At 52.3% G+C, this 284,888-nt stretch overlaps 2 protein-coding genes and 4 long non-coding RNA genes across 29 annotated transcripts in view; 3 read left to right on the forward strand and 3 right to left on the reverse strand.

Annotated features, from left to right (window-relative positions):
* Window positions 1-14,474: 14,474 nt before the first annotated feature.
* On the reverse strand, window positions 14,475-15,296 carry LOC118352150 (uncharacterized). The gene is made up of 2 exons (XR_004808779.1): window positions 15,205-15,296; window positions 14,475-14,724 (listed from the first exon to the last, which is right to left on the reverse strand). It is a non-coding gene; the product is annotated as an uncharacterized LOC118352150 (long non-coding RNA).
* Window positions 15,297-104,077: 88,781 nt separating this feature from the next.
* LOC112673419 (uncharacterized) lies at window positions 104,078-105,994 on the reverse strand. The gene is made up of 2 exons (XR_003144789.2): window positions 105,395-105,994; window positions 104,078-104,559 (listed from the first exon to the last, which is right to left on the reverse strand). It is a non-coding gene; the product is annotated as an uncharacterized LOC112673419 (long non-coding RNA).
* Window positions 105,995-107,551: 1,557 nt separating this feature from the next.
* LOC112674159 (uncharacterized) lies at window positions 107,552-115,851 on the forward strand. The gene is made up of 3 exons (XR_003145272.3): window positions 107,552-107,999; window positions 109,280-109,477; window positions 112,764-115,851. It is a non-coding gene; the product is annotated as an uncharacterized LOC112674159 (long non-coding RNA).
* A 6,382-nt stretch (window positions 115,852-122,233) lies between these two features.
* On the forward strand, window positions 122,234-133,960 carry LOC112674161 (uncharacterized). 4 transcript variants are annotated; one of them, XR_007405472.1, is made up of 9 exons: window positions 122,234-122,461; window positions 123,009-123,110; window positions 123,728-123,816; window positions 123,916-124,049; window positions 127,056-127,091; window positions 127,264-128,628; window positions 129,444-129,632; window positions 130,294-130,459; window positions 130,723-131,168. It is a non-coding gene; the product is annotated as an uncharacterized LOC112674161 (long non-coding RNA). The 4 variants fall into 4 exon arrangements; XR_007405473.1 differs by lacking the exons at window positions 122,234-122,461; window positions 130,723-131,168 and adding exons at window positions 131,306-131,404; window positions 132,748-133,960 and having other exon boundaries at window positions 122,500-123,110; XR_003145275.3 differs by lacking the exon at window positions 122,234-122,461 and having other exon boundaries at window positions 122,500-123,110.
* Window positions 133,945-226,215, reverse strand: BMP7 (bone morphogenetic protein 7). 2 transcript variants are annotated; one of them, XM_025470470.3, is made up of 7 exons: window positions 225,232-226,009; window positions 191,799-191,991; window positions 164,534-164,682; window positions 149,185-149,382; window positions 141,153-141,229; window positions 139,545-139,655; window positions 133,945-136,002 (listed from the first exon to the last, which is right to left on the reverse strand). In XM_025470470.3, the coding sequence occupies exons 1-7, from the start codon at window positions 225,647-225,649 to the stop codon at window positions 135,853-135,855; spliced, it is 1,296 nt and encodes a 431-aa protein (XP_025326255.1). In that variant the 5' UTR covers window positions 225,650-226,009; the 3' UTR covers window positions 133,945-135,852. The 2 variants fall into 2 exon arrangements, with proteins under 2 accessions (XP_025326255.1, XP_025326256.1); XM_025470471.3 differs by lacking the exons at window positions 133,945-136,002; window positions 139,545-139,655; window positions 141,153-141,229 and adding an exon at window positions 148,601-148,936 and having other exon boundaries at window positions 225,232-226,215.
* Window positions 226,216-276,907: 50,692 nt separating this feature from the next.
* Window positions 276,908-284,888, forward strand: part of SPO11 (SPO11 initiator of meiotic double stranded breaks) — a 15,339-nt gene continuing 7,358 nt past the window's right edge. For 6 of the 20 annotated variants that reach the window (XM_035705817.2, XM_049100339.1, XM_035705814.2 and 3 more), the window contains exons 1-9: window positions 276,908-277,142; window positions 277,493-277,564; window positions 279,367-279,480; window positions 280,720-280,808; window positions 281,215-281,281; window positions 281,508-281,616; window positions 282,056-282,142; window positions 283,056-283,092; window positions 283,417-283,526. In XM_035705817.2, the coding sequence (XP_035561710.1) occupies window positions 277,012-277,142; window positions 277,493-277,564; window positions 279,367-279,480; window positions 280,720-280,808; window positions 281,215-281,281; window positions 281,508-281,616; window positions 282,056-282,142; window positions 283,056-283,092; window positions 283,417-283,526 (816 nt within the window). In that variant the 5' untranslated portion in view covers window positions 276,908-277,011. The remainder of the gene's footprint in view (window positions 277,143-277,492; window positions 277,565-279,366; window positions 279,481-280,719; window positions 280,809-281,214; window positions 281,282-281,507; window positions 281,617-282,055; window positions 282,143-283,055; window positions 283,093-283,416; window positions 283,527-284,888) is intronic. The other 14 variants (XM_025470472.3, XM_025470473.3, XM_025470478.3 and 11 more) reach the window with 11 other exon arrangements.

Here is a 284,888-nt window from a genome sequence, read left to right on the forward strand (position 1 = left end):
ACCACCTCCCCCTACTGGAATTCAACACGGTGTAGACCAGCAGTTCTCAACCACAGGGATTCGGTCCCCCAGGAACCTTGGCAACATCTGGAGATATTTTTGGCTCTCACGATGTATGTGGGGGATGCTACTGGCTTCTCGTAGGCCCAGGCTGCTGTAGCAACATCCTGCGATGCACAGGTCAGCGGCCCCCACAACCGAGAGTGACCTAGCCCAAAATGTCAGTAGCACCAGGGCTGAGAAACCCTGCCTTCAGAGGAACCCCACATCAGTCAGATTTACGAGCTGCGAGCGATGGAAAAAGATTTTATTTTTGCAGTAACGGGGTATCTCATGGAATCATCAAGAGGCGGAGAGCTAGGTTCACACAGCCAGGGACAACGCCTCCATCGTGCAGCAGGAGCGGTGTGGCGATGATGCCACCCTCGTCCGTGCCCCAACTGTTCCCTGGATTCCACGCCTGGAACTGTCACCACCAGGCTGTACTGCCCAGCACCTCCCCATATTCCGGTGTAGCAGAGACTGGCAGGTGTCTGGCTGGGGCCCAGCATAGACCACAGTGTCCAGTAAAGATTTTCATAATGTTTCTCTTTTCCCCAAGGGTCCTTTTCAGACATTTTTTCCTAATTGCTCCCCTTATGAACTTTCAGTACCAAGGGAAGCATATATTTACGTGCTATATGCTTATCTGTGCCTCACACCTCGACACACGAAGACGTTCTCATCCACCCTCCTCCTCCCCCAGCCAGTTTTTCCCCCTAAGGACAACCTCGACCCCCTGAGAACCGACATCTTGTGCAGAGTCTCTCCTGGCATTAGCCCAATATCAGACCTGCCTGAGGAAGCTCCCCCCAGAGACAACTTCCCTGGCCTTGACCCAGACAGACCCCCTGATTCAGAACCACTAGCACAGCAACCCGGAATCTGCATTTTGAGAAGGGCCCCAGGTGATTCTGATGATCCAGGAGGTTTTAGAAATGGTAGTGTATTGGGAGTGACTCCCCGGTGTGGTTGCACATTGGAATCACCTGGGAGCTTTAAAATCATAGCCATGTTTCCCTCCGTCCTGCAGGGATCCTCAGCTAATCGGCTAGGGGTAGGAGGGATGCTCAGGGGCAGACAGGGTTGGCCTTGCTCGAGGGGAGGATGCAGGGCTGGGTGGAGTGGGTCAGGATTCGGGCTTTGCTGCTCGTCGGCTGTGGGTCCTGGGGGAGGTGGCCTGCTGTCTCTGAGCTTCAGCTTCTCAGGCCCGTAAGATGGACCGCGATGCCCACCTGGCAGGTCAGGTGAGTGTCCGTGAGATGATGGATGTGAAGTGACTGGCACATATTTTGATGCAGAGGCTGAGCACTCCAGACCTATGTTTCTCAGACTCTCACATGCACGCGGATCCCCGGGGAGCTCGTTAAAATGTGGCTTCTGATTCAGCAGGTCTGGGTGGGACCCGCGATTATACATCCTAACAAGTTCCGAGGGGATGCCAGTGTTGCCAGTCTGACGTCTATATATTGGAGAGCGACATTCTAGCTCTACCCGACTTCTCAACCTCGGCACCAGAGCCATTCTGGGTCATTCTGTGCCGTGGGGCCGAGCCAGGCATCTCAGGGTGTGAGCAGCTCCCCTAGCCTCTACCCACCAGATGCCGGTGGCACCCTCGTCCCCCAGTGTGACCACCAAAAATGTCTGCAGACGTTGCCTCATGTCCCCTGGGGGACACATCATCCCCCATGGAGAAGCCTCTGCCCAGGTCACACAAACACTGAATCAGCTGCTCCATCCACCCGAAGCCCAGACAGCCTGATGCGGGGACACAGCCACTCGTATTCTTTATTTTTTTTTTTTTTAAGATTTTATTTATTTATTCATGAGAGACACAGAGAGGGAGGCAGAGACAGGCAGAGGGAGAAGCAGGCTCCTCACAGGGACCCGGATGGGGGACTTGATCCCAGGACCCTGGGGTCACGACCTGAGCCTGAGGCAGATCCTCGATTGCTGAGCCACCCAGGCGTCCTGGTCACTCGTGTTCTGGATGAAGAAATGCACGGAGAGAGCGAACAGGTGCAGGAACCCTGGGAGGGCGAGCGTCCTCATGCAGAGCGAGGCTGTGGCCTGTCTGCAGCCTGGTCCCCGCTGCGCAGGGGGGTGGGGGTGAGGTTCAGCAGCAGGGACATGCGGCCGTGTGGGGGTTTGGGCAGCCACTCACCCGAGGAGGAAGCCCCGCGGTTGGTGCTTGGTTGGACAGAGCGGGGGACGGAGGGGTTAGGGACACGGTGGCAGGTTTCCCGGGGCTTCTGCGGACGCTCTCTTTGAAGGGAAGCTATCTAAGCAAACACACCTCTAAACCGGGGTCAGGCGCAAGCATGAGACCGTGTCTATGCGGTCACCCTGCGCCGCTGAACCTCGCGGGTGGGTGGCTCTCCCGGCACTCGGAAATGCCGTGCAGTCTTGCGGGGTATCACCTGGGACTTGATTCCGGGACCGGCCGACCCCCGGAGGCCAAATCGCTTCCTCAGAACTTCTCTGCAAGTGTCACAGCCGCTTCACCGTCATTACAGGAGAACACGACGTGGCTGCTCTTATCTCCCCTTCACTGCACCTATCGTGGTGCTACATGTTTTCTAGAATCATTGCCTTGAATCCTCACCAGACAGAACAGAAAACACACCGCTGTTTGCAGAGGGGAGCACAGGGAGGTTAAATCACATGCCCAGGGTCACACGGTGACCTTGCAGGTGTGGACACATCCTCAGGCTTCTGTTTCTTGTTCTATGCGTGGGTGGGGCCTCTGACCATTCCCACCTTGTAGGATGGGAATACTGGTTCCCCCCCCCCCCTTTCTCCTTCCTTCCTGCCTCTTCCCACTCGTGCAGGGGGCCTGGGGGCCGTGAGAGGAGGGACAAGGTCTGAGGCTGAGGGGGTGAGCGTCTAAATTCCAGAGTGTCGGGAAACTTGGGCCTGGGGCGATGGCCCAGTCAGCTCCTTTGTGTCTCTAAACCTGATACTGAGGCCAGAGGTTCTAGGTCCCAGCTCTGGTTTGCCTCTGCTCCCCAAGGGGCGGAGCTTGCTTCTCCAACCTGAGCCTCAGTTTCTCCATCTATAAGACGGAAAAAGGCTGGCTTTGGTGGTCTGGGGTTCTTGGAGTCGGTAACGATGGCTGTCACCGTCTCCAGCGCTGATGCCCTGAGATTTCCTTGGTAAGTAAAGCCATGTGGAACGCCATCTCCCCTCAAAGATCGTGCAGCCCCCAGCCTCTATATCCACCCGAGGTCCACTGAGACCCCTGTCTCCTCTTCCACTCCTCTAGGCCCCGACAGCCAGGTGGACACAAATACTGGTCGCTTCTAGGTGGCGGGTGGGGTGGGGCAGCCACACTGCTGTTCTCTCCTGGCAGGGCACCAGAGTCAGAGCTCTGGGAGTGCTGGGGGGGTCACCCCAGCACGTCCCCCCACCCCCGCCCAGCCCTCTTCACGCCACGGCAGGTGGCAGAGTGGCCCCGAGCCCTCCCTTTCGCACACACCTCTGCTTGGCCGCTGGTGCCTGCTGAGCCCAGGGAGGGCTGTCAAGCGCTGCAGGTATGTCACATTATCGCCCGGGCCGGCTCCAAGGCAAACAGATAAAAATGACACAGAGCCTTGTCGCAGCTGGCTTGGCTGCGGGCTGCAGGCTCCAAAGCAAGCCAGCTTTGGCCTTGCACCGTTCCGTGTGAAGGAACCGGAAATGGGAACACCTTTAAAATCACGGTGCTGGCCTTGCGGGCTGCTTTGAAGAGCTTCTTCCTCCTGGCTGGTTAGGCCTGGCGGCCGGTGTAGACTGTGTGCATGCGTCTGCTGCGGTAGTGTGAGGTAAGGAGCCAAGGGGACCCGTGGTTGGGGGGAACAGGCTAGGAGCGGACTACGAAGAACGCCACAGGGATCCCTGGGTGGCGCAGCGGTTTAGCGCCTGCCTTTGGCCCAGGGCGCGATCCTGGAGACCCGGGATCGAATCCCACGTCAGGCTCCCGGTGTATGGAGCCTGCTTCTCCCTCTGCCTGTGTCTCTGCCTCTCTCTCTCTCTCTCTCTCTCTGTGACTATCATAAATAAATACAAATTAAAAAAAAAAATGCCACGTGCCCACTCGTGCCAGGGCTCCCACCGCCCTCGGCGTAACAGCCACCATCCTTCCTTTCCTCAGCCTCCAGGACCCCACGAGACCCTCTCATTCCCCGTGCTCTGGAGCTCCAGCCACACTGCCCTCTTCGCGGGTCCTCCAGCGTGCCCAGCGTGCTCCTGCCTCAGGGCCTTTGCACTTGTCCCCAAGGCCCCAAATCGTCTCCCCCACAGAATAAACACGGCTTGCTCCCTCTTTTCCCTATAATAGTACCTCTTGAAAGGTGTCTTCCCTGACTACCCTGCCAGGAACAGGAAGCCCACCGCTGCCCGGGCACTCCTCTCCTCTACAGGACCATCCACCTTGACATAATATGTGCGTCATTCGTTGGTGTGGTTCTCGGCTCAGTCCTGGAGGTTTCCAAGAGAGCGGGGATTCCAGAGTGCTTCGTCCTCTGCTGGGTCCCCAAGTGTAGAACGTATGCAGAGCGGACTCGGAATAAATACTTATTGAAGGAACACATTTAGGAGAGGCATTTAGCGAGGCTTGTCATGATCACACTAGCAGGGCTTCAAGGGATCCTTTCAAGCTGCAGTCAGAGGGCCCCCAGGGCGCTGCGTGACCCTGAGAGGTTGGGCAAGAATCCATGTCGTGGGGAACAGCCCCTCCCTCGAGGCACAGGCATGGCTGCTTCTCCCCCAGATGTGGGCCTGACCCCAACCTCACTGCGACATCGGTCCCGTCCCATGACAGATGTCCCACGTGGTGGCACTCAGGAATATTTGTCCGTTCACTGACATGGTTGCTTTCTTGGCTTCTGCGATGCCCCCATGAGGCAGGCTCTGTAACCCTCATCCTAGAGATGAGGAAACAAGGGTAATGGGGCCTGGAGCCCCATCCAGCTCATCTGGGACCAGCCAGCTGCCACTTCAGTGCAATCAAGCCATCAGGATAAGAAGACGCCACAACCAGGCCAGGCTGTGGCATCTTCTTATCTGGAGACACATCCTCCCCATCCTGATCATTCAGGTCAGAAATCACTTTTTGATGAGCATGGCCTGCTGGGCGATGATGCTCCCAGGACCCCTCGGGAATGATGTCCTCAAAGGGCTTCCTGATCAGGACAGGGGTTGAGACAGAAGGTTCTAGAATTGGTGGACTAGATCCAGAGGGGCAAACAAGAAGGATGGGCATCCTGGCAGCTGGACAAAGAGCAAAGCTGTCCTGTGCCGGCAGGTGGGCTTGCCTTGGCTGAGCCAGAGGGCAGGGAGATGTCAGCAGGGAGGGGAATAGAGGGAAGTCGGGCACAGAACAGCTGGAACATGTACCTTGTCACCGTGAGAAAAGATGTCAGGGAGCAAGTGGCAGCTGCTTTGGGTCAAAGCTTCCAGGGGTGTAAGGCAGGGAGGGACACGAGAGCGCAGGTGTGTCAGGGCCCACATGGCGTCTGATTGTGTTTGCCAGGCTGGCATTTCGGTCAGGGTTCCACTGGGGAAGCAGAACCAGAATGAAAGTCCAGCAAAAGAAACAGGACCAGCATGAGGGTATAATAAGGGATCCATTGCAAGGAGCGGGTGTAGATGACGATGGGGCTGGCTAGGCAGGTCCAGAATCCGTGGGGCAGGCTGTCGGAAAGACCTGGAACCCTCAGGCATGGGCTGAGGCTGCTTCACAGATAGAATTTCTTCTTCACTAGGGATTCCCAGGCTCTGCTCTTAAAGCCTTTCAACTGATTAGACCAGGCCCACCCAAACCATCCAGGACAACCCCCCTTACTGACAGTCACCTAATGATGGATGTGAGGCACGTCTACTCCTCCACCAAAGCACCCCTGAGGACTGGGCCCTCGCCGGGTGGACTAGGCCCTGTCATGAGTGCAGTCCGAGGCAGGCTGTCCCTGCCCACATCTCCCACCTGCTCTCCCTCACTCATTCTGTCCCAGACATACTAGCCTCTTGCTGTTGCTCCTCCAATGAGGCAGGCTCCCCCCCACCTCAGGGCCTTTGGACGTGCTGTGCTCCTGCCCGGAGCACTTGCCTTCCGGGTAAAAGCAAGGCCCCTCCCTCACCAACTTCTAGTCTCAGGAGGCCTTTCCCTCCCAGGCTCATCTAAAGTAGCCTCCCCACCATCCCTCTCTGCCTCTGTATATTTTTTTTCAAGAGATTTTATTTATTTATTTGATTGAGAAACAGAGATAATGACAGAGGGTGGGGTCGGGGAAGAGAGGGAGAAGCAGACTCTCAGCTGAGCAGGGAGCCCGACGCGGGGCTTGATCCAGCACTCTGGAATCACGGCCTGAGTTGAAGGCAGATGCTTAGCTGACTGAGCCACCCAGGCACCCCAAGCCTGCTGCATTTTTATCAAGAAGCATGGACCACACCGCAACACATTATATATTTATTTGTCTGTTATTAACTCCTAGAGCGCAAGGTCAGAGCAGAGATTTACTCTGCAGCTAAAGCTGGTGTCTTCAGACTTGAGCTCTTGGCACCTGGGAGGAGCTTTACACACATTTCTTTCTTTTTAAGATTTTATTTATTTATTCATGAGAGACGTACAGAGAGAGAAGCAGAGCCACGGGCAGAGGGAGAAGCAGGCTCCATGCAAGGAGCCCGATGCAGGATTCGATCCCGGGACCCCAGGATCACGCCCTGGGCCGAAGGCAGGCCCTCAACTGCTGAGCCCCCCAGGTGTCCCTTAGCACACATTTCCTAAGTGAATGAACGAAGGGGAGGTAAGATGTTCACAAGCACCTCGATTAGGTCTTACCAGCTTCTGCCTTGAATGTCTCCCCCTGACCCTGATCCGACCGTTCAGACCGTGTTCTCTTCTTTAAAAAAACCAAACCAAACCCACCTATTGCTTCAGGGAGTGAAGTTTTTAGGACCTTCAGGGGTGGGGGCGGGGAGGCAGCCGTGAGCACAAACTGGAGATTCTCGAGATTTGCCAGCTGAAGCCCAGTCTGTATCGTGTCCCCGCTTGTGGCGACGTTGCCACTCGCCCGAGACCGAGACCCAGACAGTGAGTCCCCCACCACCCACCTTCCCTACTGCTGGGTTTAAGCAACTGCTCACTTTTTTTCAGGAGAACAGGACATTGCCCCCTGGACAAATGGCCCTGTTTCTTGGGCTCTGCGGGAACCGGCTGGATGTTTCCAGCTTTGGAAAAGTGGGATTTCCAAAGAGCCCTGCCGCCTCGGCCGGATGGGGCCACGGGCCACCGGTGGCCAAGCCACGTTTCCACGTGAAGACTAGAGTGTTCTTCCCAGATTCCCAACGAGAAGCTTCCCCTCTGGCCTCCGGCCTTCTAGTCTTGAGTTAACGGCTCTTATCCTGAGCTTGCAACATTTGCGGGATGAGCTTGCAGTGAGGATGAAGCCACTTCTGTTTCGGAGATTTTTTTTGCTTGAGGTTTTGGGGCCAGTGAGGTTTGAGAAATGGCAGTGCTCATTTATTAGAATGAAGGCACCCGGCTTTCTCCACCACGGCCCCTACCCCAGGTCCCCTTCCAGAAAGGTCTAGGTCCAACTTGGGCTCTCAAACGCTCTATTTTTTTTATTTTTATTTTTTTGCAGAAACTCTGTTCGAAAATGCTCCCTGATTGAAAGAACAGGGTTGCAGACTTAAAGCAAATTTCTTCGCCGGCAGGGAGAGAGGAACACATGCAAATCACTGGCCTCCGGGGTAAATGCATGCTTTCAAATAGGATTTCCAACGGAGGGGATGACTGATGTAGAGATTTAACAATTCCTCCTCGAGCGGAAAAGAGGGCAAAAAGGAAGAGTTTTGAGGCTTGGAGTCAATTCAGGACACTTTGCATACATCTTGCACACGGCGGGCATTCGGGTCCCCGAGTTCTAGTTACCTGTGCGGGAGGGGAGGGCTCTGACCCTGACCGGGCCGACCTGGCTTCGCCCAGAGATGTCACAGCACCAACAGCACGTTCTGCTTTTTTTTTTTTTTTCCCCTCTTAGACCTTGCGGTGACATCACGGTGACTACCAGCAAAAGGTATTCTCGGATCCCGGTTTTGTTTTACGAACTGTTATATATTAAACGCTGCCCCTTTGGTGAGAGCTGTCAAAACAGTTTCATGTAATCTTCCCCGGGAGAAAGATCTCTGTGATGCCACATAACTCAGATTATACAAATAACTGTCAAGAGCCATTAAAATCAGCGGCTGAGGCGGGTGGGGGAGGGGAGGGGGACGCCAAGGCACATCCTCGCTGAGTGCGGTGTCGCTCACGTGGGGGAGCGAGAATTCCTCTTTGTCTGAGGTCCCCAGGCCGCTCATCAGCTTGCTCCAACCCGACAGAGGATGCAGGTCCAGGCCCGGAGGGGGGATCTGGGAGACTCACCCCCGCCCCCGCCTGATTTGAATTCAGGACCGTCATAGACGGTGTCTGTGTCCTTGGAGGACCTACCGAACCTCTCCGGGCATCACTCCTGAGATCCCAGAGCTGACCACGTGGGTGCTGGAGGGGCTGATGATGCCAGATGATGCCCCTCCCGCCCCCGCCCCCCACACTCGCACCGATCCTTGAGGCACAGCGGGGGAGGATGTGCCTGGTGCTGAGGAGACCCAGGGTGGCCTTCTGTCCTCCACTCCACGGGGTCTGGGCACACGCCGACTTCCAGATGCCCCGTGGGATGAGGGCCTGAGGAGGAGCCAACAAGAATCTTTGATGCAACTGAGGTTTCAAGTGTGTCGTGTTCTCAGAAAGTGGGAACGGGCCCCGAGCCCTAGAGATGACCTTCCCTGGTCCCTGGGTGACCAGCTGACTCAGGGAGCCCAAGCCCATCTCAAGGCCATCCTTCTGGGATGCCCCATGGGACTGGGGAGGCCCGGCTGCCCCACACCTGCCCCCCAGGAGGGATGGGGGAAACCCTGCCCTCTCCCACACCCCTGCTGGGGTGCAAAGCAGAAACAGCTGTGGGAATGGGAGCTGGCTTTTGTCATTAAAAAGCCCCCATGAAGCCAAATAATCCTCCACTCTGGGCAGTTAGGGGCAAAATTCTTTGCGGCAGGCTCAGCAGGTATATCCCAAAGTTCCCAGCACCGAAACCTTTTCTTTTGCTGGAGACCAGGCTTGGCCTGATCTCGGGGGCTCAGCGAGGCCTTCACTCACCTCTGCTAATGGATCTCTAGTGACACGCAGCCTGGCCTGGCGCAGAAGCAAGAACGATCTTTCTAGAATTGGAATTTGATGTGACTTCTCTCTTTGGAATAATTCAAAGGCTGCTAGTACCCAAGCCTTGGGTACTTGACTGGAATTGGGGAGCCGGGGGACAGGACACTGAGGGGCCGACGCCAACCAGCCCGGCTTCCTCTTTTGCAGACCCTGCTTCACCCTTAGCCCCAGCCTTATAATGGGTGACGCACATCCTCCCCCAATACTTTTTCTCACTTCTGTTCCTTTGTTCCTTCCATCCCCTCTGCTTGGAATTTCACTTTCAATTCTCTGGTTAATTTTTACTCATCTTTTGTCGCCAAGCCAGGGGTTCTCCCTGAGAAGGCTTCCCCTGATACCCCCAGGCTGGGCCAGGAGTCCCCCCACACTGCAGGGTAACCCCCAGCCTCATCCTCCTGCCCTGTAGTGCTGTCCCTCCTTCCCTCCCACATGCCCTGGCTGCACAGTAGATACCCCAGGGAGACTTCCGAGCTGAACTACTGCCTGGACCCCACTGTCTATCAGGGCTGTTAGAATCTCTGAGGGCAGGGCCTGGGCACTGTGCTTTCCAAATGCTCCTCAAGGAGAAGCGCAGTGAGGGCTGGGGACCTCACGCTAGACCCCGAGCCTCCACAGGGCAGAGGCTTCCCCCTGCTTGGGACAAGAACAGGGGTGATGATGGGACCGGCAGGGATTTCAGTCCACAAGCAGAGGTATGCGAGAGAGGTCACCGCGTTAGTCTTCTTGAGTTAAACTTTGTTTTTTTTTACTCGAAGTGCCCTTTCTCAGGGAAAACATCCCATCTCACCTGGAATCCTCCTCATCAGGGAGGGTGATGCCCCCTGGCATGAGGGCTTGGGGGCAGAACAGACACATGGTTCTCAGTGACTCACGCACACCAGTTGCCATGGAGATAACAGCATCCCTGTCTGCAGGGCAACCTTGAGCTCTGATTATCTCCTGTTTCTATGGCTTGCTTGGAGGTGAGGATTTTTGCAAGGGTGCTGATGGCCCCACCTGCCAGCCGCGCCTCAGGGCCAGTCTTCTCTGGGCTCCAGCAGCACTCAGAGAGCAGGGTGAGCCTGAGCTCAAGTGGGGAGCACTCTCCTCCCTGCTTTTCAATCATGGTTCACCTCCACCCACGAATCTTCCTCTCCCTCCCCTTCAGCTACCCTGCGACCTCTCTAAATTCTCCTTTGCCTTTGGAAAACAAAAGCCAGAAAGACTTGTAAGCCCCTTTCTTCCCTCCTCCCTACCTCACTCCCCTGGGACAAAGGAGCACAGAGGAGGCAGGGGCAGGAGAACAAGGAGAGGAAGAGATAAATGCCTAAAACTAATACCCAGAATCACTAGAGGTAATAGCTAACATTATCTCATTTCATCCTCAAACCACTTGGGACATAGCTCCCGTCATTATGCCCATCTTCCAGATGAGCCAAACGAGGCTCAGAGAGGTGAAGTCACCTGCCCAGCATCACACAGCTGAGAAATGAAGATCCACAGTTTCCTCCCAGGTCTAGGCCTCCCAGGTCTAGGCCCCACCTCTCCACTTCCATGCTGTTCCACCCCTGAGAATGACCCGCCCCATTGGTGGTCCTGCTTTCCGTGAGACCTGGCTCTTTCTCCAATTTCGATTCTTTTCTTCTTTTTTTGGTCCCCCCATCTTATGTATATCTAAATGTATTTATTGTCACTTTAGGATATTCACTGGCTTCACGATAACATCTGGAATGTGAGAGTAAAGAATCCAGAGTCATTCTTATAGCTTGGAAACGTTGTTGTGCGCATTACAGTAGAGAATAGACTTAACTCCTGTCTGACTCCCTCTAGGGGACTTCACCCAAGAAAATCTGTGCTTATAAACAAGAGCTCCAGTTCAGTTCTCCATTCCACAGAGAGCGAAAACCGAATCCATAAAACCCTCATCTCCTTGCTCTGCTCCTCTGACCTGCCCTCACCCCCTCCCACAATCCCCCCACTCCCCCCCCGCCAGGCAAACTGTGGTTCATCTGAGCTGCTTTGTGTTACTCCCACACTACTGTATATAAGCATCTTTATTTTTGTAAGGGCGGAATTTATTGTTATTTATGAATTTACGAAATTGAAGTTTTCTTATTGAGTCTGTACTTTACCCATGTTTTCCTTTCTTCTTGTTTTCTGATTCAAATCCTTTGGTCACTTAAACACTCTTTTTCTTTTCCTCCCAAATCATTCTGGACAATTTTAGCCTCTTCTTTTCGGGGTTTTGACGTTTGAGAAAACATGTAGGTCCATGAGTACCTGCTGCTGAAAAGAATCCTCTGGAATGTCATTTTGATTTGGTGAGACCTTTGTCGACAAGTTCGTGCCAGAGGTCACCGAGCACTGATAGTGGGGGGTCGGCCAGAGCCCAAACAAGTGAATATATGTCAAAAGCAATTTTCTGAAAGTGCTTGTCTCGACAGGCAAGCCCTGGGCCCCAGCGGTTTGTCCCCCAATGCATTCAAGATGTTTCTCTCGCCAGGGCTGTGGGAAAGACCCTTCCAGATGTCTTCAGGAAAGTCCCGCCCTCACCTGCCCGCCCAGCAGGTCACTGCAGAGCTTTGGCTGTCAGCCGCCTGGTGGGTGTTTACTGAGCTGAGTTTTGCTCCCAGTTAATTTACTCATGAAATTAATTGTTGCTTCACCGGTATAGAAGTTGATGCCAAAGCTGCACCTGATACCTTTCACATGGTCATTTCCTCTGCCCTATTGGCAGCCCTCATGTCCCTCTCCCACCCCCAACCCAAATGCTGGGTTACCCCATCTCTCAAGTCTTTGAATCTTTTTTAATCGATAGGGTGCCCTGTATTGTCAGCACTGATTTATTTTTTTGAATAGATAATTTTCATACTATTTAATGTGCAGATGTGCTAAGAGGGGGAAAAAGCTTCTATTCAGCCCTAGACTCCAGCCAACTGGCTCCCCTCCCAGAGGAACTACTATTAACAGTTTCTGGTACTCTTTCAAAGACACTAGGGATGCCTGGGTGGCTCAGTGGTTTGGCTCAGGGCAGTGATCCCGGGGTCCTGGGATCGAGTCTCACATCGGGCTCCCTGCAGGGAGCTGCTTCTCCCTCTGCCTGTGTCTGCCTCTCTCTGTGTGTCTCTCATGAATAAATAAATAGAACCTTAAAAAAATAAAATAAAATAAAATAAATAAAAGTCACTTGATGTGTATGTCAGCAAATACGGGTATATTACCCCTTTTCCACAGGACACAGGGTGATGTTCTTTGAGGGGACCCCATCTACTCTGGGCAGGTACTTTCCACAAAGCTGGCATATCCAGTAACCATACCGGATAACATTTACCAGGGCTTTCTGAGATGGATCCTAGGCTGGGCCTACTCTGTTCATTTTCTCCCTTTATTCTCATCATAACTAATGAGTTAGACGCTATTATTATCTCATCTTTGCAGATAGATCAGAGATTCAGAAAGATTCAGGGCCATGTCTAAGTGATATGACACACAGCTAACAAGTGGCCAAGATGGGATTTGAACCCAGGTTTGTCTGATGCCAGAGGTCCCAGTGATATGTTAGGTTGTCCTAACACAGACCAGATTCTTCAGTTCCCATAATCTAGAACAGACTATAGGGGTACAAGTCATTGGCTATCTAATGCTCACACACTGTGAGCCAAGCACTGAGCTAAATGCTCAGGGTGCAAAGAGTCAGCTTCTCTAGAAAGAGGCACAGTCTCTGTTGCCAACCTCTATCAGTGAAAATAGGTAAAGTGTTAGACATTGTGGGTGATTTTTAAGAAGCTCAAGAACTGGCCCAGGGCCAGACAAATTCCAGGCTGCTTCCTAGCAGTCACGGTGAATTCAGAATGAACATGAACCTTAGGATTGTCACTTTTAAGGATGTGAAAACTAAAACTTTGGAGAAAAGTCTGATTGAAACTACAAGTCAGCTTCCCAGCAGCCTTCAGAAGGAAAGGAAGAAGGCCCCTGGGTGGCTGGCTCAGTGCTTGAGCCTCTGCCTTCAGCCCAGGGCGTGATCCTGGGGTCCTGGAATTGAGTACTGCATCAGGCTCCCCGCAGGGAGCTTGCTTCTCCCTCTGCCTGTGTCTCTGCCTCTTTCTGCTGTCTTTCATGAATAAATAAATAAAAATCTCAAAAAAGAAGAAGAAGAAGAAGAAGAAGAAGAAGAAGAAGAAGAAGAAGAAAAAGAAAGAAAGAAAGAAAGAAAGAAAGAAAGAAAGAAAGAAAGAAGAAAGAAAGAAAGAAAGAAAGAAAGAAAGAAAGAAAGAAAGAAAGAACCAACTCAACTGGGAGATGTAGATGTGGGGAAATGAGGGCTGAGCCAACACAAAGCCTTCCCCCCACCCTCCACACCCCAGTAAAGATCCCCATGGTGTGGGGTGCAGGCAGATGAATGCTGGGGAAAATACACTAAGGAAACTGTTGTGGGATCCTAAATCCTGGGGATGACCTTATTCATCTCTCCTATCTCACTTCCTCACCACTTCCTCCAGGAAGCCTTCCCTCCTGACCAGGTGGAGTTGGTTCCTTCCCCACCCCTCATCTCAGATTCCCATGGAACCATGTGCTTTTTTTCTAACATAGCAGTCTTCTCTTAGAATTGTAACTCTCTGGTCTACTGACTGTTTCCTCCTACATCAGAGGTCTGCAAAATAATAATAATAATAATAATAATAATAATAATAATAATAATAATTTCTTTTTTGGTAAAAAGTCAGATGATAAATATTTTAGGCTTTCTATGCCTTCCATATGGTTTCTGTCAGAATTGCTCAACTCTGTTCAACTCTTCATTGTAGCGTGAAAATAGACATAGACAAAACATAAACATCAAGAGAGGCTCTGTTATAATAAAACTTTATTCATGGACATTGAAATTTGAATTTCATATAATTTTTGAGTGTCACAAAATACTGTCCTTCTTTTGATTATTTTCCCCCAGGCTGTTTAAAACTATGAACCCTTTCCGTAACTGTGGACTGTCCAAAAGCAGGTGAAAGGCCTACAGTGGCAGTGGCGGTGGGCCAGCAGCGGGGGGGGGGGGGGGGGGGGGGGGGGGTACACCCAGATCTAGATGCCACTGTAACTTTTAACCAGTGAATTCCCAGGGAGCGAAGCCTTGCAGAGAGTGTAGTTTGACGACTAGTAGTTGAAGGCATAAATTACACAAGGGGGGGAGGTAATGGTTAGAGACGAACTTGTCAGAAAAATATTAAATTTGCAAATGGGTTTTATTTGCTCTGAAGTGTCATTGCTTTTTCTCCCCCGCTGAATGTTATGAAATGCTAATTAGCTCCCATCACAACCACGGTTCACAGATCTGTTTGATGTCCTTTGTCGGGGTGTGTACACAGCACTCCACACTGCAGCCCGAAATAACTTGGCTCAGCCACGGACAACTGCTCAGCTCCACGTCACGGAGACCGTCCAGCTAGGAAGGGTGGCCCGCAGGAGGGACCAAGCTGGCAAGAAGAAGTAAAATCAACCTCGGAAAAGTCTTGTTCCAAGTTCGTGTTGCTGGGCTGGGAGTGAGAATTTCCAGGGGACTGGAAAGTAATTCACCCGTAGGAAGTTCACGCGCTGGGGTGCCCGACACGCCAGGGTCTCCCCTGACCTCGCCAGGGGGTGTTGCACAAGACAGAGCACCCTCATCTTTCTCTGACCGCAAGTTTCATTGTCCCTCCTGGGCACCCATGGAGTGTTGGTGAGCAAACCCCCTGCCACCCAGTAGAGCTTTGCACACCAGAGTCTCCCAACTCAGCGCTACTGACATTGGAGCAGGATGCTTCTCTGTGTGGGGGTCCGTCCTGGGCACTGTAGCATGTCAGCAGCATCCCTGGCCTCTACCCACTAGTTGCCGCCCCGCTTGGTTGCAAAATAAAGAAATGTTTCCAGGCATCCCCAAACGTCCCCTTGGGGGCAAAATTGCCACCCACTCTCACCCTGGCGGAGAACCCGCACCGAGGATCAGCCATCCTGAATGCAAGTCTTCAAACTCTGGTGAGCCTGGGATGGAAGTTTCACTAGCTTTTGGCAAAACAAGAAAGAAAGAAAAAAAAGATACCAGAGTGAGTTTTTTACAGGGTGAAATGTGATTGATGTGAAAAAATCTTTTTCTGAGATTTTCCTATTTGGGCCTGCAAAAATAACTTTTGTGAAGTGATACTAGCAGATGGCAGCCTTTTTTTTTTTTTTTTCCATAAATGCTTATACCTGGCAAAGGCAGGAGTTGGCAGTCTTATGCAACCCACACATTTTCTTTTCTTTTCTTTTCTTTTCTTTTCTTTCTTTCTTTCTTTCTTTCTTTCTTTTTTTTTTAAGTTTTGCTGTAGTGAAATTCCAGGTTTGGGGAATGCTGCATCAGACAACTGTAAGAGGGAAATTGGGTTTTCTAGTCTCTCTCCTAAAGAACTCCCAGCTCTAGCACTTCCTAGCAATTTGGCTTAGTTTTTTTTTTTTTTTTTTTTCCCAACTAGATGGCAGAGATAGTAATTGTGCCCATCTCATAAGACTTTGGGGAAGCATAGGCTTCGTTTATATCCTAAAGATCCTTCAGCTTAGAGCCTGTAATTCATCCAGATTCACGTAAGCCCGGGATAAATGTTAGGGATTATTATTATTATTATTGATACCTTCCAGGTCTTTAGGGTATATATAACAGTGTGGTTGTATCGTGCTACCCAGGGGCTCCATTTCTGGCAGGTTCTACAGCCCGACACGTCATCCCATGCCAAATAAAACAGGGAAGGTGCCTGCGTGTCCTCACCTCTGCACTCAGGGAAGTGCAAACCCTTCCAACAGTCTTTCCCCCTGCAGACCTGCCCCCGATAGAGCACATCCAGGGAGAATTACTGACTCACAACCTAGTTCCAAAGAACCAACATGTTGGTGCTGGCAGAGCCCTTTAAAGACGCATGTCATTCAAATGTCCGCGGCACTGGTAATTACAGGGTAGGGGACATGCGGGTTGCAGGAGGGAGCAGGGGGTGGTCAGCGGCCTCCTGCCCCTTCCTTTTAAGCGCTGCTCATTGTGAAATGTTTATCTCTCGCTGACAACCCTGGCGGCTGCACCTCCTCACCAGCTTCCAAGTCGGTGGCTGTGACCCCCAAGGGCCTCTCGGCTAGGCTGGTCCCCCGGCTGCCTCTCCTTTCCCGGACCCCTGGGCGGGTGATGGATGGGGGCAACCAGGTGAGCCCCCCACCCCGGGGCATTTGCTCCTGACCTCCTGGGCGCCCAGGTGCCGATGACATCCGATGTTCAGGGTGGGGGGGACTCACCCACGTTCACTTTCCGTGGAGGCCAACGTCCTGATTCTCAGAAGAGGAAAACAAGAACACGTGAGAGGCTGTCTCCCCTGGAGCCATGGCCACGGGAGGAAAAGTATAAATGAGTCAGAAACACACGGATGAGATTTTCCCCATGGAAAACCTCAAAAACCATCTAAGAGGCAGTAAACTTGGACTGTGTCTGTGCTCCGTGTTGAGCAGCTGAGAAATTGTGACACGGCCAGAGCGGGGACATCCTCATTCCAGATGGCCCCATCATTCCTTCGTTCACTCGACAAATAGTTACTGAGCCCTCCGACGTGTCCAGCGCCGGGCCGGTCGCCGGCAGACAGGACCCCGGGTCGTGAGTGAGAGTAGACGGTCAGGCTGGGGGGGACCGGTGGCCGCCAGGCAATTCAGGGAGTTCTCCTTGCGAGCCGGGCTCTGGGGGAAATAAAGCAGAGAGATTTATGGAGTGTTGAGGGGCTGTGAGGGACCCCCTTTATTTGGGAGTTTGCCCAAGGCTCTCTGAGGAGGTGACATTTGACCTTTCTGACTTTCCATCCATGTGGCCTGACCTAAAATCACAGGGCAGGTGGGGGAGATGGCATTTGGAGGAAGGAAAGAAAGAACAAGCTTGCAAAATCAGCAGAAGCCAGTGCCTGACTTTCTAAGGGTTTTTTTTTTTTTTTAAGATTTTATTTATTTATTTGTGAAAGACACACAGAGAGAGAGGCAGAGACACAGGCAGAGGGAGAAGTAGGCTCCCTGCAAGGATCCAACGTGGGACTCGATCCCTGGACTCCAGGATTGTGCCCGGGGCCGAAGGCAGACGCTAAACCACTGAGCCACCCAGGGATTCCCTTCTAAGGGTTTTTTAAAAGTGTTTCCTCCCCCTTAATTATAAAAGCATTGCGTGTACATTGTTTCAAAATTCTAAAAGCAAACATCTTTTTCCTTGGGAAAGTTTACCAACAGCTACCTGAGTCCAGTTGGCTTCAATGTCCCATCCTTCCTGGGTGAGATAGATGAGGGGAGGAGGAGGGGCCCGGCGGAGCAGGCCTCCTGTGGGGCAGAGGACGGTCCCAGGGGGGCATTGCTTCCCCCACCGCCCCCACAGGAGCTCCCCAGCCTCGGCCTACCCACACCGATCACTCTTTCCCAGGAGTTCCCCAATTCTCGTAAGAGTCCCATGGGGACTGCACTTCAGAGTTTGCCCCTGTTCTCAGTAGATACACAAACTGTGTAAAGCAGGAAGCAGTTAGATGGGCGACATCTCAGAGACGTGCGGGGACTTGTCCAATGTCCCCAGCTGGCAGGTGCCAGAGCCAGGACTCAAACCCAGGCCTTCTGCCTCCAAGTCTCAGATTCTCTCCAGCCCCCACCGCTCACCCTTCTTCGAGATGGAATCCACCTGCCCGTGAGATGTCCGAGCTCCGTGGTCAAGGACGTGCACAGCCTCTCCCAAATCTGCTCTGGAAAATCGGCCCCGGGCGAGCAGGTCTTTCTGGGGAGCAGCCCCAGCGGGGGGAGTTGGCCCCGAAGCAGACAGCCTCAGGGCCAAGAGAACACACAGGGCAGGTGACAGAGGTGTCTTCTTTTGAAGGAAGCCTGCAAACGGAGGCCTAGGAGGGGCAGGCAGGACATTTCTTCTCAGCCCTGTGTTAGCAGAGCCACCTGCCCTTGGGGTCCCAGCACCCTGTGTCTCCCCAGGTCTCATTGGGGTCTGGGGATGGCCGTGTGCTCTGCTCCCCAGGGGCACCCACCGATGCCAGCCACCTCCAGTCTGCTCATTGTCTACCCCGGGCTGCGGACCCCAACCCAAGACACAGGAGGCTAACACGGCTGTAAACCGAGGAATTAAGGCGAAGATTTTCTTGTAAAAAGCTTCGTTGCCATTTCTACCAGTTTGAGTGCCAGCTTCTCACCTCCCATCAGGCCCGCTTCCTCCATCCTCACTGCTGATGTACAGATACCTCGCGACCTGTCTTCTCCTCCAGGCACTCATCCCCACACCTCTGGACAGCTATTAAGGGATTTTCCTAATTCCTAATTCTATATCCCTGAAAAAAAATCTGACACCTGGTGGATTGAGATTTTTATTTATTTTATTTTATTTTATTTTATTTTATTTTATTTTATTTGCCTTCTACCTCAAGGGTTGGGAAACTTGCTGTAAAGAATCAGACAGTAAATATTTTAAGCGTTCAGACCATCCAGCCTCAGTTTCAACTGTTCGCCTCACCCGGCCTTTGTAGCATGAAAGCGCCCTTGGGTGATATGTCAGTAGATGAACGAGGTTCACCCAGAGTTCGGGGGGTGCCGGCCGCGGGAGTCGACTCTGGCTGCTGGTAGAAGAGACATGGGGGAGCCACAAGGCTGTGTAGAGTGAACGAATTAATGGATGAATGATTGAACGAACGATTGGGGGAATATGACGTCTCCTTGGGACCGGCTGTCTGGGAGCTCCACGGTTGTCCTGCTGAGCGTCACCACCCAAGCGGCTCTTTGGAACTCGTCTCCCCCTGCTGTTGACAGCATGTGGTTGTGGCCTCAGGGTCGCTCAGTGTGGGCACAATTAGGACGGCAGCGTTCACCACCTTTAGAGAACTTTTCATCTCGTGCCTTTGGGGTCATTGCAAATGCCTATAAAATCTCCCAGAGAGGCACGGGGAGTCCCACTGTGTCCCCCACCTGGAGCAGAAGTGCAGCCTCCAGCCCAGCTGGCCTGCATGATCTCCACCTCAGTCTTGGGGTGACTTCCCCGGGAAGAGTCGAGCCCGTGTGTTAAAATCCAGGATCCCTGCATGGGAGAGGGCAACATTCATGACCTTCCTCCCAATTATACCAACCCCCCTCGGAGAAGTGGGAGCAGGGAGTATGACGCCCAGAGATTCCCAAGACATTGTCAAAGAGATTTTCATGAGAACTTCCAACGCTGGCTCTGGAGTAGCAACACTATTCCTATAACTACTTCAAGGACCTCAGGACTGGATGACCTCTTCCTCATAACTTTTGAAGTGTGCGGACTTAAAAAAAAAAAAATTTCCCAACATGCACTGATCATGGGGGCTGAGCTCAGGTGCAATTAATTGTATTGCTTTCAGAAAGATGGATATCTTCGCCTTCCCAAATTTCTAGGTCCCGAGTGACTTGGCCATTTCAGTAGGACGCAGGATGCTGCGATCCTCACTTTACAGACAGATGAAGCAAAAGCAAACATTCGAAGAGGCTGCGCCTTCCCCTCCATCAGCGACCCCTGCTAATCATTCTCCCGTTACAATCTCCACATATCAACTCTGCCCCCCAAGGAAGAACCCCTTCTCTCACCAGATGATACCTCTTGAACCAAGTTGAAATCAAAACTCCAGCAGATTTGAGCTTGTCCTAGGCAGAAGCCGTCGGGAAAACGGTTTCCATGGGTACAGATTTTGACATTATCAACTGCAAATATTCAGCACCCCAGGATGACAAAACTCCAGCAACTTCAAAGCTGTTAAGGATAGCTTTAGGGCAAATTTTAATTAAAATTAGATAGCATATATGAAAAGCATCTAATTTGTACTCTATAAAAGAGTTTGGGAAGCACAGCTCCGGAGCCTCAGGACCGGGGCTGTAACAATTATGCTGTAACTTTTCACAGCACGATCACAACATGTTAATTTGTTAATGAGTCAGTCAGAGCAGAAGAGAGAGCTCCTGACGGGGAGGAAAACATACAGATTGCATTTACATTTCTATTTTTAAATAAATTAAATGTTTCAAGTCAAACTAAAACTTCACATGAAAGTTTTGGATTTCTACTGATTTTTTTTTTTTTTTAACTCAGATTGCCTGGTGAGAGGAGAGTATTAAGATCCTTGGGATTTCTTGGAGAGCACTAAGTGATTTCTTTATTTGAAGGTGGCTGTAATTACATACGTGCTAAATGCAGCCATTTAGAGGCGATGAAAAGTAGCCTTTTTTTTTTTTTTTCTCTTTTCCTTTGTGAAGTTCTGGCCCTTGTAATAAACTTGGACTCAGGAAGGAGGGAAAGTGAGGACGGAGACCACTAGACATTTCACTGTTGGTGACTCTATTTCTCAATGTCTTCAAAAGAAAGAAAATTGAAGGAGGAAGGAAGGGAGGGTGAGCTGGGGTGGGCCTCAGGGGGTGCTCACTCGGGGTCCTGGTGACACCTCCTTTCCTTCTGCACCTGAGCTGCCTGGCTCCCCGCCCCCGCCGCCCCTGCCCTGGACCACTTATGCTGAACTCATGAAACTCAAGCTAAGTGCATCTGATAAAAATCCACCTGACACAGGATGTGCAGAAGGACACTGCAGCGTGCAAAGTTGTTGTGGCTTTAAGAGATTGCAAAGAGATTGTTGAACTTTTGCAGATTTTAAAAACACGCCCATGAGAAGACATTGCAGGGGCCTGGAGGGGCTTGTCCTCAAAGCAGCTCCACCTGCAACATCTCCTTGCTCTTCACCAGCCCCGAGGAAACAGATACCAATTATCAGTCTGCATCCCAGAGAGGAAGTGATTGAGGCACAGAGCAGGTACCTAACTTGTTTGGGGTCACACAGCTAATAAGTAACAGAGCTGAGATTGGCGTTGATGCCAGAACCTAGGTGTTCACCTCTGCTGGCCCCTGGCCCTCCAGGGAGGGGTCTCCTTGCACTCAGTCTTCTAAAAACACTCACTAAGCCCCTCAGAGCCTCGGTCAGTTATCACAACCTATTTTTACCTGCTCAGAGTTCACGGGGGCAAGTCTGCAATGGGGCACAGGGTGGGCCTGTGCACCTGTGAGCCCCAGTTCAGACCTCCTGCTGGTGCCTCGTGAGGCCCTGCGCACCCTGCACTGGGTGTGGGAGCTCCTGCTGTAGGAGATGCTGGGGCTGCCCCCAGAAAGCCTGTGGTCCATGGGCAGAGCTGTAAGCAGAGCGGTGACCTCCGCGGTGGTGTGGCCCATATCAGGGTCACAGGAGAAATCGCCCCGTGGCCTGGGGGACTAGGGGGACAGGCGGGGCAGGTGGACTGCTCTTGGCTGGACGTCCTGAGGCTGGAGTTGGAGAGAGGGAGGCGGGGATGGATACAGAAGGTGCAGGCCTGGGACCCAGGGACTGACACGCATTCATCCAGTTGCTGATACATCAGGGCAGTTTCAGCTACAAGTGATCAAGATCCCCTAAGGGGAAAGGGACGGGCTAGCTTGTGTCACTGGAGGGGTCCCGGGAGATGCTCACAAGGTACAAGGACAAGCTGGAGGAATCCGGGTCCCTGGGAGGAAGCAGGGGACTCCCCATCCCATGACATCCCTCCAGCGGCCCATCTCCATCTCTGCTGGTCTCAACCTGCAGCCTTTCTGCCTCATTCTTGCCTCCAGCAAATGGCACTTCTTCCGGTAAAGAACACCGCTGACGAAAACTCTGGCCTGTCCCCTCAGATGCCAGCAGAATTCTTTCTCCCAGCCAGTGCCCATTAGTCCCAAAAGAAGGTCTCCTTGGTCCAGCGTGGCTTCCATGACAACTCTTGGACCAATCACTATGTCCCCCACTAATGCAGGGACATAAGCTATTATGATTGCCCAGCCCGAATCTTGGGCATGGTCCCAATGACCAGAGGGCAGCGACCAGAAAAGGAAAATAGAAAAGTTTGCTAAACTGGGTACATACATACATAAAATTAGACTGATTTGTCTGCATAGCCTACCAGCCAATTCATTCCACTGGGTAGACTAGAGCATAAGGGACTCATCACCTTCATTCACAGGAAATTTACAATAGAGCTTGAGAGACAAGTAATATTTAGGTTTTTAAAAAAATATTTATTTATTATTTTAGAGAGAAAGCGATAGAGAGAGGGAGGCGGAAGGGTAGAAGGAGAAAGTCTTTCAAGCAGATTTCCCCTCTGACTGGGGAAGCCCCAACCGTGGGGCTTGATCCCATGACCCATGAGATCATGACCTGAGCTGAAACTAAGTGTCCAATGCTTAACTGAGCTACCCAGGTGCTCCAATATTAGGTTATTTAAAATGATCTCAAGAGGCATCTGGATGGCTCAGTCAGTTGAGTATCTGCCTTCAGCTCAGGTTATGATCCTAGGGTCCTGGAATCCAGCCCTGCATCAAGCTCCCTGCTCAGCCAGGGAGTCTCTTCTCTCTCTCAAATAAATAAATAAATAAATAAAATCTTTTTTAAAAAAAAATCTCAAACCTTGGATTCAGCAATGGAGTCTTAGATATACCAAAGCATGAGCAATGAAAGAAAAAAAATAGGAAAAATTGGATTTATTAAAATAAAAAACTTTGAGGTATCAGAGGACAATATCAAGAAACCGAAACAGTAGTCTACAGCACAGCAGAAAATATTTGCAAATCATGTATCTAATAAGGGTTTTCTATCCAGAATATATAAAGACCTCCCAAACTCAACAAGAAAGACAAATGACCCATTTTAAAAAGTGGGCAGAGGATGTAATAGACATCTTTCCAAAGAAGATGTGCAAATGGCCCATAAGCCCTTGAAAATAGTCTCAATCTCATTAGTCATCAGGGAAATGCAAATCAAAGCCATCTTGAGATGTCATTTCATTCCCATGAGGATGGCTATAACAGGAATTTTTTAGAGAGAAAAATAGTAAGTGTTGATGAGGATGTGAATAAATTGGAACTTTGGTGCACTGCTGGTGGGAATGTAGATGACGCAACCACCGTGGAAAACAGTTTGGCATTTTCTCAAAGGGTCAGCGTGGCATTAGCACATGATCCAGGAGTGCAATTTCGAGGTAGGTATGTGCCCCCAAAAATGAAAATGGGGGCTCAAACAAATACTTGTCCATTAATATTCATTGCCACATTATTCACAGTGGCCAGAAGGTGGAAAAAATCTAATGTCCACCAACATATGAACCTATAAGCAAAGTGTGGTCTATACATAAAGTGAAAATATTAGTCAGTCATTAAAAGGGATGGAGTTCTGATGCACTGGAACTGAATTCTGAAACCATTATGCAGAATAAATTAACCAGACCCAAAGGACAAATATTGTATAATTCCACTGATAGGAAACACGTAGAGGAGGCAAATTCATAGAGAAGAAAAGTGGATTCCAGTTACCAGCGGCTGGGGGACGGGAGGGGGAGATTATTGCTTAATAGGCACAGAGTTTCTGTTTGGGGTGTAGAAAAAGTTTTGGAAATAGTAGTGATGGTTGCACAACACAAATTTAATTAATGCCAGTGAACTAAACAGCAAATTTTATGCTGTGTGGATTTTATCCCGCAAAAAAATTTTTTTTAAAGATTTTGTTTATTTGACAGAGGAGAGAGAGAGAGAGAGAGAGAGAAAGACAGGGCGCACAAGCAGGGGGAGGGGCAGTGGATGAGGGAGAAGCAGGCTCCCCACTGAGCAGGGAGCTCCATGTGGAGCTCAATCCCAGGACCCAGAGATCATGACCTGAGGCGAAGGCATTGGCCTAACCCACTGAGCCACCCAGGCGTCCCCCTCACAACAATTTTTTAATATGATCTCTAAGAGTCGTACTAAAGGGGACACCTGGGGGCTCAGCAGTTGAGTATCGGCCTTCAGCTCAGGTCGTGATCCTGGGGTCCCAGGATGGAGTCCCACATCGGGCTCCCTGCGTGGAGCCTGCTTCTCCCTCTGCCTGTGTCTGCCTCTCTCTGTGTCTCTCATGAATAAATAAATAAAATCTTAAAAAAAAAAAAAAAGAGAGAGAGAGAGTCGTACTAAAGAATCCAGTCCTATTTCAGGTCTTGAAACCCCAAGGAACGTCCCTGGAGGAAGCTTCTTGGGATACTTGCTTTTCCTCTCTCTGAGGAGCACATTGTATTGATCCACCTACCTCCATCCCATGGGGAGTCATAGAAGAAAATCCAAACACAAACACACATGCGATCTTTGGCTTCGCCCGTGCTGTCCCTGAACTTTGAGCTGCAGTTGACCTAGAAGGAATGAAAAGAAAAAGATCTCTTGGACTGAATTCTCTTGAGGTGATAGCTGAGCTGAGCTGAGGGTCTGGTCTGGCTCCGCCTGACACGCTCTCGGCCAGTTCCAGGCTTATTCTACAGCAGCAGCCCCTGCATCAGAGGGTAGAGCCCCAGATGCTACTTTCTATTTTAGTTTCTGGCATAAGGGCCTATGTCAGCATTGTTTATTTAAAAAACAAACAAAAGCCCAAAGGTCAGATAACAAAAGGTTGAATAAATGAATCACGGCACAGTATGTAACGACATAATCTGCAGCCACAAAGAGTGATGTTGCAGAACCAATATGAATAAGCAAATTGGTTGTATAAGCATATACACCGTGCTAGGCCCTGTGTAGGCATCATCATATTTAATTCCCCCTCCCAACTACACTGTGGTGAAGGTGATATGGATAGCCCCGCTTGCAGAGGGGTAGACTGAGCTGCAGAGAGATCACATATCTCTTTCAAGGTCATCCAGCCAGTCTGGCAGTCCTACATGACTCCCTGTCTGTTTTCCAAATCTGGCACTTCTTCTTTTTTTTTTTTTTTTTGAGATTTTATTTATTTATTTGAGAGAGAGAGCGAGCAAGAGCAAACACAAGGGAAGGGGCAGAGGGAGAAGGAGAAGCAGACTCCCCGCTGGGCAGGGAGCCCAACACGGGGCTCATTCCCAGGACCCTGGGTTCATGACCTGAGTCGAAGGCAGATGCTTGACCAACTGAGCCACCCAGGTGTCCCCCAAATCTGGCACTTCTAATACCTGCTCCGGGGTTCTTTAGGAATGCATCCAATGAGTTGGAGAGACGCTCACAATATATTTAGTGGACAAGTTTAAAACATTATGTATTTCTGAAAGAAATTTAGTAGTGGACTGATAGGCACAGAATAAAACACGCAAGGATATAAACCAAGAGTTTACTATTAGTTGTGCCTTGGAGGTAGAATCAGGGGTGACTTGTATTTTTTCCTTCGTGCTTATTTATATCATCTAATTGTTCTATTTCTGTGTTGCCCAATTCAGTAGAAGCTAGCCAGATGTGGTTATTTGAATGTTAACTAATTAAAATTAAATACATTTAAGGCCGAGTCCCTTGGTTTCATTAGTCACGTTTCAAGGGTTCAGTTGCCACACGCAGCAAGTGGCTCTCGTGTTGGCAGTGCCAACGTAGAACATTTCCGTCATCCCAGGACATTCTGATGGCACCGATCTGTAGTGACCATGGAGTTCTTAATTATGGAAATATTTTTTTAAAGATTTTACTTATTTATTCATAGAGACACAGCTAGAGAGAGAGAGGCAGAGACACAGGCAGAGGGAGAAGCAGGCTCCATGCAGGGAGCCCGATGTGGGACTCGATCCCGGGTCTCCAGGATCACTCCCTGGGCTAAAGGCGGCGCTAAACCACTGCGCCACTGGGGCTGCCCCTGGAAATATTTTTCAATACAGCTTTCAAGAAGCAGAATAGAAGGCTGTTCAAAGCTGGGTTTGCCTCGTGCGACCACATGGTGAGGCTGGAAGGGAGATCAGAGAGGCTCTTGCCCATGTGCAGAAAGGTCTCTTGGGAAGAAGCTTTAGCACAGGTGTGGGTGGGATGGGCTGGCTCCCTTCATGGTCCTAGATGGCTACACACCTCCTGGGCACTGTCTTCCCAACACCACAACCTCCAGAGGCCGAGTGAGACCAGTACTTCTGACACGTCTGTTTTCAAAGCAACAGAATGTTTCCCAGGAACCCTTGGGCAGCCTCCGATCATGCCTCACTGGCCAGAACTGCATCAAATGCCTGCACCTGAAGCTATCACTGCTAAGTGGAATAAGGTTGCCATCACTAGCTTAGACTGATCAAATTCACTCCTGACCTGGCGTAGGGTTGTTTCTCCTGAGGGGTAGATGAGACAGGGGAGCATGAATGGTCACTGAATGACCAATAGTGTCTGCTACTGATTGCAAGTAACAGAAAACTTGCAGAAGCTCAGTTTTGGACTCAAATAATGGCTGGTGCTTCCTGTGTGTCTGTTATTGAAGATCGAAACAGTCTTGGAATCAGTTTACAAAATGGCTGCAGAAGCTCTGGGTGTCACATCCTCACCACCATCTGGGGGAAGGGAGAGATGGTAGCTTCAGCAAATGTCTTGCATGTATTACTGACTCTAATTTGACTCACTGAGTGCTTGCATGACTCTGGATCAATCACAGACGTCTCAAGTTACCCTCAAAATAATGAGCTTAGGATGGGGAAGGGACATCCCTAAGGCAGTTGGTGTACTCTTTATTAGAAGCTGAGAGGAACAGATGAGGGGCAACTAGTGATAGAGTTCCACTGCCAGCTGGCGACCCAATAGCACAATCAGGCAAGGCAAGGCCTTGGAGGCCACCTTGTTCCGTTTTCTGAGAGTGGGGTCCTCCCTGGATGTGGACAGACCTGGCCAGTGACAGGGGCCTGTGATAGTGAAGAAAGCGAATAAAGGAAGGGTTGAACTTTGTTTTTAAATTTTGACAAGGTTGACTCCTTTTAGAAGTTGCCTGAGCAAGGAAAGAAGAAAAGAATGTCTTTCAGAGTTGCCTCTCAGTGAAAGGACCCATTTCTCCGAGTGTTTGTCTAACCTTTTCTTTAACCAGGAAATTACAATGGGATTACCAGTTTTCTGCAAAGAAACTCTTCAGGTGACCTTCTCTGGGGACAAATTTGAGTGGCACCATATACAAGCTGCATTATTTTTGCCTTAATGGATTATCCATGCAGAAAGAGATCTCTCCATGTTCTTCTATATCCTGCTGGCCCTCTATATCCTGCTATGTCTATCTCACTGCTCAGTCTCTGTGTTTGTCAGTTTACCCACATTTTATATGTCCTTCTAAGCATTCACCTGTCCATCAGTCTGTCCATCCATCCATCCATCTGACCATCCATGCATGTATCCATCCATTCATCCATCCATCCATCCATCCATCCATCTAAATGTTCTGTTTGTTTATGACACCTTTATGGATTTTCATCTAATTGGAGGTCTTTGGGGATGGTTGACTTGCTCCCCACTCTGCATTGTCCCCGAGCAGACACTGATTCTTCACAGTGAGAGCTGGATCAAACTATGAGTCATTTATTGATTTCTTCAACCACTATCTATTGAGCACATACTGGTGGTTGCCAATCCAACCCAATTCCCCCCTTTTCGTTTCAGTATCCCTTAGCTTGTCCAGGAACCACCCTTTGGGAAGGTGATCACATTCCCAACTCAGGAGTCAATCCTAATTGTTCTTAAGCCAGCCATGGCCCCATTCTCTTTGCCAGCCGTTACTTTAGCCATGGGTGCTCACTGGTTCTGGCCAACGAACTGCTTGGAGCTGATTCTAAATGTGAGTGTTTTGTGGTGGAGAGAGATGTAGGTGGTGGAAACAGAAGCTCTGGCTCGGCGGGTCTCTCTAAGGAAGGATGCACAACTCTTCATATCAAAAAAGAGTCAGAAGGAGGGCTTGGCTGAGACAGGACAGGCCATGCTTCTAACACATGCTCCCTCTACCCACGCTTTGGTGGACAGAGTAAGTCTCAGGGAATCACAGGGTCCAGGAGCAGGAAGGGGGTACCACAGAGGAGGAAACGGGGACATTTGTCAAACACTCTGTCACAGAGAGTCTGGGACTGGGACGAGGGAAGAGAGAGGGATGGAAAGCCTTAGAAAGTCGGACTGCTTGACAGGCTGAACAACCCCCTCTGAATCCTTAAGAAGGTTCTAGTAAGGATAAACATGGTTTCTCAAGGCTTTGGGGATTCAGTGTGTATTTCCACTGAATGCCGCTCCATGTGGACACCAGCTCAAAGGGGAAGTCGGAATGCCCCGCTGCATTTGGGGTGGAAATAAGGCACATCTTGCCATCGACATGTACAGTTAATATGGGATGTCCCTCCACTCCACCTGCAAAAGCTCTTGTTAAATCGAGTTCTGTGTCACAATTTTTTTTTTTTTTTTTTTTTTTGAGTTCTGTGTCACAATTGACAGCATCTTAGAAGCAAGGAAATACAGCAATCAGGGCTCTGAATAAAAAACAGCCTCCCTGCAGAGAAGGGAGCAGGGGAAAGAGGGGGTGTCCGTTGAGGTCCCATGCCCTGCCAGGCTCAGGACCAGGGCCCCAGGGCATGGGTCTCCCTGGGGTGTCACAGAGTCCTCAGGTGACTCATGAGTGACCTGACCTACAAGTAAGGGGTCTGGGGGTCAGTGAGGGGTAAGGCCTGGCCAAGGCCCTGTGGTCAGGACAGGAGCACAGCAGGGTCCTCACCCCGGTGTGTCTGCAGCAGGGTTTCTCAACCGGGCCACATTGTTGACACAGGGACCGGGGAGTCCTCTGTGGTGGGGGCTGTCCAGTGCGCTGCAAGATGTTCAAAAGCGCCCCTGGCTTCTACCCATTACCTGCAGGGAGCACCCTGGCTCCAGTTGTAACAATCCAAATGGCTCCAAGTATATCAATAAATGTCTTCTGGGGAAGAGGAGGAGCAAAATCTCCCTGGCTGAGAACCACTGGTCTACACAAAGCACCAAAGACAACGAGAGAGGGCACTCTGGGGTTCTGAGCCCCTCACCCCAAAATACTCCCCCCTGACCCGTTCTGGGTGCCACTGATGCAAACTTGTTGAATGTGGGAGGTGCCCCCCTGCCAGCCAGCTCAGTGACATGCCTTTGTCCCACCCCAGCATCCGTCACTGTGCTTTAGAGAGCAGAGTACCCTAATAAAGTCAAAAAAATTGAATAGAGTGGCGCCTGGGTGATTCAGTGGTTGAGCGTTTGCCTTTGGCTCAGGTCATGATCCCAGGGTCCTGGGATCAAGTCCCACATTGGGCTCCCCTCGGGGAGCCTGCTTCTCCCTCTGCCTGGGTCTCTGCCTCTCTCTGTGTGTCTCTCATGAATAAATAAATAAAATCTTAAAAAAAAAAATCACTACTGCCTTCCCAGGGTGTCCTCCCTCTTTTCATAAGGACCCCGGTCATATTGGATGAGGCTCCCACCCACGTGACCTCAGCTTCATGTAACGCATTACCTGCAACAACCCTGTTTCCGAATAAGGTCACATTTAGGGATTAGGAATTAAACAGGTGAATCTGGGGAGGGACCTCAGTTTCTCAGTCTGTAAAAGGGAGATGACAATAGTACCTACTCCACTTGCAGGGCTGTTTATAGGATTGAAGTGAGACTCACCACGCCCTTAGGTCTATATCTGGTCCACAGTAATCACTCATCACACAACAAATACATGGATGTCCCCGAACAAGGGGTGGATTTGGGAAGGTCACAGCAATGCTAATGGCCGGGCTGCACCCTGGCAGCTCCCAGACCCGATGGCATTAGCCATTGCATTTGGTTTGGCCCCCAGTGGCGCCCTGACATTTAAAAATTGGAAGGCTTCACACAAGAATGTAAATTCCTGGTTTTGTTTGAAAAATCGGGAGATCTGGCCTGTTCCCGGCCCCCACCCGTCCGCGGGCTGCCTCTGAGCGCCTGGGCCCCTCTGGGTGCTAACCGGTCAGGGAGGTCGTGCAGCTCCTTCTCGTCTCTTAGCAAATATTCATGGCCTCTGGATCTCCAGTTCCTCTGGGGTCTCCGGACTGGGAAATAGTCTCAAGGTTCAGATAGGGTCAGAAAGGCCACCCCTTCCCAGGCGGTCACGGGGGAGCCCGGCTCAGCCCCACCTCAACGCTGGGCCCACCCATCGGCCCCAGGTAAACCCCACTCCCTGGGGGACCCAGGGGGCACTTCCAGCAAGCCCGCTTTCTCCTTTTGAGTTTTCCCAGGCTCTCTCAGTTCTCAGTTTACATTTGCTTGATTTTATCTCATCACGACAGCGAAATGCGCAAAAGCATTTGGAGAATTGAAACCAAATGTGCAGGGTGAGCAGTCGGCAGTAGGAGACCTGCTTCCCCCAAAGACACGGGGGGTCTCGGGGTTGCCGCCAGCGGCCGCCCAGGTGGGTGGGTGGGTGGGTGCTGGCCATGTGGGGCGTGGCCCTGGGTACCCCTGGTGGAGGGGGGACCCGGGACCCGGGCATTTTCCGGCTCCAGGGATGTGTACAGATAACACCACAGTCTCAGCATGTTTGAAAGGGCAAAACTGAGACTCAGAGAGATGAGACTTGTCACATGTCCCTCAAAGCAGCAGAGGAAAAATCTGATGTGGTTTGGTCCATTCCCTATAGACTCCTTCCTGGTTTACGTGGGACTGGGATTTCTTTCAGGTAAACTTATTTTAATCCATGTTTGCTTTGGGCGCAGACACATCCATGTTAAAGCTCCAGCTCTGCTGCCAAAGATACTGAAAAGATTCTCTTTGCCGTCCCAAGCACTGGTTTCTCTGGCAGTACGATGGGAGGAATAAACACCCCCCTACGAAGGTCTTCATGCTTTCAGGATGGATGAATTTGGCTGCAAGCAACAGAGCTGAGTCCTGGCTGCAGAGCAGAAAGCTGCCCACAGGAGCTTCTGGCACCATCCAGCAATTATTTATTGAGCATCTACCACATTGTCTCAGACCCTTGGCAACCGGGCTGTGGTGCAATCAAGGAACATTCGTGGCAGAGTGCTGGGTGACCATGGTGGAAGCCAGGAGGCCAGATGGGATGGGGGAAACAGGGCAGAGCTGGGGAGCTCTTGCCCTAAGCTAACATTTCTCCACCAGGGGTGACTTTGCTCCCCACCTCCCCCCGGGAGCATTTGGCAATATCCAGGGACATTTTTGGTTGGCAAATTGTGGGGGTGAGGGGCATTGTAGCCGGCATCTAGAAGCCAGGGAGGTGCTAAATAGCTTACACTGTCCAGGACAGCCCCCACCACAGAGAATTATCCTGCCCAAATGTCCCTGGTGCTGAGGCGAGAGGTCTGGCCTGAGGGGATGGCCCTGGAGACGTGGACAGGCTTGAGAGGTAGCTGCTAGTTGAAGCGAATGGGACGTTGGGCTGTGGGGGGCTCTCTGTGTTGGACTTGCGCTGTGTTATATTCACGTGGCTGGCTGGCTTCTTCTCTGTCCCCATGTTCCTTTCTTGCTGGAGAAAGCCAGCTGTAGGAGCACCGGGAGCAAAGCCCCAGGACCCTCTTGCTGCAATGAGCCACCCAGCTCCCTCAGGGTAGGAGGGGAACAGACAGCAGCAAATGCTTTCAAGAGTCAAACTCAAGTCCTGTTTTTCAGGTTAAAAAAAGCGGGGGGAGGGGTGGGGAGGCGGGCAGTTGAGAGTTTATTGAATAACCTCCTGATCTTTCCGTTTCCATGAAAGGGAGCTTGTGTCTCTCTGGAGATGAATGTGTGTGCCTTTGCTAAGGGAAAGGCGAAAAAATGTCCTGAAACTATATTCCTGGAAACTTTCTCCTTAATTCCCCCAAAGATGTGAACCCAAGCAACCACGAAATACCCAACTTGGCACTAAGAAAACTCAGTAAGTGGCTTTTAGGGAAATAAAAATAAATGGGAAAAACCCCAAACAGGAAATATACCCATTGGGTAGAGCAATTTGGTAGATGGGATCTTGGTCTGGAACCAGAAAGCAAGACTCGGCCCCTGCCTTGCGGTCACCCATGGTACCCCCACCCGGACACATAGCGGCATTCATCACTCCACATTTACTTGGTGCCACAGAGTCCCGAGCCCCAGGCAGAAAATCTGTGGTACTGGGAAGAAGTGACCAGTCCCTCTCCTCATGAAGCATTTATTCATCTGTCATTTAACAGACATCGCACTCTTGTTCCCTCACTTACAACTTCCTGGGATTCTCTTGCTCACTCATCTGCTTGTTTCTGTTTCCCTCCATGTGGAAGGCGGATTCCAAGGTGGCCCCCAACAGTCCCCATGTCCTCCCTGTGAGTGTGGGCTGGCCTGGGACACACTTGCAGCCAAAGGAGATGGGATGCCACCTCCATGATTAGGTTACAAAAACCATGACTTCCATCTCCCTCTTGAACTCTCTCTATGGCCATCTCACCTTTGAGGTAAGCAGCCACCATGATGGTGAGGACAAGAGGGCAAGGAACTGAGAGCAGTGTCCAGCCAACACCCGGAAAGAATCTGATGAGCTCAGCCCAACAACCCACGAGGAGCTGGACCCTGCCAACACCGCTGAGTCAGCTTGGAAGTGGATCCTTCCCCAGAAGAGGGTGCAGATGAGATTTTGTCCCTGGCTGACACCTTGATTTAAGCCTTCTAAGATAACTGTTCCTTTCTGTGTCCCCTCTGCCTGGAAGGTATCCACCACCTGACTTAACCTTCACTTCCTTAGTGGAGCCTTCCCCCAAGTCCCCCGCCTGGGTCAAATGCCGTAACTCTTAGAGGACTACACACACCTCTCACCTATTGCACATCATCAACGCATTTAATTTTGTTGCACACATGGTACACCCGGATTTACTCCCCACCATGTGGTACCTACCATGAGGAATGAAATGTATCCCCAACAATTAGCACAGAGTCAAATACATGATCGAGAACTCAATATATTTTTTGCTGGAAGCAAAATGAATCAAACAATATGCAAGAAATAAAAATTATAATAAAACATAAAAAAATCTGGGTGTCAGGAGAGCTGACCTGGTGTGGGATGGTGCTTAAGTGGGAGCTAGGGCAGAAACACTTGCTATATCCTTGAGTAAGCCTCAGGGACATGGAAGTATTAGCTGCAGCTCTAGACAGAAGCCAGGTGAGTGCTCTCCGCATGCTCACTGCACCCACAGTCACGGAGGATTACCACTTTGGCACCCGCTCAAAGCTCCCTGCAAGTCAGGACTCTAACCCCCTGAGAGCCTGGAAACAACACCCAGCTTTAGCCTTGGAAAAAGATAGATCTGCCTATTAAGTGGCAGTGGGGCAAAGTGGGGCAAAGTGGAAGCGGGATCAGAAGGTCCAGAAACCAGGCTTTGGAGCTCTGTTCTCAGTACTGACACTCTTGATGTCAGAGTCTGGGTCCTTCTCTGCTGCGGGGGGTGTCCAGTGCATTACGGGGTGCTCAGCAGCATCCCTGGTCTCTATCCACTGGATGACAGTAGCATCTGCTAAGCCATGAGTTAAAAATGCCTCCAGACTTTTCCAAATGTCCAATTTTTTTTCTGGGAGACAAATTATTTCTGATTGAGAACCAGTGCTCTGGTGGACCATTCATTCATTCATTCATTCATTCATTCATTCCTGAGCTCCCACTGTGTGCCAAGCTCTGAGGATGCCTCAGGGACAAGACAGAGGTGATCCTTCTCCTCCCGGGGCTTGCAGTGGAGTAGAGGAGACATGAGGAGAACTGAGAGGCCCGGATGAATCCAGGGGTAGGTGGTGCTAGGACATGGGATGGCATGTGCCAGCTCCAGAGAAGGGGATCGGTGCTCTCCTGAGTGCTGGGCACAGAGTAGGTGCCCAATAAACACACATTGCATTAATGACCACCTAAAATAACTAATTATTAGCTGCCGAGGGTGGGGACTTTGGATAGAATGGTGGGAGGTGTGCCCGCGGGGAGGTGGCATCGTGGCTGGTGACTAAACAGCTAGAAGGAGCACTGTGGGAAGATGGCCGGGGCCTGGGGTAGAGGTCCAGGCTGAAGAAGCAGCAAGTGTTTTGTTCCCCGGCTGGAAGGGGCTTGCTTTGTTCAAGGAGCTTACTTGGAATGTTCCTGATCCTCATCCACTTGGTTCATTGCGACCTGCATTTGGAGTTCAGCTCATATCTTGCTTCTTCCGAGCCTGCCAGCCTGGAGGAGCCTCGGGCATACCCCTCACCATGCTCTGTCCTTCTCGATGGCTCTGAGCACAGTCCAAGCCATTGCTTCTGTCTCAGTGGATAGTGAGGGGCCTGAGGCCAGAGGACCAGAGGCCGGCCACATCTGTTTCTGTTCACCACTAGCCCAGCTTCAAAACTGTGCCTGTCATGCTCACTGATGCATGGTGAATGAATGAATGAATGAATGAATGAACTGACTGGAAAGCACACAGGTAAAACCAGAGCTTCTGAGAACCAGGAAAGCCCACAGAAGATGAGTGTGGGCGCAGACTAAGCCTCTTGGCCTTCCTAACTCCACAAACTGCACCCCGTTCACCCACTTGCCCCCAGGTCCTGGTCCCACTTCACTGGTGGGTTCCAAGAACCAAAATTATTTTCTAAAAGGTAGGAAGTCGATGTTATCTTACCAATAGGAAAGGATTCAGAGAATAAGCTTTCAGTTGCCATGGCAACATTAAGTACCAGAGCTCTGTCTGTAGACTTAGGAGCTTGTGTGTGTCTGTGTGTGTGAGCATCTGTGTGTGCGTGTGCATGAGTTTGAGCGGGGAGGAATAGCACTGGAGTTCAGACAAACTTTGAGACATTGACAGGGGATGTGAGCTAAGTCTCCTGGATCTTGAAGGCTGTCAGAGGGTGCACTTGAACCCTTTCCCAAATCCCAGAGTACTAAATCTCAGGGGACCAGTTTGAGGACAAGTGTGTGGCTTTCAAACAACAATCTTACAAAAAACAACCCGGAAGAAAGGCTCGAAATAGAAGTCAATACTTCCAGCCTGGAGAGGCCGCAGTAGGGCAGAAAAGAAACATGCAGAGGAGATTTTAAGTCCTTGGTTTTACCTCTTACTATCAGGTAGGCTTTCAGCAGGTGACTCGGGCCCTCCAAACCTTTGTTTCTACATCTATAAAATGGGCGTAGTTATGATATCTCCTCTTCTAGAATAAAAAAGGATTGGGAAAAAAAAAAAAAAGGATTGGGGTGGGGCAAAGTACAGGGCAGGGAACAGCACGCGCAAAGGACGCGCAAAGGCCCTGTGGGAGCTAGAGAAGTTTCCTCGGGAGGAACTGCAGGGAGACCAGGGAGCCAGGTGAGCGAGGAAGAGCAGTGTGACACTCGCTGGTGGGACTGGCAGGAGCCGGACTGTGAGGGGCATGTGGGGCATGACGGTGGAGGATGGTGGAGGCAGCCTGCAACCTGAGGACACAGGTTGCAAAGTAAGGACCCAGGACCAGCATCTTGGGACTTGTTAAAAATGCAAATTATCGGGCCCTACCCCAGGCCTCCTGAACTGGCAACTGGCATCGGGACCCGCTGCCAATGTTTCCATAAATCCCTCCAGGGCATCTGTTTGATGCACACTCAGAGTTTGCAAACTATTGCTAAGAGCCATAGGAAATGGTTAGCAGTTGAAGCCAGGCCTTGAGAGGGTCAAGACTCCATCCTGGAAGTCTCTTTTCTAGAGAGGTGGGGCTTGCTAGATGAGTGTTACTTTTGCTCAAAAAACAAAAATGGTACATAGGCAGGGTTGTAGACAGAACACAGGACGGGATGCCAGTTAAATCTGAATTTCAGATAACACAACAAATACTTTATTCGTATAAGTATGTACTGTGCTCTATGTGGCAATGCTACCACAAGCACCGAATTCGGACCCCCTGGAGCCCAGCCCGGCTGGTTGGGTAAATGAGTAGTTTCCTTGCAATCTTCTGGAAGCGGGGAGTCATCTCTGAGATGGTGCCCATTGATACGATTACTCAGCACACCATCACTTCCAGGGGAATGGTCTCAGCTTCTACAAAGTGACTCATACTGAACTGATTAGTTTCAGAAAAAAAGAAAAAAAAATCTCTGACTGGTTGTTTATTACTGGGCTGCATTTCAGACAGCTCCTGTGTTGCAATACTGGACTGATAGCTTTTTTGCTCGGCCAACCCCAAGCCAGGAGAGGAGCTGTGTTCCCATCCCCTTTGCCTGTCGAGCCCTCCTCATCTGCCAGGGGCACCTGTGAGGCTGTGGACACAGCCTTGTTTAAGAGAGGCAGGGGGGACATCGTGGCAGACACACCCAACCAGGGCAGTGGGCATGTGCACTCCTGCTTTGTGATCTTTCCTCTTTTCCTTTTTGTTTTTTTTTTAAGATGTTATTTATTTATGCAGGAGAGACACACAGAGAGAGGCAGAGACAGAGGCAGAGGAAGAAGCAGGCTTCATGTAGGGAGCCCGATGGAGGACTCGATCCCAGGACCCCGGGGTCACAAACTGAGCCAAAGGCAGACGCTCAATCACTGAGCCACCCAGGTGTGTCTCTTTCCTCTTTTTTTAAAAACTATTTTTTTTTTAATTTATCTGAGAGAGAGAGAGAGAGAGTGAGAGCACAGAGGGAGAGGGAGAAGCAGACTCCCGCTGAGCAGGGACCCCACTGTGGACTCGATCTGGACCCCAAGATCATGACCTGAGCCGAAGACAAACGCTTAACCCACTGAGCCACCCAGGTGCCCGTCTGTGGATCTTTCCTTTCCACTCATTGGCCAAGCTAAATATACCGTGAACCCCTTGCCTCTTAACATCAGCGTTTTTACCTGATTTCCAGGTCAAGGTCTCCTGGGGGCTCCTGCCCAACCCCGTGCTCCCCTCTGACTTACCAGATTCCATAAAGGTTTGGAAGAATGTAGACTGATGTCTGAATATTGACTCCCCTGCTTCCTGGCTGGAGGAGCTTACACGGGTTCCTTTATTCCTCTGAGCCTCAGTCTCCTATTCTCTAAAAAGGGGATGAGAAGAATAGCCCTCCATCGGAATTTTGTCGTGACTAAGGAAACGCCGCCGGCCCCATGCATCTTTGGCACCGGAGCGCATCAGGGGCCTTCTAGAGGGGCAGGTCACAGTCAAGCACCCAGATGAAGACAAATTAGGAAAATGGGCTTTGGGGAAATGTTACTAGAATACTCGGACACCTTGAAAATTGTTGCAGCTCATTCTGGTTTCACAGTATAGGAGCAGGAGGGGGAAAAGGGAAATCTCTAGCAAGAAACAAAGTCTTGTTTCTGTGCTTTTGAAGACCTGAGAAGGTTAATGTTTTCGTCTAGTTGGCATTTCGTTGTATGTGCTTTGTGTTTTAATGTCTTTCAGGAGCCTGGGGTTACGAACATGGCCATGGCTCCAAAGTCCATCTACTGGTGACCACTGTCTTCCCCCACTAATTTCTTCCCTCTCTGAAGTTGTGTTGCTTTCATGTTATCTCATTTCACATAAATTCTCTTCTTTCTCCAGAAAATAAAATGAATCATACATCTACCCTTTACGAGAAAAGTGGGTTCATGTTGGAAACTAAGGGCAATAAAACGAGAAAGGAAAAAACAGGTCCCGAGCACTCAGAGAGATACTCCCTCTTTTAAAATAACATTTTTGTTCCTGATTGTTATCTGAAGCAAATGGTATTAAAGGAGAAAATTTGGAAAATAAAGATATAAAAAAGAAAATTAAAAATTGCACTACCCAGAGATATCTCACTACCCAGAAATATCTCATTTCAGGATATTTCCTTACATTCTCTAACACGCACATGTCTACACATCTGAGATGTAATCATATGAACTCCTTCCACTATTTGCAGTTTAGGACACAGTTTCTAACCGTTTCATTTCAAGCCATGAGCATGTTCCCACGTCAGTTTGTTCTCCTGGAAAACAATTACTTCGGTGGTTGCACAATGGCCCATTCCTTCCTGTGGTTTTGCTGCGATTTAACCATCCCCCATTGTTGGGCATGTAGGTTGTTTCTGGCTTTTCCCCGTTGCACACTCAGTGTATTCGCCCGCTAATCTGTGCCCTCATTCTGACTGTGGCCTAAGGACAGATTTTTCAGATGTCTGAGTCTTCAGAGAGTGCAACTGTCTTAAACTTAAAATTAATTATGAATTTCCTTCTAATTCTATGTCGATGCAAGTCGAGCTATTTGGAATTCCCAGGGTGGAGGGGGGTAGGGGATAAAGCAGAAGAGGTTCGGAATCCCTCTCTTAAATTCAATAATTCATGGTAGTATAGGCATGGCCGGAAACCCTACAGCTCTATCTGAAACATCTGTGCGTGTTTCACAGCAGCCAACACAAACAATGGTGCGATGAGAGCACAATGCTCCCTGTCTATGCCTAACACGAAACAAGACAGTGCCAGCTTGCCAGGAGATTTTCTGGGGACACTGGACTCTGTTCTCAGAAAGACACAATTCGCTTGCCATCACAAAACGTCCTCCTGGACTGTCCCCACGACGCTCCATCTACCCTGGTCTCTACCCCTTCGGATAGGATCCACAACCTCAGCCCCAGCCCAGTGGCAGCAGTCCTGGGATTTCACCCAGTTGCAACTTGGAATGGGTTGAGTGGCTGATTTTTATCTCGCATGAATAATGCCAGGTTCCCTGGGATGAAAGGGAATTGCACGGACGAGACTACAGACTGGGAGGGTGGTGCGCTCATGCCCCGGCATGCGGCACCCTGCCCTCCCTGCTGGAGACCCCTAGCTCAGAGCACCTGCGCCTTTCCAAAGCTCCTTACTCACCAGACACTGTTCCCAAGCCGGACACCACCTTCATTCCCGTCCCGGAGAAAACCCCAGGTCCTACTGTGTCACCCTGGGTGAGTCACCTAACCTCTGATAATTAACGCTACCTACCTTTGAGGGTTAATGTGAGGATTAAGTGGGCTAATGTGTATAAACACATGTAACAGGCCTGCCACGGAGTCATGAGTTCTGTGATGACAGTGTGAGCTCCATGCAATGTGAGACACTTGGTGGCAGTTTGCTCCAGCATCCTCCGCACCTCCATGAGTGGGTGCTGACTGTGTGCACCCGGAGCCGGGACTCGCACTCCGAGCAGAGTGCCCGGCACACCCTGAGCGTTCCACTCATCTGTTTTGAACCCAGGACCACATGCTGCTTCAACCCGGGTAGAAGTACCCGGGTATCTGTTACAGAGCACAACGGGCTGCTGATTGTGATTCGCCGAAAGAAAGCCTGAGCGTATTCGTTTGAACCACCTTGGCAAAGACCCTTGCTTCCATCATCTTTTGAGCACTTACCACGTGGTGCTAGGACATCAAGAACCCAACCTCTAAAAAAAGACAAAACCAAAAGCAAGCAAACAAAAAGAACCCAACCTCTGGTGTCTAGAGCAGCTCTTTCCCTTGTTGGCAACAAGCACCTACGGAAGATGATAATACGTAGATGGCTCACTGGGATCCACCAGACGGGTTTGAGGGCATCCGCACTGAGCCCGGGGGAAAAATGTGTTACATTTAAGCACTCTATAATTATGATGAGGAGGATAAAGTACCAAGGATTATGGGGTATATTACTGACTTTTGTTTAGAATTTCCAAATGAAACTTTGTCACCAGGGCTCCTGGGTGGCTCAGCGGTTGAGCATCTGTCTTTGGCTCAGGTCATGATCCCAAGAATCCTGAGATCGAGTCCCGCATCACGCTCCCTGCAGGGAGCCTGCTTCTCCCTCTGCCTGTGTCTCCGCCTCTCTCTTTCTGGGTCTCTCATGAATAAATAAATAAAATCTTTAACATAAATAAATAAAATAAAACCTTGTCACCTTAAAAAGGAAAAACAGAACTTTGAACTTGCTTCTGTAAATGCACCTCACTATGTCCTCTTTCATGCCTGGCACAGTCATGCATTATTTCCGAGTGAGAATTTTGCTAGAGATATCTTGGAGTTCTTCCTTTTCAGTAGCTATATCAGAAATTTTGAATAAAGAAGGAAGAAAAAATTTTAAATCCGTTGAAAAGGAACACTGAAAACAGGAAGCAGAAACAAGGGCGGAAATCACATTTGAAGAATCCAAAGGTGTTTTTATTTTTTATTTTATTTTTTTAAAGATTCTGTTTACCTGAGAGAGAGGAGGTAGGAGCAGAGGTGGAGAAGAAGAGGGAAGGGAGGGGAGGGGGGAGGGGGAAGGGGGGGGGAAGGAGAAGCAGAGCTGAGCAGGGAGCCTGTTGCGGGGCTTGATCCCAGGACCCTGAGATCATGACTTGAGCAGAAGGCAGACGCGTCACTGAGCCCTCCAGGTGCCCCTCGAAAGGCGTTTTTAAAATGACATGTGTCAGGGATTCTTGGGTGCCTCAGCTGTTTAGCACCTGCCTTCAGCCCAGGGCGTGATCCTGGAGTCCTGGGATCGAGTCTCACGTCGGGCTCCCTGCATGGAGCCTGCTTCTCCCTCTCTCTCTCTCTCATGAATAAATAAATAAAATCTTTTTAAAAAAATGAAATGTGTCATCTTGCTGTTTGTCCAGGTCAAAGGCAAGCACTCCCCTCTGTCTGGCTTTCCCCAACCATGCATTTCAAAGTTCTGTTCCATCTCCAGTTTGCAGAACCCTGTGTTTGACGAGCAGTTGGGGAGGGCAGGGGGTGGGCCAGGGAAGGCCATGTTCTCTCTTCACTGTGGTGCTTCTCAACTGGGGGAGGTTTTGCCCCTTAGGGGTCATTTGGAAACGTCTGGAGACATTTTTGGTGGTCACATCTGTGGGAGGGGGGTACAGGCCTCTGGAGGGGAGGGCCCAGGAACAGCCCCACAGCACAGGATGAGCTGGCCCCAAATGACAGCGATGCAGATGCCAAGAGTGTCTGCTCCAGGGCTTCATAAGTCATTGCAGTGACCTTAGCGGTCACCCTGAGCGGGAAGGACTCCACTGCGGGGGGTTCCAGAGGGACAGCCGGCAGCGAGGCGAGGGTGGTGGGACAAGAAACCCGCAGGTGCTGGCCAGGTGCCCAGGTGAGAAGCTGGTGCCCTGGGAGAGGTGACGGTGGATTAGAGCCCCTCCCTCCTGTGATCTCACCTTCTCATCTAGAACTCCACACTGAGGAACCGCACTACAGAAACGGCCAGGAAAAAAAAAAATTGAAAAGGGGCTGGGGGGAGGTTCAGGAGAGGCTCAGATAGAAATGCCAGAATTATAATTTAAAGCAAAAAAAAAATCACGTGTGGGGAGCCCCACCCACATCCAACAATGGGGCACAGCTGGGTAGAGTTGAGGGGCGAAGCCAGCGAGGGGGCACCCGCTGTGTCCCCCGGTGCCTGGAAAGGAGCTCCATCTCTGCGTGTCACCTGCGTGTTCAGAGAAGGACCCAGTGCCGCTGCGGGCTCCCCACAGGTTCCCCAGGGGTGAGGGGGGGTGCCTGGGGGCCAGGCCTGTGCATGGAGGCCAGAAGGACACACAGACAGTGAAGACAGGGGTGCTTGAAGGATTTTCTTTGGTATTCCTTCACATTGTGAGGACATCCCGACCACAGGAGCACGCAGCGGGAGAAAGGAGGGGACGCGCCGAGGCCCCCAGACAGCAGGATGGCCTCCAGGGAGGGTGGGGGGCTCCCGGGGCGCACCCAGGTGGGCAGGGGTGTGGGCAGGGCCTCAGCACCAGGTCCGGGGCCCTCTGAAGGCCTGGCCTCTGGAGTTTCAGGGTCTTGTCTCCACTCCTCTCCCCCACCACCTGCTGTCAAGTCCCTCTCACTCCCCATCTTCCTCTCTCCCCCTTTCCCCCTCCTCCTCTCTCCCTCTCCTCTCTCCCCCTCTTTCCCCCTTCTGTCCCCCCTCCTCCCTCCCCCTCCTCCTCTCCCCTCCTCCTCTCACCCTCCTCCTCTCTCATCCTCCTCCTCTCCCCCTCCTCCTCCTCTCACCCTCCTCTCTCCCCCTCCTCCTCTCTCCCCCTCCTCCTCCTCTTACCCCTCCTCCTCCTCTCACCCTCCTCCTCCTCTCTCACCCTCCTCCTCTCTCACCCTCCTCCTCTCACCCTCCTGCTCTCTCACCCTCCTCCTCCTCTCACCCTCTTCCTCTTTCACCCTCTTCCTCTCTCACCCCTCCTCCTCTCTCACCCCTCCTCCTCTCACCCTCCTCCTCCTCTCACCCTCTTCCTCTCTCACCCCTCCTCCTCTCTCCCCCTCCTCCTGTCTCACCCTCTCTTCCCCCCTTCCCCGCCCCCCCCCCTCCCCCCCCCCCCCCCCCCCCCCCCCCCCCCCCCCGCAGTTGCCTAACCATAGCAGGGTAATTACAGTCAGCACTTTCCTTGTGGGGCTCTTGGGGAACAAGTGGGTACAAGAGCTTGGATCTGGCCTGCCTCCGGACGGGCGGGAGGTGTTTCCAATAAACCTCGGCTTTTTTAATGAGTCCTTTACAACTGCTAAATGATTAAGCGAAAGATTGACAGGAGTAACTGGTAGCCCGAGATCTTGGCAGCGACTGAGAAGAGCGGCCGCCCTGCGCCCCCGGCGCTCCTGTAAGTTAGGGCAGCAACCTCCTGAGCCAGCGGCCAGCACAGCCATTTGTGCTGTTTAATTAATAAACTAATAAGCACCATGCAGTTCACGGTTCCCTGGGAGACCTAGTTTTCCTTTTCTTCAGGTCTGCCGGAGATCTGCGTCCAGAACAACCTGGCTCTAGGGCTGGGGCAGAGCAGGGGCGGGGGAGGCCGCCCTCGGGCTGGTGTGGGGGCCCCCGGGCCTGCCCTGGGGGGCGCCGGGCAAAGCAGGTAAAATAAAGGATGCCCAGGTCCAGGTTGATCAGAGCCTCAGACAAACAAGTGAAAAGATTTTTTGATATATAAGGATGTCCCAAATACTGCATAGGGACACGCTTATACTAAGTAATTGTTCATTGTTTACCCGAAATCTGAATTTCACAAGGTGTCTGGTATTTTAGCTGGCAATCCTGTTTACAGTTAAAGACTTATTTGAAAAAAAAGTTTTGTTTTTTTTTTTTTCTTTTTCCAATCCAAAAAAAAAAGGTCACTGCTTTCTCATTGTGACCTTCCAGGGTGTGAAGCATCCATGGGAGCCCGAGGCAGGCGAAATATCCCACAGTTGGTAAGAAGGATTGGAGCCTAGATTCAAATCCTGCCTCACTCCCTGTGCCGAGGTCCACTGCGGGCCTCCTCTCAGGACCCAGTAACTGATTGCGTTCGGCAACAATGCCAGTCTCCTGACTTTGAATTCCCCGATGAGCACCAGGCCTGGTTGGAAGTAGGATCCAAACCCTGCCCTCCAGGAGCCGATCTGGTTGGAGGAGAGAGAAGCAGGAATGTGAATGATAGGAAATGAGGGGGCAGGGTGAGGACTACTACTACTTTTTTTTTTTTTTTTATTCATTGAGCAACTATTTGTTCCCAAGTGTCATTTGTATATGACATGACATCTAATACAGTCCTCGGGACAGCCCTAGGAGGTTGTCTGTAGAGGGGACCAGGGCTCCAGAGGAGAAGGAAGTTGTCCCAAATGACACAACTGGTCACTAGGGAGCTGAGCCTCCGGACCTGGATTTGATGAAATTCGATGGATCAGAGCAAAATTCAGGTCTAGGAAAAAGGGAGGTATGGAGACAGAGGGCAGGAATTTCTTCTGCTTTGAACCCTGAGGGGAAACCCTAATCATTTATGGAAAAGAAACTAAGGCTGCTCTGAGACACAGGTGGCTATTTAAATTTTGGGTAGTTAGATAATTAACTAATTTTGGGTAGCTAGATAGTTAATTTAGATACAATTTAAAATTCCATTTCTAGGTGACACTGGCCACATTTCAAGAGCTCAACAATTACGTGTAGCCAGTGGCTACCATACCAGACAAGCAAATGCAGAATGTTTCCATCATCACAGAAAAGTTCAGTCGATAGCTCTGCTGAAGAGACAAAAATTTCTTGAATCAGAAGCTGAACTTTCCAAAGCATTAAAGAAAAATATGTTTCTGGCTTCAAATGAAAAATTCAACCCCCAGACAATATTTGGGTTACTTAAATCTAAGGACACAAACCTACGTTCTGGGTTTGTGGGAGGAAGGTTCTAGAACCCTAAGAAAAAATTCAGGGTGGGGTATGTATGTATGCTGATAATAAGCACCAGAACCCCAAAGTTCCCGTCCTAAAAGTTCTAGAATTCAGAAAACAACCTAGAGCTCTTAAAATAGAGAGTATTTCAATTCTAGCCTTTTTTTTTTTTGACTTCTTAGTGGATCATCTGTTGAAATGATCATGTAATTTCCATGCGGAAGAGAAATAAAGATAAAACCATACGCTGTTAGTCGCTCCTGGCAGACTCAGTTGGTTATGCAACTGCCTTTGTCTCAGGGACCCAGCCCTGCGTTGGCCTCCCTGCTCAGTGGGGAGCCTGCTTCTCTTTCTGCCCCTCACCCCACTCATGCTTTCTCTCTCTCAAATAAATAAGTAAATAAAATCTAAAAAACACACAAAAAACCCATACACCGTTAGAATTACATTCTGCTACCTCCAACAAAGAATTTTAATAAGGTAGGCCTGTTTCCTTTTCAATGAAAAGATGTCTAGAGGACAGTAGGCCAGGACTGTCAAGTGACACCCAGTCAGTGGGAACCCAGGCTTCTTCTGCTTTTCTGCTTTTCATTCTCAGCATAAGACGTCCTTACGTCTTGTTATGGTCTAATATGGCTGCTGGAGCTCCAGCCATCATGACTTATTCCAGGCAGGAGAAAGCAGCAAGGGGGTTGCACTGAGAAGCAGGGCACACTTCTTAGCAGAGTCAGCCTGCCTTGAAGAAGCTGACCAAGCAGCCCCATGTGTGGCTTTCCCTGACATCTCGTGGGCCATTTCTACCTGCAGGGAATCCAGAAATACAGTCATTTCACGGGGCACATTAGTACTCAGTATAAAAGCAGGGTTCTCGAAGGAAGGAGAAAGGGAAGGAGGGAAGCAAGCAGGAGAGCTGATATTGGGTAGGCACCTAGCAGTCACAGTCACCCCTGGGACAGGTACAGCCCCTTTGTCCCCAAACCCCAAGGAGCGGCTTAGAAATTCAGTCTGTTCCCTGGTGGTGGAGGGCCGGTCCAGGCCGAGTGTCACAACGGGGAAGGGGCAGGCAGTGGCAAACGGGAGTATCCGCAGCGTCTCAGGAGGCGCCACTCAGCTCTGGCTGATTGATGGAACCAGGCCCACTGGTCCCAGTTTCTGCTTTTCTTTTAAGGAGCATCCAGAAATCTAGACTGTAGAGTATCATGCCTCATTTTTAAATGTTGAACTTGCAACTATTAAAAAAAAACATTTTTAAAACTCTGTGAGTGGCAAATAAAATTGGCATTTTGACCCAGAAGAGGCTATCAAGTGTTTATTCTCTGGTTAGAGACAAGACTATCTGAGAACCCCATCACACGGGGCCATCTAAGGAAATTGGTGTGTCAATTATTAGGGGGGAGGGGAGGAATGAGCTACACACAATCCAATCCACCAGGGTTGGGTGATGTTTGGGACTTTGAGTGGGGATCAAAGGGCTGCCTCAGAGAACTGGGTGCCCGAGCCCCACAGTGTGGTGAGCGGAGCGCCCCAGCACCCCCTCTATGTTGCAAGCCCCAGGGTTTCAAAGTCTCCCAAGTTCCCAGATGCGCTGGGGCCAAGCCATGCGGAGAGGGCAGGGCGGCGGGGGGGTCGCCCCGCATCATCCTGTGCAAGCCGCGGGGGAAGGCCAAACCCCATCAAGTCCAAGCCTGCTTTCCTGCAGGCTGTGCCTCTTCCCAGATTCTGGGTGGATTCCTTTGGGGATGAGCCAGGTTGCAAACTCAGGGTCCCGGGTCTCAAAGCCCACATGGCACATAGGAGCTGAATTCAGGGAAGGGGCCTGGAGGCCTCACTCGGGTTCTCCTGCCGGCCCCAGCCAAGGCCAACACGTCAGGCGCCACGCCAGCGTCCCGGCTTGCCATGTCGTCACCAGCTAAATGCCAGTTGCAAACATACCCATTCTGCTGTGAGCGCACAGAGCGTCGGGGATAAATATGTTTCTTGGTTCCAGCTTCCGGCCAGCGTGAAGGCAGCTGTGAGTCCTCCACAGAGGGCCACTGTCCTCCCTGGCTGCCTTCTGGGGAGTGCATTCCAGCCGTGAACTTAGCCTCATTGTGGCATCGCGTGAGCTCCCAAGAAGCAGTTAGAGGCTGTTCACCACCCAACGGCCCTGGTCTGCCCAAGACTAAGGGAGCCCCCAAGATACTAAGGGAACCTTCCGCTTTGACCCTGAGTTGACACAGCGTGTGCGTGGCCCTGCTCTGCACTCAGGCAAGCCCACCCATGAGCATCCCTGGATGAGTTGGTGGCCCTGTGTCTACCATCACTTTCCTGGGGTGAGCTCATGTCCCTGGCCAGGGATGGCCCAGGAAGCCTGTACTCCTGGAAGAGTCAGAGAGGGCAGGTGTCTTCCAGGGAGGCTGAAAACAGCCCTGAGTTCTCAGGATTCTCTCGGAATCCTCCCAACCTACAGAAAACCCCAAGCCGTAAAGGGGCTTGAAGACAAGTCAGCAACATCATGCAAGAGTCACACTGGAGATTGTTGTGGTGGTGGTGGTTGTTATTTTAAGTTATCTTTGTTCAAAATCCAGCCGGAGACACAGAAACCAGTCCCCACCGTGCTGGACACTGTGTGTTCGTGACACAAGGTGCAAGATGATCCTGTGTTGCTTAAAATCAGAAATGAGCCAGGGATGCGCATGGGTGGGCTTGCCTGAGCGCAGAGCAGGGCCACGCACACGCTGTGTCAACTCAGGGCCCTCTGGGCCGTGGGAGGCCGAGCGCCGATGAGCAGCCCTTCGTCTTAGACTGTCCTGCGTTGCTTGAGTGTTCACCGATTTTTGAGACTTGACACCTGCAAGGCTTTAAAACCGAACTATAATTTCTTAAAACTTAAAATGCTCCGGACCGAACGTGAAGCAGCCATCGGCGAGAATGGGTACTGAATGGCCAGGATCCGTCCTGCAAGGAAGGAAGCCAGTCGCAGCACAGAGTGTGTGGTATCATCGCAAAAACAAATAGATCTACACGTTGCAGATACTTATTTCAGTGTCAAAAAAGGTCTGAGAGGATTCACACTGCGATTTGATTATAAGTGTACACCCAGGAGAGGGAAAGTCAAGGTATAAACTAGTACTTTTAAAGCTACCCTCATCTATTCGGGTCGACTTTCTTCTCCCAAAGAGCATGTCCTTCTTCTTCTTTTTCTTCCTTTTTATCCCCTTCATGTTAAAATCACGTATCGTAAATCTCCAACCAACAGAGCAGGTGGGCCTCCTTTAAAAGCAAAGCCCCAGTGTTCCCAGATGTCTAAGAGCAATAGCGTTCCCTCCTACGGGTGATCTCCCTGGTGCAAAATAGGACACATTTTATACACCTTTTCGAGAACAAATCCCTCGTGTAATTAATTAAGCCTATAATTACACACCAGGCTTTCAAAATGTAATTTGTACTTTCCCTGCCATACTCATTTCGAACCTGACTTCTGATGTGGGCTAAATTATATTGGAACCAATTTTTACTACTTGGAGACTCAGGATAAGCCAGGCTTAACTTGTGATTGATTCAAACACATTGCCATTTCCACATTTGTTACTTAATCGCAGCTGGTATTTCTGGAGCCGTGGTGCACACCAGGCCCTGGATGTGGGGCCCCTGAAGAGTGAATTTTATTTCAATCTCAGCATCACCTTCCTGGGCTTGGAGAGATACGTCTTTTATTATTTTATTTATTTATTATTTATCTTCCTGCCTGGGGTTGACAGTTTTACTTATTTATCTTTTTTTTTAGTCATTTAAAAAAATCTTTATTTATCTTCCTGCGTGGGATTGACAGTTTACAGGACACTGTGCTTTGTGCCACTTGGAAACATCTCTGGATTTTACTAAGATGCCCTGTGCCTGGGTAAACAAATGAGAATTTTTTTTAAAATAAAAAGAGCAGCAGGGGAGTGACCGCTTTCAGAACAGCGCGGGTCTGACTCCCATCGGCTGTTTGCTTTATAGGAAAAAGGATGCCAGGCTCATCCTTGGCACTCTTGGCGGCTCTGTAGTTTTGCATTCTTTCCTGGCCATTTGCAGGATAAGAATGATGCAGACACAGACCTTCTGTAAATGCTCTTAGGAAGGGGGGGGCAGGGGTGTGAAATCGCCTCCTGCCCATCTTTTTGTCTCCTCCAAGGGCTTGGAGGCTGAACTGGTCTCTCACCGACACAGGAGATGGTTAGGGTGAGTCCTGCTGGAATTCTGACCTGTTGGGGCACATGGGCCCATTCCCCAGGTGAAGGAGAGTCAGGTGAGCACTTCCTGCCTGTTGGCACCACCAGGACTGGCAAGGCTCCGAGCCCCCTGTCTCCTCCTTGTCTCAAAGTGAGCAGACGAGGGAGTCCCATGGCCCTTGATTCTGAGCACAGGGGCTTTGGGGAGGGGCTTTCTACATACCTGGGGAAGGAGTCTCACCTGGAAACACCTTCCCAAAGCGGTACCTATACCAAACCTCCCTACCTATACGTTGCCTTATTTTGGACTTTCACCCTGGAGACAGTTTTCTTATTAAATTGCTTGTAATCTTTCAGCAGGATTACTCATTCTGACCAGCGGGAGGAACCGCCTCCAAAATACCTTTTGAGTCATTTGGGGCTTCTCTCGCCTTGCATAAACTTTTGAATTATTCCTTTTGTTGAAAAGATGAATATTAGGAAAGACCTTTGCAAGCCGTCCGTACATGTCATCACATTTCCCCAGGAGACGGAGCCCAGACACCTGGCCACAGAGTTCCCAGGGTGGATCTGCTGGAGGCAGGTCAGGGAAGCAAGGGCAAACTCTACAGAGATCCAAGACAGTTGCTCAAGTTCCCAGGGATCATGTAGCAAGGCCCCAGCCATCCTCTACCTCCAGGCCCTAGTTGGAAGGTTCTGTTTGTGCCCTGCTGAAAACTGCCCCTCTCTAAAAATGAAATGAAGACAGTTGCTCCAGGCCAGAAACAAACCAACACACACACAACACACAAAAAACCCCTACTTACTCTCTTTCTAAAAATATAAACCACCATTGTTTTAAAAAAGATTTTATCTATTTATTTGAGAGAGGGACAGCGCACAAGCAGCGGGGAGGGGCAGAGGGAGAGGAAGAAGCACTGAGCAGGGAGCCCAGTGCAGGACTCGATCTCAGGACCCCGGGATCATGACTGGAGCTGAAGGCAGACGCTTAACCCACTGAGCCACCCAGGTGCCCTAGACCACTGTGTTTTGATGGCGACTTTATCTGGCAGGAGTTCTCAATCCATTCGAAATGGAAATAGGAGAGGTAGAGGGGGGCAGTGGGGAAGGTTCTGGTGCTCGGGGTTCCACCCTCATCCAACAGAATCGGAATTCCTGGGCATTTTCATCTAATTGCTCTGGAAAGCTCTCCGGGTGAGTCTTCCGTGCATGCCAGAGCCGTGAGCCACTGAGCTAAAGCAAGAGGACGATTCAAACCCAAAGTGCAGAAAGGGATAGAGTCTCCAGGTAGGTTTCTCGAATTCCGAGTTTCCCCCATAATAGAGACATCCCAGGCAGCTGAGCCACCTCCAAACTCGGGCGGGGACCCTGCCAAGGGGATTTGGCATTCATGTAGCCCCCTCTGCTGGCCACAAAAATCAGTCACTTCTCATTTGAAAAGGACCCTGCAGAGGAGCCTCCCGCTGGGCTCGCGGTCAGGATGGGGGCTTCTCAGGTGCTGGATTCCACCGGGCGGGGAGATTTACAGAGCAAACCCCCCAAAACACGGGGGGATTGAGGGCTTCTCCAGTCTTTTCCTTTGCAATCGCATCTACCAACACCATTGTTTCGGGAAAGAAGACGTTTTCCCAGCAAAAACGTAAAGGGAAAGCAATTGCAGCACAGCTAACATCTACCCTTTAGAAATAAACAGTAGCCTTTAGAAAAACCTCACCGCATTTTCTGTATGTTTCTTATTTTGCTGCGAGCCAGCGCATGCATCCTCGCCTGGGACTCTCCTTTGGGGAGTGCTGGCCCCAAATAAGAGCTTTTTTTCTTTTAAAGATTTTATTTATTTATTCGAGAGAGAGAGAGAGACAGGGAGAGAGAGAGACAGGGACAGAGGGAGAAGCAGGCTCCATGCAGGGAGCCAGATGCAGGACTCGATCCCGGGACCCCAGGATCATGCCCTGGGCCAAAGGGAGATGCTCAACCGCTGAGCTACCCAGGTGTCCCCTAAATAAGAGCTTTTATTTAAGAAATTACTCTCTGGTCATTGTTACACAGCAACATTGCAGTCAGAGCCAGCTTCACCAGCATGTGACCTAGTGGGGGCCCCCAGGGCCCTGCCCTCAGGAAGACCCTGCCCTTGGTTTAATGTTCTCCTGTCATCATCTGGAAATTCCTGATGGTTTCTGAACCAGGACCCCCACGTTTTCATTTTGCACTGGGCACCGCAAATTCTGAACCAGGACCCCCACGTTTTCATTTTGCACTGGGCACCGCAAACCGCAAGTCTGTGCGGACACAGGGCTTCAGCTGTTCAGTATGTACTGACTGAGCCTCTGCCGTGCCAGGCGCCAAGGTTACAGCGATGGAGCACACAGAGCGCGCTTGCCCGCAGGAAGCTGGCTCTCTGGACCAGGCGCATGGCCGGGACTTACAATGGGATAAGACCAATGACTAAGATCTGAGAAGAGTATGATTCTCTAAAGGATATTTCTGGAGGATGTAAAGCGGGGTGAAGCGGTGGCATGTGCTGGGTCGCAGAGGCCTGGGAAGCTTCTGGGAGGAGGGGACCCTGGAGCTGGGATGGGAAGAAGGGAGCAGTCGAAGTACAGAGCAAAAGTGTTCCGAGGGAGGGAGCGAGTGCTGGAGGCTGACAGAGGGAAGCTATGGGGGGGGGGGGGGAGGCAGGGACTGAACTGGAAGGAGAGGACAGCAGGTGACTTCCAGATTTCTAGTTTCACTAGCAATGACAGTGGCTGAGATCTGGTGTGTCTGGGGGAAAGGATGTGCAGGTACGGGGTGGAAAGGATTGTTTCAGCCAAAAAGATTGGCTCCCCCCACCAGTAATGGTCTTCTCGGTGGGTGGGGGCTGCGGGAAGACCGCCCGCTGGCAGACACTGGCCATCACCCATTAGGGCTGCCAGAGAAAATACGGGATGCCCAGTTAGACATTGCCTGGGAGGTACTTATTCTAAAAGTTATTTGTTGTTTGTCTGAATTCAAATTTAACTGCTCAGTTTTTTAACCTTTTTTAAATGATCCGTTTGTACGTTTATGCTAAATCTGGAGCCCTATCACCTGCCCACCTGCCTTTATTCTGATTGGTTCAGATATCAAAAAAAAATCATAGGTTTCTCAGGTTTCATAGGTTTCATAGGGCATCAGTCCCAAGGATGAAACCCGTTTGGTCCACGCCAGTCACGGTAATTCCATTTCTTGCTAGTGGTTGGTTTAGGAAACAGCATGGGACACAGTTCTGGCCAATGAGAGATGAGAGGAAGTCTGGAGGTCTGGGAGTTGGTGGTATTTTTTTGTTTTATTTTGTTTTTAAGGTTTTATTTATTTATTCATGAGAGATGCATAGAGAGAGAGGCAAAGACACAGGCAGAGGGAGAAGAAGGCTTCCTGCAAGGAGCCCAATGTGGGACTCGATCCCAGGATCTCAGGATCATGCCCTGAGCCAAAGGCAGATCCTCAATCACTGAGCCACCCAGGCGTCCCCATCCCCAGATTTGGGAGCTTTGAGAGAAGGTTTTTCCTATGCTTGAACGGGCTCATAACAAATATACTGCTCTCCTTCTGTGAGTGTCTGGGCTGAAGCTGTGATGTGTGGAGCTCCAGCAGCTGCCTTGCAGCCATGAGGGATCAAGCCTGAAGATAAAGCCGAGGTGGCAGGGCAGATGATGCTCAGGGATGCCACCCAGCCTCCCAATCTGCCAGCTCTGGAGCCACTGCCTCCTTTTTGGACTTCTCGTTAGTGAAGTGATACATTTCTCGGTATTGAAGACAGTGGAGATGGCTCTTCTGTGACTTCCGCATGGCCACGCTCATTCCAGCTGCTGCACTGGCCGGCCACCAGCTTGTGGGGGGAGCCCCGAGGCTGAGTTCTGTGGAGGGAGATACAGAACATTTTCATGCCACACTCAGTACGGTGGAGAATAGACAATTAAGAAGAAGTAATTAGACTACAGATTACAGGGGCCGAGGGGTGGCTCAGGGGTTGAGGATCTGCCTTCAGCACAGGGTGTGATCCTGGGGTCCTGGGATCGAGTCCTGCATCAAGCTCCCTGTGAGGAGCCTACTTTTCCCTCTGCCTGTGTCTCTCACGAATAAATAATTTTTTTTTTTTTTAAGTGGCCAACTCTTGGTTTCAGCCCAGGTCATGATCTCAGGGTCCTGGGATCAATCCCTGTGGTGGGCTTGCACTCAGCAGGGACTCTGCTTGAGATTCCCTCTCCCTCCCTCTGCCTCTTCCCCCGTCTCTGCTTCTCTCTCTCTCAAATCAATCAATCAATCAATCAATACAATCTTTAAAAATAAAAAAAAGACCACAGATGCCTGCCATCTCGGCCTCATGCTCTGTCCACACAGACCTTCGTCGAAGCCCCTGTCTCTCCTCCCTGCTCCTCACTCCTGCTGAGAGTCTCTGGGATCACTCATGTTTCTACCCACCTCGTGAGCAGAGGCACTGACAGCTTTTCTTCCAGATTGTCTTTTCCACGATGTTTGTTAGTGAACAGTCTTGGAAGACAGAGCTCGTGTCTCCCTCCGGGACAGAGGGCAGATCTGTTCGCTGTCCAGTTAGCAGCTGATAAGGTCTCCCTCTCAGGCGAAGGCGGGCGAGTTTGTTCACAGACTGGGGTTCCCTCCGCTGTGCCATAGCCTCTGTGCCTGCAGCAGCTGCCCGGGCCCCCTCACCTGGCTCCCCCGGAGCAGACACAGCTGGAGAGGCCTGCTATGCCAAGCACCGAAGCCCTCCCTCTGCGACACAGGACCATCCGGGGAACTGTGGCGGGCTCATGCGTCAGCTTGTAAGCAGGGAAAATCTCAGACCCTTCGAGCTTTTGAACTCCCCTCCTGATCCCAGAGCTTGTCTCAGGACTCTTGAGCTTCCGAGTTGTCACTGGTGCTATTTTACCTGCATCCAGTTGGGCAGCAGCTCAGTTGACTTTTTGAAATGAGTTTTGGGGAAATGGACGCTGAGAGGCCCTTATTGCGTGGTGAGTGACCAGAGGCACGTTCATCTCCTGGACCTGCCCCATGGCAGCTGCATGACCGTGGTCAAGTCCCATCATGCTCCAGAGTCTGTATCTTCATCTGTAGGTTGGCTGTGAAGGGTATAAGTAACCCTCTCAAGGTAGATTGAGGAGAGCCGCCTTCATGGTGGGGAACTGGGGAGATTCCCTGGGGAACCAGGGAGGTTCTGTGAGTTCCACTCATGGAAATCCAGCCAACCCCAAGATGCCCTGGGAAGAGGGAGAGGCAGGGAAGCTGCTCGGTCCCCTTCCTGTTCGCTGTGGAGCTCTCTCCTCCTGTCCCTGCTGCTCAGCTGCTTCCTTCTTCCTTCTGTCCCAGGCCCTCCTCTACCCCTCATCCGTGTCCTCTGGGCCCCATCATAACCACCCAAAATGGCAGCCTCGGCTCCGACGACGCAGCACATTGCCTTGTGGGCAACCCAGTCCCTCAGGTCTCCAATTCCCAAGAAAAAGAAGCTGATTGACCAGGTTTGGGTCCAGCGTCATCCTTGGTCCCATCCCGTATCTTAAGGACACAGGCCGGGCTGCCCTGTCAGGTAGTGCAGATTCTCTCAGCAGGGAGTTTGGATGGGCAGGAAGTTATTATCTCTGGAGCAACCAGATTCATAGAGTTCCTATAGAGGTTCATAAAGAGGTTCACAAAAAGTCCATCCTACAGGGCCTGGCACACAGGAGGTGCTCAAAAGAGGGCAGTGACTTAAGGGTGGCCCGGGGTGTTCATCACCAGTCCAGGGCACGTGCCTTAGAAGGTCAGGCCATGCTTGTGAGGTGTCTTTCTTCCTCAGCGCCTAGTAGGTGCTGAACCCCGGGTGGGATGAGGCCCTGGGACTCAGCCTTGCCCCCAACTCTGCTTCTGAGGGCCTCAGGCTGCACTGTGAGCTCCTCTCCATCTTTGCAGGATGCACTATTGGAACCTGTGGCCCATTTGTCATATTGAGTAACCACAGGTGCTTGGGGTTTTCTGTTTGTGTCCAGGTCTTTTGCGCACCCGGGACCAATGTTTGTTCATCATTTAGCTTTTTTCTTGGTGGGGTGGGTGGTGGGTGGATAACATTTATATGTATGAAATCTCCATCCATTTCCATTTTAAAATGGAAAATTTTTAAATCTTATTTAAAATCAGGAATGGATGTTGAATTTTATGAAATTCCTTTTTGACGTCTATCACAGCGATGACAGAGTTTTCTTCCTTCACTGACTCATATGAACTATGTTCATGAATGTCTTCCTCCGGAAGCATTCTTGCATGTCTGGAAGGAATGCCACGGACACTCTGCTGGGCTTTTGGGGATGCAAGGGCCCTTTTTCATTCTTCTCTAACTCATTTAAGTTTTCCTGGGCTTTATTGGCAATGAAGAAAGTGAAATGAAAAACCTCCCATTGTTCTTTACCTGTCGTCAAATAATTTTTTTTAATATTTTTTAAAAAGTAGGATTGTGCATAACATGGATCTACGATGAGTGTTTTCCAGTTGGGTTGCTGAGCCTACTCCCTGCAGAATACGGCCAAGCACTCTAGGCCATCTTGCTTCTTTGGCTGTTCTTTTGGGGGAACTTCCTTTTTCCTGTGGCTCTTCTCTTTTTTTCTTTTCTTTTCTTTTCTTTTCTTTTCTTTTCTTTTCTTTTCTTTTCTTTTCTTTTCTTTTCTTTCTTTTTAAAGATTTTATTTATTTATTCATGAGAAACACACAGAGAGAGAGGCAAAGACACAGGCAAAGGGAGAAGCAGGCTCCCTGGGGGGAGCCCAACCTGGGACTCGATCTCAGGACCCCAGGATCACGCCTTGAGCCAAAGGCAGACGCTCAACCACTGAGCTACCCAGGCATCCCTCCTGTGGCTCCTCCAGTGTAGAGGTTCCCCAGGATTTTGTCCTCAAGGCCCCTTCCTTTCTCCCCATCCTCTTCTGGTTCTCTGTTGCCCCCAACGCTGCTCCCCTGCCCCCGGAAGGACCTGTAGACCCAGCCACCCTGCCTGCCTGAGCGTCTGTCCCCAATCCCCTTGCCTCTTGCTGTGCCCTCCGCTGCCCCCCACCCAGGGAAGCCCAGGACCCCAGTCCACGGCGTCACACCAGCGAGCAGGAGCACAACTTCTATGACAGGCCAGGGGTCCCAGAGAGCTGGTCTTTAAGAAGTACACCCCCAAAGGCGATTGTTTGTCCTCCCTTTGGAACAGATGCAATCAGTTCACAGAGGAAAACCACATTTTGTTTAGTCTTTTCCCGGCCCAGAGGCCTGGTATTTAATAAAGCCTGGAGCCAGCCCCGAGGGGGACTGGCTTTTCTGGGCTCCAGGCATTGCTGCAAGCTCCCCCTGGGAGGGGGGTCTTGACCTGTGGGCCACTGATCGGAGTTTCTTCCCGGCCTCGCCTCCCCTGATGCTGCCACCCCTTCCATCAGATGAAGAGAAACGTGGCCTCTCAGGGGTCAGTCTCCTTCCCAGGGATGCTGGGAGGAAGCTTCTCCAGTTTAAAGACTTCCCCCCGGCTCCAGGGAAGACCCCAGAGGAACTCAGGGTGACCCCTGACCTCTGGTCAAGGATGACATGGTTCGGCCAAGTGGTACTTGGGGTCCTATTACCTAAGTGAGTGCTTGATTTCTGGCAACGTAGCTGTGGAGGCGACGGCTCTCTTGAAGATGGGCATGAAGGATTTTGGGGAGCCTTCCCCAGGGCCTGAGTCACAGCAGTGCCACCCAGTCCTTGGCTCATTCGCAGCTAAGACCACCAGGCCCTGGGGTGCAGAGACAGGCCCTGCACACTGGGCACCCCTGCCGGTGGTCAGAGGGGGAACGGGCTGTCAATGGGGCATTTAGCCCCACCCCTACGAGAAGCCAGCTTTCAGGAGCCGAGGGCACGGAGCCCTGGCGGAGGGTATTCTGGCCAGTGGGGACGGTGTCCCACAGGCAGGCTGTTCCTGGGGAAAACAGAACACGCAGGTCAAGTAGCCGCTCATTAATTCTAGGTCTCTAACTGCTTATGGAAGCGCACAGGGGGGCCCTCGACGCTGGTGGCTTAACAACAAGTCTTGCGTTGTATTAAAGTCGTATACTCTTAGGAAACATTTTCCAAAAAATGCAAAGAAGAAAAGGAAGATTACCGGAAGTCCTATCCCCGAGATCCCTCACTGCTTCCTCTTGGGGTGACAGCATCTCCCCATGCCACCCGAGGATGCCCCCGGTGTCACCTGAGGGAGACCTGATGAGACCTCGCCGCACCTGGTTTATCACTGCCCTGGGCGCCTTTCCACATAGGTCTCCTCCTCCTCCTGCAGAGCTCCTTCCATGCAGGTCTCCTCCATGCAGATCTCCTTCCACGCAGCGCTCCTTCCATGCAGATCTCCTTCCACGCAGATCTCCTCCATGCAGATCTCCTTCCATGCAGTTCTCCTCCATGCAGAGCTCCTTTATGGAGATCTCCATGCAGGTCTCCTTCCATGCGGATCTTCTTCCATGCAGATCTCCTTCCACTCCTTCCACTCAGATCTCTTCCATGCAGGTCTCCTTCCACGCAGGGTTCCTTCCATGCAGATCTCCTCCATGGAGAGCAGAGCTCTTTATAGAGCTCCTTTATAGAGATCTCCATGCAGGTCTCCTTCCATACAGATCTCCTTCCATGCGGATCTTCTTCCATGCAGATCTCCTTCCATGCAGGGTTCCTTCCATGCAGATCTCCTCCATGGAACCCTCTTCTACGGAGATCTCCTCCATGCAGGTCTCCTTCCATGCAGATCTCCTTCCACCCAGATCTCCTCCATGCAGTGCTCCTTCCATGCAGATCTCTTCCATGCAGGTCTCCTTCCATGAAGATCTCCTTCCATGCAGAGCTCCTTTATAGAGATCTCCATGCAGGTCTCCTTCCATGCAGATCTCCTCCATGCAGATCTCCTTCCACGCAGCGCTCCTTCCATGCAGATCTCCTCTATGCAGAGCTCCTTTATAGAGATCTTCATGCAGGTCTCCTTCCATGCAGATCTCCTTCCATGCAGATCTTCTTCCATGCAGATCTCCTTCCACTCCTTCCACTCCTTCCACGCAGATCTCCTCCATGCAGGTCTCCTTCCATGCAGGTCTCCTTCCACGCAGCACTCCTTCCATGCAGATCTCCTTCCATGCAGATCTCCTCCATGCAGATCTCCTCCATGCAGAGCTCCTTTATGGAGATCTCCATGCAGGTCTCCTTCCATGCAGATCTCCTTCCATGCGGATCTTCTCCCATGCAGATCTCCTTCTACTCCTTCCACGCAGATCTCCTCCATGCAGATCTCCTTCCACGCAGCACTCCTTCCATGCAGATCTCCTCCATGCAGATCTCCTCCATGCAGAGCTCCTTTATGGAGATCTCCATGCAGGTCTCCTTCCACGCAGCACTCCTTCCATGCAGATCTCCTCCATGCAGATCTCCTCCATGCAGAGCTCCTTTATGGAGATCTCCCTGCAGGTCTCCTTCCATGCAGATCTCCTTCCATGAGGATCTTCTCCCATGCAGATCTCCTTCCACTCCTTCCACGCAGATCTCCTCCATGCAGGTCTCCTTCCATGCAGGTCTCCTTCCATGGGATCTACAGCAACATTAAACCCATGCAGGGTTCCTTCCATGCAGCTCTCCTCCATGGGATCTCTTCTATGGAGATCTCCTCCATGCACGTCTCCTTCCATGCAGATCTCCTTTCATGCAGATCTACAGCAACATTTTAAACAACTCTGAGCATTCCGTTGCTCAGGGTGTTGCTGCCCAGATGGTGTCACAAATATAGAAATAAACAGACAAAAGAACAGGGGAAGAATAAATAAAATAAATGCAGGAGGAAGGACTGGTCAGGAGCATACAAGAGGGGAAATGCTTTGTCCCTCCATCTGTCTTCCTACCGTCTATCTCTCTCTGCCAGACCCAGTCTGGTCATAAATATCACTAAAAGGGCACCTGGGTGCTTCAGTGGTTGAGCATCTGCCTTTGGCTCAGGTCGAGGTCCCGGGGTCCTGGGATCGAGTCCCGCATCAGGCTCCCCGCATGGAGCCTGCTTCTCCCTCTGCCTGTGTCTCTGCCTCTCTCTCTCTCTGTGTCTCTCATGAGTAAATAAACAAAATCTTTTAAAAAAAATTATGCACAGTTTCCTTTATCCTCACAGCAGCCTCGTGGGGTGACTGGCCAGTCTCCTATTTTACAGAAGGGTAAATTGAGGTTCTTAGAGTTACCACCTTGCCCCCAGCCACCCAGGTGGTCCGTGGCAGAGCTGGGCAGACTCAGATCTGTTCGAGGTCCATCCCTGCCTTTCTCGCCCAGCAAGCTGTGTCTGTGTGTCAACACACACCCCAAGCAGGCCCATAAATTCTTGGCGTTCTGGCTCACTACATTACTATAGTTTCAGGACCAGCAACCTCAGCATCTCCTGAGAGCTTCTCAGAAATGCTGTGTGTCGGGTCTCTGCCTCTGCGCCAGACACTGCATTTCCCCAGAACTCCTCAGTAACTCAGGCAAACATTATAGGCTGAGAGACACGTGGTCTCCAGCGCATCTGCACAAATCTGGACAAATAAATATTGGTCCCAAACAAGGACCGAGGAACACCCACACCCAAGCTGAGGCCCACGTTTTCTCCTTCCTGTGAGCCCCCTGCCCTCCCAGACCCCATCGTGGAAGGCTGAGCAAGGGAAAGACAGGAAACCTCGCATGTGGCTTTGTCTCTGCGATTAGTGGGGAAGAGAAAGCCCTGATGGTCGCAGCAGGGTCTGGGGGCTGTGGGGGTTGTGGCCCGGCCCAATTATCCCCCAGCGATGCTCACTCAGTCTCAGCACTTTGCCAAGATGCCGCGGCGATGGAGGCAGCAGTGAGGGCACCAGGGGGGTGGAGATGGGGGGGAGGCAGCTCTGGAGGCTCTGGGGAGACCGAGGCAGTGTTGCCTCTCTATCACTCTGCCCCGGGGCACTGGCGCTGGGAAGGCCTGGCTCCCCTGGTGGGGTCTCAGACTTCCCCTTGGGGAAGATGGTGATTCCTTTTTCCTGGGGAAAACTCTGACTCAACTCACCTAATGCAGCAGATGCGTTGGGTCCTGGGGAGAGCCTTCAGGTGGGGGCACCAAGATCCAGAACGCTGCTCAGGTCTGCAATTGATATTGTTAATGGAATTACATACATGCAATAAAATGTTTCCTTCTACTGGTAGTAGCAGTAGTAATGCATGATTCCCACATGCCTGACACTGCAAGGCACTGACCGTACTTACGGAAGCATAAAGCTTTATGCTCAGAGCCTCCCTCAACCCCCAGTTCCAAATTCAGTGGCTCTGAGAACTCACCTTTGTGCCTTATTCTCTCTGCCTCCCCCCCACAACCCTACCTCCTCTGGCTCCATCACACAAAGCACTGGGGATTTATAGCATTTGCATAAACACCCAGCAACTGGAGAGTGGATAATCCCATTGTGCTGCACCACACACTGGGTGTTCCAGAATGAAAAAGAAAAAAAACTGCCAACACCCTGCAACACAGGCTGGGGCAGAAATACATTATAATCTAGGGGAGACTCCTTCCTGGCCCTTTCCATCTTCTAGGAGGGCTGGCAATCCATGCTGTTCCTTGGCTCGCAGACACATTTTCTTTCTTCCTCTTTGTGTTTTTGTTGTTGTTGTTGTTTGTAAAGATTTATTTATTCATTTTGGAGAGAGAGAGAACACGAGTGAGAGGGAGAGAGAGGAAATCTCAAGCAGACTCTGCGTGGAGCTCAGAGCCCAATGCGGGACTTGTGATCTATCTCGTGACCCTGAGATCATGACCTGAGCTGAAACCAGAAGTTGATCCCTTAACTGACTGAGCCACCCAGGGGGCCCCATCACTCCGATTTCCGTCTCCATGACCACATGGCTTCTTCCCTCTGTGTTTTTATTTCTCCTTATAAGTCATTGGATTTAGTGTCTATCCTAATGCAATGTGACCTCATCTTAACCAAGTCTATCTGCAAAGACCCTATTTCCAAATAAGTTCACATTGACAGGTACCAGGGTTAGGACTTGCACGTATCATCTTTTTTGGGGTTTGGGGAGGGGGCATAGTTCAAACCATGACACTTGCCCAAGACAGCACAGAATCGTCCCAACCCAGGTCTGCCTGATTCTGGGATCCCTACTCTGAACCACACCACTTTTGGGCCCTAAGCCCATCCAATAGGAGGCATCTGCTGTGGGCCAGGCCCTTGAGAGTTGGGTCCCATCCTGGCCTCAGGAAGCTCAGCAGAACCATGTGGAGGGGCAAAGCATGATTGCTTCATTCAGTCCTCAAATACAGACACCCCAAAGATGTACCAGGCACTGTCTGGGGGTGGGGTGGAGGCAGGATCGGGGCAGATGTCACACTGGTGGACACCATCTCTGAGACTGGAAGATGAATCGGGTTGTATGGGGCCCCAAAGAGGCATTCCAGGCTGGCGAAAGGCAGGAACAAAGGCCTGGAGGGGGGACACTGGTGGCCTGGTGTGTTTGGAGTGGGGTGGATCCAGGAGGGCAGCAGATGACCTTCTGCGATGCACCCAACCCCTCAGTACCCTTGTCTCCAGAACTGCCTGTGGTGAACCCGGGGGACTGGAAGCCAGTGCAGTGTGGATGCCCTGGGACACTGCCCTGGATCCTGGGCATGCCACTGTCACTCCCAGATTCACCCACAATACAGGGGTGAGAGTCTTCACTCTGCCAACCCCAGAGGCCATTTCAAGTCTCAAAATAGGACTTGGGCAGCATCGAAGCTTAGAGACAAGGGAACATGTGAACAACAGCCCTGAAGAGAAAGCCTGTGCCTGCAATCCTATTTGGAAATAGGGTTTTCTCAGACATAATCAAGTTAAAATGAGGTCACGCTGGATTAGGGTGGGCCCAAATCCAATATGACGTGTCCTTAAAAGACACTGGCACACAGGGAGAAAGCCGTGTGACAATGAAGGCGGAGATTGAGACGACACACCTATCAGCCAAAGACTGCCGGAGCCACCAGAAGCCCGGCGAGCTGCGCAGAACACGCTCCCCCGTGGAGCCTGCAGACCCCTTGACTTTGGACTTCCTGCCTCCAGACTGTGAGAGAGTAAATATCTCCTGTTTTAAGCCGTCTCATTTGCTGCACTTTGTGACAGCAGCCTCAGAATGGGACGCTAATTCAAGTGTGAAGGAGGAGCAAAGCTGGCCGTGGTGATGGGCAGTTGACAGGGAGTGACCAGGAGGACCACTGAGAGAAGCCAAGTGGGCCAGTGGGTGTCCAGGAGAAGAGCATCGCAAGTGCAAAGGCCCTGAGGCAGAAGCCTGGGAGTGGGATTGGGGGGGAGGGAGGACAGACCACGAGGGTAGAGCGAGTGACAAGGAGGGAAGGACAGCTCAGTGGGGAAGGGGGCCCAGCTCACACGGCGCAGCGCCGGCCAGCACAAAGACTTCAGTTTTTACTCCAAGCTTTTAAAATAATTTCTTAACTCTCTTGCCCCCCACCCTTTAAACAAATAGCTTTAAGGAGATTAAATTAACTTGCCCTAAAATTCAAAATCTTTGAAGTGTACACATCCGGGGGTTTTAGTACATTCACAGAGTCATACGACCATCATCGCTGTCTTCTTTGAGAATATTTTTGTCACCCCAAAAGAAACTACCCCCCCTTTTCTTCTGAACTTGACACGTGGCCATCAGAGGGCCTGAGAAAGGAGCCACATGAACTGACTTTCACTTCAGCAGGATTGCAAGTGTGGGGCGCTGGGGTGGGTGAGGGCGGGGCGGGGGAGAGCGGGCCAACAGGTGAGGAGGCTGCGAGCCACAGGTGAAGCTGAAGGTGGCCTGGACCAGGGGCAGGGAGGGCGAGATGAACAGTGCACAGATAAAGGGTGCGTTTTGAAAGCAGAGCCAACAGATCAGATGTGAGGGGAAGAGAGAGAAGGAGAGACATCACAGTGATCCCAAAACTGAGCCCTCCAAAGGGATGAGCCCACAATGATGGATGTGGGGAGACCGTGGGAGTGCCCGATATATATATCTCCTAACTGGGATCCCTGGGTGGCGCAGCGGTTTAGGCGCCTGCCTTTGGCCCAGGGCGCGATCCTGGAGACCCGGGATCGAATCCCACGTCGGGCTCCCGGTGCATGGAGCCTGCTTCTCCCTCTGCCTATTTCTCTGCCTCTCTCTCTCTCTCTGTGTGTGTGTGTGTGACTATCATATATATAAAAAAAAATTTATATATCTCCTAACTTCCTGGTTTTCTTTGGCCCAGAAGTGAGCATGGGATCCAAGCTGAGCCAATCAGAGCCCTTCCCTGGGAAATGCTCTTTGTGCACCTGCAAGGCAAAATATAAACCTTGGAAGTTGCTGACGGCCGTGTTTTCTTCCATGTGGCCTGAGAAGCCAAGGGAAGTAGTCTTTCTAGAAAGAAAAGAATGAGGCCCCTGTGCAGACAGGGGAGGAGCTTGAGCCCTGCCTCTTGGGTTCTCGAGGTCCGCCTGCAGGTTGCCCTTGCAGCCTTCTATCGCCTTCCCCTGGTGTCTGCAGCTGGTTCAGGTCGGGTTTATCACTCATCCAAGAGGCCTGGCAAACACAGCGTGAGTCCGCGTTTGTCTGTGCAGCTCCTGCCATGTGCCGGGTGCCGCGGGAAGGTCTAGGCTGGCCTCCAGGAGTTCCTATTCCTGTTGCATTCAGACCTCGTGTCCCATGGCACTGAGGGTCTGGATTTGGGAATCCACAAAGCACTGTTCTGCACAGCCTCTCAATCCTCAGGACAACCCTGTGAGATGAAGAATCTGGGTTTCAACAGAACCGCCCTGCCCCATGCTTGCAGGTGACAGGTTGTTTAGACCCAAAGTTCTGGATTCCTCCTGCCTCCCAGTTTCTGGAAACTTCAGAAAGATGGAAAAACCTTTCTCCTCTCTTCTCTTGGACTCTTCTTTGACTCCCGAGGCAGTGCTCTCTCTTTTCCTTCTTTTGCCAATGCCCACAGTCCGCTAAATTCAGTGCCAAATCCCAGGAATGGGCAGAGTTACTGCGTGCCGATCCACCCGTCCTTGGCTGGGTCCAGGTTGCATCATAAGAAGCAGATGTGCCTCCCAGACCCACCTCTCTGATCAGCAGTGAAGAGCCGTGCCCCTCCCTGCTCCCCGGGGATTACCTTGGAGCTGTTGTCCAGACTCTGCTCCAGCTCTACGGGTTCCCATGACCCAGGTGCCATTTGAACCCATGGGACTGAAATGGGAATGCCTATGGTCCTCCCCTGTAATGTCACCTGCCCAGGATTGGGCGGCCTGGGGCTGGGTGGTGCCCTTCTGGTCTTTGAGGCCTCGGGGACTCCATTTCTTTTGCTGAAAACGTCAGAGTGCTTGGCCCTCTACCGGTGGCTGCCCGGAGGTCACACGAGGTCAAACCTGGGAACAGGGCCCAAGGTGTCCCTCTGCTGCTGGGACATAGTTTATCAAGCATCGAGGTGATGCAAGAAATTCCTGTAATTCCTTCTGAACAAAATGCTAACATTTTGTTCCTCCTGCCTGTCTCCGTGTCTGCACACACACACACACACACAAGCGCACACACTCTTTATGATGAACGACTGAGGAATATATTGCAGAGGCCGCACCTCCTTGTCCTAAGATCGAAGGCAATCTGTTCCATATGGTACAACTGCCAGAATCAGAAAACAACCTTGACACAAGACTGTGACCTACCGGCCACATCCAGGTCCCACTTTTTGTCTCAGAAACAGCCCTACAGTCCTCCTTCCCTCAGGAGCCCAGCCCAGCCCAGGCAACTGCCTTAGGTGTCACGACTCCCTGGCCTCCCTTGATCAGTTCTTCAGCCTGCTTTGTCCCTGCAGACACTGATGTGTTGGAAGAGGACAGGCAGGGGACACGATGGCATCTGGCTCACACATGTCTTATTCATAGCATTCTGACGACACATCCCACCCCCTCCAGACTGTTCTCTTTGCATCTGTTTGCAGGAGTTATAAACCCATCCCTGCCGGGGGTTGGCTGGTGGCCCCCACAAAAGATATGTCCACACCCCAAGCCCTGGAGCCTGTGAATGTGGCCTTATATAGAAAAAGGGCCTTGGCAGTTGTAATTAAAGACCTCGAGATGAGGTCATCCTGGATTATCTAGGCGGAGCTTCAATCTGATGTCAAGTGTCCATAGAGGAGACACACCAGGGGGAGAAACAGAGGAGGAGGCCGCCCGAAGTGGACTGATGTGGCCATAAGACAAGGGATGGCTTCAGAAGCCTAGGAGACTAAGGAACTTCTCTGCTCAAGGGAGGGAACCCAGCCCTGGGGACACCTGGATTCCGGACTTCTGACCTTGAGAACCGGGAGAGACTAAATTTGTTATTTTAAGCCACCCAGTTTATAGTCATTTGTCCTGCCAGCACCAGGACACACACACAACTCCTTCTCTCCCCTCAAAACTATCAGTTAGAGACACCTGGGTGGCTCATGGTTGAGCATCTGCCTTTGGCCCAGGGCATGATCCTGGGGTCCTGGGATCGAGTCTGGAATCGGGCTCCCTGCAGGGAGCCTGCTTCTCCCTCTGCCTGTGTCTCTGCCTCTCTCTCTCTCTGTCTCTCATGAATAAATAAATAAAATCTTAACAAAAAACGGTTATAAGGTCACCTATCCCATAACACCTTTCACGGAGCTGGTGATTAAAGGCTGATCGACAGAAGACACAATCCAGCTCCCACGGTCTGCGGGTCCCTGTGTCTCAGAGTAAGGTCTTGACGGGGTACGGTCGGGGTCCTCCTCTGTCCAAGGAGTGACCCAGAGGAAGGGACATGAAGTGACACAGGGTCCCCTCCCCATGCTGGGGGCAGCAGCCACAGCCCAGGATATGTCAAGACACCTTGGGACATTCTTGGCCGGGGTGGGTGCGAGAAGCCACTTGCATTTGGGTGGCCCCATGCTAGGTGTTAGCTGGGCTTGGACCCTGCCAGCCTCGGCACCCAGTGGGGGAGACAAAGCCGTCCCAGTTCAGGCACATGCACCCACCTGGGAGGCTGGGTCTTCATGGACTTTCCCATTGTGTCCGGAGGAAGCCAGTTCGAGTGGAGCAGTGGGTCGCTCGGGAGGCCGCAGCTCCCACGCCCAGACGGGGCACTCAGGGACACCATCCTTAGAGGGGCAAAGCCTGGATTCACTTTGCACCCCACTCCCCACCCCAGGGACACCCTGCCTGGGGCGAGGGAAGGGGGAGGGGACGGCCAGGGGAGGGCAGGCTCCCTCAGCCTCCAGCCTCCAGGGGTGGGAGCAGCTGCCCTGGGAGCAATCGGGAGGCTTCAGGGAGGAGCTCTTCCTTCTTTTACTCTTTTTAGCTATTTTGGTTTTAATTTCAATAAAAAGGGAACATAACAATCTTTAATGAACCGTGGGAGGTGCTTCTTTTGTACCACGAAGAGGCGGTCAAGGTCCTGGGGCAGCTGGGATGGGTCTGCCTCCACTTTATGGAAAAGTCCTGGGTTTATTGTTAACATCCACCCCCAAACCACAGTGTATCAAGCCAGGACAGTAATGGCCCCCCTCCCGCCCCCCCTCCCCTGGGGACCTGCGAGCTCCCGGCCTGGCCCTCAGGCTGACACCAACAGTGACCAAGTCATCACGGCGACGCTGAACTTAGACGCTGGCCTTGCCCCCACCCTCACCCCAACACGAGACCCCAACAGGCCCAGGAGCCGACGCCGAGTGACCGTGTTCAGTGGTCCCAATAGAAAGAGCTTGAAAGAGAGCAAACAGGTGACCCCACTCTCTCAAACTGCATTTCCAAGAATTGTGTGTATTTATTGAGCAACTACTATATGCTATGTGCCCCGTGTCGGGGGCCCTCCTGGAAAGTCTCGTGTCAGGAGGCTTCTAGTTGCAAATAATAGAAACTTTTAGCCACCTCCATAGCTGAGGGGCTACCTCCCACCCCAAGACAGCCACCAAAGGCAGCCCCAATGGTGGCTGATTCAACAGCTCGGAGACGGTCACAGAGCACACACAATTGTCCATCCTGCTACCCCAAACTGGCTCTTCTGGGGTCTCGGGACAGCTGCTATGATTTCAGGGCACAGGTAGAAATGTGCCCAGCCTTTCTGCACATCTTTAGTGACAGGGGACCCTCCCCCAGGACGCCCCCGTCAGACCCTACATTCCTCACTGGCCAGCACTGTGGGTCACATGCCCAGCCCTAAACCATCACCACCCAGGAGATGGTGCTTCCTCTATGTGACCCTGAGCCTCCGCTCCAGGTGGGCCACCTGCCTGGGTGGTGGGCCTCCCCCGGGGCTGCGCCAGTGGCTTCAGGAAAGAAGGGAGAGCTGATGTTGGGTGGGCAGCTGGTGGGGGGCCGCCGCTGCCACGACTTGTTTCGTCTTCAAATAACGAGTGCGTTTCCTAACCCATGAGGGTGACAGAGACAGGGGCGGGGGGTGGGGGGCATGCAGCACCCTCTGAGAGTCCCCGCCCGCCTGGACGTGGCAGGATTTGCAAAGGCAGGAGAGCCTGATGGCCCAGACCGTCCTTCGGGCACACACACCTGCCTACTTTTAGTCTCGCCCTTTTTTATTTTATTTTATTTTATTTTATTTTATTTTATTTTATTTTATTTTTTGGCCCTTGGTTTCAACCGGACAACTTTGCACCCCTTAGGGGACATGTGCGGATGTGTAGAGACACTTGTGGTTTCCGTGAAGTGGAAGAGAGGAGCTCGCTGTGGGCATCTGGCACGCAGGGGCAGCGGCCGGGGGCTGCCAAACACCCTGCAATGCACGGGACAGCCCCCCCCCCCAGGGTACGTTGCCCCAAATGGCACCAGGCCCGGGATGAGAAGCCAGGGTAGCTCAGGGATTTGTCATACAAGACTCTGAACACACATCTATGGATGTTTTTACTTACGGGCACTGGAGGAGGTTTTGAAGAACGGCGTTAACAGAATGCACGTTTTGGCATCAGAATCTCCGGAGGAAATCACACGCTGTCTTATTCTTACACCTGGCCTTTGCACTGAGCCATTCTGTGGAAAGCAACCCTGTCCCCACCACCCCTTCCCGGTGACCCTTGCCTTCTGAGCCCACGCCTGGCCTGGCTGAGCTGTCTCTCCCTGCTGTGGGACAGCCAAGCAGGCCTCACCCATGCTCCACCCCACACTGCTGCCCTTTGCCATAAAAACCCACATGCTCCCTCCGCCTACCTGCCACTCAGGGGACTTGAGAGGGCGCATCTCTCTTTGTCATCAGAAGCACACCTGCTCTAGGGTTGAGATGCAAATGCATGTTTTCATAATTGACTTTATAAGGCAAAAATGACATAAAGGAAAATTCCCACTGGGAAGCTATCCGTTTCCAGACACGTCGGTACCTGTGGTTTTGTGCAGGACTGGGCCAACTCTCTCGGGCTGCAGCTGATTTTCCTCTGGCATGACACAGACTGGTGTTTCTTCTACTCGGCACCAGGTAAAATAAACCCCATTAAGCCAAGAAAACCGTGCAGGGAAGTAAGCAAACAATAAACTGTGGACAACTTATCAGCTGGGAGACTTTTAGCTGTAAAGAAACTTTTCTGAAAGAGATGCTTCAAATAATACAAATCTCTACAATTTCATGTCATAAGACCACAGGAGGGGTAGCAGTACCAGACTGTTCACTCAGGGACTTACTACCATCACCGACAGGATTCCTCTACCCTCTGTAGGTCACTTTTGGTCCTTAGGCCCGTCTCCTGAAGGCACAAGAGGGCTGCACCAGCTCCAGCCATCGCCTCACCAGCCTCACCCAGATGCAGAGAAGAAAGGTTTCCATTTTCGGTCTCCTTTTGAGACGAAAGATCGTTTCTAGACTCCCTTCAGTGGACATCCCTCAGGCTTTATGGGCCGGAACCATCGCCCAAACTCCTTCCTACCAACTGTTGGTGAAGGGGATGTATCGCGGGCACCAAATCCATCCATCACCTGCTTATGTGTAAAAGGCTGCACCCGTCCGCCTCCGTGTTGCCTAGAGCTGCTTTCATACGACAGCGTCAGAGATCACATGCCTAAAACAGTTACCGGATGCTCCTTTTCCAAAAAAAAAAAAAAAAAAAAAGTTTGCTGCCCCCCGCCCCCACCCGGTTTAGACTAACAAAATTGCTGGAAGGGAAGGAAGCCTCCCCAAGCACAGAGGCTTGGCCCCTGAGAGGGGGTACGGAGGAGGACGGGATGATGATTTGGGCAGGAACCCCGCAGCAATGGGTACAGGCCCCGCTTTGCCTCATGTGCGCTCTGGGGGGCCCCTGGGCGTTGTCGGGCTCAGCTCTCCGTCCGTAGGAGAGATGACATTTGGCCACAGCTGCTTAGGATTCGGTGAGGTGACAGACAGGGAATCACCTGGCACGAAACAGGCCCGGGGGTGTTTTGTTCCCTTCGAGAATTTTCTAATGGGTTTCATGCTGTCAGGCTCCCCCAAAAGAGAGGCTTCCGGAGGGATTTGTGGTTTACTAACTGGGCTCAAAACACAGCTTCTGCTCTTACAAGAGTCAAACGACCCAAACAGGGTTTGGATTTAGGAGCTTTCTCAAAAGCAGAAAGAGCTGACGACAAACACTCCGGAGGGGAGTTGTGCAACATGGTGACGGGGTGAGGGGGGTGGTGGTGGCAGGGACGTCTGCTCTCTGCGGGGGGGGGGGTTGTTTCAGAGTCCGGGGGTGTCCCTCACTGGCTGGGATCATTGCCGCGGGCTAGAAGCCGAGGAAGGAGGCCAGACAAGATGTAAGGCTGAAGGGACCCTGGGCGACAAGCATCGGAGGCGGGGGGCTCAACCCCGCACCCCCAAGAATCTTGTTTAATACCGCAGCCACCACACGTTGAGGGAGAAAATGACTGCCAGACAAAATGCTTTCATTAACTAATTTATTTTTCCTTTATTTAAAAAAATAAGAAGGCAAACAACAAACCATCGAGAACACATGCATCGGCCACCCTGGGCTTCCGCCGGGGCCAGAGGCCTGGGGACATAAGGTGGAGAGAGCGCACCGTGGGGTTTAGACACCCCAGGCTGACGTCCCAGTCCTGCCCTCGGGGCCGCATGCACCTGCTTCAGGAGACTTGGCCTCTCTGAGCCTCAGTTCCCTCATCTGTACAATGGAAAGCACAGCAGGGCCTCCTCCCCAGGTTCTGGCAGACCAGCTAAATGGGGCCCAGACAGTGACCACCCTGCAGACATGAGCCACTATGTCGGCTGACGTATGTAACGCCGACACTGCCACGTGGGTATTAATCCCGTTCCTCAGAGGAGGAAACTGAGGCTCGGAGAGGTTATGTAAGTTAGCCAAGGTCACCCACGGCCAGGAAGCGGGAGAGCCACCTGTCGCTTGGAGGGCCCCAAGTGAGGTGTATTTTGAGTTGGCATGTGGGTCCGAGTGGCTAGGATGCCAGCAAGGAGACCCCAGGCCACAAGGCCACTGGACAGTGACAGGGCCGCCCACTGAGCTGTGGTCCTTCCTGCCCAAAGCCAACGGGGTTAGGGGTGCGAGGGGTGTTGTTTGCATTTCGTTGCATCATCCTGGGAAATGGGCTTCCGCTCTTCACAGCTCTGGCAGTAGCTTGTGGGGGCCCCTGCCTGAGCCCACCCCAGGGTGGGGACCCAGAGAAATCATGCCGACCAAGAGGGGGAGCCAAGGGAAGGCAGCCCCCCAACCCCGACAGCGGAGGGGAGGCCGGCATGACTCCTCACGGCCAGCAGAGGGCAGCAAACGCACCCGTAAGGGGGACCACCTGCCACCGCCGCCGCTGGGTGGCCTTTGTCTGTGCCCTGACGTGGTGACAGCAGTGGGGCCCTCGTGGCCCGGACCAGGGTCCAGGGCTGCGGGCTATGGTGACCACCCCCCGCCACCTTTTCTCTGGAGCAGGCACTTAGCACTATGGCCCCACACGGAGGGCGTCCAGCCATCCACCCGGCGGTGGCCCGAGGCCGCAGCCTAACCACACTGGGGCTCCAGCAAATTTGCACTTGCAGAAAATTCCCGAGCTCACTAGCGGTGCAGGTGCTGCGGCTGCATTGCACTTGCAGAAAACTCCCGAGCGCACCGGTGGTGCAGGTGCTGCGGCTGCACAAAGCGCCCGCAGCCCCCAGGGCAGCCAAATCCCTAGAGGCGGGCCCAGGTCACTCTGGTTTGACCGAGGCAGACGCTGAGGTGTGGAGAGGCGCCGCGATGTTCCCGGAGTGGTGGGCAGAGTCGCGGTCCCCAGCGAGGTCCGCGTCCACCTCCCCGGGCCCTGCCACCGTGTCGCCTGGCACGTGCGGGTGTGATGCAGTCACGGTTCACGGGATGGGGTGCGGGCCCGGCGCACTGGGCGCCCCGCGACACCCCGAGGTCCCTGCGGGAGGGAGGCAGGGGTCAGAGTCAGGGCAGGCCGCGCGCCAGGGCCGCGGAGGTCGGGGGCTGCGGTGAGGACTGGCTCGAGGCCGTTGCTGCCTGTGACCCCGGGGAGGGCGCGACAATCCCCGGAGCGAAGCCGCTTCCAGACCCTGGGGGAGGCGAGAAGAGGGGTTCGCCCCGAGGGCCTCCAGGGGCACCAGCCCCGTGATCCAGGGCCCCCGCACCTAGGAGGCTGCGCGTGCGTGTGTAAGCCACTGGCTTGTGGCCCGGAGCCCGCGGCGACCTCCGCGCGGCCTGGTCCCCGGCTGCTCCCTGCACCGTCATCAGTGTCCCCGTGGCGCAGAGCTCTTGAGCATCCCCTGAGCTCGTCCCCGCCCCCGCGCCTCCTGGGAAGCCTCCGTGCGCGCTCGCTCAGCCCGCGATCGGTCCCTCAACACGTTTACTAAGCACCTACTATGTGCCGGGGACACAGTGGGGAGCAGGGCAGTCTGGTGGGAGGGGCAGACACGGGGCGCGGGGGCGCTGGGATGAGCCAGGAAGCCCAGAGAGCCTGGAGGCGGAGGGACCCCACGGAGGGCTTCCTGGAGGAGGAGGAGGAGGAGGAGGAGGAGGAGGAGGAGTCTCAGGACTGGGAGCCAGGTAGCCAGAGAGGATAGCGCCTCCTCTGGCCTGGGCCGTGGGCGGGCCCCGAGGACACAGGGACGACCTCGGGGGGCTCCGGGCGCCCCGCGCATGCGCACTGGCCGTGAGCCGTGGGCCGAGCCTTGCGGGCGGGACGGGGAGGGGGGCCTCGGGCAGGTGCGGAGCAGCTCTGCCGAGGGCCAGGGCAGCGGGGACCCGGCTGTGTCCCAGCAGGTGTCCCGCTGCAGGGGACGACAAGCGCACCCAGCCACCAGAGGGCGCCCGCGCTCCCGGTGTGCCCCCAGCACGCTCGCACACTCACCTCGCACACGCCCCACTCGCACTCGCGCGTGCACCCCCACGTCCGCACACTCACACTCACACCCACTCACCCTCGCACACACATTCACCCGTGCACACTCACACCTCACGCATGCCCCACTTGCACACCCACACGTTCACCCCCACATCCACACACTCACACACACCCTCACACACATCCACACACGTCCCTAGTCACACACACCTGCGCGCTCTCGCACACACGCTCCTACCCATTCACACGCACACGCGCAGACACCCCTTTCCACGCATGGATGGGCCTGTGGCACCACCCGGCGGTGACCCTGGGGGGCAGGCCCTGCGACTGTGGTTTGTCACACCTGCCAGGAGGCCGGGTCGGAGACTCAAGGCCATCGCAGGACCGGAGGCCGTCACTCACTCAATCGTCACGGCAGGCCCAGCGTTGGGACTGTTCTCGTCTTCCCTTCAGAGGAGGGAAACTGAGGCTCAGAGAAGGTAGGGGACTTGTCTGGAGGAGGACGTGGGGAGCCAGGCTTCCAGCCCAAGCCGCAGAGCCGGTCTCTGCTGGACTGGTCACGGCAGCAACCACACGACGCCCCCTGGGGAGCTGCGGTCCTGGACGGCCGCCGGCCTGAGCACTGCACAAGGATCGTCTCCCCAGCATCACCCTCGGGGCCTCACGACCGAACGAGCTCCCGGTGTCAACTCATGGGACGGACGTCGGGGCCCAACATGCGGCTGCTCCCTAATCTCCCTCTCCTCCCTTGGAGGCTTGGCCTCGCTCTCGGGGCCCTGATGCTCTCGCTCTTTCTCTCTGTCTCGCTCTCTCTCCACGTCTGTTCCTGCTGCGTGTCCATTTGTCCAAATGTCCATGTGTCCGTGTGTGTTCCCATGTTTCCACTGTGTGTCCATGTATCTGTGTGTCTGTGTGTCTGCGTGTGTTCCCATGTTTCCACTGTGTGTCCGTGTGTATTCCCGTGTTTCCACTGTGTGTCCATGTCCATGTGTTCATGTGTTTTCCCGTGTTCCCACTGTGTGTCCATGTGTCTGTGTGTCTGTGTGTCCATGTCCGTGTGTCCGTGTGTCCCCGTCCCTCTGGCGGTCACCCTGTCTCTCCCCACTGTGTTCCCTTTCTGTCCCTCCATGTGTGTTTCTCACCATCCGTTTGTCTGTCTGTAGTCCTCCACACGTGTGGTTGTGTCCGTGTGTCTGTCCACCACGCTGTCTGCTTGTCCCTGGGCCGCGTTCCCACACTTGTGTCTGTCTGCCTGGCCTGTCCCGTCATCCTGCAGCCGGGCCCGTGCACAGAGTCGGGATGTTGAGGCCCCGCCGGGAGCAGCGTTGAGCCCATGGGCTCTCCTGGGCGCAGACCAGCCAGGCCTTGGTGGGTGCGGGCCCATGTCACTGGAGGACACGGGCCGCCGGCCCCATGTATCTGCCGCAGGGCCATCTCCCAGTGTCCCGCCCACTGCCCTGCTCCCTCCACCCCCGCCGGAGCCCCAGCCTCCCCTTCAGACCACGCAGAGCAGGGGGCAGAGGGAGGCCTGGAATCAAGGGATTGTAAAATCGGGCCCTGGAATTTGCTGGAAGCAGAAAAGCCCCCCATAAAAGTCTTCCAATCCCTCATATTCGATTTCACGAGCTGGTCGTCTGGGTAATTGTGGAGACAGCTCGGGCATCAAAGCAGCAGCCCCCGTGCTCCCAGCCACATCCTGGCGGGTGGTCAGGAGGGGGACGACCAGGCCCGGAGGGCGTGCTTCCTCTGCTTGCACATGCCAGCCGCCAAATGACAGTGTGCTGTCCATTACTGTCTAGGAGAGGGTGGCCCTCCCGCCGTGTCCCCATTACTGATGTGGGACACAGGAGGGCAGAGATCGTAGACCCCAACGGTCCTCCTCAAGCTTGCTCAGCACCCTAGTCTGGGCTGCACCCCTCATTTCCCTCTACAAAACTTCTTCTTACTCCAGACCCCCTCACCAGAATAAAAGTCCCTACTACTCAGATCAGGTGGCAGCTCCTGACAGTCAAGGGCAGGATGGGCCAGGGTGAGAGGGCTTGGGGTGGGGAGGTCAGTGAGCAGGTGCTATCCTCGGGCAGAAAAGACTGTGCATCTTGGTTAAACAAATTCATTCTTTCAAAAGCTCTTTCTTGAGTGCTGACAGGGAGCAGATGTGCCAGCCTGGGCCGGTGACCTGGCTTCTGCGACTCTTGTCTTTCTCATCTGTAAAGCAGGGATATTACCCGCCTCACAGGTTGCCGCGAGGATGAATTGTTTGTGGTAGTCAAAATCAGCTCAAGGTCAGGCCTCAGTTCCAATCTCAGGTCCACCCCTTACCAAGTGGGGGTCACGATGCTCAATTGGTTGTGTCAACTACAGTGAGGCCAGGGCCCCGGCTACCCAACTGATCATTCTTCTAGGTGCTTTGAGGGTGGAGGCGTTGTAGAAGTCATTACAGCCCCCAATCCGGTGACCTCCAGGAAAGGAGAGTGCCTGAGGGGATCTGGGTGGGCCTGGTCCAATCAGTTGAAGGCCTGAAGAACAGGCCTGAAGATTCCCCGAAGCAAAAAAGTTCTGCGTGTGGACAGCAGCCTCAGCTGGAGTCCGAGAACCCCAGCCCCTCCTGAGGGCCTGCCCCACGGATTCCGACCCGCCCAGCCGGCCCCCCCCCCACAGTCACCTGCACCTACTCCATGTCATAAATCCCTTACTATCTACCTTCTACCGCTCTGCCTCTCGGCTCGGACCCTGACGGATACAGGGCGTCTGGGCGTGCTATGCCGCCCACTTCCTCAGCCATAAAATGGGGAGAAACAATCTCTCATAAGATTAGAATGTAATCTAATCTGGGTAGTTTCTGGAACACACTGAGCTGCTTCCTTCCTCTAGGTCTTCGCGCTTGCTGTTCTTTCTGCCTGGAACGCCTTTCCCTAGCTTTCTACATGATGGGTCCATCCTTCAGAACCCACTCAGTGTCGCCTCCTCCCGGAAGACTTCCCTGACCGCCTCGGCCAGAGTGGTGCCCCGCACTCTTATGCTCAGTTGCATCACCCTGTTTAATTTTTTTTGGGGGGGGAGCTGCATGTAGTACAAATTATTTCACTAATGAATAGACCGATTTCTTCAGATCTATTTAGATAAGTTGGTTAGCTTGTTTATGGCTCGTTTCTCCCACTAACCTCGGTTTTTTAAAACTGAATACTCTCCCTGGAGGCTTTTTAGACATTTTTTTCTAATCATTGCGCCCCCACCCCCTTCCCCCGGCTCCGGCCCCCATAGCGTCTTTGGATGTTACTGACTCAACCCCGAGCCTGGCACACGGGCACGCAATGTAAGCGTGTTTTCTCTCCAAATTATCTTTCTCCACCTCCCCCTGCACCTCCCGCACCCCAGGCGTCTCTAACAAAGGACCGGCTGCCCGAAGCCCCAAAGCCACAGAGACGGAAAGAGCACAGATGCAGACGTCTGAGTCGCCCACGGCCTGCAGCTCCTGCCTTGAGTCTGTGAGCAGAAATAGGTCAGGGTGGGAAACGGGCACCTGGGTCCTTTCCACGTGCAAGTCAGGGGCACATATTCCCCTCGGGACCAATGTCACTGAGACGACAAAGCTGGATCTCTTTCCTTTGATCGCTGGCTTCAAAACTTGATAGCTGTAGGCGGAGATCCCAGCCACGGCCCTTCGGGTCCCTCTGATGTGATGGGCGTAAGGTTGCCAGATACAACACAGGATGCACGATTAAACTTGAATTTCAGATAAATGACAAATACAATTATTTTGTTTTAGCGTAAGTATGTGCCACGTGTTGCCAGGGATATACTTATACTAAGCAACGATCCTCTGATTTATCTAAAAATCGAATGGAACTGGGAGTCCTATGTTTTTATTTGTTAAATCCGGCCACTCTCAGTGGGCAGGACGGGCCACATAATTAAGTATGAAGAACTTCAAGACGGTGACGGGAAGCCTTAAACCAAGCGTGGAGACCTTTCCCTGCCTGTCCGAGGTGCATGCAGGCCCACGGAGAGGCTACACTGAGCCGTGACCATCCCCTTCCTGCCACATCTATAATGTTTCAGCTACTCCCACTGTCTGCCAAGCAGGGCGGGGGGTATGGCCTTGACGGGTGACAGGGTTCGGGTGACCTCTTAGAGCCGAGGAGCAAGACAAGGGAGCCCGAGCCCCTTTATCATCTGCTCTGATTCCCCTGTGGTCTGATAGATGTGATTCGGCCTTTTATTGTATCTGCGCTTTCCATTTGAGTTACCTCGATCTCTCAGGAAATCAGATTCAAATAGCAATTCCCAAAGGAGCCGTGGACATGGGACTGTCTTCATAACTATTTAGTTCTTTTTATTTCTTTAAAAAAGATTTTATTTATTTATTTGAGAGGGAGAGAGGGAGGGAGAGAAAGAGTGAGTGCAGAGGAGGGGGAGAGGCAGAGGGAGAGGGAGAAGCAGACTCGCCGCTGAGCAGGGAGCCCAATGTGGGGCTCAATCCCAGGACCCTGGGATCATGACCTGAGCCAAAGGCAGATACTCAACCAACTGAGTCACCCAAACACCCCTGATTTAGTCATTTTTCAAACAAATCTGAGGGCAGGCCGCATGCCCTCTCTGACCACGGCGGATTATCAGGAAGGCAGAAATTCACAGTATTAGTATCTAAAGTGTTCTGAAAAGGACGGGTGTGCACTGCACACCTGCTGAACCAAGTGTCCTGCTCTGTGGCTCAGGATGGCTGACAGGACACAGGCTGGACTTTCATTACTGACACCTTTGCTTTCTCGTCCCACCTGGACGGTCACCTACCTCGAGGAGCAGAACTTTGAGCTTTGCCGGATCAGTTCTAAGCGTTGCCATGGGTTCACCAGCATTTGCAGTCAAGCAGCAGATAAAGACCTAGCATCCGGATGACACAGAGAGCTCCTACGACTCGACAACAAAAAGACTCACAACCCAATTTAAAAATGAGCAGAGGGGGACACCTGGGCGGCTCAGCGGTTGAGCATCTGCCTTCGGCTCAGGAAGCGATCCCAAAGTCGCGGAATCGAGTCCCACATCAGGATCCTCGTATGGAGCCTGATTCTCCCTCTGCCTGTGTCTCTGCCTCTCTCTGTGTGTCTCTCATGAATAAATAAATAAAATCTTTTTAAAAAATGAGCAGAGGATTCCAAGGAAGATGTCCAGATGGCCAACACACACACGGCGGATGCCCCATCTCGTTTGTCATTAGGGAAATGCAAATCAAAACCACACAACTGTCCTCACTAGGATGGCTATAATTTTTTAAGGATGGAAAACTGCAAGGGGGCGGCTGGGATGTAGAGAAACGGGAACCCTTGCTGGTCGGAACACGAGATGGTGCAGCCGCTGTGGAAAATGGCCTGGCGTTTTCCTCCAAAAGTGAAGCATAGAATTACCAGGTGAGCCGGCAAGTCTCCCTCGGGGTACATGCCCCGAACAGCTGAAAACAGGGGTTCAAACAAATGCACGCACATGCGACTTGATAGCGCCATTCACAGGGGCCAAAAGGCAGCAACAACCACGTGGCCACCGGCTGATGCTGGTGGATAAACAAATGGTGGTAAATAGATGCATGGAATATTACTCGGTCCTAAAAAGGAATGAAGCTCTGAGACATGCTACCACGTGGAAGGAAAGCGTGAGGCTGAGCGACAGAAGCCAGATAAAAAAAGGCCACATGTTGTATGATCCTATTTATAGGACATATCCAGAACAGGGATAAATCCATAGGGACATATAGCAGATTGGGGGTTGCCACGGGGCTGGAGGGAAAGGAGGATGCAAGGCATCTGCTTAAGGGGTACAAGGTTTCCTTCTGGGGGTGACGACAATGTTTGGAGACCAGATAGAGGTGGTCGTGGTACAACACCAGGCACACACTAAATACCACTGAATTGTATACTTTAAGATGGCTAATTTTCTTGTGAATTTCACCTCAGTTAAAAATATATATATATTAAAAATATATATTATATATTTATATAATTTATTTAATTTATAAAATTATATTATAAAATTATTTATATAATTTATAAATATATATTACATATATATTTTTATATATGTAATATATTTATATAAATATATTACATATAATATATATTATATCTCATCTATATTATCTATATTTATAATATATATCTTATATATATTATATATACATATAATTAACTGTTGCTTGGTGAAAATCATGGAAATGTATTTTTTTTAAAATCTTCATTCTGAGCTCTCTATCACCGCCCTGACCCTCACCCCGCACTGCGGTACCCCAGACTTTAGTGGGCTCTGCCTAAGTGTCTGTCAGCATTTGCCAGCTGGAGATCAGAGATGGGAGCATCTGGGTTTTACAGCTTTTTATTTATTTCATTTTTGGGGGGGGTTATAGCTTTTTAATTTTTAATTTTTTAAAGATTTTATTTACTCACGAGAGACACACAGAGAGAGAGACAAAGACACAGGCAGAGGGAGAAGCAGGCTCCCTGCAGGGAGCCCAATATGGGACTCGATCTGGGGACCCCAGGATCACGCCCTGGGCTGAAGGCAGACACTCAACCACTGAGCCACCCAGGTGTCCCAGTTTTACAGCTTTTTAAACGGTGCAGCTACTACACCCCGAAGCTGAGCGGTGAAACGGGTACTTGTGTAATCTGTCTAGAGCTCCCAGTTTCATCTTCTCATCCTGTAAAACAAAATCTCTTCAGAGAATGTTAGAATAAAATACATTTCCCTACTCGCAAATTCTTTTTCAACTCTTTCTTCGGGTGGCTTGGGCTGTTCACTGGTCCTGTTTAACAGTCGGCATTTTGGGGGAGTTTGCTCTGTTCCTACGATTCTCTGAGTCGACGTTGTGCATTTTGGACAATCGTTTCGACCCTGAAGTTTAGTTTCTGAGAGATCATAAAATTATGACCAGACAAGTCCTAAATAAATTGCAGCCATGAAGATGATGGTGACCTACTGGCCACCCGCCATCGCAATACACAAACTTTAAAACCCTAGTGAACCGTTGCAAGCACCAGGTGCCTGGAGGGCTTGATGTCTGACTTTAAAGTCGAGATGAAGAACTAAATAAGTAACTTCACAGGTTGTCTGGAATCTGAGCAACTGGGGCTCACAGAGGCCAGGCCAGGATTTGCACCCAGACCCCAGCTGAGCCCGGGTGAGTCTCTGTCCACAACTCCGTCCCACCTCTAGCTGCTGCTGTGGCGTGGAACAAATAGCTTGGCCCCCGGGGGCTCAGTTTTCTATGATATGGGCATTTCACTCTCAAAAACCGCTTCAGTATTATTTTTTGTCCTTTGATCACATGGTTTGAAGGAGGGCTTATCAATCTATATGTAATAATCCATTTCCCATCTTCAGTGATCAAACAATTCTTGGCAAGTCAGGGGGTTCTGATGAGATTACCAGGATTAACACACGGGGCTGAGGGGCTGAGTGTCTCTTACCCTCCTACAGCTAATCCAACTTCAGACCCCCTCCCTCCTCCCCCAAGAGCTGGAAAAGCTAAATTTTCACTTTCTCAGACTCCTCTGCGGCTTCATGCCATAGTCTTGGCCAATGAAATATAAAGGGAAGTCTGCTGGAGCCCTGGGAAAACTTCTGATTTCCTGCTGAAGGGGATTTCCTCAGTGGCATCACTTCTTCCTTCCTTTTTCCTGCCTTGCCTACTGATGTGGTGGTTGGTGCTGCAGCAGCCGTCTTGTGACCTTCAGGAAAAGGCCAAGAGAATCACAGAGGTATCAGCATCTGACGTCACTGAGCTGCTGAACCAGTGGCAACTGCCTCCCTCCGGTTTCTTGTCATATGAACAAAATAAGTAAAGCCCTCTAAACTGGGGCTTCCGATCCTTGGAACAGCAGGCTAGCCCAGCTGATTCATAACCTGTCCCTCAGCACTCCCACAGACGCAGTGACCAGTGTATTAGCTGGGATTCTTCTGATTGCCAGGGGCAGAAACCCAACTCATGGTGGTGGCTTAAGTAAAAAAAGAAAGGGGGGGGGAAAGAAAGGGGGGACTTTACTGACTCATGTCATTGGAATATTGAGTGACAGGACATCTGGCTTCAGATGCTGTTGGAAACGAGGGCTGAGATGAAGGTGTCTCCACATTGGCATTATTGACATTTGGGGGCTGGGTTAGCCTTGGATGTGAGGGCCGTCCAGTGCATAGTTGGGTGCTTAGCAGCATTCCTGACCTCGACTCGCTAGATGACGGTGGCACCTGCAACCCCGATGAGACCAACAAAAATGTCCCCAGATCTTGCTACACATCACCTGGAGGGCAAAACATGCCTGCTGGACTCCCTAGTCAAGATCAAGTCTTCCAGGCTGTGTCCATCTTTCCACGTCAGTGCTCACCGGGCCATCTTTTCCTGCAGGCGAGCTTCCTCTGTGAAGCCAAAGAAGAGTCACCAGACTTACATCACTCTGGTGAAAAGTGAGTTGCTCCTTCCCCACACCCTCCTGCCCACCCCAGGGAAGGATTCCGATTGGTTCTACTGGGGTCACTTGGCCTCCACTGAACCAGTGTCTCTATGGGGAGAAATAAAAATTGGGACATCTGCTCATACCTGACCTGGACAGAGGGGTCTGTTGGTGGCACAGGCAGGCCCACCAAGGCCAAGGAGAATGGCAGCAGTATAGTTTCTTAGGGGTAAAATGGGGCCCTGCCACAAGAAAAACAGGGTAATGGACCCTGACCCATAAGAAAAGTTGATGTCCTACTCCCCTAACTCTAAAATAGGCAAAGAGGGCTGTAAAATCAAGCAGGTTGACAGTTCTTAATGGAGATGCAATTCACATGCCATAACTTTTGTCATTTCACAGTGTACAGGAGGGACTCCTGGGTGGCTCAGCGGTTGAGCACCTGCCTTGGCTCAGGGCGTGATCCTGGAGTCCCAGGATGGAATCCCACATTGAGCTCCCTGTGTGGAGCCTGCTTCTCCCTTTTCCTGCCTCTGTGTCTCTCATGAATAAATAAATAAAATCTTTTTTTTTTAAGTGTATAAGGAGTGGTTTTTAGCATGTCGACCAGGCTGTGCTCTGTCACCACTGATCCCAGAACATTTCATCACCACCCCCCCTAAATAGTCCTTGTACCCACTATAGTCATTCTGCATTCTTTCCCAGTCCCTGGTGCAACTTAACATTTTAAACAATGGTAGATGCCACTGTAGATAGTATGCGATTCCCATTGCACTTCTGCAGGATGGAAGATACCCTAGGGACCCTGCCACTGCCATCAGCATCTGGTGGACACACTCTCCCTTCCTGATGGAAACCACCACTGGCCTAGATGATTTCTAGGGTCAGTGCCAGCCATGGAGACCTGGTAGTGTGTTTATAAGATGAGTCCCTCGGGGGGCCGGCTATTTATAACTAAAAGCCAAGCCTATTGACTTTTGGTTCAGGTTAGATGAGGTGGTTGACCAGATCTCCGCCCAGAGCCATGTGCTGAGCTGACCCAAGAAGCCAGGAGGAAGGGGCTGAAAGCCAAGTCAGAGCCTCCACCTTGGGGCCTTACAGAGAGGGCTGTAAGTGCCACATCTTAGGGTCAGGTTTATCTGGATTCAAATCCCCCCTCTTGGGGCACTTGACGGGATGAGCACTGGGTGATATGCTGTATGTTGGTAAATTGAACTCCAATTAAAAAAATAAAAAATAAATTAAAAAATAAAATAAATCTAATGTGGCTATTTAAAAAAACAAAAACAAAACAAATCCCCCCTCTTGCCTTCTGCGTGACCTTCATTTCTCTGAGGCTTTGTTTCTTCCCCATCGTATAACCCATCTTAGGGAGTGGATTTAAAGCAGACAGGCTCACACGTGGGCCTTGAACCTACCAGGTCCTCGGTTCACATTCATCCAGCACTCATCACATCCCCACTGGAGACTGCTTTCAGGTCTGTTTTGTAGATAGGACCCTGAGGCTCAGATGGGGAGGAACTCACCGAAGATCACTGCCCATTTCACTCTTGTCATGGCTGCAAGGGCACGTCCCTATCTTCTTGGGGTTGGGCATGGCCATGTGATTCACTCCCACCATGTTCTTTGTTCCCCTCTGGTTTGGCTACTGGGTCCCTGAGTGGCCATAGGGAGCACTGCCTCTCTGCCAGTCTGTGATGTGTGTGTGTTAAGAATGTGTGTGTTAAGTACATCTTTGTTGGTGTAAGCTATTGAAATATTGGGATTCTTCGTCACCACAGCATAATCCAACCTATCATGACTGAGACAGTCCCATGGTCAAGAGCTAAGACTCATACCCAAGTCTAGCTGATTCCCAGGCCTCCCCTAGCACGCTGCCTCGATGGAGAGTCTGGGCCTTTCTTGGGCTTGCAGCTGGTGCTTCTGAAGCCTGGCATTGGCAAGTGGCTCTGAATGCCTACCAACGGCCATGAAGACAGACATGGCAGGCAGACGTCTACTGATGGCTGGTCAATGATCCTCACCTTTGAATAACCCTCTGCACCTTGAGTATGAGAGGGGCCTGTAGACAGTTGTGTTACATGGCACAACTGACCTTAAGAAAGGGAATGATCCTCGGTGGGCCTGACCTAATCAGGCGAGCCCTGAAAAGGGACAAAGCCCTCCCTGGAAAAAGAGATTCGCGGCATCTATAACATTTAACATGAGGGACATTCTCTGTTCTTAGCTAGCTTCGAAAATGGAAGAGGCCACGGAGCAAGGAATAAGGCCACACGGAGTTGAGAGTGACCCCTGGCTCACACCACTAAGCAGAGAGGACTTGGGTCCTTCCCCACAGGGCTGGAAACTGTTACCACCACACGTGCTTTGAGGAGAACCTAGAGCTCCAGAGAACAGGCCTGCCCACACCTCAATTCCAACCCAGTAAGACCTTTGGAGAAACCAGTCACTTTGGGCCCAAACTTCTGTCCCACGGACGTGAGAAAGAATAAACAGGTGTTGTTTTAAGCCACGAAATTCGTGGCTACTTGTTACACAGCACGGAAAGCTAATGCAAAAGGAAATCTTTTCATGTGGTCGCTGACCTGGGAGGAAGCTTCCTGAAGACCCAGCTTCCCCCCCACTGTCCTCGGGGCTCCCGTTGTCCCAGAAATCTCTCCCGGCCCCGCCAGACGTCTCTCCACCCCCTCTCCTGCTTTTATTCCTGCCACTGTCCTAATTCCCCTATTATCCCCTTCAGGACCCGCTCAACAGATGTGCCATGTGACACAGAGCTCTCCTTAGCACGGGGTGAAAAAAAACGAGCTTAAGCTCTCAAATGTAGGCTCCTAGTCAGAGCTGGAAATACCAGGCCGAGCTGGCACGAGGAATGCCAGTTCCTTGCCAACCTCGTTGAATGAGGTTTTTTAGTCTGGAACAAAGCTCTCCCTTTGAGGATTAACTGCCAACAGGGAGCTCTTTGTTTTGAGTAGAATTTAAGATGATTGCTGGGCTAGGAAAGGGGAGAAAGGTGACACCATCAAGATCACACTGTGTAAATCCTGGATCATACGAAACATAATTTTTTTCAACTTGTTGGCAAATATGGATACATATCGCGCTGACACTCTGAAACATCCGTTTGATCCGTGGCCCCGTCCCTGGTCTCACATTTCATGGCAGGTGATGCCTTCAAAGATATGCACGGACCTATGTGGGGCCTGGCACAGAGGAAAGGCCTCTCCTCGCTTGTCAGCTTTTTATGCTTTTGAAAAAAAAAAAAAAAAAGGAAAAGAAAGCAAATCCTCCAGATACGGCCTTGATGTTGTTTCTCGAGGTAGAAGACTTTGGAGGCAGGGAGGGAGTGTGGGTGACTCTGACATGGGACCCAGAGCTTCCGTTTAGAAACGAGCCCCGGCCTGGTGTTCATGGCTGTTTATGACACGCCACCCTGCGCCTGCCGTGCTCTGCATGGAGCCTGCTGGGGTGAAGGGCTCTGCCCTGGACCCTCTCACTCTTTAAAGCTTGCCGCCCCCCCCCCCCCGCCCCGTCTACTGGGAATAAACCCCAGCGTGCTCCCCTTGGGAGTGTCCTTATGATCTGGCTTCCCTGCTACGCATCTGACACGTCCGCTGGCTCTCTCCATCCAGCTATCACTGTGCCTGGAACACAGTGGACACATTCCCACCCCAGGACCTTTGCACAGCCACTCCCTCCACCTGAGATTCTGTTCCAGATACCTGCCGGGTGGACTCCATTTCTTCTGGCTTGTGCTCAAGAGTGCCATCACCTCAAAGAGGCCTCCTGGCGCCCTCATCTCTCTTCTCTGTGGACTGGCTTCACTTCACAGGTTGTATTTTTAATTCCCTCCCCTGCCCCTTGGGAATGTGAACTCCACGCATTGCTTCTGGCCTCATTAGGGAGTTTGGGCCAGCGGAGGGACAATTGCACACCAAGAGGCCCTAGTCAGGCTCCCTGCCCTCCTGGGGAGTGGGGGGGCACATCCTGGGCACCGGGCAGCAAGAGAGGGGGTGAGGGTCACTAGCTAGGCGGGGGGGCCTGTTCGCCTGCACTTGCCAAGAGGTCCCCGGTCGTGCTTGGGTGCTGGCAAGCGGCCCCGCGGCTGACCTCCCGCCCGTTAATGATTTTAAGGCCGCTCCATTTGTCAGCACGGCTTCGCGCAGCCTTGCAGGCGTGGGCTGCGGGCTGCGGGCCCTCCTCGGTGACCTCAGCTCAGGGAAGGGAGTCGTGACACAGATAATCCAAAACAGCTGAGAGCCACAGCGGACACGCTGATAACAAGAGCTGGTGCGTGCGACGGGGCTCGGGCCCCGAGACCGGACTCCGCTCCGCACTGTACAGCTGCTGGCAGAGCGTCTGACATCTGTTCTCTCCTCTCTCCCGAGCTCATTCCTTTGTTTTCACGAGCCTATCTCTCATCGTACGGGAAGCTTTGCTCCTTGGCTTGCAGACTAAGCCTGGCTACTACGCTGGGAAGATGTTCTGGAAACTCTGTTTATGAAAGTGAACACCGTTTATTTACTGAGCTGAGTTCACACACAGTGGCCGAGTCCTGTGAGTTCTGATGAGCACCTGCACACGTGAGCGCCCGCGGTCCAGATGCAGAGCGCCCCTCCCCGTCCAAATCCCAGCAGCGGCGCTGGGGGCCCCGGGGCCTCGTTCCCGGCCCTGGCATAGGCAGCTGCTCCCTGCACCAGAGTCAAATGACTGAATGAAAGACACCCGCGTTATTGTTATGCCGGGTTTACAAACCAGGAGGCGAGCTCCAGAGAGCGCAAGTTCCATCGCTGAGCACCAGCGTGCAGCTGGGGGCTACTGTTTGCATCTCCAGCCTCCTGCCCCCGTCACCGGCTCCCAGATTCATGGTTCCTTTCTATGGGATGGCTCCTCGGGGCCAGGGGGTCTCCGTACAGCCTCAGGCCAATCCAGCCTAACTACTGACTCTTGCTTTTCAGGTTCGTGGACATTCACGTGTAAAGCATGCTTGGTGGGCAGGAGTGAGGCCGGCTGACCCTCCGCACCCCGGGGGCAGAGAAAGGAGTCCTAAGCTGGGACTCTGTATCCTCAGGTCCAATCTTGACTCTGGCATGACTTGCTGTGTGACCTCATGCAAGTATCATGGCCTCTCTGGGCTTTCGTTTCTCCAGCTGCAAAATGAGGGCAGGGCTTAAACCTAATGGAGTCAGAGTCCTTGTAGTTCTGCCTTTATGGTTCTGCACTAGTGAGGACTTTCTCGGCTGCAAGAGGCAGAAAACCGCCTCTTCACACTCAGTGAGGGAAGGACAAGGGAGGATTCCCCTGGCTTATCCAGGAGTTGTGAAGTAATGCGGAGTCAGGTATGGCTCCATCCAGGGGCCCTGACACTGTCCCCCAATCTGTCTCTCTCTCTCAATCCACTCCCTTCCCCCCCACCCAATGTTATTCCCTCCACCCCTCAGCTCTGCATTCCTGTGTGTTAGCTCCGTTGGCATGCAGAATCTCCCCTTGGGATGGCGAGATGCTACCAGCAGCCCCAGGCTTCCATCCCTTCACCCCAGAGCTACAGGAAAGGGCCCACGTTGGCTCTGGTTGGACAAACCTGGGTCGCATGCTCCCCCCTGAACTGATCGCTGTGGCCACAGAAGTGGGATTCACTGACTGGCTGAGCTTGCATCGTGTATCATCTGCAACCCGGGGCCGGGTGATGCTGAGCCCACCTTATGTGGTCTGGAACTGGGGGAAGCATGGCTCCCCAAAGAAAAACCTAGAGGTGTTTTCAGAATAAAGGGAGCACACGCTGGACAGGGAAACAGTTTTACAAAGTCCACTACAGAGTCTTTGGGGCTGGCTCAGTCTGTAGAGCATGTGACTCTTGATCTCAGGGTTGTGAGTTCATGAGTGTAGACATTACTTAAAAACAAAGTCTTGGGGGGGAAAAATCCATTACAGAGTCTGAATTACACCTCCTGCAATCAACCACCAAGGAGGTTTCCCTTCTGTAAACCTGTCTGGAGAAACCCCACTGGTCCCCAAAGCCAGCCAGGAATTGCCCGTGCAGCTTGGCTCCATTTCCTCTCTCTACTGCGGTGTCTGGAAAGTCCCCTCCCAAACCTCAGGCAGCCCGCAGGGAAGAGTTCCATGTTGACTTCCTCAGAAGTGGGTGGTGCACGAGGCCCTTCTCCGAGGTCCCTAAGGTGGCGCCAGCCCTCGGCGGAGCCTGGGAGACACTGAAGCCACACTAAAGAAAGTGGTTCAAGGAGAATGAGATGCCTCCGGCTGCTGTAGCAAATCACCCCAAACGTAGGGGCTTAAAACCACACAAATTTCTTAGACACCAGGCTGGGGGTCTTTCTGGAGACTCTCTGGGAGAATCCATTTCCTTGTCTTTTCTGACTCCTAGCCGCTGCCTGCATCCCTTGGCTCCTGGCCCCTCGCCCCAGCCTGAGAGCCAGCAGTGCAGCATCCCCCAATCTCTCTCCTCCCTCTGCCCCCTCCTGAGGACCCTTGGGATTACACGGAGCCCACCTGGATAATCCAGGATCATCTCGCCATCTCAAAGTCCTTAATTTATTCACATCTGCAAAGTTCATTTTTCCAGGTAATATTGCATATTCCTGGGGATTAGGATGTGGACATCTTGGGAGGCCAGTAATCCCCCTACCCCAAAGGTTGGTCCACTCGTTCCCCTGCTGCATGGTCCTGCATACAGCCCATGGCAGTGAAAATTTGCTGTGCGTTACAGCCTGGGATTTGCAGTGGGTTGGACCAAGGTGGAGTCCCTACAGACACCTACACGCACAGAGCCTTTCTTGCCTTCTAGTTTCCCGCAGCGTGTGGCACGTATTCACTGAACATTTACGAAGCATCTACTGTGTGCTAGTCACTGAGCTTCACACTGAGGGATGACGGAGTTGGAGACGGACAGGGTCGCCCTTCACGGGTCCCTCTTCATGGAGCTTCCAGTCCAGGAACACGAAACCGGATGAGCCCTAACTAATTCATTAATTAATCCATTCAACCAATACTTTTTTCTTGAGGGGAGGAGGGGCAGAGGGAGAGAGAGAATCTCCAGCAGGCTCCACGCCCAGTGCAGAGACTGACTCAGGCTCGATCTCACAACCCTGAGATCATGACCTGAGCCAAAACCAAGAGTCGGACGTTTAACCAACTCAGCCACTCAGGTGCCCCTCAATCAAGACTTATTAAAGGCCCAATATATACTAGGCCCTATGCCAGGCTCTAGTGAATGGGACAGACCCAGTTCCTGTCCCCATGGAGCGTGCACTCTAGTGTATAAGACAATCACTGAAGCATGCGATGGCCACAGAGGGTTGGATGGGAAGAAGGACCAGCCAGGTGGGGGTGCTGACAAGAGGGAAGGGGAGAGGTAGAAGGTATCAGTTACCCACTGCTGCATAACAGATCACCCCAAAACTTAGTGACTTAAAACGACAACCACTAATTGTTTCTCACAAATATACAGAACAGCTGGAAAGTTCTGTTGACCTAGGATGGTGTCCACTGGTCGAGGCTGGGATTGAACTTATGTCTGTGGTCAGCTGCAGAGATAGGTTGAGGGCTCGCTGGTCTAACGGGACCCCATTCACACTAATGGTGGGAGCGGGAGGGGGCTGTGATTGGACCCCATGTCTCTCCTTCCCCAGCCTGCCAGCCCAGCTCGTTTGCCAGCAGTGGGGGGGGGAGGTGGGAGTGGGCACGAGATGGAGCAGAAGTGTGCACAGCCTCCCGTGACCTAAGGTTGGAACTGGGGCAGCATCTCCTCTGCCAGAGGCTAGCGTCAAAAGCAAGCCACACACAAGCCAGATTCCGGGAGGGCAGGACAGACCCCACCTTTTGGTGGGAGGCACGATGCCATCACAGTGCAGAGGGTGACGCATTAAAAATCTAGCCGAAGGGGGATGAATGCAGAACCCGCCGGTACTTCTGTTCTGCACCTCCAGTCTGCGGGAAAGCTTCCCCTCGCTCCGGGCCTGACCCCTTGGGCAGTTCCACCTCCCCGCCACCGCCTTCTGCATCATCCTTTCCCATTCCAGCCCAGGTCCCCTTTGCTGGGCGAGCCTGCCTCTGTGGAGCCCCGCCAGGCGCGTGCGTCCCCAAGGCTGGGGCTTCCCGACCACCGGTGCCAGCAGGCTGCCGACTCCGAGGGAGCCAGAGCATTCCTCAGCTTGACTTTTCATTTTCCATCCGCCAAGTCCTAAGAGCTCCTGTGCAAATGTCCAGGAAAGCCCCCTTAGCCCTCGCACCGAGATGGTTTCTGGGTTGGCCTGACCAGCAAGGATCTTTCTGGATTTGCAGTAAAACCTGACCTTTGGTTCAACCCAGTTTAATGAGTGCGTGAGGCTGACAAAGGCTCAGTGCAGTCCCCAGAGCTGCTTTGGGGTGAGGCCTCCAGCCACGGGGTTGGCCCTTCCCTGTGATCTCAGTGTCCCCTCCCAGTCCCCACAGAGCCGGCAGGGGCAGCTGCGGGGCCGGCAGTTTGGGAAACAGGCTGCAGCTCTTCTGCAAGGCGGGAGGTGGAAATGCCGGGAGCCGGGGCAAAGCCTGCTGCCTTGGAAGTCCACGGAGGGAGGTCGGGCTTCTGGGAGGCCCCAGGGCCTTGCAGCCACTGTGACTGGGTCACTGCGCTGTGGCTGTTAGTAGGGCGGCCTCCGGTGTCAGACCACCTGGGCTCGCCGCTGGCCACTCAGCAGCTCTGTGATTCGAGCAAGTGGCTTAACCTCTCTGAGTACGGATCGGTCATCCACAAGAAGGGGTTAAGACCACCCACTGCCCAGGTCCCCATGAGGAGGAAGGAAGACACACTAGGAGTGCTCGATGAATATTAGCTCTAATTGCTGTTGTAGGCTTGGGGCACACCTCGGTGACTTGGAAGGACCACACCCAGCCCGGCCCTGAGACAACGTGTGTTCTAGTTCCAGTTCTGGTACTGGGAGACTCTGGAGACACGCCCTGGAATAGAGGGCTCATCCTCTCTATCAGTTGAGGAGAGCAGGCCAAGAGAGGCCCCTGGCCGTGCCCAAGGCCACCCAGCTAGAGGGTGGGACCTCGCCCCAGAGACCCCACAGCGCCCCTGGCCGCCCACCAAGGGTCGGGCACTGGGCTGGACACTCCACCTGCGTTGCGTCATCTGCTTGTCTCCACAGCCTCCTCCCTGTGGATGGGGAGAGGGGGCCCAGCAAGGAAAGGCCACCCTGTCGCCTGGGACCCTAGAGTCTCTAGTTACGTGACTCAGTGCTGAGCAGTTGGCAAGGCTGCCAACGGGGAACGAGCTTTGCAGGACGGTCAGGCAGGGGGGAGCTCTGCTCCTGCAAACAGAACGTGCCCTCAAGCTAGAAAAAACTGTCCGGAGAGTGGCTGCTCCTTTTAGGGGACCCTTGGGATCAAACAGGCGCCCAGAAGGAGCGAGAGACCTCCCAAAGACAGCGTGCCTCTGACCAGCACGTCATCAGACATAGTGATAGTCATAGTAGCAGACACAACAGCGGTCCCGGCTTGGCTTGCTCGCTGAGCTTGGCTCAGGACGTGCCGGGCACTGAGCCCACTCTCTGCCTTGGCCCACTTCCCCTCCACCTCGACCACCACAGCAAGGTAGGTTTCTAACGCCCATTTTATAGACAAGGAAACTGAGGCCATGGGAGGCTAGGTCACTGGCTCCGGGTCCGCCAGCTGGGAGGTAGCAGAGCTGGACACAGACACAGGCCCACGCAGGCCTGAGGCCCTCACATCCCTCCCCCTGCATGACTGCCTGCTGCTCAGAAGGCCTTTGGGGTACAGTTCTGCGATGCACGGGCCCCTCCCTCGGAGCTGGGGATGCAGATTAGAAAATTGGGGCAGGGCCCTCAGGCGGGGTGGTGCACTGCTGGGAGCACAGGTTCTGGAACACAGCTGCCTGGGGTCCCGTGAGCTCCATGCTTAGGGGTCACTCCAATCTTCTGGTTCCTGAAAGATGCAACAGAGGTGGCTGAGCCATCGTGAAGTTTTATTTTATTTTTTTAAGATTTTATTTATTTATTCCTGAGAGACACACACAGAGAGAGGCAGAAACATAGGCAGGGGGAGGTGCAGACTCCCTGTGGGGAGCCCGATATGGGACTCGATCCCAGGACTCCGGGATCCCAGGACTGCCCAGAGGTGAAAGCAGATGCTCAACCCCTGAGCCCCCCAGGTGCCCCTATTTATATGTTTTTATAATATGTGTGGAAATACACACATATATACATTTGTTGTACAAAACAGAGCTCCTTTCTTTATCGTTTAATACTTTGCATTTTTATTCATATTATCTGTAGAAATACAAATCTAAGTTTGAACCGCATGACATCACCAATATCCAGCTGTTTTGATCTATAACACGGCAATGTTACATCGTTTGGCCAAACACATACCTGGTTTTTAATGACTGGCTACTATTTCATTTTGTGCCTGTGCTACTTTTTTCTTTTTTCCTTTTACATCCCCTGTCACTGGACACTTGAGGTATTTTCAGTTTTGGATCTATTCTGAGCCCCTACTATCCTGAATGTTTTTTGTGTGTGTGTGTGGTTTTTTTTTTTAATACCATCTTTGTACGTTAGCCCCATTACTTCCAGAGCTTTCCTTAACCATGTGGCTCTGCTGGGGCCACCAGAAAGCAAGAATCAGCCAGTGGTACAAACTGATTCCAGCATTTGAGTGAGTTCCCTGCTCCTGTCGAGCAGAGTGTGGGGATTCTGACCCCTTCACTCCCGGCCAGGAGTCGGTCGCACCCTGCAGGCGACCTGAGCTGGGGAACGCCTGTCTGACCTGGGGCTCCAGGAAGCTAAGTGTTTAACACCTGCCCAGAAAGGGGCAGGTCCCCCTGTGACGGGGAAAAGCAGGTGCTGGCAGCCCTGAAGGTTAATTTCCAAGTCTCCAGGATTGATGGCTCCCTCTCAGGATCCCTCCGTGGCTGCATGTGAACAGGGGATCCCCGCAAAGGGAGCCTCCTGGGGCCTCTGACCCTACACTGTGAGCCGGAGCCCCAGCCCCTGCAATCATTGCAAATGTGATCTGGCCCTGGAGGACGACCCTGAAGACCAAGCCACCAAAGGCCAGCGGTCAGGATGGCAGGATACGCTGCCCTCCTCCCACAGCCTGGGAGAGGTCCCTCCCCTGCTCCCCCCCCACCCTTTCACCCTGAGCTGGGGGTGGGTAGGAGGGCGAGAAGCCAGCAGTGGCTGGGCACCTGCTCTGTGAAAGGCGCTGCTTGCTGCCTCAGATGCTATCGTCATTCTAGTGGTTTCTGAGCAGGGACTCCTGTTCATTGGAAGACTTTGGGTTCTGAGTGCCTTTGAGGCTTTGGGCGAGAGAAGGCAGGACCTGAGCTGGGGAGCACTCCGCAGAACTTGGGGAGAAGAGATTGGAGCTAGGGGTTGGGGGAAGGTCAAGGCAGGAGGAGGCCAAGATGGGCAGGGATGAGCAGGGAAGGCAAGCGCTGACCATCAACCTGCAGGACCCGACACCCACTTATCGGAAGCCCGAAGGCAGATGCAGACTTGGCAGAGCCTGGAGAGCAACCTCATCACCCCACATGGGCTCTTGTTGAAGACATGAATCTTGATTGGAAATGAACTAAACTTACATGCCCACAGAAAGCTTGCGTCCACCTCCTTACAATCCTGGACAAGCCCCACCATGAGTCAGGCACAAATGTCATGCCCCAGAAGGACATGCGACGCTCTTTTTCCGTAACTCCACCCGCTGCTTCCCGGGGCCCCTCACTCAGTTGGTGTGGGAACTCTGTATCCGCCCTGGATGCGCCTGTCTGAGGCCACATCTGCACTCTGAGGCCCTTGCGGGGGTGCCAGTCACAGCTGGGGGCACACCAGGTCGCCGGCCGTCATCACCGCAGGCCAGCACCCACTGGGATGGATGACATCCCTCCCGCCCTGGGTCACAGGCTCTCAAAGGCAGCATCCGCAGCATCTTCATCCCTGTGTGTCCAGGCTCCCATCTCTCCAGGGCCACTCTACCTGCCACTGCTTCTGTGCATCCCCCGGAGACCAGGGGGACGGCGACTTTCCACCCAGGACACCGGGCCAGCTCTTCAGGCAGAGGTGGGGCCTCCGCAGAGGCACGGAGCCCGGCAGCCTCATCTCACCTGATCCGTGTGTGACCGGGACTCGCCAGGGTCCACCACGGCTCTGGGTCCCACCCAGAGAGCACCTGCTGGGGCCTTCCTTGTCCATCCTCGAATCCCACCCCGACCCCTCTCCGGGCCTCTGATACTCTGTTTTTAAGTTGGAGAACTTGGAGCTCCTCCAAGGAGGCAGACAGCACGCATGCTTCCCACCATCAGGTCCTGCCCTTCCGTGTCCTCACCCTGCGCCCTCCAGGGGCGACCAGGGACACGGGCTCATGCACACTGTATTCTTCCTGCTTTGAATTCTGTGAGGATGAAAGCTTTAAAGAAATTCCTAAGTTTTTGCAAATGGTTCCATTGACCGTTGGCATTTTGGAAGGCCAATAAGCCAAAGTGGTTAACCCGTAAGCAGGTGAGAATCACTTTACGAAAAGGAAAAGTCTGAAATACTGCTTTGCACGTAGAACCCAGGCACAGTCGTGTTTTCCCACAACAAAATAAAAGGCCTTTTGATTTAGCTAGGAGAAACTTCCCGCAAGTTTTTGAACCCACACTTAAAAAACAGATTCAATCGCCTGACATTCTGTTCGAGTAAGCATTCACGGCTCCGTTTGCCGAGCAGGACTCCCGATCCCACGCGAAGATCTCAGTTACTGCTGCTCCATTCTTGCAGTTGCTCGGGCCAAAAACTTAAAGTTATTCCTGACATTCTCTTTCTCTACACCTCATATCCAATTAGCAAATCCTGCCAAGTCTTCCTTCAAAATATATCCCACAGGATGAGTTTGCAATTTGGAAATATCATTTGACGGTAAAGATGAAGCTGGTGGCTCCCCTCAGTGGCTTCTCATCCACCAAGAATTTTCTGTTCCTTCCGCTTCTAAGTTGGAAATATCTTTGGTTGTGACAAGGACCTTGATCTGGCTTAAGAAAAAGGTATTGGGGATCCCTGGGTGGCGCAGCGGTTTAGCGCCTGCCTTTGGCCCAGGGTGCGATCCTGGAGACCCAGGATCGAATCCCACGTTGGGCTCCCTGCTTCTCCCTCTGCCTATGTCTCTGCCTCTCTCTCTCTCTCTCTGTGACTATCATGAACAAATAAATAAAATCTTTAAAAAAAAAAAAAAAAGAAAAAGGTATTGGCTTATGCAGTTGAAAAATGGAAGGGTAAGGGACGCCCGGGTGGCTCAGTGGTTGTGCATCTGCCTTCGGCTCAGAGTGTGATCTCAGGATCTGGGATTGAGTCCCACATTGGGTTCCTTGCAGGGAGGCTCCTTCTCCCTCTGCCTATGTCTCTGCCTCTCTCTCTCTCTCTCTCTCTCTCTCTCCCCCCCCCTGTCTCTCATCAATAAATAAATCTTAAAAAAAATAAAACTTAAAAAAATGGAAGGGTAAGTCTTGCAAGGAAGGCTGGATCAGAAGCTTATATAACATCAACAAGATCCATCCTCTCTCTCTCTCATTACTCCACTCTTCCTTGTTGGTTCTCCTCTCAGGCTCTTCCCTCATAGCAACAAAACGACTGCCAGCAACTCGAGAGCCTACATCCCCTTCAAGCTCTTGCTCCTGCTTGAGCAGCACCCACGTCCCCCACCAATCCCTGCAGGCAAGGAGCATACAGATTCTCAGTCAGGTGCTCAGCCTTTAGAAAAAGGAGGGGCAGACAATAAGCGTTGCTCGGATCCTGCAGACTGAGATTGGGGGAGCGTGGGCCGGCAGAAGGAAAGTGGGACACGGTCACCAGGGGGGAGGGCACGCCGAGGTGGGGGAACCAAACACCAGCAGCCATCACACCGAGGACGCTGCCCACCTGCCTCAGAAGGAGAAACAAGAGTCTCCAGCAGCCCGAGAGGCTCACTCAGTGCAGAACTGGAAACATTCCTGAGAACTGCTTTTTCAGAGATTCGGAGATTATTCCGATGCCTATCACCTGCCTGGGGATCCTGCCTCCCAGCAAAGGTGACTGTAATTTCAGCCTTTAAAGAACATCTCGTGATAAGCAGGAGAGCAAAACAGTGGCCACAGCAAAGAGCTAAAAGAGCTGCACTTCGATGCAACAGGAAAGCGATGCTTTGGCACCTGCTGCTTCTCAAATGAGTCTCCGGTTTACTGGGGTGGGTTCTCGAAAACTCTGCCTGAGAACAGCAACACCTTCTCCCTCTGGAGGGACGATGCTGGCACGTGGTGCTCATGGCGGGGGGGGTTTTGCTTCGGGTTGTGGGCCTGTGTTGGTCTATTTGGGATTGACGGCGCCGTGTGGCCAAAGAGAGAGGACAAAGGCAGGGTTTTGTAAAGACAAGAGGCGGTGCAGATGAATAGCCTGCAAATTCAATATCACGGGGTGGGGGGGGCTTGTGTGTCTCTCCGAGGGGCGCAGCGAAGTGGGGGGAACCTGAGAGTTCACTGCACCTGGGCCCCAGGCCAGTTTTTCTCCACAAATCAGATGTTCCATGTGAAGATCAAATGATGTGGACGACGGAAAATACTCAGGTCAGTGCCTGACATCTAGTATGTGCTCAATAAATGGTGAGATTTAAAAAAACAAAATCATCCTTACAGTGAGAGTTAGACTCATGAATATGAAAATATTTCTGCCCCAGCTGCACCTTGACCTCCCCAAATTAATTCAAAATATTATATTTGCCAGATATTTGGGGATGAAAAACTGAACAATGGTATGAAAGTGGTCACAACCCAGCTAGAGAAGCCATTAATCTACATAAGGAAGAGCCGCGGAAGGGGACAGAGGTGAGGGGGATGGGTCCGGCACATTTACAGGTGTGTAGGGGGAGGCTCAGATCGGCTGAGTGGTGCCAGGGAAGTGGGGGGCGGGGGGAGAGCATTTGAGAAGTGAGGTCATGAGTTGTGAATTGGATACTTGTCCATGTTCTTTTTAGAGATGCCCGTGGACGTCAGAATGCCTTTTTAATAACTTCTGGTCCCTGGCCTGTGCTGCTCTGTGTGAAAGTCCATGCTGAGACTGGGCCACGGGGAGCCCAGCTGTTGTTAGGGCTATGCTGCTGATTGCTTTTTAACCCTAAAAAGGAGGTTAAAAAGGAGCAGAGGTGCCTTCAGTTTGCCTCAGATGATGGGGATCTGTTTTCAGGACACTCAGGGAGGTAAGAAATTCAGAGAAGAATCTTTTTTTTTTTTTTTTTTTTTTATTCAGAGAAGAATCTTAAAAGCCAGGCATCACAGCGTAAGATGCTTGCTTGAGATTCCAGATAACTGTAGGGTCCCAGTTATACAGTTTCCCACACAGAAATGGGCTTGTCATGACCCTACTTTAACGGGTCACCATTGTGAGTCAGCCACAGGCTTTCTCTTTTGAATGCTCCTTTTTTGAGCTCCCTGGGAGAGATGAGCTGATTGGACATCACCAACACCCAGGTGAGCCCAGCTGTCTGGCCAGGCATCAATGGCTTCTTTTGGGATCATCCTGAAGGCCTGTGGTAGATGCCATGATGTGTCTGGGATCCTCCCTGCAGGGCTGTTGGGGTGTCAATGGCCCATCATTCTTAGCTGAGTCCCTCGTTAGGAATTGCCTTCAGCCTCCGACAGTTACAACCCCCATAGTCAGGCCCTTTCTTGGGTGTCTGGTGTTTAGTGACTGGCCAGAGAGAAGGTAGAAAGGCCCAGACCCATCGCCCTGTTCCTGAGCACTCTGCAGAGCATCCCCACCCAGAGCTCCCACCAGGGGTCAATGAGGCCTTCCTTGTGACCACCCTGCAGCCCATCCCACCTCCTCCCACATATGTGTCTGTCCCCCCACCCACCCACCCACCATGAACATCCTAAGAGGTTCTGAGGCACTAATTTTGTCTGAGTCTGCTTCCTCAGGAACCCAACCCGTAAGGATCCCTACTCCAGTTAGGGAGAGAGGAGCGGGGTTGCCGGATTTAGCAAAAAATAATTCAGGATTCCGAGGTAAACATGAATTTCGGGTCAACAGTGAATAACGTATTAGTATAAATACGTCCCCTGCGATATCTGGAGACATACTCATACTTCAACATTATTTATCGTTGATCTGAAGGTCAAATATTCTGTATTTTATCTAGCAACCCTAGAGGGACTGTGGAGTATAGAATATGGGGTCTAGATCCGTCCAAGTGGTCCAGGGGCCATAGCACATCTTCAGAGCATCACAGACTCCTATTCTACATGCAGGTCAGCTGGGTTCCTTTTGTGAGAAATATAATAATTCAAATGTGACCCTATTTTTACTTACAAATAATACAAGTAATAACCACCACATATTGAAGACTGACTGTCTCTGACCAGGTATTAAGCATTTTAAAGCTGTTAACCCCTCTCTGAACACATCTAAACTTCACGAGAAACTTTGTAAGTGAATGTATTAGGATCAAGTCCCACATGAGTGACAGAAAACCCAGACTATGAGTAGTTTAAATAAAACTAAAAAACAAAAATAAAAATGTAAATAAATAAATAAATAATAAATAAATAAAACTAAAATTCCAAGGTAAACAGTGCAAGAACTGGAACTGGTGGACTCCCACCCCTTCCTTCTTGGTCCATGCCGTGTGTGGCCTCCATTTAAGGTCACCCTCATAGGCCAAAATGACTGCTGGAGATCCAGCCATTACATAAAATCCCAGCCAGACAGAAAGAAGAAGCAACAAAGAGGGGCACACGCACTCCCCATTGACATTCTCTACGTATAAGCATGTTGTTTTTTGCCCCCTTTGACAGAACTCAGTCACAGGACTTTGGTGTAAAAAAAAAAAAACAAACAACTGCAAAATACAGCTTCTATTTGAGCTGGCCACAGGTCTGAAAGAATCAGAGTTTTTCTTGCGAAGGTAGAAGGGCGGGGGGAGCAAAATGAGAGATAATTAGCAGATTTTGCCATAAATAAATGTTATCATCATCCTCATTTTTGGATAGAATTGAGGCTCAGAAAGGTAAAATAACTTACCCAAGGTCACTCAACTGACAGCCTGCCCCCAGAGCCTGCATCTGTAAGCACCATCCTATAATTGAATTTAATCAGACTTCATCAATGCCAATGGTGTGAGCAGGATCTGCTCATTGGCAAACCCTGTTTTTAGAAATAGAACATTCACACAAGTCACGGACATTCAAATATCAGTACTTTGTGAAACACCTTAATGATTGTGGCAAAGGCACAAACCCCAAGGCAAAAATGACACACACCGAGATACGAAAGAGGGAAGAGACGGCATTTGCACAGATCGGGGATCCTGCCCACGGGGAGGAAAGCCCGTCCCGTGTCCCAGAGGTCAGCGTAACGAGGACGATCCAAAGGGAATGTCAGACGTGCTGAGGTGGCTGTGGTCTGGGCAGGGGATGCTGGAAATCAGTGCCCACCTATGTGGGAGCCCTTGGGCGAGAGTGAACACTGCGTGGCTCTGTGGGTTCAAGAAATACCATTCAACAACGCCCTGCAGTGTCTTTGAACCCCTGGGTCTCAGGGAAATGGCCTTGGGAACAAAAACCTTCTCCAAGAGAAATATTGTTTGTATTGTACGGTTGTAAAGTGACTAGCCCTCCCCCGACCCGAAGCAGAGGAAGGGAAATTTGAACCGTGTAATTTAGAAGCTGGGCTATACGTGGGAGGGCCTGACTCCCACGGGGAAGCCGCCTGGGGCCTCCTCGGGCAGGTTCTAGAGGCAGAGCAGCTCTCACTATTGGGAGAAATGCTCTCTGACTCCACAACCTGCTGGGATTGGGTTGTTCACAAAAAATCATGATTTCACAGGATGCAAAAAGTGGACTAGAGCTTCGAGACCATTCTGGCCTCTGAGTTCAGCGGGGTCCCATCCTGTTCATTTCTGAGCAAGCGCTGCCAGCCAAGCTGAATTGAAGGAGATGGGTGCTCTGCTGTGATCGACGGCTTCTGCAGGCACAGAACAGAATGGGGGGAGCCCTGTGCCCTATGTTTCCTGGCCCTGAACTTGGCAAAGTCTTTTATAGAGGAGGTAAACGAGGCTCTCTGAGGGAGGCCGACTGCTCTGAGCTCTTTGGTAGCTGAGTAGGAATGAGAGGCACCTTCTCTTGGATTCCGGTCCTATCTTCCTTTTACCATTAGCATTTGAGGTTGGCAACTGGGACCTTCTCCAGAGCAGTTCCAAACGGGCATCCACACCTCCACCCAAAGAGGAATCTCTCCTTCCAAGAAAATCTATTTCACTTTTCCTCGATTTACATTTGGGTCTGCGAGGGGCGGAGGAGGGAAGGGGGCAGGACAGAGGGTTTTGCGCTGGTAGGTTCAAGGCCCAGCGCACACGGGCTGCACTTTCACAGGACATGTGAGCGCTGCTCCCCCGGGTCGGAGGACTCTTATTACCCTGCCAAGAGCAAGGCTCCGTGCTAACCTGTGGCCTCAGAGGCGTTGCTGTGCTCTCAAACACTCTCTTTTGATCACTCCCCCCAGAGCCGCATCTCTTCCAAGGCCTGAAGACAAACTGTTATTTTTATGGGGTCAATTTTACTCCCACCAGAAAATAAAACAAATGCATGACATTGTGTTTTGGGAAACCTGTGCAATTCTCGCCGCTGCGCCTCCCTTCAGCCGAGAGACGACACTCCTTCTCCAGACGGATCTGCTGGCCCCTTTCCAGCCGAGTGAAGGCTTCCTCCCACCGCCAGCTCGAGGGGCCCTGCCCTCTTGTACCCCCGTTTCTCGTCTGGGTGTCACTCTCAGGAAAGAAAGCAGCAAGCCTGGATCTGGGTGCATCTCAAACCAGGCCTGTGTGCAGGGAAAGGACGAGAAACTTTCGGAAATCTACAAGATGTGGCTCTGGAAACAGCGATTATTGCACATCTCTTTATACCAGAGAGAAAACCGAGATGCTCAGATGGCGAATGCCACGGTGGTGCAGCCTTTAGGAGGCCACACTCTGCAGCCAGGACAATGGATGTGGAGGGAGCGCATTCACTAACCGGGAAAGCCATTTGTTTTACGTCCGAAGGGAGGATTCATGAAGGAGACTCTGGCCAATGCTGCCGGGGCCCCATGTGTTCCCCCTGGGCCTTCAGGCTTTCGGGGCATGTGACCCCCCACCCTCCCTGGCTTCCAAGGCTACCTAGCACCTGCGAGCACTCCCGGAATCACCCTCTGGCCACCATGAGGGGGTCACATGGCTTAGAGGGTTGGCCTCCTCACAGGTAATTCGGCTGCATGTCCTATCCTGTCTCCCAGAGGCCCCGGCAAGACTGCCCCCCAGGAGCTGCCAGCAGGAGCCTCCTCACTCCGCCCAGGACATGGGGAGGAAATGCCACTCATATTAGTTTCCTATTGCTCCCCAAACAAACTACCACCAAATTAATGGCTAACACAACAATCATTTATTATTGGCAAACCACAGTCCCTTCCGTGAGTCAGAAGCCCTCGGCTTGGAGCTCACAAAGCCCAGATCCAGGTGTCAGCAGGGCTGCGCTCTGTGCTTGGGGCTCCAGGGAGGAATCTGCTTCCATGCCCGTCTGGGTTGCTGGCCGGTTGCTGGTGGCTGGTCTCCCTCCATTCCCTGCTGGACGGTGGCTGGGGACAGGTCTGTGCTCCTCGCCACTGCTTTCCACATGGCCCCTTCTAGCAACAGTGGAGAGAGGCCCTCCTGCCTCAGATCTCTGTTTTCCCATTCTGCCACATCTCTGACTCCAGCCAGAGAAAGTTCTCTGCTTTTAGGGGCTCATGGGATTGGAGTGAGCCTACCTGAAAAACCCAGGCTAATCCCCCTATCTTCACACCTGTAACCTTAATCAGGTCTGCAAAGTCCAGTTTGCCAGGTGACATCCCGTAGTCTCAGGTTCCAGGGACCCGGCTCAGGTCACCTCTGGGAGGCTGGATCACAATGCACTTCCCTGTCTCCTGTCTCAGCTTGAATGACTCTTTACTCAGAGTCACTGTGCTGAGGCCAAAAGGCAGAGGAGTCAGGCCTGCAAGGACTTGATGGCAAAGACTTTCTTCCCCGACAAGAGCAAGCTGTGGGAGAAGAGCCTGCCTCACTCTCCTGCCCTGAAAGCCACCAGAAGATAGGACCAAGCATGGGGATGGTGGGCCTGGAGGAGCCCAGGAGGCCACTGCTGACCTTAAGGCATCAAACCAACCCTGAGACCATCTGTCTCCAGATGACTGGCGGGATTACTAAATCTGTTATAAGCTACGATGAGATGAGTGTTCTGTTCTTTGCCGATGAAAGCCCTTCCGGCAGACAGCATGATGGCTGTGATCATTGTCGATGGGTTGTTGTTCAGCACTCTCGCCCGTCTCCTTCACAAGCACAATATCCCTCCCCGCCCTGTTTGCTGTGGACTTGGCTGTGGCTGTGACTTGCTCTGCCCGGTGAACATCAGTGGATGTGACCCTGGCGGTGGCCTTCAGAGTGCTTGCATGCTTTGGCTTGGCCCTTGTCCCAGCGATCCGCCATAAGAAGACTGTGCCCAGGATCACCTGTTGCCACTGGGCCTCCGAGCGCACACACCTGGGGCTGAGTGAGCCCAGTCCTCCCGCCGTAACCCAGTCCAGCAGACCCTCAGGCTGAAGCACAGGCCCCAGCAAAGCCCAACCCACATCAGCCAAACCACAACCAACCCTGCTTGTTGTGCGAGCCACTGAGCTTAGGACGGTGTATTCTGTGGCGTTACCGTGTTGATACCAACACAATAACGAACATGCCAGAGGTCTGCACCCTTCCCTCTCAACAGGGCTCCCGACGTTGGGTAGAGGTGGGTGATAGAACTTCCCATTGTGCTGGGGATCCAAGAGATGCCAGCCATTCGTAGAAGAGGATCCAGGGAACTGGTCGACTCCTGGCACTCTCCCCAAGCCACCCAAGGGGGGCAGCTGTTGAAGAAATGTCTGTTGGGTGTGCTTGGGAGCCTCACAAGGTTTCTTTGGTTCCACAGTAGCCAATAGGCCTTGGGCTGCTCTGCCAGTTGTGGCCCTGGGACCCAGCACCCTCGGAGAGGCTTTGCTCCCGAGATGCGGAGGGTGCCCGTATGGCCGGTGAGCACCGAGGGAAAGGAAGAGGGCTCAGCGGGTGCCCCAGGGCCCTGGGGACAGCCCGGGCCAGCTACCTACTGCCACGTGATCTCCCTCAGCAACACTCCAGGGACAGGAGGAGCCCGAATCCCTAAAGTGAGATTTCTGCCATCTGGCCTGCGTTGGGGGGCTCTCTTGCAGAGAGATTCACTGCAGTCGGAGTGACAATCCTTGCTCACACCGGAGACCGGACACGGGAGCTCACAGCCACTCCGGACAGGCAACTGACTTAGTCTCTGGGTTAAAGTGGCCGCTCGCTTCAATTCCGTGTCTCCGTTCCCACCGGGCTAAACCAGGGCCTGTGGGCTGAATCCCACCTACCGCCTGTTCTTTGCAAATAAAGTTTTATTGGAACAGCCTTGCCCATTTGTTTACATACTGCCCAGGGTTAAAAGGAGGGACTGAATAGAGGCAAAGCTGAAAATCTTTATCAGCTGCCCTTTGCAGAAAAAAGGTTGTTACCTCCTGCATCGGAACGTCCCTGCCTTTCCTACTTACCAGCTCCAAGTTCTAAAGCCCCCACCTACCGAACTGTGCTTCCATTACAGTAACTCTGCAGAGGCTTGGGGACGATGCAGAGCATTAACAGGAATAAAACCGGCTTTATAAAAGGAAACCAGACCCTTCAGTGGGCCAGGGAGCGATTTCCCACATACCACAAAATTCTTTAGACTTCCCCCTCCAATTAGCCAACGGGATGTGTCAGGGGCCTGCCTGGATCACACGACGCTTGTACCCATTCCCGTCCAAGAAAAATGACTTTTCCTCTTAAGGCCCGCACCCCACCCCCTCCTCCGCATGCCCCATGGTCCTCCCTCACCCCAGTGTTCCATAAGAGAGGCCGAAATGAGACGTCCCAGGGTTTGAGCAGCTCTGGCCCGACTCCACCCAGCCCTGTGGATGCCAGCAGAAATGCGATGTTTGTCTCTATTCACCACAGACAGAATCAGCAACTTGAGCCCTGTGCACCAGAAATGAATGGAAAAAGTGCAACCTGACCACAAAAGTATTATTTTATAAATAAGGCCCTTCAGTAGTGGCTAATTGGATACACATTTTGCAAGATTTGGGGAACATTAAAACTATCGTACTCGTGTTGACTGGCTGGGTTCAGATTACAGCGGTGGCCATCTTCCGCACGATGTCAGGCCCCAGGTTGCAAATTCTAGTTCAGAGACTTTATTTTTCCCTTAAGGATGTCCCTTCTCTTCCCCCCAGCCCTCAAAAAAAGGGGGAGGGGGAAGCAGATTGATTTAGTGTATATTTAACAGCTCCATAAATCACTCAACATGCTTGAATCTCATCAAAATTCTACCAGAAGTGATTTTCCCTGAAGCAGATGGGCCTGTTTGGGAAACTAATTTGGCATGCTTTTATTTCCACCAAATTTCAATGAGCTCCTACTGTGCGTCAGCCTACACCTAGCACCCGAAGGCTCACCCAGGGGAGCTGTGTCCAATATATGGCTCTGCATCCCGGAAGTGAACTGAATGTGTTGGAGGTAGAAGCTATCCAGGGGGACAGGAGCCAGGCTCCCAAGATCGAAGATCGTGAGACGCAGGTCGCACTCCCATTTGTTCTGAGGCCGTTGAAAATCCACACACTTCTCATGAGGACAGAAGATCAAATCCCAGCCAGGCACTGAGTGCCGCCTGCCCCGTGCTAGCACTCTGCGGGTAGCACAGGGACAGTGAAAGGGACCCAGGTTCATCTATAGCATGCAGACTGGAAGGAAGGGTGGCATGCTGGGGAGGCCAGAAATGGCACCCTGATTGTCTCATGGATGCCTCCAAAAGACTAGACTCCATGAGGTAGACACAATTATGGTATCCAGTTCACAGATGAGAAGACCAAGTGTCTCAGGCTTCTCAACATTTCCATCAAAATGCTCCTGATCACTCACAAAGAGGAACATAGAGGCTGGGACCTGGAGGTTTCCCAAACCCGCCTACTCCAAAAAGCAGCCCTGCTCTGAAGTTCCAGGTTTTTTTTTTTTTTTTTTTTTTTTTTTTTTTTTTTGAGTTTTACACTGTGTAATAGTTTCTTTTAATATAAAAATGTTTCTGGTTGTCTATCAGTGAAATCCCACAAACTTTCTTTCAAAAGAACTTCCAAAGCAATTATCTTTCCCAGAGGATGTTCCTCGTCTCTTCTGAGCTTTTCTTTTCTTTTCTTTTTTTTCCTTAGATTTTATTTATTTATTCCTGAGAGACACAGAAAGAGAAGCAGAGACGCAGGCAGAGGGAGAAGCAGGCTCCATGCAGGGAGCCCGATGTGGGACTCGATCCCAGGAGCCCGGGATCATGACCTAAGCTGAAGGCAGACGCTCAACCACTGAGTCACTCAGGTGCCCCCTGTTCTGGGCTTTTCTGGCTCCTTCACTCACTGACTGTACCTGGAGGCTGAACGTGCTCCAGTTTAGGAAGCTCGGCTGGAGAGCAGTGCTTGTAAACCAGTGGCTTTTGGGCTCTTTTGTTTGGTTTGGCTTATATAGTATGTTTAAGTTTTCACCAAAATAAATAGATAATCCAGATTACCAGGTTCTCCTGAAAGATAGTCCTAAAACAGCCATCATGTGGCCCCGAGTAGTGGCAGCCCCTTCTAGCCGGGCGTCGGATCTGCAGTGTGCCACAGTCCCCACCACTCCCTAATGTCTTATACCTCAACCGAGTCACTGGTTTACACTTTCATTTAGACCTCTGGCAGCACCCTGGAGGCATTGAGGATGTGTTCTTGTCTTGTAATTACTGGTATTAGGGGTGCAAGGTGCTGATCCCCCCCAGGAAGGCAGAGAGGGCCACAAGAGAAAGAAAGTGAAGTCCATTCACAAAGAGCCTTGCAGAAGCATGTCAACACAGAGGAAAACAACCCAAATGATGCTCAATGAAGCCTTTTTTTATTTTCCACTCTACCTCTGATGCTGCTTGAAGTGTTGGATGGGAGAAGCTCATTTCCTTTGGTTGGGGGGGGCGGGGAATTAAGAAAGAAAGAAAGAAAACCAGAATGCTAAAGAAAAAGGCAGTGTTTAATAAAACACGGAGGAATGACGCAATGGTGCTCGGAACCCTCGGGGTGGAGCTGTTAATTGCTTCCTTCCCCGGGATGCTGGTTAGCCCTTCTCTGGTGGACTTGGATGTGTTTGTCAAAGAAAGTATCAACCCCCCATAACTCTCCGAAATGATACAATACATCACTTGAAAGTAAGCTAGGATCAACACGTTGTTAACTGTTTGATCTCACAAGTCAGAATTAATGATAGGTATTTTGCACAAAGAGAAAAAAATGAATGTTAAAAGCCTATTTATGTTAACTAAAGACATCCCTGCAGCATCAGGGTTGAGTTGGAGGCGATTTCCTGCGGCACAGCTGTTCCACGTTTGTTAGTCTGCGGGTGGGTGGCAGCAACCGGTAATCAGAGCCAGATTGAGGGTGCAGAAGCTGAAATGATGGGGGGACAGGAATCTTCAAATAGAAAATCCCAGTGACCGCCTGGAAAAAAAGGGGGATCCCGCATTAGAATTCAGTATGAACGCCTTCAGAACTTTGAGGAGAGTAGAGGGTCAGTTTCTTTACCTAAAAAATGGACTTCATTTACCCGTTCTGAAAAATACTTAGAGCTTGGGCTGTGCATGGGGATCCAGTGGGGGGGGGGGGGGGGCAGACCAGGTCCTTATTCTCGTGGACCTCACAGTCTGGACAAAGGCACTTTAACCAATAAGGAAAGAAACAGATTAACAAGAAAACTCCAAGTCATGATGAATTGAATACGATGTGCCCCAAAGGGACCGAGATGAGCGGTCAGGGAAGGCCTCTCTGAAGAGGTGCCACTGGAGTTGAGCCCTGAATGAAGTGAAGATAGGGTGAGCGAGGCAAACACTCTAGAACAGAACATTCTAGCAGAAGCTGAAGGCCGTGCAAAGGCCAGGAGACAGGAATAGGCATCGGGGTGTTAAAGCTGCTGCGGAGTGGCTCATGTGCTGGAACTAAGGGAGGGGGGCAGATGGAGAAGCCGGGACGACAGTGTGAGGCTGTGGAGGCAGAGTCTAGCTGCTGTTCTGAGTATGAAGGCCCCATTCAAAGAGTTTGGGTAGGAGAGTAATAAGATATGATTTTCATTTTAAAAATTTCCATGGCTCTGGGTAGAGAATGGGTGGCTGGGATCAGGAGGAGCAATGTAATCAGGGGGATCGGTGTGGGTATGGGTGTTGTCCAGGCCGGGAGGAGGAGGAGGTGGAGGACTGCGAGAGCTGAGCCAGGCAGCCCAGGGCCAGCAGCCGCTGAGCCAGGCTGGAACTCCGGGGAAGGAGGCGCCGGCAGCACTTACCTCCAGAGCAATGTTTAAGATGGTGGAGAGCAACTGCCAAAAATCTGACGAGTCAAAACGAACAAAGACACCATCAGTATTGCTGATTTTTGCTTCTGCTTTAGGTTCCGGGCAGGACAGGTTGGCAGAGCCCTGTGACCGATCTTGTCTTTAAAGTTTTGATATTTTTGTTCATCATGGATTTTTTTTTAACATTCATTACTTTTTTTTTTAAGATTTTATTTATTATTTCATGAGAGAGGCAGAGACACAGGCAGAGGGAGAAGCAGGCATCCTGTAGGGAGCCCTATGCAGGACTAGATTCCAGGACCCGAGATCACATCCTGAGCCAAAGGCAGACGCTCAACTACTGAGCCACCCAGGTGCCTGATTTTCTTTTTTTTTTTTAAGTACTGTATCAAAACATTGTTTATCTGGATGACTGTAGGTTTGGTGCGTTCACAGTCCGAGGACCTAAGTGCACTCCTGCAACTAAGCAGTCGACAAATGTTGAGTGATCGCTGTCCTTACTGTGGCTCCTGGGCGAGTGTGCAAGATCTCACCTGGCTGGCAGGAGACGCAGGTGCACCAGGGCTTCTGGAAGCTTCTTATCCCCCACCCCACCCCACCCCCAGCTTATGACCGAGGTGGAAAGGAGCAAAGCGTCTGGAGCTGTGTAAGGCGCCCCCCACCCCCACCCCCCGCCTCCCCAGAGCTCGGGAGGAGGGAACCTGCCAGGCTGCTGGACCTGTGCTGGCCGCCCACGACTCTTCACCTGGGGCGCTCCTCAGTTATTCGGATGCTCAGGCCTCATCCCAGACCAATAGGTGAGAAGCCCGGGATCCGGCCCCAGGCCCCCCGAGGAGTCCCGACTTCCGACCAGATCCAGAAGGTGAGTCTGCGCAGTCCGGCCTTCGTGTGTGTGCGAGGGGCATGTCTGTGGACCTCCACTCTTCGACTTCCATTGCAGAAGGATTCAAGGGGGGTCCTCGGGGTACCAGGGCCTGCCCAGGCTCGGTGCGGGGAGCCGCAGCCAGGAGGACAGACAGACGCGACGGGGCGGCCCCTGGGGATGCTGCCCACCTGCCCACCTGCCCGCCTCTCCCGGGCTCAGCCCAAACTGTGCAGAGCGAGCCTCTGATTGGACCAGTGAGGGTCACATGATTCCCCCCGAGCCAATCAGCTGCGGCCACCCAGGCACCCTTGCGGCACAAACATGGCTGCGCGGGGGGCGGGAGAGGCCCTGCTGGGTGGACCTTCTCCGAAGACAGCGACGGGGCTTTGGGGAGGGGGGCTGCTCCCGGCCTCTGCTCTTACAGCGGCGGTCGCTGCTCTCCGGGAGCTGGAGGCTGGGCTTCAGGAAAGGCTGGGGCATTTAGGGAAAGCCATTTCTGAGAGGTGAAGGGGAAGCTGAGGCAGCTCTGGGCGGCAGCACGCCCAGAGGGTCGCCTCCTGGACCAGCGAGGCCCTTCTCCTGCTCCTTGCTCCTGGGACCGCGGGCGCCTCGCCCGGAGCACCGGCGATTTCCCCGGACTCGGCGGGTGTGCGGTGCCTGTCCCACAGAGGAGGCCTTTCTGGAGAGTCTCGGGGGCTCGAGAGGGCTTCGCGGCCGGCGGGTCCCCCGGACGGTCCCCGGGTGCTGAGGCCGGACGGTCCCCGGGCGCTGAGCCCCAGAAGGGGCCTGGATGCTGAGGCTAGAAGGCCCCCGGGTGCTGAGTCCCGACGGCCCCCAGATGCTGAGGCCGGACGGTCCCTAGAACTGAGCCCGGAGGGTCCCCGGGAGCTGAGCCCCGACGGTCCCCAGACGGTGAGCCCCAGAAGGCCCCTGGATGCTGAGCCCCGACGGTCCCCGGATGCTGAGCCCCAGAAGTTCCCCGGGTGCTGAGCCCTAGAAGGCCCCCCGGGTGCTGAGCCTGGATGGTCACCGGGTGCTGAGCCCGGATGGTCCCCGGATGCTGAGCCTGATGGTCACCGGGTGCTGAGTGCCAGACGGGCCCAGGTGCTGAGCCCCAAGGTCCCCGATTCTGAGCCCCGACGGTCCCCGGATGCTGAGCCTGATGGTCACCAGGTGCTGAGTCTGGACGGTCCCCGGATCCTGAGCCCAATGGTCACCAGGTGCTGAGCCCCAGAAGGCCCCCGGGTGCTGAGCCCCAGAAGGCCCCTGGGTGCTGAGCCTGGACGGTCCCCGGATCCTGAGCCCAATGGTCACCAGGTGCTGAGCCCCAGAAGGCCCCTGGGTGCTGAGCTGCAGCGGGGGGGTTGGGGGGACAGTGTCCCACCTCTGCATCCCCAGGGGCAGGGCAGTGGGGGGAGCTCTGCACCAAGGCACGGTGCCCAGCAGCCAGCTCGTCTGTCTCCAGTGCTCCAAACCAAGGCTGATATCCAGGATAGGTTTGAATTGATCCGTCCTGTCTTGAGTTCATAATAATGTCGTTTTCTATTGCAAGGGATTGTCACCTGCATGAGTTTATGTCGGTGTTTTGCAGAGGCTATTCTGGACGCGCCTGGTTGCGCGCACACCTGATGGTTTGAAGTAACACACGGAGACCACTCTTTTTCTTTTACCTATATGCTGTGAACTGTATGGGAAAGAACCTAGCAAGCACAACAAAGTCGTGACTTAGAGGTGATTGCTGAGCTTGAGAGGAAAATGGGTATTTAAATGAAAAAAGAGAAGGAGGTAGAGTGGTTCTATAAAGTGTCAAATAATGATATGGTTATTTTATGGGGACGAGTAGAAATCGGAAAGGCAAGCGAGGAGAGTTTGGGGCACACTTGTTCAGTTGATGGTCACAAGTTCTGGAGAATCCGTTGGACGTGTGCTATTGTGCAGGTGACAAAGGAGGAGACAGAGGGAGGGCAGTGACAAATATGATCTCAACCACACTTACGGTGATGAAGAGCCAGGACCAGAATGCTGGTTTTTTTAAACTCTTGGTTCAAAAGTCTTGTCACCTCCACTAAACTGAGAAGTCATCTTCATCTGTCACCCTAAAACGTGGATTTTTACAAACTCATCCCAATGCAGTGTTTCTCAATACTTCTCTCTAGAAGCAAACACAAAATCCTGTAAAGTGTGGTGATTGTCACTCTGTTCCCATTTTTCCTTCTTTAGCAGTGTTTCTCAACCAGAGGTGATTTGGCTCCCAGAAAACATTTGGCAACGTCCAAAGACATTTTTGGTTGTCACGAATGAGGGTGGGGTGAGGTGGGCAAGCTGTGAGTACAGGCCAGAGAGGCTGCTGTACATCCTGCCGTGCACAGGACAGCCCACCCAGCAAAGGACTCAGCCCCAAACATCAATCGTGCCAATGTTAAGAAACAGCATTTTGAGAAACAAAATATAAAATAACCGTCTATAAAAATATGATCCATCTCACTTCACAAAATCAAATCTCAGACGGAAGGATTAGAAATATGTCCCTCTGTTGTATTCGTGAAGCTTGCCCAGAAATTAACTGGTGGGTTTTTTGTTTTGTTTTGTTTTATTTTTGGCTAAAAAATAGAAAAATATTCTACAAATGGCAGTCATAGAATAATACCTTTAATCAAGAGCTAACATTCATAGAGCCTTCATGTTGTGCCCGATGCTGGCCTGATGGCTTTGCAGGTAATCCTCAACCCACCTCATCAGGTAGGTGCAGGGGGTCTGGGGCACAGAGAGGTGAAGCCACCTGCAGGAGGCCACACAGCTCAGTGCTCTCCACTTCGCTGTTACTCAGAACAGCATGGAGCCTAAATTGTAAGATTGTATATTTCTATGGGACACACTTTAATGGTTTTCATTATTAAACGGGGGAAATGCCACACAAAGACTTTTATTTTTCCTGAGTTTGGTCTTGGTGAAGAAAGAGGACTCACTGCTGTTCCAGCTTATTCCCTTTATTGTGGTTATTTCACCTGCAGTTTCCCTTTTTGGCCTCAATTTCCTTTTCGTCCTCAAGTGCCATGTAAACTAGATCGGCGGGGTTCACGTAGAGGGCTTCTGTTCAGCCCAGGACATGTCGTCAGCTTCTCGGAGCGAGATTCTCAGGTTTGATGGCCTGAAGAAAGGAGTTCTAGAACCATGCAAGTCAAGCATCTGCCTCCAGGAAGCTGAATTCAGTGAGTCCTTGTTCCAGGCCGGGCATTGGGCAAACACCTCACGAGTGTGTCTCCACATCAGACCCAGCTCTTTGAGGGTACATATTGTTTGGTTTGGGTTTTCATTGAGGTGAAATTGGTATAACAAAATTCATCACTTTCACCGTTTTGAAGTGTGCAATTTGGTGTCTTTTCATGATTTTGTGAATCACCATTATCTCATTCCAGAACATTCTCATCACTCAAAAAAGAAGCCTCATACTCTTTAAGCAGTGGCTCCCTGTTTCCCCTCCCCCAGCCCCTAGCAACAGCCAATCCACTTATTGTCTCTAGGGATTTGCCAGTTCTGGACATTTCCTTCAATGGAATTATAAAATCTGTGGCCTTTTGTGTCTGGCTTCTTTCACTTAGCGTCATGTTTTCAAGGTTTATCCCTGTTGTAACAGGTGTCAATCCTTGCCACATTTTTAGGGCTGAATAATATTCCTTTGCATGAGTAGACCACAGTTTACTTACCCGTTCATCTGTTGATGGGTGTTTGGGTTGTTTTCATGGTTTGGTTATTGTGAACAATGCTGCTGTGACCGAACCTTCATAGACAAGTTTTTGTTTGAACACTTGCTTTCAGTTCTCTTGGGTGTATTGTTGAAGAGCAGAATTTCTGGGTCACCAGTAACTGTGTGGTAGGTATGGTGGCCAGCTGGCTCTAGAGAGGAGAAATCTGAGTCACAGTGTACATTTGTCCAAGGTCTCAGTAGTAAGCATTAGGGCTGGGAGTTGAACCCAGGCCACAAGGGCCTAACCTCTGGCCTCCCCTGCCCAGCATAAATGAGGCTTGGGAGAAACTATAGATGAATCACATGACACAAATCCTCCTCTATTTTAACTTTTATATTTTTCACTGTGATTTTATTTCCTTGTAAAAGTTCTGTGCTCATTACAACATCTCAAATGATTTTTAAGAGCAAATATATTTAAGAACATACACTTGATAGTCCACATGGTCTCACTTTTTAAAATAAATATTTTATTTAAATTCAATTTGCCAACGTATAGTGGAACACAGAGTACTCATCTCATCATGTGCGCTCCTTCATGCCCGTCACCCAGTTAACCCATCCCCCCTCCCCCCCTCCCCTTCTGTAACCCTTTGTCTGTTTCCCAAACTTATGTCTCTCATGGTTTGGCTCCCTCTCTAAGTTGCCCCACTCAGTTTTCCCTCCCCTTCCTTTATGGTCCCTTTCACTATTTCTTATATTCCACATATGAGTGAGACCATATGATCATTGTCTTTCTCCAACTGACTTATTTCACTCAGCATAATACCCTCCAGGTCCATCCACATCAATGTCAATGGTGGGTATTCATCCTTTCTGGTGGCTGAGTAATATTCCATCATATATATACACAGTGTCTTTATCTATTCATATGTCAAAGGACATCGTGGCTCCTTCCACAGTTTGGCTATTGTGGACAATGCTGCTATGAACATTGGGGTGCAGTTACCCCTTGTTTCACTACATCTGTATCTTTAGGATAAATATCCAGTAGTGCAATTGCTGGATCATAGGGTAGCTCTATTTTTAACTTCTGGAGGAACTTTCACACTGTTTCCAGAGTGGCTGCACCAGCTTGTATTCCCACCAGCAGTGCAAGAGGGTTCCCCTTTCTCCACATCCTCACCAACATTTGTTCTTTCCTGTCTTCTTAATTTTAGCCGTTCTCACCGGTGTAAAGTGGTATCTCATTGTGGTTTTGATTTATATTTCCCTGATGCCGATGATGAGCATTTTTTCATGTGTCTGTTGGCCATGTGTAGGTCTTCTTTGGAGAAATGTCCTGTTCATGTCTTTTGCCCATTTCTTGACTGGATTGTTTGTTTTTTGGGTGTTGAGCTGAATAAATTCTTTATAGATTTTGGATACTAGCCCTTTATCTGATATGTCATTTGCAAATATCTTCTCCCATTCTGTAGATTGTCTTTTAGTTTTGTTGACTGTTTCCCTTGCTGTGCAAGAGCTTTTAATCTTGATAAAGTCCCAATAGTTCATTTTTGCTTTTGTTTCCTTTGCCTTCATAGATGTGTCTTGCAAGAAGTTGCTGTGGCCAAGGTAAAAAAGGTTGTTGCCTGTATTCTCCTCTAGGATTTTGATGGATTCTTGTCTCTCATTTAGGTCTTTCATCCATTTTGAGTCTGTTTTTGTGTGTGGTTTGAGGAAATGGTCCAGTTTCATTCTTCTGCATGGGGTGTCCAATTTTCCCAACACCATTTGCTGAAGAGACTGTCTTTTTTTACACTGGATATTCTTTCCAAGCAGCTCTCATGTTTGAGCTTCTTTCTATCATCAATAAATGCTGTACAGCACGATGTGCCCACAGAGCAACGCTCAGGTCTAATCATTTTAACCTTTGGGAAGGAAGGACTGATTCTCAGCAGCCAAGGGCTGTGCCATTCCCATAAACATGAGAAGGGGGACCCTCGGGGCCTGAGCCAAGTCATCCAGGGAAGCTCTGTGCCCTTTGCAGCCCCTGAGGCCCAGCCACCAGCACTGGTGACCCTGTGCCAGTAGTACCACCTCCCACTTTAGGGCAATACCATCTGACCTACATTTCATTCTCAGGAGAATGGCCCCTTTTTCCCTCCCATTTTTTAGATGAGGAGACAGAGCCTCAGGCAGGTGAACTGCCTTGCTGAGTCACAAGGAGGGGGCTGATCTGGGAGTCGGACCCAGCTCTTCCTGACCTGGAAGCCAGAGACGCATATTTCATATATACTCTCTGCCTTTATATGCCTTAGCATATTTGACTCACAGCAGTCCCAAGTGTAGATACTTTCATTACCCTTGTTTTGTAGCCAGGGAAACGGAGGCTCAGAGACAGGGAGTGATTTAACTGAGATCACTTGGTTAAAGATAGAGGCGGGCTTGAACTCTGATGCCAGATCTGAATCTCTTTTTATTATGAGAAAGTGTTTTCTTGCAATTCAGGTGTTCATGAAATGCCTCTTTGGCTTTCCATCACAGTGTTAAAAGCTTCTAGGTTTCCACCTTGATTAGCCGGGTGGGCTTTGGTGTCATACAGACAGGGCTTGGTTTCAAATGCCAGCTCTGGCAAGTTGCTTAATGAGAAGTCAAACTAAAGAAATTAAAGCATGTGTGTTCCATGGAGAAATGACAAAGAAATAGCCAACTTGTCCAAGGAGCTTATTTGGTGCCAAAATCCAGGCAAAGCCCTTTCTCTGTATTAATTAATGTAATTCTCACAACAATCTTTTGATCTAGGTACTGTCATTATTCCTATTTCATAGATGTGGAAGCTGAGGCCCAGAGAGGTCAAGTGACTTGCCTGAGGTCACCCAGCTCCCAACTGCCAAGGCTGGAATTTGCAATCCAAGCAACTTGGCTGCAGAGCCTGTGTTCTCAGCCACCATCGCTTAAAATCATGCTGTGAAACTACATCCACCGGCACGGAAAGCTCCATGAGTTCAGCTTGAAAAGTAGGTCACAAATCAGCACGGATGGGCCTGTTTATTTTAAATTTACGTGTAACACTATGTTTTCTGAGTGCTGACTATATGCTGGGTGCTGAGGCTGGCACAGGGAGCGTGTTGTTTAGCTTAATCTCCAAACAGCCCTTAGAGGAAGGCACCACTCTGGACGTACTCAGAGGCAGAACTGAAGACTCAGAGGGGTTCAGTCACTCAGCTGTGGTCACACAGCCCTGCGAGTAGAAGCCAGGATTCAGAGCCAGACACTCAGGCCTGCAGAATCCCCCCACAAGGATGCACTCACTGCCTGCTGGCAGGAGCTCTGAGCTCCTTCTCTGTGAGCCCGTGACTGGCGGCTGTGATCTGTGGGTACCCGGCATGGCCCTGCATCACCCTCACTTTGCAAGATGCTTTTCAAAATGTTTAACAGCACACAGTTGGAGGATGGTGCTGCCTGCCCTCATGTGCAGATGCTGCTTCCTTAGACGAGGAACTGAAGGGGGGCCCTGGGGTAATGGGGGGCCCTCAAGGGGCTCAAAGCAATGCATTTTGCCAACTTGCAGCTTTTTGCCGCAGCCCCGTTGAACACGGGCCCTGTTCTTTTCCCTCAAGAGCCGGCTGGGTGCCAGGGCTTCCTGCATCTTCCCAGGAGCCGCCTCCAAGCCGGAACTCCAAAGCCCCTCCGCATGCAGAGCTAGAAGACAGAATCTGGAAGACGTTGGGAACACGAACAGCTTTGGAGAAGTGGCAGAGGGGACACGGAGTGGGGACCGGCTCAGATACCCACCCCTGCATGTGCAGGCCAGATGCAGGATGGGAAGCAGGAACCACATCAAAGTGGCAGGCACCCAGGCTGGAGTGGGAGGGGTCCAAGGAAGTGTACAGCATGGTGATAAAAACCCAAGCCCTCATGGCCACCACCATCTGCAGGCACAGAGCGGGGGCCAGCCCTGATCAGGGCGACACCGAGAATTTGGGCTCCTTACATCTTGGAGCTGAGAACGTGGGCTGGTGTGCCAGCAGGGCCATGGCAGGGTTGCAGCTGCACCATTGCCAGCAAACGGGTGGGGCTGGGCCCAGCAGAGTTTCAGAGCCTGGGCTGTAGACCCAGATGGGTGGGAATCCCAGCCTGATCGGTTGCTGGGATTATAACTTTACAACAGTTATTTAGCCTCTCAGGGCCTCGGTTTTCCAATCTATAAAATGGGCATGGGCAGCCCGGGTGGCTAAGCGGTTTGGCACCGCCTTCAGCCCAAGGTGTGATCCTGGAGACCTGGGATTGAGTCCCATGTCAGGCTCCCTACATGGAGCCTGCTTCTCCCTCTCCCTGTGTCTCTGCCTCTTTCTCTCTCTGTGCCACATGAATAAATAAATAAAATAAAATGGGCATAATACCTAAACTACAGCATGGAGTCGCGGTGGAGAGGATCAGATGTGTTTAGCACAACATGAGGCACACGTAGGGAGTGCTCTGGGAGTCAGCGCCCCCAGGGAGCAGCCCCCAGCTGCGGTAAACACCCCAGGATCCACATGGCTCTGGAGTGCATGCTCCACACTGTCACCTGGGTGTGTCACTGTCACCCCAGCAAGATAGAGGCCTGGCAGCCTGCCGCTAGCTATAAGCTGTCCCTGTGCTGGCCGCCTCCCCTCCGTGCCTGGTGTCCCCGCTCCTGGGCCTCCCACGCACCCTGCTTGCCTCATGTGGTCACTGTCATCACCGTCTCAGGGTGGGCCCTGGGAGGAACTAAGTGCACGGCATGGACCACAGCTAACATCACCCACCGTCCGTGCTGTGAGTCCGACCTCGATTCAAACCCTGTGCTGCCACTTGCACGCTGAGACCCAGGATGAGCCAAGCAGGGTCTCTGAGCCGCCACTGCGCATCTTTAAAATGCAGACGAGAATGGCAGCCGCCCTCGGGGTTCGTTTCAAGACTTGGTATTTTCCCTAGGCGTGGACCCTGGCACATTGTCACTGCTCAACAAGCATGAGCTGTTACTACCGTAGTCAGGTAGACGTGGGGCGGCACTCCGGGTGAGAGAGCGAGGTAGTCCCAAGGTCCTTTGTCTGGTTTCAGGCTCTGCTGTCGCCGTCTTGAAATCCATAGGACTTTTGAGCAAAGCATTCTGTTTTGTCCATTGGACCCTGCTGGTTGGGCAGCCATCCCTGGGAGACCTCGTTGGCCTCGGTTTCCTCATCTGTCAGGCGGGGGTGACAGCAGAGTGAACTCTACCCCGCAGCAGTGACGTGGGACAGAAGTGTGGGTATTTCAAAGGGCATTGCTAATAACAGACGAATAACCCAATTAAAACACTGGCAAAGGAGCTGAAAAGACATTTTTCCAAAGAAGATGTATAAATGGCCAAAAGGCCAAAAAGCACATGAAAAGATGCTCCACGTCACTAGTGTACAGGGAAATGCAAGTCAAAACCACAGGGAGATGGCTTCACACCCATGGCAATGGCTGGGATCCAAGACTAAAGCAGGTGCTGATGAGGATGTGGAGCAACCAGGACTTTTCCGGGCGGCCAGTGGGAATGGCTCATGGTGTGGCCACCTGGCGGTTCCTCAAGAGTTAAAATATAGAGTTATTATGACCCAGAGATTCCATCCAGGGCACAGCCAAGAGAAACGAAAACATGTCCACATAAGAACTAGTACGTGGGTATTTACGGCAGCATCATTCACAGCAGCCCAAAGTGGAAACCCCATTACCCACCAACTGACGAGTAGGTGGACTGTGGTCTCTCCTACAAGGGAACATTATTCAGCCATAAAAAGGAGGGAAGTGGTGGCACTCTGCTGCAACGCGGATGAGCCTTGAAAACGTGATATGGAGACGCCTGGGTGGCTCAGCGGTTGAGCATCTGCCTTCAGCTCAGGTCTCTACCTCTCTCTGTGTGTCTCTCATGAATAAATAAATAAAATCTTTAAAAAAAAAAGAAAAGAAAAGAAAACGTGATGTGTGGTGAACGAAGCCAGGCGTGGGCCACATCCTGTCTGATTGCACTTGTGAGAAACGTCCAGAAGAGAGGACGCTCTCTTCCCTCTCAGACACTGAGAGCAGATTAGTGGTTGCCAGGGGCTGGGGGTAGGGGAGGGACTGAGGAGTGCTGGCTGACCAGCCTGAGGTTTCTCTCGGGGTGAGGAAAACGTGCAGATTCGCTGCCACGGATGCACAACTTCTAACACCTGAAACACTGACCTGTGTTCCTCAAGCGGCTGATTGTATGAATGGTATATTCGGGTACATTTTTGCAAATTCCAGAGTGCTTTAGGCTGTTAGGATGATCCCAGCACAGTGCTCCTGCTTGAACGCATGTGCACGGATACACACATCACACACATGCACACACACACACACGCAGGCTCGCGGTCCTGGCTGTGCATGTGCCAGACCTGCGCCACTCCCCTGCTGTATTCCTCGTGTTTATTCTTCATCTTTAGGGAAACACATCCACTGCCAAGTCCTCTAGGGAGAGGCCTCGAATAAATATACCATCCAGGGGGACTCCCTCCTTCCTGCTGCTTACTCCGTGCTGCATTCCGAAGCAGAAACAGAGGTCACAGAGTCCCTGGTGGGATGACATGTGATGTGGGCCCTCTGGACCCTCCTTTGCACTTCCTGACCTTGCCAGGAGGTGAAGAGCCCCCTCCCCTTGTTTCAGGCTGCAGATGACAGAGGGCTCAGGGCCGTGGTGCCCAACTGGGGGGCCCCCCCGAGAGCAGTCAGCATTCAAATAAAGTTATGGTGACTCCTGTGGGGTTGTCTTCTCTCCTCCTCTCTCTCTCCTTCCCTCCTTTCACCTTCTCTCTCCCGACATTGCTTGTGTGTGTGTCTGTCTCTGACCCTCCGATTCTCTCACTGTCTCTCCCCATTTCTCCCCTGATTCTCATGTTTAGCGCCTCATAGCTGCAAGATGGCAGCTGAGCTTCCAGACATCACGCCCCTGTCCCAGGCAGGAAGACAAAGCAGAAGGAACAATAATCAATGCTTCAAAATATGTTTCCAGATAGTTGTTGACATTCAAGTTGGTGAATGCTTGAACCCTCCTTCTTTTACCTAAGCACCTCGGAATCAATCACCACCACTAAAAATAATTTTATATTTTGCCTGTGCAATATTGTCCTGTGCTCCATGCTCCAAACACAAACTAGGTTGTTCCCGGGCTTTTGTGAAATGGAAGTGGAGGACTGACAGGGCCATGGGGGCTCAGAGGCCCAGAGGCTGGAGGCACATAAGGGAGGGGGAGGGACTAGCTCAGCTTGGGGAGTCTGGGCAGCTGTGTGGGTTCTGGTCCCTCAGTCCTGGGGCCTCCCCGACACCTGCACTTAGCCCAGCCATACCGCATCTTCAAGTTCCTTGTTCATTGTTTCTCCCACTTCCCCCGATGATCCCCTCCCTCACCCCCACAGAACTGTGGGCTCGGCAGGCTGCGTCATTCTCCCCCTGGCGCCGTGAGCTTGAGTTCCTCCAGGACCAGGTGGGGGGTCGCTCCCATGCTGCACGGTCCTCAGACAAAGGAATGGCTGTAGGGGCCGCCGCAGTGCATCCAGAGAAGGGCCTGGCTGGGAAGAGCTCAATTAATCGGAAGTCTCGGCCCCAGAGGAGGTGGAGAGAATGAGCGAGTCTGATCACCCTTCTCCTTGACCGGCTGCTAGTGGAGTTTCAATTAATTGTGGTCTCACTTAGCTGAGGCTGGCCGAAGGTCTGCTCTTTCCCGTGCCTTCTGTCTCAGGTGGTGGCACCCTACAGCAGGTGCCTGGAAGAATGATAAAATGAGCCTAAAGATGGTGATAACACCCATAGTAACACCAGTCCTGCACACTTAGGATGTTCCACAAGCACATGGGGTTGTTTTTCTTTTTTTTTTTTAATATTTTTTTAAAGAATTTATTTATTTATTCACAGAGACCCAGAGAGAGAGAAAGAGGCAGAGACACAGGCAGAGGGAGAAGCAGGCTCCATGCAGGGAGCCCGAAGTGGGACTCGATCCCGGGTCTCCAGGATCAGGCCCTGGGCCGCAGGCGGTGCTAAACCGCTGAGCCACCAGGGCCTGTTTTTCTTTTTAATCTTCACAATAGCCCTATAAAGTAGATGTTACGATTATACCCATTTTGCAGAAAGGAAACCGAGGCTCAAGGAGGCCAGCAAGTGGGTGGAGTTGGGAGTGAACTGCAGGGGGTCCACCATCAAGGCACCCACCCGCCTCCTTCTTGCCTCCCCCAGCTCCTCCTCTGCTGCTACCCTTCCACCTGCCCTCTACCTGCTACCCTTCCACCTGCCTTGTACTTTGTGTAAGTTAATTTATGCTAAGGTGTGAGTGACTGCTCAGCTCCACTCATCATAGCAATATTTGCCTTTTTAAGTGCCAGTTCTTCCAAACGCGTGCTTAATCAGAATGTAGAGAAGCATCAACCAAATAAAAGGGGCCCCTCTCTTATGCCTGTCCCTATGGGGTGGGCTGGGGGTGCTGAGGAAGACCTGCCGCTCTCCACCCATCCACAGGCCCTATCACAGCAGAGGCGGTGAGAGCATCACCTCCAGCCCTGCCCTTGGCCGTGAGTAAGTCTTTCCCAGCTTTTTCACAGCGGCCGTTAATCTCCAGCCCTAACGACCAGACTGTTCCCCGCACTTCCAGGTCTTGTTTGGACTGGAGCAATTTTAAATGCTCTCTTATAATTACAGAGGTAGTGCAGGCGGGGGCTGCGCCGCCAGGAGGCCACTGGACTTGCACGTCTCGGCTGTAGCCGGCAATTTCAGTAATGATAGTCATGCATGCTGGTTATCTTTGGGGTTTCCAGAAATACAGGGACTTTTCCAGACACTCGTGAGTGTCTGTGATATGAGTGATTCGGTCTGCATCCTTCTCAGAGGCTGTGGAGGACTCACTCCCTGGATGAGCAGGGATGCCTTTTGTGACTGTTCAGGGAACACTGAGCTCAGAGGGGTCCAGAGAGTCTATGGGGGGAAAGATGTCCAGAAGCTAAAGCTGGAGAAGTATAGTTTCTCAGGATGGAGGGATCTCCTGGGATGCAGGCCTTTGAGTCTTAAAACCAAGAAAGTCCTGGGCACATCAGGAGGAGTTGTTCACCTTATTCCCAGTGAACTCAGGGAATCGAACATGTGTGTTCTCTTAAATTCCATCCAGAGCCTAGGCTAAAAAGGTAACAAATGTTTAAATAAAGGTATAAACCTGGGCAGCCCAGGTAGCTCAGCGGTTTAGCGCCGCCTCCAGCCCAGGACCTGATCCTGGCGACCCGGGATCGAGTCCCACATCAGGCTCCCTGCATGGAGCCTGCTTCTCCCTCTGCCTGTGCCTCTGCCTCTCTCTCGCTCTGTGTCTCTCATGAATAAATAAAATAAAATCTTAAAAAAAAAAAATAAAGGTATAAACCTAAAGAATAATAGGGATAAAAGGGGGAACAACTGCTGATGAAGGACATCCACAACGTTCTCGGAAATGGAAACCAAATGAATGAAGACAACCCACTGAGCCCAGCAGAAAAGCTGCCCTCTGAGAAGCATGGGGTGGCAGAAGGCAGGCAACGACAAGAGGCCCAGCAAATTAGGCTCTGGATCTAGCCCTTCTCTGGAAGGAGATGGGAGGTCTACACTGCAGAGAGACGAAATTCAGGACTCGCCATAGCCAGGGATGTCACCAGGGAGAAGACAGGGCGACTGTGTTGTGAAAACGGGAGACTTAAGTGCAAGACAGTGTGGAGAAGAGGGAGGCCTTCCCCTTCACCTGCCACAGGGACTGCCTCCTCATCAGAACCAGAAATCAAAGCACACACACAGAAAACAATGCAACATGGAGGAAACAAAGACAATGCAGAGAGAAGAAACTCACTTGAGAAGAAAACCAAAAAGCACAGTTAATATCCTCACAGAGATAAAAGACTGAATTTGTACAAGAAAGAAATGTGATTTTTTTTTCTTAAAAGAACTTTTGGAGAAGCAAGAATGTCCTTTTGTAAAATTGTAATGAGAGAGTCAATACAATCATTGAGAGATAAAAGTAAAAAAATATCCCTACACGTGGCGTAAAAACCTGGAGATGGAAAAGTAGAAGTCAGAGGCTCCATGGTGGGACCTGGCTCACAGCTAGCAAAAGTTCTAGAAAGAGACGATAGGATGGAGGGAGAAATTATCATAGCATTAACAATTCTTGGAAAACTGGAGATAAAAAGGACACGCCAAGTTTTCCCAGACAAAGAGGGGAAAGTTCATATACAAATGAACAGGAATCAGAATAGCCCCAAACTTCTTAGCAGCAATCCTGGAAATGTTGCAACTCTGAAGAGCACGAGCCAAGCCTTACTAGGCCTTCAAAAGTCTGGAGGAAAATTATTCTCAAATGAGACATTTAATACTGGGCTAAATAATCAAAGTGTGTGATAGAATGATGTTTTTATATATTAGAAATTTCAAGAAGTTGCCTCCCATGTATCTCATCCCAGCAGCTCCTGGAGAACTTGTTCTGACCATACAATAGCATAAACCCTGAAAGATGAAGGCATGGGATCCAGGAACTGGGGGCCCACCGCAGGGAGGAGGCAAAAGCTCATCCCTGGGTGATGTGAGGGGAAGTTCCAGGCATGCATCTGGCCTGGAAGCCACTGCCGGGAACCAGGAATAACTGAAAAACCAAAACAAAAAGAAAGTCACCCAATAGATTACCTGATGTCTTTGTGTTGAAAAATTTTTAGAATTCTTTTGGAGAGCTGGAGAAAGACATAGCTAAAGGCACAAAGAAAACTGAGCAGATTATTTTCTAGAGGCAATCATAAACTTCAGGAAAAACAAAGGATTGTGCAGGAAATGATGCCATAATATACTACATGGCCTCAAGGGAAACAGTGTTGCCATGGCCATAATTACATAAAAACTAAACATTCATTTCACTAAGAATTGGTATCAATAGATCGACAAGTTGTGGGAGAGTAGTCCACACGTCGGGATAGTATGTGTTTAATCCTTATGTTCCATATGAGAAGTCAATGAATAATGCTTAAAATAGGAAATCAAGAAAGAAAAGTATGAGCATATTTTTTAGAAACACAAAGGTATATATGAGAAGAAAGAGTCAAAAGAATTTTTAAAAAGTGGTTTCTTCTAGAAGGCACTAATGTCCACATTGCAAGTGCTCATCAGGTGCCCAGTGCAATAAAGTCCAGAGTGGTAGGTCCCCTTCTGTATCCCCACTGAGAGCAAGAGGCAGTGCTAGAGCTGGGGCCAGTCCACAGCTGCTCTATATTATAAACTTGTATTTGGTTTAACTTTGTACTTAGGGCAGCCCCGGGGAGCTCAACGGTTTAGCGCCACCTTCAGCCCAGGGCGTGGTCCTGGAGACCCAGGATCAAGTCCCGCATCGGGCTCCCTGCATGGAGCCTGCTTCTCCCTCTGCCTGTGTCTCTGCCTCTCTCTCTCTATGACTCTCATGGATAAATAAATGAAATCTTAAAAAAAAAAAAAAAAAAAAAAACTTTGTATTTACCTCTGCATAATAAAAATTAAATGTAAAAAGTAACAAAAGCACAGTTTCCTATGGGAAGAACAAGAAATAGAAGAATGTATTGGCATACACATCTGCGAAGCAGGGGTGGTGGTGGCCTGCTTTCAAGGACAGCTGGATTCAGCAGCTCACGTGATGTCACCAAGGGCTGGGGTGGCGGACTCCAGTCAGTTCGCCTGGGACTTTCTCAGTTACAGCACCAAAATTTCCACCCTCGGAAGAAACTGGTCAGTCCCAGGCAACCCGGGACGGCTGGTCCCTCTAGCAGCAAGGGCCCGGTGTTTCTGTTTCTCCGGCCTGCCTTCCACGGGGTCAGTGTCGTGCTCACATCCCACGGGGTGGCCCCTCGAACATTGTGTGGTCCTCTCCCCCGCCAGGTGCCCAAGCCATTAACTTCGCCACTCCTTTTCACAAATTGCTACCCCGATTTTATTTTTAATCTTCCTATTTTTCATATGTTTAAGCTTTCTTGTCAAGCCTCCCACAAAACCTTTTTTGGGAAGCAGTCCATCTATAAATCCTAAATAAATAAACACATCACTCTCCTTTCCACAGCTGCCTTGGCGAGCGCAGCGTTCACGGTGGACCTGCCAGGCTTCCCAGGGGTGGGGACTGCCAGAGCAAAGTGGATTCTTGAGCCTGAATTATCAGGGTTGCTCACAGAGCGGTCAGTGAGCAGGACCACTGCCAAAACCCCTCTTCATGCTGTGCTTGGTAGGTGACCAGTGAGGTCACTTGTTTATGTTTTAACTCATCCACATACAGGTTTGGGCAAGAGGCTGCTTCCCTGGATTCTGGTTCAAGTTCTCAGACGGTGGGCTCCCACGTCAGTGATGTTCAAAACCGGAAGAGTGCCGGAAGTCAGAGCAGGATCTGAAGTGCGACAGACCTGGGTTCAAAGCCCTGCTCCCAGCTGTGTGACCATAGCAAGTGACTTGCTCTCTCTGGGCCCAAATCCTCTTCCCTGGGGCCATTTCCAAGCCTGCCAAACGCCTCTGTGTGAGTAGGGGTGAGGTGGCCTTCTCGGTGGACGTGGCCCTCCACATGTTCTTGGGGGCCCATCACAGCATCTCTCTTGAGGGGTGGACTGGGACAGTGGGTGGAGATGCCCGGACCAGCACCTGGCCACAGTGCACAGGTCAGCAGCTAGTGGAGAGATTTCCCCCTCCTGTCTTGGTCCTGCCCCAGCCCCTGCCCCTGCCCCAAGACTTTTAAGGGCTTGTGCAGCCCCCTCAAATGAACAGATTCAAAACAAGATATTCCAAACTGAACTGAATAACTCGCAGGACTGTGCAGAATGAAAAAGGTGGACATACCAGCCGTTGGCAAGGATGCTGGGCCAACGGGCCCCCCATGCTGCTGGTGAGGATTTAGTGTCCAGCCACCCTGGATGACAGTTTGGCAGAATCAACTCAAGCGAACGACTTGCAACTCCTTGACCCAGCCGTGCTGTCCCCTGGGAATAGATCTGACCGAGGTGTGGGCCAATGTTCACCAAAAGGCAGGGAGGAGAGGTCGTTCGTAGCAGCGGCTCCTCCTTCAACAGGAACTGTGAGCCACCAGATGGAAGGATGAGGAGGATTTGCTGCATCCACATAATGGAGTACGACACAGCGGTGGAAAGGAGCAGCTGACAGCCAGACACAAGGTGGGTGACGCTTACAAACCGAATGTTCAGGAAAAAAGGCCAGACCCCCGAAAACACGTATCATCCTGTTTTGTTTGCCTGACTTTCTCTGACAGGCAAAACTAATTTGGGGGGGGTAGGGGTGAGAATCAGGGCAATGGTTCCCCCTGGGAGGCGAGGCTGTCCCACAAAAGGCCCCTTAGAGCCATGATGCTATTTCTTGATTTCTTTTCAGCGCAGAGACTATCCCTCAGGGTTCACTTGGTGAATATTCATTCTCGCAAGCTTATGCCCTTTGGGGCACTGATGTCACACTTCAGTAGGAAGCGCAGAATAATGCAACGACATGCCCTTGACTGTGTTCCCCTTGTCCAGGGGGTGGTGGGGAGCTGGGCTGATGGGAACTCCCCTTGTCATCCTGTCTCAGCTGAAACGTCACCTTCTCAGAGGAGCCATCTCTGGAAACCTGTCCTAACGTGGCCAGAGTACCCCCCCCCCCCCGCATAATTGTCCCGTTGTCCACAGCCGCTGTGTCTTGTGAGCCTCTTTCCGTGGTTGGTGGGCTGTCACTTGGTTTGGGACATCGGTTGATGGTGTCTAACCTGTGTCTCTCTCCCTGCTGCGTGCTCGTTTTCCAGGACAACAGGTGTCGGGCGTGTGGAACGGACGAGTCAGACATTTATGAACAGACCAGAGGAGCGGAAATGCACACAGTGTTTTACGTCCGGTGAGAGAAGGTTGGGTTTCTACGTGATGTTTTACCTCTTCCCATGAGCTGCTGTTTATTTCCAAATCTAAGATTAGGAATAATCCGTGTTAACCACAGGCGCGTTCTGGTGATGAGCTGGACGTAGGCAGCCAGACGGAGGCTTCGGGTGACGCTGCAGGGGAGCCCCCCGCAGCCCATGGCAGGGACAGGAGCTCACAGCTGGGCGAAAGCTAGAAGACATGCCGTCCCAGGTGAGTCCACCGAGCATCCCCAGCGCCCAGAGGCCCACTCTGGCTGAGGACACTGGCCGAGGAACAGTGGCACCTGCTGTGCGCACGTGACTCCATGGGTGTCACGGACCCAGGGTGTGCCAGACTCTGCCACCCATGTCACGCCTGCACAATCAGGCCTCCGTTCCTGGGCTATTTATACCCCTGGAATGTCACCAGGCTGGCTGGGAAGCAAAGACCCTTGCGGTGCATCAAACCCACAACCGCCGTCCCCGTCTCAGCCCAGGACTTCCGAGAAGACCCGCTCAGCGTTATCGGCGGGCCCACTCCGAAGATAAGGAGCCCCCGCTTGGCCCCACTAATGGTATTATTTTAGGGACCACTCAAAGGGACAGGATGGGATGGGGCACAGGCGTCTGTCATCCTGTCCTTCATCAACAGGCTACACAGAGGAGAACAAAAGCCAGCGCTGGTTTGGAGAAACCATCCTCCCCCAAGGCCATTGGGGGAGAAATCTGCTCCGAGTGGTTATTTCCATCCCCCTGGCAGCCCCTCCGGACAACCCACCCGCCCACAGGCCACGGTGGGACGCAGGGTGGAGGGGCAAAGCTCTGGGCTAGACGGAAAGTGTAAGAGGGCTTCTGCTAAAACCTCCTAAAATAGAGAGATCCCGGATCTGGATTCGGTTAGAGGGTCAGAACTCGAATGTGTGAGTTAGAGGGTCAGAACTTGAATTGTTGGCTTTAACGATTGAAACCATTTTTAATCAGCATTTCTATGACTCACTTAAGTCGGAGATGCACCATCGAGGGTCAAGGACAAAGGTGCAGGCCTCAGCAAGTGCTGGTCCACGTAGCACCCCCCCCACCTCGGTCCCCACCGCTCCCGCCACCCCCACCCGACACACGCACAAACTGTCCTTGGGGGTTATGTCATCTTGCACTCGGAGGCTTGCTCACAGGCATTAAATAAGGCCGTGAATGTGGGGGAGCAGGTTCAGAGGCGTGGTTCCCAACTCCCCCGGCCACTCGCCGTCGCAGAGAGGACAGCCACCTGCCCGGGATGAACGTCAGCGAGAAGGTTCACCGCTCCGTTGGCGCGCCTGGGCACACCCGAGGAAACCCGAGGAAACTTCTCACTGATGATCCCAAAAAGTACCCACCCAGGGAAGCCAACTGTGAGACCCTGACCCGAGCCTGGATCTGAAAGGGAGGGATGCAGAGGGCCAGGCCTCCCCAAGTTCATGCAGCTACTGAGGGCAGACCCCGTCTGGTTCCAAGCCTGGCAATGACGGTAATGACATGTATTCCTCAAACAAGTCAAGGAAGCTCTGCTGTGTGCCAAGCCCTGGGCTGGGCACTGGGGACAGTACAGTGTCCGAAACAGACCAAAGTCCTGGCCACGAGTAGGGCTCATGCACAAGGTGACCTGGGGCAAAGAACTGATGAAGCTTAGGGAACAGCAGGCCCCTGTCTGGAGGAACAGCCTTCCTGGCACAGGCTGGAGCCAGTGCAAAGGTCCTGAGGCAGAGCACGCCTGGGGTGTTGAGCTCGGAGGGTGTGCCGCTGTAGCGGAGTACAGAACGGGGGAGGGGGTGGGGTGAGGCGCAGAGGGCTGAACAATGTCCCCTCAAAGCTGTCCACATCCTAATCTCTGGAATCCGCGGGTAGGGTACCTCCAAAGAGGTGGCCTGTGTTACTCTGTGCCAGCTGTTTTCACCTACCACGCTTCTGACTCCAAATGTGGTGGTGAAGTGGGGGAGTCCCCCACACCAGCCAATTCTTCAAATCCTTAGACACCCACTGAGTGTCCTGTGATTCCCTTCGTCCTGCACTAGTTACCGGGAGAGTGTGCAGACCCCCGGGTTGAGGGCTCCCCCGCAGGCCACCCCACGCCCCTACAGCACCTGTAGGCCCCAGGAGTCACCTATACTTCTGACCCACTGGCTGTGCGTCGGGGGTTTCCACGACCCCCCCTCGGTCTTGACAGTCGGCTAGAGCAGCTCACAGAACTCAGGAGTCACTTTACTACAGTTTACTACAAACTTCCAGTTTATTCTGAAGTCAGGAATTGCCAAATGGAAGAGATGCCCGGGGCAAAGGATCTTTGTGGGGAGAGAGGGACGTAGAGCTTCCAGGCCCTCTCCCTCGCCAGCGCACCCCCCTCCCCACACCTCCCATGTGACCTCCAGTGGGGAAGCCCCCCAGACCCCATTTTTCAGGGTTTTATTGGATGTCCCATTAAGTAGGCAGCGTTGGGTAAATCCTTGGCCGATGGTGACTCCCTCGATCTCCAGCCCCTCTCACCTCCCGGAGGTCAGGGGATTGGGCTGGAAGTTCCAACCCTCTAATCCCAGGGTCCCCCTCCCAACCCCCCCCACCCGGTTCAGGCAAGCATCACCTCATTAGCATAAACTCAGATGTGGCTGGAGGTAGCTAGTTCTGGGAATCGGAGAACATCTCGAAAACCCCTCTTTGCATCCCTCAGGGAATCCCAGGGTTTTAGAAGCCCTGTGCCAGGAACTGGGAACAAAGATCAGACGTTTGTTTGTTTGTTTGTTTGTTTGTTTATTATCATATCCCACCTTGCACTGGGGACCTTGCAGATGCGAAGGATGCTGAGATGGGGAGATTATCTTGGGTTAGGTGGGTGAGGCCAACATCATCACTAGGGTCCCTGTGAGGGAAGGAGGCGGATCGGAGAAAGATGTGAGGGGACGTGAAGATGCCACCCTGCTGCCCTGAGGCTGGGGAAGGGGCCACAGGCTGAGGGGTGACAGCAGGGAGCTCTAGGAGCTGGCAAAGGCGGGGGGCCCTCCAGTCTCTGGGAGGAACCAGCCTTCTGTGGCCCGAGAAGACTCCTGAGCCCCAGAACCGTAAGGGGTAAGTTCGTGCTGCTGGAAGGCACTGGCTGGTGGTCATTTGGTACAGAGTCCCAGGAAACCGGGAGCGGGGCAGGTGCTGTGGGGCCTTTCGGGTTATTGGACTCACAGTGGAAGGTTCTGAGCAGAGGTCTTTTGTTTAACAGGATCACTCTGGCTGCGGCAGGAAGCCAGGCCCTGAGGTGAGTCCTCTGCTTACGTCCTGTCATTTCACGCCCTCAACGTCCCTAAGAGGTTATCATTACTATGCCCATTTGACAGAAGAGGAAGCCGGGGCTTTGGGGAGCTATGTGGTCACCACGTGGTCTTCGGGATGTGTCAGCTCGTAAGAGACTCAAATTCTCCCTTTACCAGGGCATTCAAGGTCCCACGGCCCCACCGGCTACAGGAGTTTCCTTCCGCCGTCCTCTGGAATAAATGCCAGCTGTCAACTGCCCCCTCACTGCCCCGGCAGGTGCTCACCGCCCTCCCAACGAGGCAGGCAGTGCCAGAGAGCGGACTCGGTCTCCAGTCCAGCAGGCTGGACATCACGGGGCTTCTCCAGAACCTCTCACCATCGGTGGCTCTCAGCCGGGAGCATCGGTGTTCCCAGGGGACGTTCGCCAATGTCAGGTGACATAAGCGGCTGTCACAACTCAGGGGATGCTATTGGCATTGAGAGGATGGGGGCCAGGGATGCCGCTGAGCATCCTACAGGGGCCAGGATGCCCCGCAGAGAGAATGACCCGCCCCAATGGTGGTGGTGCCGAGGCTGAGACGTCACCCGTCTGCCGGCCTCGTGTCTGTCCCTCGGGGTCTGTGGGGCACTACACGTGGTGATTCTGTACACTCTGCACACCCTTGTTGCACCCCCTTCCTGATGCCCCCCTCAACTGGTCCTGATTTGAGTGCCTTCTGTTCCCCTCGGGACCCCACACTGATCCCCACCCAACTCGTCCCATGCTCAGCCCCCTTCCCTCGGTTGTCTATTCGCCCTGCTGCTCTCTTGGCTCGTGGGGTATGGGTCTAAGAGCATGGGGCCCTCGTCTCCCCATTGCTCATGGGGTATCCTCGGTGCCCAGAACACTGGTCACGGCGTGTCGGTGCTCCAAATGTACTTGCTGAACAGCCAATGTGGCAAGGACCCAACTGGACCCCAGGCCTGACACCAAAGTCTTTTTTCCTCACCTGGCACAGGACAGCCGGGGTGGTGGTGGTGGTGGTGATGCTCGCTTAGGAGGCAGGAAGAATTTCAGGACAGTGACAAAGACACATTGAACCCGACAAGGGGCCATTCGGAGCACAGAGCCCTGCGTAGCTGCCTGGGGCACGTGGCCCGCGAGGCTGGCCCTGGCGGCAGGAGAGTTTGTACCGTCTCACAGTGCCCGCTGTGGTGACGAGGTCTGTGGCCACACCTCAGTACTCACAGCACGGCAGGCAGGGCCAGCTCTGGGCCTTGCACCCCGTGGAGTCGGGGGGCCGGAGCCCCTGCTCCCCGGGCCACCCCCTGAGCCTGCTCGCCGGCGGAGCAGGCACCGCTCTCCAAGGCCAGGTGCACTTTGCCTCCGTCCAAACAGCTGTCGCAGCTCCAAAGGCTTTGGAGAGTTCTGTGTTTTTCCTCTTCTATTTTTATTTTCTCAAATCTAAGACCAAGAGGGGCCAGTGCCAGAGTTCTGAGGCCGTCTGAGCCAGTGTGAAGTGATCCACAGGCGCAGGGAAACGCGTCTGGAAGAAGTCACTGTAAGTATCCTTGGAAGGGATGGACAGACTTCACCCTGAGGGTGAGGCCGAGTCCTGGTAAGGACTGGGTCCCCTGAGAGAGGGTCCGTCCCGCCGGCACATGCCCCTGGACTCAGGGCTGGGCAGGGCTGCCTCTGCAGGGCCCCATCTGGAAGCGCGGCTTTCATGGACCCCCCAGCCTGTAAACAGCGCCCCCTGGAGGTGTGCGAGGTCCGGTTCACTAACATCCAGCCACCGTGAATGGTCTCCACCTCCCGGGTCATAGAGAAAGTGGGAAGGGCAGTTGGCGTTCGCAGCTCTCAGCTTGCCCCGGCTTTCGATGAGCTCAAGTGCAAAGCTCCGTGTGCCTTGGGTGGGGTCCCCGGCCCGGAGGGAGCACTCCAGAGCTCCTACCAGGTCTTGCAAAGATCCAGTCAGGTCAGTCCATCATCCTCCCCAGGCACATATGAGAGTAGCTCAGGCGATGAGTGACTTTACAAAGAATTTGGGGATGACAGGTAATGATTCTGGGCACAACTCAAATGGTGCCACTCATTTGGTGGGGTAGGGGGCTTCTCAGGGGCAGGACCCTGCATTCAGCTCTAGTCATCGCTCTCTTCTGGGCCTGCTACTTGCCAGGGACCTTCTGTGTACGTGGTGCCTCTCACACCCTCTGTAACGCGCGGCTCCCCCAGATTTCTGCCCGACATATAATCATTGGCCCCAAAGATGAAGGGATTTTGCAGGTGCAATATGGGCCCCAAACCAACTGACTCTGAGTTAATCAAAGAGAGATTATTCTGGGTGGGTCTGGCCTAAGCAGGTGAAATCTTTAGCAGAACAAGGAACCTCCGGCTGGCTTTGAAGAACGAAGTGGCCACATTGTGAAAGGTCCACATGTAAAGGAGCTGAGAGTGGCCTCTAGGAGCTGAGAGTGACCTCAGCTGACAGCCAGCAAGGAAAGGTCGCGAGGGATTGAATTTAGCCAACAACCCGAATGAACTTGAAGAAGACTCAGGCTCCTGGTAAGAATGCAGCCACGACACGTTGACTGTAGCCTTGTGAGGTCCTGAGCAGAGGACCTGGCTACACCTTGCCTACACTTCTGACCCACAGAAGGTGTAAGATAATAAATGGGAGATGATTTAAGGCAACAAGTTTCAGTAATGGGTGTGTAGCGATAGAATTTGAATACAAACAGCTAACTACTTAGGATGTTCCAGCGTCCCTAAAATTCCGATGATGATAGAACCCTCACTGCTGATTTTTGACTATGTACATTGCCACCTAGAATAAAACACTAGAGTTTCCAGTCTCCCCTACAGCCGGGTGTGGCCATGTGACTGTAATTTTGTTAATTGGAAGTGAATGGGCATTTTGTGTCTACTTCTTTAGGATGGCTGCTTGAAGGGAGCAGTCAGCCTAGAATATGGATATGATGGCTGGTGCCCCAGCAGCCATGATGGACTACGAGGTGGATTGTTGAGGATGGAAGCCATGAATTAGGATGACAGAGCAGAAAGGCAGAGACTAGATCCCAAATGGTACAGTGGAGCTGCCATCCTGACCTAGGACAGCTGCCTTTCAGACTGCTTTTAAATGAGAGGGAAACATTTATCTTATTTAAGCCCCTGTTATTCGGGTTTCTCTGTTATATGCCACTGATGCTAATTCTAAATAATCTAGGTGGGCACCATACCATCTCGCAGCTGAGAAAACCGAGGTCACAGAGATGGCAGAGAGTTGCCCACAGCGAGGGACCCACGGCTAAGTAACCGATCGCAGGCCCCTCTGCCCAACACACGCTGTCTCTGGACTCTGTGGCATGAGAATTCTCCTTCATTCCAAACAGGTATTTGTAAGAAAGCAGCAGAGGTCTTCCCCCGAGCTGGTGAGCTGGTGGTGAGTGCCCTCTCTGCAGCCTCCACCAATGAATTTGACGAGGTGTCACTTCTCACCCCAAACACCGGGTGAGGGGCACCAGTGCTCACCCCACCTTCAGCCTCTACAGATGAGGAGGCGGGAGAGGTTCAACTGGGGCCCCGGAGCCTTTGCACATGCTAATCCCTCAGGCAGAAATGCTCTTCCCTACAGTAACTCCATTGCCTTTCACAGGTCTGCTCTGTCCTTACTTCGGGGTCTCAGCTGCAAGGGCCCCAAGCTGTCCCTTGACAGCTCCATCTGAGGAGCGTGGCTGCCAACCCTCACTTCCTCTCCCTGCCCACTGTTTCCTCCTGATACACATCATTACTTGCCGCCAAATCACCCGCTGTCAGTGCCAGCTTGTCCATCAGGCACCGTGGACACAGTGCCCGGGGCTCGTGGTACCATCAGGGGCCCACAAAATGGATTGATGTCTTCTAAAATCAGAAGGCAAGGGCATCTGGGTGGCTCACTAGTTAAGCTTCTGCCTCCGGCTCAGGTCATCATCCCCGGGTCCTGGGATCGAGTCCTACATTGGGCTCCCGGCTCAGCGGGGAGTCTGTTGCTCCCTCTCCCAGTACCCCTCCCTACTACTTATGCGTGTGCTCTCTAAGTAAATAAAATCTTAAAAAAATAAAATCAGAAGATAAGAAATGAATGTGATTCAGCCTGATCTCTGTCTTTTTTCCAACACCATCATAAAACAGAATTTGTATTATTTTGCGTGAAGGAAGGGGTCCGCACAGCCATGCTGTTTGTTTCCTGTGCTCCCCAGATGCAGGCTTCATCGAGCAGACGCCTTGCCTGGTCCTCATCTCCGGTGCCTGCAGCGGTGCTGGCATCCAGCAGATACCAGGAATTAGTGCATGAGCAGGTGAGTGAAGGAATGCTTCTGGCCAGAGGGCGGTCGGGCTTTCTCCAAGTGATCGCTGCTCCTGTAGAGGGCTCCATGGTTTGGCTGCCCTTGGCTGTGGTCACCCCTGTGAGTGGTCTCCCCGCCCCTCCAGGGCTGACCTGGCCTGGATCCCTGGGCCGCATGAACCCAACCAGAGGATGGTGGCTCCTGTAGCGTGTGGGCAATGGGTAGGAGTAGGGGGAGCCGGGGGTGGGCTACCAGGCCCTTTGGCCAGCCACGGCATAGGGCAGGAAGCTGCAACTCTCACACCACCAGCACGTCGGGCACGAGGCACGTTGTGTGGACCATCTGAGGCTGGCTGGAAAGTTCTGTGAGGCCCCGAAACTTACTGGTGGGAGAGAAGGACAAGGCCTTGTGAAAAGGACGAGAGGCTTACAGTAATGGATCGAATGGTGGCCTCAAAATGATCTGTCCACATCCTCATCCCTAGTACTTGTGACCTTATTTGGAGAAAAGGTCTTTGCAGATGTAATTAAGGCTGTTGAGTTGAGAGCATCCTGCACTATCCAGGGAATCCTTAATCCAATGACAAGTGTCCCTCTAAGAGACAAACACAGGAAAGACACATAGGCAGATGCAGAGGCCACGTGAGGACAGAGCCAAGACTGGAGTGACAATTGCCACAAGCCAGGGAAGCCAGCAGCCCTAGAGGCTGGGACACACGTGGAAGGATGCTCCCCAAAGCCTCTGCACGGGGCACAGCTCTGCAGAAGCAGCCGGCCCGGCCACAGGCCCCACCCAGGGACGGAGCTCCGCGTCGGGCAAGGGCGGACTTCGAGCAGCGTGGGAGTAGTGGGGAAGTCCCCAGGCCTGCACTGTGGTCCAGGAAGTCGGCATGGGTCCAGGGCCTGACGTGTGGGATTGGGACATTAGGAGGGTGGGGGCTGGGGTCCAGGAACTCCCACTTTCACGGGAGGCCCCAGCAGATCTCAGCTCCAGTGAGCTCGGCGGAGCCCAGGTTTTGGGGTTCGGTTTCTAGATCCAGTCCTGATTAGCTGGGACTTTGAGTAAATGCCTTCACCTCTCTGCACCCACTCTGTATGGCCAGTGGAGACGTCAGGCCAAGCAACAGAAGCAAATGGTACCCGATGCTGGAGCTCAGAGAGCAGGTGATGAAAAACTGCTCCACGGTGGAAATGAGCAAGAGGTGGAAGGCAGGAAGGGAAACGTGAAGGCAAAAGATGAGGCTACGTGTGGTGCTGCAGCCACAAACACACGTGCCTACCGGGGCCCGGACAGGTGCCAGACGGGGAGGTGAGGCAGGGGTGAAGAACGCTTGTCCTCTCTGCTTCCTCCTGCAGGTGAGGCCCTCCCGACCTAGCTTGTACCTTCCCGCTCTTCATAGACACACGGGACAAATACATAGCGGGCTGCGATGATTGTAACAGCAACGGACATTCACCCCTTCGTGAGAGAGGCAGCTGGGAGTAGTGCGGAGTGTGGCAACAACCAGTCTTCGGCCCTAGCCGAGAGTTCCATGCAGGAAGGGGGCCCAGGGTAGCCAGATCTGCCCATTTCTCAAGAGAAGCCAGGATGGGGCTTTTTTTCATCCCCTACTTCTAGTTCTCAAAAACACATTGGCCATGAATTCACTCTTTGAAGACATATAAACACCATGCGGGGGTGGGGGCTGGAGTGGATAAGACACGTCTGCAGGCCGCATCTGGGCCCCCCTCTTCCGCCCCCGGTTTGTGGCTCTGGTCTTTGGCCTGGAAACAGAACAAAAGCTAATTTGCGCATCAGGACAGTGACAAGAGGGTTTGGAAATCACAGGCGCTGGAACTGGTTAGGAGCAGCTGCTTCACTGGGGGCAACGGGGAAGAGCGAACAGTCTGGCCCTGGAACAGCTGCGGTTCTAACATCCATCAGGTGACCTCAGGGTGCGCTTCAAAGCGAGCAGGAACCTGAGCTGTCGCTGCGAGCTGCACCACCGAATGCTGCTCTGTGCACGGTTAGGTGGTGGGCCCCTCCCTGCCTCCTCCAGAGCCCCAGGGCCCCTCCACAGCCTGAGCCGGGAGCCAACAGCAGCCCCCAAACCACTGAAATAATTCGCACTGGACAATGTTGGCTTTGGGGCCTGGGCTGCTTTAGTTTTGGGTGTACACTTCCCCCACCCCGCCTTTCTTTTTTTCTTTCTTTCTTGTGCCTCTATTTTATTGGGATGACTAAATCTTTAAACTATGTTAGCAGTAAACACAGCTAATTTACCCCCTGCCTCTTTGAAACAGCTGTTGACAGCTGCACTGTAATTCAATCAAGGATCTTTGTAGCAGAGCCTACCAAATTCCCATTTGTTGTTGGGTTCCATCTCTCCTGCCTGGAGCCCCACACAGCTGCACAAAATATTGATGAGCGCCCCTTTCTCCCCAGGGCCTGGATGATAAACAGCGTGTTAATGGTGGGGGCCCAAGCAGAGAGTTCTTAGCAAACCAAGAGAACTCTAATGTCCAGGAGTTGAGAGAAAAAACGACACACACAGACATACACAGCCCCAAGAATCAGAACCAAATGTCTCCTTTTTATTGAAAAGTCAAAACCCTTTTTATTTTGTCTATTTATACAGAAAATTTGCTGAAGACTGCTCTATGCAACAGCTGAAGGTACATTGGTCTGACCATTAATAAATAGTCTTAAATAAGAAAACAAACAGGCTGGGGGTAAGCGAACTCATCATCCTGAACAAGGGACCGAAGGAGGGTGTAAAATGAGCTTCTGATGGACATAAATAATTTCTTTGTTTTGTAACAATTATTTACATGTTTCAATGTACAAAGGATGCTAGCCAGGAGCCAGGTGGGGTGTAAGTGGTGAGAGAATCTACAACAAGGGTGAACCACACGAAAATCCCCAGATCTGCCAACAGATAAAACAAAGTTCAGCAAAAACAGTGACTGTTCCCCATTTACCAGGCAGAGTAGAGGCTGCAGCCTAAGCTACTGAAGAAGAAAAATAAAAGAAAATTAAAATGGGGCCCCAGTGTTTCTAGGAACCAACTCAATCAAAGTGAAGAAATGATTCCCCTTGGCCTGGGTTCCAGGGGCACAGGCCTCATCTGGATAACTCTGCTCTTTGTTCCCAGACAGCTCAGAGTTCTGCAAGGTCTGTGTTGCAGCTAGAGGCGGGGTGCACGGCATTTAGGGACCCGCTGGCCAAGGGAGGCTCATGCCAAGAGCCACATCAGAGATGGCACCTTTGAATCAGAATGCTCAGGACATCACTCTCAAAGCAGCTTCTAGATCCCTCCATATGAGATTCATATCCAGCATACCCTGCACCTAGCAGATCTCCAACCATGCTATCTGCTCCTTACGTCAAGGAGCTGATTGTTTGCAGAGCCCTCAGTAGGGGTCTGCAAATGAACATAGGTGGCCACAGGGGCCCTGGTTGGAACCCAGAGTTCAGAATGCTGCTGCCCATCAATAACCAACAGGGGAAAAGACCTGGAGGAGGGACAGTACCCCTGCCCACCCCACCCTTATCTAGAGTGAGGTTTTGTTGGCACTTCTTTAAATAGGGCTGTGTTAGCTACAGTTCAGGGTCACGTTGTGGGTTCTCTCCTGATTGCTATCCCTTCCACTCTGTCATTCCACATTGATTTTTCTACCATGAGGAGGGCTGGAAAACCAATTCCAAATGTCTGCCGGTACTTCACACGCCTATTTTAATTTCTGCCACCACACACCCAGCAAGGATGGAACGTATTTTTCCTTCAAAGTCAACACAACCCCTCCTGCGAGCAAAAATTTGCCCTCTCTCTTCCCGGTCAAATCTTGGATTTGGGCAAGTCTATGTAAACAGCAGGCCTCTGCAAGCCTCAGAATGAAACCAGAATGGAACGGAGAGGGGGGCCTCCCCTTCCTCCACCGGCCACGGCTTCTGTTTATGAAATCAGAATAAACCAAGAAATGGGGATAAATTGTTTAGGAAAATATATCTGTAACATCCTAACCATTTTCATTCATTCGTTTTATTGTGACATTTATTACAGGAACTTCCGTGTCAATTTTCCTTGTGCACAGACACAAATGTGCCCACCCCTCGCCGTGCCCCCTTCCTCCCGCTGCTGGGTGGCCTGGCTGAAGGGTGCTCCTAATTACCCCTGGGAACGAGTCAGTGCACGGCTGAGACTTCACAACCAATGATCGTGGCCGGGCAATTTTTCTTTATATATTTTTTTTTCCTTTAGGTTTTGCCTGCAGCAGCATGTAGGATCTTGTCCACAGGAGGCCGATGAAAACCTGATCAAAAGGCATTTGCCTCTCAAATTCCTTAATCCTCCTACGCCATTAAGATTGGGGACGGGGGCGGGGCAGGTCTCCAAAAGGTGGTCACTGTGCTGGGTGGTGGGGGTTCCCAAGGATCCGGGAACAACACGGCCTCCCTGAGGGCCTGACCTCCAGGAGGTGCTAGTGGCAGCCACAGGCTCGGACGACCATGTTTCTGTATTTCTTCAGGATGACGTTGGAGCTGTCGTCGAAGTAGAGGACAGAGATGGCGTTGAGCTGAGTGGGGGCACAGCATGGCTTGGGCACCGTTTCGGGGTTGATGAAGTGGACCTGGAACACACACCGAATGGTGGCAGTGGTGAGAAGCGCTGGGTCACTGCTCCCAGCCTCATTTCTGTAAGGAACGGGAGCTGCTTGGGCAAAACAGTGGCATGTGACACACACACACCCCCACCTCCCCAGCAGTGACTGCAGGTGACACTTGCAGTTCTAGCCAGTGACACATGACCTCTGCTGCTATTGCACAGACCAGGGCACCAGAGCACACAGGTCTGGGCAGCACACAGCTGGGAAGCTAGGAGCCAGGTGGTTCTCTGCTGCGGGGCTGTCCTGTGCACTGCAGAGTGTTTCACAGCGTCTCTGGGCTCTACCCCCAAACAGCCAGAGGCACTCCACCCCCAACCGTGCCCACCAAAAATGTCTCCAGACATCGTCAAAGGTCTCCTGGGAGGCGGAACTGCCCCGAGTGGGGAAGCCCTGGCTTAGACAGAGTGGGCCTGCAGGCCGCATCCTGCCCCCCTGCCGGTTTGTCAATAAAGTTTTATTAGCATCCAGTCACGCTCATTCGCTCTGTAGTATCTGGGGCTGCTTCTGCACGCCAATGGCAGAGTTCAGCTGCCACAGAGGCTTTGTGACTCACAAAGCTAAAAATATTTACCATCTGGACTTTTTCAGAACAAAGTGGCCGACCTCTGGGCTAGACCTGTCCCGTCCAAGAAAAATACAATGCAAATCACACGTGTAATTTAAAATGTTCTAGCAGCCACATTTGAAAAGATGGAAAAGAAATTGGTAAAATTAAATAAGATATTTCATTTAACCCAATATTTAAAAAAAAAAAAAGACTATTGTTTCAACACACACTTGCCATAAAGTATCTTTTTTTTTTTTTTAATTTAAAAAATTTTTTTGGTATTAAGTCTTTAAAACCTAGCATATATTTTAGACTGAGAAAGCATCTTGATTCCGACTGGCCGTATTTCAGGTGTTCAAGAGCCACGTGCAAAAGCGGTCACTGTATTACTATATTGGATAGTGCAGATCCAAATTATACTAGACTCTTCTAGCAGTAAAACCAGGAGGACAAAGTTGGGCAAACACTGGGTGGGACGTCAACAAGAAGGAAGAAGGTCTAGAAGGGAGGAATGAAGAAACATGCCAGCTAGCCGCTCGGGTTACTGCTCCTTCTCGCTCATAAGATTCTCTGCACCTTACAGGGGACGAGAGCTGGGGGCAAACAAACTCAAAAGCCTGAAGGGGGGGATCCCTGGGTGGCGCAGCGGTTTGGCGCCTGCCTTTGGCCCAGGGCGCGATCCTGGAGACCCGGGACCGAATCCCACATCGGGCTCCCGGTGCATGGAGCCTGCTTCTCTCTCTGCCTGTGTCTCTGCCTCTCTCTCTCTCTCTGTGACTGTAATAAATAAATAAAAAATTAAAAAAAAAAAAAAAGCCTGAAGGGGCCGCGTAAGCACCCCTGGGTGCGCAAGGCAGGTGAGGAATAAAACAAGAGGGAATAGTGGGGGTTGGGGCGACCCGGAGGGCAGCTGCTGCCGCTGACCGCGGCCAAGCAAAGGCAGTGCGGTTGGCTGTGCCGAGTGGCCAGGACAGGCCAGAGACCTAGTTCTGCTGAATTTTTATGTGAAACTTCCAGGTTTCCGACGCACAACGTGTGCCAACTGAAAGCACTCTGTGGCAGCCTCTAGCCTGTGACCTCTGAGATAAGCCAGCACATGTTTTAGCTTTTTATTACGGACTGTTTCAGACCTTACAAATCTATACCGCCTCCTCCACCCTTGAATAATTTGAAAGCAAATCCCAGACATCAGCTCATTTCCTCTGTTTTTCACCAGGACTCCCAGCAGGCAAGGATTCCCACCCCCATCAGCTTTTTTGTTGTTGTTGTTTCAGAGGTAGAATTTTGTGATTCATCAGGTGCAAACAACACCCAGTGCTCATCACATCACCTGCCCTCCTTAATGCCCATCCCCCAGTTACCCCAGCCGCCCACCACCCTCCCCTCCAGCGGCCCTCAGTTTGTTTCCTAGAGCTCGGCATCTCTTATGGTTTGTCTCCCTCTCAATTTTTACCTTATTTTATTTTTTCTTCCCTTCCCCCCTTTTTAAACATGACCACAGAACTTCTTTTTCAGAATAATCAGAACTCCCGTTCTGATCCCAGGGCTCTCTCGTGACACGCAGACTAAGTAGGTGATCAGGGGACAGCCAGGCTCCCGCTACATGGGCCATGAAGCAGGGGTCGGAGGGTAGAGGTGTGCCCTGGTAGCCTGGGAGACCCCCCTGGCACCCCCCAGGGGCCACCAAGGCAGGGCCTGAGGGGGCATGCGGGCACAGGGGAACAGGCCTGGCCCAAGGAACAGGTTGGGGGCATTATTCATTTCAATCCTGAGCAGGGCTTCAGAATTTACCTTCCTTTCCAAGGAAGGGCCTTGGAAAAGCATGGCTAAAAAAGAAGCCTTCCCTCGGAAGGGCAGAGCATGGTCCAAATGAAAGGAACAGGGGAGCTTTTTCTCCAAGACATAACACGTGGGTCAGTACCAACTCTACCACTAAACCTTTAAAAGAAGCCAAAAAAGTTTCAGAACAAACAGAACTGTAGGACTGAGGGGATGGCCCTGGGTAATGAGCTCTCTGTCACCAGGAGCATTCAAGCCAGGGAAAGGCCTCAATAATGTTCCTGGCAGGGAGCTAGATAATCAAGATCCCTGAGCCTCAGATTCTAAGGCGAAGAGCCAAGTCCCTAATTTTTATCACGACTGATATTTTCGGTAGAGTAGTAAAAACCACTTCTACCAAGGGTCGCCAGGGCTGTGCATCCTGTTAAAAGCCTATCTTCTTATCACACTGAACCCTCCAGTGACCCCATGGAAGTTCGACCTGAAACAGCCCCCGCCCTGCCCCACCTCGCTGTCCTGCTTACTCCTCTCCCGCATCCTCTGTTCACCTGATTGCTTCTCTCCCTGGAAACTGAGGCCCTGAAGGCAGGGACCAGGTCTGTGCTGTTCCCTGCAATGCCCTCAGCTCCCAGGGCAGGTTTACCTGCAGAAGATGCTCAGCAGACACCCTTGGGTGGCTGACCCCCCAAAGTTTAAGGCTAGGAGGCAAAGACATGAGTTTGGGGAGTGGACAGGCTCTCAGGCTGGTCTGAACCCAGGGACGCCCCGACTCTCGGGGATGCGGGGGCACCTATGGGGGCGGAGCAGATGTGTGGTCAACTAAGAACAGCCGCCCAGAGAGGCAGGGCCAGGACTGACCTCGCCATTAGCCACAGTGACCATTATCCAAGACACCTTTGGGAGCCCCTGAAACTGTGCTTATTTCTTCCAGAATGGGGAGAAATACATGAACTTGAGGGTCGGGGATGATACATATCTTTATGCCAATGCTGTTGTAAAATAACATCTTTAATCTCTCTTTTTTTTTTTTAACGGAGGAAGGGGCCTATGACAGGAGGAGTGCCCAGGGCCCGCGGAAAGTCAGGGCCCCAGCCTGGAGGAGCAGCTGGGCAGGGCCACCAGACCCTGCCGTCACCCCACCGAGCGGAGCATGCCCAGACGGCACGCAGGCCCCACTCACCAGCGTCTGCACGATGGCGTGGTTGGTGGCGTTCATGTAGGAGTTCAGGGGGAAGGCACACTCCCCCTCACAGTAGTAAGCGGCATAGCCTTCGGGAGCGATGATCCAGTCCTGCAGGGGACAGAGCGTGAGCCCCACAAGGGCCTACCCTTCGTGCCCAAGCCCCCACCTACCCTGCGGCCCAGACTCGTGCTCCCAGAGGACAGAGGACAAAGACCCGGCCCACACCATCCCGGCAAGGGTGGGGAGTGTCCTGCAGAAGCATGAGAAATGGAGGACCCCCTTCCATGGTCCCCCACAGAATGCAAAATGAAGGAAAGACCACCCTGGGGCTGGGCTGGGCTGGGCTAGGCCCAGAAGAGACACCTGCAGGGCCTTATGGGGAGGCGGCACAGACCAGTGTGACCAGGGTGGCTTCGACTCCAGCGCTACTAGGTGGTTACGCGTTGGCAGTTTGCTTCAAACAAAAGCTCCACCCCTCAGTTCACGGACGTGGGAGAAAGACTAATAACCCACAACATCGAGAATTAAGCGCCCATGTAGACGAGCCAGCTCAGCGCTGGTGCACGTGTGCGGCTCGGTGGAGGATGCACACGGCCACGTCTGCCGTCAGGGCTGGGTTAGCACCAGAATACTGCTCTAGCACTCTGTCCACCCCTCCCTGACTCAAGTCCATGGACTCTTCCCGCAGAGGAGCTGGAGTCTGGGGCTCAGTTCCAGCACCAGGATGCAAGCACGGGAGCCGTGAGTGTGAGGTCAGCACAGCGGGAGGGCTCCACGCTGCCCGAGCGCAAGTGCTCTGATAGTGCGCTTGGGCATGATCCCCAGGGAAGCATCTGGACTCCCTCGCTGAACCACAAGCTCAATGAGGAGTGAACAACAAGACCAGTGGCCTTGGTGATCTCAACACCCCATTAGGACTATTTGAGCTCCACGAGGGCAGGCACACGGTAATGCTCCCTGTGGCACCTCCAGCGCCTGGAACAGCAGCCGGAATGTCAGATAATCCTAAACAGTCATTAGACTGTATGACCCTCATGCCTGTCCCAGGATTCACTCTTGCCCTTCGCCCCATTCCATCCAAATGGTTCTGGAAGGAGCAGTCATGGTCCTATGATATGATCCCATCCCCAAAACAGCTGACTGGTTCAGGATCAAGCCCCTGACCCCAGGTAGGCCAATCAGTCCCTGCCCTGGGATCTGAATCATGGAAGGGAAGGAGGGACAGACAGGGTGGAGGGTGGGAGCCGGCCCTGCAGCAGCTGAGTTCTAGGGCATGGGCCCCACCTGAGAGAAGTAGCCAGCCGCAGGGTGGAGATGGAAGTTCACATGTAGCATGGGGCTTAGGGTTCAAAGTGTTTGGGCTCCTGGTTCTAGCATGAGTCTCCACCACATTTCTGCTCCTGGGTGTCATGAGGCATCCCTGCATCCTTAACCTCAATTCTCTACCCTAGTTAGGACACCTGACACTGGAGTCCGAACTGAAGTAGATGAGAAACGTGACTCAGTGCACACATGGGACCCAGCCCCACTGCCTTGGGCGGGGGGCACGAGGAAGCCCACACCAGAGCCCCCACCATCGGGGCAGATCCGGCCACCCGTCCTTACCTGCCAGCCCAGATCGCGGAAGCTGACGTACAGTTCATGCTTCTTGCAGGCCTGCCTCTGGTCGCTGCTGCTGTTTTCTGCATTGGTGGGAGACAGAGGCACGGGGGAGAGAAAACACACACACATATTAAGGTTCCCTCCATCTAAGGCAGTGGTGTGAGCACGGTTGAACTCAGCTAGAATGTGACCTTCCTGACATGAAAGCCATTCCAGTTCCTATAGCCTTGAAACTCATTTCCATCCCTAGCAAATGGCCTCTGCAAGAGGCACCAACGTCCCCATCCCTCTTGCGCCATGTTAGCTCCTAGTATGCTCTGGATCCTTCTGTGGACATTGGCTTTTTTTGTACACGTGCGTTGTTTGGAGGCTGACCTCTGCCTGGGTTCCACATAGGAACCAAACTATAGCCACGTGCCACCATGCTGGCTGCAGAAGCCTGCTCAGAGGGGTCTGCCCTCAGCTGCTGAGGCCAGCCCACCTCACGATGCTCACCCCTCTTTCAAAGGGCAAAAGGGGCATGGCCAGGGCCTGGGACAAAGACCCCACTGCCAGGAAGAAATGCAGAAACTCACATCCCATTGACCTCCCAGAGAAACACACTACTTAGGTTTTTCTGAGGAGTGAAAACTATGACTGGGGTTTTCCAGAAGTATGTAAGGTTCGCAGGCATCTGCGTTAGGGCTTGAGCACTTGTAAACATGTAGAAAGCTCTGCCCTTCGTCTCTCTGTCACTCTCACACAGACACACACATACTCTGGTGCTCCTGCACCGTCTTCTACCCTGTAGCTATGGGGTTATGGGGATGTTTTTTTTTTTCCTTACTCATGACTTGTCTTTCCTCCACCTAAAACTTTCTAGGGGCTTTCTATCATGCTTAGAGCAATGTCCCAACTCCTGCCCTTGGCCTGTAAGCCCCTATGTGGCCACAGCCTTCTTTCTGTGCTGTGAATGTACTGTCAAGTCTGTTCCTATCAGGGCTTTTGCACTTGCTGTTTCATCTACCTGAAATGCTCCTTCTCGTAATCTTTGTATGTCTGGCTCTACTGGATATTCAAGCCTTACCTCAAATGTTGCCTCTTCTAAAAGGTTTTGGGAGGTTACCATTGGATCCCCAAGGCCCAGTGTAGTTAACACTGTATTTGTGTAGTTAACACACAAATACAGGAGACGTCAATGCCTCAGCTTCTGTGCCCTGCTGTGATCCCTCCAGGCTCAAGCATCCCAGAAGGTAATGAACACCAGTGGGTGAGGAACACAAGGACAACTCTTTGCAGGATGAAGAGGAAAGCCAAGGAAATGAACCAGGGTTGCTTGCCTACCTGACTTGCACTTGGGAGGCATCCAGATGCACCCAGATCCCCCTGCCTGGTCAGATCTCTCAGATGGCCAGGTGAGTGGCCCTCCTTGGGCCTGGGGGGTCATGGCAACCCCAGCCATTGTCAGTGACTAGTTCAGAACCCAGGTCTGAGCTCACCAGCCCATATGTTATCCTTAGAGCGAGGATTGGTTCAGATAAGAACAACAACAACAAAAAGAACAAATGACACAATCCAAGCCAACAGGACATGGGTGAAAGCATGCTGGGGGCTTCCGGAATAAGTTTCTTTATTCCTAAGAAAGGCTCATGGGAAAAGATGCTCATCTCTTTCCCCTATTGCCTGGGAATAGAAAAGCAGTAGAGCCTGGTGACTACCTACAGCCATAGCCTGAACGTGGTGAGCAAGGACAGAAAGCCTTCACTGTTGAAAGCTTTCACTGTTGTTGACTTTCTGGATCAACCTACCCTCATGTCCACCCAACCCCGTCACTGTGAGCCAATGGCTTTTCTAGTGGTTGGAGCCACCTGACTGGTATTTCTAAGACTTGTAGCCAAACCACGCAGTGGGTCCTACTTGGAAAGGTGCCTCCCAGTGTGGGGCTGATAGTCAGCTGGAGCCCAGCTGTAGACTCCAGAGCACACCAGCTCCCAGGTGGGGTCTGGCCAGGTAAGGGGGTGCTGCTCCAGCTCTGGAGTCAGACCCTGGTTCTCCTAGACCTTGAGATGCTCATCTGCAGAGTGAGGAGGAAGTGCCTCCAGGGACAGCCGTGCACATTCCCATCAGTTTAGCACACCTCTTAGCTCATAGCAACAAGCTGCTGATTATTATCCTTCCAGCCCACCTGCCAGGGAAAGTTAAAACTATATACAAACTTCATTCCTACACACACTCTTTAACCATTTGGAGTAAATGACTGTTTTTTCCAAACCCAATGTTTGGAAGAAGTGAAACACCCATCATCCATTTGCTGCTTTCCCCTGAGTCATAAGACTTCTATCTGTGTGGCTTCTAGGTTAATGAGAAACAGTAAGATTAAAAACGGTATTACTGAATTCCTTTCCCCAGACCTCAACTTCCCCATCCATGAAATGGGTGTGAGAGTGGTGGTGTGGTGACCATACACAAGTCAGGAAGCTTCCTCTGAGGCCTGCTGGACATTATGCTGTCCTAGAAGCCCTGGAGGTACAGCCCCCAGGCTACCCCAAGGCTAGGTACAAATCAGAAATGGGAAGAGTGGGAAGGAGAAACAGAAAGAAGAACGGGGTGGAGGAGAAGAAGACAGGGAAGGAGGGCAGCAGAGGGCACAGCGATCAGAGATGTGTAGGCCCAAGATGAGCACCTGTTTGCAGCTCAAACAGGGGGTTCAATGCAGCTTCCACCTCTATCAGCCTCTGTGAATATCCCCGATTTTATACATAGTTTTACATCTATTGTGCAGGAAAGCAATTTTTAAAGATTTGCAACCAATGAGAAAAATGAGAAAAATTGATTATGACAGAATTGTGTGTGTCTTTATAGGAGGGATCCTGGCCCTTGGGGACACTCAGAACTCCTGAGGTGACCTCAGTGAGGGCGGGGTGGGCACAGTCTCATCCCCTGGGGGCCTGGTGCACCATCCATCCACGCATCCACGCATCCACGCATCCATCCATCCATCCATCCATCCAAGCATCCATGCATCCATGCATCCATCCTGGCATCCATCCATGCATCCATCCGTCATGCATTCATACAAACTGTTACTGAGTGTCTATTGGTTTGCAGACACTGTTGTAGGTATTAGAGATGCAGGTATGAACAGAGGCAGTCAGTAAGTCAGTGAGTAAATGTAAACTCTTTCCCGTGGAGATGGAGAGCAATAAGGTAGGAGAGGAGGCCGTGGGATGGAGGATGCCAACAGAAGGCTCTTCTGAGAAAGTGATGTTTGTGTAAGAACCAAAAGGAAATAAGAGCTAGCCAGAGAGTCATCCAAAGGAGGAACATTCCAGGATGAAGACATAGAAGTAGGGAGAGAAGGGTGCCCTTCATGACTGAGAAGACCAGCAAGAACCCAGACAGCAGTGGCCGCTAACAGAGGGACAGAGAGTCAGGCACTAGAGCCTTCCAGGAATGAGAAGGCATGAGCGGGGCTCAGCAGTGGGCAGAGTGGAGGGGGCAGGAGGTCTACCTTGCTGGGGGCTGCGGGGGGATTGGGAGGACAAAGCAGCAATGGGGAATCTGGGGTCCCCCTTCCCTACCTCTGGGCCTGGCAGCTACAGAGGTAGCTGGGCCTCCAGAGGGCCAGGTGGTCATTGATATGTGAAGGTCAAGGGAGCCATCAGAGAAGAGCCCAAGCAATCTACCGGACCGTTTGCAATACTGTCCGTAACGCACCGAGTGGAAGTCCAAAGATGGTCCCTGTTGCTGAGGCAAGGCCCACGGCCACAGGTAGCAATGTCAATGTGCAGGCCTCCTTCTCCCCTTCACTGCAGGGAGGTGGAAGGTAGAGGGGAGGGACGAGGAGCACCCCTCGGCCCAGTGATGTGTGGAGCAGCCTCAACAAGACAGGATCGAGCACATTAGTTTGGGACAGGGACGTGGCAAAGAAGCTTCGCATCAAGTGCCAACATCGCTGGCTGCTTAAGGTCCTGAGTAAAAAAAGGATCCGAAGCTGTGGAGGCTCAGTGAGAAGAGATGCCACCATTGATTAGTGATGTCTACCATGAGCAGAGGGAGGGCAAGTATCGGCCTGAGTGCCACGTTTCCCAACCCCATCTTGAAGCAAAGCAATGATAATTGGCTTAATGTTGAAACCCAAGTCTGTGAGCAGCTTGCGAGGCCGGCTGGGGGTGTAAGTGGGGGCTGGACACAGGCCCTGCCACCAGAGACCCAGACCTGTGCACAGCACCTCTGGGCCTCCTTAGATCACGGGGCTGCTCCGGGAGAAAGGGGTCAGAAGTCCTGTTTCATGGTGGCCTCGTATTAGCAGAAAGACCACAACAAGGAAGAAGAGATGCTCGAGAAGCAGACAGCTCCCCTGTCGCTCTGGCCTGGCCCCCGAAACCCACCCAGCCGCTCCATCTGCCTCCACCAGCCCCTGCCTGAGCAGCTCACAAGTTACAACCCCCACAGATCACCTGGGGAAGACACCTAATTACCAGGGGGTTGGGTGCAAATGTGGGTGAGGAGAAGTAAGTGGGACCCGGTCTTTCAACCCCAAGCCACACTACCTAGGAGGAGCTGAAAGCTCTGGGCCTGCAGGGAAGAGAGTTTTGCAGCAGACGGCAGGCCAGAGCGTGTGTCCCTCCAGCACATAAAGGGCTGCCACATGAAAGAGGATTCAGCTCGTGTGGCCCTGCAGCAGGATCCCCAGCCATCTTCACATGAGGTAAAGCCCTTCGGGAGGGTGTGTATGTGTGTGTACATGCACGTTCAGATATTCTGCTTTACCAAGCCTGGGGTGCGGCTCAGGCCTTGGTATTTTTTAAAATTAAATTTCCAGGAACGGTTTAGATAAACTGCATAAAGGGCTGGGAAGTAGAAAGTCCCAGGAGGGGAGGCAGATTCCAGACAAGCCATAACGGCTGCCACGTGAGGTAGTGAGAGCCTCATCCTGGGGGTTATGTAAATGGAGCGTTTGGCGAGGATGCAGCGGGGGAAATCGGGTGTGGACTTCTAAGATTTTGAGGCCTGGTCCCTCTTCCTTCACTCCTGAGGTATACCTGATAGACCTCCAAGACCCTGGAGTCTGCTGGCATGGAATCTTCCAGCATTTTCTGCCTGGCTGATAAGGAAAGCCATTTAACAAGTCTCCCTCCTCTGACCCTTCCTCAGGACCCCACCCTGCTCCCCACCATTCTCAGGGCAGCCCCACGATCATCCGATCACCCCTGCCCCCGCACCATAGCTTAGAACTGCAAAGGCTTCCAAATTTGTTTTGGTTGAAGTTCAAACTCCAGGCACGACTCTCCGAGGACTCCTGATCTTGCTCACCTTGCCGGCCCCACCCTCCCCTTGTCCCAGACACCATGGCCTCTCTCTCCCCTCGAAGGAGCCCCGCTGCCTCCTGCCCTAGTCTTCTGTGCCTGTGGGTCTCACTCCCTGGACCCAGCCGGGCCTCAGGGGCATCTGCTGGTCCCAGAGCTCTTGGCGGGGCATCTCCCCTGTGATGTGTCACGTGTCACTTCCTAGTCACCATCCCCTGACTCTCAGGCCTGTTAGTAAGTGTGTCTGTGAGTGGCAGCCACCCCCACCCGGCCTAGGCCTCGAGGGCGGACCATGGCTGGGCTCTCTCCATCGGATCCCAGCCCCTAGAGTCAGCCCAGAAAGGGTTTCCAATGCAAGTTAAGGGATTCAGTTGGATTTTTATTAGGGAGCATTTCAGACCCTTTCAAAAAGCCTAAAAAAAGAATGGGTCCACTTGCCAGTACAGGATCCCACCAAAACCCCTGCACATGAGCTTCAGGGCCACAGAAATCCATCCAGGGGCCCCTGGGGCCAGGGAACCCTGCTCTGAAATCTTCACTAACCACAGCAAGCATTCCTTTCTTCTCCTTCCAAAAAAAAAAAAAAAAAAAAAAAAAAAGAACAAAAATGTAAAAACTGGCTACACGAAGCCAAGGACGCTGGTTAGAAGGTTCATCTGGGGGTGGGGGCTGCTCAGCCACCTGGACACCAGGTTTCTAACCACCGCCGTGCACCTGCCCGTGAGCCTCTCCGGGCCAACCCCGGGCCTAGGAGCCGGCAGGGCCGAAGAGCTGAGCCAGAGGGCTCCTTCCTGCTGCAGACCCTCCCCGACCTCGCCGCCCACCCAGGGCCCAGAGACGGCGCGTGGGCAGGCCGAGTAAAGCCCTCGGCAAACGTGTGGACGGGCTTCCTAGGGCTGCTTCAGCGGATTAGCACAAGCACGGCGGCTGGAAACACCACCAAGTTATAATCTTCTAGCTCTGTAGTTCCAAAGTCTGACGCAGGCTAAATTCACGGCGTCAGTGGGGCCGTGTCCCTGCTGGAGGCTCCGAGGGAAATCCATTTCCTTGTCCCTTCCAGCTTCTAAAAGTCACCCACGTTCTCCACTTGTGCCCTGTACCTTGTTCTCAGCTTGTGCCCTGTACCCCGCCTCCACCTTCAAAGCCGGCGACATCTCCCCTCTCTGCCTGCCTCTGGACTCCCACCTGTCCGACCCCAGTAAAGAGGGCTTCTCCCCCCTTGAGGACCCCTGTGATTACAGTGTGATGTGGGCCCCCCTGGGCCATCCAGACCGACACTATTTTCAGGTCAGATGATAGCAACCCTCATTCTGTTGGAACCCTTGGTCCCCTTTGCCATGTAGTCACCAGTTCCAGGGACTAAGACAAGGACACCTGGGGACCTGAGGGCTCACCCCTCAGAGAGCAGCACAGCCGGTCAATGTGAGGGGACAGGGCAGGTGGGCTTTCAGCTGCCGAGCTCCTAGCATCTGGGTGGTCATTTCTGCAGTCCACTGGGAAATTGGTTTGCTGGTGAAGTTCATTTGTTTGCAACTTTCTTTTTGTTCTGGGGTAGAATCGAAGTGCATCTTTGCAGAGGCAGCACTCAATGTGCTGGAGAACATGGCACAAGCCAGGGTGTGGGCATGGAGGCCTCAGGTGTCCACAGTGCTAGAGGCTGGTCCGGGCCAGCCCAGTCCCCAAACTCATCCCAGCCTCCCCAGGCCACCAGATGCCAACACCAGAGGCCTGGTCAGCCTGGAGGTTAAGAGGACCATGTCCCAGTCAACCCCCGATGCTGGCACAAAGGTGGGCCCAAGCGGGGCTCTGCAAATGCCTGGTGAATTGTCAGAAGACATTTAACAGGATCGCTGGGGAAGCCAGAGCCCACCAAGTATAGGCAGGTGCCTCCTGGCAAAACCAAAAGGGCTCTAATCCCAGGACTGCCACCTACTTGCTTTGCTGACTTGGAAAAGTTACCTACGCTCTCTGAGCCTCATTTTTGGGGAGGCCACCCTCCTCCGAGCCTCAAGAACCACAGAGCACCATGCACCCTACAAGTACCTAAACGTCTCAATCCCTGGAAGTTTCCTTGGAGGAATGTACCAATAAACATTTTCTATTAATCTTAGAATTGCTTGCTATATAAATTCTACCTTTATTTTTAATTTGTTTTTACTTATAATAATGCAACATGGTGACGAACCTAAAAGTATCCCCACAAAATATACCAAAAAGTCTAGTGCTTTTTTTTTTACCTATAGTAACAAGACATTTCAGACAAACCTAAAAGTATCCGAAATAATACACAAAAAAACCCCAACACCACTCCCTCAGATTTAACAAGTACTAAAATATTTTTCACTCTAAGAACAAAAATGAAAAACACAGCAAGCAAACTCCCCTCATGTCTCCTCCTCTTCACTCCCAAGAGCAGCCTCCCTGGGGACGGCGGTGCCGTGTTCCGCTCCACGCCTTTCGAGCTTTCTTTCAGGTATTTGTGGCCATCAATTCGTCTACCTGGGAATTCACACAACTGGCATCTTGTCATACTGATGCTTTGCTACGCGCACTTCTCACTGAACTTTCTACTTTTATACGGTGAAGGCGGTGAGCTCGGCGCAGGATGGGATTTTGTGGGGTTGGCTTCCTGCCGTGTCAGCTGGGGGATCATTGGCCGAGCGGAGTCACAGCCCTATGGGGGTCCTGCTGGGGCCCGTGGGGTCCCCAGGGTCCGCACATCAGCCCCCACCCCGCCCTGCACATACCTGCGACGTTGGCCACCCGCAGGGCTTCCTGGTTCTTGGGCGTCTTGGAGCGGTTCTGGCTGCGCTGCTTGGCGCCCGTGGAGCGCGTGCTGCGGAGGTGGACTTCCGTGGCCTTGAAGAAGGCCACCATGAAGGGCTGCTTGTTCTGGGGCCCGTGCCGCCCGATCAGGCCCGCCAACTTGGGGTTGATGCTCTGCCCTAGACCGGAAGCAGCCAAACGCACAGATGGATTACGGGAGAAGCGGTTAGCAGGAGGGGCTGCGGGGACACGAGCTCGTGGTTCACCCCTGCATCTGCCGCGCTCCCGCCAGCGAGGCCTGCTTCGGCATCTACCCTGGGTCAGGTTGTTCAGGAGCTCGGAGCACAGCAGGGGGACCCACGGAGAAAAGCTCCTGTCCCCCGGGGCGTGCGTGCAGCCAGGGCAGGTGGGCCACCCTGGTGACAGGTGTGCAGGGAGAGAAGCAGGGGGGAGAGGGGGCCGGCTGAGGTCTGCAGGACTCGGGCTGGAAGTTCCACCTACAACCCATTGGCCAAAGCAGGTCATGCGATCCACCCAATTTCAAGAAGTGGGGGAGACCCGCTTGCGAGGGGTGGGAGGTGGGGATGTTGAAGCAGCAGCGGAGAGACCGGCCGCCTGGTTGGAGCACAGGCTGGGGGGAAGCGGGGAAGGAGGAGGGCTCCATGGGACAAATCATGGGGGACCTCGGGGAGCACAGATAACAGACGGTCCTGTGGGCAACAGCACGCGCTCTGCTTTATTCTGTTTATGGAGTCGAAGTGTCACACGCAAATCAATGTCCCCCCAGAACCTCAGGACGTGATGTTATTTGAAAAGAGCCCCTTTGTAGATATAATTAGCTACGAGAAGGTCATACAGGACTTGGGGGGTGGTGGTGGCACCAACCCAATGACCAGTGTCCTTAGAAGAAGCCGCCCACACGCATGCACACCGATACACACCGAGGGGGCCAACGGACGCCAAACTCCAGTGGGGCTGGGAGAGGCAAGGAAGGACTCATTCCTCGAGCTTTCAGAAGGGGTAGAGCCCTGGGACTTCTCCAGTCCTCGGGGAGGATGGAGGCCTGCTGCTGTGAGCCTCCCGGGGGGGGCCTTTGTAGCTGCCCTGGGGGGGCACTGAGACGGCTGCCTGAAGTGGCAAACGGTGGGGTGAGCTGCTGAGCAGCGGGCGCCCCGGGCGGACAGTGACGGAGCACCCCAGGTGCCCCAGGGCCGGGGGAGGCCAGTGGGCATCCCGGGAGAGGAACAGGGCTGGCCCCAGGTGGCGGGGAGTGCGGCTGGCCGGAGACAGATCCTCGGTGCTACGTTTTTCAAATGCATCCTAGGAAATTTTTTTTTTTAAGATGTTATTTATTTATTCATGAGAGAAACAGAGAGAGAGAGAGAGAGAGAGAGAGATTGAGAGAGAGAGAGGAGCAGAGGCACAGGCAGAGGGAGAAGCAAGCTCCATGCAGGGAGCCCAACGCAGGACTCGATCCCAGGACCCCAGGATCACACCCCAGGCTGAAGGCAGGTGCTAAACCGCTGAGCCACCCGGGCTGCCCCATCCTAGGAATTTATGTCGAATGTTTGTTTTGAGAGAATTACAGATTCATAGGAAGCTGCAGAAGAAAGTGTAGAGGGACGGGCCCAGCTGCACCTGGCGGTCACGCTACAGACCTGGGTACAGGTACATCCCAGGCTGGGAGGCAGCAGGCCCCGGACCTACTTTGAGAGAAAACGCTGGCCGAATTTGCTAAGGGGCTGGACAGAGAGGGTGTGAGGAGATGCAGAGTCACACCTGACTTTCACGCTCTGGGCCTGAGCACCTGGAAGAAGACAGGTGGGGAAACTGAGACAGGGGTAGGGGCAGGGTGGAGAGAATGAGCCGGGGAGGGAAGGGCGGAAGACAGAACGCAGGGTGGTTTAGTGGCCGCTGTTTGCCACGTCCACCTGTCCCGAGGGAAGCTGGCAGGTGGGCAGCCTGGGTGCGGCCCTGGATCCAGAGGGAGACGGCCCTGGCACCAGACGTGCTCTGGCCTGGCGCCCGCCTTCTCGGGTTCAAGTCCTGCCTCAGCCACTCAACACACAGACGCTTCTCAGAGCAGAGCTCTGCACGTCGGAAGCGCCGGATAAACGCGGCTCGGGGCAGCGGGCGGGGTCCCCCGGGGGAGCTCACTGGGGACAGCGTGTAGCTGGACGAGCCGCGCGAGGGCTGAGCCCGGGCACCCCGGATCCCCCCTCCGCTGAGAGGTCAGGGGTTGCACCGGGGAGCCCAGTTAGGGAGGACCTGGGAAGATCGGGAAGGTGCTTGGGGAGGAGGAAGGAGGACCCCCGGCGGATGTGGGGCCCTAGAGACGGCAGCGAGGAGGAAGCAGACGCAGCCAGCCCCGCGTCCTGTGCTCCGCGGCTGGGGGGCGGGACGGGAGCCGAGGACAGCCCGGCCGCTCGGGCCCGCGGCCAACATGCAGTTAACGTCACGCGCGTGGTGATGAGAATTCCGAAGAAAGATGAAGCAAGAGACAGGGCAAAGGAAGCCTGTCTCACTCACGAGAGCGCAGCTCAGAGACGCCCAACAGGCTGCCCACGGACGCCCAGCTCCGAAGGGAGGACAGAGCGGAATTTGAACCCAGGCCGCATCACTGTGACACGGAGGCGCGACCCCAAGTGAGGTGAGGGGGTCAGAGGCCAACGAACACGGTGCTCTGGGAGGCCCCGGGCCGCCCGTCCACATCTGGAATCAACTTCACCTGGAGCCCCCCCCCCCCCCCCCCAGGCCCCGACAGGCCCAGGTCAGGAAACCCAGCCTCCCGGGACCTCATCGGCACCACGGGGTTCGCTTTGGTTTTTTAACAGCTAATGTTTAAGAGCGCAAACTTCCTCCATCCACCACGGTTTCACCTTCACCCCCTTGAACGTTCTCGGCTTGCCTGCATTCTTCAGCAAGGGTTTCCTCGAGTTCATGCATTTATAATTCGAACGATTCTATAAAAGAAGCCATTAAAGCTGAGCCCCTAGGAATTGTATCTTGCCCCCACCCCCACCTGGAAGGCTTTTAGGGCAAAATAAAAATGCCTGGCCCGAAAACCTGATGCTGTTCCAGATACAGTAAAGTCACGTGCTGCGAGGGCTCCGTGCAGCCCGGCAGGCGGGGGTCGGGCCGGCTCTCGCAGCTGCTCGCGCAGCCAGGTCCAGGGACCCAGGGACCCACAGCCTTGGGTGACGATGGGAGGACGGAGTGGGGGGAAAGGAAAAGAACTTCAGGGAATTTAAACTCACATCTGCCGCTGCCCACCCAGTGTGGGCCAGCAGAGGTCAAGTTGGATGCTGGGGCCTCCACGGCCTCATCTGTAAAATGGGGATGATGCCACGTGTCTCACCCGTGCCCCCGTTCCCTGGCACCTAGCTCAATTTTCATTGTGGCCTCTGTGCCTTAGGGGACCCCACTCCGGCCACAGGGTCTAACGGACAAGAACTAACCCTCCAGCTGCAGTGACTGGCTGGACAGGCACGTGACCCAATGCAGCCAATGAATGGAAGAGGTTCCCTGGACGTTCAGCCTTCAAAAGCAACCTTCTCTCTCCCTGGACAAGACGGAGGGAGGAGGAGTGGACGGAGCCCCAGAAATGGCCACCAACTGGAGACCACGAGAGGGTTACATTTTCAAATGGGGCTGATTCCTTCAAATGGAAGGAAGAGCAGAGACAGACACGGCATCGCTGGTGACATCGCTGAGCCACTGGATCAAACCAGTCCTGAAGCTCGTTTCTTGCCCCAACCACCGAGATGAACAAACCCCCGTAACTGTTTAGTCTAAGCTGCATGCACGTGTGCGCAGTTCCTCGTAACTGGGACTGCACTGTGACCGCTGTCTCATATAAACCCGGCCTTTACGCAACACACTGTGGACGTCTTTCCACATCAGGGAAACACACTGACCTCATCCCTCATGGCCACAGAGGAGCCTTGCATCTGGAATGGCCTTTACCTCATCCTCTCCCACCAACGGACATTTAGGTCATGTGTCCCAGGCTTGAGTGACCACCCTGTTACCAATCCATTGGTTCATTTGGTGACTACCGATGGACACCTACCGTGTGCTGGGCTCGGAGCCAGGTACAGGTGCAGCAGTGAGCCAGGGCGGCCCCCCAAGGGCCCCCAGGGAAGGAGATGGGCTCGGGGATGCGGAGTATCGTGTCTGATGGTGGTGATGGCCACGAAGCAACAAGGGCCGGGTCGGGGGCAGGGACAAGAGAGACTGGTCAGGGAAGGCTTCCTAGCCACAGGAGTCCCGGGGAGGAAGGTCCCCCACGGAGGAAGGGCAGATGCCAAGACCAGGAGATAGGAACACATGCAGCGTGTTGGAAGAATGGGGCAGGGGGGACCAGAAAGGGGGGGTGATAAGGCTGGGTCCCTGGGGGCCTTCATGGGGACTCTGGATCACATTCTAGGTATGGCAGCAGCCTCAGAGGGTCTGCAGAGAGGAACAGGGCCAGATTCCAGCCTGAGAGGCCCACGTGGCCTGGCGTGTGAGGCAAACGAGGTCCCTCCCACCACACTCTCCCCCAGAGCCCCGCACTTTGGGCGGCCTCTCTGGGTCCTGCACATATTTTTTTTTTTTTTTTTTTGGGTCCTGCACATATTTTGCCGCCCTCCCACAGCCCAGGGATTCAGGGCAGGGTGGCCGCCTCCACCCACCACCCCAGCACAGGACAGGGCTCTAAGACCGGCCAAAGCACCTTCACCAAACAGACAGTGGCGACACAGTGGCTCATCCCCAGCACCGGGCACTCGGGCCTCAGGGGCACTAGAGGATGTGCAGAGGGGTCCCCGGAGCACCCTCTCTGCAAGTCCTGACGACCAAAACTGTCTCCACGCACTGCTTAGTGTCCCCTGGGAGGCCATGTGTCCCAGGTGGAGAGCCAGGGCTCTACACATACCCTCCCCTAAAGCGAGCACCTGTCCTGGACGGACCCACGAAGGAAAGTCCTTGCAGTCAAGGTTTTCAATGCAAAACGCTAGAGACAATGTGGCATTTTTATCAAGACAACGAACGGACCAGACACCTAAATAATTCATTCATCTCTTTACAAAATATTCATGGTGCACAGGCCAGGGCCCAGGACCACTCTGTACCCTGAAGGTCACAACCAGAACGATACAGGCCCAGGCCCCGCCAGGCCCCGGGAAGGAAGCACAGAACAAGACAGAGCGACGTCACATCTGGGAGAAAAGACATTTAAAGCCTACGCCAATACATGCAAGTATGTACATGTGTATGGTTTATTTTTGCTTTAATACCCCCAAAAAGGGCCGAGAAGGGTTTTAGTGAAGGAGAAGACATGTGGGTTGTCTGGGAGAAGAATTGCATCTCATTTTATGGCATCACAGGATATTGGCTTTACTTAGCACGTGCAAGGGCAAGTATCTGTGTCGAGAGTTTGTATCTAAACGTCCGGGACGAGTATCACCGAATAGGGAGCCAGGCCACACGCATTTGGCAGAGGGCTCGAGGTAGGAGAAGCTAACAGATCATGGCAAGGAGGAACACGAAACGTAATACTTTAACTGTAACTTCTGTATCTTCAGGGAAGTTGGGAAAGATCTACAGTCTAAGCTAAGAGTTAAGTGAAAAACAACCAAAACCAAAAACCTCACCTGAAGATTTGCCCAAGAACAGGGTTGCCAGACTTTGCAAGTAAAAATACAGGATGCCTGGTTATCGGAGTCTCAGAGCAATGAATAATGTTGGCAGCGTGTGGGGCATACGTACACTAAGTAATTACTTGTTGTTTACCTGAAATTCAAACCTCACTGGGGGTCCTGTATTTTAACCTGCCAAGAGGTGCTCCTCAAGCCAGGAGAGAAAGGTCTTCCGGATGGATCATCAGCACTGATCCCCCTGCTGGCTGCAGCAAAACGTGATGGTCCGGGCATCTGGTCCACCCAGGAGGCAGGTCAGGGGGCCCAGGGCGATGGCTTCACTGGTTTCTTCTTCTTTAGTAGAACACACGGTGGGCCTCTTGGAGGGATAGATTTTACCTCTGTTTTTTTTTTTTTTAATTTTATTTTAATTTTTAAACGAGCATATACAGATGTGTATACAGATGTGAGTCTTCACGAATATATAGACTGATGTGATCACCACCTCCACCAAGATGCAGAACGGCTCCAGCACCCCCAGAACTCCTTTGAGCCGCCTGTTACCTCCGTGCATCGAAACCGGAGATGCCTCTGCTTCCCAGGGACACGTGTTGATGTCCGGAGACATTTTTGGGAGATTTACAACTCGAGGGAGGGGCATCTCCATCTAGCGAGTAGAGGCCAGGGATGGTGCTAATCATCCTACGATGCTCAGGATGACCCAACAGGGAATGAGGCAGCCCCAGCGGTTCAACAGTGCCAGGGTAGAGAAACTCTACCTTGTAGACCTGCTCTTGGTCCACTCCCGGCCTCTGGCAACTACTGATCCGTTCTCACCCCCATAGCTTTGCATTTTCTCAATATCTCATGTATGTGGACTCCCACTGTCTTCCGCTTCAGCTTACTTCAACCTGGATGTCTCTGAGATTCGCCTCTGGGGTCGCAGGTTCCAGCGGCCCACTTTCTGGTTGCTGACTACCCTTCTGTACTACGGATTTGATCCAGTCACTGAGTAGTAGTCTGCAGTGTGATCTGACCTGGCTCATTGATCCATTCAGCTGGTGGAGGACACCTAGGTTGCTTCTAGTTTGGACGGTCATGAACATGAGGCACAGTGACCACCAGGTTTTGCGTGAACTTGTGTTTCCCTTGCTGTGATGGAAAGCGGAAGTGAAATCCTTCGTGCTGCTTATTTCCACAGCCTTTGCACACTCCACGTGCCTGCCTGTTCCCAAATCACCACACCTACTGTCTGTAGAGGCCGGCAAAGCTGTCTGAGCAAGACTCTGCTCCACTCCGGAGCTGAGAGGAGAATGCCCAACCCTTGCAGTGCTCAGGGAGGCAGAACTGGCTGGTTGTGGATGCACGCACCATGCCCAGCCCCTTTGTCCCTGGCCCTCCTCCACACAAGGAGGCTACAAACAGACCCTTCCCAGTCCCCCCGCAGCTCCTTCTAGGATGGGCGCTGCAGGCTTCTCAGAGATGTCCTCCTCCCCCAAAAGGGCTGGCGGATGGAAAGAAGAGCCTTGATCTAGCCCCCCTGCTTCCTTCTTCCATGCTTGGGGATGTGGAGGCCAGCATCTTGCCAAACGTGATGTGATGAGTCCCAGGACACAATGGGAGGCCAGGAGGGAAAAAAAAAATCTTGACTTGTTGATTCTGTAACCCAGGGATTGGCAGGTGACACCCTGCAGGCCAAATCCATTCTGTTTTTGCAAATAAAGTTTTACTGGAACGCCACCTTGCACACTTGTGCACACGTTTACCACCTGCTTTCACGCTCTAATGCCACAGCTGAGGAGCTGTGCAAGAGAAGCCTGACCCACCAAGCCTAGAACGCCTGCTGACACTTTACAGGGAAGTGTGCTGACCTCTGCCCTAACCGACCCCAGACCCACATACCTCCCCACACCTGTAAAGGAAACCATAATCGCCCCGAGATAAGACGCTTTTATTGTCTATCATTTGCCGATGAAAGTATTGCTGGCAGAGTGGGTTCTAGCCACTGCTGGCTCACGATAAAGATGAGAAGTGACCGTTACTGAGCGTTTGCTCCGAGCCAGGCTGCGCTGAGGCCATTCCATGTGTGGCTGCTCCTGACTCCACACTTACAGATGGGGAGGCTGGCTCGGAGCTATGGACATAACCACTAAACCATCGCTGAGTCCAGGTGGATTGAAACACAGGAAGGGAAAGGTTCCCGGGGCATGGATGTGGCCGACCTACAGAGCCTCCAGGGAGGGACTCCCCGAGGCGTGAGGAGGAAGGTCTTCCAAGAGGTGAGCGGCCCGCAGTGTGGCTGGGGACTGGGGGCGGAGGGCGAGCCGGTGCCTCAGGCCACCTCTGGTGGGCCCTGGAGCACAGTGAGCAGAATCGGCACGCCCAGCCCAGGGGGCTCCCCAGGAACAGGCATGGAGCCCAGATGGGGCCCCTCAGGAGAGGAGAGCACAGCCCAATCAGGGAAGGCGACATTTCTGTTTCTTGGGGCTTGTTTATTTTCCAGGCCCCGTGGAGGCCCGCAGCACAAGAATGCACTTTGCTGAGTGTGCAAAACACATACATTGCAGCCACCTGTCTCGATGCTGCAAGGCTCAAGTGACAAGTGACAATGGAGTTAACGCTCAGGGCATCTGCTTGGCCCCAGCCACCCCGTGTTGTCCCAGCCGCGGCGGCCCACCCAGCCCTGCAAGGACCCATCCCAGCCTCTGGGTCATCATCAAGGCCTCCTCTTTTCTCTCGCTCGGCTTCTGGACAAACAGGATGTGAAGCAATCACAAAGGCGAAGGCACCTTGGAGCCAGCTGCGCCGTGGGCGGGATCCCTCGCCAACCTCGGCTTTACGGGGCTTAGTCTCCCCAGCTGCCGTGGGCGAGTGGCTCACCTCCCAGGCCCGTCCCAGCCGCTGCAGCCCAGCCTCGCGCTGGCACAGCATCCGCCCTCGATCCTTTAAATGCCTCGCAATCCCATTCAATCCCATCTGGGATGATCAAGAGACGGACACGTGCTCTCGCGCCCGAGGAGAGAAGCCCGAGGCTCCCTCTGCGCCCAGACGTCCAGAACACACGCGTCCGACTTCAGGAAGCAGACACAGGGTGGGTGGGAGGAGACGGGGCCCTCCTGGTCTGCGAGCAGCAGCCCGACGCAGGGAGGCGTGAGGTGGGCCAATGAGGCCGCCGGCTTGTCCTCTTGGATTGGAGAGATAGGGAGGAGGGGGACCCTATAAACTAGGACAAGATGCTGAAGTCCTTGTCTGGGGGACAAACGACTACATCTGCAAGGGCAAAAGTGTCTTCAACCCAAAGCGGTGTCTTCATCTCCCCGTAGCTTTGGGACGGAAGGTGACAGACGCCAGGAAAACCATGAATGTTGATCTGGGGAGCAGCTGGAAGCCCTTGTGAGGACCCCAGAACTTGTCTTCACAGCCTCACCCCTGACCTGCAGCATATGGTCCCGCCACCGTCCACCTTCCTATGAGAATATGGGCGCTGTGACAGCAAAACCCTGCAGACCCGGGCCCCAGGGCCTGCAACGATCCCTGGCTCGATCACATGTTTGTTGAGCGAAGAAACGTGTTTCCAGGACAGGCGGAGAGGCTCTCCACCGTAGGAAGCTGGTTCTAACAACCAGGTGTGGGGCGGGGAGAGTCCGGCGACGCTCCACGGCCCGGGATGCAGGGCCCGGGGCCATCCTGTCCGCAGGCACAGTGCCCAGGCCCGCGGTACTTTTAAGGGCCCATGAAAATGTTTGACTGTCTCTTAAAATCCGAAGAAAACTTTTGAGGGTTGTGGAAAATGTTTTAATTTTTAAGCCAGCCAGGATTATGTTCATCTTTATACCAACATGGTCATAAAACATGGTTTTCCTTTTTTTTTTTTAACGGAGGGAGGAACCCACAAAAGTCAAATGCAGCCCTGGCCACTTCTGTTAGCCCTGCAGGAAGCCCACTGTCTTCTGGGTTTTTTTCTCAAACCCCTTCCTTCCCAGGCAGGAAGCAGGGTGCTGTAGGGTCCTGAGCTGTCTGTCCGGATGGCCCGGCCGTGCACCCAGCAGGGGCTCATAGAATACACACCACTCCCCAAGCCTGGTCTCTGCTGACCACACTCCTCGGACGGCGTTCCAGGGAAGAGTGAGGTTGGGGGGCTGGAGTCACAACCCCCGATGAAGCCCAGGTCTGCCCAGGGCACCGGGCGACTTCAGGTATGTGGCTCCTCCTTCTCGGCCTGGGTTTCCTCATCTGCTAACGTGTTGATGCTAATGGCTGTGCTTCCCAGGCAGGTCCCCGCGAGCACAGAGCACGCTGACGGCAACCAGGAGGGTAACAGGAAGCATGAGTGAGCGTAGACGGGGTGCCAGGCCCAGGGCTCAGCATTCCACGGGAATTCACTTTTCTTCCCAATCATTATGCACCCGCAGAACGGAAGAAGGGACAAGGCATCGAGAGGCTGGACCGACTGCCCAATGAGCAGGGCCTGGGCCGTTGGCTCTAGGGTCCGGGTGGGAGCCGCTGGCCTGTCCCTATTGTGCACAGGAGCCCCAAGCCAGCACCCTGGGCCGCGGCCACAGCCCCCCTGCCAGCTGGCTAGCCCTCCACTCCGGGGAAGCCAGAACGTGTCTGCACCCCACCATTCAGGGTGCCTCCTCTGTCTCCCACCGGCACCCAGCAGGGAGCACCGCCTGCATGGCTCAGGGGCGGCTGCCTCTCCTCTCTTCTGTACAAAGGAGAAGACAAGCAGACGCCAGCCCTCCTTCCCACAGCGTCCTGTCCTCCGATGAGACAATGCTCCCCGGCTGGCTCCCGATGAGCCACAGGTGCCCGGAGCGTTTATGGGCTTCTCCCCCGCACGGCGCTGGTGGAGCAGAAGCCCCGGCGTCTCCCCAGGGGCCCCGACAGGAAGGCGCAGCTGCAGAGGGAACAGACGCTCGCCTCCTGGGTGGTCTCGGGAGGTATCTGGAGACCCGCGGAGCAGAAGGCTCGCCTCACACCAGACACCAAACTTCTCAAAGACGATCTGGGACATCTGAGCCTCACTAGGACGGAAGCAAGCTCAGCAGCGTAACCGTCGTCAGCATGCCCATTGTATGGGTGTGAAAACAGAGGCCCCCGAGAGGGGACATGCTCCATATTCTGGGAGCCACCCATCTAGTGGCTGCAAGATGCTGCCGGGGTCTGGATGAGGATTAGACGCTGTACCTGACTCAGGGCCCCTCCCCGTCACCTCGCAGAGGGGGCCCTGGGGCCTGGGCACGGGCGCCATGCCCGGAACTCAGCTTGCCCAGGTGCCGCAGGAGGCAGGGACCTGGGTGCTCCTACAGGCCACACGGCCGTGGTGTACTGGCACACGGAGCCCAGCACCCACGGGCACGGTGGGGCGCTCAGCCTGGGCATCATCTTATTAGCAGCTACCCCAAAACACGGGGCAAGGTGTTGCCGGCGTTGTCAGCCCTGGGTCAAGGCCCTGAGTTATTCAAGGAGCCTGTGAGAAAAGGCAGGTTCCTGGGCCCAGTCCTCTGGGACCCAGCAACAGTGGGTCTGGGGTGGGGGCCCAGGAGTCAGTCCACTCAACAGGCCCCCAGCCACCCCACCCGGGGGCTTCTGATGGACACCGGGGTCGGAGGGAAAGCAACGCATCGCCAGGAGCCTGTGGTTTCAGAAACGTTGGGTTTATGTGCTTGTCTCATTCCCAAAAGGATCCTGAAATTCATACCCCTTGAGCCATTGTACGCTTTGCGCCTTTCGGATGGCTCGAGTGGGTAGGCCTTCCCCGACCCAGGCCACCAGGTCAAACTTGCTGCTCCGGCATGCACCGTGCCCGGCCAGAACACCCAGATCCTTGGGTGGCGGCGGCAGCCTTGCCCAGCTCCAGGTGCCCCCGGGGAGGAGACGGGTCCCAAGTCAGGGGTACAGCTTCCGATCCTTGGCCGGACCCTGAGCAGCATCGTATGTGCAAGGCTATGCTCCCCCTAGATGAGGGGGATCCCCGGGTGGCTCCCGGAATGTGGAGCCACACACCTCTGTCTCCTCTGCTGTACCATGAGGATCTTACTGGCAGCACCTGCCTTGCGGCCCCCAGGGTGGGCATGACAAGAGACCACAGCGTAAAGCACTGACTCTGGGCTCAGTCGCTGGCCCGAGTGGAACAATTAAGCTCTTCACCCATGAGCTCATCTGATCCTTCACCACCACCCTGGAAGGTGGAAACTATTATTAACCCTACTTTCCAGATGAGGGACATTTAGGTGACTCACCCTGGATCATGTGGGTAGAAGCAGTAGAGATGAGGTTTGAACCTGTGAGTCTAGCCTCCTGAGCCCAAGCTTTAACCATCGGGCTGTGCCATCTCAACGCTAAGCCTCACCTACATTCTGGGGGCAGAGGAAGCAGAAGCTGGAGGAAACGAGGGCACAAAACCCCAGACTTTGGGGGAGAACAATGATGCCAAGCCTGACACCAGGGGAACCGGGTTGGGTGTCACTTAAGAGAAAAACTAAACTCAGGCCACCCCAAGCCAGCAGGGCAGACAGCTCAGAGAAGCATAGGACCCGTTAAGGTCAGGTTGGAAGAACGAGACAAGATCCACACGTCCAGGGAAATGGTCACTCCCCAGAGAGGAGCCAGGTCTACCCGAGACTCCTTTTTACCTCATCTCCAACATGTTCCTCAGGAACTTGTAAGTAAAAAAGAAGAGTTGAGTGACTCTATTGCCGAATAAGTTTAGAATTCCTCTATGCTATGTTCCCCATCAGGAAATCCACAATGGACGTTGACAAAATAAAGGTTCTGATAAGTTCTGTAGAGAAACCTGCTTAGTTTATCCAACCTAACACTTTCTTTCTCACACTTTCTCACACTTAACTCATGAATGCTTATTCCCTTTACCCCTGGGACACCCATCGACACTTCATGGGACACAGTTTGAGAGATTTTGGCATACAACAGGGACCGTACATTTGGCCCATGATCATCTGAAAATAATATTTTCAACTTCGTGGACCACAAAGTCTCTGTCCCAACTACCTAACTCTGCTGCGACAGCATAAAAGCAACGCCTAGACAATGTGTAAATGAGTGTGGCTGTGTACTAATAAAGCTTTATGGACACCAAAATGTGAATGTCATATAACTGTACGTCATGAGATAGTCGTCTTCTTTTGATATCTCTCACCCATTTAAAAATGTGAAGACTATTTTCAGCTCCCAGGCCACAGTAAATCAGGACGCAGGCTGAATTTGGTCCACCAGGCATATAGTTTGCCAACCCAATACAGAACAACAGAAAACTCTAGCATTTCTGGGATCTCCCTCCCCCTTTAGGTGTCATGGAAAGAGGAAAGAGGAGGGGAGAGAGGCTGAATGCTCCATCAGTAGAAAGAACAGCCTGGAAGCGAGACAAGCATGGTCCTAAACTCTGCGGCACCTCCCACATGGTGCCTGGCCTCAGGCAAGCCTCAAGTCCAGGCGGCAGCTCCGGACCAAAGCAGTGGCCTCTGATGATAGGAAAGAAAAGAGTCTGCAAAGCCCACCAGTGATAAAGCAAAAGGTTAGACAATGTAGCTGCTCTGTCCATATCCATTTGGTAAAACCTGGCATTAGCCGTAGTAAAAACAAAAAAACAAAAAAAACTAGAAAGTGGCAGAATATTTGCAGCTCCAATCACAAAGGGCCAGATATCCTTAGAATATAAAGAAGAAAAAGACCCTCGCTCCGCCAGAGCAATGGGCAGAGGGTACGAGCGGATGGCGCAGAGGGTTAGCTCCGGGGAGGGCACCCAAGAAAGGGCCCGGCCTCCCACCACAGACAGAAAAGCAAAGCCCAACTACAAGGTCCCGTTTGTCGTCTCCCTGGTCACCAAAGATGGACAAGTCCGGGCACGGGTACCGTCCAGGCAGGGCCAGCAGGTGCCCCCGGGCACACTGGTGGGGGCGTGAATGGGACGAGCCCCGAGGAGCGGGGACTGACAACATCTCCCAGACGCACAGACAGCGCCCTTTCGGGAATCCGGCCCGGAGCTACACTCACGGGGACAGCGACGTATGCCCTGAGGCTCCACTGCGGGCCCGTAGGTAAGAGCCGAGGACCCGAAAACACCTCCCCGCCCTTCCCAGGGGCCTGGAGAGGTCAGCGTGGGCAGCAGGGGCAGTAGAAGCACCACCAACACCATTAATACCAAAAGCAACAGCCTCGGTTTAGGGCGTGTGTCCTCGGCATCAGGGGCCACACTCCGCCTCTGCTTCTCGACCCTCTGCCGACCCCAGGCCCCCCAGACCCGCGGAATCAGAATCTGCACCTTAACAAGCCACCCGGGGGATGCATATGCACACTAGCGAGGCCGCAGCTTAAAAACTCTGTGTTTTTAAATTCAGAAGTTTTAAGCTTCTGTGTTAACTCGCCCCATGGCAACTGTGTGTTGGAGATGAGGAGGCTCCGAAAGGGTAGGAAAGTTGCCCAAAGTCACACAGCGAGCCAGCAGCAGACGCTCACCCCGCAGGGACACGACAACACAGCGGCCTCTAACCAAATAGGGCCGCTCTTCAAGGGCTGCAAAGGACCGACCCTCGAGGTAAGTTGTCAGGTACAAAAAAGCAGGGCGGCCAACACCGTATATACTATGCTGCGACTTACAGGGGGAGGAAAAAAAAAAGGAAGGCAGACTCTATATACAGTTGTTTAAACACCCAGAGGGCAGCTCTGAAAAGATAAGCGGATCGGGAAACAGCAGCTGCCTCTGGGGGTGGAAGCGAGCAGCGGCAGAGGCAGCCCCGGGGAGAGTCCACACTCTTGTGCGCATCTGCAGCTTGCATTTTGAGCCACCGGCAAGTTTTACCTACTCAAAAATAAATGTGTTTTTAGTTTGGGTGTTTTTTTTTTTTTTTTTTTCTGAACGCTGGTGTAAGGAAGAAGCTACCCACTCCAAAGTCATCCCCCACTTAATAAGAAACACACTTTGGGGGAAGAAACGGATGCAAGTGGCTCCACCCTAGCTCTGGCTCATCCTCTGTCCTCCCTCGTGGGAGCCGGTGGATGCCTGGCAGAGGGTGAGTGGAAGGCATAGGGCGACGCAGGCGAACACTGGATTCTCCAGGTATTTGGGACGCAGAACCACATTCAGGCTCTCTTGGAAGGGGCTTCAGGCCTCATCCAACGCTGTGGTCCTTAACCAGGGGCAGTTTTGCTCTGCAGGGCACATTTGGTAACATCTGGAGATGTTTTTTTTTTTTTGGGGAGATGCTACTGGCGTCTGGTGGGTAGAGGCCAGGGATACTGTTAGACATCCTGCCACACACGGGACACTCAGGGTGTCCTCTGTCTCCCAGTTGGGGCACCTGGGTCATTGCATCTCAAATGGTTATGCGTTCAGGCACCACCTGGGGCTCCAGTTAAAATGCTGGTTGTAACGCAGCAGGCCTGGGATGCAGCAGAGTCTGCCTTTCCGAGAGGATGCCAACCCTGCTGGTGCAGGACCTCACTCTGCACACCGAGGCTTCACCCAACCCGGCCTTGGCCAACTGTGTAATCATCTCTTGCAAAGGGGGCAGGTACTACTTTTGCTGGGGATCGAAATGCTGGACAATGAGTACTGGTGGCAGCGGGGAGGGGGGGGTGGGGGGGGGACACTCTTTTGATGGAAACAAGCATGAGCTTGCTGAGCACCTATGTGAATCCAGGAGCACAGACTGCATCAGAATCAGTGGGGTGGCGGCCGGGGACCTACCGTCCAAGGTCTCCACGCAGAGCTGCAGGCCCAGGTTGTGTCGTGGGTTGACCACCCAGTGGTTGCTGGTGGCTGTGATGTCGAACACCAGCCAGCCCTCCTCCGAGGCCCAGAGGGTGCGGCTGTCCAGCAGGAACAGGTCTGACTCCCTGCAAGAGAGGAGGAGAGACACAGGCTCCAGGTCAGCAGGGCGTGGCTCGGTCACCCTGTCACCAGACAGCTGCTGCTGGAGAGAAGGAGCATGTGGAGTAGGGGAGGCAGGAGGAGGTCCCCTGGGCCCCCAAAAGTGGCTGCATCAGAGCAAGATCCAGGCCTGAAGACCTCATAAGAGCTGTGATGCGAAAAGGGGGTACAGAAGTGGCATTAAGAGATACATAGAGGGGACACAGAGCTGCTCCGAGGCAAACTCACCTTCCTACTTGTTGGGGGCACACCGATGGACAGGGTACGGGAAGGCCAGAATTCACAGCCTCTGTGTTGCTGGGCATCTCAGGGAACGGAGGCCCACATTTGTTAGATTTCTCACCATTTGCCAGGTACTGCCCCAAGTATTCTACACACATTATCTCATTCAACCCTCACAACCCTATGGTTTCGTGATATTATCATCTCCATTGATCATGGTAAAGCCATGATTGCCCCAGGTCATTGAGCCAGGAAGTTACTGAGTTGGGGCGTGAGCTCAGGTCACTGAGCACCAGTGCACATGATCTTCATTTCCATGACCTGCAACTTCTTCATAAGCTCAAAAGCAGTAGGAGGTAAACTCCTAGACTTCACATTTTTATGAATAGAGATAACTCTTTAATACTCTCTTCCTCATATTTTGCAGTAGTAAAATGGGTAAAACTACAACTGATGTTGTAATGGATGGAAGATGGATAGATGAGTAGATGCATGGGTGGATGGGTGGGGGATGGATGGATGGGTGGGTGGATGAGAAGATGGATGGGTAGGTGGGTGGATAGGTGGGTGGATGGATGGATGGATGGATGGACAGGTGGATGGGTGGTTGGGTGGGTAGATGGATAGGTGGATGGGTAGGTAAATGGGTGGATGGGTGGGTGGATGAATGGATGGATGGGTGGGCAGATGGATTAATGGATGGATGGATGGATGGATGGATGGATGGATGGATGGATGTATAGGCGGACAGATGGATGGGAATGTGATGGGTGGTTGGGTGGGTAGATACCCAGGTAGGTGGATGGGTAGATAGATGGGTGGATGGGTGGGTGAATGAATGGATAGATGGATAGATGGATATAGATGGGTGGGTGGTTGGGCAGGTAGATGGGTAAGTGGATAGATGGGTAGAAGGATGGATGGGTGTGTGGATAAGAGGATTGATGGTGGGTAGGTGAATAGGTAGATAGGTGAGTGGGTGGGTGGATGGATGGATGGATGGATGGACAGGTGGATGGGTAGGTGGATGGGTGGTTGGGTGGGTAGACGAATGGAATAGGTGGGTGGGTCGTTGGCAGGTAGATGGGTAGGTGGATGGGTGAATAGAAGGATGGATGGATGGATGGATGGATGGATGGATGGATGGATGGATGAATGGATGGATGGATAGATGGATAGGTGGATGGGTAGGTGGATGGGTGGTTGGGTGGATAGACAAATGGAATAGGTGGGTGAGTCACTGGCAGGTAGATGGGTAGGTCGATGGGTGAATAGAAGGATGGATGGATGGATGGATGGATGGATGGATGGATGGATGGATGGATGGGTAGGTAAATGGGTGGATGGGTGGGTGGATGAATGGATGGATGGGTGGGCAGATGGATTGATGGATGGATGGATAGGTCGGTGAATTTTTACCTTTGTTGTAGTAGAATTCTAGAACAAGGTAACATCTTGTGCAGTTTTACTTATAAGCATTCAAAGTTTCAATATTTGGAGTCCTTCAATAATCAGTTAAAATATTTGAGCCCCCACATTGTGCCAGACACTGGGGTACAATGAACAACACCTAACCAGCCCCTCCCCCAGGGCACTGACATTCTCCATCATATCTGGAGTGACCTAATTTTCCTGGGAATTATGGTGAATCCTCTCTGCTCACACATAAAGGCGTGAGATGTAGTGGCATCTCCGCTCGAACTTATCGAGCACTTACCATGCATCAGGCTCCGGGTTGAAATGCCTGACCAGCATCAGGTCAGCACTGAGTCCTTACTACAACTCTCTGTGGTGGATAATAGTATCACCTGTGCCATCGTGCAGACCCCAAAACTGAGGCTCAGAAAGGCATGGCTGTCTGCCTGGGGTTACCAGGGGTCACCGTGTGTGAAGACACAGTCAAGGCTGGACTGAAATCCAACCAGATGACCTGCAAGCCCAAGCTTGCAACCACCCATGAACACCATTCTTCTGGACACTTCCTTTGCTCGGATGTAACTGTCGTCATTTCAGCAAGTCAAACTCATCGTGATATAACCCATTAAGCCATCAGCTGGCGCCGAGGAGCAGATGCCCCCTTTGCCAGGCACACATCTATTGGCCTCGGTCCCTGAATCTCCGGTTACCAGTCATCCCTATTCATCTCTCCTGTATGGCCCGGACACTCCTTGTTTGTGAGGTCAGCAGAACTGTAATTCTGCAGCGTGGTGTGCCGTAACACACTGACATCCACCAGTCCCCTTAACAGGAACAAGACTCGTGAGAAGTCCCACGGAAGAGAAATCAGTAATTTCAGCCAGTGTCTCACATTCGCTGTAATGCAGAACCCACTGGAAATGTATGGGGAGGTAAACAGGTCACCCAGAGAAGCCTACACAGGGATGGAGAAGCAGCCTCGGAGCAAGATGGGAGCCACAGCAGGTGTGAGGACATGGGGCTGTGTCATCCAGCAGAGCCATGGAAGGCAGGACTGGAGTTCGATTTCTCTCTTGCATCGCTCCGTCCCAGAGTCCGAGAGCGGGGAACCTAGCTGGCTTGGACAAGTTGGTGCCCCGCCCGTGGCCATGGGAGGGCAGGGCACCCCACGGTGACGGACAGCCTCCCCGGGGCCACAAGACAGGAACCTAAGGGTTATCTGCATCCACGTCCCCCCCTGAATCTCGCTTTTTAGCTCATACTCAACAATGGCCAGAACCTGATTCAGAAAAAAACCGAATTCTATCACCAGTGTGTGTGAATGGGCCGCGACTGCCGACCTGGCCAACGGCACGCAGCCCAACAGCACAGGCCTGCCACACTCGAGTCCCCGATGGGCGCACTCCCCGCTCCCGTACAGGGAGATGACAGGCGCCGGGGCGGCCCCATTAGAGCCACAGGGACCTTGAGGACCCTCCCTCAGCCCATCGCGTCCCAACTGAGTAACAGCGAGACGGTCTTTGACGACCACGCCGCTTCGGCTTTGTCCCTGTACCCCTGCCAGGCAGCCCGACAGCTGGCGTGGGTGGGGGACGTCCACGCAGGTTTCGAACTCACAAACAGGAGTCTCCCGCCGTCTTGGTCTCCGCTCTGCCGCGGTGACTCCCGGGCCGTGGCGCGCCGCCAACACTGTCAGAGCACCAGTCAGCTGTTCGCAACAATAACAGGCGGGGAAGGAAGCCCGATCCACATCAAAACAGCTCCCCCGCGCAGGCAGGCTCCCGGGGCCCTCGTGGGAAGCGTCCACACCGCAGCACAGAAGTCGCAAACCTGGGTGGTGGCTTTGCTGGAAATTGTTATTTGCAGGAAAATGTGACCAGATATCTGGATAAGCCCTTATGGGCAGTAAAACAAATAGTAACTGAGGGCCTCGGAGCCGTGCACGCCTTGCCAAACGATACTAAACATTCCTATTACAGCCGTGACACCGCGCGCCAGATGTTACAGGCCAGCGTTGACTCATCCCGTGAATCAGCGCAGCGCACGGCTCCCCGCCCCCGGGGCACGGTCTGCAGTTGTCCCAGGCCTGCCTGCAAGAGGCCGAGGCACCGGGGCACGGAGGCAGGGCAGTCTTAGCCAGCCGGGGAGCAGGGGATGCTAGCACGGGCTTTGCTTCTGCACCAAAGGTCCGGCCGCAAGGCCAGCACGTCCACAGGGATGGGTGGGAGGGGGGAGGCCCTTCTGGCTGCCACCTGGCGCACCTCATTAGAGCACAGCGGTGCACACGCCCAGGAGGAACCAGAGGAGCCCCTTGTGATGTGTTCCTTACCTTGGACACCTTGGCCTCCCGGACCCAGCCCAGCTGCGAGCGGAGGCAGGAAGACTCCGGGTGAAGGGCCCCATTCTCCCACCCCTGGCACTGCTGGGGATCCGGGTCCTTCCTCGCGTCAATCCTCTGGAGCCCCCAACGGTAAGACGGTTGATGAGCACAGTGGGCTCCAGAGAAGCAAAGCCAAGCGTCCACGCTCAATGGCCTTGTAAGGGACAGACCCGGGCACAGCGTCGGAAGTCTGACCCCAGAACTTCAGCCCGTGAGCGCTGTCACTTCCCTGCCTCACCTCTCTCCAAAGGACAAGAGACACGGGAGGTGGTGAGATCCTGCGTGATGCAGGTTACTGTCACGACACTGCATGGAGCAGAGAAAATACTAGATAAGGTGCGAGGTCTGGGTGGTGGGGGAGGGAGGAGGGTAGGGCAAGTCAGCGGATTCCTGGGCCTCAGTTTCCTCTTCTGTAAAATGGGGGTGATGCTACCTTCCTCAGCAAAGGGGGAGACCCAAGAGAAGGCCAGCTTGGCAGCAAACTCTCAAGGCTTCCTGGGGCATCTCTGGAGTTACTCGAGCCATGCAAGTGCTTGGTGCACGTTCCCTGCTGTGGATCTGTCTTCGTCCCCAATTTTTTTTAAAGATTTTATTTATTTATTCATAAGAGACATACAGAGAGGCAGAGACACAGGCAGAGGGAGAAGCAGGCTCCATGCAAGGAGCCCAATACAGGACTCGCCGGGATCACGACCTGAGCTGAAGGCAGACACTCAACCACTGAGCCACCCAGGTGCCCTGGCCTCTGCTGTATCATGACTGCCTAAAATCCACACGTCAATAGACTCAGTCAATCCACTCACTTCAACTCCAAAGTTCATCAGACAAGTATACTAGGACGTTCAGAGTCATAGACTTTCTGCAAATAGGGCCGCCCCCAATTCCCCCCACCTTGGCACCCAACTACAGCCCTCCCATAAATCACCGGGGTCTGTTCCCCACCTCTGAAGTCTGGGCTGACCTTGCAACTTGCTCTGATCAGCAGGACCCAGTGCAAGTGCGGCCTGGCTACGTCCAAGGCTTAGCAGTTCCATGTTTGCTCTCTGGGAAGCCACAGCCGCTGGATCAAGAAATCAGACTGCTGTGCTCAAGAGAGAGACAGCATGGAAGGGGGCAGAGGCCATGGGGAGGAGGGTCTAGAAACAGAGAAACCGCGCCAGCCCCCAGACGAGGTGCCTTCTTGGGTGTTTCTGACCCGGCCACACTGCCAGCTTCATCAGTGACCACAGCAGACACCGCGGAAAGTACAAGAGCCTCGCAGCTGAGCCCTGCCCAAATTTCTGAGCAACAAAATGACTGCTGATTTATCCACTGTGTTGTGGGTAGTTTGTCCCTCACAGGGACAGAACCCAAACCATAGTTACACTGCGTATTACAGGAAAACTGAAAACCATCTCCTGGGAGAAGGTTTTACCAGAGACACTGGTAAAAACATGGTGCACCTCAAGTGCCGCACAGCTGCTTGTTCCAAGGACCGTACAAACCAACCCTTCTGGACGAGGGGGAAATCAGGTACCAAGTGACATGGTGTTGTAACACAGAATGTGTAACGCACATTTCTGGAGAAACGCAAAATGCTAACGGCAAAAAAAAAGGAAATAAAATCTGAGCCTAAGGCCACGTAATGTGCCTTAAGAATTTAAACAGGAAAAAAAAAATAAAAATAAAAAAATAAAAAAATAAAAAAAGAATTTAAACAGGAATATAAAAGCCTTGGGACATCCGGGTGGCTCGATGGTTGAGCGCCTCCCTTCAGCTCAGGTCATGATCCTGGAGACCCAGGATCAAGTCCCAGTTCGGGCTCCCTGCAGGGAGCCTGCTTCTCCCTCTGCCTGTGTCTCTCTCTCTCTGTGTCTCGTGAACAAATAAACAAAATCTTAAAAAAACAAAAACAAAGACAAAAAGAACCACAATAAGGTAACACCTCACACCACCAGGATGGCTAAAACCAAAACAGACAGTAACAAGTGTTGGCAGGGATACAGGGCAGCTAGAGCGCTTGGACCTTTCTCACGGGAATGTGAAATGGTGCAGCTGCTGTGGACACTAGTCTGGCCGTTCTCCGAAAGGCAAAAGACAGAGCTACCATTTTGGGGTAACTTTACTACCCAAGAGAAATAAGAAAATAGATCTGTACAAAATCTGATCCACAGATGTTCAGAGCAGCGTTATTCAAAAGTGGAAATGAAAAAAAAAAGTGGAAATGACTCAAAAATCCATCAACCGATAAATGGATAAACCAAGTACGGTAAATCCACACAACGGGAAGTTGTCTGGGAGTAAGAGGGAACCTGCGACCACGTGGATGAACTCTGAAATCATCACCCGAGTAAAAGAAAGCAGACACCAGACCACATGTGGTGTGATCCCATTTATAGGAAATGTCCAGAGACACAAGAGAGCTCGGCAGTTGCCAGTGGCTGGGAGGGTGGGAGCTAGTGGGCACGGAGTTTCCTTTTGGGCTGATGAAAATGTGGAATAGTGGTGACGGTCACACAGCTCGGAATAGACTAGAAACCACTGAACTGTACGCGTTACAAGGGTGGACGGCTACATGGTGTGAATCGTACCTCAATAAATCTATTATTTTCTTAAACGGATAAAGCCAATGTAAGCCTAAAATTTAGAATGCAGAGCCATTACGCTAACGATACGCTCAGGCTTGCACACCTACGTGCCAAAGGCCTACTTGCACACACCCGGCGTCTGAGCAGCGCTCCTCCCTGCACCGCTGCCCTCGGCCCGGCATGTGTTCATGGATACCGCCCCAGCGCAGCTGGCACCTTCTACCTCTGAGGGAAGCGAGGTCGACACGGGCAACACGTCCCCAGGCTCTAACCGATCCGCGCTACGAACCCTCGGCCCCCCTTCCGTGGCTGCGGGACCCGCTCCCCCCAGGCCCACAGAGGAGCGGCTGAGCCGGGATGCGAACGTGGCCTCCCTGCAGCCCCTCCTGCCGCTCCCGCTCCCGAGGAAAGCTGCAACAGCCAGACCCCGGAGGTCAACCTCGCTCGCCCAGACTCAGGCGGCCCTGAAGCCCTGCTGTCTGCGAGGCGTGAACCTCCGGTGACCCCGACGTCGCGGCACTGAGGGCTGTTAATGTTTAACCAGCGGCCTGGGAACAGGGTGTTGCTGGGGCCTGCGGCCTCCTCCTCCTCCCAGGGACAGCGCTGAGAACCACTGACATCTCACCCACAGAGAGAAGCGGGAGCCACCACCAGAGCTGCCTTCCAGCGCCTCACTGCCCACCTCCCCTGGAAAGTTCCACCACACCGGAAAAGTGGGTATTTTTAAGTCTCCAACGTGGGAAGGTGGAAAGTCCTTTTTCCCCCCCAACCTCTGGCTCCTTAGGAACTATTCAGAGCCGGTGATCTCAGGGGCCTTCACCACGACCCACTCCCAGAGCAGTAGGATCCCTCGGGGGACGTGGGGTGCCAGCCGCGGACCAGGGCCTCAGAGAGAGCAGCACGCCCGACAGTACGGCCCTGGAGCTGGCAAATGGCCAGCGTGGGAGCCTGAGGATTCCCTGGCCCGGGGCGCTGCCGGCAGGAGCAGGGGCCACGGGAAACAGACCCCGGCGCCTCCCCCAGGGCCCGCTGGCTGTCCCCAGACCGAGCCCCCGTCCTGCAGCCATGTGGGGACGATGCCTCCTCCCGCCTCCAGCCAGTGGGTCCCCACAGATGGAGGCCTTCAGAGCTGGCCCTGGAAATCTACTGCCCTTGCTTTAATTTTCAGCTTGGGAGGCCAGACCTTGTGCGTGGGCCACTGTGGCCACACGGGGATAGCCTGGTCTGGGCCTCAGTCTCGGGGAGTAGGAAGCAAAACACTCCCGCCATCCTAGCCTGCCATCCAGCTTGACCGTCCCTCAGGGGCTCCTCAGACATAGCCCGTCTCCTTCAGGGAGCCCACGCAGCTGGGGTTTGGAAGGGCCGCATGGGGAGGCGCCCAGGGTCTCTCCCCTGGCAGCCAGGGTGCCCAGCACCCCAACACCGAGGCCTGGGGAGCTGCTGTGCCACCAAGTGCAGGTGACATTCTCTCACCTAACCCTCCCTCCTCCAATGGGCTACATACGGTCGACGTGACCATAAGAACCTGCTTTATAGATGAAACAGTGGAGGCACAGATGAGTTCTGAAAGTGTCCCCAGGCGGTGAGTGGCAGGCCCCAGACAGGCAGTGACGTGAAGCCAGCCTTCCCATTGGGACCCCCAGCCAGGAGTCCTCCTGGGGGTTCGAGGGTGTGGAGAGAATCGAGGAGAACGTGGCTGGCCCGGTGCCAAGTGGCACCCATCAAGGAAAGAGAAATGAATTTCAGGATGTTAGGTGCGCAGAATCACACACACACGGACACACACACCCCCGATGCCCACGTCTGAATCCCCAGAACCCATGACTCGTCGAGGCAAGTGGGCTCTGCAGATGTGATTCAGTTAAGGACGCGAAGCTGGGAGATGCTTCTGGGCTCTGCAGGTGGCTCCGTGTCATCCCCAGGGTCCCTGCAGGGCAAAGAGGGTGACATGCCAACCAGAGACGAGGTGTGAGGACAGACGTGCAGTCACAGGGACGTGACTGCTAGCCGGAGGCCGTGAGCCAAGGAATGGGGGTGGCATCTGGGAGCTGGCAAAGACAAGGAAGCGAATCTCCGCCGGAGCCCCCAGAAGGAGGACAGCTCCCGACGCACCTCCGTGTCACTCCTGTGAGGTCCGAGAACTTCCCGCCTGCACAGACATAGGGTAGCAGCCGGGGGCCGTCTCGAGCCACTGTGTTCGTGGGGATTTGTCACAGTAGCCGATGCATTCCTGAAACCAGCCCCGGACACCCTCACCCCCGCCAGGCGCTCTGAGCGGAGCCAGACACACCACGGCAGCCCTGGCGGGGCCCTGACTCAGGAGCCGAGCGCACCCCACAGTGAAGGCAGTTGGACCCGATGGGGTGGCGTGAGGAGAGGAAGGAGCCCTCCAGGGCAGCCGAGGAAGGAAAGGCCTCGAGGGTCTCCCGAGGCAGCCCAGAGGGAGGGGCGGGCCGACCCCGCGCAGGAGGGCACGAGGGCCTCCCAGCAGAGGGCACGGGGCGTGTGAAGCAGGACAGAGGCGAGGCGGCCTCCGGCCACGGGAAGGCTCAGGTCCCAAGAGAACCGGGAAGCCGGGCGGAGGCTCCACGCAGGGGTTACCAGCAGGCCCCCTGCCCGCACCCCTGCTCGGATCCTCACCCTCACCCTGGGCTCCCTGGAACCCCGCGGGGCCCGACGCTTTACTAAAACTCCGCACGCCAGGGACTGCGGCTGGGCCTCGGGGACAGGCCCAGAAGACACAGAGCAAGAGCGAGTGTGCCAGGGAACCCCGAGCTTCCCGGGCTGACGGATGTCGCGGAGGCACTGCAGGTGTCCTGCTGGTGTGTGTGTGTGGGGGCGGGGGGGTCAGGCCGGGAAGCCCGCGGCCGCCGCGCCCCTGGCTCAGACCTGCCCCAACAGCGGCCTGCGGGGCCCGGGAGGAAGCTGGTCCCGACTGGGGAGGACCCCGGGGCCCCAGCGCCTCACCTGGGGCTTCTGGGAATGCCCTGCCCTTCCTCCTTCGTCGCCCAAACCGCCCCTGGCCTCTCCGGGGCAGGATCATGAAGTCGGGGAAGTCCGAGGCTTTTTTTAAACATGCTTTCTTTAAGACGACGCAGATCCAGGAAGGCTAAAATTAAGTCATTTGGGAGGAAGGTGGAAAAACACACAAAGCGGCAAGATGCCCTCCTCCCACGGCCAGAGCATGAGTCGCCAGCCCCCGGGCTCCCCACCCCAGGACCGTCTGTCTGTCCGTCACTCTCCCTCCTCCTTTCCCACCCCTGCCCCTCGCCTGGGCGTTCACTGGACGGTCAACAACACTCCTGTCCACAGGTTGTCGAAAGTCAGGAGGCAAATCAGCAGCCAGCAAGGTCTGGGCCTCTGGTTCCTCACCTGGCGAGGAAGGGTTTGGAGTTGACCAAGTTCTAGAAAATGCCTCCATTAATCGGACACCCAAGAGAGGAAAACGAGAGGGTCAAAAATCAAAAGGCTCCGTATTCAAATAAGGAGGCAATGCACCATCGGTGCTCCTTGAGAGACCTCATAATGTGCATTAGCTCCTTATAAAGGTTCTGAGAAGTCCTGCTGCAAAGAAATGTCTACTCTGGCCTTGGCATGTGATAAGGAGGCTTTCAAACGTGTGTGTGCACCTGGGTCATGGGGGGCAGGGGGCGGATGAGGAGGAGCAGAACGAAGAGCAGGTCTTTCCCCTATCGGGGATGGAAGAACCACAGGAGAAAACAATCACGAGTTCTGAGTGGAGCCCAGCATCCTCTTTGTGAAGAAGCCCCCGGGTTTTTGGGGTCACACTTGGGTGGGCAGGGACGTAGGCATTATAACCCATGGCTGTGGATCTTAGGGGAGTTAAGGTGGAGTGACCCTGGGCAGGCCAACTTCTATCCTGCAAGTTCTTTTATTTACAAAGTGAGGGTGACTAGGAGGATTGGAGGATTGTTCTAAAAATGGAGTAAGTGGGATGATAGAGTCACGAGGCCACAGCAGGGCGGAGACCTCAAAGTCAAGGTTAATCTTCCCTCCCCCTCCCCCAGATGCAAGCAGCCCCGGCCCTCAAGCAAGGAGCCCACAACCGGGATCTGACCCTCACTTAAGATGATCTTACAAGAGGTCTGGCTCTGTGACACCCCCAGAGCTTGCTGATTCCCGCAGTCCCTGAGAGACAGGGGCTGAGGCTCAGGGAAGCCAGCAGCGCTCCTGATGGTGGAGGGGGGCTGCCACCTGGAGGAGCCCCGGGGGGGGGGGGGTCCTATGCCCTCCCTTCCTGAGCCAACCTCCCCAGTCCCCAGCAACCGGCCAGGGCTCTCAGAACCTCAAATCCTGCCTTCAACCATCTATTAGCTCTTAGGATAAAAAGCCCGAGCTCCCTAACATGTTTCCCTACTTCCCTGGCCCCCTGTCACCCCACGGGCTGCCTGCCCGGCCCCACTGCTTTGGCCCCCCGGCCTCTCGTGGGGTGCAGCCTCCGCACACACCGTCACTCCACCTGCAGCACTGTTCCTGGTCCATTTATGCCCAGCACGCCGGTTCCTCCTCCAGCTCTCCCAGGAAGCCTCCACCGACGCCCCGATGGGCACGTTGTCACAGGACACGCTCGGGGCCTCTCCCTTCCCGCACAGAGCCTGGTGTCTAAATTTGGGTTCCCCCTTTTCCTACAGATCCTGAGCTCCCAGGCCACAAGAACCGGTCCCGCTTTGCTATTGCCGTAGACCCAGCACACGGCGTCGCACAGAGGAGGTCTCAAATGTACGTCGAGTGAAGGTGCCAGTGCCTTCAGAGGACCCCACCAGGCTGGGGGGTCAGCGGGGGCACGATTCTGGGATCACGTTCTGTAGTCTGCGTTAGTAAAAGACGAGAACCGATTTTTTTTTTTAATGACTCCAGTGTTTCCAGCAATGGATTCACCCCCCACGTCCTGGGGCCTTGGCCCACTGTGGGGCCCTGGTCACACCAGCTGGTCAGTCCCAGGCCTTGCGCAGCGCCCCCTGCAGACCCGCCCCTGCCGGCTGACCCAGGCTGACCCCCAGGGGGAGGCCGTGGGGGCTTCACCGCCCCCCAGCTTTGTACCCTCAGCACCATCAGCAACAGCTCCCTATGGGCACGAGTGCGGGGGCGCCAGGCGGGGGGACCCTGAGAGACAGGAAACCACAGCCGGGCAGGAAGCCAGTGGCAAATTCACTTCTGGACCCGACTCTTATTCCCCTTTGCTTTGGGTTCCAGAGTCTGGGCCCCAGGATTTCCGGAAACTGGGGGGGTGTCCCCCTCATTCCATTCAACCCGGGCACAAACCACACAACATCAGGAGACCGGCAGCGAGCCACGCCCGTGACCCCCGTGCTGGGGAACATCTCGGGGGTGGAACAGAAAGGCCCTTGGGGTCCCCCCCAGAAAGCAGGGCTGGCAGGAGCGGGGGCCGCCGTGGGGCTGCTGGGCGGCCGTGGCCCCAGGGGTGGAGGCGGGCGGGCCGCGCCGACGACACACTCATCCTCCCGGACCTGCCCTGGTCGCCCCATTTCCTCCGGCCTCCAGCTCCAGACCAAAATAGAACGAGGTGAAGTCGGCCTCTTTCACGCACACTCAAGGGATAAACAAACCAACACAAACACAGCTTTCCTGCTGGGTCATCTTCCCTCCCTCCCGCCTCCCGCCCTCTCTCCTCTCTCCTTCTCTCTCTCTCTTTTTCTTAAAAGAACCACAGGCTGTTTTAGGACTCCGAAGCCAGAGGCAGGAAAGTGAAGCAGGCCGACGTCGGGAAGGGAAGGGAACCTGGCGCGAGCTTCGGGCGATCACCAACCAAAGTCAAGGTTTTCAAAAACAAAGGTCCGGGGGATCCCTGGGTGGCTCAGCGGTTTGGCGTCCGCCTTCAGCCCAGGCCGTGATCCTGGAGTCCCGGGATCGAGTCCCTGGAGCCTGCTTCTCCCTCTGCCTGTGTCTCTGCCTCTCTCTGTGTCTGTCATGAATAAATAGATAAAATCTTAAAAAAAAAAAAAAAAAAAAAAAACATAAAGGTCTGACCCTGGGCCCTTACACAGAAGACTGGTGGCCAGAGGGGAGGCTGAGGAAGCTCTCGGGAAGCCCACGCCAGGCCCGGTGCCCGCGCCCCACACCGCTGAGCCCCCCAACGGCCCTGCCAGCTGGACCCTCCATCATACCTTCCATCGTATTTTGGGGACCCCCCCAGCTGCTGAAAGTGGATCCTGAGTTACTTAAGTGCAAGTAATCTGAGAAGTGACCCCAGGAACCCCCTGGAGGGGAGAGGGAACACGAGGCAGGGATGGAACAAAGGCCCAACGGGACACCGTGTGCATCTGGGGCTCACACCCCCCCCCCGGGCCCCCAGGACACGGCATGAACCCAGCTCAGCCTGGTGCTTCCCACGGTGACAAGAGGCTGCGGGATTCATCTCCAGGGCCCCTGACCACCAGCAACGGAGGGCTGCTCCCCGGGGCCTTGGCTCCTCCGCGGGCTGCACACATTCCCAGGGTGAGAGGAGACCCTGGGGCAGGAGAGGCCAGTGCTGCGCGGGAGCATCCGGGTCCGGCCATCTCACGGGGGAAGGACGGCCTCCGTCCGAGGCCACAGCTGGCGATGCCAACATGGCAGGAGTCACTGCCCTCGGGGTGGCCAGCAGGGGCCGGAGGAGAAACTGCTTCCAAGACTCGGGGCAGGGACACCCACCCCAAACGTGGTGCCAGCGAGAGGAGACAGTGACAGAGGAAGGCAGCCCCCCTTTACTGCCCAGGAAGCAAGACCGTGGGCGTCACAGGTTTTTCTGGGGATTCAGGCTCTGGAGATGCGCCCCCTGGACCCCCGATGGGAGAGGGATCTGAAGCCGGGTTCTGTCGGCAAAAACTTTCCAAAGAGAACCCCCATTTCCTTTCCTTTGACAAGAGGTTTCTCTGGAGGCTCCTGGTTCTGACAATCCCATCTGACTCACGGACCATCCTGCCCTCCCTCCTCCACTCCCCCCCCCACCCCGTGGGCCCAAACCCCAAGTCAAAGGTTGAGTGCTAACCTCTAACCCCACAACATCGAGGGGGAAAAAGAAGTCTGCTTGGGGACCCAGGTATCATCTTTAAAGAGTCCTTAATTAGGTCCTAAAGAAGAGTTGGAAAAAAACCCATTCCTTAAAAGACTCTTATATCCATTCATCTTTCAATGGACCCCGAGGCTCCTTCCAGTTTGGCTATTGTGGACATTGCTGCTAGAAACATCGGGGTGCAGGCGTCCCCGCGTTTCATTGCATCTGCATCTTTGGGATAAAGAAAATGTGGTTTATGTATACAATGGAACATTCCTCAGCCATTAGAAATGACAAATACCCACCATTTGCTTCAACGTGGATGGAACTGGAGGGTATTATGCTGAGTGAAGTAAGTCAATCGGAGAAGGACAGTGTATGTTCTCATTCATTTGGGGAATATAAATAATAGTGAAAGGGAATATAAGGGGAGGGAGAAGAAATGTGTGGGAAATATCAGAAAGGGAGACAGAACGTAAAGACTGCTAACTCTGGGAAACGAACTAGGGGTGATGGAAGGGAAGGAGGGCGGGGGTGGGGGTGAATGGGTGACGGGCACTGAGGGGGACACTTGACGGGATGAGCACTGGGTGTTATTCTGTATGTTGGCAAATTGAACACCAATAAAAAATAAATTTACTATTTAAAAAAAAGGCTCTTATAATCTAGTCTTCACTCAAGAAGCAAAACCATTTGCTCTATGCCAGGCCCTGGAGGGTGGGTGAAAGCACCAAAGGGCTACATGGTGCACCAGGCTGAGGGCCTAGTAGGGATCTTGACTCCCAGCTGTCCGGGTTGAGAAGACAGCGAGACGCCAACGCAAGGGGGGATCTGGGCTAGATTTTCAAGTAGGCAAGGTTGTGGGGGCACCTGGCTGGCTCACCCAGGACAGCACATGGCGCTCGATCTTGGGGTCGGGGGTTTGAGCCCCGCACTGGGTGCAGAGGTTACTTCAATAAATAATAAATAAGTAAACTTAAAACAATAAAATACAAAGAAAATATAAAATACAGAAAGAGTCAGATGAAAAAAAAATAATAGGGATCTCTGGGTGGCTCAGCAGTTTAGCACCACCTTCAGCCCAGGGCGTGATCCTGGAAACCCGGGATCGAGTCCCATGTCAGGCGCCCTGCATGGAGCCTGCTTCTCCCTCTGCCTGTGTCTCTGCTTCTCTCTCTCTCTCTCTCTCTCTCTCTCTCTCTCTCTCTCTCTGTCTTTCATGAATAAATAAATAAAATTTAAAAATAAAAAAAATAATAATAACAACAACAACAATAATAATGTAGGTAGGATTGTGACAGACCAGCAGCAGTGGGAGAGGGTGACAGAGAGACGTTCTGTGAAAAGCTGGTTTGGGGAAGGTCGTCAGAAACAAGCAACATCTAAGAAGGTCAGAGAGAGAAGTACCTAAAGGGACATGACCACGGAAAGTCATGTGGTGTCCTGGACGGGATCCTGCAACCGAAGGAAGGCATTAGGATAAAGAAAAATCTGGATAAATTGTCCGGATAAATTACTGACCTTAGTTAATAAATAACAATGCATCATCATGGGTTCATTTTTTATAACAAATGCACCCTACTAATGTCAGATGTTAATGGGAGGAGCTGGTTACAGTGAGTATGGGAATTCTCTGTACTAGCTACTCAGTTTTCCTATGTCTAAAATTTCTAAAAAAAAAAAAAGAAACTAAGAAAAAAAAAAAGAAAGAAAGAAAGAAAGAAAGAAAAAGAAAAAGAAAAAGAAAAAGAAAAAGAAAAAGAAAAAGAAAAAGAAAAAGAAAAAGAAAAAGAAAAAAGTCTAATAAAAAGTGTATTTTTTAAAAATCTGGTTTGGGGGTGTAGGTGTGGGAATTAAACTAGAGTAGAAGACTGGACAGACAGGGAAATGGGGTGAGAAAAGCAGTGGCCCGAAAATGAGGGGTCTCCAGAGAAAAGGGGGAGTGCAAATGCCAACCTGGCCACACGGGAGGGCACGCATGCAGGCACGCGTGTGTAGGTGTGTGTGTGCATCAATGTGTGTCTGTATATACGTCTGTGTTTTGTGTGTCTGTGTGCATGACTGTGCGTGTCTATGTGTGTGCATGTCTGTGTGGGCGTGTGTGTGTGTGTCTGTGTATCTGCACAGGAGACAGCTGGAAATGAGGCTGGAGCTGGACTGTGGGTGGTGTGCCCTTGGACTCAAATATTGGAATTTCAAGGTATAGATGCAAGCTATTCAAGTAGAGCCACATTTTCATTTTGCACTGGGTCTCACTAATGACGTGGCCAGTCCCAGGCACTTGGTCTTAACAATGAATAGTAACAGCTACAACCTGTATGATTCCAACCACAGGGCACTCTGGAGAAGGCAAAATCATAAAGACAATAAAAAGATCAGTAGTCGCCAGGGTTTGGGGAAGGGGAGGGATGAACAGGGGGGGCCCAGAAGATTGTTAGGGCAGTGCAAATATTCAATATGACACTACAGTGGTGGATACAAGTCATTACACACTTATCCAAGCCCAGAGAATGGATCCCAGCAAGACTGAACCATAGGGTAAACTATGGACTTGGGGAGATGATGACGTGTCCGTGTGGGTTCATCCACGGTGACGGTTGTTCCACTGTGGCTGGAGATGTTGACGATGGGGGACAGGACACTGTACATGTGCGGAGCCAGGAGGTAGAGAGGAACCCTGTGTATCCTCTCCTCAGTTCTGCTGTGAACCTAAAACTTCTCTTAAAAAAAAAAAAAAAAGAATACACATGAAGAATTCTAGTCTTGACACCTGACCTGGTGACCTGTTAGGGTCGGAAATGGGAATCTCTGTTTTTCTCTCTCTCTCTTTAAAGATTTATGTATTTATTTAAGAAAGATAGAGAAAAAGAGAGAGACAGAGAGTGTGTGCAAGCAGGAGGAAGGGCAGAGGGAGAGAAAATCTTGAAACACACTCCCTGCTGAGCATAGAGCCCGACGCAGGGCTCGCTCAATCCCAGTACCTGAGATCATGACCTGAGCGGAAGCCACCTAACCGACTGAGCCATCCAGGCGCCCTTCTGTTTTTCTCTTTAAACCTGTTCTCAGGTGGTCCTGATGACGCCTCAGCTTAGGCCTCACCATCCCAGATGCTGGGACCGAGAGAAACCGTGAGCAGGTGCTTTAGAGGGTGGACAGCGGTCAGCACGACAAACAGGAAGGTGGTCAGGACTTCCTACTGTAAGCACGCATCAGAGCGACACCATCCCCCGAGGCCCCAGAACCCCAGCACCGCAGTCCTCCGATGTGGCTGCACGGCTCCAGGGAGCTTCCCCCCACAAGGCGCCAGCACCCACGTCGCCCGTCAGCATCCAGAGTGGAAGCGCCTGGGGACTGCCATCCGTCTCCTCCACTCCAGTGCTTCTCAAGCAGGGGACGTGTGACCACATCCGCAGATAGTTTGGGTTGCTGACACTTGGCAGTGACATCGTGGGCAGAGAGGCAAGGATGCTGCCCGACGCCCTGCAGCGCACAGGACCCCCAAGCTCACGCGGTGATCCCTGGTGACACCGCGGCGTGTCCGTCTTGCCAAGCCTGAGAAACCCCACTGATGGCGGTGGAGGCACTAACATTTAGGCGTCTTGAGCCCTGGCTGGGTCAGGGGTGCAAACCTACCTCCCAAAGGCCCTGCAAGAGGAGGGAGCCACAGTCCCCCTCCTGAGACCCTAGGCGGCCCAGCTGCCTACCTCTGCCCACCGCCTTCACTTCCCCTCTGCCAGGAATATTTTCTAATTACTCACTTGCACACACAGTCCTCGTCGTGGGCTGAGCTTCCAGGAGGCCTGACCCGAGCCCCGTGGCCAGCGGGCTTCACTCCACGGCCACTCACTCGGCCGGCAGAGGCTGCCTCCCGGCGCGGAGTGGTGCTGAGCACGGGGCAGGGGGGAGAGCCCTGCCCCATGAGCAATGCCTGCCTTGGATCCCGGAGGGGGAATGCAGGCCAGGTGTCGGCTTTCCTTCCTCCATCCTTGGAGTGGCAACGTGGAAAGCCGTGGGCATTGTGCGGCTCGGGGGAGGGGGGCGGAAGAGTGGTGCTGACAGGCTGGCAAGAGGACAAAGCAAGGAAGAACCAGCATTTGCGAGAACCTTGAGCGTTTGCCCAGACGCCTCCCTCTGCCGTGAACCTGAACCAACCGAGGACTTCCACAAGCACGGGTGACTCCTTTCAAACATCGTGACTCCTTCCCCATCCTCGCTGAGTTCACATTTGAGCAGGCCCTTCACTTCCCAGCTACAGATGACCGCTCGCGACCAAATTGAAAAATATTAATTCTCTTTGTCTCCTGCCAAAAAGGCTAAAGCAATTACAGGCCCTGATATGAAACACAGATGTTAATACATTTGGAAAAACAGGCTCCTATAGGCGAGCAGAGGTCCAAGTATGAAGTGCTTTTGGAATTAAAGCACCAGATCAAGTTATACAGCCAGCCCCCAACGCGAAAGCCATTCTCCCCGAAATTCATTCCAGTGTAGGAAACCCAGGGCCACGGCACACATGCTGACATTTCCCTTATTTGCAGACGAGAACCAATCCACCCTTGGGTACCCACTGGCACACAGCTCTAAATAATATAATTATAATCATCACAGGGAAACTTCCCTAAGATCGAAAAGTATTATAATTACGGGCAATTTTCACTTTTTTGGAAATTGGGCTCAAATGCCGAAGAAAGACTGCAAACAAGGCATTCTCAAGTTTCAGTTCTGGAAGAGAGAACACACTGGAAGGTTTGCCGGGACGGAGCCGTCCGGGGCTGGAGGCAGTGGGGGAGTTTCGAGGCCGGACCAGGGCTCCTCGGCCGGCACTCTCAGACAACAGGTAACTGCTGCTTGCGTCCTGGGGCCAGGGGCCAGCTGCACGCGAGAGGCAGCCTGGTCCCACGCGTCAGGAGGCCCACGCCCTAGAAGGCCCACACGCTTTCCTCCAATCACACGCACAGAGGTTTTACTGAGGGCCTACTGTGCGCCAGGCTCCAGGTACAAAGAATAGGACAGTGGGCAAAACGCAGCCAACTCCTGCCCTTCGAGGCACCTGTCCCTGCTCTGCCGCTGGGCAACCGTCATCGTCTCTGCAGCTCCCACTCTGATCTTCTGAGGCTCAACCGGGGTCCCCGACCCACCCAGCTTCCAAGTGGTGGAATGGGGGTGGATCCGGGGTCTCCAGAGCCTTTGGTCCTTCGCTCTTTGTTGCGCAGGATCGTGGAATAAGCCGGCCAGGTCTTTTGTCTTCTCTGCCTCAGTTTCCTTTCCCCCACCATTACCTGATTCCCAGGATTGCCGTGAAGGAAAAAGGAAGATGTGTATCTGCCAACCAAGGAAGAAAAACAGATGGGATGGGAGAGAGATGCAAGCTTCCTTTCTTTAATCCCTAAGCTGGTACCGTGACTCAGTTTCCCTGTCTGGGAAAAGAGGTGGGGGGTGGTACGTCCCTCGGGGGTGCTATAATGGGAGGGACTGCATGGCTAGTACTCAAGGCTAAAATTAGCCCTGTCATCATCTCTGTTCGAGAAGGCCCGTGTCTTCTCTCCATTGGGACAAGTGTCCTCACGAGGGGAGGGTGAAGGTCGGGCCCGTGAGATGACGGGCATCGCCCAAATCGCCGCAGATGCACAAGCAGCAGCCCTGACCCGCAGGCAGGTCTGCAAAGGGACCACTTCATGGGGATCGTTGCACACCTTGACCTTGGCAACCAGGTGTGAAGCCCACGTGGAGTGATCAGAAGGGGGCAGAGGCGGAAGAGGGCCCCTGGGTGGAATCGTTTGTGTCCTCTCGCAGAACGACCGCTGGACGCATCCACTCACCTCGGGAACCCTCCGCGCCACTCAGCTGCACCGTCCACAGCCCTCGAGCCCTGGGAGGACAGGCATGTGCACCCCCAGGGAGCGGATGAAGCGATTCATCCAAGGTCCCTCAGATCCTCAAAGGAGCAGCGAGGGCAAGGACCAAGTCCACTCTGGGCAGCTCCAAAAAAATCACTATCAAGGTGACACTGGGAGCAGTTACATCAGAATTCCACGGGGACCCTGCCCCCCATCTTTACTTATTACCTGGTTTGAATTCTGCCTCCAGCGTGTGACCTCAGGAGGGTCACTCAGCCACTCAGTGCCCCCAGTGATCCCATCCACAAAATGGGAGAGTATGGACCTGGTCAGTCACAGGCATGTGACCAATGGAACCTGTCACCACGGACTCCCTAACAACCCTACCACGAAGCCAGGCTTGGGATGAATTATGGAAGGAAACAGAAGCACAGAGATCAGAAAATCCACCGAGGCCCACCAGTCAGCCTCAGCCTGCAGGACCCGAAGCCAGTGGCACTACCTGGACTGGACAGTCTCTGCCCAGTGGGTTGTCCCTGCTTGCAGGCTCCCTGCAGGGTGCTCCCTCCGGACACGGGAGAGGATCCAAGGGGCACCAGGGCCTCTGCTCCCGCCCAAGCAGCTCTGAGCTGGGATTTGACAAAGGCGGTAAGGAAACGTGCCAACGTGTCCTTGACCAGGCTGCCCCGGACATGCTCTCCCCTGACCTTCCAGAACATTCACTGGTGCCAGGCAGCCAGCTGCTCCCTCCCTGCCCTTTGAAAAGGCTACTAGGATGCTGAATCGGCCACTCCTGGGAAAGCAGCTCAAAACCAGCGCTCCCACCCTGAGGCTGAGGTGTTGCGGTGACGCGAGCAAGGCAAGAGACAGGGACCCAGGCACTTAGGCCTTCAGGAATGGCAGAAAGGTTCCAGAAGCTTCCGGAAGCCTCTGGAGCCAGAGCCCAAGGGGACCCCTACCCTCAGCCAGCCCCATCCCTGTGCTGCTGAGATTGTCAGTCAGGGCCTGGACTACACCTGGGCTCAGTCCTGGGGAGAAAAACAATCATCTTTGAGAGACCAGGCGAGAGGGAAGCCATGGGGGCCTGGACTAGAGGGGATCTGTCCCCCTCCGTCTCTCGGGCATAGAACACGGCTCACAGATGGGGGAGAAGGGAGCTGGAAGCTAGTAAAAGGAAGCCCGGCCCCGGGCAGCCCGGGTGGCTCAGTGGTTTAGCACCTGCCTTTGGCCCAGGCTGTGATCCTGGGGTCCTGGGATCGAGTCCCATGTCGGGCTCCCTGCATGGAGCCTGCTTCTCCCTCTCTGTGTCTCTGCCTCTCTCTCTCTCTCTCTCTCTCTCTCTGTCTCTCATGAATAAATAAATAAAATCTTAAAGAAAAAAAGAAAGCCCAGCCCTGCCCCCAAGACTCTGACGTATCAGGAGCTTTAAAGGCACTCCCCCCCCACCCCGCCATCCCACCCCCGGTGATTCTAATCCACAGCCGCGGGTGAGAACCAGAGCTTGACCAGAGCTTGGAGCTTGGGAATCTCAGGCGAGGAAATCGGTACAAGTGAGAGGCTCCATGGTGCCGCCATGGCCGAGAACGTGAGCCCTGGAATCCCAGAGACCCGAGGACAATATCCAGCTCTGCCACTTTCCAGCCACGTGACCTCAGACAAGTTACTCCCTCTCCCTGAGCCAGCCTCCACACCTGGAAAATGGGGACAAGTCTTCCCAGGATCCTTTCCAAGGCACATAAGGAAGCTGAAGGGCTCGGCACAGTCACGTCCAGAGCGCACCAAACGACGACAAGCCTAGAGCATGGGGGGGGTGGGGGGGGTCCTGCTGTGTGACCGTGTCCCTCTGCCCAGACATGCTCCCAGTGCTGAAAGTCAGAAAAAAGTCCAAGTCTCGCTACCAAGTCCTCAACTTGCACTTAACACGAGGGAGACTGGGGCAGGGGCCACTGACCTGCGCCCTGGAGCCGTCCCGGCTCTCCCAGTAGATCTCTGCTTCCAGCACCCACACCCCTTCTCCCCTGCTTCCACAGATGCAGATCATGAGGGCATCCCCTGGGAGCTTGTCAGGAATGCAGAAGCTCAGGCCCCTCCACCCCCACCCCTGCAAAAGGTGGACTCAACCTTTTCACCAGAACTATCAATCTTTTCACCAGATCCCCAGGAGCCTTGTCACCAAAGTGTTTAAGGACAAGGATGCTGCTGGGCGTCCTTCTCGAGAGGAAGAGATAAGAGCTGTGGCAGGTGTGAGTGTTCTGGGGGGGCCGGGAGGTCGCGGGGAGGGCCACTGGGGGTGACACAGCCCCACTTGGCAGCAAAGAGGCACAAGCTTGCCTCCTCCCTCTCCTGGCCTCCGGCTGCCTTGGCAAACAGCCCTTGGCCCCTACTCCAGCCCGTCACAGGGACAGCTCCTTCTTCTTCAGTGACTCAGGCTGCGGCTGATCCAACCGTGGCCCCGGAGACCACTCTGAGGTCACCCTCCTGGCAACCAAAGTCCGACGCTGACCGAGGGCCATTTTTCTTCCAGCTGCCCACAGCCCCTCGACCTTGGCAGTGACTGACAGCCTTTGAGCAGGTTCTGCTGCCCTGTAGGCCTGTCCACTTTCCATGAATGAAACTGGGTAACTAATGCAACTAGGCCCGAGCTGGTCCAGCCGGAGGCTTGGGGTTCAGAAAAGGAGGGAAGCCTCTGCTCCCTCGCCCCCCCACCGCCTGCTCCCCTGGCAAGGCCACAGAAGCCAAGGCCCCCAGCCCCACTAGTCCTACAGCCTGCCAAGGGCGGCTCCGGCGGCCTCTCCAGCTGTCTGGGGCCACGCGGTGCACAGGGCCCGAGGGCTGTGGAAGGCCTCCAGCTCCGCTCATTATCGGAATTTAATCTGGATTCCGAGAGATCAAGAGGACTTGGTGGAAAGTGGCTGCCACAAGGGGAGAGATGCTGAGGCTAACCCAAAGCCAGCTAATCCCCGGCACCCCAGAGCCTTCCTGGAGCTCAGGCATGAGGCTCGCCAGAGAGCCAGATGTCCCAGCTCCACACAGCTGGGCGGCTGGCAGCAGCAAGGGCCCAGACCCCTCAGCAGGGGGAGCAGGCTGGCCGCACAGCAGGGTAGTGGGGACAGGGTCTGGGATCCTCTGGGGATCGGCCTGAAGAAGATGCATGTCCCCTCCGCACCCCCCATTGCCCCAAGTTGGGGAAATGCAAACAAGGGCCCCACTGCCACAAAAGCTTAGGCCTTCATCCCTACCGGAGACTGCAACACGAAGACATTCAGCAGAGATGGGGGAAAGCACTGCTGCAGCCAAAACCTGGAGCCCCCCACCCCCATTTTCCTTAGAAGGTTTCTGCATTCCCTGTGATGATGGTGATCATGGTGAAGAAGATGGTGGGGGGGGTGATGGTGGTGATGGTGACAGTGGTGGTGATGGTGATGATGAAGATGATGACGAATGTGGTGATGGTGATGGAGGTGGTGATTATGGTGGTGATGGTGGTGATGGTGGTGGTGGTGGCCGTGATGGTGATGGTGGTGGTGACACTAGTAACAGTGAACCGTTACCGAACACTTACTATGTTCTAAGTAAGCATGTTAACCCATTTTATCCTCTCCACAGCCCTGGGAGGTAGATGCAGTTATTATCCCTTTGTACAGAGGAGGAAACTGGGGCTCCAAGGGTCATGCCGTGTCAGGATTTGAATCCATACTCTTAATAGCCAGGCTATCCCACCTGAGGAATTTATGCATCTGAATCATTTTGCTTCTGGACTAAAAAACAAAACAACCCACCCAGAAAAAGAGCATAAATAATTTTAAAAAATTGTTTGACCTTTAAATTTCTGGAGAACAAAGGCCTTGCCTCTTTCTTTCGGGCATAAAAAGGAAATTCAGAAATCTAAAGACAGCAGCCCCTTCCTCGCCCCCCCCCACTCCCTGCCTCTTTTATACGTTGCTCCTGCCATGTTATCTCCTCTGCCTGAACACGAGCTGGAGGGTTGGGGCGTGGGTCTGGTTACTTCCGCTGGTGCACAGCACATGGCAGATACTCAAACATTTGCCAACAATGGACCTGGTCTCCCAGCAAGCCAAATGCCCCCAGAGTCAGGAACCCAAAGCAAGGCTCACAGCCCCAGAGATGGCCTGTGGCCAAGCTGCTCCCTGGGGACAACCTATTATGCCCACCTTCGCCACCAGCCAGGAGCTGCCAACAGCCGCCCCACCCATCCTTCTCCCAACCACAGTGACTCAGGCCTTCTCCCTCCCCAAGGGCCTCCGGATCCACCCCATGGAACTAAGCAGGGGGCAGCAACCTTAAACCATGATGAGACAGGTGCCCACGATGCCAGCAGGTTGACACAGGCAGAAAGACGAGCAGCTGATGGCAGCCCAGTGGGGAAGCCAAGGCTTGAGTTTCATTAAGCAAGGACTCAGTAGCTCACCGCGTCTGGCACCATCATGTCCCACTGTCCTCCCTATGACCCGTGCTTGTCCCCACCTTAGGACCACCGCCTTTGCAGTTCCCCTGACACTCCCCCTGTTCTAGCCCATGCCCCATTGCCAGATCCTTCTGGTCACTCAAACATCCCCAGCTCAACAAGGCCATCGATGACCAATCGCTTTATGAGGCTAGCTGGTCTCCTGGCTTCCTGCCCTTCTTCTTCACCCCCTGTTCTGGGTTGGATCGTATCCTCTAAAAAGATAGGCTCAAGTCCCACCCCTGATACCTATAAATTTGACCTGATTTGGAAAGAAGGTCTTTGCAGATTAACTGAACAGGCGAAGGAAGATGAGGTCTTCCAATGCAAGGGAGAAGTTCATGTGAAAGTGCAGGGCCACGAGGCAAGAGCAGAGAGTGGACCGACGCAGCTGGAAGCCAAGAGCACCGATAACGGATGGCCACCCCCGGGAGCTGCAAGAGGCAGGAAAGACCCCCACCCCCCACCCCTCAAAGCTTTCAGAGGCAGCACTGCCCTGCCAACACCTGGACTTCAGACTCCTGGCCTCCAGGACCGGGGGAGAGCACAGCTCTATTGTTTTCAGCCACACACCTCGTGGCACTTGGTTAGGGCAGCCCCAGAAAGCGAGATCACTCCTCAGCCACCGTCTTAGATGAGGCCCCCCCTTCATGACCCGCGCTTGCTCATCCCCACAGCCCAGTTCCCCAGCCAGCGCCGGCACGTAGGTGCTCAGGGTGGTGGGGACACACATCGCCAGGCTCGCGCGTCTCTCCCCTGATGCAGTGGCCTCTGTCCCCCACAGAGGAGGTCCAGTGCCTGTCCCGCCAGGCTGGCCTGACTCAGTCTCTGGTGTTGTCCCCAGCGCAGGGACCCCTCACGAGAAGTGGCAGCAGCTCAGCCAACCCCAGCGACCAGTGGCCAGGCAGGGCAAACGCATTCCTGTGTGGGAACTCGGAGAGGGCCGTGCAGGTGACACCAGCCAACCCTGCAGCTCTGTTCCGCCAAACCCACAAACCCACTCGGAGCAGCCACATTCCTGAGGCTAAGCCTCTTGATGGAGACTTCTGAGGCAGGTGTGGGGAGCCTGCCAGGGGGGTGGGGAGCCAGCAGGGCTCGGGGTGTGCACAGCGGGCCGATGGAGTGCTATTGACGGATTGCCTCTGGGCACCTGCCTCGCCTCCAATGAATCAGCCTTCAGGAGAAAAGTCAAACATATGTTTTTGTTCAGGAGTCCGGGGGGATCTATCAGAGCACAGAGCCAACATGTGTCACACCCCAAGAAGGAACTCGATGCTTCTTCCTACCATTGGGTCTGGGGGCCAAGGCACAGATGCCAGGGTGCACTGGGGCGTCCGAGTGCCTACGGTAAGATTCAGAGGTGACTGCCACGACCCTGTGTCACTCCCCGCCCCCGACACCACACCCTCCTTCCCGATACCCTCTCCTCCAGGAGGGTCTGCTGCTCCCCCCTCTCTGTAGGGGGAGTAGGGCAGCGCATTCGAGTGGCGGCTCTGAAATGCAAACCCAGCTGGTGCTAAGATACCATTTGTTGCCCATCAGACTGACAAGGACCAAAACAGTTTGATAAGAGAGGATGTCGTGAGCACGCGGGGCATTGGCCTCTCTTAGGTTATGGGTATAAACGGACCTAACCTCCAAGCACAGCCGTTCAGCGAAATCCATCAGTGGCCAACACGTGCACCCTCTCTGCCCCGATTCCATTTCCAGCGCTGTATGTGATAGACACGCAGCAGTGTGACATAATGACAAAACCAACGGGCCGCCGCCTGCAACACAGAGACACGGGGGACCCACTGGGCACACGCAGGGAACTGGCTGCGGCCCGCCTCTCGGGGAATGTGTGGCAGTTCAAGGAAAAAGGATGTTCTCTGTGAACCAACACGGGGTCGCCCAGGCTCACTGTCAAGTGCTCACAGCAAGATGCAGGAGGGAGGATGTGACGAGATGCCACCTGCAAAACTACACACGCGCACAGACGTTCGCCGATTTGAGGGACCCCGAAGACTGGGGTAGGGGGAGGCTGCAGGGGATGGGGCTCGGAGCCCAGAGCCCATCTTATGCAACAATATCTTTGTAAAACACATAGTTCCTGTAGGACTTTCTCAAGTCCTAATTCGGCCGCTTTCTCCCTGGACGGTGGTGACAGGCAGATGACACACCTGTGCTTTGAGCTCCTAACTCTCCCGCGTCACAGATGAGCGCCACCCCCCAGGGCTACTGGGAATACGAAAGCAGCTCACAGCTGCAAACGCTGGAAACGCTCAGAAAGTGGGGCTTGGTGGTCTTAGTATTTAAGACCACCCCTGAGACGGTGGCGCTCGTGAAGGAGGTGGTGACCGCTCCTCTGTCCCCAGGGCGGGAACGGGTCCCCATCCCGGCTGCCAATGCGAGGACTGTCCCTCAGGAAGCGCCCACAGCACCTCCCGGCCATGAGTTACGGAGCAATGGCATCGGGCGATGACAGGAGCCGGCCGCTGGGCAGCACCGCCGGGAACACAGCCGCCTCTGGAATGCACGACGCTCGCTCGATGCTCCAGCCCATCCAGCTGGGGGGTCAGCTCCCCTGGCCTCTCGGGAGACCTCAACACTAAAGGGTCTCAAGACAGTAAAGTCTTTCAACACAGGATCTGGGTTCCTGGCCTTGTGCTTCTTAGAAAGCCGAGTTCTCTCTCTCTCTCTCTCTCTCTCTCTCTCTCTCTCTCTCTCTCTCCCTCCCTCCCTCCCTCCCCCTGGGGTTGGGAGTTTTAATCCCATTTTATCACCAATGGCCGTCTTCCCTGGTTGCCTGACATCATGTTTGGAAGCGAGCAATGGGCGAGAGGCAGACCCTCCACCAAGAAATGTTTCTTCCTCTTCCCTCTCCCCATCCCCCCATGGCCCTGAACACACGCAGACCCAGACCCCCCATAAATACCCACACAGGCTCGCCTGGCTGGCTGTCCCCTTTTCTAACTCAGTTTCCCGACGGGGAGAGTCTTAAGAAATAGCGACCTATGCCATCAATGTTCTTGAACAAATAGGTTCGGTGTAGGGCCTGGCCCGTGGTGGGTGACCATGACAGAAGCAGCCCTGACCGCCCCTGCCCGGCCCGGCCCCGTCCTCTGGCCATCGTCCCCTTCCTCCTCTGCAGCCGAGGGCAGCTCAGCATGCCTCCCAGGCACCCGGCACGGTACCCACCTGCCCAAGTGCTCCTGCAGCACCTGGTAAACGCTGATCCGGAACGTCTCGTTGTCGAAGCGCTCCCGAATGTAGTCCTTGTAGATCCGGAATTCGGCTGCAGTCACAGCTTCCCCCTCTGGGATCTTGGAGAGATCGAACCGGAACTCCCGGTGGTGGTAACGTGGATAGAAGAACTCTTTGTCATGCTCCACTAGAAAGGGAAAGAAGACACAGCGACACCAGGAGCTCATTAGTAACTGCCTTTCAGGGCCCTGGCTCAGAGTCAAGCCCGCGGTCACAGGTCCCTAGTGCGAGCTGCCCCTTTCCTTGCTGCCCCCACTGCAGCCTGGACAGTCATGGCCTCAGACCCTGTGGTCACCGTGACATCGAGAGGAGTGACTCTGTATCAGCCCACTGGGAAGAGTGGGTCACTGACCAAGCCATCCCGAGCCGCTGGGCAGACCCGGGTTAGTGGGTGCACAGGCCTGGGTCAAATCCAGGGTCAGCCACCAACTAGCTGAGAGGTAATCTCCCTGGACCTCCATTTCCTCATCTAAATATGAAGATATTAGGGCACTTGGGTGGCTCAGTCAGCTAAGTGTTAGCCCTCGGCTCAGGTCATGGTCTCCAGGTCCTGGGATCGAGCCCCCATTCAGGGTCCCCGTGCAGTGGGGAGCCTGCTTTTTTCCCTCTACCTCTGCCTCTCTCCCAGCTCATGCTCTCTCACTCTCTCTCAAATAAATAAACATCTTTTAAAAAAATAAAAATAAAAATGAGGATAATAATCCTGCATGGGTTATGGGGAGAGCTAAGTAACCTAACTCACATCAGCAGCTCAGCGTCTGGTGGGGCTCGACAACTGGGAGCTATTAGGAGTGTAGACAGACCTCACTCTGCCTATCAGGGGGTCCCCGGGGCCCAATGATGCTCAGCCCTGGCTGCATGTAGGAATCGCCGTGGGGGCTTTGAAAAGTATCGACGCCCTGTCCCGTTGGTGAGCTGGTAAATATTTAGTAAGCGGCTCCCTGGGACCTGGTCTGTAGCATTTGCCAATTTCCATCTTGGCAGATTTCAAGCTACCGACGTGAAATCACTGACGATGGAGGAGGGAGTCTACCACGGGGGGGGCTCTAGCTCACGGCTGTGCTCACCCCCCCCTCAACCGACTGACTCAGTACCTTTGGGGAGGGGGCCCAGAGACCTCTACTCCTTAAAGCAGCCCAGATGTTTCTAACAGCCAGCGGGGTTTACAACCACAGCCTCAGACTAAAAGCAGAAAAAGGACTGAATGGCAAGGTTGGGGGATGTGGCTTTTGACAGTGACTTCTGGAAAAAATAAGCCCTTCACCTTTATACTAGCAACGACTAAGAGATTATGCCCATTTCATCAATAATAAATGTCGAAATGGACATAAGCCCAAAAAGAGTGTTCCTGGGAGGGGGCCTGTGGTTCCCAAGGTTCATGCATCCACTGGTCCAAACTGGAGCCGTCACGTTCTGGAGAGAAGCAGAATGGCCAAGTTCAGGCAGGTGTGTGGCATCTGCAGACACCTTTCTTCTCCTAGGAGACAAAGCCCCATCTCTGCTTCCTGCCTGGGGGTGGAGGGAGACCAGAGACACAGGGAAAACAGTAGGAACAGCGTTGCTGGAAGAGAGGAGAAACCCGCTCAGCTTCAGTTCCAGCTTCGGCTCAATGAGCCCTAGAGGCTCTCAGGCCGGGTCAGGGTTGCCAGAGCTGCAACCAGGACCTGAACGTCTTTGAGGAAAAAGGGTTCCCAACACTGGCAGCCCCAAGGCCCCTCCTACGGGCCTTCATTTAAAAAAAAAAAAAAAAAAAGCTGTTTTAAACCTTAATAATAGTTCCAAAAGATACTGGGATGAGGGCAGTGGCGTTGACAAGTTATCCACTCATCAGGCTGTTCCCTGCTGGGCAGAGAGGGGGCAGGTGAAGTCCTCAAGGCCAGGGGACTCTGGCCGGGCACAGGAGAGACCTTGCCTCTGCAGAGATCTCAGGAGGGTGACCTCTGACCTTCAGCTGCTGGAATCTTAGGGCCCTAGGAATGACCTCTTCAGAAACCGTCCTGTGGTCCCTGCAGACACCACCTGTCGTCCTCACTTGCTCTGTGCTCGACACCCACACAGAGCACTTGCCTTCTGACCCAGTCTAAGAGAAAGGCTGAGCTGGGGACAAAGAATGCTGATAGGGGCGTCACCCATGCCCCCACTCTGATTTATGTAGAAGGCAGGGAGGAAGGCATCTTTGGATAGTCTCTAGGAAGTGCAGCCCACTGGGGATCAAGGGAGCCTCAGGAGGGGACCTCAGAGTGAGGGGGCATGGCAAACAGCCTTGACTCTGTCACTGTGGAAATGCCTGAAGCCAGTCCTCTGTCATCCTTCTAGCTCATTCAACCTTCGGGTCACCCTAGGAAGGGAACGCAATGCCATTCGTAGGGGATGCACCTGAGACCCGAGAACCCAAGAGGTGTTGAGTGGCCTGCCCAGGGCCAAAGAGCTGGGACTCAAATCCAGGCCCCACCAACCCTTAGCCACTTAGCATCTCAATGGCTGAGCCAACAGCTCTGCAAGAGCAGCTCCTCTGCTTGTCAGAACATTCTCATTGCGTGCGGGACAGCATGCATCCGGTGCGCACACAAACTGCACGCGTGCGGGTCTGCGCATCGTCAAAGCGAACCTACCATGGAGCCTCCTCCCGGGTCAAGAACCAGAACATCGCCAGGCCCTCTCTTCTCTTCCCCCAACTTCTCAAGCCTCTGGCTGGTTTTGCTTGTTTTAGAATATCATAAACAGGAAATAGTACGGCACATATTCTTTTGCACTTGGCTTCTTTTACTCAACAGTGTTTGTGTGGTTCCTCCGCATTCCTGTGGCTGCTCATCCATCCTTGCTGCTGTCTAGTATTCCACACTTGGATTACCCCACAATCCACACGTCCATTATACAGCTGGTGGGCATTCGGGTAGTTTGCATTTGGGGGCTCTCAGAGCAGCACGGCTCTGAGCATTCTGGTACCCGTGTTCCCTGCATCTTGGAGAATGCGGCTAGGCACCCAGAGGTGGCATTGTGTGTGTTCACGTCAGGTCACACTGCCAAGTTCTCCCCACGTACCGCCCTGGGGGTTTTTTAGAGCGTGCCAGGAGGATCCCAATGGAAAAATACAAGTCTGTCCTATTAAGGAGAGGGGCACAATCTGGGGACCCTCCAAGTGCTTTTCTGCAGTGGACTGGGTGAGGGCAGTAAAACAGCAACCCCTGGAGAACGGCCCTGCACCCCAGCGAGCAGCCGGTGTGCACCATGCAACAGGCCCCACTTGCACTCCCTCAATAAGTGAGCTTCCCATGAACACCCCAGAGCTGCCCCCCGGCCCCACCACCCTACCCAACCTGAGGTCGCCAAAGACCATCTCATAACCAAATGGAAAGGCTGTTTTATGGCCACCATCTTGCCAGACTTCCAGGTAGCAGCATGCAACACTTGGTTCTTCCGGCCTTCGAAAACCTCGTCTTCCTGTGGCTTCCTGTACTGTGTGAACTGCGAGTTTCTCCCCAGCTCTCTGGCCATACCTTGAAACGTTCCCTTAGCTAGCCCCATTTAAGTTCCACGGAGCAGTGGAGTAACAGGGGAGCATTCCACAGGCCACCCCCCTGATATGGGTGGGGTGCTCATAAATCACACAAATTAAGTCTCCATTTCCAACCATCTGCCTCTGCCCTCCCCCAGAGGATGGGGGTGCAGAACCCCCAGCTTAGAGCAAAAAGGGCTTTAGAACCCAGAAGTACAAAGAAGCTGGTTCACAGAGCACCTGCTCTCTGTTGGGTCCCGCTCTGGGCACTCTCAGCCATCATCTGACGGAGCCCGGTGAGGCGGGATTGATCCCCATTTCACAGATGAGGAGCCTGAGGCTCAGGGACGCAGGTGACCTGCCCAAGGTCACACGTTAAGTGAGTGGCTGGGCTCTGCAGCTTACACTCTTGACCTTTACACTTTCTGGAGCCAGGTGCGCTCTTGGTGTGGTCTTGGCCAAGTTGGTTGCCCTCTCATGCCTCCCCTCGCCCCAGGATGATACTGGCCCTTTCTCACCGAGCTGTACAGAGTCGGCCCTTACGGCACTGTACGTTCATGTTTGCCTTTGTCTCGGGGCCTCTCAAACAATGAGGCGGGAGGATGACAAGCAGTGCAGAAGCCTCATACGCCAGTGGGTATTTGCATAGTTGGGCTGTGACAACTGTATTTGAAAAATACCACAGTCAGACCAAACAATAAAGAAATGTTTGAATGAGCACGACATTAACACAGGTGCAACCACTGAAGTCACACCCAGTGGAGAAAGAAAACACTGATACATAATCACAGAAATCAATCTGTTCCTGCAGGTGTGTATATGCATAAGATTAAATGTATCTTAACTGTTAAGACAGTTAAGGGATCAGGGTTATGAGGTTTCTTTCGCTACCAGGACCTACGCAGAGAGTGGCCAGCTAAATTTCTCGCAAACCTTTCCGGGCTTTCTGGAACAGGCTTCTGTGGGAATCGCCTTCATTAATTATTTTAAGACAATGAGCAGAAACGAACCGCGTCGGCCTCCTGCTCTTCCTGAAACCACATCATCGCGGGTTCTAAAAATAATTCTGTAATTTATCAAAAGACAGAAGAGTCATATTTTAAAAAGAGCAGTTCGTGATCCGAAGCCCAAACCAAATTCCCACTCTCACGTCTCCGAGGCTTCCACTCTCTCCAGAAGCCTCTCCACGGCATGGAATCTGCATCGTTTCAAGGTCAGGGGTCAGGACGGTTCAACGGTCACCAGAAAGTAGACAGAAGCAGGTACTTTTAGGGAGAGAACACAGCTTTACGCTTCCTTCATATGCTACCATACTTGATTACCCAAGACTCGGGTTTTTAAATCACTGTCTAGAGCTGATATATCCCTTTGTCCATAAAGAGAAGCTTTCTCAAGGCGATCCAGACCCTAGGAATCCAGCTCTTTCTGCACCGCCCTTAACATTCCAGCACCCCACCGGCTAAGCGAGCTCACAGGCATTAACGAAGACTTTCATCTTCGAAAGATTAAAAGCGCCCAAATCCCTGAGACCAAAAGATAAGTCCCAAGAAAATGGATTCCGGAAAACCCCATCCTGACTGACAGCAACCAGCCCCCCAAAGCCCAATTCTAGCGTCCTCTTACAAAAGCCTGGAATAACCCCAAAGCAGGTCCTCAGAGGGGTAATTCTGGGATGGAGAGTGTTCCATAAAGGGTAGAGGCAGGTGGCAACCAGAAGCCGCCTACCAGGGTGTCCCTCTCATGACGCTAAGCCTGCTCCTCTGCGTCGTCCAGAGGTGTTTTGCCTCCTCTCAGCATCTGGGCTCGTCCTCCCACCAACGTTACACAAATTGCACAAGCATACCTCTCACTAAGTCAGTGCCCTCGGAACAAAGGGGTCATGGCAACCCCTTTGCGAATGCAACTTGCCGTGTAGACTTGTAAAGGGCAGCATGTATTTATATGGTACCTGAGCGCAGGGTGGACACCATAAAATTAGGCATATGAACTTCCCAACATATTTATACTTACATCCATACATAAAAATACACCCCAGAATACAATAAATTCTTACAAGTGCGAGAACACAGACCCAGGAGGTATCCTATTTCTCCTCCATGGGTTCTTTTGCGCCAGGGCCCAGCCTGCCCCGGTGGGCGAAGTGGCTGCAGTACAGCTCAGTTGATGTCACAAGTGGGTGCTGTGACCGTACCATGTCTTTCTCTTGGAAAGCCTCATGGGGCTCCCCCGGTCAAGCCTTGTGGTCCCAAGGAGCTGCCATCATGTCCCTTGACCCCTTTCTGCGGAGTTGAGGGAACAAGCCCCAAACGGGGCCAAACATGGGATTTTATTTTACTGGACCCTGGTGGGAAAGAGTCCATTTCTTTTCTCTGCCCTGAACTCTAAGGGTATAAGTCAGCCCTGTGGGCAGCCACACGCCACTGCTGTGCTCCTAGAGAAAGCGGGTGTGTGGGAAAGAAGATGCCAGGCGGAGGAGAGCAGACATCAGCTTTGAGGAGAGAAGCCGTTCAGGTTTGATCCTCTGGGCCGGTGATCCCCATCCTTCCTAAAGTTTGGGGTTTCAATTCTTCCCATCTGTGAGTCATGCGGGGACCCCTCAAACAAGTCCCCTTTATGCTAGCTGGTATCAGGTTTTGCAGTTTGACAGTTTGCAACCTACCCCTTGCAACCAAAGCAGTTCTGAACAAAATAATCATGAGCCCAGTTATACTATTCCACACCCGGAAATGGAACCCAGGTAATAGCGGTTCTTTCCAGGTGACCACTTGCCACGAAAGCTGCGTCCTTCAGATCTGGATAATTTCCAAATACAAGATGACCCCCCGATCTGGCTCTGCAGGAGCACGAGCAATGGCTGACCCCATCGTGAACCCCCAGTGCTCAGCATAGCCTGACACACAGTAGGGCTCCATGTCTATTGGACTGAATATATTATTCTTTGTGTAATTCCCTTCTAGTCTTTAAATAACATACATACTGTAAAGCGTACAGATCGTAAGTGTTCACAAAGCTCGATCAACTTTCTCAATCCAAACACACCTCTGGCAGGAAATGGTACATTCATTCCTAGAACTGAAGATCTCTCCACAAGGCCCCTCTTGAACACAGACCCCACCTCCCCAAAGGTGACCAGCATCCCAGCACCCTGACCCCACCGACCCAGTCCACCTGCTGGGTGCTAACCTCCTGTGTCTGCTTCCGTCACTCAACCTCCCCCTGTGCAGTTGCGTGAAGAGGTGGATCATCCGTTTCTAACTGCTGCATAGAACCCTGCTGCATGAATAGACCACAATCTATTCTTGGATGGGCCTTTGGGCCGTTTCCAGTCTGGGGCTGTTATAAACTGTGCTATGAGGAGCGTCCTGAGCATGCCTTTGGGCGAACATGTTTCTATTGGGTGGACACTTTGAAGCAGGACTGCTGGTCACAGGGCGGGAGTGTGCTCGTCTGTAGTGTACGCATCTGTTTCCATGTCAAGCATTTGATGGTAACAGGGAATGGGGCCAAATGAGACACAGTCCCTAAAGGAACAGTTCATTCTAGTTTATTTTAGTAAACCTCAGTGCGTCTGTTTAGGTAGGAGGGAGTTCTTCAAGGGGAAGATGTTGGATGCAGGCCTGAGGAAGGATGGAGGTTGCCCAGCCCCAGAGAAAAGGCAGAGGAAACAGACTGGCCCGAAGAGCTCCAGTTATAAACCTTTTTCATGAGGATGAGGCTCTGGGAATCAAGAGAGCCAAGCAGGGTCCACAATATAACCAGAAGCTAGAACTGAGCTTTCAAGGACCCTTGACGGCTTAAGATCCCATATCCCAGAATCACCCCCCAGCCTGATTGGACTCTAAAACCTCCAACACAGGCTTCCCTTCTTTTCTCCATGGATGCAATTCATGCACATACCAGAACCCGGGGGAGCGGACTGTGACAAGGCAGCTGTCGGAAGGCGATTTATGTTCCCACTGCTTTGGGGATGTGAGCCTCGACGGTGGCTCTTCGTTCCTTCAAAGATTTACATGGCGAGATGCAGGAGCTTGACAAAGCCGCCAGGGGCGTGCCATAGGCTGGGAGCTCTGGAAAACGGACAAGACGCATCCAACTACTCTACCAGGAAAATGTTCATTTGCTCGGTAACAGGAGTGTTGACACACTCTGCTGCACACTGTTACAGAAGAGAGGACGCTGTCCTGTACCCACAGGGAAGGAGGAATACCCCATAAAAGTCTAAAATGATACATGCCACCGGGAAAATATCTCCGCGTCTCCTCACACCCCACTGTGCTCATTCCACAAGCGCTTCCTGACACCCCCCACACCCCCGCCACCACCAGCAAGGTGGGAGAGCCCTCCGTCGTCTTGTGAGGGAGAGCGGGGATGAAGACAGATGAGAGCCCAGTTAGATGGCAGCTCTGTCACCTGCTGACCCCTAAGCTAGCTAATGGCTACTGTGTTTTCAAATCTATTCTTTATTTTTAAAAGATTTTTATTTATTTATTTGATAGAGAGAGAGCAAGCTTGGGTAAGAGGGAGAGGGAAGAGAATCTGAAACAGACTCCGCACTGAGCACAGAGCCCGACGTGGGGCTCAATCCCACAACCCAGTGAGCATGACCTGAGCTGAAACCAAGAGCCGGACGCTTAGCCAACTGGGCCATCCAGGTGCCTCTCGATTCCATTCTTAATTGTGGTATAAAATAGACCTAAGATTTACCATCTTAAGCATTTTTTGTGAGTAGTTCGGTTGTGTTAAATACACTCGCGGTGCTGCACAACCAATATCCAGAACTATTTCAATCTTGCAAAAGTGAAACTGTATGCGTCAGACAAGCCCCTCATTGTCCACCCCAAGCCCCGGCGCCCACCACTCCGTCTTCTGTGTCTATGAATCCAGCTCGTCTAGGGACCTCGTACGAGAGGTCTTTTCGGGCCTGGTATATGTCACTGAGCATCACATCCTCCAGCTTCATCCACACAGTAGCAGGTGTCAGGATTCCCTTCCTTTTCAAGGCTGAACAGTATTCCATTGTCTTTTAGACCATATTTTGTTTATCTGTTAATCTGTCGATGGACACTCCGGTTGCTCCTACCTCTGGTTACTGTAAATAATGCTCCTGTGGACATGGGTAGGCAAATGTCTCCTCCGAGCCCCGCTTTCAATTCTCTTGGGTGGTGGAACTACTGGACCATATGGCAATCCTATTTTTAATTTTTTGAGGAATGGCCATACTGTTTTCTGTAGAAGCTGCACCATTTTACAGTCCCACCAACCGTGCGCCAGGGCCCCAAGTTTTTTCCACATCCTCACCAACAAGCACCGACCTGTTATTTTCTGATGTTTTGTTTTGTGTTGATAGTAGCCACTCTCCTGGGGGTGAGGCGGACAGTCACGATTATAAAGGCCCTCCCACCGTCCTGGAAGCCACATCACATGCGTCACATGCAACATCTGGTGGAATCCTTATAAAATCCCCGCTCAGAGGCAGGCACGTGAGTCGTGTCCGTCTTACAGATGAAGACACTGAGGCTCAGAGAGGCAAGGTCACTTCCCCAGAGCCACACGGCGGGTCTGAACCCCCACACGGTCTTCCCCACTCGGCCGTGCAGACTCTCTCCCAGACACCAGACACCGCCAACATCCCAGCCGTGGAGATAATCACATAAGGACAACTCTGAAGGACAGCGAGCTCTTGGCCCACAAGTCACACTGACAACAGCAATCTCCTTAAAAGCTGCACTCCGTAAAGACTGCACGGGACTCAGGTCCCTCTTCGGATTGTAAGTTTTGCGCCTGCCCAAGGCCAGAGTCGCCCTCGAGGGAAGGTGCGACAGCTTGAAGACGGCCTAGCATTAACCTGTCTCCCCATCCTCCCTCCGCAGCCCCCCACATCAGGGCGGGGGGCAGGGCCCTGCCGGGCGGAGGGCACACAAGCAGCATTGTCTCCCCTGCCCCCTGTACTGCCGCTTCAACTCTCGAACTTTCCACCAAATACTTGGGCTGCCAACGAGACCACCTGGAGTCCCAGCGCCGGGCGCTCCGAGAGGGTCTTCGGAGACACTGCCTCCTTGTTCGATGCCCAGCGACGCAGGCGCGGAGGCCAGGCGGCTGGCAGGCCAGGCATCTGTCATCGGGGCCGCGGCCCAGATGTGGGTGGGGGTGGGGCCGGGAATCACTGTACCGCAAGATTAAACGCTTCAGTGTCAACATGTGCGCCGCGTTGCCCGAACAATGTTATCATTGTGAATTGAATGGACCAAAGGGTTTAGGGGATGGGGTGGAGAGAGGGGAAAAAAGATGGGTTTAATTATCTCTAGGGCCGAAGCCAGTTGTTTGCCTAAAAAGACCCAGACGCTGGTCGAGCTGAAAAGAAAAATGGGCTGTAAGCACACGCGGATCCTCCGGCCATAAACCGAGGCAGCCCTCCCTCCTCCACGGGCGCCCAGCTCCGCGGGGGCAGGGGCCCACCCCAGGGCCCCCTGGGTCCCCAGCTCATCTGCGGCCAGTTGAAAAAGAGGGAGAAGAATGGAAACTGGCTACTATTTTCAGCTCAACTAGTCATTGGCAACCGGGGTGATCTCGTCCTCCCTGCCACCCCGCTGAGGGGTGTTGGGCAATGCCTGGATGCATTTCTGTTTGCCACAACTCGGGGGGGGGGGGGGGGGGGTTGCTACTGGCGTCTAGTGGGTGGAGGCCAGGGACGTTGCTAAACATCCTGCAGTGCACAGGCCGGCCCCCCACCGCAGGGAACGGCCCAGCCCCCACTGTCAATCATGCCACGTGGAGAATCCTTGAGCAGACAAGCAGATCAACCTCAAGAGCGCCTGGGAACCTGCGTTTGCACCCCATCCAGGCTCTCACCGAGGTGGGTGGGTCCCCAGGCTCAGTGGGTCTCAGTTTTTCCCTCTATAACAAAGGGATGGATTTGGGGCGCCTGGGTGGCTCAGTCAGTTAAGCATCCGCCTTTGGCTCAGGTCATAATCCTGGGGGTCCTGGGATCGAGTCCCACTTTGGGCTCCCTGCTCAGTGGGGAGTCTGCTCCACCCTCTCCCTCTGCTCCTCCCCATTTGTGTTCTCTCTCTCGCAAATAAATAAAATCTTAAAAAAAAAAAAAAAAAAAAAACAAGGGATGGATTTAACTGGTCTCGCCCCCTCCCCATACTTGTATTAGGTTGTACCAGAGAAAGTCACCAACACTCTATCAATCTTGACCTGTATGGTTCAGCCTAATACCTCCAAACTTGGATTCCATATCTGTGCTTCCAGCATGACAGCCACTAACCACGTATGTCGATGAGCACTGGAGACGTGGCTTGGGTGGCTGGGAACGGAGTGTTCACCTTTATCCTGGTGTGATTCTCTGGATCTAAATGGCCACGTGAAGCTAGTGGCTCCTGTATTAGCACAGATACACAATATTCCCATCATGCCAGAAAGTTCTATCGGACAGCAATGCTCTACAGTATCAATGTGCTGGCTTCTTAGAGCAACAAGATGATACATAGAGCTTACTGCAAACCAGGGTCTGAATACACACTCTCAGAGGCACAAGAGGGGTTCACCCCACCCCATCCCACCCCAAAGACACTGTAAGAAATTCCATGGAAGCTTGGAGCTGTGCATGAGGGCTGGGATGGAAGCTGGTGACTCCGTGGCTCTCAGTTCTGTCCGTAAACAGGCATGACGACCCCTGCTCTGGTTACAGGACCCCTGGGAACCTGTCACTTGTGAGTGACATCGTGATGGATAATCATCAGACACACCAAGTTCTGGAGCCCAGGGCAGGGGCTTTGCTCCAGGTCTACCCTGAGCACCCCAGCCCCTTCCCTCTTGCTGGGCTGGGCTCAGCCTCATGGTCACAGCCCCACAGGGCCGCCGTCCCTTAACATCCCCTCCCTGCTAGCCCGTCCTGTTTCCCTCCTAGAACTTAACTGCTCTGATTATCTTATTGATTGGCCTGCTGACCTATTTCCTGTCTTCTCTTCTAGATTTTACCTCCAAGAGAATACAAACTGAGCAAGGGCATAGAACAAAGCAGGTTTCAGCCGTGGAGCTATGCTGGGGTGAGAGAGTCCCAGCTCCACGGCCCATCCAGGGGGCTTAGCAAGTTACTTCTCACCTGTGAAATGGGAGGATGATAATACTTATTTCATCAGGCTGTTGTTGGGGTAAAACAGACAAGGGATTTGCAAACACCAGCGTGGCCCAGAATCACCTAGGAGCTCGTCAACACAGAGACCCCTGGGGCTGACTCCCAGCATTTTGAATCCAGGGGGCCTGGGGTGGAGCCTTCAAAACCAGCATTTCTAACACACTCAGGGGATGCTGATGGCCTGGGGACCCCACTCTGAAAATCACTAGAATAGAGGCTGTCTGTGGAGTCCCGGGAGGTCGACGTGAGCTGTCACTATGTGGTTCTTCTCCACTGTTCCATCTGCTGGACTCACCTGCCTGGCACTTGGCAGAGTCTGGAGTATCTCAGTGGAGAGGCTTCAGGAACGTCCCCCGCAGGCCCCCTCGCCTCACTCTGCTCAAGGAGCGCTGGAAAACTGGGGCCTCAGGTGGGCCAGGGGCCTGACGGCCTGGGTTGGAGCACAGGCTCTGCCAATCACCAGCAGAGACTCAGGACAAGTTACCCATCTTGGGGAGGCTCAGCTTCCCTCCTCTGTAAAATGGAGACATTAAGGCCTCCAGTTTGGGGGCCTTCTGAGAAGTCAAGGACACAGAGGCTAGCAATCACGGGGCGTGGGAGGGGGGACGCATGTGCCTTGACCAGAGCAGGCCCCAGGAGCGGCTGGCGGCGGGGAGGGGGCTGCTGCGGGACAGGAGGGTGCCTCTCCAGACCTCCCCCCAAAGCAGCCAGAGAGATTCCTGGGTCAGCTGGCAGGCACAGCTGGTTTAAGGTATTTTTGAAGCAAATCAAACCAAATGAGAATTTATAATCCTTCCTGAGGTCTGGGTTCCATCAAACCCAAACTCATTAGGCCCGGGCTATACAGGTGCAGCTACGGAAGAGATGGGTCTGCGTTTCCTCCGTGCCGGGCTCCCGTCTCCCTTTCAAAATAAGAGTTTCTCTAAAGCCCTGCACTTGGGCCAAAACACCACAGAGCCATCTGCACTCAGGATGGTGCGGAGGTGTGCAAAGCCTGTGCCAGGGGCTGGCGGGCTGGTTCGCTGGAAACCAGCAATCTTCAGGAGCCTGAGGCATTTGATATTCAAAGTTTTTTTTTTTTTTTAAATTTATTTTTAAGTCATCTCTAACACCCAATAAGGGGCTCGAACTCATGACTCTGAGATGAAGAGTCGCATGCTCCACCGACTGAGCCAGCCAGGCAGCCCGATGTTCATATTTTCCACCAGCTGAATGAACTCAGATTCCCAAGCCGAACTACAGAAATAGCCTCCACATCGCAGCCTTGTCCTCTGAACCTATTTCTGGTAAGGGAAGGAGAATCAGCAATCAAACCAAAGAATGGCTTCGAAATCTGCGGCATGTGATCAGGAGAGGTGCAGACGGCTTGCAAAGTGAGTCTCCAGCTTGCATGACGCAGTTCTAAATGGGGTCGTCTTATAAATCACTGGAAATGACTAACAATTTAAGAGAATTCCTGTGCAATTAAACTTTTTTTTAAAAGATTTTATTCATTTATTCATGACAGAGGCAGAGACAGAGGCAGAGGGAGAAGCAGGCTCCCTACAGGGAGCCCCATGCAGGACTCGACCCCAGGACTCCGGGATCACGCCCTGAGCCAAAGGCTGAGCCACCCAGGCGTCCCCCTGTACAATTAAATTTATATAAAGCTTAAAAACAGGCGAGGCTCATCTATGCCATTACAAGACAGGACAGTGAGCGCAAAGGCGGCTCTGGGAGCCGATTGTGTCCTGTTTCTGGATTTGTGCACTGCTCTGTACACATTTACACGTCAATAAACAGTGTTAGTAGCAAATGTCGGCTGGCTTTATCCACCTTCAGTTCAACATGAAAAGTATTTGTTCCTTTATCTCCTCTGTTGTGAGAGGTATGATCAATGTCATGGCAGCTCTTTGGGGGAAAAAACTACCTTTATCAATGTTAAGACGTTTTGGTTTCAGAAACAATGATAATCAAAGAAATGGGGGTTTGATGCCTGAAGCAGACATTTATGTGGCCTCCTACTGCCCTCACACAGGACCTGCCCACTAGCAAGGCTGTTTACTAACTGGCTCCAAACCCAGCCTTTGAGCCTGAGGAGCACTTCGGGATCAAGTTTAAGAGGCAGGGCTCAGGAACTGGATCTCTGAATTTATTTTTTTTTTTAATTTTTTTTATTTATTTATGATAGTCACAGTGAGAGAGAGAGAGGCAGAGACACAGGCAGAGGGAGAAGCAGGCTCCATGCACCGGGAGCCCGACGTGGGATTCGATCCCGGGTCTCCAGGATCGCGCCCTGGGCCAAAGGCAGGCGCCAAACCGCTGCGCCACCCAGGGATCCCGGATCTCTGAATTTAAATTCACATCCTGGCTTTATATCCTAGGCCAGCTACTTTACTTCTCCGTGCTCAGTTTTCTGGTCTATAAAATAGGGAAGGATAAGGATGGCCTCCCCCTGAAATGGTGGCCACGAAAATTCACGAAGTTAATTTAGGTAAAGAGAACCAAGGGTGTTTGGCACACAGTAAGCCCCTGACAAATGTTACCTACTTAGACGATCATCGTGATGGCTAACACTGCTCTAGCTGAATAGTTGCTATACCCCCAGGCCCTCGAACCACCGTAAGGGACCAGAACCTGACTCCCAGCAACCTTATTTACGTAGCGTGATCTACCTTCTAGAACTGATGTGGGCATGAACATGTGATTCACTGTGCCTAAGAGTCTCTCCCCAGAAATTTTAGTTGAGTTAAAGAGGTTAATCATGTCATCAAGAAGCCAAGTTCTGGGACCCCTGGGTGGGTCAGTGGTTGAGTGTCTGCCTTCCGCTCAAGGTGTGATCCGAGGGATCCAGGATCAAGTCCCTGCTTCTCCCTCTGCCTGTCTCTGCCTCTCTCTCTCTCTGTGTGTGTCTCTCATGAATACCTAAATAAATTAAAAAAAAAAAAAAAAAAGAAGAACCCAAGTTTCTTCTCTTTGCTCTGCCATTGTCTCCACGTGATATCTAATCCCTAGGCCTGTGGCCTCATGATCACAAGATGGCTGCCACGACTCCAAACATCACATCTTCACAGAACCACACTCAAGGCAGAAAGAAGAAGAAGAAGAGTACAGAGAGTTCTGTTTGCTCAGCTGTCACTCATCTGAAAGCAAAATATTTTTCAGGAGAACCACCTCCTATCCCATTCCTCCTCTAGCAAATTTCCTCTCGTGTCTCTCACTGGCTAGGACCGCATCCTGTGGCCATTCCACCCTGCTAGGGAAGTTGGGAAAGCAAGTATGTGGCTAGCCAGATAGTTGTAATTACAAGTTGCTGTGGGTGGCCTTCTTTCTCCCAATCGGCAGAGGAGCAGAGGAAGCCAGTGAGGCAGAGAGGCAAGAGGGGCTGTTCACTGACAGATGAGGGACACGGACAGAACAATACTTGGATTCTCTACGGGCCTGCAGCTTGCCGGCATGCCCTTTCCTCCGGCGTGGGAATGCACTGACTTCTTTCCCCCCCCAATTTAAGCTCGTTTGAATGGATTTATTTTGCCAGCAACCATAGAATCCTGTTTCATGTACTCTTGTTCACACCAAACACACACCGCCCAAAAAATTATCCCTGAAAATACCTTCTACCTCCTTCTCCTCTGATCATCCATTTTTTTTTTTTAAGATTTTATTTATTTATTCATGAGAGACACGGAGAGCAAGGCAGAGACACAGGCAGAGGGAGAAGCAGGCTCCCTGTGGGGAGCTCAATGTGGGACTCGATCCCGTGACTCTGGGATCACACCCTGGGCCAAAGGCAGATGCTCAACCGCTGAGCCACCCAGGTGCCCCTGATCATCCATTCTAACCGTGAACCCAAGGATGCGCTCAGACCCTCGCACGTTACTGTAATCTTGCAAACCAGCAGAAGCAACCCGGGACCCCAGAGCCCACCTGCTGGAAGAAGTAGTTTCAGGCTGTCCGTGGGCACACGAGGTTCCACCGGGACCGGCGGACCTTCCTTCCAGGCAGCCCCCCTCCCTTGGCTTAGCAAACCACGAGATGCACATTCTTGTGACGCCTTGAGGATCTCCATCTATTCGTCCCCTACCCACAGGGCACAGGAGCCACCTGTCCCACAAGCACAACTCAATCCAAAGCCCTGGCCTGGCCTCTGCTTCCTCCCCAGGGGACGACAACGCCTGACCTTCCCGGGTCTCTCCTCAAACACCTGGGGTCCCCGTCGAAGGAGATCGGGAGGGCTGAGCTGGTAAAGTTTGTTTTCAGCAAACAACTGGCTGTTGGGCTGGAATCCTCTGCCGCCGTCGAAGTGAGGACCAGAGGGTCGTACACACTTAGGGGTTTGAGTGTCAAGAGAAGCTCAGGGTCTCTCCTCGGGTTGCAGGGGGTCTGAACCCATGTCAGCACACCACCAACCTTCCGCCTACATTCGCGAGCCGCACTCTTCATGTGGACACCAGAAACGAGCCGAGGGCCTCTGCCGTACAGAGGAGCAAAACCACACGTGCAAAGAACTCATGTAAATCCAACTATTCGGCAACAACGAGAAAGAGAAACAACCTAAATAATTTGGGTGTGGCTACCCTGCGACCACCTCCCATACACTTCTCCCTTTCATCCCTTCCCACCCTCCCTTGCAGCAATAGCTGGCCTTACCAACCAGCTGGGCTCACGGGACTTGAGAACTTTTCTAGACACTTGTAGGCAATGAAGAGCTAGGCAAGCAAGGAGAGCTCTTTGAACCCACCCCCTCCCTCCTGCCTTAAAGGTGCGATTATGTGAGGGTGTGATGTCTGGGGCTGTAGCAGCCGGCTTGTAACCATGAGGTAATGGGCGAGAGGAATTCGAGGATGGAAGCGAGACATAAACCTCAAGGATACCAAAGTGATATCACTGCGCCATGACTCCAAACTTGGAATCACCCCCCACCCCAAAGTCTTGCTGTTATAGGAGATAATATGTTTTTAATGCTGAAGCCACTGTTGGGCAGGTGTGTTCTGTGACGTAGAACACGTCCTAAAGGAGACGTCTGAAGCAGGGAGCGGGCTCTGGGAGGCATATACCTCACAGCATCGCCCGACCCTGAGGGTGATGCTAGTGGTTAAAGGTAAGCATTTGGATCCACTATGAATCCTGAACCTCAACCAAGGACATGACCTCATGGGCAGTGGAAGCAGCAGCAACGTGCCCGACCCCCAAGGAAAACTGGCTCCGAGATTCCACACAGAGCCAGCGTGTGTCCATCTAGCTCCAATGTGGCTTCTGAAGGGATTTTTTTTTTTAAGATTTTATTTATTTATTCACAAGATACACACAGAGAGAGGCAGAGACATAGGTAGAGGGGGGAGAAGCTGGATCCATGCAGGGAGCCTGATGTGGGACTCGATCCTGGGACTCTGGGATCATGCCCTGAGCTGAAGGCAGACGCTCAACCACTGAGCCACCCAGGCATCCCTGAAGGGATTTCAAGGGTAATTTCCACTCTGCTCAACTTCTGTCCAACCCACTGGCTACAGCCTAGCCCCACGGGAGGGGTGACTGCAACATCACAGGCCTCTTGTCAAAGTCTGCAATGGGGGGTGGGACATAGCTGGGGGGCTCAGTCGGTTGAGCATCCAGCTCTTGGTTTTGGCTCAAGTCATGATATTGGGGTCACAGGATCGAGCCCTGCATTGGGCTCCACACTTAGAGAGGAGTCTGCAATAAGGACTCTCCCTCTCCCTCCCTCCCCCAACTCGTGCTGTCAAATAGAAAAAGAATAAGTATTTTTAAAAAATCTGTAATGAGAGTTGTAAAAAAAAGAGAAGTATAATTTTTAAACTGTGGAGTCCACCTACAGAAATGCCGTCTTGGATACAAGGGCCCAGGCCAGGTTGAGAGAGGGATTCAAAAGTCCCCCGATCCCACACCCCGCAGAGTGTTGCAGCTGGCAGACCAGTGAGCACATCAGGGGCTAGCCCATCACCATGTTCACGGATGGGCCTAGAAGAGACTACAGCAGATGGTGCTCCAGAGGCAGCCCCGGGAGCGGCCCCCGTTTGCTGAGAGCTCCCTGTTACTATCTGGCTTGGTCCAGGGGCACTGAGCTCTGAGCCACGCTGCCTAACAGGATAACTGCTATGGACCGAACTGTGCCCCCCAAATTCACATGTTGAAGTCCTAACCTCAAAATGATGGTATTAAGAGATGGGTCTTCAGGAGATACTAGGTTTAGACGTGGTCATGAGCATAGGGGCCCCTGCAAAAGTTAGTGTCCCCCCAAAGAAGAAGAAGAGACTGAGGACACCTGGGTGGCTTAGTCAGTTAAGCATCTGCCTTCAGCTCAGGTCATGATCTCACGGTCCTGGGATCGAGTCCCGCAGCACGGTCCCTACTCAGTGGGAAGCCTGCTTCTCCCTCTGCCTCCGCTGCCCCCCCTGCTTGTTTTCTCTGTCTGTCTGTCTGTCTCTCTCTGTGTCAAATAAATAAAATCTTTTAAAAAAGAAGAGGAAGAGATTGGAGCTCTGGCTCCCAGCCTTGTGAGCATGGACGCAGCCAGTCATCTGCAAGCCAGGGAGAGAAGCAGATCCAACCACGCTGGCAGGCTCATCTCAGACCTCCAGCCTCCACAGCCGTGGGAAAATACATGTCTGTGCTGTAAGCCCCCGGGGGTACGTGCTCTGTTCTGGCCCAAGCTGACCAAGGCAGAAACTGAGGCCTTGAGCACCCTTGTGTCACCCGCCTGAGGTCACACATCAGTGCCCAGGGACTCAAAGCCAGATGGACCTGCTGTCCCCAAAGGTGGACAAGAGACTGGTCGTGCCCCACCTCTGCTCTCCTCGCAGGTAGTAGCAAATGTGAAATCATGCTAACGGCTGGTGTGGGTAGGACCTCATTTAAGATGAAGAAATGGGAAACTCCTGGGTGGCTCAGTAGTTGAGCGTCTGCCTTCGGCTCAAGGTATGATTCCGGGGACCCTGGATCGAGTCCCACACGGAGCTCCCTGCAGGGAGCCTGCTTCTCCCTCTGCCTGTGTCTCTGCCTCTCTCTGTGTTTCTCATGAGCAAATAAAATATTTTAAAAACGAAGATGGAAATAAATTAAATAAATAAATAAACAAACAAACAAACTAAGATGGAAACGCCACCCCACTAACTCTGACATACATGGGATTCAGGGGGGAAAAAAATCAAAAAACAAAAAACAGGTAAAACTTTACTGTGAATTTTTCATTAATTAATTAATTAATTAATTAGGAATAGGCCAGTTCCCGGTAAAGTTTATAAATCTGAGGGGTTGTTTGTGCCCTAAGCTGGTGGGCACACGTAGAGCTGGGCCTGATGATGGTTCGGTGTTTCCTTAAAACTCTGCCTCGATAAAGACAGATTGTAATCGGCAAGAGGCAACTTTCTAGTATAACAGGATTGGTCGTACGAAAACCAGCTTCCTGGTTTATCTCGTGTCTGGGTAACACAGTTGAGCTTCCGGCTTCACCACGGGGTATCACAGCTAAGGGTGGACCACCCTCAACCCCAACCCTGCAGAGCTCAGCGGTGGGACACACGCACACCCCACTGTCACTCCCAGAGCGAGCCGGCGCATGTCCCACTGCCCTGGACACCCAGAGGAGCTGCACCCAGGCCTGGCACCTGCAGGCCACTCCCCCTGGTCCAATGTTCCTGGGCACCTGGCGCCTCGCAGGCACCGTACCTGGCTCTCCTGCCTCCACGCAGGGGACCCCCCCAGCTACCCATGAGGCAGGCACCAATATTAACACAAAGGAGGAAACGGGGACCCAGAAGATAATCACCTGCTAACAAGTCGCAGAAATAGGATTTAGAGTCATGGGGTCCGACCCCAGAGCCAGGCTTAACTACCACCTGAGATGTTTTAGGAGAATTAAAAAAAAAAAAAAAAAAAAGCAAAAAACAAAACATGGAGATGAGGCTACTAGGACCAGGCAAATTTAGGAAGAGCCAAGCACTGAGCTCCAGCACCCTAGTGGGGATACACGATGCACACCCCACGTTACAGATGCCGAGAAGCCATCAGAGCAGCAATCTGTTTAAAGCAGAGTTTCCTCGAGCTACAGGAGCCCCTCTGCACATCCAGGAGGACACAGGGTGCACTGTGTCACTGGTCGTCCGCAGAGGGGTAAGGAGGGCAGGTAAAATCAAGCTGTTTAAATTTTTATCCCTTCCCAGGTAGAGGGGCCGGGCAGTAAGCAGGGGTCAGCAAACTTCTCGAACGGGCCAGACGCTAAGTATTCCAGGGCTCTGGAGAACCTAGCCTCTGCTGCCGTGACCTCCCTCCCGCTGCAGGGGGAAAGCAGATGCAGATGATACATCAGTGAGCATGTCCCAATCAAGCCTTACAGATGCTGGAATTTGAATTTCATCTAATTTTCAAATGTCATGAAACATTATTCTTCTTTTGATCATTTATCACCCTTTTAAAAATTACGTAAAAACCATTCTTGCTCACAGGCTGTGCAAAAACAGATGGAGGTTTGGATTTGGCCCGTGGGCCGTGGTCTGAAGCCAGCAGCTTTTTTCTCTGCTCGGAGGAGCTCTGGCACTAGCTGCGATGCCCCTGCAAACACGAGGCTTCTCTGCTGCCCTCCCGCCCCCCGCCCATGAGTTACCTGCCCACAGAGGAGAACAGGTAAGAGAGGTTATTGCCCTAATTGCTCCTGACAAAAAAAAAAAAAAAGAGGGACCATTTTTAAGTGTGTCTTTAATCATCTTTTAGCATCAGGGAGCAAAAAGCATTGTAAAACCATCTTGGTTCCCAGGACATGATGCTTCTCTGCAGAGACGGGATCTCCATCTTCGTCCCGAGGGTGTTTCGAACCCAGGCAGGCCGTGATCCCAGGACAGGGCTCACATTTTGATCGCGATCTGTGTTCCTTTCACCCGGAAAATAATCCATCAGTCTAGAAATGCTGGCTTCCCCCGTTCACTGCCATGGGCCAGAGGGTTTGAAGCACAAGCTCTCAAATCAATTGCCAAGTTTGAGGAAAGTCACCCTCAACCGGCTGTTTGCAACTGGGGGCAGTTTTGCTCCCCGCCCCTCCCTCACCCCGGGGACACTGGCAACGTCTGGAAACATCCTTGACTATCCCAGCGTTGGGCTGGGGTGCCCCAGGCATCTGATGGGTAGGAGCCAGGGATACCGCCCCACGTCCAGTAACACACAGGACGGCTCGCACAACAGAGAACTGTCTGGCTAAAAATGTGATTGTGCCAAGGCTGGGAAACCCTGCCCTAAATCTGCCTTTAAAAAGCCATCTCCCAGGTCGTAGGGTGTTTGAGCCACAAGAGACCCAGAGACTTCTGGATCCCCTTTCCCATCCCCTCCTCCCCCACCACCCACCAAGTATATTAAGACAATGAGGAGCTCAGGGTTCGAGTTGGTATAAGGCAAGTAGCTTCATTTATTGTTTCCTCCTAAAGGAAATGACCAACTGGTGCCTCCACCCTATAAACATTTACTAGCCCTGGAAGGTTCTGAGGCCCCACTGCCATGTTTAAGGGCTTCTCTCTCAACAAATGTTAGGTCACGTCAGTCCGACGGTGGAACCTGAGAAAGGGGAAGATGATGGGGGCCTTTTACAAAGTTCAGGACCAGGAGGAAAACCGAGAGCCCTAACCCGACCTCCCCACCCCGTCTCTTGCGCTCTCATAAACGAATGTCTGCTTCACACCGGGCATCTTATGAACAGAGGCAGCAAGCATTTTAAAGGTCTCGGGGCTCAGCTGCACAGGGTTTTCATTTGCCAGCCGAGTCCCTGTCGTGCGAGTGGGTCTGCAGATTGATGGGTTATTGGCCCTTGGGGCACAAGACCCTGAACACACTCCAAGACTGGCTCTCCGGGAGGGTTTCCCGGTTCCTTGGGGTTTGGGGGGAAAAAAAAACATAATCACAAAGAAGGCAGAGGAAAAGTGTAACAAGCATCCGGGTGCCCACAACTGAGCATTAATGAGAGTTAATATCCCGGTTGTATCCTTTGCCGATAAACTCCTTGTTTTAGAAGAACTTCAGATTTACAGAAAAGTTGCAAAGATGCCGCAGAGATTAGGAGCAGGCTCGCCAGCTTCCCCCAGCGCCAACATCCACCAGAACCATGGGACACTTGTCAAAGCGAAGAAGTGCACATCACTGTTCATTTCCACTTACTATTAACTAAACTCCAGATTGTTTTTTAAATTGCACCAGTTTTTCCACTGCGGTCCATGTTCCGTTCCAAGATCTAATCCAGGATACCACATTGTACTTCCTAATGGCTTCTTAGTAAAAGAAAGAAAACCGTGAAGGGAACAGTCCGAGTTTATTTAAAATTTCTCCCTAATTGCATCCCACGCCGCGCCCCCCAACCCCCTTCCATCTCCCTAGAGGCAGCTGGCCTGAGTCCTGCTGCCCGTGTCACGTTCCCCTGGTGTGATCACGTATGTATGGCCCACGAATGACATATAATATTACCTGGTGCCCTCCTGAGTGTGTGTGTTTTGACACAGGGATAAATGGTTACACCCTAAGCGTCCTTCCACAACTTGCTCTGTCCCTCTTGACAGTGTCTGGAATCGGTATTGATACCTCAGAAAGAAGTCCTTCCATTCCCTTTCTGATTTATTATAAATTTACAAATAAATTTATTACAAATCTATTTCTCCAATCTCCTGTTCATGGGCACTTAGACTATTAATGATTTCATACTATTACAAACTATGCAGTATTTATTCTGGTATATCCATGGTCTTGATGGATATCTGTAGTGTCTTGAGGTATTGCTATGAAAATGCCAATCTCGGGATCCCTGGGTGGCGCAGCGGTTTGGCGCCTGCCTTTGGCCCAGGGCGCGATCCTGGAGACCCGGGATCGAGTCCCACGTCGGGCTCCCGGTGCATGGAGCCTGCTTCTCCCTCTGCCTGTGTCTCTGCCTCTCTCTCTCTGTGACTATCATAAATAAATAAAAATTAAAAAAAAATCTCTTTAAAAAAAAAAAAAAGAAAATGCCAATCTCCAGCTGCCTCTGGAGTTTTCCCATCCAAGGAGGGTGGGTGTCTGCAGGAGCCCCAGGACATGGCACTCAGGACGGGACCCTCAGCCCTGACTATTGTTTGAAGTCAGAGAGATGGCGGAGGGGGAGTGATGGTAAACGGGACGGAGAGTGAAAGAGAAAGGTAGGGCAGCCCTGGTGGCGCAGCGGTTTAGTGCCGCCTGCAGCCAGATGTGATCCTGGAGACCCGGGATCGAGTCCCACGTCGGGCTTCCTGTATGGAGCCTGCTTCTCCCTCTGCCTGTGGCTCTGCCCCTCTCTCCCTCTGTCTCTATGAATAAATAAAATCTTTAAAAAAAAAAAAAAAAGAAAGAGAAAGGTATACACTGCTCACCTCTATCTTCCCCTTCAGGACCCCAAGCCACAAGGTCAAGGGCTCGGTGTGTGCTTCAATGGCCTCAACACCACTGTCCTTGTGTGTCCCCCCCTTAACCCCCATTCACACACATCCACGGGAGTAGGAGGAAAGAGTGTATGGCTTTACCTTCAGAAAGAGCTGGGTTCGAGGGACGCCTGGGTGGCTCAGTGATTGAGCGTCTGCCTTTGGCTCAGGCGTGATCCTCGAGTCCCAGGATCGAGTCCCACATCGGGCTCCCTCATGGAGCCTGCTTCTCCCTCTGCCTGTGTCTCTGTCTCTGTCTCTCTCTCTCTCCCTCTGTCTTTCATGAATAAATAAATAAAATCTTTAAAAAAAAAAAAAAAAGAGCTGGATTCGAACGTCAATCCCACCACTTCCTCTCTAGGCAAGTTTGGGCTCCCACCAGTTCCTTCCTCCCTAAAATGGAAATGATCCCACTCGCTTTGCAGAATGCCGAGAGAATTAACCGAGAAGCCCCATAAAGAAGGGTACCACAAATCCATCACTGCTACGGAAAGATCTCAACCCTCCCACTTTATCACTATGATTTATTTCAGCGACGCATGTAGGTAAGGAAGGACTCTCTGAAGTCCGTTTCTAGATTCAGCCCTGCAAGATTCTTTCTGCCTGGACCAGGGATTGCCTCTGAGGGCCGGGAAGAAAAGGCAGCAATCCCATTCAGGGCAAGACTTCATGACGGGCAATCGCCTGCACGACCCACACAAACGCCAGCCAGGACCCGCACCTCTCCAGCCAGGACCAGAGTCAGCCTCCTCAATTCTCTGGGTAGTGAACCGGACTAGGGCTGAAGCATGCTTTTGCTGAAAGACCAGTCCCAAAGAGGCGAGTCATTTTACAAGTGGGAATAGAGAGAAGTGGTTATTCTTGCTGAACTATGTGAATACCTCGGTGATGCAGAAACTTCTAGAAACACTGGTCTCCAGGATGGAGGGGCAAGCACCTGGGGGGATGCTGGGGGGATCTGCTGGGATATGGGGAAAATACTACAATCATAATTATAATAAATTTCAAGGACTGATGGACATCAGGAAAGGTGGAAATTCATAATGGAGCTTTGACAAAAATCTCAGCATTAACTGGTGGATGAGACTGAAAAGAAAGGACCCCGTTGCAGCCAACAATCTCTGGGTTCCATTTCCATATTCTTCCCGGGAGACAGTCTTCCTACCATAGTGTGGCAGGCACTGGTGACATTTCCAGGGCTCCTTCCGGGGCTTCCCTCTCCAAGCCCAGGTTGATAGTTTCCCACCCACCTCTGGGCAGATGTGACTACCCGACTAGCTTTGACCAATGACATGGGAGGAGAAGTGGGGCATTCACGTCCAGGTGGAAATTTTAAAAGCCCAGGCACAAGTCACAGAGTCTTTCCCTCTGACACGGTGACCAGTGACATTCGAGAGGGTGTCAGCCCCATCAGCCAGGGGACCTGAGCACCCTCCCACCTGGCCAAAGTGCAGAGGCCCCTACGAACCCACAATGGAGCCATAACTTTATACGAGAGAAAAAACCTCTGTGGCTTTACCCCACCAAGACTGTGAGGTCTTTGTTATCACATGATGACTTCATTTGTGCCACACAGACAAATGAAGGATGAAAATAATCAAAACGTAGGACCAGGCCTTTAGCTCGCTGATCTCACACTGCCGAACCACGATTTTGAAAGACACCAAATTCTATCCATAACATTAACTCATTTGTGAGGGCAAAAAAATTTTTTGAAGATTTCATTTTATTCATTCGTGAGACACACAGAGAGAGAGGTAGAGACACGGGCAGAGGGAGAAGTAGTAGCTCCCCCACGGGGAGGCCAACGCAGGACTCGATCCCGGAACCCTGGGATCACTACCTGAGCCAAAGGCAGATGGATGCTTAACCACTGAACCACCCAGGTGCCTCTGTGAGAGCAAAATTGAATGTGTCTTGTTCATTAAAAGCATAATTTTGTCTGTCTTAATAATGACCAATTAGTTAAAATGTGATTAACATTCAAACTTTTATCTTGAGTGCCTCCTCCTTAAGTTTTATATTTTAGTCTACATTGTATAAAGTAAGAAAACTAGACTACAGCAGTAGGATTTATTTCTGTTTAGGGCAAGGACCCACAAACTTACTGGCGGGGATGAAATCACAAAGCATTTAGAAGATGCTGCCTTAGAACAAACACCTTCAACGCATCCATGCACATGAATAGCCAATATCTGAGCACCTCCCGTGCCATGAGAATTTGGCGAGGCAGTGCAAGAACAGGATAGTAAGAACGTCTGAAAAAACAGTCAAGAAAGGAGTCCTTTATCAAAGGCCAAACACAAGTCATTGAAACCACAGAGTAGCTCACTTGCCTCTGTTGGCAACGTTACATTGCCGGGCAGATGAGCACTGGGACGGGGATAGAATCGGTCTAAGCCGACTGTCACGCTAAGTGTTTAGATTTTATTTTTTCATTTTTTTTGCAAACTACATAAAAGCAACAGAGAGGCTGGCATTACAAGACAGTACAGGCCTAACTCTGATGCTTAAAAACACGCAAGTCCTCGATTTTGGAAACAGTGCAAGTTTTCATTCACAGCCAAATTTAATTAAGCCAGACAACAAAAGATTGGAACTTGAAAGCTACTCTGGGGAGATAAAGATGTGAAAGAATAACACGTGACCTCAAAGATGCAGGGAAACCTAATACTCACCGAGTCAGATTTTTCAAACAGTACAGAAAGAGCTGAAGGGAATTTACGGGAAGCCTTGAGTGATTAAGCCCACCCCTTGTCTCGGGCCCTGGAGACGTTCTCTTTCGTCCCTCCTGCCCCCCCACCCCCAGGGTCTCCAGAGGCTTCTAAACGCACTGAATGCACATGGGGCTTTGTTGTGGCCTCACCCCAGCCGGGGGAGTTGGGGGGCAGCCTTGCACCTGCTCCAATAAAGAGTGGGGAGGCTGTACTGTTCTGTTAATGAATGCTTTGGGCTTGTCACTCCCTTGAAGGAAAAGACAATTTGTACTTTGACCATCTTCCAGAAGGGGTGGGAAGAAATACTTCAGTCATGTGCTTTTTTTTCTTTTTATTTATTTATTTTTTTTGAAATTAAAACTTTTGATTTTGGAATACTTTTTGACTTAGAGAAAAGTTGCAAATACAGTACAGAGAGTTCCCTCTGTACCCCTCACTTTGAGTTTCAGTTTGCCTAGTAGTAAAATTTTTAAATACCTATAGATGCTAAAAGCAAGGGAAGGAGCATTATACTCTATTTATCCTCAAATAAGTTTGGTGTTCTCTTTAAAAAAAAAAAAGATTTTATTTATTTATTCATGACAGACACAGAGGCAGAGACACAAGCAGAGGGAGAAGCAGGCTCCCCGCAAGGAGCCCGATGTGGGACTCAGTCCGGGATCCTGGGATCACACCCTGAGCCAAAGGCAGACACTCAACCGCCAAGCCACCCAGGCGTCCCTAGTGTTCTCATTCAAATTCCAAAGATCTCTGAAAGAGGGAAAGGTGTGTGTGCAAATACACATTTTGGGGGCCGTTTTTTTGACATCTTCAAAATAACGTGGGTGGCTTAATCTCAACATTTTAAGATTAAGTATTTAAAAACTGCTATTGAAAAAAAATAATGATAAATTTTAAAAAATTAAAACTGCTATTGGGGGCACCCGGTAGCTCAATCAGTTATGACTTGGACTCTTGGTTTCGGATCAGGTCATGATCTCGGGGGCCTGAGATTGAGCCCCATATACCTTGCACTCAGCGGGGAGTCTGCTTGAGAGTGTCTCTCCCTCTCCCTCTGCCCCTCCCACTCATATGCTCTGTCTCTCTCTCTCTGTGTGTCTCAAATAAATAAAATGAAACTTTAAAAACCGATATTTGGACCGGTATAGCAAAGTGAGTAGTGATGTGGCCACCACAATAAAAACGAGAGCTACGATTTATTGTGCACCTACTGGTGCGAGACTCTACGCACCCATGTTATGATTTTGGCTTCATGAGGGAGCAGTTTATTATCCAGCTTTCTCTGAGACAAACTCAGAGACGTCAAGTAAGTTGTTCAAGGTCACACAGCTAATAGGCACCCACAGTGGAAACAGACACATGGATTTAAGCTGCCTCGAAAGAGAATCGCTGTAGATGCCGGTCCATTCTCCCTCGCCAAGTCACACCCTCGGCTGTCACCGAGAACTTCCGTTACACGGCAGTGAAGCCCCCCAACCCCCCACCCCATATATCACCCAGAATTAGCTGCAAAGTGTCAGGAAACTTGGCCAGGCAGCCCCAAGCATCAGCGAGGGCTGGAAGCCTTCACTGTGAAGCCCTTTATAGAAAGCCGCAGTTGGCAGCCCCCTCTCCTGCATGGGAACAAATTAACATTGGCATTCCAAACACAGGAAAGGAAGGAAATTGGAAACACAGTTTATACTTGGCCAGCCCTTTGAAATACTGTACCATGCTACCGACATCAATTAATGGAAAGCAGGGTTGTGCTGAGAGGCTCTGGTTTGGAAATGCATTAACACACGTTAAACATGTTTGTACAGGAACCGGATTATAAGCACCCTAGCTCCAAAACAATAAAGCAATTACCCTAAAACTGGTGCTCTCCGAGTTGTCATTAATTCAATCCACCCCACGCGGATCAGCAGAGGCTTTGCGCGGCTCCCAACAATGCCTTCTGCCACAAATGCTGAAAGGACGCATCGCACAGGCGTCTCCGAGCTGCACATAAGTAAGTGTCAAACTTCATGCGCTCCTCGCATCCCCCCCAAATCATAAACACTCCACTGGGGTGGGGGGAGACGCGCACAGCGGCGGCCCTGGGGTTTGTCCCCGCGGCCACTCCACGCTGGGTACGCGCCATCTCTCGCCCGGGGAAGGTCAATGACCAAATATCTGTTCCAGATTAAGAAATACCAAGTCCCATTTTTGTCAAATATTATTTGTCAAGTGCCAGTCGCTGCAGACCCCAGAATTCAATTGCAGCTGAACACACAAGCTAATACCAAACGGTTCACATAAGAGCCGTGGTCATACGTGGGATCGTTTGCAGCGAAGGAACCCCCCCCCCCTTCCTCTATAAACTGTTTCAGGAATTGGAAAGAAAAGCATCTGAAGCTCTGGAATAAATAAAGTACTGTGCCTTGAGCCGCCCCGTGCAAAAGACCCAGCACGCCGGGAGCGAGGACTTAAAAGGACCAAAAAGGCAAGTGCCCGCTTCACGATTTTGTAAGAGTGCCCGAGAGGAAAGATCGTAGAGGATGTGGGTGATTCTCGACGTTTCTGGCTCACGACGAAAGCATCGGCTGGTTGCTGGCCAGCCCAGCCTCCCCCCGGGGCCCTCGCCCACGGCTGTGCCCACCTGCGCGGGGCACCCGGGGTCCCGGGGACGTTCCAGGCGCCCCCGCCCTGCTCCCGCGCCCCGGTGACGTCACCCTGCAGCCCCACGCTGCTCTGGGACCCATCAAGTCCGAGCAATTTGGGTGTGTAAAGCTAAATGTGTTATCATTTTCACCACAAATTAACAGTTTCTATGTAAATATTGGTATTTCCTCACCCCATGAAGGCGAGAGGAGGCAAAATGGCACCGGCGCATTTGATTTAAACTAATTAAAAGCAGAGGGTCATGCAATTCAATATATTGATTTTACCAGTGGGACTTAAGTCTTTTATAATAAGTGTACACAGCTGCAGCACTCTCCCACCACCACGTTTTAAAGGCTAATCCTCGCATTCCTTCTGACAATAACATGACAGGTCCCACACATCCCTGACTGTGCCCTAACCCCGGTGACACTGCCAGAGTGCATTAAGGCGAAGCGTTGCAGCAGCCTGCCAAAAACAGTGTGTCGACAGCCCCCAGCTAGGTCTGAAGAGTGATTGCAAAAAAATTAACATGGCCAGCCATTCGGGCTCTCCATTCAAAATATTCATCCGGCAAAATGGATGGGCAGGCTGGGGAGGGTGGGGACTGGGGGAGCGTTAGGACACTCTGATGCTTGCGATGGGCCAAATATGACCTTACCCAATAGGGAAAAAAGATATTAAAGCGATAGGGGTGATCAATCAACTTAGATGGGACTCTCCCCGGAATGAAGTCATCACTTGCCTCTGAGTTCAGCGGACATGTGATATTCGCTCACATTGCAGGCATTCCGGCGGTCAGGGGATCGGACACCAGCTGTGTTTATCTCGCGGAGGTCTGATAGCCCTACTACGCGATGAAAGGCCCCTGAGCCGCGGCTCACAGGCCCCTTCTTCTCTCGGGGCATTCACAGAATCATCCCTTTACTGCCCGGAAATCGATCTTTATCTGGGCCGCCTCCCTTGCACCTTGGATGGACCACTACGCAACCAAACAGAGAGGCCCGGAATAAAAACCGAAAATAGCCACGCAGGCTGGCATCCGGGGCTGGGCCTTAACCTGCCTGTTTTCCAGAAGGCAAATATAAAGAAGATCAAAAAAGTTCAAATCTGGGTCACATACATCCTTGGGAAGGGAGGGGGGGACGGTGGGGGAGGGGGGACAGATCTTTGATTTAAGAACCAGGAAAGTGAGGTTTAAAAGAAGTGATTTTGAAAGGGTTGCTAAAAACACAGCTGTTGGTGCACTCCTCTAGCGAAGGCGCTCTGCAGCAAGCAAGAAAGCAGGGGGAAAGCCTGTGTGACATCTATATTAACCTCTGGCTGCTTACCAGTGAGGGCCGGCGCTCCAAGTGCTGGAATGTAGAACAGCCCCTTCCAAATTTTAACACAAGCCAGGTTACAGCTGCAAATGCCTGCAGCCCATGCTCCCTTCACGAAGCACTCCCTGAAGGAAATTTTTAAACTGTAACAGAATCTTTTTCTAATACTCTACAGTGGTAGGGCCTGTAAAGGGGCAAGAGGAGAGATCTTAATGCCAAACACTTGTCAACGAAAAGGACAGCCAGATGGTATAAAGCAAAGACTCCACAGCCTTCTCACTGCTCTTCGGCTACATTAACAAAAGCCACTTTTGTACACCGAGTCCAATAACGACCGGCTTCCAACTCCGTATTTTTTTTTTTTAATTTAGCTTCGAAGATTAAAACAAATTTGGTTCTTTCATAACCTGGGCCAGAGAGGAACATGCATCACACACCCCTAATGCCAGCCGGCTTCTTTTTGAAGATTCCAAAAGGAGCTGCTGGATTTCTCCAGGGGCGGGGGGGAATGGTTAGGGGGCTCTAGCTGATTCGGTCTGCAGAACTCACGTTGCCTGGGGACAATTTCAGAGAGGGTAGCCTGTTTTGAATTCCAAAATTAAGGCTACACAGAGGAGTCGGGGGCTTGTTAATCCAAACCAGTTTACAAATCTCGCCATTGAACTGAAGAGGCCCGGGCTGAGAAGAGGTGGGTCTCCCTCCGTGGCTCGGCGAGCATTACACGGGGCTTCATCGGACGGGCCACTCTTTGTCACAAGGTGGGGTCTGAAGTCCTCATTCTCAGCACCTGGTTTTGTCGTACATTCTCCTCTAGCTCCCTCTCTAGTTTAGATCCCGCTCCGCCTGGCAAAAAGCTTGAATTCCAAGGAGGAGGACTTATAGGAACAAAAACCAGTTTGGCTGCAGACAGAAGGAAGAATAAAGGCACCAGGTCTGCAAAAGCCTTCAGAATCTGGTCCGAGGTCCCCCAGGCACGGCAGGACAGCAGCGCTATGTGGCGGAGGAAGGAGGGGGCAGTAGAGAAAGTCAGCCTCTCCCTCAGCAGCCCCCCGAAGTCGCCCCAGGCCTCCACCCCCTCCACGTGTTACCCAAGTAAGGGTCTGATATGAACAAATGACATTTTCTTATTATTGGATAAAGTGTGAGACTTAATGCACCTTTAGAAAACTTTGCATGTTACAGATCAATTATGATTTGCAGTCCAAGGAAAAACAGTTGTGCTTCCTTAGCAAACTTAGCTTCCAGATTGGTCTCCTACGCACTCCCCTCCACCGCCACTACCACCCCCAAGCCCCTGCCATACAGAAATCCCCAAGCCCCAGACAGAATGGAAGAGACAGGAGCTTTACTCGTCCCATGCTGCTGCTGAGCAGAAATAAAGGCCACCCTTAAAGTGCCTACAGGAGGAGTCTTGCCAGACTGCAGGCCAGGTCTTCACCCAACCAATTACCTCGGGTTTTAGGGACAGCTAGGGAAAGAAAACAAGACCAGTGCACACTCTGTTAAAAGCCACTGCGCCATCTAATTTGGAGTGATGTTCCAGAAAGCACGACCTGAGAAAGTCAGGACTGTCCCACAAAGCCCAAAGCCAGCCCGACTGATTAAGAGGCTCAGACAAGCCGGTCTTTGTCCTTTCAAGATGAAAGAAATGGGGCTAACGGGTTGAAAGGTGTGTGTGTACAGCCAGAGGAGGAGAACCACCCAGCTATGGCCTTCCCAAACAAGTATCGGCTTGCTCCCACCACCGAGGGGGAGCAAATAGCTCTGCCCCAAGGTTCCCAGAGGCACCCAGTCAGCAGCCTCCTCCTCCTCTGGGGTGGGGGGAACCCCGGCCACACTGCTGGTCCACAGAAGCAGCAAGGTGATTTTTGGCACTGGGTTTGCAGAAGCCAGGGCTTACAAATGCCTTTTTAATGACCCCAGCCTGGCCCTGAAGGCCACCACTGGGACCTGCGGCATTCACTGAGACTCGTGGGTGGGTACCCAACAGGACAGAGGATACCACAAATCCCTCGCCAGAGAAAGGGCCTAGCCCCAGCTAACCACCAGCTTCTGGACACTACAGAGTGTGTCCTGCTTTAATTTACATATTAATTCATATATATTTATATATGTGTGTAAGTCTTTAGTTTCTGGTATAGGTCACACATACACGTTGCAAAAAAAAAAAAAAAAAAGAATCACACGGACAAAAGTGCAGACAATGAAAAATCAGAAATCAGACCCCAGCTCCCACTGCCCTGCCCCGCCCCCCAGTAAAACCTACTTCCAGTTGGCGGCGTCTTCTTCCAGGGGGGAACAGATGATATACAAGCGCCTACGTAACCTCACTGATCTGCACCTTGCTCTTTTCCACCTCATACATCTTGGAGATTGTTCTAAATCGGGACATATGGAGCTGCCTCCTTCTAACTGGCCGCTTAGTATAATTTAAACTTTCTTGAAGTTATTTTGGCATCTGAACCTCCCACCCCTTTCTCGCTGAAACTCGTTGCACTGTTTGATTTTCGGCTATTAGGAAGGACAGACGAAGGCGACCTTCTCCGCAGCTGGGAGCATCAGGGTGGGTCCCCGGCGCCCCGCGCCCCCACCCGCGCGCCCCGCGCCCCCAGCGAGGGGCTCCAGAATCACCGCCGGGGTGACGCGGCGTCCGTGGGCGTGACTCTGCGGTCTCGATCCCGTTCGGATTTTCGCCGCAAGTAGAATGAAATCGGCTCAGGAAACAACGCTATCGGGGCGTGTTATCTCGGAAACCAAATATTTGATCGCCAGCCCTGCAGCGCGCCGCCGGGGGTTAGTTTGAGCAAGCCTGGCGGACGTGCGTGCACGGAGGGAGGAGGAGCCCCCGCGCCCCCGCCTCGGCCCCCCCAGCCCCGGCCCCCGCGGCTCGGGTCGTCGGCGAGGTCCCCCGGCCGCCCCCCGCGGCGGCTGCTCCGAGCTCCGCGCCACTCCATCGCCAAAAGCCGTGGTCTGCGCGCCACACGTGATAAACGCTGAAAATGGATTGTGCCCGCCCGGGACCTATCATTAAATATTTAAAATAGAAAGCTCGCCATGGCACCGTTTCTTCCCCAGCCCCCGCCAGGAGAGCTGAGAGCCAGGGGGCGCCGGGCCGCACGCAGGGCCCCCCCCCCAGGCGCAGGCGGCGCGCGGCACGCTCGGGCGGGCGCACCGCGAGGGCGCAGGTAGGGCGGGCCGGGGCGGCGAGGGGGCGCGGCGTCGGGGTGCCAGGTCCAGGCGGGGCCCAGGGGGGCCCCGAAAGGGCGGGAAGGCGGCTGCGCCCCGCAGGGCCCTTTAAATCCAGGTAGCCGGGGCGCGCGGGCCGGCACAGCTCACATGACCCAGCCCCGCGCTTTGAACTGAGCCGCGGCCGGCCCGGCGCCTCCAGCCCCGGAGGTGCGGCCGCCGACCTGACCCGGAGGGGGCTTCGGAGCAGCCCTCTCGTCCGCCGAGCCCCCCCCCACCCCAAGGCCGGACGAGCCCGGGCCGCCCTACCTGGGGGGCGCGCACAGCTGGGAGTCCGCCGGGGCTGGGGGTCGGAGCCCCCGGGGCGGGCGCTGCGCTTCTGCAAAGGGCCGCGAGCGTCAAGATGCAAGCAGCGGCCCCCTCCCCGTCCCAAAGCGCCCCTGGACCGAGACGCTGCCCCCACCCCCACCCCGCCTCCTGCCCTCACTCACCGAGGTTGACGAAGCTCATGACCATGTCGGCGTCGGTGAGGAAGTGGCTGTCTTGCAGGCTGGCCAGAGGGGGGCCCTGGGTGCTGAAGACGGCCTTGTAGGGGTAGGAGAAGCCCTGGCCGTCGGGCCCGCCGCCCTCCTCCACCGCCATGGCATTGTACAGGTCCAGCATGAACATGGGCGCCGAGTTGTGCTTGCCCTGGAGGTGCGGGCGCGGGCGGTGGGGCAAGCCCAGGATAGAGAGGATCTCGCGCTGCATCTCCCGCCGCTCCTGGCTGCGGAGGCGCCGGTGGATGAAGCTCGAGTGCACCTCGTTGTCCAGGCTGAAGTCGGCCAGGGCGGAGCGCAGCAGGAGCAGGGGCGCCCAGAGCGCCACGAAGCTGCGGGGCGCCGCGGCGCAGGGCGAGCGCACGTGCATCGCGCCGGCTCTACGCGCCACCCGGGCTCCGGGCCCCCGGCTCCGGGCCCCGCGCCGCCCCAGGTGGCGGAGGGGGGCAGGCGGCCGTCCGCGCCGCTCGGTCACTTGCTGCAGACGGGCCCCGCTGCGCCCGCGCCAGACATGGCCCCTCCCCGGCCGGCTGCGCTCTGCCCGGACCCCCGCCCCCCGCTCGGCGCTGGCCCCGGGGCCCCTCGCCCCGCACTCGCCCGGGCGCACCGCGGGGCTTGGAAACCGGCTGGAGGGAGCGAGCGGGCGGGCGGGCGGGCGAGGAGGCGGGCGCGGGTGGGAGGAGCAGCCAGCAGACCCGGGAGCCGCGGAGCGAGCGCCGGGGAGGCGGCGGGCGGCGGCGGGCGGCGGGCGGGCGAGCGCTCCTTCCTCCCGCTCCGCTCGCGCTCTGCCCTCGGGCGGCGGCGACCCGCGCTCTTCCGAACTCCGGCGCCGGGAGCAGGGGCCCCGGGCCGCTCCCCCAGCCGCGCGCGCCCTGGATCGCACGAGAGGCCGCCTCGGGAGCCCCAGACTGGTGCGCGCCCGGGCCTGGGAGGAGGAGGCGGAGGACGGGCTTCCAGGGGCCCCTCCCGCGCCCGCGGCCTCCCACCTGCCCTCGGCCCCGCCCTCCCCCCAGCTGCGCCCAATGGGTTCATTCATTCCTTCTACTGCGCTTTACAAATATTTACCGAGTGCCCACGGGGTGCCCGGCGCCCGGCCGAGCGCCGCGGGGATGCGGACGGGGGAATCCGAGCCGGCCCTGGCCTCTCGGGCTCGAGGTCGGGACAGGGAGGGAGGAGGCCAGAGCGACCCGTGGGATTCGTTTTGGGGCTGAGGTAGAAGAAGATGAGGGAGGGAGGGAGGGAGGGACGGAGGGAGGGGCGCAGCGCAGCAATCGGGAAGGCTTCCCGGAGGAGGAGACCCCGAGCCCCTCTCGTCCCTCTGCTCCACCAACTCGCCGTTTGCTCCAGCCACGCGGACCCCGCCGCGCCTCCCAGCACGAACCGCTAGGCTGTCTTTGCACTTGCCATTCCCTCTGCCTGGAATCCCCTTCCCTTTAATCCCTCCCACCCCCATCTGCGCCTAGCTCCGGTGGCCTCCACCTCCCCGTGCCACTTGGGTGCCACTTCCTCCCAGGTCGGGAGAGAGAAGGTGGCCTCCCCTCCTGACCCCTGTGCACATTTGTCTTCTTTTCTCTGACTTCCCTCACGGTCTGCAATTGCTGTTGGGGTTACTCGCGCCTCCCTTACCGTATTGTGTCCTCCAACGGAAACAGAGGTGCCGCTTGGGGAAGGGGGGGAACAGGCTGGCGCTTTCTCGGTCTCCTCTGTACCCACAGCGCCTTGAACCCAGGTCCCCGTAGCTGCCTGCAGCTGCGCAGTGTTTGAGGAACGACTGTGTGGACTGCAGAATTTCTCCCCACCTCCTCCCCTGGGGGCCCCGGCTTATTTCCAAGCACTCTTCAGCTTGACTCTACATACCGGATCCCGACCCCACCCCTGGGCCCTGCCCTGCCGGCAGTGTCTGGGGAGCAGGTGGTCACCTTGCATCCCAGTCCTCCTCTGAGGGCCTGTGCCCGAGGTCCATCCCGCCAGCATCCTGAGCTGCCTAGAGCCCAGCACATCCGGCCATGGACACAGGCACCCCGACAGCCTGGAGCATGCCTTGAGACCTCCTGTGAGTTACTGCTCTTCAGGAACCCCATTCCTTCACTGCAAAAATGGGAGCAAAACAATGCAAGTGAGGCCACAAGTGAAAGTGCATCCTCGCCTCCTTCCCCTCCTGGGGCTGCCCCCACCAGGCAAATCCACAGCTCGGGGTTCCCAGATGATGGGCTAGTTGGAGGGTTGCCACGGGCAGCTTGGGATGAAAGGTGGATGGCTGAGGTGGGGAGACGAGGGTTGGCGGGAGCAGTCAGGCCAAGCCTCACTGGGGAACAGGAGAAAGCTCCAGGATTGGCAGAGAGAAACCTGACCTTCTAGAGTTTTCTGGAGCAGAGCTGGTTCTGCCCTGTAGCCCTCTGGGGGCTTTGGACAAGATGGCAGTCTGAGGGGTCACGGAGGTGGATAGGTGAGGCCAGAAGGTGGGCAAGGAGGTGAGGGATGCAAGGTTTGCAGGTCATGCCCATTCATATCACAGGCTCCCACCCGTTATTGAGGCCCCAGCTCTGAGATGCAGCAGGTCCTGAGCGCCCTGACCCTGGGCTGGGCCTCTGCCCACCTGTCAGTCGAGGCACTCTGGGAAGCCCCGTCCACCTGCCCTTTATCCATTAACTCCTTCCTTCCGCAACAATCAGTGAAGTACTTCCTGGGTGGCAAGCAGGGTGGGCTTCATGGGCGTGACACCCGTGTGGATGCCCAGGCTGCCACGCTCAGAAGGGCCTCATGCTTGGCTTATGTTCTGCTGCGTCCCTATTCTTCCTAGCCTGTGCCATTCTTACTAGCCTGTGAGCAGAGGGCCCCTGTTTTCATTTTGCATTGGGCCCTGCAAATTATGTGGCCCATCCTGGTGCCAAGCACCATGTTGGGCTGGAGAGCACAGAGGTGAGGGGGCCCGCGTGGCAGCCTCTATCACAAAGCTGGCTTTCAGCCCAGAGGACACAAAGCGGGAACCTGCAACAGGATTTGGGGGTGGGAAGGGTGGCAATGCCATCCCTCGATTTTCTCAGGGAAGGAGGAGGTGTGCTCAACAGCCAGAGCCCGCTCCCAGCATAGGGAGCACAGGAGGGTCAGGGAGGAAAGACCTGGATGGGCATCATGGTGAGTGGGAAGCCAATAGCACAGGGACTTGTGGGGGCACTCAGAGGGGTGCTGGCTGGCCATCTGTGTCCACAGGTGAGCGTGCCACCCATATCATCATGGCCTGTGATAAGCGACAGGGATAAGTCAACAGGGTGAGGGAGTAGGAGGTGGGAAGGGGATCTCCTGGAGGAGACCCATTGCCCTGAGTCCTGGAAGAATGAGGAGGACACAGCTTCCCCAGGAAAGGCCTCCCAGGCCCAGCGACCAGCAGGTGCACAGACACCAGGCTTTGTTGCCCTGAGCTGTCCTGTGCCCCCGGGGCTGACCTTCCAGGAGCAAAATCACTGCAACTGCCCTGCCCCCTTCCAACACCAGCTGAAATGCTTCTGGAAAGCAGCCGCCTTCTCTGCTTTTTAATCCACTCTCAAGACTTTTGGAGTGGATTTTTGTCAGGCAAGGGAGGCTGGTGCCAACAGTTTACATATGAAGACAGCTAATTGGTCAGCATCCACGTTATTCCCATCCCCCACCCCCTCCAACCACGGGAAGGCCCTGAAGCAAGGATTATAGTTTACCCCCTGTGCATCCCACCTGAGCCCATGGGAGCCTGGCACACAGCAGGTGCTCCACAAGTATCCATTGAATGAATCACAATAAGCACAGCAGATACCTAAAGAGCACTGCTAGGCAGGTGCCAGGCTGAGGTGCCTCCCAGGCCCCTCACTCCGAGCCCCTTCCTCTGGGATGCCATCTTTTCTTATGCAAGATGAAGAGAAAACCTGTTCTCCATATCCATATTCATGGAAAAGATAAGATTCCCTTTGAATTCCCACAGCCCCATTTAGGCTTATCTTTCCTGTAATCCATGCTGGAGGAGGGGTCTCTGTTTTCCCTGCTTCCTGCCCCACAGGAGTGCCCAACACTGCACAAGGCCCTCAGGGAAGGCTTGCTTGACTTAATGAATGAACGAACCAAATGAATGAATGCAAACACACAGGCAAGAAGTATCTGGCTGGGAATACAGCAGATGCTGCTTTGAGAGCTGAGGGCACCAGCAAACCCTTCGAGATTGTTTAAGAGAAAGTTGGGTGGGGGCTAGCAGGCAGGCCCTGGGAGCCTGTCCGTCTGGTTTCACACCCCTGGCCTGCACTTGTGTCTCAGAGATTTAAACTCTCTGAGCTTCGGTTCCCCCATCTGTATAATGGGAGGCTATTAGCACCCCCTCTCCTAGGGTCACCTGTCTCCTAGGGTTGCCAGGAGGATTTGGAAGTTAAATCAATTCGCGTCAAGTGCTTTGCAAGGTGCCTGGGGCACAGAGAAAGCATCTGGTCAATGTTTGTTACCATCTGGGTGAAAAGGAAAATATGTTAACAGGAAAGCCTTCTAAGTTAAAAATGACAATTCTTCACGATGGTCTGCTTCTTGGCCACGCGGAGAAAAACACATTTATCCTGACCAGGAGAGGTCCAGAGCAGGGGTGAGAGCAGGAGAGCAGAGTGAGCGGGCGGCCGGGACTAGAGATGAAAGGGCAGGGCTTGCATTCTGTCCCCCTCATTGTCCCGCCACCCCTCCCCGTGCATCCAGGGCCCCGGAACCTCCCCGGGGCCTATCTCATTTCCCAGCAGCCAGCGCCCCAGCCCCCACCCCGGTCGTGGCTCTCCACCGGGGCACCCAGCGCTGGACTCCCAGGCCTCCGTAACCCGATCTGCCCTAGTCTGCTCCACACCTGGGGCCGGCTTCAGCCGGCTGAAAGACAGCCTGGAAAGCTGAGGGGTATCATTGTGTCTGGCCAGCCCAGCCGAGTGTCCACACCCCGCGCTCGCCGGCCTCCCAGCACCGGGCCAGGGGTTTTCATTTCATACATCATCAGTCACATCTTGCCGAAGCGATTTTGACCAAGTCAGCATGTGTCTCGAAGGCAATAAAAAAAAAAAAAAAAAAAAAAAAAAGAACAGAATCCTGCTGACGCTCACATTCGGCAGGAGGCAGGGAGCCCATCCTCACCGGCAGGACTCTCGTACCACCTGTCCTGGAGGAAGTTCAGCAGGCCAGGGGGCTCCCTGCGGGCACCGTCCCCAGCCGAGGCCGTCTGGGAGCTGACGACCCGGGCCTCAGACCCCAGCAGGGAGTAGGGGGCCAAGAGCCTCCTCATGCGCTGGCTTTAAAATCCTCACGTGCAAATCCTTGTGTGCGTGTCCACTTGCCCTGGAGAGGAAATTATTTTAGCACACCTGTAATGAAATGTTGCTTTCCATGCAGATCTTTCACTGCACTGGACATACAGACCCAACTTGCTTAGTCTGGGGTTTTCTTTGCACAATTTTTTAAGCAGAGGAATAAAATACTAAACTTCTTCAATCCGTCTTACATACATGTGGCAGTAGCCACAGTTGCAAATGGGAAATACAGACACGGACAGACACACACACACACACACACCCCAGAGAAAGCTGATCTCTGGATCTCTGAAACAGCTAGGAGGAAGCTTGGTTTTATCACGAGCGTGGCTTCTATTTCTCCCTCAGTCAGAGGAGCTGGTTTTGAGCATTTACTAATCCCGGTTCAGCTTCGGAAGGACCCCTTTCCTCCTTCCCTCAGTCGTGAGTGAGAGCAGCTGACGAGTTTGAAGCCAGGCACCTGCTGCACCCTACACCGCCTCAGCCCACATCACCCTCCCGCATGCAGGGCGCTGCTCGACCTCTCCGGCCACGGAGCAGACCGAGATTCTGACAGCAACTTGCCCAATGTCGCACAGCTCATTCGAGATGGAGCCATTATCCGAAGCTGTCTACACAGCCCAGGTTCTTCAACACCTGGTGGTTTAGCCATCTGGGAGCAGATCGTTTTTCCCCCTTGCTTGATCAGAAGGCAGCGCCTCTCCATCCCGGCTGTGCACACAAATTCCTGGGGAGCTCTTGAAATGCAGATGCCCACTTAGCGGGTCTGGTCTGGGTGGGCTCCAAGATTCTGCGCTTCTACTCAGGGGTGCTGATGTCGCTGGTCTGAGGACCACATGTGGGGAAGCAAAGTTGTGAAATCACAGCTAATGTTCCTCCTCTTCCGCTGTAGGAGACCCTGCTTGCGACAGACATGACAACAGGAGACAGATCGCAGGCCTAGATATAACAGGGAGGGCTGGGGAGAGGGTGACCTGGAAACCACATTCCCACGGCATCCAGGAATTGTATTCTAGGGGTGTCTGAGTGCCTCAGTCTGACCCTTATAGAATCTTGACTTCAGTTCAGGCCACGATCTCAGGGTCGTGAGATCGAGCTCTGTGTCCAGTTCTTGTGCTTGTCCAGTTCTTGTACAGGATTCATACCTGCAATCCTGTATGAAAGCAGGTGTGGAGCCTGCTTGGGATTCTCTCTCCCTCTCCCTCTGCTCCTCCCCCACTCTCTCTCTCTCTAAAGAAAACAAGCAAAACAAGTGAGGGAACAAACACATTCTAAAAAAAAAAAAAAAAAAAAAGAATCCTATTCTAAGGTTACCACCCAGTTCTGATTTTCAAGAGAAGCTGAAAATCTGTTCGTATGTGACAACTGTCTACGTGTGTTGGCAACTAATTCAACTTGTTTAACTACTAGACCAAAGAAAACCCATCTACCAGTCAGATTCTGGACTCCAGCGTACCTCCGGCCTTATAAAGGGCTCTGCTGGGCTTGGAGGGTGTATCAGGCCTCCCCACCCCCCAAACCGAAAGACCCCAAGGTCTGTGCATTTCAAAGCAGCTCCATTTAACACACTATTCATGGAGCACTCAGTGAGTGAGAGAGGTGGGAAAGACCTACCACCCTCCCCACCAGACCCTAACCCTCCCCACGGTCCCCTTCCCACTGACACTCCTGCTATTTGGCCCTGGTAACTGATCTTTCCATAAACTTGCTCTCCCCACAGCTCGGAAAATTCACCCACAAACATCAACATCCAGAATTCTTCCTCGAGGAGGCAGAGTCTTCATGGATGTTGCTCCTAAGTGTCTCCCACCTCCACGCTGCGTCTGGGAGCCCTTCTTTGCGTCCAGGGAATCTCCCATCTTGGAAAGTGGAGCCTGTCCGCCCCCCCCCCCCCGCCCCGGCCCCCACAGGAGCTGCACTCAGAGATACACTGTCACAGCCTGCTTTGCAACTAGAGCACGTGAGCAAGTCCCAGCCCATCAGACGCTGCTGGTCTGTGCCTGGACCACTCTGCAGAGCCCCCCAGCCTGCTTCTCTGGCCTTCCAACAAGTTCCGTGAGCCCCTCAAGATCCTCTGGTGAGCTCCTTTCCTGTAACACTCAGCCCCAGATGGCTTCTGTTGCTTGCAGCTCTGAACCCTGCGGGATACAGCAATAGGGAGCTGGAAGGGGCCATCGAAATCCTGTCAATCTAAAGTGTACAGACCTTCCCTTTTTTTCAGCAGCTGAAACTTTTGATCAAGGAAGTTTTCACAGATGCTCAGTGCAGAAGACAGAGCTTCTGTGGTTAAACAGGGCAAGAATGGAGCTAGAGTTGCTACATTTAACAAATAAAAACGTAGGCTGCCCAGTTAAATTTGAATCTCAGATAAATAATGCATAATTTTTAGTCTAAGTATGTCCTATGCTTTGAGACATACTTATGCTAAAAATTTATTTCTGGGGATCCCTGGGTGGCTTAGCGGTTTAGCGCCTGCCTTCGGCCCAGGGCGTGATCCTGGAGTCCCAGGATCGAGTCCCACATCAGGCTCCCTGCATGGAGCCTGCTTCTCCCTCTGCCTGTGTCTCTGCCTCTCTCTCTTTCTCTTTCTCTCTCTCTCTCTCTCTCTGTCTCTCATGAATAAATAAATAAAATCTTTTAAAAAAATAAAAATAAAAATTTATTTTTTTGTTTATTGAAAAAGATGTTCAATAGTTGAAGCCACCTTGTACTGAGTTATAGTCAGTTACAGCTCAAATCCTGCAAATGTGTGGTTCCTGCCCTTCATCTTGAAGATGGAGAAATTGAGACCCAGAGAAACCCTGGGGGCGGGGGTGGGGTGGGGTGCAAGGTCTCCCAGTGAGTCAGGGCAGAGCTGTCATTCAAATTCGAGCTCCTGGCTCCCAGGGTCTAGGAGCTCTTCACTCCGCCACATCATGCACTTCTCCATCTCTGTTTCTTCTTCTTTCCCTTGCCTCCCTCACTGTGTTCCTGCCCCCCCCCTTTTTTTTTAACATTCTTTCTTCTACTTTGAGTTTTATCTTTCTTGCCTCCCCCTTGGTAAACCCTCATTCTGAAAAAAAGTTAGTCTTGACTCATGTAAAAAGATAATTTGGAAAGATGAACAGATTTGAGCTCATCTTGCATATGATGCAAAGAATAATGAAGGTCAGCAGTGATGATGCTGCTATCTGGTGCTGGGCACACCGCAGATTATCTCGAATCTTCTAACAGCCCTAAAATTAGATGCTCTGTCTCTCATTTCACAGATGAAGCTATCAAGGCACAGAAGTCAAAGAGCTGGGCCAGGACAAAGGGCAATGCCAGCATTCAGACCCTGGGGAACCTGCTTCTGACTCCCTTATTTCTTCCAGCCACACCTCTCCATATAAAGCCAGCCACAATTTTTATTTCCATGGCTCACACGATGACTGACCACTGAGTAAGGTTGCCAGATTTAGCAAATCAAAATATAGGACACCCAGTTAAATTTGAATTTCAGATAAACAATGACTAATTTTTAAATACAAGTATGTTCCAAATTGTGTGGGACATGCTTATGCATACTTACCACCACCCGAAATATATAGTTACATGTCTATTGGTTTATTGTCTCTCCCTCACAGGAAAGTAGGCATGGATTTTGGTCTGATTTGCTCATTCCCGTAAACAGAGCCCAGAGAGCATCTTGCGCGTAATAGACGCTCAACAAATATTTGCTGAGTGAATGAATGAACTCCCTGAGAGCACATCTTAGTTTCTGTCTGGAGCATTGCCTGACTCAGAATCAGGAGCTGGGATGGTCACTGATACCCTATCATGGAGGCACTGAGTGACAGTGGGCATGCCCCTGAGGGGCTCATCATATAGCCCAGTGTCACTGGGGCGATCAGGTGACAAAACGGCCCTGATGGTTGGATCTAGATGAGAACGGCCATGTGTTCAGGTGTTCAGGTGTGGCCAGGGAGAGGCTGAGAACAACAGGTGGGAAGGCTTCTCTGAAAAGGTGAGGTCTGAGAAGCCAGGCATGTGACCCACAGGGAAAGGGGGCTCCTGGTAGAGGTAACTGCCACTGCAAAGACCCTGAGGTGAATCCCAAGAGCATCTGGTCTACTTGACTCCAGTAACACCTTCTCACTCCAGCTTTTCCTGGGGCCCGATGGTTCCCTGTGCCCAGATCCCCAGACACAGGTGTCTTTATGACACCACCACATTCTTGGGGTGGCTTGAGTGGGTGCTTAATTCTTACAGCCAAATTAGCCCAAAGTCTGAGCCTGTGCCCCTGTCCTGCAGCAGAGCCCAGACGTGGGCATTGCTGCATGTACGTCCACTCTGGGCTGAAGCTCAGGGTCCTCATGGGCCAGACCCCGGCCACCTTCGAAGAGCGTGCTCCCAGGAAGCTATCTGCAGTTTCAAAACCAGGAAGCGTGATGTTCCCAGACATCAAAGAGGTTGCAAAGATAGCAGTCACCTCAGACCTAGACCTCTTCCGGAAGCTGCTATTTAGATACCAAGTCTGAGGATTTTTCTTCAGGGCTCCCATGAATGGTAGAAGCCACCGCCCCCACCTCCACGTCCCGGCTGTCATCGGTCCCGTGTCCCTCCATGTCTCTGGCACTATGGCCCTGATTTTGTTTTTATGGGGTAATATTCTTTGATTCCCAAATGCCTTGTGGGAACTTGCTGGAGGTTGGGGGTGGGAGCCAGAGAAACAAAAGGATGATTTACAGGGCTTCAAAAGCTTCATCGTAACCAGAAAATTTAATTACAGACGTTTGGTTGTTTCGTTTCCATTTTTGAAGGAGGAAAAAAAAAATCAATTGAGTGTGGCCACACTGAGTCGCTCTTAGAGGTTAGTTCAAGGCATGTGTGACTTCTGAAATCCTTGTTGGCGTTCAGCGATAAACAGGCTGAGAAGATGAAGCTGTCCCGTGTTTAAACAGGGGTCAGTCTCTGAGGCAGAATTTTTATAGATGAAACAACGGAATGTGACTCACAGAGGTTTTCTTGTCCAAATGGCCCCGTGTAGACCCAGATCTCCTCACTCAGGAACTGAACCCGAAAACACACAGGAAGGTGGAGGTAGCCAGAGATGAGGGGGAGCTAGATCCTTTTCTGCAGCTGGCTTCCGAGGAGCCACCTGGAAGCTCCATTCTCCAGTTGAGTTTGATGTTGTGAACATCCCCTCCCCGCCTCTGCTATCTCGCTGCCCGGGCCGCCTTTCCTCTCCTTTCCTCTTTCTGTCCATTCATCAAATGTGCACACGCAGTACTTGGAAAAAGGACTTCCTGGTCAGGTCAGTTCAAGAAATGATGAGCTGGAGAAAGACAAACAGGTTTCTTCACTTCGGAGCTTCCCAGTCTTTAATTAGAGCACAGTGTTTCCCTGGGCTGTTGCATTAAGTCAGGAGTGCATCCGGTGCCAAGGATACGAGCCCAGACCCAAGAGGGAGTCCTGTCCAGGCAGTGCTGGGTCCAGGGGCACACAGGGCGACCTCGTCTTCGTGGCCCCATGCTCTCTGTCTCTCTAGCTCTGTCTTTTGACTTGGCATCTGGCTGAATGTTGGCTTCGCTATTTCCCACCACAGACTGGCCTCCTTTGCATGGCAGGGAGACTCAGCCACCGACTGTTCCAGATGGACCGTGCTGGCTGGTGACCATGATGGAGAGGGAGAGCTTCTTGCTTCCAAAAAAAGGACGTCCAGGTCGTGGGCCAGGGAATGGAGCACTTGAGTTTCCTGGTCTAGGTCACCTGCCCACCCCCAAGTCAGGTTGGAGGTCAAGGTGACAGGTCACCTTCCCCGGAGGCTTATACCATGGGGCAGAACCAGGAATGCCAGGGTGTAATTCAGTCTAGGTCTGAGCATCAGGGGGGCAATGGTGTAAGCCCTGGTGCAAGTCTGAAAGCCCGAGAGCCAGCAGCGTAGATGTCCAAGGGCAGGAGGAGACAGGTGTCCCAGCTCAGACAGAGACGTCGAATTGGCCCTTCCTCCACATTTTCACAGTACTTAGGCCCTCAGCGGATGGGATGGCGCCCACCCACATTGATGAGGGCAGTCTTCTTTACTCCATCCACCAATTCAAATGCTAATCTCTTCCAGAAACACTCTTCCGGACACACCCAGAAATAATGTTCTAGCAGCCAGCTGGGCATCCCTCAGCCCAGTCGAGGTGACACCTAAAATTAAGGATCACGGGGAGGGGGGGGTAAGACGGCCCCACCCCACACTTCTACGAGCATGTGGTGGGTGAGTTTCGGAACCACTACCCAGGGGCACGAGGATGATTCAGGGGCCATCCGTGTCTTGGGGGGAAGGAGAGCCACAATCGTGGCGGCGTGAACACTGCCGTGGCGGGAGAACCGCGCCTCCTACTCGTCCACCGCTTTCCAGCTGTTGGCCGACCAGGAGGGGTAGAGAGTCATGACACCCCTTTCGTGCCAGGACATGTCAAGGGGAAGGGCAAGGGAAGACCACATGTCATCAGCTGGCACAGGGTCACACAAGCACGCTTGGCTAACCCGGGAGTATTTCTGGCTGGCCCCTTGTGGCTCCTGGTAGACAGGAAGGCGAGAGAAAGGAGACTGGGTCAGCAACCAGCAGCATCTGCCCTGTACGCCACGGCCTGACTCGGTTCACCCTCCTGACATCCTCTAGAGGTGGCAACTATCGACATCTAGTCGAGGGACTAGATCAGAGGTCCGCATACTACATCCTGCGTGCATATGCGATCGCCTATTTTAGTTAATAAAGTTTTATTAACACAGCTACGGCCGCACGTTTACATCTTATCTAGGCCTGCCTTCATGTGTCACGGCAGCGTTGAGCTGCTGTGACGGAGACTGTACAATTCTGCAGAGTCAGAAGTATTTACAATCCAACTCTACAGAAAACGTTTATGGACCCAGGCTAGGAACCCTGGCTACTCGAAGTGCGGTGGGGGGACCAGCAGCATCGCGATCGCCAGGAACAGAATCTGGGGCCAGAGGAGCAGAACACGTGCTTACTCACTGCAGGAGCCTGCCCCTTCCCGAGTCTCCAGTTTCCCACCTGCAGGATGGGCACGATCGTCCCTCTCATCTATCTGCCTCACGTTGCCTGGAAGCATCAGAGAGGCAGTCCGTGGAAGTGCCTGGCGGATGAGAACCACTTGAGAAAGGGCAACAAGTCACTGGTACTGGTCTTCACGTCACTGTCACAATCCACTCTCAGGAATTCCTCGGAGGGGGACAAAAAAAGACAGGCTCCTGCACGCTCCTGGTTGCTGGGCCCTGATAAGAAAGCGGCCACGACACCAATCCGGTACCGGATTCTCTTTGGGGCTTTTCTTTGACATCACACAGAAATGTTTTAGTCCTCCTATTGCTCTGTAGTTTTCTGGCTACTTCTTGGGTATTTGCACAAGAGGATCACGTTTTTCCCCAAATTGAGTCCCAAGCAGTAAGGTTGGTTCCTTTGACCTGTGTTTAGATGTGCTCATGAGCCTACTACGTACACAAAGACACTTGTGAGCTGCATCAGGCCCTGCACAGCAGGGAGAGCCTACAGCCTGCTGGGCTCACCCTTCTGGAAATGTGGAGGAGGAGTCCACAGGTCACATGAGATGAGTTTCCGAACCTAGTCATCCTTAGAACTTCATCTTTGCTGGCACATAAAATAATAGAATTAAAAACTAATTTCAAAACCCAAAGATTTAAAAATGGCCTTTTTCGGTGGGGGGGCAGGGGGGCATCCATTCCAGAGCATAGGTGGTGCTGAACTTCTCTGATGTCCCAGGAAGCTGGCCACAAAAGTTCCCATCCCCCACAACACACAGGAAAGCTCCATTTTGGGGCCATTCTCCCTGTTTCCGGAAGGTTCTGGAGGTTTACCACAAAGGCCCCTGCCTGTTTGGAGCTTCTCAGCAGCAGAAAATTACTAACCACAAAGCTTTCAGGACAGACATTTAGAATCAACCCAAAGATACTCCTCTTTCACGGGCTTCTGCCTCCAGATAATTTCTCACAGTCCAGTCCCACACCGTTCCTCGCAGACGGGATCAGCATCCAAACCCAGGATTTTTTTAAGAATTCAGTATACGTTAATACGATCACCTTGAGCCTGTGCAGGATGAGGAGCTCCAGTTAGCTAGGGACTTTCGGAGGCTTTTAATAGGAAACATTTGTGCCAAATAAAAGGGCTTCTCCTTGTGTTTTGCTTTAGTTGTAAATTATCTCCTCCAAGGATCCATCCAGAAATCTCTGCGGAGGGTGAACTCTGCAGCATGGCTGGATTGAGATTTGTTGCTTGGTGCAGATAGATTTTCAGTTGCTGCATCCAAACCGCAATGGGGGTGGGGGGGAGGACAATAAGAACAGAACTCCTTTTGTTCTGATTAAACTGTTTTTAATGGTCCCTTCTAGTCTGGGCCTTGGTGGATGTCTCAACAAGGCCACTCATTGAGACGTCCTTGAAAGAGGCAAGTGGAGCAGAGCACAGGGGAACCCTCAGAGGGGGCCGACGGCCCTTTGCTCAGCCTTGGTGGTCCTGCCACAAAGGAAACTGGGCTATTTTATGTGTTGTCTAAGATGGAAAAGGGGAGGGGGTGGCAGGAGCAGGACGGTCCCACAAATTTCCGTAATTAGTGCTTGCAAAGTGTTAGGGCTCACACACACACACATACAGGGTGACATCAAAAGTCATCCTGGAGGGACAGGGGTTCCCAAAAGCTGAAAACCCAGAAGCTGGTGGAGCCTATCCACTAAATGGAACAGCATGTGTTCCTCTGGCCCGAGAACTCAGACTGCATTAAGGGAGTCACAATTCTGACCACTTTGCTCTTCATCTGGAGGCCTGGGGAGTCGCTCTCGTTCGCGCAGAATCCAGAATACAGGAGAGAAGAAACACAGTGAGCACCCCCCACGGCGCCAGTGTGCATCCCGCTCAGCACCTTTGTTAAAAACCCAGGACCCACAGTGTCCATCCTGGGAGGGTCTCCCAGATGGCATGGGAAGGATATGGTCCCCGTAAGAACAGGGACCAAAGAGATATGGAAATGCAAGCTGTGATTTAGCCCTTGGAGAAAGTTTCCCCGCTTTTAGCTTTAATACAATTGACTTAGTATCAACTAATGAAAGATCACGATTGGGCAATGACTAAAAATGACACATGAAGTCGAAGAGATTTGTTCCTTTTAATTCAAACCTTTTCATACGTATTCAAGGAATCTGAAAAGAGAAAAGACAGAAATGTGTGTACACGTGTAAGCACGATTTTAAATGTGTTTAAGAGTTCTTTGCTTTTCTAAAGAACACACGTGGGTTCCTCATATTAGTGAAGTCTAGATCAGTGGTTCTCACCCGGGGCAGTCCTGCCCACCCCACCCCCAGGGTGCATGTGTCAATGTCTGGGGACAGTTTTAGTGTTCCCAACCGGGGGAGAGTATTACTGGCATCCGGGGAATGGAGGCCAAGGGTGCTAATCGATATCCTACCGTGTCCGGGACACTTTCCTACGACAGACACGGACCCAAACTGAATGTTCATAATCCCGAAGCTGAGAAACCCGGGGCCTAGAAGAAAGTGACCCAGACCCCAGTCAAGCCCCCCACCTCTGTCACCGAGGTTGGAAGGATCCCGATCCTCATTTAGCTGAAGGTTAGGAAAGATCGAATTGCTTTCTGACCAGTGGAGGCACAATTTCTCCCAAATGCGTTAGAACAACAAGGGGGACTGCAGCTCTTTGAAGCAAGGGCTTGGGGGTTAGTCTTTATTTGGCACTAAATCATCTAAAATTGCATGGGGCGATGGACTACAATTCAAGTTATATTACTAATCAATCTTTCAGTGGAATAAATCATGTGGAATGATATTCTATTAAATCTGTAAGTAATTAAAGGTCACACGGACTTCACGGGGAAAATTCTGGACTTTCATCAAGTTTCCCTCATGCTCACCACCCCCCTCAAAAAAAAACACACCTGCTTCTATCACAGGGGACTGTCTGGAGGTAGAACATGCTTATTATTTGACATAGTGATTTATTAATCACGTCTATTTTTCTCCAGGAAGTAATGGGAAGGGGCTGATACCAAAGAACTTTGAACGGAGATCTGGATGCAATGTAGAGTCCACATCCCATGGTTTGCATCTTGGCTCTGCCGGCTGTGACCTTGGGCAGCTGACCCCCTCCCACCGAAACTTGGGTTGCCTCCTCTGTAAAAGGGGGAAAAAATAGTTCCTTCCTTGTAGGGTTTTCACCAAGACAGAATGAGATCATGGATTGTATCGTTCAGCACACTCCCTGGACCCTGAGAGTCCTGGCCCTGGACCCAGGAGGTGTTAGCTACCTTGATGGTCCAGCTCTGCCCCTCTGCAAGAAGCCTGGAGCAGCGAGGCCCCCCCCCCCGGCAAGTGTCCTTGGGGTACCCTGCCTCTCTGCACCATGTAATTATATGGGCCCTTAGGACGTTTGTGATTGGAGTCTGAACTTCCCTTGAGATTGGAAGCTCCCTGAGCACCCAGCAGGTCTCAGCACCTGGCCCAGCACACAGTAAGAGCTCAAAAAGTGCTTGTGAGATGAATGAAGGATGAAGAGAGTATTTGACCAATGCCAAGAGCCTGGATTTCTAGTCCTTTCTCCACAACGCAGTAGCTGTGGACTTGGAGTAACAAAAACAACAGGCTTCTCTTTTCTCCTGCACGTCTGAGCCATCAACAAATCCTACTGCTTCCACCTTTGAGGTAGATTCCAATTCTACCCACTTCTCCCACCTGCAGCTGGATCCAGGCCACCACCACCTCTGCTTGGACCGTGGCCATGGCCTCCCCGCTGGCCTCCTTCAAAGCCCCACAGTCCACAGTTACCCCCACCTTCTGGCTGCCTTTACCACTCTTGCTCTATGCCCTGCGTTCCAGCCACCCACCCTCCTCCACGCTATCGGCATGGTGCCTTCTACTCTGCAGCCCTACACATTGAGGCCACCGTCCCCGTGTCAGTCACTCTCAAAATCCACTTTAGTAAAAGTTCTTCAGGAAGCTCGTGACACTGATCTACAAACTGAGACTCCTTCACATTACACCTCTTGGCTTCAATACTTTCTTTTTCCCTCCTTTCCCATGGACTGTCTCCCTGGTGACCAGAGGTTTAGGGGTATTCTCTGTTATTCCTCCACTATTCTTACCGCTATGGGTGCCTTTGAAGCTAGAGGTCAACCTCTGACTGCCTGAAATCTGAGCTTTGTCCAGCATCAAGATACACACCAGCGGGATCCCTGGGTGGCTCAGCGGTTTAGCACCTGCCTTCAGCCCAGGGCATGATCCTGGAGTCCCAGGATCGAGTCCCACATTGGGCTCCCTGCAAGGACCTGCTTCTCCCTCTGCCTGTGTCTCTCTCTGGTCTCTCATAAATAAATAAAATCTTAAAAAAAAAAAAAAGATACACACCAGCATTCTCTTTTAACCTCATTTTTCCTATTACACATAACAATAACCAAGGGATTACATATTTTGCTTTTTTCTTGTTAGTTTGCCTTTCCTTACGTATCCTATGACCCAACTCTCCAAAAAGAGTTGGATCCAACTCTGAATTCTGTTGCTTTTACCTTTAGCAACTGATTACAGTACAGAAGCTGCTCTGTTTGATGGGTGACTGCGTGGCCATAATCCTCAGGCTTCCACTGCTCTCTTTTCAAATCACACGTTCTCATGAAACAGGGTGAGGTGGACAAATCCCACTTCTGACACCAACTGTGATCTCTTTCTTCTCTAAATGTGTGTTTTTTTCTACCCCAACCAATACTCCAATTCTCTGGACACCAGTTGGATGTCCTGCAGTTCAATTCAATTCTGATATTACCTAGAGTTAACATAGACCCCACAGGACAAGGGCTCGGTCCCATAGGACTGTGTGCCAACATCAGGTGCCAATTGCAAGTCCTGGGCCTCCCATACTTTTGACTGACCAGCTATAAACTGGAGGAGGGGGGGGGCATGACACCCCTCCTCAGGTTTAATGATTTGCTATAATTACTCACATAACTCAAGGAAGTACTACTTATATTTACTGCTATATTATAAGGCATATTACAAAGAATGCAAATGATCAACCAGATGAAGAGGTAAGTAGGGCTGGAAGCATCCCAAGCCCAAGAGCTTCTGTTCTTGTGGAATTGGGGTACATAATGCCCCCAACATTATGGTGGATGTGTTCAGCAACCCAAGAAGCTCCCTGACACCATCATTTAGGGTTTTGTATGGGGATTTCATCACATACATATGACCAATTTTAATTTATTAACTCAATCTCCCACCCCTCTCTCCTCCACTCAGATTGGGGGTTGGAGCTAAATGTTCCAAGTTTCTAATCACGATTTGATCTTTCTGGTGACCAGCCCCCATCATGAAGCTATTTAGGGATCTGTCGAGAGTAGCCTCATTAGAACAAAAGATGTTCCTATCACTCATTAAATTCCAAAGGATTTGGGAGCACTGTATCATGAACCAGAGCCAAAGACCAAATATTATAACAAAAGACGCTCCTATCACCCTATTACTCAGGAAATCACAAAGGTTTTAGGATCTCTATTGCTAGGAACTGGGGATGAAGGCCAAATATGTATCTTCCATTATATCACAGCCCCTCTCCCCCAACCACCTCTTAGCTTCATGCTACTACCATTATCTATATTTTTTATTCATCTGCTATGTGTTATCTTTCTCTCCCCATGGGATTGGCAACTTTACCTTCTTTATCACTATATTCCTCATGCCTAGAAGAGTGCCTGGCCCATTGAAAAAAATCCCAATAAGTATTTCTTGAATGAATGAACAGATTGATTTAAAATAATTGATGGTTGATGAATGGTGAAGAGCTTGGGTTCTAAAGCCAGACTGCCTGGGTTCAAATCCTGGCTGCTACCCATCCTAGGTGAATGTCTCAGGGTACATGATTTGGGGCATATAAGCCTCAGTTTACTTATCCACAAAGTGAAGATCAGCTGTATCCAACCTTGGGGTTGCTGCAAGGATTAAATGATGCCCACGTTATGTGCCGACCTAGCCTAGTGCTTGCACGTCCCAGACATTCAGCGACTACTTATAGGATGAGCTCACCTCTTGCATTAGTACAACATGTACCCATTTTCAAAACACCCTTGCACTCTTCCCTTTTAACCGATTCAGGCTCAACCATCTGGAATTGCTGATATCTGGCCATTTTTGACTTACAAAAACAGCAGTTCCAGAGGGTTTGGTCCAAATAGGTAGGCAGGAGCATTCTATTACTGATCCTGTTTTGCACGTAAGTAAAATCACAGTGAGGCCAAAGCCAGGGACCTTTCCCCAGGCCGCACAACTGGGAAACCCTGGAGCCAGTCTGAGTCCAGAACTTCTGCGGGGTGTTCTAGCTGGGACCCTTCCAGTCTTCAGAAGCTGGCATGTGATGCCAAGAGAACTTCAAAATCCCTTTGTTCTGCCCTGGTTGCAGGAAAGAGGCACGATTTAGGGGTGGGGGCAACAGGGGGAGGGCCATGGCAGGAACCACTTTCCCGCTGAGCAGGAAATGAGCTCATTCTGTGATAAGAGTTGTTCCTACCCAGCCCCCAGAAGAGCCCCATCCCCTGAGAGTATCACCCGCTCTCCTTCCTCCCCTCCCCCTCTTCTCCTTCCTCTTTGCTTCTCGTTCCTTCCTTCCCTCCTTCTTGCTTCCTTCCTTCCTTCTCTCTTCTTTCTTCATTTTTTTAATTAAACAATGACAGGATTCCTTTCTAGTGGTTTCACAGGCGTGAAATCACTTAGCAACCTTAATTATTTTCAACTTACTAACTTCCTGGGGTTGGGGGGAGCTGCCGAGCCCCCAGTGGGTGAAATGCCTTGCTGGTTAAGCTGCTCAGAAGCAGGGTCTGGAGCAAATGAAGCGTTTGACCAAATACTTCTCATATTTTCCCTCTCCCTGGTAAGCGCTTTTGTTTGGAGTGAACTTTTTTTTCTCCCCCTGATAAACATGAGTGACTACAGTTGACTGCAATTTTTTCAGCTGGCTGTAGCTTCAAAGGTTTGCGGGTTTCGAATTCCAGGCTTTTAAATTATGGTTTTTTCCCCCCTTCTCAGACACACCTATAACAGATAGTAGAAATATGAACTTCATCTTCAAATAAAAGAGAAAAAAGGAGGTTGTTGGCAGTAGTTCTCAGTGTGGTCAAATCGGCATGGATGGTTTCCAGGGGTGGAAACCCCGTAGATCATTGCAACCCTGAGCAGTGACAAGGGGACCAGAGTTGCCAGACCCTATCCCACTGGGACCAAATAATCACAGGAAACGAGTACTGAGCCCTGACCATGAGTGCTTTGTGGAGACATAAAGTCACTGGCCTCAAACCGCCCTAGGAGGCGGGTGCCAGGACTACTGAGGGAGAAGCCGAGGCACAGAGAGGTCAAGCAACTGATCCTGGGTCACACAGCTCCACAATGAAGCTGAACCCGAACATGATTTGACTCCCAAGCCGCCTGCCTCCCCAAAGTCACTCCTTGTACCGAAGGACTAACGCTCTATGAGCAAGCACCTATAAATCAAGACTAATAAAATGCCTACTTTGAAGTGCTGCCATGGTGATTCAATGAGATAAAGGGCATGAAAGATTCTGGTACGTGATTCCTTAAGAAACATTCGCCCATTTCCTGCCTCTCCCAGCTGGCAAGACACATTTGTAAATACCAAAGACAAAGATTCAGACAGATTAGGTTCAATTTGAGCACTCATCACTGAGTGGCCACGTGATCTTGAGTGAGTCACTTAACCCTTGCTGGGCGTCAATCTTCCTCACCTGGAGAATGGAGCCAAGGGCAGTGCCTACTGCTCGGGCTGGCTACGGCGAGGGTACAGGAGGAAGACCTGGCAGTCCCTGTGGTTTTAGAAGACAGTAGCCAGCTGGTGACCTTACAGGGCATGGCTTGACCTGGAGAACACAGGCGCCGTGGGGCCTGGGGAGGTGGGAGACCTGGGACGCCACCTGGAGGGAGCCCCAAGGTGACTCTGCACCTTTGCTTTATGCCAGGTGCTGAGCTAAGCTCCACTCAGGAACTGACCCAGGACATTTGCTCTGATTCTCATTTAAACCGCGCAAAAAGCCCAGGGAGCGAGGTCCAGGGATGAGACCTGAGGCTCAGAGAGAAGTCCCTTCCTCGGTCGGCCACGCAGGGGTGTGGCAGGAGGAGACCGTGGGGCCCCTTCCCTGCCCCAGCTGCCCATCACACCCCCGGGCACCGGGCCTCCCGCATTTCCACTCATCAAAGGCCTAGCGTCCACTCTTCTGGGTTGGCTGCTGAGCGACCTCAGAGCCTCACCAGGCAGCACAATCGCGACATCCTTACCGGGCCCCTTAGCTGTTTAGAAAGGACTCAAGGAGAAGAAGACTTTGGGGAAACCGCTGGGATTCTTCGGTGGCTACACCCTCGGGACGCAGTTGGCAGCCTCGCCGTCAGAGGTGAACTCGGGTCAGGGTTCTTAAAAAAAACTCAAATCCCACAAAGTGGCCGGGCTGCAACCTGTGCGGATGTGTCCCCACCCCCGCCCCCAGCAGAAAGAAGCAAATCCCCGAATTCTTAAAGCCCTCCCAAGAGCGCTGGTCTGGTGGGATCTTCCAACCTCCTCCCTGGCGCCCCGAGACCAGGCAATTCTTTGTCATGTTAATGAATCATTTTAATAGGGAGTTTTAACAGAAACATTCATCACCTTTTGTACAACGCGGCTTTTCTTTTTTGTTTGATTTAAATGGTTAAGTAGGTAATAAATGCCTATCAGCTTCTCCGCTATAGGCTGGTAATCCCTCCAAGCCGTCAATCATCCCAAAGATTATTATTGTCCTGATAAATTAACACTTGGAGGAAACGGTAAGCCAGGGTTTGGGGCTGTCTGGCCCACAGGAGCAAGGAAGAAAAATCTGGGTTTTCTTTGAGACGTTAATCTGCTGATCAGTGAGGGTCTGGGTAGAGGAGGGCCCCACTCCTGCCCATCGAGGCTGCGATGCCAACCAGGGATGGTCACTTCTCTCTCCCCGTGCAAAAAGCCCTGCCATGTGCTGGGGACTTTCTAGGCCTGGGGCAACTGAAGAGAAGGAGCCAGATGGCACGCTTGTCTTTACGGAGCAAATGGGCAGCTGAGAGCTGGGCAGAGATGCCCAGTGACCCGACGCTCTGCTTTGTCCTGCTGTGGTTCCACCAGGATGGAACTGGGCAAGGCCTGGCTCAGCTGTGCTCCTGGTGGGGGTGACGTTCATCTGAGAGGCTGGGCTTGCTCTGATGTCCTGATGTGGCCAGGCTGAGCCATGGAACCCCCTTCTCTGTGGGGTGTATGGGGGGGTTGCATTTGTTTCCTGGGGCTACTCTAGCAAAGTACCAAAAGCTTAGATGGCTTACCAGGACAGGGCTCTATTCTCTCACAGTGCTGGGGCGGGAAGGCTGAATCAAGGTGTGGGCAGGGCTGCAATCCCCAAAAAAAGCCTTTAGGGGAGGAACCTTCTTCCCCCTTCCCATTTCCAGTGGCCTCAGGCCTTCCCTGCCTTACGCCTGCCTGCCCCCCCCACCTCCAATCTGCCTCCTCTGTCACACCAGCCATCTACATGCCTGGGTCTGAATGTCCTCCTTTTAAGGTCACTGAGCTAGAGCGGGACACCCTACTCTGATATGACTTCATCTTATGACCTCAATGAAGCACGTCTGCATTGACCCTACTTCCAAATGAGGTCACGCTCAAACATCCAGAAGGTCAGAGCTTCAACATCTCTTCGGCAGGGACACAATTCAACCCCTAAGAGGGGGCAGCGGGAGAGATCCTCGTGTGAGACCCGGAGGGCGCCGTGGGGCTCAGCCTCTCTGGCTCACTGCCACTCACCTCCTGGCTCACCTCCGTAGCACCAGGCCTGCCACTGGCCCTCCTCCTCTCCCCTGCTTCCTCCTTCAGCTCCTGGGCCAGGCTGTGTTCAGCTTTGGGACATTCTGGCTGTTGCAGGACCCCCTGGCACCAAGTCAGAGAGAACAAGAGGGGACCGGCTCCAGTCCACCCTCAGGGACTCCAGCTCATGCTCGCAACCCCAGCATGGTCTGGTCGTCCCCCACTTTACATGCACCCCTGCTCCCTGCCAGTCCTCCACATGTGTCCAGGCTGCCTGGGATCCCCCTCCTGTGCTGTGCTCACCTCTCCAACACCCCGACGCCCCCGCACCTGCCCTCCTCCTCAGAGGACGTGGCCTGGGCTGCGGTGGCCCCTCTGCCTTGCAGGTACAGGGACCAAGAAGCACCTGGTTGTTGACATGCTAGCAGCCTCTAGGCTCTGAGTGTCCTTCACACTCCAGAACCTTCCGTGGGACTGTGGGATCGGGCCCAGCCGGGCATTGTGCCCAAAACCACCCCCAAGTTTGGCTTCTTCCCTCTCTTGTCTGGCTGCCCCCGGGCACACATCCTTAGCAAATCATGCGCACATGAATCAGCAGCTACTTCAGGGGGACTCGACCTAATGCAGAGGCTTTTAGCAAGGTGGTTTCAATTTGGGGCTAGGGGTCAATCTGACTGCGTTCAAGTTCTGAGAAGCCAAACGCAGGGGTATTGGAGCATCAATATGTGTACTTTTTTAAAAGATCTTATTTATTTATTTATTTGAAGGAGAGAGAACACGAGCAGAGTGAGGGGCAGAAGGAGAAGCAGGCTCCTCGCAGAGCAGGGAACCCCATGCGGGGCTCGATCTCAGGACCCTGGGATCACCATCTGAGCCAAAGGCAGACACTTAACTAACTGAGCCACCCCGCAGCCCTAATATGTGTGTATTTTGAGTGGCTTTGCTTTGTATTAGTGGAGCCTCACGGGGCTGGTGGATAGACAAAGGACAGGCCTTGACCCACAGGATAAGGAGGTCTCGCCCTCCGTGGGGCCTGAAATCAAGTCCTCTAGGACCGTCAGGATGAATGGGCCCCTTTTCTTGTTAACTTTTTGTTTTGGAAGTAATTTTAGACTTGCAGCAAAATTGCCAGAACAGCACAGAGGGCTCCAGTACACCCCTCGCCCCGCTTCCCCTAAAGTTAGCGTCTCACATAATCATGGTACAGGGGCATCCTTTACAAATTCATACTAGAGACCCAGGGCCAGCAGCTGCTCTTCCCCCAGGGTGAGTGGAGGAGACAGGGAACCAATGCTTCAGGGAGGGGTGACCCTACCTGATCCTCAGGGCAGAGGCATGCCAGGAAGAAGGAACAGCTCATGTGGAGGTTGGGAGCAGAAAGCACAGGCTCGGGGGTGCTGCAGGGTGGGAATGGGTGGGGACACCAGCGAGGGCACAAGGCAGAGAGAGCCGCCACCCCAGCATTTTGGAGATTATGTGCAAACAGGGGATCCCGGGCCACTTCTTAGGACACCCCCATTCCCAGAGTTTACTGTCTTCACTCCAAGGGAGCAAAGGGAGGGGGTAGGGAGTGGATGAGGACAGAGTCAAAGGCAAGACAGAGAAGCAGGGTGTCCAGGACCCATCCCCCTGGGATGGAGTCACCTCCTAGCAGGGGCAGCCTTCGGCCTTCCTGCTGTGGTGAAGGCAGTGACCTTATCACCAGAGGGCTTGGCCGGTTACCTGGGACCCTACATCTTTCTCCCATGCCTCCCAGCAATGCCCAGGTCTGGCACCTTCCTCCCGCCTGCACCAACCCCTTCTAAGTGTCTGGGAAGTTCCCCCCCTCCTCCCCGGCCCCCTCTGTTCCTCCTGCAGTTCCTGAAAGTAGCTTTGTCCCCACTCGGCCTTGGGTTAGCTTCCCTGAGAAAGAAGTCTGTCTCTTTCCTGATAAGGCCTCAGGGGAAGTTAGGACATCTAGGAGGCAAGGTGCTGATCTAATTAGCTGAGTAAAGCAATTGCCACTAAGGTGTGAGTGACAATAGGCCTCACCTGGAGGGGAATGTTTGCAGGGCCACGGAGGAGACTGGGTGAGTTCTGACAGTGTGCCGGGCAGGCGACAGCCACAGCGAATGGGGAGGGGCACACAGGTGGCTGCCCCAGGAGTGCCAGGAACTCCCAGAGGGGCTCACCTGCTTGTTACCTGGAAGTGCAAACGCCCTCCTGGCTTGCTTCCTCACCTTTAGGGACTCTTGGCCGCTAAGGACTATCACAGCCTTGCCCAGGAAGAGTCTTGCCCTTCTGTGGATGGAAGCCTGCCCAGCTTTGTCCCCAAATCATCCCTAGCCGTCCCCGTAGACCTCCAAGGGCACTGCCACTGCCATCCACCAATGACACCAAGCCTACTACCAATGTAGTCAAGGAACAACTGGGGAAAAGGATCACCTGAGGGGCCAGGAGCCATGGACTTCCTACGATTTTCATGTGAGTTTTCTTTCATTTAAAAATTAAACAGATGTCATAATCCCAATTCCTCTTGTATGCAAGCTAGGTGATCTAAAGCAACAACCATTTGGCCTCTGTGCCTTGATTTCCCCAATAGTGAAGTGATGGGGTTGTGATGATTCCAACGGGATGATGCACAAGGCATTTTGGAAGCGCTCCATAAGTGTGGGCTCCGGTCCTCCGCAACCTGCTTATGTTGGAGAGTAGGAAAAGAGGGTCAGTTGGCAGGAGAAGACTTGGATATGATCCTTCTGGGGGTCAATGATAGAATATGGGCCAAAATTTAAAACATGCTACTCACCAGCTGTGATCTCAATTACTTCACCTGTCTGTGACTCCGTTTCTACAGCTGTAAACGGGGCTAAGATTGCACAGATCACTGTAAGGATTAAATTAATTAATAACAGTAAGCATTAAACAATGCCTCAGTCCTAGTAAGTGCTTGATTCCTACCATGATATTCACTGACCCACTGATTCTGCTTTTCTAGTTTGAATTCTAACTTTCAATTTTATGACTCCTCCAGTGCCTTCCAATACGGGCATAAGGCTGTTCATTGCAGCAGTGTTTGTAATAGCAAAAAATTAGAAACCACTCAATACCTACCTGTAGCAGTGGGAATGATATATTACAGATCATCCCTACAACAGATTCTTTGCAGCGGTTGAAAAAGGATTTGGGACTCCTGGGGGGCTCAGCAGTTGAGTGTCTGCCTTCAGTGTGAGGGGGCGTGATCCTGGGGTCCCGGGATCCAGTCCCGCATCAGGATCCCCACAAGGATCCTGCCTCTCCCTCTATGTCTCTGCCTCTCTCTGTGTGTCTCTGATGAATAAATAAATAAAATATTTTTAAAAATAAAAAATAAAGAAAGAAAGAAGGACTTGATTTGGAATGATGTCTAAGATGTGCCTAAAGGGGGATCCCTGGGTGGTGCAGCGGTTTGGCGCCTGCCTTTGGCCCAGGGCGCGATCCTGGAGACCCGGGATCGAGTCCCACATCGGGCTCCCGGTGCATGGAGCCTGCTTCTCCCTCTGCCTGTGTCTCTGCCTCTCTCTCTCTCTGTGTGTGACTATCATAAATTAAAAAAAAAAAAAAAGATGTGCCTAAAGGTAAAAGAAAAAAAAAGTGACTAAATTACACATAGTGTTGCCCATGTTTGTTTAACAAGTAGTCAGGATATACCCCAAAAAATCCTAAAGAATTTTTCAGAAACTGCTCATTTCTGGGGAAAGGGATTCACTCATGTTTCAACATTTAAAAAATGAGACTATACGGCTTGCGTAACCTAGAAATAACAATATAGTAGTAAAGTTACATGGAAATGAAAACGGCTATAATTGCTCTCCTCAGGGGAGGACAGAGATTGAGCTCCTGAGAGGCGGGTGGGAACAAACCATGGAATCGCCTAACTCTGGAAAAGGGCTGAGCCAGTCTCTGGGGGTCAAATTCCACTGCAGTGACCTGGAAAGGGCTGTCCCGCACTTTGCAAAAGGAACCTGGGTACACTGAGTGTGACTTTGACGTAGGTGATCCGGGAGCGTGGCTGGGAGAGGTTTTACTATCCAGAGGTAGGTGCAGGCAAGCAAGGAGCAGGACCCGGTGGTGCCCTGTGTCAGTGCATCCTGGCCACCCAGAGAGGACTACTGGGGCCTCAGAGCAGGGAGATGGCCCTGGGAGCTTGGCAGGCAAGGTCTCCATCCCCGCCATCCCCCACCTTGGAATGCAGCCACTTGAAGGTGGGAGAGGAAAGACCAGAGGGGGGTACAGGAGACAAGGAGGTCGAATCCTCCTCTCCTTCCCATGTCCCTGGGACACACCTTCGCTCTCAGCCATGCGCGTGCCTGAGATGGCTCACAGCCCTCTGTGCATGAGCATCATGTGAGCCAGTGTAATTGAGGGCTTCCCATGAGCAGATGCTGGGCGCTCAGCATTACACTCACTTTATTTCGTCTCTGAACAAACTGTGGCTAGCCCATTCTCCCCCTTTCTAGAGTCAAGATCCTGAAGCTCGGCGCTTGAAAATAATTTATGCCAAATCACACACATCACAAGCAGTGGGTGGAATTTATACTTTTGAAATGTGTACATCTTTTTTTTTTTTTTCTACAAGCTACTGTTTTAATAAAATGTAAAAGCAGGGCAGCCTGGGTGGCTTAGCAGTTTAGCGCTGCCTTCGGCCCAGGGCATGATCCTGGAACCCCAGGATCGAGTTCCACGTCGGGCTTCCTGCATGGAGCCTGCTCTCCCTCTGCCTGTGTCTCTGCCTCTCTCTCTCTCTCTCTGTCTCTCTCTCTCGGTGTCTCTCATGAATAAATAAATAAAACCTTTAAAAATAAATAAATAAATAAACGTAAAAGCTGAAATTTCAGCTCATGATGCCTTGAAACCATCACAACACAACATAGTAAATAAAGCACCAATGTCTGAGAACGTCATTGCTGACAAGCTCTTGAGAGATTCACTGCACCGTCCAACAAATGTTTGACGAGTCTCTTCCATATGCAGCACACTGTTCAACTGTTCCAGTCCTGAAATGCCTGCTTGGACTTCAACAGGAGGGACACCTGAAGGGAGGACCTCAGCCGGTATTTTAAATGAATGAATGAGCTAGTGAATGAGTGAATACACTTTTAACATTGCAAAGTCACTCAGACTCCTGGATCAAAAATCAGGTGGATGTGTTCTTTGGGTTAGTGGGGGAAGAGCTAGGCTTTGCCCTAGAAGATGGCGACAACACATTTCTCAAAAATGTAAATGAGTGAATAATAGGGCTGCCCACCCTCATCCTATAAAACCTCAATCCATTGAATTTCAGCATTTATAGAAAACTTCACGGAATACCTTTTTAGACTGGACTTCCTTATACTAATATCTCCAACTCACTTTGAAAGGATCGCCAAAAAGCAGATGGAATGATTGGTGGCCAGAGGGAAGGAGAGATGGATAGATATGAGAAGAAGTGAGTTTAGTGAAATGGGAATATGGGTGTTCACTGTACAATTTTTTCTGCTTCTCTGTATCTGAAAGTTTCCAAAATAAGAAGGAAACAATTCGGACTTCTTTTGAAGCCGTATGTTAAAGAGTATTCCTATAATTATTCAGACCAATGTCTATCAATGAGCTAACTGATCATAAAACCTACGTTTTAGTCTTGTGACTCCAAAGAGCATGTGAAACAAGAAAGAAGAAAATCCATCTGACAAGAGTAAAGCCAGATAGAAACGTTCATGTGAAGAAAACCAATGTTCTTCTGATGGAGACTTAGGGAATTCTTTGCATTTCACTTAGCAATTGGGAGGAAGGACCCCTCCATTGTGGGGACTTCAGCACAGGTCCCCTTGCTGGGGAATCAGCCAACAGATGTTCTCTTGGGGTTGCAGGACTGAGGACGGCTTGAGGGGCCTCGGGGCCCTTAGCCTGCGGCCTAGGGGCCAGCCGCTGGAAGCCACAGGACACACGAAAACCTTTTCTATGTTAAGACATCCTCCTCTACAGGGCCGTGCACGTCTCCTTTCCCAAGATTAGAAATATGTAGCCAAGGAGCTCATCCTTCTGCCTGCCCTAAATCTTCGTGCTGAGGTGTGGACGGAAGACTCTCAGATGCCCCCGTGACCCCCAGCTTCTGGTATTCATGTCTTTGTGGAATCCCTCCCCTGAGAGTAGGGCCTGGCCTGTGATGTGGGATGTCACTTCCTGAGTAGGCTACCAAAGATCGGGCACTCTGATACTGCCATATTCTATTGATACACTGTGATATTCCACTGATACACATAATACTCTATTGATAGAAATGAAACTCCATCGATAAAACACAATACTCTACCGAAACACTATGGTACCCCATTGATACACATAATACTCTATAAATACACTAGGATATTCCACTGATACAGTGCAATACTCTATTGATAAACTACGATACTGGTACATATAATACTCCATCGATACACTGATACTCCACTAAGTCAGTGCAATACCTATCGATACACTACGATATGTCATTGATACTATGTAATTCCGATCATTCCAATCCCTACCTCACTCCTGTTCTTAGAAAAAGGATGGAAATTCTCACGGGTCTCTCAGGCTCCTGCATGCCTTTGCCCATGGTCCTCTCCAGCTCCCCTTCCCCACTCGCCACCTTCCCCAGCTCTCCAGCCTTGCCCACCTTCTGAGGTCACCATGCTTTCCCCAAGCCATTTGCACATGCTCCTTTCCCCTGGAGCTCTCTTCTCTGCCTCTTGGGCCAGGTAACTCTTCCTCAGACCTCAGCTCAGGTGTCACATCCTGCATGAACTCTTCTCTGGTTCCCCAGAGGAAATAAAATCCCTCCCCGCCCCACTAAACATGCCCTCAAAGTCCAGAAACACTTTTCCCATTAATCCTCTGTGTGACAATGTCTGCCCACCCATCTAGACTGTAAACTTCACAAGGACAGGACCATGTCTGTTTGCTCTCCACTGTCTCCCCCAGATAGATGCTCATTAAGTAACCACTGCATAGGGTCCAGCCTTAAGGGGGAAGGTGGACATGTGGTCCAGATAACCCTAAGTCAAGACAGGCCAAAGCCATATATGATGTCGCCGTAAGAGGGGAGAGGAAGGTAAAATTGCCCCCAGCCAGCAAACACAGAGGACACCTGATGGGGGACACACAAGGACCCAGCCTCAGAGAAGGCCAGGAATCAAGGTGGCAGGGGCAAACAGTCAGAAAGGCTGAGTGGACAGTGCATCCTCTACCCGGGTTGAAGGCTGGCAGGAGGCATGAAAGATTGAATCCTACGTACCTACGATGACAACAACTTTTGTTTCTCAGAGTTGCTGCCCTGGTATTTTACAGTATGACAACCCTGCTCACACCGAGTCTGGACATTTAGGCAAGGTACTGAGTTGAGGATTTTGCCCTAAGTCCCTGCTTTGCTTTTTCCAGGGCCTCTTTCAAAATAACTACTTAGTGAAGTAGTTCGTGACGTTAGTGACCTCCACCCCAACTACCTTCTAAGTAATACTAAGTGCTCGAGCCTGGGATGGAAGAGGGCTCTTGTCCCGGTACATTGCGCTCCCTTGGTCCTGGGATCTGTAAGCAATAAATCTTGCAATTTTGCTTCCGTGGCACAGGTGTACTGAAACTGCCTTCAATGAAGATGACCCTGCGGCCTTCACTTCCCCAAAGCGGAGCTCAGCTACTGAGGGAGCTCCCTGCCAACCCCGTGTGGGTGGCATGAGCCACCCCATTGCTCAGGTCGTAATCTGCATCATCTCAACTCAGCACACCAGCTCCAACTTCCCCACGCAGTATCAACCTCTATCCTTTCATCTACACGAAGCAGAACCACCACTCCTCCCAGCAGGGATCTCTGCTTTTCCTCAACTGGCCCTGCACAGCCCTGGTGGGGCTGCCAATCCCTGAACCCATACCTCCTGGCCATGACGGGCGGCACAAGACTCAGCCTGGGCCACCAACGTCCTTATGAAGACTTTTAATGGGGCAGGGAAATGGTGCCACTACTAACGTGCAGGAGCACCACACACACTTAGATATGTAAAATGACCTTAATTATAGGAAAAAATATTCATAGTACATAGGAAACACGCTGGAATGTAATATGGAGGGCTTCCTCTGAGTGTGAGATTATAGGTTATTTTGTTTGTTTGTTTGTTTGTTTGTTTTGTATTTTTCCACACAGTCACATATTCCTTTATAAACAGAGGAGAAAATACTGTTGAAGGTGTGTACAGGTGGGTTGGGCAGGTAACACCTGAGCAGCTCCTGAGGGGGAGCTTCCTGCCTTTTGGTTTGTGAGAGCCTGCAAGCAGGTGAGCAGCTGGGGGTAATGGCAGAGTTACTGCACCTGCGGTGGTTGAGAACGGGAATGGCAAAGAGTAGAACCTATGGGAGATTTTTCTATAATAGGAAAAAGCTTGGGGCACCTGGGGGCTGGCTCTGGCAGGAGAGCACGTGACTCTCCATCTTGGGCCTGTGAGTTCCCACCCCATGCTGGGTGTAGAGATGATGTTTTTGTCTTCTCTCCTCAGTATGCTTAACACTTTTTTTTCTTTTTTTTCTGAAAATTTCATCGGAGACACACCCTCCTCTGAGTCCAGGGAGCTCTGGCGGGGCTGGCACTGGCTGTATATGGGTGAGCCAATCAGAGTGTCACATCCCCCTGTGGCCAAAGTGATTGGTTCAGGGATGGGCACATGACTCAGGCAACGTTGGAGTTAGTGCCACCCCGTCCCAGCCTTTCTGTTGGAAGGAACTATTGTGGGAGAGGCACTTCTTCCCACTGGAGTTGCTGAGAGCACTGGACACAAGCCTGGAGCTACTGGCTACCATCTTCCCGGGAGAGTGCCTGCCTGAAAAAGGGGGACACCGCAGAGAGCAGCACTGTTAGAGCACCTGGACCCAGCCGCACCTGAAATCGTCTACTCTGCACTTTTAAGTGAGGGAGCCAATATTTATCTTTCTGTTTTTCTGTCAAGCCAGTTTGATTAGGTTTTCTGTCACTTGCAACCTAAAGTGTCCTGCTAACACCAGAGGCAGAACACGCAGAGTTGCTTTTGAAGTGGCTTCTTGAGGCCACACCTCCTTGATTTCTTCTTGGAGTTCTGCAGCTGCCTGGCTGCAAGCTGACACTCCTGCCCAACAGGCTTGGGCTCCCCTGGGAGGCCTGTGCCAAGCATCAAGGCCATCCAACCTCCCTCCCTGACACCTGCACCCCTTTCTTCCTCCAATTCTCCTGTCCCCTCACCATCTTCTCCCTCTTCTCCTGAGGCCATTTTTCTTTCCTGTTTTTCTAAGAGGAAGAATTGTGAGCCAATCAAGGATGAGAGGATGGAATTTGGACTCAAGACAACCCAGACTTCAGATATCCAGTGTCCCTGCTGTGTGACCTAGGCAGATTACTTAACCTCTCTGAGCCTCGGTTTGCTTTTCTATAAAACAAGGATAATAATTCCTTCTCACGAGGAATCTTATATATAAGTTGTGCACAGTTTGTAGGAAGTACTCATCAACGTTGATTGCCACTGCTAGCCTTTTCCCAGGATGTGGCCCCTTGATGCCCATAGCCTTTGGTGGCCTTGAGCCATCTCCCTGGCAGTCTCCACGGAGTCATTTGGAGACACTGTTGGCTGATGACTTAACTCTTCAAACAAGGCCCACCCCAAAGAAATCCTGTCTGCTCAGCCACATTTTAAGAATATAAATACCACCATCGGCAAGATTCAAAGGCCAGGACCAGGTAATGACTACCCCTTATAGTCTAAGGCAGGTTTCAGCTTGCTGTGCAGGGCACGGAGCTTGTCTTCGATGAGGCTGTAGCAAGCAGCTTTGTCTTGCAAGGAGCATTTCATCTGAGTTTAGGGAATAAGAGTCACGTAGAGCTCTGCCGTGTCTTCTCGTCCCCAGGTTCAGCTCCCTTACAGCGGAAATGGAACACGGTCACTGAGTAGACTTAGCTAGAGGTCCCTAGGAAACCGCATCACCAAGTGTAGCCTGTGAATGAACTGGAGCAGCACCCTTAGCCGAAACCGTCCCCGGGGATGCTGCTGGGTTGTGAGGTCTATTACGAAGCCTCTTCCATTCACAGAGCACTATTCCAACAACTTGCTATTTGTGTGAAATATTCAACGTGTTCTAGTCCATGTCTTTGCATAACTGGGGATTCTCTTGGAGTGACACAGACGTCAGTCCAGGGCATTCCAGAAGCCATGGAGTGCAGTGTCGTGACACGAGTGTGGGCTTTGGACAGTCCTTCTGTAAGGAATGGGATCTGAGGCACATTGTCTGCATTTGACTTTTTTTTTTTTTTTTTTTTTAAGTGCAATGTAAAGCAGAGCTGAGTTTTTGGTGTAGTTGTTTTCTTCGTGCCCACTAATTGCAAACTCGCTGAAGGCAGGGTGGGCCTTGTTTGGCTCTGTCTGCTGACAGGCTTGCTTAGTTTCCCAGTCTGCTAAATGGGGATCCTAGTGGTTCCTGCTCAGTAAGGCTCCTGTAAGGCTTAGCAACGGCTGCCTTGGCTGAGCCTATACCCCGCATGGAGCACCTTTCTATGTATGCTACAGACCTCACTTTATTTAATCCGACAACATCCCAGGGAGATGGGTACTGACATTATCCCCAGATGAGGGGGATTTACAGATGAGGAAATTGATACCAGGGAGCCTGAGCAACTTGCCCAAGGACACAGATGTAGCAAGTGCTGGGGGCAGAATCGAACCCGGACAGTTGGACGGTAGAGCCATGCATGCCCCACAGCTCCCCAGTTCAGCACGTAATGGGTGTGCAACACACGCACAGCACAGCATCTCGTCCAGCCGTCTGTAACTTGCAGCATTTGACCTCAGCACCCTCCACACCCCACAGGATTTTCACTCCTTCATATTTAGAGAATGGATTCATGCCGTTGATCATCAAGTACTGGTGGGGTTCCTGCAATGCCAAGGGTACTATTCCAGACATCAGGAACGGAGCAAGGCCGAGCAAGGCCTCTGTCCCGATGCTTCCACTGCAGTAGAAGGAAACCACAGCAGACAGAGAGTCAGATACGGAACCAGATGTAATCTAATGCCAAACGGCGGTATGAAGGAAAACACAGCAGCCCCAAGGACGAGGGAAAAACAGGAGCCGAAAGGGGAATCACTTATGGTTTGTTTCAAAGTGTGGACTTTTCAGAAAGAGAGGGGCAGTGAGAAAAGTTCCAAAGGGAATATATTTGTGACTCTGTCACACTTTGGTGAAATTAAGTGCCAGCACACAGCAGTGAGAGTAATGGTAGGGGTTTTGGGGTGGCAAGCAGGAGAGGTGGTTGGTGGGGTTGGGCTAGGGGAGGGGGGCGGGGGTTCGTGGGGAAGCCTCGGAGCACACCTGCTTGCTTGGGCTTCCAGAGCCTAAGGCCCAGTTGAAGGCAGGGACCAGCCCCCAGCAGAGGTCGTCCACCTGCACCTCACCAGCCTGCCTAGTGGACCTGGGAAGGGTGCCTCTCGAATCCTGTATTTCACCTACTCTTGAGTGAGTGGTGGGGAGGTGAGCACAACCTAACATCTGATGCCATCCATCTGTGGCTGGCACAGAAGAAGCTAGACCCCCCAGATGGAATGGTCGATGACGTCAAAAATGCAGATGCAGTCCCTGCCCCGGTTGCAGCTGCTGGACACAGCGAGAAGCTCATCAAGACAGGGATTTACAAGCACCTGACAAAATGGACAGCTTCCCTGGTTGAGAATCCCACAAAAGAGGGTGGGTATCTTCGAGTTGCAGATAACCAGATAAGAAAGAAAAGAAAACAGATCAGTGTGCAATTATCTCCGGCACTGAGTCCGAAGGCACATGAGTGGCGTCCTGCAGGACTGTCATCCATAATGACAGCTGCGGCCTTGGCTGGTGGCCTCCCTGCTTCTCTCCGTCCGCTGAAGTCCCCAGGGAGCTCGGTGGTGACTGCATCAGTGTCCAGTTCTGGCGCTCCCTAGGGAACCGGCTGTGTGGAAGCCTGGATGAGGTCAGTCGAGGAAATCCACAGGGAGCCAGAGATGGAAGTTACTAGCAAACAGAAGCAGTTTCTGCTGCAGATTCCCACTCAGTCTGTGGAATCGCCTTCAGCAGGTGGCGTTATGGGATCAGAGCAGACCACCAGGGCCCCCTCCCCAGATCAGCACCTTGCTCTCCCTGAACAGCCTGAGGAGGTGAAAGGACACCGAGACCCAGTGGCTGAAGTCTGCAAGCCGACACCGTGCGTCACCTCGGGAGAAGACAGGAAATGACAGAGACAGAGGGATAAGGCCAACGTTATTCCTAAAACTCCCCCGGTGAGGTTGGATTTGGCATGTAAAGAACAGCCCGTCTTTGCACACCCAGCCCTGGGGATGGAAGGACAAGCGTCAGCTGCCATAGCCACGTCCCGATGACACATTGTGTTTGTCCTCTGCCTCTAGCACTGAGTACGTGGCTTGCTTGGCCACCCCCAAAAGAAATCCATCTTCACAAGAACATTCTATCAGCGAAGCAGCTGAGCCAAAGGGTTTTTGGTGCTCTCTGGGGAGCACCTCAGGACCATGCAGACACAGGGAGGAGGAGCATCGTGAGTGGAGGTCCTGAGCTGGGACCCCAGGAATCGAGGCCAGTGTCACTCTGGTGTGTTGATCCTTAAGAGGTGCTTCCACCGGGGACAGGAAAGAGCAGGGCTCCTGTCCCAGGAGAAGTTGTCTCCCACGGTGGATACACACTGGAGTTTGGGAGACAGGCCCAGGCCCCAGTCCCAGCTTCACTCTGTTCTTGCTGGGGGCTTGGGGGTAAGTTCCTTAACCTCTCTGTGCCTCAGTGGCCCTGATCTGTGAGATGAAGATGATCAACACCACCTCAAACGCCCTTTAGGAGGACTCAGTGCAACAGTGCACACGGAGCACAGACCCAAGCCTTGCATGTAGTCTGCGCTCCGTAAGTGCTCTCATTTACCACGAACTCTGTCACAGGTGCAATGTTGAAGAGCTCTTATGTTCCAGCCACCCAGGGCTGACGCTGGCCAAACACTTCAGGACTAGGCGCTGGGCTAAGTGCTTTACAAACACCGCTACCTCCCTTAATTGTTGCATTGGATCTGGGGCACAGGGCCTGGGGTTAGGTCTGACAGGTCACAGGAGGGTCAATTAAAAGGAGATCAAACAGTAAGAAAGTAGGGACACCTGGATGGCTCAGTCAGTTGGGCATCTGACTCGTGATTTTGGCTCAGACCATGGTCTCAGGGTCATGAGATCGAGCCCTGTGTTGGGCTCTGCACTGGGCATGGAATCTGCTGGAGATTCTCGCTTTCTCCCCCCCACCCCCCAAAACAACACAACAACAACAAAAAACAATAAGAAAGTGAATTTCCTCCCAGAATGTGATGGCCACTGGTAGGTGGCTCCACTTGGGATCAGTAGTGTCCCTGGGAACTGTTCAAGGATCCAGAGTCATCTTGCTCGACCCCATCTACTTCAGACCGGCCCATCCCCTCAGGGTCACGGGATGCTCCTGGAGCTCCAGGCATCACACACAGATGTGACAACATCCTTCAGAGAGCCTGAGAGATCTTAAAGCACAAATTTTCATGCCTGTTGTTTTGGGGGACTCCCGATTTACTGCTGAATAAAAAAGAGTAAATGGGTCTCGGGGATCTGACTGTGATCTTGTTATAAGGACATATATAAGGTCCCCTCCTGCAGGCTGGTCCTCAGCCCACCTGTTCCTTTTTTTTTTTTTTTTTTAAGATTTATTTATTTATTCATGAGAGACACAGAGAGAGAGAGAGAGAGAGAGAGAGAGAGGCAGAGACACAGGCAAAGGGAGAAGCAGGGTCCATGTAGGGAGCCTGATGAGGGACTCAATCCCTGGTTTCTGGGATCATGCCCTGGACTGAAGGCAGTGCTAAACCACTGAGTCACCCGGGCTACCTTTTTTTTTTTTTTTCTAAAGAAGCCCACCTGTTCTTAATCACGGTTGGGGTTCTTGGTCCTCCAAGACCTGAGGGGAGTCGGCCTCTTGTCCCCGCTGTGGACAAGCAGCCATGAGGCCATGTCCTCCCTACCTCCCGTGCTGCTTCTCCTAACTACCTAGAAAATGGCCTTTGCTCCTGCCTCTCTTTATTGGAGCAGGAAGCCTCTCCCATAAACTGATGGTATGGAGGCCCTTGGGTCTCACTGGCCAGGACGGGGCATAACCCAGACTAGAGTCTGAGCATGTGTTTACACTGACCTACATTTTCATCACAATCAAAAGACGATGATAATAATATTAATACAGAAAGTAGTGGTAGTGGGGCGCCTGGGTGGCTCAGTCGGTTAAGCATCTGAGCTCAGCTCAGGTTATGGTTTCGGGTTCCCAGGATGGAGCCCCCATCGGGCTCCCTGCTCAGTGGAGAGTCTGATTCTCCCTCTCCCTCTCCCCATTCATGCTCTCTCTCTCTCCATCTCTCTCTCTCTCTCAAATAAATAAGTAAAATCTTTTTCAAAAAGTAGTGGTAGAGGAGCAGCCCGGGTGGCTCAGCGGTTTAGTGCCACCTTCAGCCCAGGGCATGGTCCTGGAGACCTGGGATCAAATCCCACATCGGGCTCCCTGCATGGGGCCTGCTTCTCCCTCTGCCTGTGTCTCTGCTTCTTTCTCTCTCTCTCTCTCTCTGTCTCTCATGAATAAATAAATAAAAATCAAATAAATAAATAAATAAATAAATAAATAAATAAATAGTAGTGGTAGATATTTACAGAGTACTTACTATGTGCCAGGACCTGTGCTAAACCCTTCACGTGTATCACCTCACTTAATCCTTCAAACAGCCTATGGCATAGACACCTGATCATCCCCATCTTAAAGGTAGAGAAACTGAGGCCCAGAGGGATAGATCATTTGTCCAAGGTCACACAGCTAATAACTGGGAGAAGTTGGGTGAGAGCCCAGGAATTCTGGCCACAGAGCACACATTCTGAGCCACAAAAACCAGAGTGAACTGTGTGTCTACCGCCGGGAAGCCGAGCTGCTCTCAGGGTGATGTTCTCGTTTCTGGTCCTGACTGCCAGGCCTTGAACGAATCTTTTGAAAGAGTTGCCAAACGAACTCCTCATCACAAACGCAGCAGAAATGGAAGCGCTTGGACCCTGGAAGGCTTGTGGCTGTGGGACAGTCCTGAGAGGCTCTCCAACCACAGATCTGGTGACGGCTCTCCTCTGCCTGCCTCCTTGCTCTTTTCTTTCCAGAATCTACCTTGTCTGGACAACATGCTAATGAGCTGAGAAGCTCTGACTTACTGGCAGTGTTTCTTAGTGAAACCCGCTTGCTCAACAGAAGAGCTGGCACTGGCCAACAAGCCTGAGTGGCAGGGCCATGCGCAGGTGCCAAGTGGCATTGGGATAATTGAGTTCAAGGGGTTGTCCAGCTGCCAGCACCACCTCTACACATAGAACTAATAACAGGGCCAAAGCATGTGGGTGTGATTTTCTTTCTTTCTTTTTTTTTTTTAAGATTTTATTTATTTATTCATGAGAGACACACAGAGAGAGGCAGAGACACAGGCAGAGGGAAAAGCAGGCTCCTAGAGGGAAGCCCGATGCAGGACTCAATCCCAGGACCCCGGGATCACGCCCTGGGCCGAAGGCAGATGCTCAACCACTGAGCCACCCAGGTGCCCCTGGGTGTGGTTTTCTAGGTAGTTAGGGGAAGCAGCATATGCAGTAGGGAGGATGTGGCCTCATGGCTGCTTGTCCACAGTGGGGACAGGGGCCAACTCTCCTCAGGCCACCGAGGACCATGACACATAACAGGATTAAGAACAGGTGGGCAGGGGCCCTGGAGTCAGTTGGGCTGCTACCTTCAGCTCAGGTCATGATCTCAGGAATCTGGGATGGAGTCCTGCATCAGGCCCCCAGCTCAGCGGGGAACTTGCTTCTCCCTCTCCCTCTGCCTGCTGCTGCCCCTGCTGTGCTCGCTCTCTGTCAAATAGATACAATCTTTAAAAAAAAAAAAAAAGAAAAAGAAAAGGCAGGAAGCAGCAGGAATGAGGATTTGTACCTTGAGATCCCTGGGGCTCTCTGAAGCCGAGACAGGGAAGGAAGGAGACAAAGTCGCAGATATACCAAGATCCTCAGTGACTTCCACTCTGGGAGGTTCATGCCTCTTTTCCTTTTTCCTGATTATGAAATAATCCCTACCTTAAAAAACAACTCAAACATTTCAGGAATGTACAATACGGAAGGCGAACATATAATCTACTCAAGTGGGATTATGTAACACAAGTGGCTTTTCGCCTGAAATGTCCCTGGGTAGCGCTAGTTCCCATTATCAGCCTCAACGGCTTCCCCTGGGTATCTGGACGGTGGAGCCCATCAAGTATTGGAGAATATTTTTGAGTGTTTGCAACTTGCTGGCTTTTCCGAACAATGAGGCAACCTCTGTGCCGGTTTTTACGGACGTAAAACGCTGCACGTTTTAGAACAGACACCGGGTGCCCAGAGAGGTCTTAGAGGCAAGGATTGCTCCTACGTGTTGAACACGTTACAGTGTCGAGGCCTGTTATCCTCACGACCCTCTCTGGTGTGTATGGCAGTCGCCCCCACTTTACAGATGGGCAAAGCGAGGCTCACGGTCACAGGGCTAGTAAGTGGAGGGGCTGGGATGAATCCCAGCATGTGAAGGGGGAAGGCTCTGCACCTCAGCCGTGGGGTTGCGGCAGCAAAGCTGGGGAGGGGGAAGCAGAGCCCAAAGGGAGCCAGGGACACGCACGGGCAGCAGGACAAGCATTGTGGGAAGACAACGTTACAAGCGCTCGGCTTTCCTGGGCTGGAAAAACGGAGCAGTCCCTGCCAGGCAGCAAGGCGACGAGAACTGGGGTGAGGGCAGCTGGGCCAGCTGGGGTGCTGGGGGCGGCACGGCTGTGTGGGGAGGTCCCCAGGCCCAGCTCCCCTTGAGACGACGGTGCCCTGCAAAGACCTAGCCCTACCTCAGTTTCCCCCTCTGCTCAGCGTGACATAAGCTGTGCCTCCCCACGCACGGTGTCTGGCGGGCAACGAATGATGAGGCCATCATGACGCCACCCTCCGCCCACGACCCCGGGCCCCGTCCCCACGCACCCTGGACGGGCTGCCATCCTTGCACCCTGGTCGTACAGGGCTGGGCCCAGCGGGGCCTCTGGGAGGTCGGGCTCTGCCCACTACCTCACTGTGCAGCACCTGCAAGTGTCCTGACTCCCACTGAGCCTCAGTTGCCACATATGGAAAATGGGGGTCATGACAGACCTCCATCTCTCAGGGGTTGAGCTGCGGCTGAGCTGAGTCCACACACGAACAGCCCTGGGCGCAGCACCCACCCCCGGTAAGCATCCTCAGCCGGGGACTATTCCTCCCACCAGTGACCCACTCGACTCAGTGTTGCTTGAGGGCCTGCTGCGTAGCAGGCAGGGTTCTCAGCGCTGCAGTGCGGCAGTGAACAAAACCGGACAAACCCCGCCCTCACGGGGCTTAGATTTTAGGGGGAGAAGGCAAGAAATGAACAGCTAGGTGCAGCACACGTCAGGTAGGGAGCGGAGCAGAGGAGCACTCCGCAGGGCGGGCTTCACAGACGCAGGTGCTTACGGGGAGGGGTAACACTGAGCTGCTCCCCAAGTGTCTTGGTTCTTCTTTTGGACCCTTGTGACTCGCTTTGGCCAATGAAATGTGACAGGTGCCAGTTCTGAGTGGCAGCGCAGAGCCACTGCGTGATGTATCATTGTCCCTTCTCACGCCACTGTGCCCATGAAAATGCAAGTGGGGGAGGCTGGATCAGCCTGGGCCTCCGAGGGAGGGACCATCAGAGTGCCCAGGCCGTGACATTGGATATGCAGAGTTTAGGGGGGTTGCTAACTGCAGCATAATTGGGCCAAAGTCGTATGTCTTAAGGGGGTAGGAGCTTAAAGAGAGTGAAGGAGCAGCCACAGGATAATGCATGGGATAGTGATGCTGGTGGGGGGGGGGGGGACTGCAGGTGCAAGGGTCCTGAGGCAGGAGCGTACTGGTGTACTTCAGGAACAGCAGGGAGACCCTTGAGGCTGGAGTAGCTCCAGCAGCAGAATGGAGTTAGAAGGGGAGAGAGGACCCATCACACCCTTGTAGGCCACTGTAGGCCAAGCACAATGGTATCTGGGGAGAGGAGGGTCTTCAAACCAACCAGCACACCTGTCCTCCTAGACCTGTTTCCAACACTGCATTTAGAAAAGTAACAAGGAGAAGATGCAGCTGTTGGTGCCACCCCCACCTAACACACACACACACACACACACAGGCCACGGGCTGGGGCATCCTGCTGGACCACCCCCATCCCAGGGCTCCCCCCTGTGGCTGGGACCTTCCAGCCGGCCTCACACTTGGCTACAGGTCATCGTTTGTTTGGGGCTTGGACAGACCTTCCAAGCTGCTCCTCTCAGCATCTGTTTATGAAGATGACTCTGTTGCACGAGCCTCCCAGGGTTGCTCCATGGCTCCAAGCATCTGTTCTGCTGAATTTCTTTCCCTATTTATTTCTCCAGTAAACAACCAGGGCAAAGGCAGGGTTGTGTGGTGTTTCCACAACTCCCGCTGCCTGTGCCAAGATCTAATAGGATGCAGAGATAACGAGGCTGAGAAGAGGGGGCCCCACAATTGGAGGGGAACCCAGGGTATGGCTCTGGAATCTCCATGCAGAAGCTGTATCGCCTACAGCTCCCACAGCTCCCACAGCTCCCACTGGCACCCACAGCACCCATAGCTCCCAGAGACGTGGGCAGAGCTGGCACTAGTAGATCTGCTGGCTTTGCCCCACCAGCATCTCTTCCCTCTTTTGCTGTTCACAGCCTGCCGGTGACCCCCTTAAAGACCCCAAGGGACCAACCCTCCTCTTTCTCAGCCCAGGGGGCTTGAAGGTAGGCCAGAAGACCCCTTACTCCCCATCCCCTGAGCCCCAAATCCAGGAACAGGTCCATGGCTGAGGCCTCCCTACTGCATCTCCTTCCCCCACCCTTTGGGAAGAAGAACCAGTGCAGTTCTCTGGTGGTCAATGACCCAAGCTGGGCCATTCCAGGTCATCCCAGGATTTTTAGAAGAGCCATATAGAAAGGTGGAGGGAGGGGGCCCTCTCTGGATTGTTAAGAAGATAGGATGTGACTCACAACTGCCGGTGACCGTTTCAGCTGCCACGTGGGGGAGAGCCTGCCTGAGAATGAGGGCAAGGCAGAAGAAAGCCAAGCGGAGGGAAGGAAAGGCAGATTTCTGAAGGTTATACTTGAGCTCCTGGATCCAGCTACTCCTGAAGGCCCTGGATGTGAGGGTTAAGTAATTTGTGTGGTGTCCTGTCACTCACACTTAACAGTGCTCCAGTGGATTCACAAACACCCATATGTAGGTAGACATAAGGAAGTAGGGTGTGGTGACGGAATGAACACTGGGCAGGATGGAAAGTGAGAGAAGGCAAGTCTGTGAACAGACGGTGAGGAGGTCTGAGAGTTACACAACTGTGGTGCTTTCCCGTGTCCTCGGCACACACGCAAAGCCCTGCATGATCTGGCCTGTCACCTCTTGGGCTTCACCACCTCTTCTCCCATTTGCACCCTCTGTTCTAGCTACACCACCTCCACATCTGCTTTCTATGCTGTATAACAAATGACCCACATCTACCAGCTTAAAACAACACCTTTCCATTAGCTCACAGTCACGTAGGTTGGAAGTACATCTCGGCAGAGCTGGTTCACTGCTCAGGCTGAAATCAAGGTGTTAGCCAGCTGTGCTCCCTCCAGGAGCCGAGGGTTCTCTCCCGCGCTCATTCTTATAATCGGCAGGATTCCATTCCTCGTGGTTGCAGGACTGTAGTTCCATTTCCTTGGTAGCTTTCTGCCCGGGGCAGCTCTCAGCTCCCAGGGGCCAGCATGTCCTGTGGCTCCCAACCAGCAACAGCACATCAAATCCTCTTGGCGTCCAGCCCCTCTGACTTTTCCTCCTGCCTCCAGCACCCCCAGAACTCACTTTCTGCTCCCAGAGAGCTCACCTGATTAGGTCAGGTGCACTGGCTCACCTCTGCACCTGAAGGTCAGCCGGCTCGGGGCTTTAATTACTGATGCAAAGTCCCTGCCCAGCAGCACCTAGATTCCAGTTTGGATGAATAAGCTGAGGATGGGAATCTGGGGTCGGGGGCAGCTTGAGGATTCTGCAGCTTCTCTGTTCCTCCAACATCCCGTCTGTACTCTCCCTCGATGCCTGTATGTGCTGTCCCCTCCTCTGAAAGAGCTCTTCTGGCAAGTGCCCATGTGGCTCATCACTCACTTCGTGTTTCCGTACTGATGGCACCTCCTTGAGGAGACTGCCTTGACCTCCCAGGAGAAACATCACCCCTCTCGCTCCCCAGCCCCTTAACCCCACTTTGTTTTTCTTCACAGAGCTCACGTGACATCACAGATTTATTCGCTCTCCCTCCCCCGTTGGACTGCGAGCCCTGGGACAGGGACTTTATTTTGTTTGCACAGCCTGGCACAGAGTAGATGCTCAATAAATATTTGTTGAATGGAAGGATGAACATGTTTTTTAGATTTTCTTAATGGTCTTAAATAGTCACCGTGAGGTCTTTCTTGTGTTTAGCTGCCAGCTCCGGGCTCCACAGGAGGCATAGTAAAACCGAGGCAGAGAGCCCAGGCATCGGAGCCAGACCGCCTGAGTTCCAGACTTACAGGCCAGCGCTTCACCTCTCAAAGCTGGTTTCTTTATCCGCAACACGGGAGGATACTAACGACCTACCTCAAAGGGCGTCTGTAGGCGTGAGATAGTCCAGGTGAAATGGCAGGCACCCAAGTCCAAACCATAAAGTGACACCATTTCACACCCTCAGAAAGGCAGGGTTGTCACGGATGGACAAGGATGGGTGTGATGGGCCCTTCTGTGGGAGGGTCCCTCGAGGTGGTCACTTCAGAGATTCATTTGGCAAACTCTAGCAGAGGTGAGGACGTGCGTGTCCCATGTCCCGCCCAGAGACAAGCCCGGGAATCCTTTAGAGGTTTGCAATCACATCCACCCCTCTACCAAGAAATAGTGTTCACATCAGTAAGATCTCACAATACGGATTCATAGATGCTACCAGCTTCAGTTGATGGACTGTCAGACACTGGAGCAAGCACTTTCTATAAACCACCTCCTTTAGTGTGTGTGTGTGTGTGTGTGTGTGTGTGTGTGTGTTTTAAGATTTCATTTATTTATTCATGAGAGATAGAGAGAGAGAGAGAGGCAGAGACATAGGCAGAGGGAGAAGCAGGCTCCCTGCAGGGAGCCCCCTGCGAGATTCGATCCCAGGACCTCGGGATCACGACCTGAGCTGAAGGCAGATGCTCAACCACTGAGCCACCCACTCTACAGATGAGAAAATCGAGGCTGGGGAGGTGCACATTACGTGCTCAAGATCACACAGCTGGGAAGCGGCAAAGTTCTGACCTGCACTCTGGACGGTGGAGAGGGGAGGAGGCAGGGACGTGAGGGGGATGGCAGAGGGGACACAATGAGGGCTTCAATGAGTCTCAAAGAAAGCCCTCTTCTGCAAAACGCTGAACGCACACCTACCACCTGGCCCAGCTGTTTCACTCCGAGCTCTGGACCCAAGAGCCACAAAAACACATGGCTACACAAAAACTTGTATGGGAACGTTCATAGCAGCATTATTCATAAAAGTGGAAACAGCCCAAGTGCCCATCCGCTAATGAATGGGTAAACAAAACAGTGTTCTTTCCACACAGTGGGATATTTACTTGGCCATAAAACGGAACGAAGCCCAGATACACATGGATAAACCCCGAAAACATGCTGATTGAAAGAAGCAGTCACAAAAGGCCTCATGTTGTCTGACTGCATTTATATGAATTTCCAGAATAGGCAAATTAATGAAGTTAGAAGTTTGCCAAGACTCTAGAAAGGAAGAACGAGAAATGACTAATAGGTACAGGGGGTTCTTTGCGGGGGGAGGAGGGTGGGGAGGAGGGACACAAATATGTCCTGAAAGTGGGTAGTGGTGGTGGTTGTACAGCTCTGTGAATGCCCTCGGAACTGTGAACTTTAAAAGGGCGAATCTTGTGATCGGTGAATTGTATCTCAGGATAGCTGTTGTTAAAACGTATTCTAAGGATCTCTGGTTTTTCTGAGTGTCAGTGAGGAAAAGTCATGAAAAAGTAAGTTTGGCAAATGTAGGTTAAACAGGTTGGGTAAGATTTTTATGCAGGGCCTTCAATTTGTAGATATGCGTGGTGACACCCCGAGGGACGTGCTCTACAAACAGGTCGTGCTGGCCGAGTACCCGCCATGTGCCAGGCACATACACACTCATGTACACACATTAACGAATCAACTCGCCCCACTGACCCTGTGAGGTGGGTACCACTATTCTTATTTTAGAAATGAAGAAACTGAGGCACAGAGAGATCGCAGAATCTTACCCCAGATCGCACAGCTAGCAAGTGGCAAAGCCAGGGTTTGAACCCATCTCGCCTTGCTCTGGGATTTGTGCTAGACTGCGGCCTTGGTGGACTATCCTGGATTTCCAAAACATGTATGACCATGGCTTACCTGGATAAAATGCATCCCCAGACCTGTGCCTTCTCTCCTTGGAGGACAGCACCCTGGTCCAGGAGCACCCTGGTCACCTGCATGGGCTCGCTGCCTCCACCCTCACTCCCTATGCTCCGTTCTCCGTTCCTAACCCAGCTTGTGTGGTTCCCTCACTCTGAACCCTCTGATGACCCCCCCCCCCCCCGCCTTTGGACCAGGCTTTCTCAGCCATGGCACTATTAGCATTTGGGATTGGCTCATTCTCTGCTGTGGGGGCTGCCCTGGGCACTGCAGGATATTTAACAGCATCCTGCCTTCATCCTATTACATGCCGGTAACACCTCCTTCCCCCTAACCCTGACCTCCCGAAAGTCTGACAGTCAAAAATATCTCCCAACATTGCCCAATATCCTGGGGAGGCAAAATTGCCCCAGTTGGAATCACTGCCTTATAGCAACGTCCCAATTTGTCCTGCTGGCTGGGAGGCCTCCAATGGTCTGACCCTTGCCCACCTCGTCTCCACCACCTTCCTGTCCTTCACACCCTCCACCAACACTGGCGGGCTCTCGATTCCCATTTCTCCTCAGGGCCTTTGCACGTACTCTTCCCTCCACCTGAGCCCAGCCCTTCTTCATTTTTCAAGTTTTCTCTGTTCACTTCACTTCGTGTTCGGCTTTTCCTGTCCTAACATCGGGATCTGTGTTCCCAGCAACACAACATTATTGAAATTATGTCGTGCATCTGGCTTTTCCCCTTTATAATCTGTCTCCCCCACCAAAGTACTAGCAATGTGGGCCTGGCACTCTGATCTTGCTCTTCGTTGAATCTTGGTGCCAGGAAGAGCCCTGGGCACCAGGCAGGCGCTTGTCTCTGTGTGCCAGATGATTCACGTCAATATGTAAATCCAGAAACCCTTCTGGTGTGAGCCTGTGCACAGTAAAGAAAGGAACTGAAGGGGAAATCACCTTAGGAGAGTTTCATCACCTTGGCTTTGGGCACCAAATATGCCTTCTGGTCTTTCATCAAAGGTCTCTTTCCTTCAAAACCAGTTGCCAAGAAGCCTTTAGAAAGGAAGACAAACAATAAAAGAAGAAAAAGAAGGGGCAGAGAGGAAGGATGAGAACTACTTAAAAAATTTTAAAGTCTCTTAAATCAAAGCAAGTCGACGTTTAGTGTCAACTGATTTTTCGAATAAAGCAGAGACTAGATGTTGGAGCAGGGCTGGAAAACAGTTGTGGTAAGGGTGTCTCCAGGCCAGGGCTTCGCCAATTCCGACACACGGGGTGGGTGGAGGGGAGTGATTAGCAGCCCGGTTGGGGTGTGAGGAAGAAATGAAAAGCCGAGAGGATGAGTCAGGCTGGGCTGTGGCAAGAAGACTCTGCGTGTTAGCCAGCCAAGAGGCAGCCAGGTGGAGAAACCTTCCCTGCAAATCCGTAGGTCAGTTCCATGCAGTGGAGGGAAATTGTGGACTTCCTTCTCTGAGTTGGTCTTCCTGGAAGGGATTCAGAACTCGGCAGGGATTTTGCTGAGTGTGACTTTGGCTCCTGGGGTGAGTTTCTCCTTCTGCTAATTGGGAGGCTCAAGCTGGCTCTGAGCTTATCAACCTGGAAGCCCTAGCCACAGAGGTCCTGGAAGGTTATAATGGAAATCTTACGTATTTCAAACTACCTATATTTTTTGCTGAAGGAAGGAAGGAAGGAAGGAAGGAAGGAAGGGAGGAAGGGAGGGAGGGAGGAAGGAAGGAAGGAAGGAAGATTCAAGCAGGACCAGTCAGGCCCCTAAATCTAACCTCCAATTTACAGGAAATACCAGGGACAGAAAAACATGTTAAACGACACCACAGGGGTGCAATCCACAAACTATTAATTGCACGAAACTCTCCAGGACAAATGACTTGTTATCTTCAACAAATAAATGGTAAAGAAGGAAAAGAGGGGAAGCTATAGAATAAAGGAATTTAAGAGACATATCAGCCAACAGCTGATTGAATGGGTGGATCTTATCAGCACTTTGAATAGAAGAAACTATAAAAACAATTCATGGAATAATGAAGATCACTGAGCAGTGATAGAATATTGGGGGAATATTAAAGGATGATTGTGAATAGAAGATTGGTTCTGAAAATGGGGTTATGGTTATCTTTTAAAGAGTCCTTATTTTTTAAAGATACCTGTTCAGATACTTTTTTTTTTTTTAAGATTTTATTTATTTATCCCGAGAGACACAGAGAGAGAGAGAGAGGTGCAGAGACACAGGCAGAGGGAGAAGAGGCTCCATGCAGGGAGCCCGATGTAGGACTTGATCCCGGGTCTCCAGGATCACACCCCGGGCTGAAGGTGCCGCTAAACTGCTGAGCCACCCGGGCTGCCCTACCCGTTCAGATACTTAAGATGAAATCATATGACACGTGGAACTTGCTCCCAAATAATCTGGAAGGAGGTTTGGGAAGGGGGTGGATGTAGGTGAAAAAGTTTGGCTGCAAGTTGACAGTCATGGAAGCTGGTGTTGGGTTGGCGGTGGTGTGTATATATTTTACAGCACTCTCTCCCTCAAAACAACCACCATGCCCTGCATCAGTAAGATGACCCACAAATGCTCACAAAATATTTTGCTGATATTATTAAAAGTTGATTTGTCTTCTATTCATTGATCTGCTTCACATCACACATCCTGTTATATAATCACTGGCTATGAAAAATGGGCAAAATAATTCACCAGTGCTAAATTACCTTGACTTTGAGGTGACATTGGATAGTGGCTGACAGCTCAGCTTTGTCATATGCATCTCTAAGAAACCCAGAAGTTTTATTTTCTTTTTTAAAGATTTTATTTATTTATTCATGAGAGACACACACATAGAGAGGCAGAGCCACAAGCAGAGGGAGCAGCAGGCTCCATGCAGGGAGCCCAATGCAGGACTCAATCCCAGGTCTCCAGGATCACGCCCTGGGCTTAAGTCAGATGCTCAAACGCTGTGCCACCCAGGTGCCCCCAGAAGTTTTCTTTTTCTTTTTTTTTTTTTCAGAAGTTTTCTTTATACTTCTTCAAGCCTCAACTTTCTCCCTCACACAGTGGGAAGGAGTAAATGAGATTTTGTGTGTGGAGCGTTTGGCTCAGTGTCTGACCATCAGCAAACTGCGGTTTTGATTATGACCAGTGGCAGCAATCCCAGAAGAATGTAGAGTAGCATCTTATTCATATAAAAAATTATGCTTATTTGGGCATGCACAGAAAGATGTCTTAGGTGAAATACTACAAGTAGATAATAGACATAATCCCACAAGGGGTCATTCATTCATTCAACAAACACTGCTGAGTGCCTTCTGTGTGGCAGACACAGGGGAACTGTGGGGTACTGGATGAGCTCAGCGCCTGGGGCTGACAGGGTAAAGACATGCAGGCATGTCGAGACAGGGAGAACACAGGGGTCAAGACTTGGGGGTGGTCCAGGGAAATGTCCAGACAGAGATCTGAAGGATACAGGAGAATTAGCAAAGCTGGATTTAGTGGAGGGACGACAGGCAGTAGAAGACAAAAAGGACAAAACATTCCAAACTACTAAAGGATGAGCAAGTGCAAAGGCCCTGGGGTCAAGAAGGAGAAATTCTCAGGGTCCAGAGGATGGGAGAGTCCACAGTAGGACACATGAAGGTGGGGCAGTGAAGGGCTGCATGGGGGGAGGGGGGTTCTTTCACTCTTACTTTGTATCTTCTGAATTATGTAAATATTTTATGAAAAACATATATCATTCTTACAAAGTTTTAGGAGCACCTGGGTGGCTCAGTGGTTGAGTGTCTACCTTTGGCTTAGATTGTGATCCCGGGGTCCCGGGATCGAGTTCCAGATCAGGCTCCCCATGGGGAGCCTGCTTTTCCCTCTGCCTGTGTCTCTGCCTCTCTGTGTGTCTCTCATGAATAAATAAATAAAGTCTTTTTTTTAAAAAAGCATATATTGGGCAGCCCGGGTGGCTCAGCGGTTTGGTGCCGCCTTCAGCCCAGGGCCTGATCCTGGAGACCCGGGATCGAGTCCCACGTCGGGCTCCCTGCATGGAGCCTGCTTCTCCCTCTGCCTGTGTCTCTACCTCTCTCTCTCATTAATAAATAAATAAAATCTTTAAAAAAAAAGCATATATCCCTCTTACAATGCTTTAAAAACCTAAAAAGCCCCACACATAAAAAAAAAAAGAGAACACCACTTAAAGCTCCAAGAAATGAAATTATTATAGCATTTACTTTTTCCCCCAAGAATCTATATGTTAAAATCCACTTACATTTGCTAAGAAACCACCTTGCTTAAATGTAACAAGTATGGCATCCCCTCCTGTCTGGTTTGCTGGCAGGGCCTCCCCATCTTCCCCTACGATAATTGTGCCTGATTTAAATAACGCTCCTTGCCAGTCCGCATGTGGGCTCTGGCTCTCAGACAAGTTTCTGGAAGTCAGGTTGGGTTCTGAGGAAAGGCCCACTGGCGGGGTTTGGGTAAAAGCTTTTCATTTTCCCAAGAGCGGCTTAGAGCACGGCTTTGTGCCCCTTCTCTGTCCCCGCGCCCAGCACAGCCGGCCAGCAGGAGAAAGAACCCAAGAGCGAGACTACCCTGCAAAGTGGCACTTGCCAGTTTCATTTGCAATCTGCTGCTAGGGGCGGAATCTGTTTTTCTGGCTTCCTCCCCGGGCCTGGGGCTAGGCTGGCTGACTTTGATGTGGAGGTGGCGCACGCAGAGCCTGCAAGTTACCTGAGTGCAGCCTGGTACCTGAAGGCAGAACTACAGCTGCCTGGAAGGACGGCTAACGCCTCCCGCTTTGGTCTGCCGCAGTGGGAACACAGCGAGGCCTTTCAAGTCTGCCCCTGTGGTTTCTCGCTGCAGGAATGCCAGGTTTATTATGGGTTGTTCCCTGCTCTGTTTTGATCCCCTCCCTGTGCCCCTGCCCAGCTCAGGACTTTTCATTTCATGTCAGATCTAGTGAGGCCACTGGCTCCTGGCTGCAGAGCGTTGCACTACGTGATACAGAACGGCCTGTCCAAGAGAGAGAGAAAGAGAGAGAGATGCAGAGACACCCACACAGATGGTTCTAGTCCCAGGAGAGGCACTTCCCAGCAGACAAGCACCCAGGTGATATCACTGACTGGCCCTGTCCCTTCAAAAGTCTGTTGTTTCTTCTTTGTTGAGGATGATAAAGGAGAGCCCACCTGTGGCACCACCTTCACCGAAACCTGGAGCAAACTCAGACTCCAGGGGTAATCCCACCGCTAGAGAAGTGGCTGCAAGATTACTGCACCTTCCCGAGCCAGCCCCGCAGTGGTGCCTCCTAACCCCAGCCAGCCCCGCAGTGGTGCCTCCTAACCCCAGCAACTCAACTGCCAAGTCAAGATTTACCTCTCGGCTCTCTCAGCTTCCAGAGTGCGATTTTGCACAAATTGCTCAACTTTTCTAAGCCTCAGTTTCTTCATCTGTGAAATGGGGATAAGAATTCTTGGGGCACCTGGATGGCTCAGTGGTTGAGCATCTGCTTTTGGCTCAGGTTGTATTCCCGGGGTCCTGGGATCGAGGCCCGCATCAGGCTCCCCGCAGGGAACTGCTTCTCCCTCTGCCTATGTCTCTGCCTCTGTCTCTCATGAATAAACAAATAAATAAAATCTTAAAAAAAAAAAGTGAAGTGCACAGTTTTCCTTTCAAAACTATCAGATAACCAGGATGCGAGGGAACAAAATAGTTCTCTGGAGGGGCCTGATATCTGGTGGCTCTTCTGGGGCATAGCCCTTGGGCTGCCATTCCTGTAGGACCAGACCCCCATAAGCCCCCATAGGCCACCACAGGCCCTGGACCTAACAGGCTTTATAGTCTTTCCCCATTGTCCTCTCTCTCACGGACACCGTCCCCCAGAGGCAAGAGTCCTTCTCTGGCGCTTCAGAATTCCTAGGTTCTTCTCCAAGTGTGCATATGGGGGTGCAGCTCACCAAATCTGCCCCCACCCCAGGTAAGGATGTGATCCAATGTCAGGACTGCTGGATGAAAATACTGGATGTCCAGTTACATTCTAATTTCAGACAAACAACAAAACCATTTTTCGGCAAGAGAATGAATGTCTCAACGATTGCATGGGACCTTGTCATCCTTTAAAAAAAATTAAAAGGGCAGCCCCAGTAGCCCAGCGGTTTAGCACCCCCTTCGGCCCAGGGCGTTATCCTGGAGACCCGGGATCGAGTCCCGCATTGGGCTCCCTGCATGGAGCCCACTTCTCCCTCTGCCTGTGTCTTGGTGTCTCTAATAAATAATAAAAAAAAAATAATAGACTATTTGTCGTTTATCTGAAATTGAAACTTCACTGAGTGTCCTGCATTTTAATTTGCTAAATCTGGCAACCCTTCCAGGCCATCCAGCTGGGATGCTACCCCAGCCTGACTGAGCTGTGCATGCACCTCACGCTCCTCCTCTCCCGCAAAATCACCACGACGGCATCAGGAACCTCCTGGGATCGTTATGAGGATTAAGAGAGCGGCTACTGTAAACATATCAAAAAGGGCAGGAATTTTATTTGCTTTGACCGCAGCCGAACCCAGGGCCTAGTGCTGCATCTGGCACGGAGGCGGATCACCAGAATGATTTATTTTCATGAAAAATCGCTAGTACTATTTTCCCTAAAAACCACCCCTTAGTAACCAACTAACCAACCAACTAACCAACCAACCAACAAGCCAACCAACCAACCAACTAACCAACCAACCAACCAACCAACCAATCAACCAACCTCACAAACCCATTTCAAGGAAAACTGGGTCCAACACCCAAACACGCCCTGCGGGTCCCCACTGGTCCATCACTTTGCCCTGCCCCCAGGTGCACCTGCGCACTCCCCTCACGGCAGAGAGGCGTTATGCGCATGCCTAGGGGCAAGGTGTGCGCATGCGCAGAGGTGGTGGTATGCCTGGGAGGGGGGGGCAAGGTGTGCGCATGCGCAGAAGCGGTGGTGCCCGCGGAGAGGGTGGTGCGGAGCAGGCGGCAGCCCCGCCATCGTGGGTGCCGGTGCTGGAGCCGCTGCCCTTGGAGGTTTCCCTCGCCGTCGGCCGTCATGGCCTTTGCGCCCATGGGGCCTGAGGCCTCGTTCTTCGCGGTTCTGGACCAGCACAGGGCTTCCCTGCTGGCCGCCCTGAGGAGAGGCGGTGGGGAGCCCGCGGGCGGGGGGACGCCTCAGGCCTCGAGGTAGAAGGGCCCCGGGGTCCCGGGGCGGCGCGCATGCTCGGGAGGTAGAGGGCGCGGGTCCCGGTGGGGGGCGGGGGGGCGCGAGGCCCGGGTCTCCAGGCCGCTCCGAACCCCCAGGCCGGGCCTTCCTCAGCTCGCCCCTCCCTTCCCGGCGGGCAGGCCCCGCCCCCGACTCCCGGCGTCTTCTGGAATGTTCCCCGCCTAGAAGGTTCCAGGAGCTGCCCCCGCGGCCCCGCTCGCAGGTTCCCTCAGGTTCTCGGAGGTCAGGGAGTGTGGGGCGCGCTCTGGCTTTGTGTTTGTTTTAAAACACAATTTAAAAAGAAAAAAAAATTTTTTTTTTTTTTGTATAGTTTTAACTTAAAAAAAGCTCTGAGGAGCGTGTGTGAGGAGAGAAAGAGGGAGGCTTGTGGAGAGACCTCGAGGTGAGCAAGGATGCGGTCGCGGTGAGACGGCGACGGACCTGGAACAGGACAGCGTCTACACGCGTTTGAAGTGGTTTATTCAAAATCTGTGAAAGTCAGTGGCGGCTGGCGGCGGCAGGTGCTGCGGCCGCGGGGAACGTGTTCGTGTTCTTGGCCATTTTTACTTAAAATGCTGTTTTTTTTTCCCCCTCTGGATCCTCTTTTCTGGTTGATCGGCAAAGGTTTTCTTTTTTTTTTCTTTTTTTTTCTTTTTTTGTTAAAGATTTTATTTATTCATGAGAGAGAGACACACACAGGCAGAGGGAGAAGCAGGCTCCACGCAGGGAGCCCGACGCGGGACTCGATCCTGGGTCTCCAGGATTATGACCTGGGCTGAAGGCAGATGCTCAACCACGGAGCCACCCACACGTATCACTACTTTGAAATTAAAAGAGGTCTTTGTTGTTGTTAAGGATTTTATTTATTCATGAGAGAGACAGAAGCAGAGACACGGGTGGAGGGAGAAGCAGACTCCACGCAGGGAGCCCAACGCGGGACTCGATCCCGAGATCCCGGGATCGTGACCTGGGCCCAAGGCAGACGCTCAACCGCTGAGCCACCCATGCGCCCCGATCAGCAAAGTATTTCAGCTTAAACAGCTTGCTGTCTTATTTTTAAGAAGACTAAGCCAACTACCAACAACAAAACCAAACAACCCCCCCCCCCCAAAAAAAAAAGTGGAAAGCCTACAAGCAAACCGATTTTTATGAAAGTATTTGCTTTGAGGAAGAATTCGTGAGGGGGATGGAAAGGAGGGAATGGAAGGCCCTGGTTTCGGCTTCAGATGGGAACGAATCTAATTGTTATTTTCACAATTTGTGAAAATTGTTATTTTCACAATAAGGTCACACTATCACCTTGCAAGTTGTTTTTTCCCCCCCAGACTGGAAAAATGAATGAGATCTTGGAGTCAGTTTTTCTCTGTGTTAGAAAAAATACTGATCGTTTTAAAATTTGCTTTCTGACGAGGTGCATGTTCAAAGCAAGCTCTGAAGTTTCTGGGGGAAATTAGAACGTTCTGCATTTTTACGCATTTTCTAGATTTAATTTGATTTCCCTTCTTAGGCAATACACTAATGGTATTTATAACTGAGCAGCATTTTTTGAAGCTGATGGCTTGTGAAATTAAAAGTCCGCTCACAGAAAACTGGGCTAAGTCTTCATATTTTGCTGTAAAGTGGTGAGATGGTTGCCAAGTCTTTCCATGGTAGTGATTAAAACTTTTTTTTTTCTCTTTGTATCACTAAAATTCAAAACGGCGGATTTAAGGCATGAGATCAATCAGGGTGATGTGCTACAATAAGAAGTATTTATTTTGGAATATTCTTGCATTGCATTTTTGGGAAAGAAATTAAATTCAAAGCCAGTATTACATCATTTTTAATTAAAACATTTATCAGTAGTATTTCGAGCCAACAAGTTTGAATTTAAGTAGGTTAATATGAAGAGATTGGAATATATTTATAAATCATTGTCTAGTTATTAATATTGTCTAAAAGGGAGATATTACTTCAGTTGGTAATTGAGAAGCAAAATTACAAGCAAATGAAATTTCTCTGCAAGAAACTACTATGAATACAGTTCTTTCAGTGCAACGCTGATGTCAAAATTTAGTGGGAGGGATCAGTATGGAGGCGAATTACCTATTCTTAAAAAACAACCAATGAAACAAAAACCTATCTGTATTGATCTGGTGAAATGTTACATTTTGCAAAGGCCTAATCCAGAATTAAGACTGAATCACAGTGTGTTTATTGTTTCAGTTCTGAGGTTCTTGCATCTATAGAAAGTGTTATCCAAGACATAATCACAAGCGTGGCAAGGAATGAAGCACCTGCGTTCACAATAGGCAACAGATCAAGCTGGGAAAATATAAAGTGGGCATTTTGCATTTTTAAATTTTTAAATAGAGTATCTATGTCATTATTTGAATTTATTCGAGTTAGAGTTCTAGTCTGATTTCATTCTTTTTACTGCTTTTACCCTGCCTAGAAGGATTTAAGGAAGTTTACAAAATACACATCTCATAGGCAGGTCATATAAACTAGAAGTGGGTGTGAAGATAAGGCAAAGGGAAAAAAACAATGTTAGGAACAACAAATGAAAGGGCCAAAAGAGTTTAGAATTAAAAATGTATATGATAAAGTCTTAGGGTTCTGCTAAAAATAGCCTCCAGACTGGGATCTAAGCTTCCTAGCACTCAAAGGGGGGAAATACGACCAGCGGAATTCTGCAGAAACTACAAAAGCAAACCACTTGGCTCAGGGAAGCTACAACCAATCCTGATACTGGAATGAAAATAAATGTATCCAGAACACAGCACATTTCAAAGGCTCTCTCTCCTGGAAGATTTGTGCCTTTGCTAAGTCATGTGTCCAGGAGGGAAAATCTGCAAACAGCTTTGTCAAAGTCCTCCAACCTGTTCCTATAGTTTGTGTATTTCATATGCTCAGCCTGTAGAACCTAAATAATGAAAAACACTACAGTAGTTCTCAGTAAGAGTTGCAGAAGCAGAATAAAAGTAATTTTGAGTCTCTTTAGTCACTATTCTTTTATGGTCAGTATAATTAGTACAAACTGTAAACTTTTGAATCATATTTTGCATCATTTTCCAAGATGGATTTCATGAAGCCCTGAGGCAGCTAATATCTGGCCTATTTGCCTGGTGCCTTCTGCCACCTTTAGGACAGGCTTGGCAGTTCAGTTTAACAACCTAATGCAACTTGTTATTTCATGTAATGTAATTTTGGAGGTAAATCAGAAATGCAATATTTGAAAACTTGTTAATTGAGCAAAATGAGTATATTAAAATGAGAAAAATGCTAACAAAATAGTGAAATGCCTAAAATAGTTTACATACACTAAATCACACATTATACACTAAATACACACATATACACTTATTTTAAACACTTTTAGTGCCTCTATATGTCACAAAGCCAATTAATTACCACCTGGAGTTATCTAAAATTATAAATGTAGTTGTCCTAAAGCTTCAGTGCTTCTGTTGAGAAGTAATATGGATTTTGATGATGTGCAGAAGAGGATATTACATGCATATTGTTTGGTGTTCAGAAGTTAATTCTTTTTTATTTTGCCTTTCAACAAAATGACAGGTTTGAAGATTCTGTGGGTCTTCAGATGGTAACTCACTTTACCACAAGAAAAATCAAAAGTGATTCACTAAAATCAGTTAAAAAATTTGGTAAATTAATCTTTCTTAGCTTTTAGTAGTAAAATAAGTAAGTTCGGTTACCTTCTGGGTCTAGTTGTTCCTAGTTGAATGATTTTTAGTTGTTCTTTAATAATAGACTACCCTTACACCTGAAATAAAGTTACAAAATTTTGCATTGTCAATAACAATGGAAGCAAATTTTAAAGGTACATGATTCAGTGGAAAAGTATTCTTTTGGTTTTGCTGTTCAGAAAGCAATTAATTTTATCTGATCCTTCAGGAAATTATTATTCTGTACTCAGTACTTCTATTTTGGAAAGATATTTTTTTTGATCTTATGGAAAGTAACTGGGGGCAGTTGAAATCCTTGATAGTGGGTGTTTTGAATTAATGAGTGAAATGGTGAGTAACTTGTTTATCGCATCTTATTTTCCAGCCCTAATTCTTAAAATACTGTCCAAGATTTATAAACTAGTACAGAGCAACACTTATGCAACCAAAAGGTAAATTCTTGTTATGGTAAATTACTCTTTAAGACACAATGTGAGAGTTGTTTAGGTTAACTCCCATTATGTTTTAAAAAGGTACATAAGACTAGACTATGGGTAATAAGTTACTTTCTTTATATGTTGTATTTCATTCAACAAAGCTTCCTACAAATAATACTCCAATACTTGTCATAGTCAAAGAGAATATGGCTAATTAAAAATATATATTTAATTTTCATAGAGACATATATTATACTGACAGCCAACTCTTCGGTAACCAGACTGTCGTGGACAATATTATCAATGACATTTCTTGTATGTTAAAAGTGCCGAGGATGAGTCTACATATAGTAAGTAGCATTTAATATAAAAGATTTGTGTAAAATCATAACAGAAAAATACAGATAATCTGTGCCATGTTTTCGTATTAGTTGATACTACATTTTTCTCATTATGAATTTAAATAATCTTTTAGTATATATACCCTTGGATGAATGGACCAAAAGGCTGAATTACTAAATATTTTTTATCCCTATATACCCTTACATATTTTCTCCTTTACTTCTTAAATTCCATCCTGAGTTAAAATATACGTAATCTGGTAGGTGAACACGAGGATTGGCTCAGCTGTAGAGTATGTTGGTCGGGGGCACCTGGCTGGCTCAGTCGGTGGAGCATGAACTCTTGCTCTTGGGGTTGTGAGTTTGAGCCCCACATTAGGTGTAGAGATTACTTTAATAAACTTAAAAACATTAGTGAAGTGTTCAAATATGGCTATTATTTTTTCAGTTATCTACATCAAAAGGTTTAATTGCTGGCAATTTAAGGTACATCGAAGAAGATGGCACCAGAGTACACTGTACCTGTGGTGCAACAGTAAGCATTTTAATGTTTTCAGATGTTTTTACTCTCTTTCAGATCCTTTGTTCTTGAAGTGTATTTTATTTCCTGCTTTCTTACGTAGTTTCAACCTTAAGATTTTCAAATAAAACTGAAGGGTGAATAAGCATATGCTTTAGGGGGTCTTTCAAGCCACAGTTTTAAAATACACCAATTGTTCAATGTCATATTGAAATACACAAAGATACTCTTTCCTTTGAAAAATATACTGTTGTTTTCAGGTCGCATGTAGCTTGTCTATTAGCATAATTATGTAATCTTTTTGCAGTTTTCTGGTTCTGAAATTGATCTGTTTAATTCTGAACTATTTCTGGGCTTTGGCACCTGGAAAGCCCACAGCACTAACCTGCACAGCAGTTTGGAAATGAGCAAGACAACACTTGTGTGCTCTAGGATAGGAGGGCTTTAATTTACCACTTCCTGCCACCTAAGCCACAGATCCACAAAGTTTCTGAGAGATACTCACCCGTTAGGATGTAGTTAGGGTGGCGCATCTGTCTTTTTATTTTATTTTATTTTATTTTATTTTTTTTTAAAGATTTTATTTATTTATGATAGTCACAGAGAGAGAGAGAGAGAGAGGCAGAGACATAGGCAGAGGGAGAAGCAGGCTCCATGCACCGGGAGCCTGACGTGGGATTCGATCCCGCGTCTCCAGGATCGCGCCCTGGGCCAAAGGCAGGCGCCAAACCGCTGCGCCACCCAGGGATCCCGCATCTGTCTTTTTATTGAGGAGTAAATCTGTTTCCTAGCATTTCCTTACTGAGGAATAAATCTCTGATGACTAGTATATTCAGAGGAAAATGAAAACATAGGATTTTTGTGACATATTTCTCAAATGTGGTTATACTTGCTTTTATTTAAAATAAAAACTCTCTTGTTCATTTAGGCTGTTGCTGTGCCATCTAATATTCAAGGAATTCGAAGTATCCTTTGAATGGGAAAACTATTTAAGCCTGTAGAATTTTCATTTGTTCATTATTTTGATAAACCAAACCTTCATAATGTGTAACTGTCAAGCTAGACCCTATAGTGGTCAAGATGAACACACATGGTCCTGCTTTAGGGGCTCCCTCTCTAGTAGGAAAGATGGGTATCTAAATATGTAAATACATACCTATATATTTGAAGGTAAAAAGGAATATACTGTATCTATAGCTGCTTTAGAATTGATTTATGTGGCACTGCTGTTTAGTTGGTGATTAAACAGAAATACTCTTGGCTTCAAATTATCAGCCTTAATGTCACAGATTTAATTACAGATGCAAAATTTCTATTAATTGTGGAAAAAGATGCGACATTTCAGCGACTCCTAGATGACAACTTTTGCAACAGAATGTCCCCATGCATCATGATTACGGTATATTATCTCCCTTTACTACAGTTCCAAGACTAACATACTACTTCAGTGTTTGGCAAGAGGGGTTTATACCATTATCTGTACAGCTTACACGACATTCTGTTATCAATATGGTGCATCCTTTGGGGTGATCGAATAAGAATTTCCAAGGCATTTATTTAAAGATCCTCAATTCTGGGGATCCCTGGTTGGCTCAGGGCATGATCCTGGAGTCCCAGGATTGAGTCCTACATCTGGCTTCCTGCAGGGAGCCTGCTTCTCCCTCTGCCTGTGTCTCTGCCTCTTTCTCTCTCTCTCTGTGTCTTTCATGAATAAATAAATAAAATTTAAAAATAAACATCCTCAAGTCTGACTAAAATCAAGGTGGTGGTCCCCACTCTTAAATACCAGTGATTTTTTCTTTTTCTTTCTTTTTTTTTTTTAAAAAGATTGTATTTATTAGAGAGAGCTTGCATGAGCAAGAGAAGGGGCAGAGGCAGAGGGAGAGTCAGACTCCCCACTAAGCAGAGAGCCCAACATGGGGCTTGATCCCAGGACCCTGAGATCCTGACCTGAGCCCAAGGCAGATGCTTAACCCACTGAGTCCCCGGGTCCCCCAGTCATTTTCTAATCCCACAGTGAGTTTACATGGGCTCTCAGAGTCACCTATGTGCCATTCCCCCATGGCTGCTTGTCTCAAACATAATATGGTAACACTGGAGCTCTGGGTGGGTTGAACGTACAAGGGCTGCTTTGTGTTCTGCCTCCGCAGGTTTGTAGATCAGAAAATTGCATGAATTCCATCAAAGGAAGCCTGCTTTTCTATACATATATATACATTCACATATATATGCACCAAGAAGGGCAGAGAACGCAGAAGCATACGTTGAGATGCCACCCAGACAGCTACAGGCTCTTGAGCAAAGGGTAGTAAGCTTCCCACTACAGGGTTAGTTGTATGGGAGAGTTGGTAACATTGGAGCAGTCAAGGAGACCTGCTGGCCTAGGGCCAAACGATGTGTGCGATGCTGCCTCCACGTCCCTGTTGGTAGATACTTGGGCCACTTACATAGCCTTTGTCGTTTTAAATAAGACTGCAGTGAACATCTTCGTGTATGTCAGATTTTTATAATTTCCGTTTTTGCTGAAACGTTTCCTTAGAATTATTTCCCAGGACTGGGATAGTTGGGTCACAGTTACAAATATGCAGGCTTTTTCACTCTGTTGTGTAGACTGTACATTTTTCACAGTCCATGCTGGTCTTCCATCTGAAATTGAAGGTGACCTAACTTTTCTAACTTCTAAATTATTAAGAAGATAAGGGAAAGGTTTTGTGAGTTTCATTCTGCTAGAATTAAAATGCATAATTTCTTTCAATCTTGT

This window comes from Canis lupus, chromosome 24, assembly GCF_003254725.2.
Source record: "Canis lupus dingo isolate Sandy chromosome 24, ASM325472v2, whole genome shotgun sequence".
NCBI classification, from domain to species: Eukaryota; Metazoa; Chordata; class Mammalia; order Carnivora; family Canidae; genus Canis; species Canis lupus.

Excerpts from the sequence above, each read along its gene's own strand:
- BMP7 (XM_025470470.3), bottom strand. The coding sequence starts at position 225,649 with ATGCACGTGCGCTCGCCCTGCGCCGCGGCGCCCCGCAGCTTCGTGGCG. Across the intron at positions 139,656-141,152 it reads TCCGCGATCTGGGCTGGCAG|GACTGGATCATCGCTCCCGA; the intron begins GTAAGGACGGGT and ends TGTCCCCTGCAG. Across the intron at positions 136,003-139,544 it reads ACGCCATCGTGCAGACGCTG|GTCCACTTCATCAACCCCGA; the intron begins GTGAGTGGGGCC and ends TGTGTGTTCCAG.